Source organism: Hydractinia symbiolongicarpus, chromosome 5 (genome assembly GCF_029227915.1).
Source record: "Hydractinia symbiolongicarpus strain clone_291-10 chromosome 5, HSymV2.1, whole genome shotgun sequence".
In the NCBI taxonomy this organism is placed as follows: domain Eukaryota; kingdom Metazoa; phylum Cnidaria; class Hydrozoa; order Anthoathecata; family Hydractiniidae; genus Hydractinia; species Hydractinia symbiolongicarpus.
Genome location: NC_079879.1, coordinates 25002418 through 25261769, shown reverse-complemented (window position 1 = coordinate 25261769; position 259352 = coordinate 25002418). Strand labels below are relative to the sequence as shown.

The window sequence follows — 259352 nt, the reverse complement described above, 5'->3', positions numbered from 1 at the left end:
TTTGCAAGTTCACTCTGACTGAATGGTTGGAATATTTTTTGAAACTATTTGTGTGAAGTTTAACTGCTGTAAGCCCTTGCGTTTTTTAACCATAGCTCTGTAAATAATTATGTTTTGGTGTTAACAGAGTTTATATAGTGATGAATTGTAATTAGCTTTTTAGTCACATTCTAAAAGTGGATGACCACGTTACACACCACTAGAAAAAGACGCCGTACTACACTCTACGACAAAGAAATGTATCCATGCTTCGCTTTTATACAAAGAAATACGCTCTACTACAGAGAAGTAAGCTCTATATGCTCTACTACACGGCTACTACAGGCGCGGTGAAAAATGATTGACGTCACCACCTTGTTTCCAAGTTATTTGGCCTCAAAGTTTTAGGTGCACTGTAATGGCTTTATTAATTTAATGTAGGATATTGACGTTAAGGTAGTGTTATTTTCGTCGCGCCGTAACGTCAGAAAATTTGACATATTAGAAATGCATTTTTCGGCAATATCAAAGGAAAATAATGAAATCCACTTTGCCTGTCACAGTCACACAGACAGACACACTTAGCGTATTATTATATAGACTAGTCGATAAAGCCCGTTGAAAAATGGGTAACTAGGGACCACCTAGGACCAATTTGGGTTATTTTCCCAAACCTGGGTCCCCGAATCCGTGTCGGAATAGACGGGTTGATGACGTCATCAAAAAAACCTTTAAACCCTAATATCTCTGCAACCGTTTGTCAAAAGTACATGATCCTATACATTTTCTGGCTCAGCAGTTTAAGCTCTACACAATAGAGGCAACGTGAAAACAAGGTTCTTTTAATAAGAAAAGTTTTAAAAACACATGTTAAAATTTGTAATTTGTGCAAACAAATCGATGGTGTCACCATGGGTGGCCCATTATCGGTTGTATTCACAGGTTGTTTCATGAACAAAATTGAAAGAGAAATAGTAGTTCCGAGAAATCCTAAATATTATAAACGATATGTTGATGACACCTATCACCGCCGTAAGAAAGGAGTACCAGACGAACTCTTTGAAGCTCTTAACACTTACCATCCCAATATCAAGCTGACCATAGAAGAGAATCCGTCTAAGTTCCTCGATACCCAGATTTCAAGAAATGAGAACGGCACTTATACATATAGTGTGTATAACAAAGAGTCAAAGTTACCCTTCCATTGGTCATCTAAAGTTCCCACACAATACAAACGTAGTATAATCAAAGGTGAACTCCACAGAGCTGAAAGAATCGGAAGTTCTTTCAATCTTGAGCTCCAAAGAATCCGCAAAAGTTCAAAGCTGTAGGTTATCCGGTTCGTTTTATTGAAGCTCAAATAAACGCTTTCAAGCCTAATCTGTCTGACGAAATGATAATCCCAGACTGGTTGTTCAAAGAAGATAAAAAGAAAGTTTTTATCCAAATACCATTCTGTACCAAGAATGAGGCGTCAATTAGAAAACTTGCCAAAAACATAGAATCGTTTACGAATGGGGAAGTCAGAGTTGTCTATACGTGGAAAACTACTAAAGTCAGGTCTCTTTTCCCATTAAAGGATAAAGTTAACCATCATAACAAAGTCATTTACAAGGGAGAATGCGCGACGTGTAACACTATCTACATAGGAGAAACAATGAGAAATGCTATTGTGAGATGGAAAGAACATAACTCCAACAGTGAGAAATCCGAACCTTCTAAGCACTTAGTCAGAAATCCCGATCACGCCTTTAATTGGTCCATCTTGTCTAAGGCGCCAAGAGACACTAGAAAAAGAAAGATTTTGGAGACATTTTTCATTTGTTCCCATAAGGCCCTCTTGAATGATCAAAAAGAGACCAAATCACTTTTGTTATTTAGGAATGGAGTTACATAGCTTTTTATCTACACAATCGCCTGTTTTTATTCTCTATTCCCGTGGGCAATTAGTTTTTGTTTCTTTTATTTTATTTTTACACACGGTGATTTTGCACATTTTCTTTCTTTTGTTTCGCTTGTCCATGATTTTTACTTGTATTCCCTTGGGTAGAACATTTTAATTAAATCAATTAATTATTTTATTGTAGATATTTTGTATAAAGGTTTTTAGCTTAGGATATTTTTATCACTTGAAAATGTAACTCAGTTACGAAAAGCTTCGTGCTACTTTATAAATTAAAAATAAAATTTTAACATGTGTTTTTAAAACTTTTCTTATTTATTTGTTGGCTGATTTATCATAATGAAGGTTCTTTTATTTTGTGAATGGGTTGCTGACGTCATCAAAATTCGAATGACGCTTATTTTTCATATTTATCCTGCCTCAGTGGATTTTTCCACGGGCTTTATCGACTAGTCTCTTATAATAATACAGAGACTGTGTCTGTTTGTAACAGGCAAAGTGGATATCTTCATTTTCCTTTTATGTAGCCGAAAAAGTTATGTCTATATGTTAAATTTCTGACATTACGGCGCGACGTCAATAACACTACTTTAACGTTAATTTAATATAGGATATATTAAATTAATGAAGCCATTACAGTGCACCTAAAACTTTGAGGCCAAATAACTTGGAAACGAGGTGGTGACGTCAATGATTTTTCACCGCGTGGGTAACTAGGGACCACCTAAGACCAATTTGATTAAGTTTCCCAAACCTGGGTCCACGAATCCGTCTCGGAATGCACTGTAGTGGCTTCATTAATTCAATATAGGATATTGACGTTAAAGTAGTGTTATTGACGTCGCGCCGTAACGTCAGAAAATTTAACATATTAGACATAAGTTTTTCGGCGACATCAAAGGAAAATAACGATACCTACTTTTCCTGTTACAAACAGACACAGTGTCTGTATTATTATAAGAGACTAGTCGTTGCCCGTGGAAAAATCCACGGGTTCGCCCGTCCTTTGAATTTACCCGTGGCAACAAAGTGGATAAGAATATATCGCATTTGATATTCGTGTTTCCGTAACATCATTTTCTAACTTAGCGGGGGTCCGCGCAGAGACAGACAGACGACGGCTATTATTATAGAGATGATATAATGTAATTTGCACAGCATTTTCTTGTTTTTAATTAACTTTTAATTGTTTTTTTCCGCGTTTCTACCGTCATTTCTATATCTTTTTTGGGTAATAATAGCATTTCAATCCTCTTTATACTAAGGAAATAAATTTAGACACTGCAATTTTTCGAAACTAATTAGTAATAATAAAATCGCAGTGATTTTTATTAAATACCTTTAGCTTTTAATATAAAATGAAAACAAGACACTTCTTTGTAAACATATAAATTCAGCTGATGAGTGACCTGTTTTTGTGTGTTGTGAATGATATTATTGTTTGTTTTTCTAAGTAATTGCAGGTTTTTTGTAACAAAACTACATCTCTTGTAGTTATAAAAGTCATAATCCTATACATTTTTTTCGTCAGTGTTTGAAGCTCTACACGATATAGAGGCACAAGCTAAACAAATTTCTAAAAAATCTTTTTTTTGTACGTTTGAAGACTTTGCGGACGTCATCAAAATTTATTTAATATTTAATTTTAAAACCTTAATTTTAAATTTTAAACCCCAATATCTCTGCAACCGTTTGTCAAAACTACATAATCCTATACATTTTCAGCGTTTCAGGATCTATACGATAAGCCAACTGGTATACATATTTCTTTAAAAAATTTTTGTCACTTTCAGGGGACTTTGCTGACGTCAGCAAAATTTTTAAACGTAATACATTTTCACATACATTTTTTGATCAGAGATACAATAGATGCTACGGGTTAAAAAAATTCTAAGAATAATTTTTTTTTATGTATAAGAACGGGATACTGCTTAGGTCATCAAAATGTAAATACGGCTTTTTCTATTTTTTCTCTGACTAAGTGGATTTTTCCACAGGACTTATCGACTAGTTACTAAATATTAACTCTAGCCAAATAAAAAAAGGGAAGCATTGATTTTAAAAGCTATGCAAAGAGGTTTTGGGATCACATGGACCAGCCCATCTAGGTTAACAAACAAAAAATTTGCTTTTTTAGAATCTAATTATAATTTGAAGTTGACTTTCACAAATAAGTTACAGTTATTTCGTGCAATAAATTAAATCTCCCCTCCCTCTTTTCCACACTTGTTTTTTTTACTGTAATTGTCATTCATACATAGCTACATCACGTATGGAAATATAGCATGGGCATCGAAAAATAGAAATAAATGTAAACGAATATATTTTAAACAGAAACATGCTGTGAGAATAATTCTCAATGCCGACAGACACCACACTGCAGAACCCCTTTTGACAAAAATTAAAATTTTAAGCGTATATAAGCTCGACATTCTACAAAACACTTATCTTTATGTATAAAGTTAAACTAAATCTTACATATAAGCAAATCCAATTCTCAACTGCAAATCATAAGTATGAGATTAGAATTTCAAAATATGGTTCTAAAATTACCAACACCTAATTTCTCATGTTCAAAGTTTTCCACACATTTTCGCTGTCCTCATATGTGGAACAGTATAATTATCCGTAACGATACCTTATTTACAACGACTATAACTGTTGACTCCTTTAAAGTCAGTTAAAAATATTCCTTCTAAAACAAGACATCAAAGACCTCTGCTAATCCAAAATGGCCTTATCTTTCTTTTTCTGCTTTACCCTTTTTGTCAATATAGACCGTAGATTGTAAATAAATTTTGCTTACGTTAAGGGCTACAAAATATGTCTTCTGCTTGCCCCTGCCATATTGTTAACACTTTTATGACTACATTTTTGTATATACTGTTGTCGGCGAATATATACTACTACTACTAGCAGATAAAAAAACATTGATAGTTATAGTTTTACAGGGTCGAATCCAGAGATTTTTTAAAAGTAGGCTTAAGTAAAAAAATGCTTAATAAGTTAGTTTACAACGCCCCAACAAGGCGTTGTATTGCGCCTGTTAGGGCTTAATCCAAAAAAGCTGGAAGCTAACGCTGCTTTTAGAGCTATCTAAATGCCTTAAATGGTTCTAAATTTGTCGAAAAATACAACAATACAAAAGTTTTTATGACAGAAAAAACAAAAAATTGAATAAATTCTGAATATAGGCTTTAGCCTACCCTGCATATAGCTGGATCCGACCCTGTTTTAGATTGCAAGATCGATTATGTGGTTTGTATCGTAAGGATAGACCGCTCTTTTGAGTGCTAGTACTAGCTTTCCAAAACTCGTCTGTGATGATAATATGATTTGATCACACTGCAGCAAAAGATATAAATCAACCAAAACTCTCATGCTTTTAATGTCCGTATTATCGCGGTACTCCTCGATACTGTACAACTTAACCTCTGGTATTCTTTTAACATGAAAACGGGTTTCATTTTGGTTAACTAGTCTTTCAATGAACACCTTTTTTTGACCAGCCACATAGATATCCCTTGCGGTTGTCAATATTGATGTTTGTACTTTCAGTGCTGCTTCCTGCGTAGATACATCCTCTTCTAATGGAAAATAAAGAAATTGCTTAACCCTTTCTGGGTCAAGCATTATGGCAATGATACAAAAATTTTATGTTTTTATTATTGCTTTTTTGTGCCTATTTTTTATTTGTTGCAAATTTGCAACATTGAACGTTTTACGGTACAGAAATTGGCAGTTTTATTCATTCAGCGTAACTTCAAATGACTACTGTCCATTATTTTTATTTGCCATCAATATCAAATTTTGCAACTGAAAATGTTTATCTAGTGGTGAAAATCATAAAAACAGTTTTTAATCCTAGGCAATTTTTACGGAATCGGGCTAAAGGAATTCTGTGATAATAGACTTCTTTCATTATACTTGGGAATTACTATGTACCGAGTCTCTAAAAAACAAAGTTTGAGAAAGATAAAAGCACGTGAGTAAGAATGACAAATTTAGAAAAATAGTACCTGTTGTTTCCGCAACGTTTCCATTTGGAAAGATCTATGCCCTTCCAACCCCATAAGAATATATTTCCTTCCCTTTTAAAGAATTGTTTGTTCGCTTTTATAGATAATACAAGAGGAAAACAACAAATTTTATATAGAAAGTGGCCGATCAATTCTTGGTTCTTTAAAGAATTTGTTGCAAATTAGCAGCAGAGCCCATAAAGGGTTAAGTGAAGTAAATGTCGACAACTTAATTTCCTTTCATTAATATAATCTCAATCGAATTTTTTTTTTTTTTTTTTGCAAGAACTAATATAAAGACATTCCCAAGTTTATGAGAAATTAAAAAAAGTGTTGTTATCACCTTGCACTGCAAACCCAACAGCTGGCTTTTGAAGGTTAACGAATCTCATTAGATAATTAAATCTTTTTTTAAAAACTTTGCTTGGTCTTAACATATAACCGTAGAACTGTGATGTGAACCAAAGAGTTGGATTTTTAACACCTGACTCTCTCAAATCCTCTTCCATTATCTTCGACATCATACCATGGATGTGTCTTAAACTGGATAAATTTTTAAAATCAGTTAGTTTCAATAGTTTATATGGACTGTTTACTTGTAAAGCGATCTCTTTGCATCTGGCGTCGTTGAAATTGCATTTATTTTCAATAGATGAAAGCTTGTGTTTCAAAAACCTGCATTTCGTTGATTCAAGTTCAGTAAACCAGCCTAAATTTTTGTAGTGAAGTTCATAATCAATGAAATACATACGTTTTGTCGCAAATGCAATCTGTAAACATATTGCATATTTTGCCATTATGGATGCAAAATCACCATCACCAGAGTATGTGCACCGAATTATTTTCTTATCTTCACAGTTTTCTTTATTTTGAAGCTGATCTAACGTTTGATAAACCAAATTATGAACATTTTGAATTGTTCTCAATTTTGGATCCAAGATAAACGGAACAGATAACAACTCTGTCAGCGCGTCTTTATCTTCCTCTACCTTCACTTTTCCGATATTGTAATCACTTTGAAGATACTTAGAACGATTTTCTAATCGTAACAGCTCTTCTCGTATCTCCGAAGTAAAGTGTTCATACGATGTCTGTTGAAAAATAAACAAAGTTAGCACGTACATATATATAAAAAATGACATTAACGCTATGCTTCTTAATGCTGCCTTTATTTCCATCTTTTGATTGTGACCAAATAAGAGGCTTCAAGACGATAAAAAGTATAACTCTGCTACCGACTGTCGGTGATTTGCAATGTGTCTTGTTTATACGCGTTCGTATCGGCACACATAGTTAAATTAATTTGCTGTAATGAATTTTTGGTTTAATTAAAAAAAAATTTTTATCAAAAGACTATTGATAAAATAGGGAGCGATATAAATACAAAAAAAAATTCCTAGAAACATAAAAAATTGGCTGAGTCATATTTCCGTATGTAAAATTTTGGCACAAAAGTGAAATTGATGCAAATGAATCTGCAAATAATGATGTCGCTATCTATAAATAGGTAATTAAGCTATTAATATAGGTGAATATTTATCATAGCACACCCGTATTCCATTCTCAACAGAGAGGCCTGTTACGAAATAGTTTGACCTCATGAAAAAAAATTCAACTTTGTTTAATCCTGTCAAAAATACGTTTCTAACAGTGCATAACAATTATATTTTCTTAGTTTGAAATAGAAAATGTCACAACATCTCAATTCTTAAATTTTTTTTACCACGATTGTTAGTTGACGATGAAAATTTATTTATTTTTTGATTTTTTATCCAGTCCGTCCGACATAATTGCTTTTTAGGCTCTGGGGAAAAAATATAAATTTTTTAACAGTGAAATTATGTGCAGATAATTTTCTACTATAGCTTAAAAGCAAGAAATCAAGTTTATAGTTTATTAAATCATATTTTATTGTTTACATACATTCAAAGTATCGATTTTCTGTCCGAAATAATTAACAGGCCCAGAGAATGGTTCACCCGGATCAGACCTCTGATCTTGACGGCGAGATAATGCGTGTAAGTCATATTAACTTATAAGCTATTAATGTTACAGACATCGTGACGATTAATTTGTTGATGAACATTTCAGATATGCATTTTTCAGCAACTTAAAAAAATAAATAAATAAACGCATTCACGACCCCAGAGCTCTTTGAGATAAACGTCCAAAGGTTTCAAAGTATTAAGAGGGATTTTCACGAAGCGAATTAAACGGCGAATTCGACGGTGAATTGTATCTGAGCATGCGCAGTTATGTTTGTTATGATTTTGCATCGAAATGTTCGCTTCGCTGAAAATTAGAAACAGTTCCTACTTTTCGCGTCTAAAGGCTTTGCTGCTAGTTTTAGACCAATCAGAAGGCGGTTAACTAATGTAAACAATGAATTTGACGTCTAATTTATTTTGTGGTGAAAATTAAAAAGCGAATTCGCCATCGAATTCGCCGTTCAATTCGCTTCGTAAAAGTCCCCTTTTAAACTCAAAAAGCTCTGGGGACGGAAGTGAAATAAACGCATTCACTTTGCCTGTTAAGAGGCACACAGTTATGCACTTAATTAAGAAAAAACAAAGATTCCAAAAATAAAACTTTCATGACATTGTCGGCTTGTTGTTTGTTCCACCAAGACTCTTTTGGAGAGATAATGTTTTTCGGTATCACCTTATTAGATATAAGAGTTTTTAAAGCCATGAGGCAACACCGTTTTAAAAAGAACTGCTAAATCTTGTAACATTGCAATTTATTGAGACTTATCTATTTTTTAGCAACTTGTCAGACAACCTTTTACATTGTGAGACAAAATATACAACGTCAGGAAAAATCACGTTCTTATGCGAAGAAAAGCTTTTTGAGTAATTTGTTAGCCCTCCCACTATTTTGTACAGCTTGACAACAAAGGATCATATGATGCTTAAGAATTTTGATAAAATCAGCAATATTTTTTTTCCGGAATTCGTTTATCTGTTGCCTCTATTGTATAGAGCTTAAACTGCTGATCAAGAAAAGATATACCTTAGATATAACTTAGTAAAAAAGATGACATATCTCTTAGGTTAGCTGAATTGATTGTGTGTGTATTGATTGTTTAAATATAAGAAGAGAATATTCAATGAAATTTCTTGGAGTACTTCCTAGACGAAAATTTAACTTAGAGAGAACTTTTTAAATTAGCTGAAAACAAAGTTTCCAAAAGCTTAGGAATCTTATATAAAGCCAGTTTTGCTTTAAATAAAAACTGCTTAAGAAGCATATATTTTCCTTTATACACTGCTATTTAACTTCTGTAAACGTTGCATGGGGTAGCACTAATATAACAAGATTAAAAAACTACACATTAAGCAAAAACATACCAGTAGGATTATATTACGACAGAAAAAATGTGCTTATTCTAGAACACTGAATAAAGATCTTGGCATTCTTAATGTATGTCAGCTAAAAATTATTCAAGTCCTTTATTTCATGTATAAGATTGAAAAATTAATAGCACTAAATATATTTATCACACTGTTTAATAAGTTCAACATAAATATCCAACTAGATCTTCAGGTAACACAGCGGCCAATCATAATCTGCGGAATTATTTTAAAAGATAAGACATGTTTTGATGCCGCTCACATTTCTTCTGTAACTTGAAATCCTCAACATTGGGATCAGGACTGACTTAAACGCATTTTCTACATTTTTTTCCACACAGTAAAAGTAAAAAAAACAAGAAGCCCTGCGGCTTAAAAATTTCCGCCATTAGCAATAATCTGAAAAAGTACTGAACTTTGAAGAGGACTGAGTAAATATGGGGGAAGAAAATCATTGAATATTCTAAAATTTTAAAATTTAATTTTTGATTATTATTGTAACTGTAAATCATAGCTAACTTAACTTACATAAACTTCATTTCTCTATAAGAATAATTTTAAAAGAAAAAAAAAACCTGAAAATTGATGAACAATAAAAACAAAAGAAGAACAACGGCAAGGCTGAAAATTTATCGATTTTCTCTTTTTCTCTGAAAAACAACTTGGAAAATATCTTTAAAGGTGGCCGCAAATTCTTTTTCACATAATCAGTTACGAAAGGTTATTTTTAGACTACATATTCTTATTTTTTCTTTTATAAAACACTTGTCACGATTTTATAGCTATAAAATTCCTCTTTAAATTAAAAACATAAATAATTAATTAGTTCTGCTGAATATAGCTTTAGTCTACGTGCTTACAAAATTGAAGAATTACGTAAGGGCGCGAAGCGCCCGCAATGTAATTCGGATTTTATAAATAAAATCGAAAGAAGATCTAATACTGGATTCTTACAACCTTATCGGCGATCTACATGGAAGCCCAATGCGCCGCAACGCAGAACACACGCAGTTTCCGCATGCAGCAAACGGCCGTGTGACCGTGAAATTTAAAACAAATGTCTTTACATGTACAAACATAGGTAGCGCTAGTTCCTATTGATTTGAACATTTGCTCACAGACTTTATGTAGGAATAACGGGTTAAAACAAAACAAAAAACAACCATAACCTATTAAGGTTGTAGAAAATATTCACAAAATGACTCTAAACTATATACATAAAGTGACGCGTTCATTATTTATCTACGCCAATGTGTTGCACGTCGAGCCTTGTAGTTGGGATTGTAGTTATGAAAATTGTTGTTACGTGTATCTAAAATGAAACATAAAACCATTTATGTTAAGGCGTGGGTGGGTGGGCAGTATTAGATCTTCTTTCGATTTTATTTATAAAATCCGAATTACATTGCGGGCGCTTCGCGCCCTTACGTAATTCTTCAATTTTATTTCATAAAATCTCAATCGATCTAATACTGGATTCTTACAACCTAACCGTCTCTACTACACAAAGCTAGTGGAGCCCGGACCTCCTTCCTCAGTTCGTAGCGTTTTGGCCCCTCTTAAAAACAGAATTCTGAAAGTTTTTGTATTTGGCATTAGAACAAATTTCCTTTCTATAAAAACGTTGCCATGTGGATTCCTTAGACCATGACCCTCTCTCTAGAATATCCTTTACAGAGAGTCCTGATAGTTCTGCTTTTGATGTTGAAGCTGATCTGGTAGAATGGTCAGAAAACTTAGTAGTATCAATCCCTGCCTCCTTTAGCACGGTTTTAATCCAGCCAGCTATTGTAGAGGTGACCACACCCTTATGAGGACTAATAGTACTAATTAATAACTGTGAAGCACCACTTGCATTCCTCCATTCACTGGTGCGTTCTAAATAAACAGTCAATGCATTAAACACACAAAGGTCTTCATCTTCTGGATAACTGACAAAAACAATAGATGGATTTGGTTGTCCTTGTCTCCACGACTTATGGAGTTTATGAAAAGTAAACGTATATTGATCATTAGTCTTAGTCATAAATTTTATATACAGATTATGAATACCCAACACCCTAGAAGCTGAAGTTAAAGCTAATAGCATTGTAAGTTTTAAAGACAAAGATCTTATAGATATTTGTCTGTTATCTTTAAATTTTTGTTTAATGTAATCTATGACCACCTGAACATCCCAAATAAAAGTGTGCTTTGGTTGAGGAGGCTTTTCATTAAAAACACCTGATATAAGAGAAATAACTTTAGGATGTTCTCCTATAGGCCTTCCTTGAATCTTATCGTGAAAGGCTGAAATGGCTGATCTATGGCAACAAATAGTTCTATATTCATAACCCTTTTTGAATAACTCCCCCAAATAATTTATCACAAAATTTATAGGGCATTGAAATGGATCAACCTGTTTTTGACAACACCAACTAGCCCACTTATTCCAGGACGATGAATAATTTGCATTAGTACCCTTTCTTCTGGAAGCAATGATGAGATTGGAAGCCTCTGGTGAAATTCCTTCCTCAAGGAGTTTTCCCCTGAAACTATCCAAACAGCTAACCGTAGAGCCCCTGTCACTACCATGGGGTGGTTTTCCATTTTTAGATTTTGTAAAAGATTTCTCTGCATAGGAAGAAGAAATGGATTTCTCACTGACAGACGTAACACTTCGGGATACCATGTTTGTGACTGCCATGTTGGTGTGATCAAAATCAGAAAATGAACCTGTTCCTCTTCTACTTTTTTTAGAACTCTGTGGATCAGAGCAAAAGGAGGAAATGCATAAAGACACTTTTGATTCCACTTTTGGTGAAATGCATTTATACCCAGATTGTGAGGGTCCGGTTTCCAAGAATAATACATTGGAAGTTGATGTGATAGACGGGAGTCAAACAGGTCCAGTTTGGGATATCCTATTCTCTGACAAAATATTTTGAAAACCACAGGACAGAGCTTCCATTCAGCTGAGTCCTGGGTATGTCGAGACTCCCAGTCCGCCTTGATATTTAGACAACCTGGGAGGTACTCTGCAGTAATCGTGATCTTGTGGAGTAATAGGAAATCCCAAATTTCCTTGGCTATTTTTATCATAGTTAAATTTTTTGTTCCTTCCATTTTGAGAAGGTAAGACAAAGCTGTCATGTTGTCTGTCTGAATGTGAACTGATGCAAATTGTTTTATTTTGTGAAAAGACAGAAGTGCTAATTTGATTGCAAGCAATTCCAAAACATTTATATGAAGAATCTGTTCCGTCTGGGACCACATGCCTCCTGTCCTGGTCCCTTGACAAACTGCTCCCCAACCTTTTAGGGAAGCATCTGTCTGTAACAAACTTTGTGCTTGAGGTTGCATAATGGAACGCCCATTGTACAATTTTAGATTGTTCACCCACCATAGAAGTTCTTCCAGAGATTCCCTTTTTGAATGCACTAGGGTGGCATAAGATTTCGATACTTTTAGACTTTGAATTTGTTGTTGTTGTAGAAAACGAAACTCTAGACGAGCCGGAAGAACTGCTTGTATGGTGGAAGACAGAACCCCTATTAATTGAGTTAGCTCCAGAATAGTGGCTTCTCTTGTCTTGTACAAACTCAAGCACTGCGTCTGTATTTTGGTAACTTTCTCCCTTGTTAGATAAAGAGACATGGTTACTGAATCCACAGACATTCCCAAGAACTCTATTTTCTGGGTTGGCTCCAAGACAGACTTTTTCAAATTTATTAAAAAGCCCAGATTTTGTAACAGAAAAATCAATGTGTCTCGTGCCATAAGGACCTCCTCTCTGGACCGTCCCAAAATTAACATGTCGTCTAAGTAAATTACAATTCTTATCATTAAACGACGAAGGACTGCCATGGGAATTTTCAATAACTTCGTAAAAATCCGTGGAGCTGGAGCCAAGCCAAAACAAAGACAGAGTAAAACTCATTGTAGCCTCGTTCTCAGAAAAAAATCTGTCAAAAGCTTTAGCCTGGATAAGTTTCGTGCGTCGAGCCTAGCTGCGCTGTCTCTACCTACCTACCCCAACTACCTACCTACCTACCTACCTACCTACCTACCTACCTACCTACCTACCTACCTACCTACCTACCTACCTACCTACCTACCTACCTACCTACCTACCTACCTACCTACCTACCTACCTACCTACCTACCTACCTACCTATTTATATCTCCTCAGGCGATTTAAAGATTCCGCCTTCGCTGACGGAAATCAACGAAAAATACATTTTGTGAATTGAAGTGTAAACAAGAAGCCCTGGGGGCTCTAAGAATTTCCGCTCGCAACCAAAATATTTGATGACAACCTGCTCATTCGTTGTGTTATCGTGCCAAACATTCGAAGAGGTTTGGTGCATGAAGCTTTGAAGATAAAGCACACAAGTGATATTGTATCTTACAACAAACGCAAACAAAACGAAACGTGTCGTTATAAACTGACTATTTAAAGGAAAATTGCTAACAAAAAATACAGCCTATCATTCATGGTTGAAAGTCTTGCGATTGAAACGTTTATGGTCTTAAACGGCATTTAAATTTTCGGACGGAAAAACTTGGATTTTTTTTGTCCGAAAAGTTCTCTGTCCGTAATATTTTTAAAAAAGGACTAGTGCATAGAAATTATATATAGGGTAATCAGAAAATCAATAAAAAACTGCAGTTTTTAAACTTTTATTTTCGTGATTTTCACATTTGGCCGAGGCTCTATCTGTAAAGTTGGATCCTGAAGACCCTTTTTAGGATTTTGATTGAATATATGTATACTTTAAATGCTTCTAGCCTTCTTTTTGTGTCATTTCCCATAATCATTGCTTTTGAAGTTTGTTTAAAATGCGTTCAAAAGACTTACCCAGACATTTTTTGACTTCATATTCTTGTCCGAAAAATTTTCCGCTGAAATAAAAAATTGTGTCCGAAAGTTTTCCGACGAAAATTTTATATGGCCTTTTTAGCGAAACTTTTAAAAATGACCATTTGTAAAAGTTTATCCAATAATTTTAAAACTGATATTTAAATTTATGTTTTACATTCGAATCGCCAAATGTTTCTCCAAACTGGACACTTGCAAACGTTTGTATTCCTATTTTCTATTATAAAAATCGAGGTCGCCTTATCTGTGATAATCTGTGATAACTTTGTTGTAGTGTTTACTATGACTGTATGCTATAAACCAAAAAAATGAAGAAATCTGTAGGACATTCGTTTCATGAATAAAACATTGCTTGAGTCCCGAAAGCTTTAGCTAACAATTATATATCTATATTATCACTTTAATAATATTAACCACTTCAGTGTTGTACATACGGTTATCAACGTGTACATTAGGTATACGCTGGCATTGCCTACCCAGTTTCCCTCACATGGCATGGGCTGTGGTATAGACACTGGCTAAACATGCCTGTGCTGTAGACCGAACCACAGACCGCGATAACCACAAGGCTACGCACCACAACATTTACTTGCAACAACATTTGTACTTGCAAAATTTACACGCTTTTTTAAGTATGCTAAGTTAACTTCATTACTATATCGACAGAACATAAAAAGAGCACTTTCTCCATGTAAGCTAGTAAGCGGAATGTAACCAGTCAGTGGGAAAACGGGACTCTTTTCTTCGGGATTTTATTTGCACCATAAAAATAGATCCGCAAATTTTCCATGAGAAGCATACAATATGTAGTGCAAGGTCTTAAGTTTTTTGCAGTTTTGATCTTCATTTTAAATCTTTTCGAAAGAGTTCTGCAAATTGGAAATTCTCTGTACTTATCTCACGTATAATCTATACCAGGTCGACAGATATACGGTAATAAATCTTTCATACACAGTCAATATATGAGATTAAATTGTATGAAGATAACCGCATAAAATAAATAAGGCCACATCAGTGATAGGTCACGTTTCCATAACATTGTCTTTTGTCATTTCTTCGCCAGGTTTCGGTTCGTCCAGTACCGCGTGCGAGAACTTGCAACCTTCTCCGCGTGCACACTCACCCCTTTTGAATCGTTTACATAGAAATTGTTTCAAGTCATTTTTCTCTTTATTTCGTTGTCTTTTGCCTTGTAACTCTTTTCTTTTGTCTGCGAGACTGGTATATCCTTTAGTACTAGCCCTAAGAACATTACGAAAAATAATATTAACAAAACACTGCTAACTACTAACTGCATACGAATGTGTATCCACAGGTATATTGTTTAGCGCATGCTTAATTTTACCAAATTACCGCTGGTTGAGGTATTTTTTTGTGGTGAAGCCCTTCAGCTCTTCAGCTCAGCGACAGAGTGAATTTCAACTTTCGGCGACGTCTTTTCCGAAAATTTTTTAGCATATTTCGTAATTTGGCCAACCGGTAACAAAATTAAATACTACAACTGCCCAATTTCATTTCGCACGTTAGAAAATTACAACACAATCGAAAATGATGCCACGTTTTCACAAAAATCTAAATTTAGCTAAATCACCTCGCTTTAGGACCCCAATCAGCTTCCGGATTAACAGGAAAACGAGTCAGCTTCAATTGTTTTGACATTGGAGTAGCTTCTGGTAATATTTCGAAATTTGCTTCCATTTTTGCTTCTTTTTCAAGTAGTGCAGCCGCAGGAGATCGTTCTTTTATCTTTTTTGAGTTCACTGGATGTTTTTTCACCCAGCAGCGCAATATATCCCAAATGACTGAAAAAAATCGAGACAAGTAAATCCACAACTTTATAAACATTGAACATTTTACAATTGTAATTTAAGCTTTCAGTCTGATATACCCTATACCTTATTTGGTTCAATGCGAAATTAATAGCCAATGGTACATAATAGATTTTTTACCACTTTTTTATATAAAATAACAACCAACCTTTGTTAAAAAAGAATATTCGAACTTTTATGACTATTTAAAAAACGTCAATCGGTTAAAATTCCGATAAAGTATGAAAAGGAAGCATGGCAAAAAAGAAAGCAGTATCTTAATGACGCATTTTCATAAATAAAATAAAAATACGTGGTCCCATTGGATAAGTATTTCACAAATAGTTCGTTTATTTTCTCCAAAAATACCATGTGCTTTTGGAATTTAAAACAACAAGACATAACATGGCATAAGATTTATCTTAAGTATACTAGCATCAATGAATTACCTGAAACTGGTGCATCTGTTTTGAATCCAACCTCGTTTGCATGTGTACTGGAAACTTTATAACCAGCGTGCAACATTGCGGATCTAAACTGTGCTTGTGATGGTGTTGTGGAATGAAGTGTGTTACATAAACTGTCGAGCACAAGATACAATGGCTGGTTTTCCAATTCTTCTAACATCACTGCAAGAACACCTACGTGAAGACATTGCATACGTCTTAACACCTAACCCTATTTGGTCTGAAGATTGGGGAAAGGGGGATTGCGCTTTCCCCCATGTCAGTTTTTTTAATAACATTTGGTGCATTAAATGGTTATGATACTTGCTGAGATTTTATATTCATCTGTCTGTCAAATTTCTAGGTTCCATACCCCCAAAGCATTATAATCAGTAAAATATAATAACTTCATTTAGAATAAGCCCAGAACTTAAAAATTAAGGGGATAAATTTTAGTTATTTTCATGTACCAAGCGAAACCTCATATTTTAGTTCGACGGTCCTGTTTGGCAAAAGTAAACTGCATGCTTTAAAAAACATCACTAACCATTGATGCGATCGAAAGTTGCATAACAATCCTTTTCCTCTTTTACATCGTGCAACAAATCTTTAACAAACTCAACATCATGCATCGGCTCTGACCATATAGGACCACCAATTTTAAAGGTACAACCACATTCTTCACAGGTTTTACCCACCACAGGACCAGAAGCAGGGTTGTACTTTTTACTATCACCAACTTCAACACTTTTCCCAACTTTAAAAAATTATATATATATAATAAAAATATTGTAAGGTTAAAGAAGGATATTGCTACAAACAAGTACATAAATTACTTATCGAGTGCCCAGGAATACTAACGTCCAGTCTGAAGAAGCATGCACCCTTATTTAAGGGTTTAGAATAAGCACCCAGTACCAATGAGTACAAGCGTAATAACTCAATAATTAAATAAGCTCTTAAATAAGCACTTAATCGGTAATTTACAGTGCACTGTTTATCAGGAGAAAATCCTTGCCAAAAAAATCTTGTATGCTTCACAAGAAAATTGACTGTTTACTGTTACAAAAACAAATAAAAATCTAGTCAACTATCATCAATACCCTGCCCTACCCAAGACCCTCAGCTAATACTTTCCCATTTGTGGCCGTAAAAGATTCAGTTAGTGGCTTGACCCTTCATCCAACATATTTACCCTTACACATGATACTGGCATCAACAGTTATCAAAACTTACCTGGCTGTAAATGGAATGTTTCACAACCATTACAATGAAAAACATATGATTTTTTGCTTGCAGAACGTTTGACTTCAGCAGCACTTGTATACACACGCACAAATATACGAATATAAAAATCTGCACTCAATGATAGCAATGGTTTTATATAACGCTTGTATCTACCAGCATGAGAATCAACACAACCCAAAACTATTCGCAATGCCTAAACAATGATTGTTATTTAAGTAAAACAATGTCAAAGAGAATTTGTAAAAAATAAAGACAATTTTTATGCAAATTAAATTCCAACACCTTAAATATTTCTACAGTGTTTATCGTTTTATATTATTATCCCTCAAATAATATGAAACAATGACCTAAACCGATGTAACCTAAACCTAAAAAACAATTGACAAGGATGTCAAGAATTGCAAAATGAAGACTGATAGCTTTCAAAGTTATGTTGATTGAAGCTACGTTATTGTGATTGTGTCATAAAATGAACTAAAAACTAATACTTTGTAGTGAATTAATGCCACAAAAAACATAGTTATTACGTCCACAAAATCAAATGACTTTCTTTACTTCTTGAAGTGCTAAATATTTTAAAAATCTGCTTTTTCATAAAAAAAATAATTGCATTTTACATAGATCATGGTGTCATTCATTGCACAACAAAAGTTTCTGATAATTCCTACTATCATAATCTTAGGTGTGTCTATGATGTGCCTTAAAACTTAAACAATAAATAAAAATTTAAAATAGTTTTTACTTGCCCAGGTGGGATTAATTTTTGCTTAATGCTGCTCCTTGGTAGCAAAATTGGATGAGTATAAATAGTAACACAACCTAAAAAAGCCTGTTTACAAAGTTTCACACAAATTGAAAAAAAAAACATCCAAGTTATAATATACAAAGATTACAGCAATAAATTTAGGGAGCCCGCAATTCATCTAACTCATTGGTAACTATATTGCAGATTCCACAAGGTTTTCAATATATAAATCAACAAATAAATAAATATATACCATTTCATGACAGTATTTAGCCTTAAAAGGCATGGCACCATATTTTGCAAAGGCAGCCTCACCATGGTTACCACACAGGCCACCCATGTCTGTACAAGTGATACAAAGTAATCCACCATCATCAATGGCTTGAACAGCTCCGTCTAGGAACTGACAAGGAGAACCATATGGATCAAGATCGATGACTTGAAACCGGCTAGATAATGGGAAGCGGTGCTGATACATGAGCAAACTAAAAAGAGGAAAATGTTCAAGCATTATTAGTTGGTATATGATGTTTCACCATGACGCAATTTATTAAAATCAATGGCAAACCATACAAAATCTTTAGGTCTGTTACCAAATGTGCATACTCAAATTAACATTTACAGTCAAGTGATAAACTAATTCAATGTTGGCACTCCAAAAACCTAGAAAGATCTACAAGCCCAATCCTTTTTTATTGACCTTTCTAAAAACATGTTTCACTCTAAAATAAATGCCACAAAATTTACTGTAAGATAGCAATTCAAACATACAATTATCATATTTTTGCGTTTGTGTCCAATAATTCCATTTTAATGCAAGAATGCATTAGATTAGACTTGTGAGTGCGTCAATAAAATATCACTTAGATAATTTTTTTTTTACTTTTTTAATTTGATTAGCATTTGAAACTAACACCAATTAAATTGATCGCTTAGGTTTATGTAAGAGTTAGCCTAAACTTAACTGTTTAATATCTTATGGTCTTTAGGTTTTCCCAGTATACAAAAAAACAACACTTTATTGTGAATTTTAATTGTTGATTTCCTATTAGACATTAGGTTGTGTGCCTAAAAATAATACATTCTGAAGCATACCACTTCAATGTGCTGAACATGATTGGAAAGATATACATAGATTATGATAACCTTTAAGACAAAAGAAAAAATAACTTTTGGATCGAGCTTTAACTCAATGAAGCTTGTTTACAAAGCCTCAAAGCTGGATCAGGAAAAGCAGAAACACTGCTGTAAATCATTTGAATAACATCAAAAGGGGATTGTAGGAAGCAAAAAAAATGCCATATATCTTTTAAACACCGTTGTCACAGGATACCAGAAAGCAAAAACATTGCAACTGGATCATAAAAAGCAAAAACAATATTGTAGATCTTTTAAAAACACTTGAGACATACATATTGGTAAGCTTTCTCTTTGCATATAAATCTTTATTTTGGTTCAGAAACTCGGTTCTGGTGTTTGGGGTTCACAGTTTTAAACATCCTCCAATTGTTTCCAACAAACGAAAAATTTACAAGTTTTGCTAAGAAACAAGCATCTCGCAATTTTAAAAAATTTTTTAAAGTGTTTTGCGCTCCAGAAGTTGCACACAACAATTAAAAAAAAAGTAAACATTTTTAACATCTAAATATAATTACGAACATTATGATTTGAAAAACAAAATATTTCTATGTTAAACACACCATGATAGATAAGAATGTATCGTGAACATCGCGGCCGAACATAAACATGGCAAAGTATCATGACCTTCGCTATCTTAAAATCTTAATCACAATACTATTGTGAGTTTTTTTTCCTATTTTTTTTATCCTATCCTATTTTTTTTTTTATTCCGGTACTCTGGCTATCCATAATGAATCAATATATAAAGAGTGTGATTCAATTTAAAATTAAAAAATATATAATGTTACCAGGTACACTATAAATGCACCAGAAGCAACAAAATATCTATAAATTTGCTGAAGGTCATCACCATCATCTTTATCGGCTTAACGTTCGTTTTCCATGCTAGCATGTGCTGGACGGGGTATATTAATGACCCTCTTCCAATCTGATCTAGACTCTGTTAGATCTAAACTCAACTTCCTCTGTATCAAGTCTGTCCTTATAACCTCCTGCCAAGTCTTTCTCGGTCTGCCTCTGGGGTTTGCCCCAGGAACTATCAAGTCTCTACACTTTCTTACCCAATTATCCCCTCTATTCTTTCCAAGTGCCCCAGCCAATTCAATCTTCTTATCTGGATAACATCTTTAATTCTACGGATACTTAGCCTGCTTCCCAGCTCATCTGAACTCTTTCTGTCTCTCAGACTGGCATTACACATCCACCTAACCATTCTCATATTATTCCTTAAGATCTTTCTGCTTCGCTGCCCATGTCTCACTACCGTACAACATAACACTTCTTACACAGGCCTCATACAACATACCTTTTAACTCAATTGACAAGACTCTGCTAGTCAACAAAGGAAGTAACTATGAACCTTTTCCAAGCAGAACCTATCCTGCAAGTAACACTTCTTCCAATACCCCCTTCACTGTCCAACATATCACCTAAGTAACAGAAGTTCTCAACTATCTCTATTGAGCCACTGTTGTACATCATTGAAGAAATACTTCATTCTCTATAATCTCACCTTTGCAACGCTTGCATACAAACTGAATGTCAGCTCTTAACCTTCCACCAATACTACTGCACTTCTTATGTACTCAATGCTTGCAAGTCTGACAAAAAATTGAGTAACTACCAACCCCTTTCCTGCAAACTCCACAAGGCCACTTTCCAACTACAAAGTCACACTTGGCTGCAATGCTACTAATCATGACTTTAGACTTTTGCTGTGTTCACCCTTAGCTCTTTCTCTACTAGTCCTTTCTTCCACTTCTCTGAACTCCATCGACAGCGCTTCTAAGACTAGAACAAACAACAACAAACTTAGTACAGAACCTTTAACTTTATGTGGCACTCTATCAAAAGCTTTCTCTCAATCTACAAAGGCAAAATAGAGATTATTTCTCTTTCGTAAATACTTTTCCTGAAGCAACCTCTGATAATAATTCTTCCAAGCTACCCTTTTCTCCTCCTCTGTGCTAGCCAAAACACCTTCATCATTACGTATACACTTCTCACCTACAACATCTTGATTAGTCTTCTTTATTTACTTTGCTATCTTGAATACCTCATTGCGCTGGTCTTCCCTTCTTAACACATCTGCAAATTTGTTTCTCTCTGGTTTTTGCCTAAAACACTGCTGCACGAGTAGTAAATATTTTTACTACCACCTGACTTCCACGTTCACCCACAGGTATCATCAGAAGCTTCTAGAAGACAATTCTTCAAAGTAGTCCAAGTACTTTCAACATTGTAACTATCACACTGACCATTGTGGGCTAACTGCTGAACTTTTGCACTAAATTGTCTTGCTACAATCTTTTCCTTCAGCTTCCAGACTTTACAATGGGGCCTGTACTTTCCCTTGGCTTCTTTAACACTCTTAAGATAATATCACAAACCAGCAACCTATGCTGGGAAACACACTCTCCCCCCCAATATAACTTTAACGTCCTTCACCACTTTCTTGTCTGACTTTCTAACCAGGAAGTAATCTATCTGTGTCTTACAGCCACCTGACTCATATGTTATCAGCCTACTCTGTCTCTTACTGCATGATGTGTTGCAAACCACCATGTCCGTTGCCATTCCAAACTCCAGCTATCTCTCCCCTTCCTTATTTCTGCTACCAAATCCATAGCCTAACATCCCAACATGACCATTAAAGTCGCCGCCCACCATGACAAGTTCGTAAAACTTACCATAAATCCTTATCTTCCTCACTGAGTCCACATTGTCAGGCATAAAGTGACGGAAAAGTGACAATCCTATTACCTATCAAAAACCTTATCACTATAATGCGACTATTAACACGCATAACATCTATTATTTTTTCTACCCACTTCTCTGCAACGAATATCCCAACTCCTCCATATCCATCACTATTACCAATCCAAAAAAGCTTATACCTTGCCCTCCTACCTTCCACCAATCTCACTGAAGCTCCTCGCCACCTTCCTGCCCTCCACAACACATACCAACAGATCTACGTTCTAACATTTCAACTACTTCACCTGCTCTACCTCTCAGAGTACCAACATTTACACTAGCCATTTAATAAATATTAATAAAGAGTTTTGGCATTGTTTTACAGCTGGATGCCCTTCCTAGCGCCAACCGTTCACAGACCGGACTGGGTGTTTTTTAAAGTGACACCATCACTATGTGGCATTTCATGGGACTTCCACAATCACCCCTTTAAACTAAGGTATGGTGGACGTTCAACTCCTCTCTTGTCTTTTAAAGAGACCTTCACCCATAATATGAAATACTAGTTTTGACAGGAAAACAGTTATTATTATTAAACTGATCCTGCACGGTTGTTATGTGTTGGTATATTTTCTGTTTATCAACATTTTATATTTTTCTAAAGTAGCGTAACCAATATAAATATCAACAAAACAAGTGTCGAAAAAAATAACATTGTGGCTAACTTTTAACCCTTGGATCCAGAACTATTTCATTTTACCAGTGTCTCAGATGCATGCTCTGACTGTCAACCTCTTAAAGATGGGATCCTGTAATTGTTGTAATTGTCAAAATGGTGCCCCGCAAGTTGTATGCGATAGCGAAATCCATTAGGTTTAAAGTTAAGGTTTTTGATTTTTTTTGTTACTTAATGTTCCATTTTTTTGGATATTTCCAAGAATTAACTGAAACCATTTTCCCAAATTAAACTTATTGTTTAACATTGCTGAGCACCGTCCCAGACCCTGTTTTTGACTTTTTCTGCCAGTCGCAATATATAAACCGTGATTGCGGGATTTCACATCGTTTAGCGGTTTTCCCTGATTGACCGTGGTGGGGTCCGCATTATAATACTGGATGAACCAATCATGGACCAGTATTCAGATTAGGCAGCCATTATGAAATGGTGTACACATGCCGTAATCATAATGATTTTGTGGTGAAACCTTCATAATACAAGACTGAGCTTTTCAAGGAATTCCTTTTTTTTAGTGAAATCTTTAATACGTTTAAGATACTGCTTAATTTTTGCCATTTAGCAACATTTTAACGCTGTTTTGCTTGTAAATTCTGTTTAATTTAGATTTCCACAATAAGGTATGACCGTGAAAAGTCCACTTTGTACTCAACAGAGAGCAACAAAGGATAAAAATTCCAGCCGCAAGAATTTGGTCTGGGGTTTTTCAAGCATGTTATGACTAGGAGTTGCTTCATGTATTAATAAGTAAACAAGAAACTTTCTGATAAATACACCAACAGTGAGCTTAATTATAGCAAACTAATCAAATGACTCGTGTATCACCAGCTTTATTGTTTATCAGCACCCTCGTATGAATTAGAGAATATATTAAAAAGCTATAGCTACCTTGCATCGGACAGAGAACTTGAAACAACACCATCAACATTATTAAATTTAATATTTCTTGTAATATTTTTGACTGCTTCCTTACTCAAATCGTTTGCTACAATCCTTACATTGGGTATTTCAAGCGCATAGCGCACAGCCCTTAATCCAGTTGCAGACAGAGCTTCAAGAATATTAATCAAGGGCTTATCTGTACCATTGTTATTAAGCACAGCAGTCGACGAACTTTTGCTTTGATCTTCTACGTGTTTCTTTGTTTGATGATTATTCCGTTTTCCTTTTAATTCTGTTTGGCGTATTTGATTAAATTTTTTAATAATTGCCACACTTAAGTCTCTGTTAAATACTTGAACATTGTTGTAAAATACTGTGTTAGCTTTAGGAAATAAAATTTTAGCTTTCCCCTCTGATATTTCCTTGTATTCGTCTAAATTATCAATGCTAGAACTACAAGAATTCACATGTTCTTTTTCCCCCATCTTTGATATTTGTGGTGCGGTGTGACAAAACACATCAAATGTATTAAAGATTGCGTGTCCGCACGAGGCTGGGTCGTTGTACTAAAAGTTGATCGCAAATACAGTAAAACCTCTCTATAGCGGACACCATCGGGACCTTAAGTGTCCGCTATAGAGAGGTGTCCGCTACATAGAGGTTCCTCCCAAAATTAGCTCAAATTTCTTCAAATTGAAATCGACCGTAAGGTTGTATCAAGAGACTGGTTTTGGGAGAAGAAAGACAGTGAAAACAATATATTGAAGTTATGCTACCTTTCTTTCAAAACTCAAACAAGCTCAAAAAACATTGAGATTTTGCTTTGTCGTTGCGAAGACAATTTAATATCTTCCACCTTGTCAATGACTTCTGAAATTAGGCCGGTTAGAGTTTCATTATTTCGATTCATTGAAACATTTAGCAATTCGTCTAAATGTTGCAACACTTTTGATGGAGAAAGTTGCTGATGAATGTTTTCTTCTTCGTCGTCTTCTGAAGCAACTTCTTCGTTTTCAGTATGACTGCCGTCAGATGGATCTGGTAACACTTGTTGAATAGCTTCCTCTCGAGCTTGTTGTCGCCAGTCTATCAAATCAGTAATTATTTTGTTTTGTATGACCAATTTTTAAGCCTCTCCGTTGTAGAGAGGTAATTTTCCTCGGGACCTTGAAATGATGTCCGTTAGGTGTCCGCTATAAAGTGTCCGCTACATGGAGGTTTTGTTATGAGAGTTTGACCGTCATTTCATCCGTTCCCAAGAAAAGTGTCTGTTGTAGAGAGGTGTCCGCTATAAAGGATGTCCGCTAAAAGGAAGTTACACTGTATAGTTAATTTTATGTTTTGTTACATACAATACCTCCACAAGCCATGCTGCAAAAATATCTGAGTATAAACACAAAACAGAAAAAATCGTTCCGTTTGCCACAAAAAACATCTGCCAAACAATCACTACAAGCATATCTTAGGTATAACTTTGAACCAACCTCGTCCCAGGACTCTTTGCTTCTCAACGGCGCTGCGCTTTCTGATAGTTCTAGCGAAATAGTAAAAGGTGCTGTGTTCGAGCTTGACTTTGAACAAACTAACCGTGTCACTAAATGCCTAGCTTGAGAAAGTTGAAATGTATGTAGCAAACCCAATCACTTCTCTACCATCATTTATCGTCAAACAACATCTTCCAACAGTGTTTTTACCGCACATATTTTTTCGCTAGCTTACATATCATCCAAAGAATTCCAGAAGATACCACTCGTGTCACGCACTATAGTACGGGTCTGGCTACCACAATGACTATTTTTTGGATTGTGACGCAACCCTAAACCTGACTGGAACCAGGCATTTTCGTCAACCATAGGTTCCACCATCACAACGACTGGTGGTCTTGTGGTAGAACGTTCGCTTATAGTGCGGAAGATTGTGGATTCAATTTTACGGCTGTAAACAGTGTAAATCGATCTTTTCTACTTAGCGTTAAGCTAGAGAATAGGAATAATATCTTAGGCGGTAGTCTAGTTTAGCGGTTGCTGTACTTGCATGATTTTCGTGGCTCAAATGGAACCTTCAATTCCGCTGGGACCTTCTTTGCATAACCCTCCTTAATAACAATACCAATGGGAAATGAAGAGACCACCCTGGATAAATGAATAAATAATAATAAAAACAATAATAACTCCACCCGTGTAATAAATGTGCTGGTTAGTGGCTTTTTATTTTGTCAAGATTTCAAAGTGAAAAGTAACCATACAGCGCATCCACTTTAATTATGTGACCAGATTGTGTGACAACATCCCACCACCAACTACTGACATGTCACCAACATTGATATTATTGTCACCATCATTGATATTACAATACCTTCTAACTGCCGAAAACATCTGGAGGTTAATATTGTAATTAAGTGGTGTCAATAGCCTTAAACAACTTAGCCCAGGAGCTCATAACAGAACTTTAGGTCAAATTTTGTACCAAAGGTTTGACAATTGAAAGAGGTTGGTAGTATTATGGACAATAAAAATCACCTAATCAGCTGAACAAATCTGGGGACGTTTGGGTCATAGGCCCCTAAAATTGCCCTAATTTGTTCCATGAATTATAAAACGTTGGCAAAATGTGCATTATTGTGTCAGAATTTTTTAAAAAAATGCCAAAAGCTTAACCAAAGCTTGGGTCTTAATGGGTCAGACTCGCTTAAAGGCCATTTTTAAGACCTAAATTTGAGACTACAAGTTCTAAATTTTGTAGAAACATTCTCATTCATAGTGAAATGTAATTGGCTAGAATGCTACCTAAAATTTGGGTCTCTTGGCATAGCCAGACCACGTTTCGCCCAAGAATCTTTTCAGTGACTAAAACCCCAAACTCAACATTTGTGTTTTATACTTACTATGTCATACGTAACGTAATGTCATCTTTTAACGTTTTTTGGATTATCTTTTTCTATATCTTCTCGTAAGCCACATCATTATCATACTCAGAGTAGAGCAGAGTGTTCATGCCGCACTATCTTAATGATTTCATTGTCATTAAATGTTGGCTGTCACCAGATATTCGAAGTCCACAAAAACTTCTCGGCCGACTCGTTGCAATTTTAGTTATCCTGCTGTGAATTCTTAAGGTATTTGAGAAATTGTTTTCATTGATATCACTTTGTTGAAAAAATCTTGATTGTGGATCCTGCAATTTCTTCCCATGACAAGACTAGCATTTTTATAACATCGATGACTGCCCTGACATCGATGATCAATTTCTTCTTACTACGCTGAAATAAGAATTAAGGTTAAGAAACAAATAGGGGTGGGGACGAGGTTGATTTAAAATATTTAAGATGTGCAAAGTTGGGCAATATCGTATAGTCACTCTCTCTCTAGCGGTCATGTTCTGCCCGGATAATGAACATTGGCCTGATTAAGTACGGCAGCCTGCACCGGTTAAGAACAGGGCAGAAAATACATAATCAGGGCAACATAATCAGGACAGGCCGGCTTATTACTCAAAAATATTATTTGGCACTTATAAAAGGGACATATAATCAGGGCAGGCCAGTTTATATACGACAGTGTAATATTATTTCTCATTTATTATAGAACGAACATAATCGGGGAAGGCCGGCTTATGTATGACAGTCAAATATTATTCCAGACTTATAGAACAAATATAATCGGGGCCGACCGCTTTTATATCATTCGTCATCACTTCTGACAAGCGAATAGCCCTGGTGGCAAAGTTGTTGTTGCTCTCAAATGAAACGAAATTTCGAGGCAAATACTAAATTTTGGGATTCGCAAGTTTAATAACTTTTCACCAAACTTAATTCCCTCAAAAAGAATAATTTAGGTTCCGTGAAATTTTGTTACTTCAAAGTATATTATGCTGAAATGTATTTACTACAAGATTAGTTTTAAACTAAGAATTACGTCGAGACTTTTTTCTTTCGCCATCTCTAGTTTTTAGGGGTGTTCTATCTTCCAGAGAATGTTTAATTCACAAAAGTTCGAAGAAAATGCCAATCACAGCGCCAGCCATTATATCAGCGTTTATAATCCGGTCACCACTACATAACCAGTGCAAAAAAAACATAATCGGATCATGTGTACATAATCCGGCTGTCCCGGTTGTAAACAGGCCGTTTTCGCAATCTGGGCAGAACAGTCACAGCAAAATAAAAATCAAGATTATACAGTAAATGACATCGTGCGGAATATGTAAACAAAATGGAAGATCTGCGCATCCAAAGTGAAAGCGAATGTAGCGGTTAACAGAAAATAAAACTTAGTATATACGTAATGAATCCTGGTCAAAAGATATTTAAACCAACCGCACCATATAAAGGTAGCTTTCCTCTTGATCACGAGGGTGAGTGTAAAGAGTTTATGGTAAGATATATGAAATGTTTAAAGAAAAACAAGCAAAGTAATTTTGTTTGCCAAAAGGAATCCAAGGATTACTTGCAGTGTCGTATGGAGAAAGGGCTTATGGCTGAGGAAGACTTTAAGAAACTTGGTTTTAAAACAGATGAGAAAAACCCTTAATTTTAGCAAGAATTCTTTTAATGCATGCATAGCTATATATTTTTTCTACCAAATGACATTGTCGGAGGTTTTAAGTTGTGCGTATCCTGCACGTGTTGGTTACTTTACTATGTATTTTGTTTTCTTGTATATGTTTCTGGTATGATTTAAATTATATAATATTACTAGCTACCAATGTCTGCGTTTTTTGTCTTGTCTGTTTTTACACTTTGCCCTGATGACAGAGAAATAAATGCTGTTGTGACTTTTTTCTAGTTTTTTTCCTATGAATAAGTTGTTACAAACATCAACCAACTAACTTACTGCTGTAATTAAGTAGCATCTATAATCCAGTGCTATGATATAAAATTTGCACAAATTAAACCGTCTCCTCAAAACAATTAAAACATATTAAAACAGTTTTAATTCATCTCATTATTCTTATACAGGTAAGATATTAAAATTGTAAACGTAAGATATAAGATACAAACAAGAAAAAATTTAAATTGAGAGATGACAAAATTAACCGTGTATCCCGTTTTGATTGTAGAACAATTTTTTAATGTTCACAGAGGTGTAATCTAGTAAATATATACCAAAACTTGGGGATTAAAAGAAAGATGGTGGATAAAAGTAGCTTCACACTATCTCAAGTAAAAAGTTTGGGCAATGTGGTTTATTTTGTGTAAATATGCAATCTTCATTTCAGTTAGTACAATAATTATTTTTTAAACTCATTTTAAAACTGAGGATAATCACAAATTGACAACGTATTATTTCTATCAACATGGAAAACTCTCTTGTCAATTTAGAATTTTGTCAGAAGATTCCTAAAGTAGAATTACATGCACATTTAAATGGATCAATATCTCAAAAGACTTTACGAAAACTTTATAATTGTCATAAAAACAAAGACGAATTATCATTCAAGGAAGATGACATTGTGCTGTCTGGACAGCAGGATCATACTAAAGCATTTAATGCCTTCAGACTGATTCACAGTTTAGTTGTCGATATTGAAAGTGTCAAGATTGTTACAGGTGATGTAATAAATGAGTTTTATGATGACAATGTAAAGTATCTTGAATTACGAAGTACTCCTAAATGTTTATCCAATTCAAGTAAGGATGCTTACATAGAAGCAATTGTTGATACAATTCAAAATTGTGTGACATGTCACGATGACTTGACAGTATTATTTCTTGTCAGTATTGATAGGGGGAGATCTATCCAGGAAGCAGAGGAGAACTTGAATTTGGCTTTAAAGTATCACAAACTTTTTCCTAAAATTGTAGTTGGTGTTGATTTTAGTGGAGATCCATCAGTTGGAGATGCAAAAGATTTTATACCTTACTTGAAATCTGCACGAAATAATGGTCTCAAGGTTGTTCCTCATGTTGGCGAGGCGAGTATAAATTTCTGGTCAGTCATCTATTTATGCGTTTAAACCAGACTATGGATGCTTTGAAAATTTTTTTGGTGTGTCTTGAAACTTTGTTGTTAAAGTGACGAAACAAAAAACTTACAAAGTGAAAATTTAAAACATCCTTTTTTTCATTCAGTGTAAATACACAACTGCATCTAAATGTTTTTCACAAATATTGCGGCTGTTGAAGTCTTTGCTCTGTATGCAAATATTGAAATTATAATTTTTTTTATTTCACTACTTACTCACCGTAAAGTTTTTTAAATTTTCCTACAGGTACAAAACCACAACGAAGATCTTCTTGTTTTACAATGTCAAGCAGATCGTATTGGTCATGCTGTATTTATTCATCCAAAACATCAAGGCTCAGAAGAGCTATTTGAAGAAATTAGGAAGTTTAACACACCGATCGAAATTTGTTTATCTTCCAACGTGAAGTGTGGTTTGGTGCAGTCTTTCTTTGAACATCCAATACAAGAATGGTATTCCTTACAACACCCAATCATTATATGCACTGACGACAAAGGTTATTCTCTTTGTAACTATTATTTTTTTGTGTGTGTTTTTATTTTTAGGTACCTTAGGGGAATTAATTTTCGCAAATTTCGTAAGTTTTTTCGCAAAAGTTGCTAAGTAACTCACTATTTCCGAAAATCGAAAAAATTAAGTCTCGCGAAACTTAAATATGTTCTTTTTTAAAAAATACGTTTTATACTATTTTCTCCCACCCTGCTTCAGTAGTTTTCATTTTATTTTATTATAAAAACCCCTGAAACACGTCACTGCGTTCGCAATAGGGACATCTGTTTAACCCTGGACGAATGTATATTGTTTCGGGATAGAACAAGTCCTAGCTCGCGCTTTCAAAAAAATGTTTAAAGGTGGGACAGACAAAAGTGACTTGTATTTTTTGCCGACTAACAATTTTTACCGACATTTTATCTTTTTTTCGCATTTTGTTAATTCAGCATCTTATGAAACCATAACGCTAACAAAGGAAGCACGACAAAAGGCCTTGTAGTCTCTGCGCTTATCTTCTTTTTAAATAACGTTTTAAGTAAGCGTAGCAGAGGAAAAAGAGAACAGAAGAAAAAAAACAAAGCAGAAGTTGAAGACCAAAGCAAAGAAAATGTTTAAATGAAAGAAAAAGAAACAAAAATCATTGAAATTGACTGATTTATATAGTTTTTATTCTCCTCTTGTTGATTTCTATTGAAAGAAATAAAATCTTGAAAATTCAAACTTTTGTGGTCATTTCACATCTGAAGATAAGTGGGCAATAAATGGCTAAATTATGTCAAGGTGCCAAGGTCCTGAGATTTTAGTGACTGCCATTACGTGGGCCAGTCTAGGAACTCCCGAGCTAAAGTTAAAACGTTGAAAAATGGGCTAGACCAAACTATGTTCGGGTCAGGTTCAACTGTGGAGAGAGGAGAGGACTAAACAGTACAAAAAAAGATGTGTGTTGTTTTCTTAATATTTAACTTTTTTTAGATACCAAATTAAGTTGACGTTAAGTCCAATGTATTGATGTATGCAAATGCATTTTACCGTCATTTTAAAAGTTGCTCCTGGTCCGTCAATTGACAGAACAGCTTGTTTAAGGTTGGGCCACCTTGTCAAAAGATGGGCTACTGCGTTTAAATATGGTTCGTCTCGTATATAGACAGGCTATGTTCTAAATTGGATCAGAATAACTGATTTCGCGAAAATTAATTCTTAAGAAAATTAGTTCTCTAAGATTTTAGTATAACGGAAAGCAACAGAAGTCCTGGCCTCAACAATGCATGCTACCCGGGACAACAATAATTAAATGGGAACGCGCTTTAAAAAAACAAATTGGTAACACACAATTTCTCAGCACGTGGTGAATTATATGCAAAAACCAAAGCTCTGTTACAAATGAAAAGAGCTCACTTTATGATTTGTAATTGCATTGATACTGTGTGCAAACAGCGAAGGTTGATCACGTAGCTGACATGTGGAAAAATTTAAAAACCTATCTAAAAGTAAAACCATATGTAACCATACTTTCTTTTTATATACCGTTATACCAGCGTATTTTCTTTTTTTTTCTGTCAATAATTCTTTAGGCTTATTCGATACTTGTTTGTCAAAAGAATACTCCATTGCAGCGAAACTGTTAAACCTTAGCGAGAAGAAAATATGGGAGCTGTCCAAAGAAACGATTAATTACATCAGTGCTTCTGATGCTGTTAAAGAACGCTTGAGAAAGATTTGGAAAGCCATGGAACTTCAAGTATTTGAGACATAGAAAGTTGACGTAAATGGATTTTTTTAATGTGAATTTCTATAATTAATTTCTGTTGAATGTAAGCATTTTTTAGAAATGTATTATGTATTTTAACTTTCAAAAAATATAGAGTCGTTAACCCGTGGAAAAATCCACAGGTTCGGCCTTCTTTAACACGCTATTTCGTGCGCCTGTTGCACGACACCTTTCTTGTGGACACACAAACAAATTGGAAGTGAACACAAGTAAAAAACTATAATAACGTATAAAAATGATTTATTTAGTATTTGACTTTTAAGACGTTTTATCGAAATTATAAAACTGTAATATTTTATTCCATAATACAACTAAAGTTCAACAACGCCTTTAAAAGTTACAGTTTGGGGAAAGTTTAAAAACTGTACTGCCTAATATGTCCTCAGAAGGTCAGTAAAACAGTCGATTCCATTAATTTTGGATGGTTCCCTTCTCAACAACAACTTAACATTTGACATTTACAAACTTGCACTTAAGGCTATGAAGGTTTCCCTGAATATATTCGCCTCTCACTTTTTTTGTCGTAATGTACGGCTAAGAGAGTGCGATGTTACATTGATATTGAAAGATTAACAATCTGGCAAAATGAGAAAAGTTTTATTCTTTTAGCAAACTTTGTCTTAGTTGCATTCTTTTTGCTTGCCACATGTATGATGTGGTATTTTTTTTTCTTTTTCCCTACTTATAATACTAGACTTTCCTCTTGTTTTACACATAATTTTAAGTTTTAAACTGTATGTTTATATACATAACTGTGTGTCCATTTTATTGTTTAATAGAATTTTTACTGTTTTGTTTGTTTTGGGACGAAGAAGCGTCATGTATATGGATATACCGTGAAATAGTTAATTATTATTACTATTATTGACTGCTAACCCAAAATTACTTATACGAATTCTACAAATAAATATTATATATCTTCGTTAACTTTTCTTTTCCAAATTCTTCTATTTTGTCTAACTTTTTTTTAGTGTGATAAAACAAATGTCGGATGAGACAAGCGAGTTTCCATTTCGAGTATGGCAGTTGTTTTGGTACATATGTATACTTCTTGTTGGAGGTCTGGGAAATAGTATCGTGCTGATTGTGATTGCAAGGAGTAAAAAAATACAGGGTTCCTCCTCTTTCAATGTGTTCATATTCGCTCTTGCTTTAACAGATCTTTTAATTTCCTTGCTTGGTGTGCCCAACTATATTTTATCTACAGCCATTTTTTCACACCCAGTTGGCAATCATGGCGATTTTACTTGCAAATTCTTCACCGGCTACTTATTTCCCTTCTGGTTGCTCGACGTGTCAGCTTTTTTACTTGTTGCCATTATGCTGGATCGCAGGAGAGCAATACTAAATCCACTATCAACCCTTCATGGGTCGTCCTTAATAGTAAATTGTTTTACTGTACTTGGAATAATACTTCTTGCTTTTATTGTGCAATTGCCAACTGTGATTGGTATAAAATACACTAACTCGCATCCGACTGTTGGGAATTTTTGTGTTTATGAATATAAATGGCTTGAAGTGGTTCTTATATATGTTTTCGTGTTTTTCTTTGAAACTGTTTTACCCGTCATTGTCATGGTAACATCGCTGCGACAAGTTCGTCAAAAGTTGTTGGCAACCGATGACCTGTTGAAGATGTCGATGTATGCGTATCGAAACGAGCAGTTGTACAAGGAAAAGAAAAAAATAATCATGTCCAAAAAAATCAGAACTATCGAGACCATGAAATTAGTTGTTCTCGCTTACTTTTTTTGCATCGTTCCAAATAGTGTGTTTTACATGCTGTTTCAGTTCGCCAACGTTCGAACGCTTACGTGGAATTCTATTGGCTATCAACTTGTTGTTTTGCTTCGATTTTCGAATAGTTGTGTCAATCCTATTCTCTATAGTTTCCATAGCAACGAATTTCGTAAACATTTTCGTCAAGTCTTCAATTCAGTTGTGTTCACAAAAAAAACTATCAAAATTGAGTCAGTCAACGGGAGAAAGGTTTATACTCCATTACCCGAAAATTCACCTTCACATTCATTGGCAATATGATGATTTAGCGGGACTATTTTTTATTGTGGGGTTTAGCTTGGGTTTGCAGTGCAAAATATAGAACAAAAATGGGTTTTGTATTAATGTTTGAGTGACGTTGCATTGGTAAGTGAAATTCGCCAAATTATCCCAAATTTTCTCAGTGTAAATGGACTCTTAAGAGTTAAACATAACCATAGAATTGACATAATATTCGTTTTCTACTACCAGTTTGACAGTCAAAACAGTCCTAGCTTATCATTTAAGAGCTTTTGTCACCTAATTTCATATGAGAAAAACATTCACCCATATTTCTCCATTTCATGAAGGCTTGTATTGAGACTCGACTGTGCATTTTGTTGTGGGAAACTTTTTATTTCTAAATGTATTATTAAACTTTATATATCCATAAAAAGTCGGCAAGAGAAGATTGTGTATAGGTTCCCCCAAAGATAGCGAATGGGTACTTGTTTATGTGAATTGCAGACCCTTGCTTACACCCTATCAAATAGATAATATCAAATTTCGAAACAAAAATGTGTATATTTTATACATATAATTTATATACCGTATTTTGTAAGTTTTTATAAAATTTATTTCTATATTATATTGGATTTTATCAATTTCCTAAAAAGTGACTTTATTATTTTTTTTATTATTAACAATTATAATTTTACAGGTTGACTACGTCAGAAATATTTACAATCCTGGTATCAATGTAGGACCTGTTGAAACAAAAAATAGTAATAAATGAAATTTTAAAATTTTAATTTTCTATACATATTATACAAAAACAAATAAATAAATAAGGTAATCGAGAATAAATAAATTAATTAGATAGGTGAAATGGAAAAAAGCAAACTGGTACACTGATGACACTGGTACACTGATGACGTAAGAATGGGATAGCACGAAAATTATGCTACACTGCTTAGTCAAAACACTCACACACAGGCAACTGAATTTGAAGCTGTTATTTTCCGACCAAAGTTGATGTACGAAAGGACGCACTAGAAAATATAGCATCTAAGCCAAAATCACTTACAGCCCATCAATCGCTAAATCCAAATGTTTAATGATACGCCTTTTATGTAAACAATGGCGCGTCATTTAACATAGTGGCACGCCATGTTCATTGGTCTGTTGCTTTTTACGCGAAGACATGCTTGAGTAAGAAAATACAGTCAAGAAGATTGTCAGACGCAACAATAAAACTTAAAAAAAATGTTGATAGCTCTTTCAGTACATCACACCTGAATCTGTGAACTCATTTCGTTCTTCGAAAATTCAGACAGGTGCAAAAAACATTTAACAACTACAGATTTACAGTTCGTACGCACAGATGTGTAAACTTCCATCACTATTTACACAGGTTTTTAAACGAAAAGTGGGAAGAAAAATCGTGGGGGCTGTTTTAACTGAGAACCTAACAAAGATAAATATTCCCTAGCCTAAATATTTCATTTCTAAAGATCAGCTTACGAGCTTTTGTTAGACTTTTTAGATAGCTCGCAAAATAATTCAATTTGCTTAACAAAGACGGAGGGGGAAATAATTTTTCGGCTTAATTATGTGTACAAGGTAAATGTTGAAAAATACAGGTAGAATTAAATCGATTGGTTTGAGAGTGTGAACGTTACAACGGAGAGGGTTGAAGGATAAAAAAAGGTAATCTTTCCCAATAATAAAAATTTAAAATTTGGGTAAATGCGGCAATATTGGTACCCTCTTGGATAGATAATATCATTCCCTTTCCCCCTTCCTTTCAGGATCTATTTTTCCTGCACAATTTAAATATTTTTCCGGATATTTCTAATTTGCAGTTTGTTACGTCATGCGTGCCCTACTGGTTAAAGGTACTAGCGAAATTTTTATTATCAAGTAGGCGGGGTTATTCTACGACAACGAAAGTCTTAATATAAAATAAATATTTGTCAACGTTTAACTCGTGGGTGGGTATTTACCTAGCTAGTTTTCGGTTGCCGGAAGATGCATCAGGAAATAAAAGAAATCAAAGCATAAGATATCTGAATTAGAATCTAAAGGTATTGTGATGAAGAAAGCTAGTTTTTCTTGTCATCACTTGAATGCAAGAAAAAGTATTTAAAATTATAAATTAATCTACATAATAAAGTGTGGGGCAATGGATTTCATTATGATACAATTCTGTATGATTCTTTTGTGTCACGCTTCATTCGTTTCCCTGATGGAATTGAAGCCTGAAGGGTGAGTAAGAAATATTTTTTGTGAGATACATTAACAGAAGTAAACCTGCACATTATTTTCCCGAGTGCTGCAGAAATGATGGATCGAGTAGGACTTAAACCCACGATCTCTCGCTTGCTGGGTGAATGCTCTACCGACTAGCTTTGATCCGATGATATTTCTCTAGCGCATGTAAATTAGTTTTTTTTTTATCTTTTGAAATCTATAGCATATTTAGCATTTCTTGAAGACTCTATCATCAAATTCCGCTTTTGGCTAAAATACGTTTTTAAAACCTAATCTTGTCCCTAAGACTTGGTTTCCCTTTTTTAGTTGGACGGGAGTTTAGTGAGAACTGCCGATATGAATTAGAAAGACACGGCCTGGTACCCAGGGATAATTTTTTTTTCGGGATTTTCAGGTTTTATTGAGGTAAAAGTCGCACTATAAAAATCTACAATAACCTGAAGACACGGCAGCGAAAGAAAATATGTTTCATCACTACAAAAATGTTGATTTTTTAAGTAAATATAAGAGAAAGCCTTACACATTTCCCTACAGATTAATTTGCTTGATTCTTTGCATCAAAAAATGCAATTTCAGCACGTTCATAAAGTCACCTTGTTTTCGCCTAGTTATAAAACAAGTATGTGAATTCGCTAGTCGAACTTTGATCTATAGCTAATTAACTTTATCTTCAAAACACGAAAATTTGCTCCCTTACATCAGCCTCGTCCCCAGACCTTTTGGTCACTTACCGGCGCTGCGCTTATTGACAGTCTTGCCGTTGGATATAAAAGAGTTAACACATCATTGGGTTGAGGCTCGCATGTTTAGGATCACACATGCAAATTTTAGTAAATTACAAAGTCGTATTTTTTTTTAGAAAAAATGTGTGTTCCAAAGTAACAAAGTATGATGGATATGTGTTGAAAAAATCAACTTACGTTGGATATGAGAACTACATGACTTGTTGTGGGTTGTTTTGTTGGAGCAAGTGTCAAAAGTCAAGGTAAAAGGATTCATAATATTCATTCAAGCTGTATTATATTATCATTGACAACTTGGAGCGCAATCTGAACGTACTTTACTGCGGCTATTGACGCTGTGTTGTTTGTTTTTATTTACAGTTTTTACGGTTCATAACACATTCATGAAAAAAATTTTCTTTTAGACCTGTTCAGAAGACTTACACCAAAACAGTTAAAAAGACATTGTCTAAAACAACATACAGTTGTTGTACTGGTTGGGCACCTCACAATGGCGAATGTCCCATCGGTAAATATTTACATGTAGCTTTTGGTTAGCACAGAATCTTAAATCTGCAACTTCTCACAAATTCAAGAATCGCATTTTCTCGCTTTTTCATTAATTCGGAATTGGATAAATCGCAATTTTTTTTAAGAAGAAAGTTATAAAATATTTGTGTCTACACAGGGATGACCTCTATTACAAAGGCACGTTAATAAAATTCGAATTAATTAAGATGGTATAGGGATTTCAGATTATGAAACCTGATACAATAATTTTTTCTTTTATTCTCTTATGTGCATCGACTATCATTTCAAACCTGATTTTGTGCTTAGCAAGAGTATACATGGTTAAAGCAGTATTTTAAATGTTCTTTAGGTGTCTTTTTTTAAATGTGGTATATATCTAATCTTATAGCTATTTGTCAACCATCTTGTATCTACGGGAAGTGCACCAGCCCTAATACATGCAAATGTTTTTCTGGGTTTTATGGACAACGCTGTGAAAATGGTAAATATCTTTTTCTGATTGATCTATCTCTATATTAATAGTACCCGTGTCTTTTTGCGCGAGAAAAAAAAATGCGATATATAATAATGATATATATTTTCTTTGTATATATCATTATTTTCAGACATTAATGAGTGCAGTGCAAAGCCTCCTGTATGTGAACAGCTGTGCCAAAATTTACCTGGTTCCTACGCTTGTTCATGCAAAAGAGGATTTAACAAAGTTGGCTCTCATCCTAAAAATGGAACTTGTCGGAGTAAGTGTTATGTTTAAGAACCTTCTGCAGTCACAAAGAATTACGCCTGTCGAAATGTTTTGACCAATTATACGTTTTATAACAGATTTTTCCTTAAAATACAGCATTCAAAATTTTCGTTAATTCACCTATATATCATTAATAGCAAAAAGAAAAAGGAATCATGTTTTCCTTCAATTTTCCTGATTTTTTTTGTAATAGAACAAATACAAGCCTTCTTACCCTCTCATCATCATATCATTTTATTTCACGATTTTTTTTTAATTCTAGTGCTCAAAACACCCTTGAAAGTTACATAATTACTTGATATGTATATTTAAAAATATTTACAAATCAGTTGAGAGCGAGAGAATCCGAAAGCACGAAATTATTGTCCAATAAGGGATTACGAGCTATCGCATCTGCGTGATCGACAAACCGGCCTTTTTGTCCAAACTTATGCAATTAGAATGATCTCTTGTTAATAGCAATATTTTGTTGACTACCAAGTCACTATGCTTTCTGCTACAAGTAAACCCTTTTGTTAACGGTCTGGAATTTAAGTTGAAAGAAAAATTAGGCAAATTTTTTAATAAACTTCAGTCCTAACGTCTATTCCCTAAACAATTTTTCTTGCTGTAGCAATCTTCCGAGTTAGACTAAGTCTTCTCGGAGATTACATATAACAGTGTTTTATGATAGCACAGTGTGGTTCGGAAAAAATGTTTGTGTGTGTGTTGAGTATACTACTGATGAAAAACAAAGTGTTACAATCACAATGCCAGTACTGTTTCGGTGCAAAAATTACTAAGCAACCAGCCTAGAAACTTACGAGCCAATGAGAACCCTCTATCCTTATCAACCTAAAAGCCAGTGTTTTTACCTTACTAATAAAAGGAAAAATAAGACTTGCATACAACTAACAATATTTTCTTTTTTTGCTGTTGTAAGTTCAACCATAGATACCTCCAAGTTTAACGAATAAAAAAATCACGGTAGCCGAATAGACTACTTTAATCATTCTCATTTTAGATATCAATGAATGTGCGTTATCCAAATCTTTATGCAAGTGTGTCAGTAGCTCTTCTCGTTGTAAGGCCACGTGCATGGATACGATTGGTGGATACAAATGCGCATGCGCAAAAGGTTTTAAGTTATCCGGGAACTTATGTGTAGGTACGTATTCTTTTACTCCACAGTAACTTCACAGTACAATATTTGTTAACGTTCTTTGAGGCTGCTACTTAACAAGATTTCAGCATAGTTTCGCCTGCATCTGCTAAATAAGAGGAGGAGAACATATCACAGCTTTTATCAGCATTGATTAACTATTTTCTAATTTACTTAAAAACGTTTAAACCGTTAAGTGTGATTGTTTTAAAAAAAAATTGTTCTAGGAACACACCTTGCTTCATAATTTTTGTCTGTGGCACTTGGTGTATCTAGCATGATAAAGAAAAGAGACTACTAAGTGGTATAATCGAGCAAAGTATATAATTTGCTGTATATGTCTTGATATTTCAGATACGAACGAATGTAGCGCTGGATCACATTCTTGTGACCAACTGTGTTTCAACAACAAAGGCATTTACACATGTGGATGCAGACCTGGTTTTAAATTGGACAAGCGAGACAATAAAACATGTTTGGGTGAGTAAGAATTATTTTTAAACATTGATATCACACCCGCTCATAACGAGCAATCTAACAATATCTACTGATAATTTTTTGGCTTATTTGTGCTTTCATTAGACGTAGGATTTGCCAATTTCATTCCAAGGACAATACATCTCGCTGTTCGATATTTAAATAAAGAAAATAGGACCTGGGAGGAAAGTTAAATGTTTGTCCATGATAACTAGAGCGCAAGAATTTGGGAAATAACGCTGTAATATTTTAAAACCGGTGCAAAAACATCTAGAAAAAAATTTACACTGAAAAAGAAATCTTGCAAAACAATACTTTTTTCACATGCTGCGGTTACACTGCCTTTTGTGTCTGTTGCCCTGGTCTAATATCTATGTTAACGAAAGTTCTGTGAACATTGTTATTTCTTTAAATTCCAAGCGTGTATTTTTTAAACTAAATACTAAAATTACAAAATCAGGAAGTACCGGGTGATCAAGTTCATAAAATGAATTTAAAAATCAACAACAACGGATCAAACTAAAGGCGATTTTTACATAAAATCTTAATCGTAGCTTTAGTCGAAAAAAATTATCTTATCGTTGCAGCGCACCCGACATTCAATAAATGTCCATGGACGAACTTACTATAGAGAGTACACTGCATATACAAACATTATCATAAAAAATCATGAAGTTTTTTTTTTGTTTGTTTATGTTGCAGACATCAACGAGTGTAGTTACAGTAATGGCGGTTGTGAACAGTCATGTGTAAATTTACCTGGAACTTATCAATGCAGATGTAGAGATGGATTTCAAATGTTGTATGACAACAGGACATGTCAAGGTTAGTACCTTGAAGCGGAATAGTTACCTTGTCGTATTTTATTTCCAGAACGGAAGGCTATAGGTTCAACACCTGGTCAATTCATAAGAATAATATTCAGTCCGTATTTATGCTTGTCAGTCACTGTGCTTTCACGACAGCCGTAGCTCAACCGAGCAACCTCGATCCGAGGTTTTCTTGCCTCTTGTGGTATATCTGACGGCGAAATGAACATTTTCGTAACACCTGTCAATAACAGCCACGCCAATGAGACAAATAACCCTGGGGACAAGGTTGTCAATTGAGGATTTTAAACACGCTGAAAGTCTCTTTGCAGAACCCTATCACTGATAACAGTACCAACAGGAACTGAATAGATAACCATAACAAACAAATAAACAAACAAACAAACAAACAAACAAACAAACAGACAAACAAAAAACTAGCCTGAATGTGTCGCTGTTGATCTGTCAAATGTGTTCTCAAATGTAAAGACAAAAAAAACCTAAACTATTTTTAGGAAAAAGTAATCTTGTTCTCTTAGACATAAACGAATGTGTATCCAGAAGGCCTTGCGACCCTACACGTGGCATATGTCGAAATACATACGGGAGTTACGAGTGTTCATGCACGAATGGTTTCACTTTAGATCAGTCCGGTGTGATTTGTGTTGGTAAGTATGTGTGTGTTGTCATTAAAATAAAATTAAAGCCGGAGGTTTACAGACGATGTTTTTACTTTGACAGAGATTTTTTAACGCTATTAGAAAAAAATTAAGAGTACCAGACAATTTTCTTTTTTTTTGGGGGGGAACACGGGGGGGAGAGAGAGAGTTGTGCTTTTTCATTGGACGGATTCGACGAAAAAAAGATTCCATTAGACTCTGGTTCGGATATCAGTGAATTTATACTGAAGAATATAAATTTTTTCAACAACCAACCCAGTTACGAGAAACAGAAAAAAATAAATAAAAAATATAAATCACTTTATCATATTTCAGATATTGACGAATGCGCCAGCGGTAACCATGGTTGCAGTCATCAATGTAGTAATTATATTGGCTCCTACAAATGCAAGTGTTTAAAAGGCTTCAAGCTTTCAGCCAATCATAGATCTTGTAAAGGTTATTGAAATTACTTTACTATTTAAACAGTTTGATTTAGTCTTCATCTGTTTTGTTTGTCCTAAGAGGTGCCTCTATCACTATTTTAAATGGAATATGTTGTAAAAGGTCTCGGAACAAAGTTGTATCCGTTTATTTCTGTTTTTAGATGTGGATGAATGTAAACTGGGGGAAAATCGATGTCAACAAATTTGTGTGAATGAAATAGGTTCTTACACGTGTAAATGTAGAAAGGGTTTCCAACTCGATACAAACGCTCATAGATGTTTGGGTAAGTGAGGTAATAAATTGAACATGGCAATCGTTTTTGTTGTCATGCATTGATAAGGAAAAATGTATTTGCAGGTCTGCTTTTTACACGCCACTCTTTGTACGTCCTTCTTTCACACAATAAAATTTCCTGCAACCTATTGAAACATAGTTTACTTTGATGAAGTTAAAAGAAAAGATATTCTTAACATTTCTCAGACTTTAGGAAAACATAACTCGATATGCCACTCATCGCCCGCAATTTGGGCGTCAGTTCTGCCTGACCATTGATGAAGCTCCATTTGTAAATATTCTTGAAATATCTTTATTATTCTGCTTCAAATTAGGGCAAGTAGAGTCAGAGAATAGGGCTGTGGTAAAATGGCAAAAACTTAACTCATTCAGTCTGTCAAGCCATGGGAATCTTAATGCTGAAACAATAAATATCGTTTTTTTACTCAAGATGTCCTAATTTTATATGTGATATTTATATCTTGTTAATTTAGCTTTGCCGTGTCCAAAATTACCAGACATATCGTATGGCAAACTCACGTGTCCATATGTTACACCAGGTTCAGTTTGTTCATATGAGTGTGACCAGGGATATTTTTTAAGTGGAAGTTCTAAACACACATGCATGGAAGGACAGAAATGGAATGGCCAACCTACAACGTGTAAACGTGAGTTATTTAGAGTTTATTTTGTAGTAACAGCAAGACGAAACCTCTTCAGTAGTTTCCAAATAACTGGAATACTATTGCCTTAAAATTCTCGTAACTCGACCCCTTAAATATTCTCAAATAATTTGTTACCTACATACATTCGGAGTTTTTTCTTGCTGATTCAAATATTTAATACTTTAAATTATTGTCTTCAGTGTGTTTGAGTCTATTTAGTTTACTTATTCGCCAACCTTAAGGACGTGTCCGAACGTTAATATTCACTAGAACGTGAAATGCAGCTAAAATTATTGTTTCATTTTAAAGCAAAATCTTGTCCAGCAGCCCTCGCACCTATCAATGGTAAACTTCTTCTCCCCTGCGCAGAGAAGTTTGGTTCCCGCTGTGTTGTTCAATGTCGACATGGTTACTCGATACAAGGATCTGGGTTTACTGAATGCGGCATTCGAAACAGCGTGATTGGCTGGAGTGTAAAGGATAATGTCTGCAAAGGTGAAATACTTTTAGTAGTTCATAGGTTATATAGTTTACCTTCTGAAAAGTTTACCGTTAGATCTTCACTGTTAGTTTATAAAAGCTCCAAGCTAAAAGTCATCCGTTAAGAAAAAAACTTAATTTATGTTAAGGAAGCATCCGCATTACTGTTTCAACTGTGTGTGGTGGAATTAAAAGCATGGGTGGATAAATATTGCTGAATGTGGGGGGAGCAGATAAGTGTTGGTGGTGGGGAGGGGGTTAGGTTGATAGATTGTATTTTGGTAAGAAACCAAAAATTTGTCTGATGGTAGTTAGTTAGAGAGGAAGACTACTTTATATCGGTGTTTAGTAGATAAAAAAAATATTGCTAGATAGCATCGTTGCAGTTGCACCTAATTTTTGTCAAGGTAAAACTATAAAGCGCAGATCATAGAAAAATGCTGAGGATGACATAACAAATTTCAGAACAATACACCGTCTCACACACTTTCTATTCTCTCCAATTTTTATTGTCTCAGTGTTTATTATTTATTATTTTAGCTGTTCAACTTTGTCAACCAAATCCTTGTCAACATGGCGGAACTTGCTACGCAGTTTCATTCTCTTCGTACGTTTGTGACTGCAAGGGCACAGGCTTTGTTGGAAAAAGTTGTTCCCTTGGACTCATTGAACTATCAGGACTTCCTACGTTGGTTGTCAATCAAACATCCGAAATGATTCAAATAAGGGCAAAACCTTCTCAAGAATTGATTATAACTCCCACAGTACCTAATAGAGGCATAGTATTTTTACCCAGTGTTTTGAGACTTGTTCATCCGAAAACCGAAGCACTTTTCCAAGTAAAAGCAAAAACAATGACTGGTCGAATGAGAGTATATTTTAGGATATCCGGAGCTAGTAGCGCAGAATTTCTTCCACCTGTATCTGTTGTTATGCGGGTGGTTTCGAAGGATTACATAACCGCAGAGAGGCTGATTACGTCAGACTTTTTATTAAATCAATGCCATCCAATGAAAATCGGCGACTGCAAGCACAACGATAAGATCATAAAACTTCACTCAAGTTGTTCTTGGAGTTCCAAAGAAACTAAAGGTCATATATCAGTCGGTACAAACAATCTACGTCTCCCATTTTCTACATCTGGTTTCACACTTCCTGCAAATCTTAACCAATTGACAGATGGAGAATTTTTCTCACCGCGTGTGAGCATATTGGAAGGGTTACGGAAAGGAATAGAAAGCTGCCCAACAACATCCTGCAAGAATCATCTCTCAACTGCTGAACATGACACCGTTTTGCGATACAACATTTTCATGAAAACCTATTTAAATCAAGTCTCAAAACTTGCGCCCTGGTACTTCAATGTCCTTCTGCATCATTCCTACAATGGATTTGACGTCAGCAATTTCCAATCCTTGGTATACAACGGGGTGATACCTAACATACCAACCTGCCCGAACTTACCTAAACTATACAGCTGCATGTTTTCCATGTTTACCAGTAGAGCTTCAGTTGAAATCCAATTCATGTCAAATATTTTTAATACGAGAGGTGTGGCCACATCTTGTGTTGTTGTTGATATATGTCATGACGTTTACTACATGTCACTCCCTCTTACAAGAAGTATCCATGCAACTGAACATCTTAGACAGTCCGGATTCCTAAATACTGAAATGTCAGTCTCAGGGTTAAGTATATCTACTGGAGCAACGGTCCTTCGAAAATGCTTGAATATAAATAATCTTCATAAGCCACAAGAGGTGTGTCTAGAAGGAAACATATGGATCAAGTTGGCGTTAGTTAGGCGCATTGATATGTCCAATATAACTTTCGATGGTGAAGTTGTCATCAAAGTTAATGATGTCAATAAGGTAATAATATTGACTATAGTTCTCGAACACCACAGTTTTTAAGCCTGTTGTTCTCAATTCCTGCTCATAAGCTTGTCCAATTGTCCAGGTTCCTTTTGAATTTGCGAAACCTCCTTTTTTCAAAAAAAGTCTGGGAGTCAATCTTAACGGCTGGTTAACTATGTTACATTACAACCAGAAATACATAAAGCATTGCTTTAACTTAATTCCATGCACAAGCCGTTTTACCGTCAGTAGATGGCACCAAATGAGCTGACAACGCTGCATTTAAATTTTGCTGGAGTAGGGAATCGAACCTAAACTTTGACTACAAACCGAATGCGCTACCACTACACCATCTCCGCTTATGGCCCATATGTCTGAATAAGAAGACGAAACATAATAGTCGCGGAAGCTCTCAACTACTCTGCTCACACCTATTTGTCTAATAAACCTTTTTATATAATAAAATTTGGTTTTCGGGCAAAGTTTGCCCGTTGCCGTAAAAAGACACGCATACCCACGCATGCGGTATACACTTAATTTTTCAATTAACTAGATGATTTCCTGCTACCATTGTTTTATTTTTTTCCCATAGCTTGGATTGACTCGGTTTGATGAGCCATACAGGGCAATAGCAAAAGGAGTTTTGGATCTCACAATTAAAATGCCGGTAGCCGGAACAAACCTAGTAATGCAAGTGTCCGACAAAAACGCAAATATCTATAAGAAATGCGTAGGTAGGCTTTCTTAATATTACGGGCGTAACCTTTTTCTATTTTTTATGTTATTACTACGAAAGAACAAATAGATCCCAGTGCTCAGCATTTATACAAGAATGCTGAATATTTAAGGAACTTGATGAACTGATGCATAATTTTTCATGATTTTTCTTTTCTAACACCTCATTGAATTTAAAGAGTAAACCACATTTTTTTTTCACATCTCATCTTTAACGTTTTGATTAACTCTACGGTTTTAGTTGAAGGATGTATATTAGTAGGCAAAATGTTTTTGTTACAAGCTGGGCATTTTGCATTTTGAAGTGTCTTTCCTTCAACATTTTTAATCGTGCATTTTAAACAAAAGTGGTGTTCGCAAGGTGAAATAAGAACAGGCCTTTTCATTATGTATTTGCAATAGTTGCACATGCAAAAAGACAACTGTGGATTAATATCAGCCTCAAACGACTCTTTCTTATAAATCTATGTCCAGTTCATCAGGTGTGTTATTTATAATCGTGTCTGAGACCTTTCTGTCCCAAATTGGGTGTTCTGCACTTCTTCTTCAAGCATTATTAACTTTTTTTCCTGCCACCTCTTAATAATGAGGGCACAGATGTACAAACCTCACATTGTGTGCTGTGGACACTCCAAGATTTAAGTTTAGAGTCAGAGAATGAGCCTCTTTCTTCAATGTTTTTCACCTTTGAATAACACTTTAGGCAAAAATGAGTTGGCTCTTTGTTTGGGTTATCTTCCTTTAAATTTTCCAGAAAAACTTTAGTAAGTCTCTCGTTGTGTTTCGGTACCAGGAATTTATCTTTTTTTAAAAGAAAACCGCACATTCTGCATAACTTGGCTAGGTAACTGTGATGAACACTAGCTTCGTCGACCATTTTTATGAACACTGCTTTTCAAAATATGTCACCAAATAATGTTTTAAAATTGATATTTAAAAAAATTGGCAGTGAAGTGGTCTAAGTAGATTTTTGAAAAGCAAGGTTTAAATTTTATGATTCTTTTTACCGCAATGAAAAAAATTGCTCGGGTCGTGAGATTTTTAAGGTTAAAGCTAGGTCAATTTTCAAAATTTTTAGCTAGCTAAATCCCGCGATTTTTGATGTTTTGAAAGCAAACGGGACATCATTTGTTTTAAAAATGTAGACCTGGTCACACTCTCTCGATTACGCCCTAGAAAGGCTAACATTTGTTGGCCTGTTTTTAAACTACAGCTCCATTTCTAAGGATGGGTAGCGTTAGGCCTCGCATGAAATCCGCTCAAAATTTCCGGCTTAGGGATTTTAAATCCGCGCATGCGCATACTTATTGTCCGCGCCGTGTGCCCGGCTAAATGGCCGTGGGACGAAGTTGGCGCCATACCTTTCTTTTTTGTTTTACATAATGAAATTTACCTTGCCCCAAATCAACTTTATTATAATTTTAGGATCGTTATCAAAACCAAACCTCAACGATGGAATGACAGTGGTAACGAATAGTAGCAACATCAAGTTTATTTATAATTCACCAATCATTACATTCCAAGCGAAACATGACGTCATGAACAACCAATCAAATGCTGTTGAAATAAACTCAAAATATTATCTGGTTGGCGGATCTGTCGTTGGCATAAAAAATCAAATGCAGTTGAGAATAAAGCTCAGCGTGTTGCTAAGCAACATCAACGGTCTTTTAAGGTTCACTATTGGGGATATGAAAATTAAACAATTTTTGTCCACTCAGAAAGTTCAGTTGACTGTGCTCATAAACAAATTAAAATTTGGGATGGATTACAAGTCACTGATGACAGAGACAACAAATTTAAAACGAGAGTTGCATCAATTATGGGATCTCTTAGATGGCTTGATAACAAAAGGAAAGGTTGACCAATCAATTAACAGGATGGTGATAACAAGAGCTACTTTCATACTTCGTTTAATTCGTCAAACAGACATAACTCCATTGCCAGTGTTGACTAAAATGGAAGAGAAAGAAATAGGGTTGCAGTTTGGATTCCATGGCACAATCTGTCTATATAAGTTATGCATTCAACACTGCTTGCTAAATGTTTCTTTTTCGAAACAAGATCCGACCAAAGTTTTAATCAACTGTCATACGCAAAAGGATCAGTTTATCAGACCAAAAATTAAACTGGAGAAGAACAAAGACGTTGTTATTACAATGAGTACACAAACAAACCATTTTGAAGTGAAATTCCCCACTGTTGTATCCATGTTTCATCAAAATGTTCCTGGCATTTTTTACTTCAATGAGAGTAAAGCGTCATGTTATGTGCCAAACTTTGATCTCGGTGACGGCATATTTTCCAATATCACCGCGCTTACGGATTTAGACACTACATCAACATGGCTATCACTTGTGTTCAAATTATCTGGTCAAAGTGATGTGTCATCACACTTTGTTCAACAGTTTCAGTTGGAAATCAATTCGTTTTTGAAACAAAATGCCGACGCTACGAAAAACAAATTAAAAGTTCTTTCTACAAGACTTCTGGAAGCTAACCAAAAGTTAAAGATTGCTGAAAGTCTCTTGTTAAAATCGTCAAATACATTAAAGAGATACCAATACGAGCAGAAGGTGGCAAAATTTTTGTACATCAGTTCTTTAGTCAATTTGAATAGGTCTCGTATTCAATTCAGATCCTATCAAGTCACTCATTACCTAAGAAATTATAAACTTATCTTTGACAGTATTTGCAAACTCAAGGTTTGCCGTCAGCAGTGTATTATGACAGAAGCTTGCAGAATATGTCAAGAATCTCAAACAGTGAAGACAGATGTGTTAAAATGCTCTAACGTCAAGAAAAAGGTCAGACTAACTCAAGAAGAAGAATATGACGACGCATGCCATGAAACAAGAAAGTTTTATGAAACCATCTACACGGGTACGTGTGTCGGTGGAGGAGACTCCTCAGGAATAAAAAGTGCCCTACCAAACTGGGCAGCCGGTATTGGTCACACGATTGGAGGACCTGTTGGAGCTCTAATAGGAGGGTTAACAGGCGCAGTTGTTGGTCAATTTTTTCAAGGATGTGAGGACACGTGGGAAAAGTTTATTAATAAAAAGATTGTTACTGTTCCTTGCAAAAAGATTCGTTTAAAATCTGTCGTACAGGAGTGGAGTGAATCGTCGTGTATGGAGTACGAGAAAAATATCATGACGAAGTTTCAGTCACCTAAAGAATGTAACTGCAGCAACGAATGTGTGACCACGCAAGATCCGAATTGTCTTCACGAAAATGAAAACTGTCGTGGACGTCACAAAACAGCTTTGACTAAACTACTGCAATCTGCAGGCGTTTTCAAAAGGAGTGCTACGGAATTTTTAGAATGCGAAAAGAATGTTACCATCTATCAAACTCAACTATCCAAGGCTACTGAAATCCTTAAAAACCATGTCGGACAGCACGAAAGAGTTCAAGTCTCGCTTAATCAAATCGTAGTTTTAAAGAAGAAACTGGAAGTAGACATTGGTAGATTAAACCAATCGAGCAACATCGATCGTTGTTTATTAGATAAGTATGAAAATAAAGATTTGATAGCCGTAAACGTTATTAATTTTGGACCAGTAATAAACCTGGAAACTGATATTGATTTCTCAGTGGATGCAACTGTAAATGGGAAGCATCGATTGGTGCATATGTCTGTGAATATTTTAGACGTTCGGTTGCATTTAAAACAAAGCATCAAAAACATTTTAGCAGAAGTCTTTTGTGAGCAATACACACGAATCAACCATCCACAAGCTTTACCGGAAAACCCTTATCGATTGCAAGTGGAAGCACCATTAGGGTTAGTAACCTATTCAAAAGCTGATGGCATCTGCAACACAATCCTTGGGCTGTACAAGTTCCTGGAATACCCTATCGATTCTCTGCGTACATTGGCTCAAAGCAGAGAGCGAAAAGTTCGCGATTTAAGAAAATCTCTACAAAGTGTAGAGCTTGAATTATCAAAACTGAAACAAAATAAGAATCAAAATAAAATAACACAACTCGAAGTAAAAGCTTTAAAAAATAAAGTAGAGGTATTGAAGTCGAAGATCGAAGAAAATGGAGTATCTGCAACATTAACCAGCTGGAGACATGACATGGAGGTCTTCAACAGGGAAGCTAACTTCATTAATAACTACGGATTCCAAGATACTGTAGCGACAGTCTTTGAAAGGTTTAAAGGCTTAGCAGGTCTGTCAGGTATCGAGGAGAAAAGATTTTTTGTTGGTCTTGAGAACTTGAGGTCATCATTTCATTTGATACTACAGGAGAATATAAGTCTTCGAACCAGTAAAGATCTTGATCAATTCAGTTTTTACTTCCGCTATACGTTTCTGCAATTGTGGAGACAAACGAAATATTGCGCTCAAGTTCTTCCGGTGCATTTGGAAAGCCCGTCATTAATGGTGTCGCTAATTGGCGATGTCGTTAATCTTGAGTGCAAGGTGATGACAACTAAGAACGTTAAATACTTTTGGTATGTGAATCAAAAAGAAATACCCTGGGAACATTCAAAAAATTTAAGCATAGTTGTTGGCAGTTTGTCTGAAGGCTCGTACAGGTGTAAAGTCGAGACGCTCACAAAAATGAATGTCTCGAATGACATATACATGAAAGTTGAAGCTCGACCAGTTGTCGTACAGCAGCCCGCTGACGTTGACATTATATCATCAAACAACAAATCAAATTATTCTTTCATGTGCAACTTTACGGGAAATCCTGCAGTGCAAATAACATGGGAGTATACACCTTTTACACGAGCTTCAACAAAAGTTCTTTCATCAAAAGATGAAATATTAACAATCCAACATTCTGATGTGCAACCCGGTTTTTATGTATGCAAAGGCTCAAATAAACATGGAATTTCAGTTAGCCGTCATGCCAGAATGAGTGTTCTCAAAACATGCGTTGCTCATCAAGCATTTGTTTTGTCACTGAGTATACCTCGCAAAGAAATGACAGATATGCTTAATCGGATTTTTTACTCGAAAAGTGCAAGTAAAGCCTGGTCAACCTCACTAACACAAAAAATATCAATAGCAGTATCCCACCAAACCAACATAATAGCAAAGGTTGCGTTCCGGCTGATAGATTATGTGGTGGAAGATAAAAATCGATGTCTATTAGATGACAGAAATATGTTAACTTTAGTTTCTCGCGCAAAGGCTAACATGGTGCAGCTTTTGAAGAACGTTTTGGTAACGTTGTCTGTTAAAGTGGACGAAAGTGCAACATTAGCTGAGTTGAGGGAGAATCTTCGATCAACATTGTTGTTAGAACCTGACGTCCCAGGATTTTGTCCTCGTGGATATCGCCTGCATGAAAGTCAATACAAATGCGGTACACGGTTTTTTCTTTATAAAAATAAATGTTAAAAGAATGTTTTGCTTAAAATTGACAATATTCTAAGAGTACTGTGTAAACCCAATCTTGCTCCCAGGTATTTTACCTATTTAATGAATTTGACAGCTGCGAGATAGCAGTGTAAGGGCAAGAAGTCCTGGGGACGAGGATGGATTCCGCCCTGAGCAGTCATGGGTAAAAATAAAACAGGCATATGGTGTCTTTTTTAAAGCTTACATTCTAAAAACAAATATAAAAATATATAACTAAATGTTTCCCCTTAACACGTCGCCTGATGTTCGTTAAGAAAGTTCTTACTTGTTTCCAATTGTATTTATATTCTCTTCTAGTTGAATGCAAGCCAGGAACTTATGAAGCTCATGGGAAGTGTATACCATGTTGGAAAGGTAGTTACCAATCTTCCAGTGGTGCATTACAATGTTATCTCTGTCCAAATGGTCAAACTACAGAAGAACGAAGTTCTGTTAGTCTGATGGCTTGTAAATAATTTGAGAGGAAATGAGCTTGTCAATGAAATATTTTTGAGTTATTTCTGATGTGACCTGTAGAATAAATGCGTATTATCTTACGGCTGGAATTTCACTTAAGAACAAAAAGGAGACAGACTGTAACAAGAATAATTCTTTCACTTGATTGGATAATTCGCTAACATCCTTTGTTTTCATCACGTTTCTGATTCCTGTCTTGAAGGAACAGAAAATTTATCAAGAAGTCGAACATTGCCAAAAAGATTTCTGAAATCGCAATTTTCTGGTCCATACTGTTTCCATCTGTGTTCTGCACGTTATTAGAAAAAAATGTCGAAAACTAAACAAAAGTCGAGGATAAATTTCGGTTAGGATTCTTTTCTCAATGCAGGATTAATTTTCTAAGTTTTTATCCCCGATACGGACTTGTCATTTCAAACATCTTAAGGTTTCAAATTTTGCGACGTCCGATATTACATAACTTTATTCTTTTTTGGAAATAATTGAATATATTCAAATAAAATATACATTGGTCATGAAAATATCCTCAAAAATTCAATTTTTAACTACAATTTTTAACTACAATACAATAAAAAACAATTTAAATATACATTTTCTACTAAAAACCAACTGCCAGCAACATGAATTATGCTCAACAAAAATCATACGTCGTAAGTATTTTCTTTCATGTCAAGTTTTTAAACATTTTGAGTGTAAAAAATGTCGCAAATGCTAAAATATAAGAAATTCCCTGGTATATATTCATAATGGAAGATTTTTTAAAGGTTCCAAAAAAATATAATTTTTTTTCATGTTTTTTTCTCGAAAATTAAATACTTGGGAGAATCAATACTCTCTCAGATTTTCAAAAATAAATTTTGTTCGTCTTTCATGAAGAGTAAAAAAGCAACGACTTCTATTGGAAGTCTTGTAGCAGTTATTCACCGTCTGAATAAAAAATTATTTAACTCTAGCTACGATAGAACAATATGTATAAAAATTAGTATTAACACGGTTAAAAATGTATGCAACAAGCATATAACAAGAACAATAAAAAAAACATTAAATATCATACAACGCCTAACGGAAGAAATATTTTCCGAATTTTTATTTTTACATAGTCATTTGATGAATATAACTAAAAATTAAAAACAGGGACAATCAAACTCTCTTTAATTGGGATTTCAACATGCAGAAAATTATTAAGTTTGGAAACTTGAGACTAAATTTGCATTGTTATCATTCATACTTTTTCTTCCCTTAAGGTTTTAATATTAAAACATTTAAAGTTATTTTTTTGAAAAATAAAAGCAATCCCGTAATAAACATTTCTAACTTATCACTAAATCTGTTAGGGATGGAAGAGGGGTAGTTTCTTTTGATAAACGTAACCCAAGGTCGCCACGAGGTGCAGCCAGAGCATTCATTGCACGTTTCATGCGGATTTTGCGCTTCCACTGGAATGCTATCTCTGTAATCTCTCCTACTGCGACATCGTTCGAGTAACTGCTTTCATTTGATATCTAAAATGGTGGGGGCACAATCAAATAGACAAAAAATAAAAGAATGGAAAAATAAACTATTTTTTCTAGCGCTACCTTAACAGATGCAGCTTCAGCAGCCTTTAACGTGCCCACTACAGCTTTCATTAGATTCTCTGCATTTGCAACCAACATTACATCAGCCTAAAAAGAATAAAAAACAAACATTATTTTGCATTAAAATGTAAGAAAATCTCTAAAACATTTATGCTTTATTTATTAATATATTGACATTAAAATAAGCACGTCATACTATTGTGAGCCAACACTTTCCGAACGCACGAGAAAAGAAATACTGTTTTTGGCAATAATGTCTAACTAAACAAACAAATAAAAAAAGCATGTTGAAACAAATTAAACACAAACTTTTACCGTTTCGTCTTCTTTAGCGACAGATTTTACGGAAGCAACTATTCGTAACTGCGTGCTTATCGTTGGTACCAATTCAGCGTAATGAAGTAAGTCTCTTCGACAACTGCATGAAAGTAAAATGCAAATGTTTTGAGACCGTAGTAGTACTATAGCGCCGGATAAAAATATAATTTTTCAGAACTGCAAATTTCTTTGAATCCAATTTAATGAATGCTTCGTCTTATTTGTTTTGGTAAGCACTTACTTTACTGAAAAAAAATTAGATAGAATTTGGTAAAAAATCATTCACCTGCAGAAAATTTAGTTACTTTTTATCGACTGCTTAAAAAAGCTTGTTGTGTTTAAAAACTTAAAGAATATACAAAGGAAAATTATTAAATTCACAAAGAAAAACCAAACAAAAAACATATCGACAAAAAACTTGATTGGTCAAAAATGATGGTCGGTATAAATATATGCCGGGAAAAATTTAGTCACTTTTTACTGACTTTTTTACCGATAAGAATTTCTCATCTTACTTCATAAGAAGCATTACTCTCTACTAACTGACCAATGAATTACCTTTCGTCAGATGATTGATCAGCTATAACAGTAGCAAATTTTGCAACTGCATTGGCGTTGGCTGCAATAGCTTTAGCAGTTTGAACTAAATCGTCTTTCGACTGAAATAAAACAGATGTGACAAAATATAATCTCTTGTGCTTCCTTTTGTTGTTGCAACAGTAACAACAACAAACAGGACGCCTATACTTTAAATCTTACCTCCCACTCTCATATGAGGTAACCTTAATATCTTCATATGTTCATATTAGTAATGAACAAAAAAAAAGTATTCGTTTCGCAAATACGTATTGTAACAACCAAGAATTTAAACTTAAAGAGTTTTTCCCCACTTTGGCCACTTCTTCTATTGCTTTGGATTTGCATGCAAGTAGATTGTTTAACCTTTAATCTTAATACTCTCTTACAAATGTAAATCAGGCGAAAAGAGATATTTTGAGTGATTGGGATTTAGTGGGAGGTAAGCTTTAATTTGTAGGCTCGATGTGCAAAAAACTGGATACTGAAATCCTCACCTTTAGATTGCCTCTTCCTTTTGAAAACTCTGCCATTTGAAACATCTGCTTCGCCATTAATTTCACCACCTTTATAATGGAGTTGTTTTCGTCTTCCCATTTATCTGCCTCTCGATGGAGAATATGAGCAGCAGCCTAGAACAAATACAAATCACGTTGCTGAGAAAGAGTCTAAACTTTTTTAAAAACAGAAAAAACACCCATTTCTAAAGAAAAAGAAAGAAAATGATAATAGAAATTTAAATGCTGCAAATAATATACCCTGCCTCGCATGATATTCCCTTTTATTTGCACAATTCTCACGCCTAATTTACGCCCAAGCACACAATACTACGCCACAGGAGCGTAAAATAAACCAATAGAGTTTTAACATTTTTGCTTCTATTTTAGTTTTTATAAAACGTATAGGTTCAAGAGATTGAAGAGGGGAGCGTTTGTTCGTGGTAAGCAAAATTTCGTGTGAGGAGTCATAAAATCCTAGAAGTATAGGCATAGATATTGTAAAATGTATCGTTATTTCATATCCCATTTCGCTGTATATAACACTTATAATAAATAAAAAAAAGAATCGCTCGTTAAGAGATTTGCGTTTTTTATTGCTTTAGAATTTTCTATTTGGCATGTGACCATAACAAGAAAATATTCCTTGCACAAAAAAACATGTTTTTTAAGTATTCCACTCACAGCTATAGACTTTGGAGTTGGTTCGTCAAATCTTGCAGATAAATTAGCTGACCGATCCGTCAATTCGTCATCGTTACTACTTCGTGACAGATTGAGAAGTGATTCATTCATTTCCAATCTTGGTGGCTTTGGTGATATCGGAGGTTTTTCTTTCTTGTGCAGTGACTTGTTCTTACATCTTACTGCCGGTGTAACATCAGTTTGTTCACTCTAAAGAAGATATTATAAATATCAAATTAAACTAAAATACGGAACTCTTTATTGTTTTTATTTTTATTTCTGTAATTCGAGGATTTTGAGGATAATAAAAATAAATTCATCGCTAAATACCAGACAGGTATGACATCGTGCGCTTAAATAAAACAACGTCCGAAAATCAACGAAAAAACACAACCTCAAGGGTATAAAAAAGTGCGAGATTAAAAGTGTGAAAAAATAACACCAGTTAATTCGGCACAATTGTCCAAACAATGACAGTTCGCACTATAAGTTTCGTAGTGCACACAAAAAAAGTGAATTTAAATTAGTTTTCATTTACTCTCTTCATTGCAACGTTGTTGATTCGCAATTATTAATATAAAAAATGTGAATTAATTAGTTCCGCCCTTTTTTTCTACGTTTGTTTGACTTATCATCAAAAAATACCTTTCTTTCGTAGTAGGTATAATAAGCGCGCAAGAAATCAGAAAATTTATAAAAAACAAAGTGGACAATTTTAGATTATATCTAGAATGCTTGTAAACACATACCTGAGAATCATCAACGCCTAATGACAAGCGAGGCTCCGCTCGGTGTGCAACACCATCCAACTCGCTGCTTTGTAATAATGCATCACTAGCGGCCTATAAAGCAACGAGATGATCTGTAGATGCATGTTATTAAAGACAAGCTGGGCGTCAAGCTACAATAATAACATACACAGTGTCAAAGAACCGTCGTACGACAGTCGTACGACAGTCATCGTTAACGTCGGTTTCCATCAACATAAATTGTTAAACAACAGTCGTACAACAGTCGCCGTTACGACTTTATTGGAGACACATGTACAACAAAGCGATGCAAAGGATGTTGAACAGCAAATGTTGTAGAGATAGGATTTTAAAAAAGGAGCACAACAATAACAGACTGCAGATCTTGGCATATTAATAAATTTATACTACGCAAGAATCAATTCGCGCCAGAATTATTAGTATTAAAATCTGGCTTACACAGTAGAACAAATTAGATAAGCAAACTTAGAAACAAACCATTTTTACACTAGCACAAGATTTACAATCATGGTTGTAAAAAAATAATGGATGAAAACAGAGCCTACGGTTAAGCCTGTCTTGGCAAAGCACAAGATTTACAATCATGGTTGTAAAAAAATAATGGATGAAAACGGAGCCTACGGTCAAGCCTGTCTTGGCAAGCACAAGATTTACAATCATGGTTGTAAAAAATAATGAATGAAAACGGAGCCTACGGTCAAGCCTGTCTTGGCAAAGCCTTAACAAATTGTCTCAATTACAATCGAGTGTTGTCGTAGTGGAGAAAAGCAAGGCAGGCTAATAATTTTTTCTACTGTTTTTGAATTCAATATTTTCACGCAGTGTCATATTACGTTGCATCACAAGTGTGAATCAGGCTTAAGCTAAATTCACACTGAAAACGCAGTTCCCAGTGGCGCAGCACCTTACCGCATGACCTTTGCGTTTTTTGTTTACATTAAATTTGAAAATACTTTTTGTTTTTTGTATACGATACAAAGAAACAATTAAGAAACATGCCATTATGCGCTTACTCAAACCGAAAGCGAGTACTGTCAATTCGCGGTTAGCATGTATGGTAAAAACGCACCGCTGCGTAGAACTTTTGTTTCGGTGTGAATCTAGGTTAAGAATGAAGTTAAAAACTTGAGACTATGGCAGCTGTGTGTAGGATAAATATTGTGGTGCTAAATAATATGTGACAACCCTTTTTATAATCCAATTATCTGATTGGAAATAATTATGAGCATATATTATATTCCGAACGTGAATACCTCTATGGGCTCTAAAGGGCAGATGTTGATTTCAAAATTTTAATTCAAAGGAATTTGTTACATATAGTATGTCCTATTTATCCGAAGAGTTTTTTTGCTTGCTGCATCTTGAGATCACAAACGCTTCAAAGCAAATTAAAAATATTCGGCCAAATTTCGTGTGCCAATTACATGGAACACTCAGAACTAATCGCCTAAAAACCGCCGTTACTTCACGACACCCGCCACGTGACAACAATGTTAATCACGCGAATAATGTTGATGAAAACGTTGCCTAGTATCACCAAGTTTCCGACGATGGTTTTAATTATGACGTTCTTGAGGTCATATTTACGACGCTCTAATGTTTGGAAGTATTCAAATGTATTCATACATTATGAGGAAAAAAATGCGAAATAAATTTTTGCGAATTCTCTTCATATATTTCAATCTTTAATTCAGCTTACTTATGTAAAAAAAACTATGGGCAACGCCGTTGGAAATAGCCCGTAATTGTCTTTTGTAAACTTCCCAGAACCGATATAAGTACGGCCGCTGGTCATGAAAATTGCTGACGTGACCAGTCTTAGGCTTTCGCGATACAGAAGAATGTGTGATCCTTACTCTCCGTTCTTGTAAACTAAAAAAAAAACCTTCTTGCACGCTCGTCTCATTCAACTTAAACTCGATCATCTATTTAACGTTCACTGATTTTTTCAAGATTTGTTTCGAAGAACATTTAATACAATCGCATGACGTGGTCAATAGTTATATCGAAATGATTTTACTTTAAATAGCCATCATGTTTAAAATTTAAACATATGAGTATGAAAAGCAGTGGTAGGAACTATAAATTTATATCTTTATTATTTAATTATCAATATTTGTACAGGATGAAAATATTTCAGATTAAATAGTTCTTAATAAATACTTTTTCGATTATTTCAATCTGTACAATATAGAAGGACAGAAAGAAATGGGTACCACTCATGATTTAAGACATATTTCAGTTACAATGTACAACAACAACAACAACAACAACAACAACAACAACAACAACAACAACAACAACAACAACAACAACAACAACAACAACAACAACAACAACAACAACAACAACAACAACAACAACAACAACAACAACAACAACAACAACAACAACAACAACAACAACAACAACAACAACAACAACAACAACAACAACAACAACAACAACAACAACAACAACAACAACAACAACAACAACAACAAGAAAAACAACAACAACAACAACAACAACCATTTTTCTTTCTTTGTCGAAAAAAGTCTAATATTCACTGCGATATATTCAAACAAATTCGAAACAAATTTAAAAGTCGAAATTTATTCACACGAATTTCATTATTACTGCTGCATCGGAGCTGTTTCGGTGGTTAGATAAGCCATCGTTGTCGGTTGGTCTGAAAACACTGGGAAAACCTTCAACCAAAACACGCTCTTCACATGTCTCGACAAAAAGATATAGATGATCGCATCAGTGACGAATCCTAGCGAAAAAGCAGTAGCGAATGTTATCTGTAAATATTTTGGCATGCTTTTATTGGATAATGCATAAATGAAGTATGTTTGGTCAGGAATGACGAAGAAAACGACAAATGTCAAAATTAACAAACTTGGCATAAACATTCCAATTCTGCCAACAAGTTTTTTGTGAGAAACCTTGGGTTTACTACCATCGTCAGGTATGCGTACAGGAACAATTGTATTGCGTCTTTTATGAAAAGAAATCTTCTTATATATGTAACTGTAAGTAAATACAGCTGTTATGCAAAAGCATGTCTCTGCAACTGGATAGAAGTACAAGACACATGTTTTATACAGTTCATTAATGCTAGGTTGCACGGCAAGGTACGCCACAATGTGCGTAAAGGCAGCAGCCCAAACAAAAACCATGGAATATCGCGCTCTTTTTCTTGAACAGTACAACGGATATCGAATGTTAAGGTTAATCTCCAGGAAACGATCAACAGTTAGAAACAGCATTAGAAGGTAGTACGCCAAAGAGAATCCAGTCAATTGCATTATTAAAATCTGATATGCTGCTTTCTCGTAGCCACGAAAGAGAAGCGTTATTTTCGCCACAGCGGCGCCGCACAGACACATCTCACAAAAACTAAGATTCATTAAAAAGATGCGTTGACTTTTGTTTATGTTTGTGTGCTTTGTCAAATACAGTAAATAAAATCCGAATCCATGTAAACAGAATGCGATTGTCCGAATAACTAACTCCAATATGTATTGAAGCATGATAAACTTTTGCGATTTGTACGTCGTCGCCTATTTACTTGTGATTCGAGAAACATACGCACTCGAAAATCGAAATATATAAACTTCTTTTTCATTATGGAAAGCATTTATGAAAGAATATATTTAATATATTAAACAGTGATATTATTAGAGAATTGGAAAAATAATTGGGTAACAGTGAAAAACGAAATTGGCCATGGTAAAATATTTATAAAGAACAAAAAAGGAAGTCGTTGTAAAATTTCGCCATTTAAGCAAAAAAAAAAGAAAGAGATAGAGATAGACCACAAAACTGACCACTGTCACTATGGCAACAGTTTACAAACCTTTGCCAAACTAAGAATTAAAAACTGGAAATTCTTTTGCACCTTTTAAAACAAAATAAAAAGACGGAGCTGACGCTTAAAAAACGCCATTATGAAAATAAAATTGTGAGAAAATTGATGCATTGGTGTAACTGTAAGAAAAATGACCAAAAATTCGCATTTTCAAGGTAGAAAGCCCAAGGTCGGAAGTTCAAGCCCAGAAGAATTTGCAGTTAAAAACATAAACTTAATGTCTGGGCCAGTTTGGAGTAGGTTTTAAGAAAATTCCCCCTGGATAACTTCTACCTAAGACAACCCCCTTGTATAATTGCCCCCCCCCTCCCTTTGGACAATTTCCCCCTGCTAATTGCCACTGAAGACTTGCCCCTTAGATTTAAAAAATAGTCTGCATCTTTAGCAGATAAACCAATTTTTCTAAGGAAATAAGGCTAAGTTTTTATTATTACATTCCGAACTGAGTAAAGTGTATTACTGAAGCAAGATATGCAAATAGGAATATTCCAGTGTCAGTTAGTGGAAACGAATTGTCAGGATTATCCAATGGCAAATTGCAGTTATGCTAAGCATAATTAAACCAGTGAGTGCGGCATTCATTTTGTGGAAATTAGCGGGGGAAATTGTTCGGGGTAATTATCCAGGGGGGATTGTCCTAGGTTGGAATTATTCAGGGGGGGATTGTTTTGTGACCTTTGGAGTAAAAATAGGACAATGTGGACTAAGATGGAATTTTTAAATTTTTTAAGTGACACAAACATATCACCATCTTGTTCAACATGTTTTTTGGTTCATTGGGACAATTTTTCTCGAAAACAAACATTTTTGATTTTTGGACCAATTTGGGCATAAAAGGGTATTTACGTGACAAAAAAATGTTGACGTCAGCATCGTCTTAAGTAACCTTTCCGTTAATTGTGTCAAATTTTGTCGCAAACGTGTATGACCGACATCCCGTCTATCAGTCAGATCTAGAAACCACCTAGGGCACATGTTAGGGAACAGTGCAAATGATTAAAAAGGTGATGCAAAAATGATTTCATTATTAACGCTGGAACTTGATTACATAAATCACTCTCCTTCAGCTCTTGTTTTAACAAAAATAATTAAAAAATAAACAAAATAAATAAATAGACAGATAAATATACGAAAAGTATACACAAATGTATAAAAAATATAAATATAAAAATAGTACGCGCCGTACGAGAAACAAAATAACCTAATTTGTAATAACTCACCGTTATTCATGTGTTTGAAATACTTAGTGGACTACACAATTTTTTTACACAGCCTTATATCCCGGCGAGTATTATACACATATTACGAAACGTAACTCGACCAGAGTGAATAAATCTTTCCATTCAACGAAAAAGAGAGGGTGCGCATCAACAAAAACACAACAGAAAAAAAAAGTGAACAATTAATTATACCAATGCAGACATTTCTAGAACAAAGATTGAATGACTTAGATTTTCATTCCATCTTCCAAAAAAAAACCCAGCATACCTCACTCTCTTCTGAGTACTCATTCCATGAGTTGTAAACACTATCATATTCCGAAGTTAATACCTTCTGTTCACCAGGTAGTGTCAAACGCGAAGGCGTGGTATCAGGCAATGATATTGATGAAGTGACATGCTCTGACAAAACTTCTGAAAATTCGTCTGCATTACTGACGTCATTTTCAAAATGTAAATGGCGCATCACAGCTAAATCAAAATCAAAATAGATAAATTCATGTTGTATACGGCATGTAAAACGTAATTAAAAAAACTTGTAGTGTATTAAATTTAGTGATTGAGCAAAATGTATTTTTTGGTAAGTCAAAAGGCTAAAGTTTTTTAAAAAAAATTACGTGCGTTTAATTTAAGAAAAAAAATAGCTACTAGTTTCAAATAACAAAGAGTCAAATTTACTAATAAAAAGAACTGCAAGACAAGACTGAAATATCATCAATTGTTTGGTCACAAGTTGTACGCTTAAACCGGCTTGGTCCAAGCCCATTTTAATTATTAAAGAAGTTGGCGATTTATTTCATAATTCATCGAATACTCATTTATCTCGAGTTTTGCTTAAACTTAAGTTGACAGAAATCTAATAATATGTAATTGATGTGGTTGCTTTAACTCTTTTTCTCGCCAATTTTCTCAAAAACGCAAACAACAAATTGTCCCACCTAATGCTTCTCAGGATACCAAACTTACCCGATATTGCGGAATATCGTACTTCTGGCAACTTTCGGAGTTTAAACAATAAATAATTCGCAGTGGATAGCCATTGAAGTCGTAAGAGATTGACTTTTGAAGATATCGGCATCTTCAGATTGTTACCTAGACATGACAAAAACACAGCAATGCAAAAAAAGTAAATACAAATGCATGTCAACCTCAAAGCACATAAAGTTACAAAACTACGTAATATCGGGTGACAACCTAGGATTGCTATTGTAAATTGTTATGATCACGGAATCGCTAGGTTAATTTATTGATTCTACATTAGTATATTTAAGTTTTGCAATCATACATCTCTGTGTATATATCTCTACCTTATTAGACCATACTTTACGCAGTAAAAATGTGCTGAATTAATAAATCAAAGCTTAATATTAGCACAATGGAAGATTGTAATAATTTTTATACAAATTGAGAAATAACTTAAGCTTATTTTTGCAAAGGGAAAGTGGTTATTGCTAATTATTTCGGTTAGGAAGAATAGATGTATCCCAGGCGCAAGTAACTTTAAGTTTTTATCTGTTGTCACCTAGAACCCTAGAGCTTCATTATTCACGAATCAGATCTAAAAACTTATTTTTTTAATGCTTTCTGCTATGGAGTGAAAACCAGGCAATACATACCGACAATTCTGTAACAAGTTGCAACTAATTGATCTGAAACATCATCTAGCTGATCCAAAGTTTCAATAACCTCATGGATTTCTTTCCTGGAGGTTGATGTGTCTACAGCCAAGCATGTGTGAATTCGAATACGCTTCATCTTCTTAGCAAAAACTTCCTTATATTCCTCAAAAGATTCTGTATTTGGGCCATCTAGATCGCATTCACTTCTCGCTGATTCGAGCAGGGCATCGATCGGTTTGGATAAATAATTTGTGCAGTTTGTAACTAGATTTGACAAAGCGTAAGCCTGGAACAGAAGATAGTTATTTGACTTATTCATTCTGACGTTTTTACTGCTAATACACATTATGACAATAAATAAAAAAACATCAAAAATTAAGGGTCGCACAAAAAATTAATTGTGAAAAAAATGTGAAACATAGGTCTCAATTTGTAAATAATATTTTCAGCCATTTTACAACCTTTCCTTGCAACTCTAAGATTAAGTGTATTTCAATACGGGTTTGTTGATACGAATAAAAAAATATAAGTAATAAGAAAAATATGAAAACGATAGCTTGGAACGAGCTGAGATTACCTTGTGTGAAAACAAGGATGAGGATGTGGAGTTCTTGTTCAATTCTTTTAAAATGACGTTAGAACATACCATAAATTGGTACTTTGAGTGAGATTACGAAAATGCCAGCCTGATATTCTTAAAAAGCATATTCTTATAAAAAAAGTGTTAAGAGTCATTATATCAGGCTTTCAGCAAAATTTTTATAAACTTGTTGCTAACTTTGAAATAAATTTAATAATTGATGAGTTGCATTAAAACTGCATTGCTTGGTCAGTTCAGCATTTGGGTTGCCTTTGTTATCATAGCCTCAGAAGAATAAATTATTACACAGAACCTATGTAACCATGCTGAATGAAAGACTTTTCACATTTACCAGCTATAAAAAAAATAAGCTCTGTGAACACCTTGGGACATTTTTAAATAAAAATTATCAGGTTGTTTATGGACATATCAAAAGTAACAATACATATGTGCACTTCATAGTTTTTGACCAATGTACTTTAATTACCAATATCTCTCAGATCAACCAGACAATTTTTAGAAAGTGATCTTGTTAACACAGGAAGCAAATTCTACGGTACCTTTATTTTCCACTGTCTGTGCATAACTGCTAACTCAGCATTGATGGTTGAAATGTTACAGGTATTGTTGTTCACTTCAGGCACAGGTGCACTGTCATGTAAAGTTGTCATTTCTTCGTATATTTCTTTCAATTGATTCATATGAACTTCAACATTTTGTCCCAAGTAACTGTCTTGGCAGCTAGGATATTTTAGGGTTGTTTTTCAAGAAGATGTGTTAAGCAACTGTTGTGTAACAATGTCACAATAGTTGTACAAAAGTCAAAATTACGACTTTATTGGAAACACATGTTGTATAACAAAAAGGCACAAGAGATGCTACAAAATTTTTAAGCTTAATTTCCAATAAAGTCTGTAATTGTAAGATAGATAAGAACCAAATGAATTAAAATTATTTACTCTTTGATCCTAACAAAATTGCCAGTTATGACAACAAAAAACAGGGTTTTAAATTTAAAGAGAAGTTTGCCGGTACAGGGGAATCTTTCAAATTCTTTTAATTATGTGGCTTCAAAAAGATTTAGTAAGCACGTTTATTATTATTAAAAGCAATGTAGACCAACCTTCGAACGGTTTGGTTGGCAATGTTTTCAAACTTCATATGGTTATCTGCAATCACCTTCATGGATACCATGTTTGTCGTTGTTTGGGGAACTTGATTCGTTAAGACGTCAATATGATACAACAGCTGCTGAACTGCATTTGCCCATCGAAACAACCACAGGCCAAATGTTGGCCATTCATTTGCACTGACATCTCCCAATAAATGGAGCTAAATAAAAGGTAAATAAATCATCGGAAAAAAGAAACAGCTTTTAATACAGACAAAACAATGACAGACATACTTTGGCAAGTTGAAGCACTTTGGAGGAATGTTGTTGAATCTCGAAACATAGATTCCGAGCTTTAATGAAATGATTGTTTATACTTGGTTCACAACTTTCATCAATTTGTTCGAATTCAGTGACAAGATGGCAAATGCTGTCTTCCAATTTCTTGAATTTGTTCATCTAAAAATTGATATAAAAATTTGTGCTTATTGATTCTGTGAATTAAAATCAGGAGTAAAATAAAAATAATTGATAATATTTAATCCAGAATAGAACACGAATGGTTAGCTACTATAAATTAATAGAACCATTCTTAGAATTCCTTACTTCCTTATTGCTTCCTCTCAAAAGTTTAAATAAGATGCAATTTTTGTAAATGAAGCCAAAATTTGAATTTCATAATTTTAAAATAATAGAACAGAACTTTTTCATCAAGAAGAACTGCCTAGTTATAGATGTCGTGTAAGAGATCAATTTCTTAAAAAACTTTATGCTTTGGCTGAAATCAAGTGCCAATGTGCATATACTTTTGAAACAACTATACATTCTCCAATAGACTTACAGGGAAGCAAGCTAATTAAAGATAACTAAAGCTTAAGAAGTTACATATTGCTTATTCACAGAATGTTTTGTATCCTTTTGCAACCGAATTTCATTGATAAGGCAATTTTCCAAGGTTTATACCAAAAAAATGTAATATGTGGTACAATGTTATTTGAACAGACAATGAACAAAACATATTCAATACTAGAAATTTGTCTGCAAAGCTAAAGAGGTTTCAGAATAATTGCAACAATATGTTTTTATTCACCCAAATACTTAATGTGGATGACTGTTGTTTCGTTGAGTCAATACCACCAGGTGAAGTGAAAAAATGTGAAGTAAATGTTGTCCATGGAGCCAGGTGATGCCATATGGCTTCTGCTAACAAAACATGACATTCACACCAGTCTTGTGACAGTATATGTACTGATTCTATTTCCTCTTTCGTTGGGTCTTGTCTAAAGTAAATATCTCGAGAATGTCGGATAAGCTGTCGTGTTGATCGATTAGCTTTTTCATCAGCATCCATCATCATAACACTAGAGTAGCACATATAAATTACAGTACTGGTTAAACAGAAATTATTTTGTCTATAAATTCCAGAATAAAAATGTATAAAGTTGGCAGAACTGCAAAAGAAAATTTATTTATATACCTGATGTTCGTATTTCTTTTCCTTATATCCCCAACAATTTGCTTTACTCCATCGTCATATTCTGTTAAGGAGTTTATTTCTTTTTCAAGCTCTTCAGGATCATGTGCAAAAGCTGCAGCAAGAATGCATTCAACTTTCTCTTTGAAATTGTTGGTGCTAACTGGATGAACTGTAAATATAAGAAAATAAAACTAGCTGTTATCCTATACATTAAAATGCTATACATATATTTGATATCTGTAATTTCTGCTATACATGCTTTTAAATCAAGCTTTCTGATAAAAGAGACTTTTTTAAAACTAGCTAGCTATTATTGCACATAATGAGACAACATTACCTTAAGACTAGTAATATAGCATTTAGCAAATACAGCACCTTCTTTCCTTATCAAAGAAAATTTCGATTTTACTTTTATGTAATACATTTTGCAGACTGTAGCCTGTTTCTACTGCAAAAATTTTAATAGATAACAGCTCTATTTTGAAAAATAGCAATAAAAAAGTAGCAAATCCACCACAAAAGTAATTATTTATAAACAGCTTGTCTATAGTTGTAAAGGGAGGGAGGGGAAAGGGGGTATTTTTTACACTACTCACAATCTTTTGAGTGGTATGTTTATTACACACTGTTGTTTAAAATTGGAAAGGTTGGAGAGTGTAATACCAATAACAAACACTTAAACCATTAACGGCTTTAGGTTGCAGCTATAAACATAACATAAATTTCTGTCCCTGTATTCTCAGACTTTACTACCCATGAATGTGAAATTGAGAACAAATAAATTTTTAGCATACAGAAATACCTTTTTTATTATCTGTTTTAGTTGGTGACATGGTTGTTGGTGGCAAATCTGTTGAACTGGGTAATACATCCGGTGGTATTCTTTGCACAATATTACATTGTGGTTGTGAATGGTCTAAAAAAAAATAATATGCTATTCTTATTCAGGTAGGCACGGTCTAATAATGTTTGTCAAAGAAATAGAAAAAATAAAAATAGTTTAAATTTTTATTATTTTTAAAATTTTCAACTGAATTTTCTTGCTAAAGTTACTGCTATATAGAAATGGACACTATTTACCTGCTTGTATGGGTGGGTGCTGAATAAAACTTTTCATGTTTTTTATTGCTTGCAACAAGGTCCGCCCATCCTGGATAAGTTTTCTTTTCATTACTAAACTGTCCATATCCTTCAGTGCATTAGTTATACTGGTATCAAATTCAATGATAGCTTAAAGAAATATGAATTAAAAAGGAAAATGACATGAAAAATTAAATTCTTTTTTTTTGCAGGATGAGGGTTAGCATAGCTAAACCACACAATCAATATTACCAAACGTACAATTTTATTGATTTGCTCAGATCAAAAAGTAAACAACAACTTTTTTACAGTCGTTTTGTAAACTTAGATTTAAAAGACAAGAAGAAGAAAAGATTAGTGCAGTTTTAATAAATATCTTATTCTATTACTATTTTCTACAAAATTTATAACTAGAGAGAAAGATAATTATAAAACCTTGAAAAATTGCAAATCCAAACTGCCAAACTGTTTAGTGACTCAAAAAACAAAGCAAACAATGACCAAGAAGTCTATTTAAACACATAAAATTTATTCAAACCTTGGTTGAGCTTTTGACGTAAAGATTTAACTGTTGCTCTATCTTTTTTTGAGCATGACAACAGCAACTTGTGTGACTTTGAAATCATTTTATGAGCGGTGTTGATCAAGTTGGAACTACTGTCAATGACTTCAACATAATTGTCAATGGTAATGTTTCGTGGAACAATAAATGAATCTAAAAAAAGATACAAGTACACACAATTATAAAAATAGCCATACAGCATGCAACAAAAAGCTGTAAATGTTGGTTTAATGCTACCTTAAAAGAAAATAAGAAATTGCAAATAAGTATTATTTTTATTAAAACTGCCGAATTAAAGATGAATTAGTATTCTTTTACTTAAAAGGAGTGCACAAATATTTTTATTTTGGATATTGTTTGTTTTTTTATCATTGGATGCAGCTAAGGATGTTACTCAAGAAAAGTTTCTTATAAAAATATGAATGATCAAAAAAATTTGCACACCTTTTCAACATAATTAAGTTAAGTTAATTTCAAAATAGAAACCAAAGAACAATTACGAGGAAGTAAAAAGAAATGGCCTCAAAAAAACTAACTTATTTCTTATTTTTATACATTTAAACTGGAAATTTCTGCTGACTGCAATTCAGATGAAAAGTCAAAATCATTTTTATTCCTCTTAAGGTATTTTCAAGAAAAAGTATAGAAAACCTATATACATAAAACAGTGAGTACAAAAAGCAGCTGTCTTGACAGCTAAGAAAGGGTTACTGCAACCTCAGATAAAAATAATAAAAACATATCATGCTTTCAGATAGTTCAAATACATATCCTAATATCCTACAAAAGATATATAAGATTAATATGATTTTTAAAAATTACCATCAATGGTATCCAAATGTGGCGAATTTGGTAAACAAGTGTTAGAGTCACAGTATTTTGGCAATTCACACTTGTTCAAATCATGTTCTTCATCTGCATTTTCAAAAACACTGTCAGAGTCATGTATTTTAGTAAGATTAAATTCCTAAAAGAAAAAGTACATGTAATGTTAATGAAGTCTTGGCAACCTATAGTAAAAAAACAACTTTCCTAATTTATCTAGCACTATATATATAATAAATGGTCAATTTAACGATCTTTATTTTATGCCTACCACATAAAGAGTCTGCTTTGTGCCACAGTAAATCTAATTTTTTTAACCTAATAAATATTTAAGTGCAAATTTATTAGATTTAAGGTTACAATTTTGCCATTTTTCAGATTTTTTAAAAGTAATTAAACATAGTACATATGTACTTGTCTTGGAAATTTGATCTTGTTATAAAATATCAGGATTTTTAAACGTTTCACTAAACCTTTCATATGCATTACGTTCACATAATGCATATGCTTTACAAGGTCTGTTTTTATTTTTAAACTTGTATTTGCTTTATCCTTTTTTTCTTGTTTTCTTCATACATACTGCATTTTGTAGGGGAGAAGATTCGAAAACGTCAAGAATTTTTAGCTAAAAAGTGTCAGGAGTGTCAGGAAAATTGAGGTCAACTTTTAAGTGGACACCCTGCAACAACTTAACTGCTAGGCCACAACAATGTTTATGTCAAAAAAAATTTAATTTAAAATTCAAATCTAATAAATATTCAAATGCAAATTTATTGAATTAAGATTACAATTTAGCCATTCTCTAGGGTTTTTTTTAAAGTAAACAAACAAAGTAAACATATCAAGTATTCATTATGAGTTTTAAAGAAAGTATCGTAAAAAGAACTTACAAAATACAGTGTGTCCTCTTCACCAAATAATTCTGACAGGGGATCCATTTTCTTTGAATGTACAGAACTGGTGTCTTTCTTCTTCTTCACTTGAGTCTGTAATGTTTGATTAATAGAGCGTATGGCTTGTATAATTTTTGCAATGCAGTTATCTTTCTCTATCTAGGAAAAATGTATATATTAATACTACAAACCAAAACAACTTTGGTGATTTTTAATTTTATTTGCTGGAGACAATTTACAGACATTGTTAGAAATAGAGTGGAATGACTGTGGATTTTAACAGCTATGCCATTGCAACATTGGCACAAGCAGTGTTTCTTAAACTTATATTAACTTGAAATAGAAAAAAATGATATTTCAAGAAATATGAATCCACTTTTTTAAAAAATATTTTGTGATACTTGAGTTACCATCATTAAACCTATCATTAGTTCTAATAAAAAATGTACGTGTTCAACAAAAAAAAAAACTTACCAAGGTTTTGCTGTTATTGTCATCATCTTGGAAGTCCTGCAAGCTTTGTGTAAAGACTGGTGTAATATTCTTTATTGCCAGCACAGAATTCGAAATGAATTTTCTTGCATTTTTGTCCCTCAATTGCTACATATGTATGAAATAAGTTTTTATATTTTTGTTGTTTGAGGAAATGGTGACTGTCAAATTTATAAAATCGTAAAAACAAAATTATTTTAAATTCTCTCTATTGAGAAGCCTCTAATTAAATGCTGTTGAATTATATTGTTGATAAATTTACATCCTGAGAATATGGCTTGTGGTTGAGCAGAAAAAGTACTGTGTTTACTCTATTATTTCAGTAGTAGAATTTGTCTTTCAACTCTGGAAGTAAAGACAATTATAGAGCTAGGAATGGAGGGTTGGGATTATTTTTTTAGAGCATTGAAATCAAGTCAGTATTATTCTCTATGAAAAAAAATCAGGAAATTTTAACGGTCACAGAATTATGATGCGTAAAAAGCATAAAAACAAATTTAAAGCAAATGTGTTTTGTGCAATGAAAAATGTAAATAACAGAGAAAATATGGTAAGTTGAAAAGGGAGATTATTTTATTTATTCTTCTGTTTTTAGATTCATATTAATTTTAAGAATAAGTATATCGCAATACTTCTAGTCTTGTATTACTTGAAACATGCTATCAGAAAGTGAGAGGTTTTAAATAACTTTATAACTACAAAGTTTAAAACATTTAAAAAATTCCTTTGAATTTGGCTTACTTTCGTTGACTGAAACCAAAAAACTTTTTAACCTAACTTTTTCTGACCATACAAACTCTGAAAATTATAAAAAACATACACACTTTATGTTATAGTGAAGAACTAAAGAATAAACAACTAGATTTGTCCACTATTCTTTCTCACCAGTAAACTTACTTTTTTGTGTCTCAACACAACCTGACAGAACTCAACCAGATTCTGGATGCAAACCTATAAGAAAATCAAGCAAAATGTGATAAAAAGTGTTAATAGATTTTATAATGAAATATTTCTAAATAAATCATGCATATTCAGTAGGAAAGAAGATGAACTATAATAATTAAAAATTCATTTTTACTCTTACTCTTTATTTTTAACAAACTTAATTATTTATAAATTAATTAGAAACAGAAAAGTCACCTTATCTAATTGATAACAAAAGGTTAATTTACAAATGGTACAACATTATAGTGCCTTTAGATATCAAAAATTACAAAATAGAAAAGAACAATCCTATAGCCTTATAGGAAAAGAAGCAGGGAGGGGGGAATTTGATTTCAACTAAAGAGGTGAATATTTAAGCAGTCTGAATTTGACAACTAAATTCTATCAGATTTTTTCTTGTTCTCTGCAAGTGTTTTTTCAAAAACACTTGCAGAGAACAAGAAAATTTTTCTAAATAAGTTATTGCACATGAAAATTGAGCTATTGAAACTTAACATTAACCTTATCACAGAAACATTTGAAATGGTTTATTCGCAAAAGTTTCTTTCTTAACATATAAAAATAGGCTATTCATGAAAGTAAATTCTCAAAAGATTTTTATATATTTATAATTTACTTTATATCACTTTAATTCTTGCCTAAATTTATTAAACTGATGATTCGCAAAAGTCATTTCTCACAAAAATTTAAAAAAGGCTATTTCCAAATTTTTATCTTGTCAAAGAAACTTAAAAATGTGAATTTAGAATTACACATAAATCCAAACTGCCAAAGAACATAAATATTCCATACCCTTATGGCTTGACCAAATTTTTGTTTTGGTACATTTTCAATATTTGTAATAAGCGAGATCAACTTTTGAGCTTGATGAAACAGGGTCTCGTCATCATGAACGTTTGTAGCACTCATCTAAGTGAAGTATGAGCATAACTTCATCTGCACACAGTCAAAAATCCAGCATTTTCATACCATACCATGATATTTTTCTTCTCACTATGTATGCCAGAACAGACACATTCAAGATACTGTATTAAGGATGTTAAGGATACCTGGTGTTCCACCTTATATGGTTAACATCAATATCTCCAAAAAACTATTTAACAGTATATAATTATAAATTTTTATTTTCCGAAAGCTAAAATAATCCTCTAAACAGTAGCTGTATTTTAATGCTACATCATAAAACGACATTGTGCTCTTTATGCCTCTTTATGCCTTTACATGTTGAGTTTAAAGGTACGTCTAAGATCTTTAGCCTTTTTGCTACTATATAATATTTTCCTTTGCATATTTGAACCATAAAAAACAAATAAATGACCTAATGGGGAAGGGGTAATGTAAAAAAATTGCCTTCATTGAAAAGCAGCTTAAACACATTTTTGTACTTTAAATGTGTTACTAATTTTAACATATTCTGGTAAAAAAAGCTTGAATCTTGTTAGACTAACATGGAAATATCTACTCAAACATTTTCTAACCTTCCTGATTTAAAAATATTAACACCACACTGATTGAGAACAAAGAAATATAAGGAATATTTTCTGTATATATCAAAAAATATTAATAGAGTGATAAAAAACCAAGTAGCAAATCACAGTGTTGCATATTTTATCTATATTTTAAAGAGAGCAGGCATACATATAGTATATATCACAGCATTCAAAAAACAAGTTAGCATTTGCAATTTAAACTATATTAAGTTTTAGCGTTTTCAGTCTTGGTTTTATTTAACCACATGTTATATTTAAGCACAAAAATAAGTTATATATATAATTGATTTTTCACTTTTAAGGAATAAGGAAATTTAACTATGCTCTAAAAGAAACAATGACGTTGTTATATTTTCAGTTTCCTACAGATTTTTGTGTGTGATTTTACAACAGCAAATAATTGCTGACGCATGCATATATATATATTTTAAAAATACGTTAGCAATTACCTGGCGTCTCAAAAATTGCAGAGGCTGTTATATATTTAATTAAATTAAATGCATTTTTCTGCATTAAACGCTAATATTTATTTTATGCATTATATGCATATAAACTATATGTTTTTTTATAGCAAATTATTTTATAGTTTTTATTTAATTTAAAGATAAGAGTTTTCTTTGGTTAAAAAAATTGAAGGGTAGCTAAGACACAATTTTGAAAAATGTAATGTATGTAAAGTAAGAACGCTATAAATGTGTTGCTATAAAATGGGAGAAAGCAAAATTCTTAAAAAAAGAGTACTTTGACATTGCCAACCGTTTTTGCATCTTGCGGCCTGTTTTTCATCAATTTACGAATCAATTTTGTTGTAAATTGTAATAAACAGAGAATCAAAATATCATTTTCTTGAAACAACCCTTGTGTGATTATGACTTCAATCTATCATATTTAAATATGTTAAATATGTGCTGAATACTTTGGAGACTTTATCATGAAAGGCGTGCAATCAGGCGCGGATTTAGACTAGGTCAACCCTGTCACGCGACCTAGTAAAAAAATGCCGAGGATTGAAATCGAATTCTGTCGAATTTACCCGGAATCTGAAGATCGAAATATTTCTCCTTGTTTTCTCATAACGCGAATTGGATCAACCTATGTTGACCTGACCTGTGTTAGCCAGTCTTGGCTCTAGGTTATCCCGCGAGGCTTTTACCGTCGACTAGAATCAAACCTATGTGGGCCCGACCTATTTTGAGTCAGAAATTTTGAAGTCAGCCCAGTCTTGGCTCTAGGTTATCCCGCGAGGCTTTTACCGTCGACAAGAATCAAACCTATGTTGGCCTGACCTATTTTTAGTCAGAAATTTTGAAGCCAGCCAGTCTTGGCTCTAGGTTATCCCGTGAGGCTTTCACCATACACTAGAGTCAACCTATCTTGGCCTGACCTATTTTTAGTCAGAAATTTTGAAGCCAGCCAGTCTTGGCTCTAGGTTATCCCGTGAGGCTTTCACCGTTGACTAGAATCAACCTATGTGGGCCTGACCTATTTTTAGTCAGAAAGTTTTAAACAAACCTGTCAAAATTTGTAGCATGTTGGTATAAATATAAGTAAGGCATGCGGAAGATTCTTTCCGTTCTCAACATGGCTTGCAAGAGCTTGAGAGAGCGTGTGGAGTTAGTTTTTGAAAACGAAAATTTTGATGAGCTACCTCAAATTTACGCCGAATTAAATAAAAAGTTTAAATGTAATTCTGTTTTGCCATCTACTGACGTGTTGCAAAAACAACTTACTTTTGGTTTTATCCAAAGAAATTGCCATGCAGAATACTACCTTCCTGCCTATGTGAAAGCAAAGAAGGATGGTTGCGCAATTACGTTGAAGTGAGTTGTTTATGTTTATCTTTTGTTGTTTCTATAATAGCTATGCGTTTTTGTTACTATGACCACTAACTATGCAGCTGAATATTGTCTTAAAAAAGATTATGAATAATCTTTGTTGTTTTAAAATGTGCAAAGGTCATCTCAAATATGTCTTGCTTGTTCAGTTTCTTTTGTTGATGCATTCTTAGTTTATTTATATATTGAGCAAGTTGAATTTCATAAACAAACCTTTAATAGGCAGCAGTTTGGCAAAATGTGTAGTTAAAGTTTTAGAATAGCTAGCAATACCTATTTTTATTACAGGTCTCAGGTCAATGGAAATTGCCTGTACAGTTCTATGGCGTTGTGTTTGTTTGGGAAAAATGTGATGGTTGACGACTTACGAATTCTTGTGTCAGTGGAGCTAATGATGAATGCTAGCTTTTACTGTAAGCATCCTCTATTTTCTTCTATCCTTGCTCTTCCAGAAAGTCTCTTTAAATCTATGGAAGATATTCTCAATATGTCTGTCTGCAATTCTGCATTTAACACAGACAAAAAACAAGAAGACTTAGTTAAGGAGGTAGCCATTTTAAATTTAGTAGATCGGAAATATTGTTCCTTTCTTGCTATGCTTGCTCTGTCATCTGTCACAAACAGGAATATATTTTCTTATTACCCAGATTATGGATGCAAAAAAGCTCAAATGTTGTTTAACCAATTAATAGAGCCTAGACAACCAAGCTCTGCTTTTGCTATTCACATTTTGTTTTGCTATGAGGGCTTACTTCCATCCAGAGAAAATTTTGCACCTAATCATTTCGTTCCAATTATTTTTAAGCAGATACATAAACGCAAGTCAGGTTCAGCTGCGGACACAAAAGTTTTATCTCCTCCTGTGAAAAGGCAAACAAGGTTTTTTCCGGATGCACAGGCAACAGGGAAATTATCTCTTGTAAAACCTGTGATTAAAGATAAACAGTTTAATTTCTTTCCTAATAAAGCTTCCTTTAACAATAAACTAACTGAAGATTATAAAGATAGTAACAATAATAGCACATCTGCTGAAGATTTTAATAACAATGACAAAGCTTTAAATGATATTTCCTTTGCTACTGTTTTAAATTTTGAACATCAATATGACGTTGCCTCTTTCCTTTCTAAAGTTTCAGGTCTAAATGATAAAGGTGTACACAACCTAATCACCAATGTTTTTGTGCCCGATAAATCTTTTATTTTTCCTAAAAAAAGTGGGCGTTCCTTTCGGCATGAATGGCTAAAGACCTTTTTATGGCTTAAATATTCACCAACTTTGGATGGAGCATTTTGTTTGCCATGTATCCTTTTTGGTCACAAGGTTGCTAACAAAACTTCTAAGTTACAGAAATTGCTTTCTCAACCTTTTCGACATTGGCCAGCTGCCAAAAACTTTTTTAAACAACATGAAACATCAAAAAATGGTTTACATATTCAAACCAGCCTAACTTTTAGTGCATTTGTGAAGAATTTTTTAGGACAAACTCAACCAATCAGTGTAATCATAGATTCCAACTACAAAAAACAGGTTGCTGATAATCGAAAGTTCTTAACACCAATTGTTGACACCATAATTTTATGTGGTCGTGTTTGTATTCCTCTTCGTGGCCACAGGGATGATAGTAAATATCATCCTGAAGTTGGAAATTTTTCAACTGGTTCAACTGGCAATTTTATTGATCTTTTAAATTACAGAGTACGTGGTGGAGACACAACCCTTGAAAATCATCTTCTAAAATGTAATAAGAATTCTTCTTATATTTCTAAAACTTCACAGAATGAAATAATTAATTGTTGTGCAGATATAATCACAGAAAATATTGTTTCTGAAGTTAAGAAAAACAAGTTTTTTACGATTATAGCTGATGAAGCATCAGATACATCCAATAAAGAGCAGTTATCATTAGTTTTACGCTATGTAGATAGCAATTTTGACATTAAAGAAGATTTCATTCGATTTCTTCACTGTAAGGAAGGTTTATCTGGAAGTGCTCTTGCTTCCATTATTCTCAAAGCTCTAAGTGATGACCTAGTTCTAAATGTTCAAGACTGTAGAGGCCAGGGTTATGATGGGGCTGGCGCTGTGGCTGGTAGAATTAATGGTCTTTCTGCTCATATTTTGAGAATCAACAGGAAGGCTATTTATACTCATTGTCATAGTCATCGCCTCAACCTCTGTATATGTGCCTCTTGTTCAGTCCAAACAATTAGAAATGTGCTTGATAACATAAAAGAGATTTCCTATTTTTTTAATTTTTCCCAAGTAAGGGAAGACATGTTTGTGAAAAATATTAAATTGTATGCTCCTGATTCCTTAAAAAATAAGCTTAAGGATGTTTGTCGCACAAGGTGGATTGAACGTGTTGAAGGTATGGATACATTCCAAGAACTTTATGTCCCTCTTGTTTTCACTCTTGAGGAGATGTTTGTTCAAAGGCAATGCAATATTGACACATCATCAAAAGCCTTGTCCTTATATAAATTAATTACAAGTTTTGATTTTATTATTACAATGGTAATTACTCGGTCTTTATTTGATATAACACTGCCAGTAACACGAATGCTTCAGAGCAAATCCAACGATATTTTTGAGGGACTTCATATGATTGATGCTCTTAAAAGTGCAGCCATGGCTACACGAAATGCAGTTGATGCCTACCATGAAATGTGGTATGAGAAAGCTGTATCTCTAGCTCAAAAAGTATGTGTTACTCCTACAAAACCTAGAACTTGTGGACGTCAAAAAAACAGATCTAACATTCCTGCTGAAAACATTTCGGATTATTTTAAAAGGACAACAAATATTCCATTGTTGGACCATTTAAATTCTGAATTGAAGTTACGTTTTGACATATCTACTGTGACTTCTTATCAGGGCTTGTCAATTATTCCATCTAAGATGATGTTTTTAGTTAGTAAACATGGTCTATTGGGATGGAAAGACAAGTTTACAGCTTTTTGTAGCTTTTATTCTGATGACATGCCAAACTTTTTAGCTCTTGATGCTGAGCTAGATCTCTGGCATAAGTACTGGGAGATGCAGGATAGTTATCCTGATAATATTTCAGCCACTCTTAAAGCAATTCCATCATTACAATTTGACAATTTGACTGTAGCCTTAAGAATTCTTGCCACATTACCAGTGACATCCTGCGAATGTGAACGCTCTTTCTCTGCAATGAGAAGGCTTAAGAACTACAATCGCAGTACAATGGTGGCAGATAGGTTAAATGGCTTAGCTTTGTTACATATACACAAAGAATTTGTACCATCCACCTCATCAGTCATCAATAAGTTTGCTGTTAAAAACAGGAGATTGGATTTTAAGTAAAATGTTTAAATCAATTATTTTTCTATGTAGCCTCAATATATACTCATATTGTTTATATCTAAAGTTAAAATTAACAAGTAATAAAATAAATAATATTGTTTCTTCCTTTTCTGAATAAATATATAAATATAAATAAATTTTAAAATAAAGTATAATTTTTTGTACAAATCCATACCTAAGAAACTACTTTCTGTAATAAGTTTCATACTCAATATATTTCTCTCTCTCCTCTCCCCCCCCCTCCCCATTTTTGGTGATGACAAACCTGATTGATTCAAAATTGTCCCCGGGCTCAGTAGGCTCCGCTGACAGTACCTGGGTCAAGGAGTAACTAAGTCTTTTTTTTCCTTCTAAGCTTTCTCGAATGCTTAAATTTTACGTGGTGGTGATGAAGGTGATGATAACGTTATGAATCCAATTACCTTCTTTTTAGTTTTTTTCATTTACCTTCTTACAGTAGTTATATACAGTACATTTGTTTTTGCGATGATGTGACAAAACAGCAAGCTGCAATGATAATACTTAACCCTCTGCAAATTTTACAATCATCATACGATGATGTAACAAAACAGCAAGCTGTAATGATAATACTCAACCCTCTGAAAATTTTACAATCATCATACGATGATGTGACAAAACAGCTAGCTGCAATGATAATTAATTCCTGTGCGTGCAGTTGACAGAGCCATTTCTTTACTTCCACTTTAACAATAACTTCTTTCTATAAATAAATTTTCCTTATTCCGGGCTCGGCCTGACTCCAGCCGACAGTACCTGGTTTCCGGAGCGGCATTATGACTGTCCATGTCGGGCTTAACGAACTATATTTTCATTCTATTTTTCGTTTGTCCTAGGCATGCTGACGAGCCCTGACATTGGGCGAAACAGTCTAAAAATGATTTATGCTAACGAAATACATTTAAGTTGTCATTCTTTTTCTATTTGAAGTGTTTATGCTGAGCTGCGGCGTTTATGAGAATGTTTCGTTTCTGTTATCAAGGTCTAAAACGTCTGCATACGAGGTTGTTTTTTGTCCCCGTTTAAGCCTATTTCAGGGTTCGCAAAGCCCGTTTTAGCGAAAGCTTCTGGGGCTCCGCCCCTAACCCCGCTTGGGGGGCTTACAGCGCCCCCCAAGACCCCCAGCTGTATATTCAAATTTTCTTAGTAGGTCATGATGCTGCGCATCATGACCTACAAAGAAAATTTGCTAGATCCGCCCCTGTGCAATTGCACGCGCATGCCTGAAAAACAAATATTGAGTTTTCAAAATCAACCTATAAAATCCATTTTGTAGCGTGCGATGGCAGCCCTCGAAATAATTTTTGGAGACTCGTCAGACAAATTGCCCAAATTGAAAATCAATGCGCAACAAAGATTAATCTTGGAGCACGTATAGCACTCTTAATATTCTTTGCATGTGTGTATCACATCGCACGCGTTACTTAATTTACATGTGCGAATCATTGCACACTCAAGATCTCGAGTTGTTAACAAACTTTTAACAAAATTTAGTTGCGTTTATATGAGGAAAGACATTTGCCTGCCTACAGAGATCTCGGGTGTGCACGATCGAGATCTCCTTAAGTGGGAAAAGTACTTTCCCATATGAACAGATGTTTCCTTGGAAGGCAAGATAAATGTATGTTGATTCAGCATAATTTTCAAAAATAAACAATACATTCTTATCACAATAAACAATAGAAACTTATCACATGGTATTTTCTTGCCCAAGGAAAAGTTTTCTCACCCATGCCATATGAACAGAAAGTAAAAATTATATCATGCCGAAATATTTCCCTGTTAACCGAGGAAATATTTATTTTAAGACCCCCCAAGTTACAAATCTGCAGCAGTCTTGTAATAAGTGCAGTGAGTGATAGATTTCTGCAAGCGTATTGCTCCTTCGCAGCAATTATTTTGAGCCTTTGTCAGCAAAATATACGCACTCAAAAAATTCTCAACGGATTTTTTTTTAAATTACCAACTTCCTCACCCACTTAACAGGGTTTGACTGGTTAAAACAGACTGGTTGCAATTTTTGTCTGATGCGTCTGGTGAAGAAAATAAATAGACATAAACAGAATGGCGCGGTTGAAGTAAAAAAGTTTGCAGAACGAAAGGGAAAATAGGAAAACGAAATAATAAAACCTTCCTGCAGTTATGCTTTTTGTATTGCTGTGATTTCCAAGAACATCCACCGTGCAGATACGTACGGCTGCCGAAGAAACTTATCGTTGCTGTTTGCCTAACCCGCAGGGGGTATGAAAAAATTGAGAAAAAGAGAAGCTAATAAAATAACTAAATTTAAAGGACCACTGAGAAAAAAATACATTTTTAAAAAAATAAACAAGGTCTTTCATAGATTTTTTGGAAAGATGTTATTGTTTTTCTAGTATTTCCTGTGGGTAAAATGCTAACTATCACATCCCCGGTTAGATCAAACGTGTTTTTAAAGGCCATGATGGCGGCCAAAACCATGCTTATAACTTACAACTACCTGCGGTGTGTTTACAGATGCCATTAAACTTAAGCTGGACATGCTTTTTCTCATTTTAGTTATTGGTCATAAAGTAATTTTATTCTGGTGCATATCTACTAAAAAAATGAAAGAAACAAAGAAATCTAACAACTCCCGCACTGAAGTCCTATTCCCAACAACAAAGGCATAAAGAGTTGGAAATAAAATGGCAGTAATATTAGCTAAAAATGTTGCGATAATACCCTAGCTATAGCTACCCTCCTCCGTTCTTACGACAAAATATAATTGTTCAAAAGTTTGCAAACTTGCATTACCACATTGCAGACACTTAATGCTACTGTGCATATGTCACAGTAGCAGCATTAACATGGTAAATTAGTTTGTTACCCTTATTTAGAGATTTTCTCCAAGAATCAGAAAGTGAAGAACAAGTTTTTTCAAATATCCTTTTCAGTCAAAGAAAACCTGCAAACCATTATACCTCGATCCAGATAGAGAAAATGTATTTTTTTGCAGATATGGGCAAAGGTTTTCATATGCGTGTATCCACAACAAGTATATATTCTTTAAAAACACCATTTTTATCTGCTTTTTTGGCCTTATCAAATATTTTTTTGCAAACAATTCAGTTAAGCAAGATTGTATTGTTGTCGTTTGTTTGATTTCCTTCACTGAATAAGCAAGTAAATTTTTAGAAAGACTAAAGGTAGCCGTAACTCTTTTAAAAATGGAGAATATTTTTTCTTCACAAAATAAGTTAAGAAAGGTTATTGTCAGACTATAAATCCATATTTTTCCTTCTGTTATAACGTACTTGTCACAATTTTATAGATATTGCTATTATCTTTCACCAAAAATATTCAGCTTCAACAATTCCACTTTATAGATTCAAATAAAGTTTATGTCTCACACATTAAATTTAATCAGCTATGTAACATGTAACCTTACAAAACCCATTGTTTATTAAATTATTATAGTGTTGTGGAATTAACAAAGAAAGTAAAATAATAAAAGATATTAATAAAAGTGAAATGTTCACCCATGAAAGTCATGCGTAAAAAAACCACATTATACAAAGCTTAAAATCCTTACATTTTGTTTTCAAATAATAATAAAAAAAGGTTGTACAATGCTTAAAAATCGCTGTATTCCATTCTAAAATAAGACAACCCTACAGAGTGTAAAAATCACCATATTTCGTTATAAAATGATGAGAAAATGTCCCATAGAAGCTTAAAAAACGTATTTCGTTTTGAAACAACGTAAAAACAGCCCATGACAATGAAACAACCCTACAAAGTGTCAAAATCGTCATATCTTATTCAAAATTAAGGATAAAATGTCCCATTAAGCTTAAAAATTCTGTTTTTTGTTCTGAAATGACAAGAAAACGTTCTGTCAAAGCTTACAAACACTCTATTTTGTTTTAAAATATATATAGTAACAGAAACTACCATTTTTAATTGTTGTAAAAAAGTATCAAAAGCAGTCAGTGTGGTTTAAAAGATACAATATTCAGTAGCACTTATCTTAGAGAAGAACTAATGATTGATAAAAAGTTGTGCTTAAAATGTTTATTAACTATGTTTTTTTATATCTCTGAGCTTTGATATATATTTAATATATATATATATATATATAAGGACATATAAGTTATATAAGGTCAAAGTTGATTAGGATTTTTTGTTTGGTAAAATACTAACTTGTGTGACTTTCAGCATGGATGTAAACAAATGTATTCTGAATGAACAGAGCAAGTGAATTCTAAACTCTGCCTCCTGTGGTTGTCTAAGAGTAATTTTATTTATCATATTTGAAAATAAATATCTTTAAGTAATGTTTCACCATTAAAAATATAGTTAAGTGTTAGACAAGCGTTATCACTTAGAAAAATCTTGTGTTATTTTTGTATCAGAACATCTTGAAAGGCAACAGATGCTTCATTTAATTTGCTAGACCTGAAAATAAAACTTTAAATCACAATTTGCAATAAAGTGATTATGTGATAGCAAAACAAAACAAAAACAGTCTGAAAGTTTTTCTTTGTTTACCTACCGTAATTCCTCTTTTTAGCCCCTGGGGAGCTTATTAAATTCTGGAGGTTTTAGACTGGGGTTTAAAAGAAGGGGGCTAAATAAATAAAAGAATTTTAAACACAATGTCTATTTTCAAATTAATACATTATGTTAATTTTATCTGTTTCACCATCATCTTCATCTAACAGAAGAAGTTCTATTATGAACTTGTTGTGCCTGGAACATACACAGACCATTGTAAAAAGTATATGTAGTATTATAATGATTAATTTTTTTAGTGTAATTAAATATGGAAATCAGTCAAGAAACAATAGAAACATTTGATATGTCATCAGATATGGGAAACAGTTTGGAGGGATTCTCAGAAATACCATTGACACAGCAGCTTCGAGAGGTTTGTAGTTTTATTCGTTAACATGAAGTCTATGTTATTAGAAGTACTACCAGGCCATTTCTTTTATAAAACTATGCCAGAGCTACAAAAATCACCCGCTAAAAAAATTACGAATACTATGGTGTGCAAAAAATCGGACTCGTAAGCAAAATTTACACGTGCGATGTGAATATTTGCAAGTGTGATTCACACTTGCAAATATTTGGTATAAACGTTATTCGTTTAAACGTTATATGTTATTTAAGCTGTATAGAAATGAATTTTGTAAAACCATGGTAAAACATATTAACCACAAGTGCAAGGTTGAAACAACGTTGAACGCGATTATGTGTTGGCAGATTCACTATATGCTTTTGGAATTAAATATATTTCTAGACATTTTTGATTTCTCTTTCCCCTTTTAAAAAGATTTTTTAAATTTTATTCAACATGTTTTTTCTTTGGTATTACATCACGAGAACACTCTTCCGAAAGCTGTATTAAGGTACAGGACACCTAACCTCTCCCAAGTTCTGGTTATATTTAACTTGCATGGGTGTGCACTCTTCTCGCAGTATTCTTTGTGATGATGAATGTCGGACTGACTTGTGACCATCTGACAAATGGTCTTCTGTCTTTCATTCGAGTTTCAGTGTAATGCACCAGCCGAGCATAAGTGTCAGCATAATGGAAAGGGGCAGACTTTAATGTTCTCTATACTTTATAAACAAATCAATAACGAAGAAATGAATGTTATGTAATCAGCGTAATAGTGTTTTTCATCGCTCTATAATGTTTTAGAAAAAGAAAAAATTCACGAGTGCGATAAAAAGCACTTGTAAATCTTTTTACGAGTGTGCGGGCGAGTGCGCGTGCGATCGCACTCGTCTCAAGGAATGGCCTGCTACCATAAGTAAAAACATAGAAGTACTAACGTAAGTAAAAACATGACTGCTCATAGGACATCTTTAGCTATGCAATACATGGTAAATAAAGTGAAAACAAGAAGTATATATTTATTAGATTGTTAAGATCTTTATTTTCTTGAGATCTTAACATTATAAATAATTTTCCACATGCACAAATATGATACAGTAACTTCAACTTTCAAAATATTAGGGTATGATAAGACTAGATAAAACATATAATAAGATAAAAAAAATTATATGGTTTTGTTTCCTTGTATAAATAAGGCACACTTGCAAACATCAGTGCAGTGGCATCTCACATCATCTTTAAGCTTTTTTTTGCGTATGATAATGCTTTTATGTGCAATTTTGATCATATCTAAAACCCACATTGCACATTTTTTGAGTTTTTTAACTTTCAACATGATTTTGCTATTTATTCAATGTGGCATTTTATTTTTATGTAACATAAGTTTAAAACACAGGAACCAAAGTCATAAACTTAGCAAATTTACAAGTCAATCTGTATGAAGGTAATATTTCACTAGAATGTTAGTGAACACTTGTCTAATGAAGTCTAAGCTTCACACTAATTTCAAAATATTTAAAAAAGAACAATCAAAAAAGGGGGAAAGCATTTGTAAAGATGAACAAAAACAAGAATCTTGTTAATAGCAAGTAAAGCTCCAAGCGAAATATGGAAACGGTAATAGTTCGTTGAAGCTACATTTTTAATACTTTTTTGTGAAAGGTCAGTTTTGCCGACGTAGTAAATTAATTTTCTTGGCATGCTGACCATGGAAAGAATATAGGTTGGCATGTAAAAGCCGACTTCAATTTAATGAAGGTCGGTTTTCAGGTTGGCATTGCTGAGTTCTGACCTAGATTCACAAGGCTGTATAGGTAAATTTTTAGTTTGCAGTGGTTTGTTTACTTGCAATATTTGCAAAACTAATTTGTCATACAGATTGTTATTACATTTGGTAATAATATGAGATAATAACATGTATCAATGGGCTGTTCTAATGCTTTTGTTTATTATTCTTGGTGTTAAATTAGCTAGGTATTAGCTAGGTTTGAATATGATACAAGTAGCTAGCTAGTTGGCTGGTGGCTGACTTGTTCCAAACAAACGTGAAATTTCAAGCTGTTTACTAAAATTGGTGATGTTGCTGGTATATATCCTGTCTCCAGTTTTTGAGTGTACCTTATTTTTTAAACAACATCTGTGAAAATATTATTTCCCAGGCTTAGTGACTGTGGTTTTAAAATAGTAGTTGAGCCGACCTTGTTGGTGCCTACCTCGTTTTTTTTCCAAGTGAGGGTAGTTTTTTAGGTATTTATAGCTCACATTTTACACATTTGTGATTTCAGAATTAGGATACTAATTTGACTTGGTATGAAAAGTTGGACTTTAAACTTTCCTTGGAATGTTCTTACTTATTTGTGTCACATATTCAGCTTCTCGTAAATTGTATTTGGTAAAAAAATTTATTTAAAATTCCAAAAAATAACCAGGCCAGGCAAAATTTTGTTAAATTAGGACGACCAATTTTGACTCAGGTAGTCTCTCATTTCTTAGAATTGGGCAAGTTTTTGCAATCGTTCTCCCCTTATTGATAGGCCTGCTCTATTTTTTTTTTGTATAGAAGGCAATAAATATCACAAGTTTGAAAAAATAACCTTGTGGAGTACAAAAAAACTAACTATTGAGACACATACCTAATATTCAATTTTTTTTTACTGTAACGAAGTGACTCTGTCGTTCAACCATCTAAAGCTAAGCAACTTTTTGGATAACAAATTTTCCAATGTTCTTAATATAGATAACAGACTATAATGAAGTAATTGAAGAGGATCCTGTAGATATTTCATCATCCTGTGCTGGTAAGTGCTCTGGAAGCATTACAATTAGTTAGAATTTTGTCAAACAAAGCTACCTTTTATGCTCAGATAGGTGAAATAAATCAAACAATTAATAAGTATTAATGGATATTATTTCACTAAATATTTAAAACTTGGCTAGGTAGGTGGAGAGGTGGGCTAGGTGGTATAGTTAGATATATATTGCTTCATATTATTTTTGAAGATTAAGGTTCTTATGCAAAAAAATAAAATAAAAATGAAACAATATCATTGAAAACTAATAGTCATGATGGATTGATGTCTTATTATATATTAAAGCTATGTATGCAGGGTCCTTTTGTAGCTTGTCCTTTATACTAAGGGGTGGGTGAAAATGACCGGCCCTCAATATCTTTGCAGCCAGATAATCTAAGCAAACCAAATGGGGTGTAATCTATGATGATTAAGCAATTCTATGCCTGTAACGCATGCGTTCATCGTTTGTTTATCAAAAAGATTGCTGACTAAGATGGTGGCTTTGTGCTTTGTACTGTGTTAAGGTCTGTTCGTTACTGACTGAAATTAACCATTCGTTACTGACTGAAATTAACCAATTGTTTTTTCCAAATTACAGAAAAGTAGTTATTCCCAATCCAGTATACAAAGGGTGATATTGGATCTCCTGCCTACAGCCATATTTTACCAACAAGTTGAAATGTTAAGAAATAACAGTTGTTTGAAAAAAAAAATATTTTGCAGAAAAAATAATATTATGTCTAAGCGCCCTTGTCAAGAATCTATTTTTGTATTATTACTTATTGAAAAATTAGCATAGGTAGGTTATAGTAGGTGTGTACACATACCACCAGTTACATTGTTAAACCGCAAGGTTGAAACCAAATAGCTTTTTTTATGAAGTATGCGGTAAACATGAATGTAAGAGTATTTTGGTGTTTATTTTCCTTTTAAAAATATATTTTTGTATGTAGGAATCGCAGCTAGTGATATTGGAAGTTTATTGGAGCAGTTTTTGGAATATGAACAAGGTTTGTGTGTTTTGCACTTCATTTATTTATTTCTGACAATTTTGAGGTTTTTTCTTTTCATGCAGTTACCACTGATAACACAAGCCCTTTGAATTCTATTCTGCACTTTTTTTTCACTTCTCTACTTACTCCTCTTACAATATCTTTGTCACTCCTGTTCAATTTTACATTTCATACCCATAGCTAGTGATGTTGATCCCAGCTCATATCCAGATTCTTCATTTTTAACACCAGTTGGCTCACCTGGGTATGGTATTTTTTGTATGCACCATGTTAAAACCATTTGCCTATACATGACTACTTTAAGCTTGGTTTTCGCTGGTCACAAGATTATCACGAGTGTGTTAAGAGAAAATATGCAAATTATTTTGAAGCATGAATTATGATGGTCTTATTGGTGGATAAAGAATATTAAATTAGTTTTGTGCTTGAGGTATTTTCTGATTTGTCATACCGAAAGATTTAAAATTCTAACGTGTTATTTTAGTGACTCTAATGAGGACGTAGTTCTGGGTCGCCTAATGATTGTCCAGGAAAAGTTAAGTCAAGAAGGTAAAAATTCTCTTTACAAATGCAAATGAATATCTAGCTTCATAAAACTTCGGATCACTAAACAGTTCACAAGGGATACAAATACCAGTTATGTTAGCTGTACTTGGTATTGAACAAAACCAAACCAACTCAACTCAAAATGTCAATACAAAATAATTTATTTTTAAAAGATTTCTGTACCATGTTAGGTAGTTCTGTTGGGTGCATTCGTGAACTAAACATTTTGGTACTGCTACACTAGTCTCAGTAAACTGGCAGAGAGGGATCCCATTTTAAAGTTCTGCTAGCTTAAAAGCAACAGAAGAATCAGAACAGCTCAGTATGAGATATTAGGACAAGCAAGGAGGCCATAGTTGGGAACAGCAAGGAGGTTATCAGGTGGTTAGGATGCTCATGTTTTATGGAGTGTACCTACATACATAGTAATTTTTGAAAAATTTACATCAGTTTGTAAATGTTTTTTCGATTTTGGTCATCTATTTGTAATCAAGAATTATTGTTTATGATTATTAATATGTTTATATATTTGATAATTTTCTAGCCAGTTCTGTTGAGTTCTTTCAACACACACTTGCCCTGTTTTTAAGATGTCTTTTTGTTTTGTTTTTAAGTTGAAGATGAAAGTTTACCAAACACACCCACTGAAATTGATGTGGAAACCATAAAAGACAATAATAACATAGCACAACCAAAAGGTGACAAATTACTTCGAACCGTAAATGGTATTCATCCAAAAGGCAACAAAATTAGAATGGCAGATAGTCCAAAATTTGCTAAATTTAAAAAGAAAAAGCTTGGCAACGATCCACCTCTCAGAAGATGTTTCTCAGGACCTAATACACCAAGATGCACTTCTCCAAGTGACATTGTTAGTCCTGAAGAAATGAAAAGAAGAGAAGCAAAGCTTATTGAAGCACTTGCATTAACTGTACCTAAGCAGCAAACTGCTACTAAAAAGGCAAACGTTGATAAAGCTAAAAGAAAACTGAGTGATGATTCTCCTAGCAAGAAAAGAAAAGTGACGGAACCATTACCTAGTCGTCTTATGCCTGTTGTTTCAAAACGGAAGAAAAAACTGAATAGTATTGATGATAACGTTACAATAAAGGGAGCAATAGATCCTCGCCTAAACAAATCTAATTATTGTGAGTTAGCTAATACCACGCAACTCAAGAACACTAATTTAACTGAAATTAATTCATCTGAAAATACTGCAACAGAAACTGCAGATGATATAGGTATTGTGGATATGACTATAGATCACGAAAGTCTAGCAGGAAATATTTTCACAGTGCAACATTCAGTGAGCAAAGTTGAGCAACCTGATGCCACAACTCCTGTGGAGGGCCAAACTAAAGTTCTAACTTCCATAGTAGAACAATCTGACACCACAATGCCTATGGTAACACAGGATAATACCGTAACTACTGTTGTAACACAGGATAATACCGTAACTACTGTAGTAGCACAGACTGATAGAACTAGTACAATTATTAAAAGTAATATTGGTCAAGAAGCTGTCTACAGCAATGACAGTGTCATTACAGAAGTAAAGAAGGAGAATTATAAAAAGGGAAAATCCAAACCACCTCGAAATTATAGAAAAAGGAATAATTTAAATGAGACATTAAGTGCTTTTTCTGATTCTGAACCTGAGGATAGAGACAATGATGACCGTTCATATAAAAGAAAAAGAAAAACGAATGCTATTTCTCATTCACGTAGTCGTTCTCCAAGTCCATCAAGACGTTATTCCAGAAGCCCACGTTCTAGAAGTCCCTCTAGACACCGTTCTCGCAGTCCACAGGCAAGAATATCAAAAAGCAGATCCCGAAGCACATCAAGGAGTCGGTCCAGAAACCGTTCTAGAAGTGTGTCGAAAAGTTCTAGAAGTCCGATTCGTTCTCTTAAAAGAAGCCGACAGAATAGTAGGTCATCTGTTCATTACGAATCAGATGGCGAGAAAGTGGACATAAGTAGCAAGTTGACAGAATTGTCAAACCCAGTTCCCTATGACATAGAACATGAACGAAAATTGAGATTTCTTTGTGGCGGTGCATCTAAAGGGAATGTAAGTATTTGAAATTAGACCAATATGTTGCTTTAATGTTTCAAAACTATTGTTACTAAATTTGCTTGCGTCTTTGATAACTGTAACTTAGCAGAGAATCTAAGTGTGGTTATTAGTTTCTCTTTTTTTGAAAAAATACTTTTAGAGTGAACGGAGAAACATATATGCAGGGGGCATTACTCGTCAAACTACTAAATCAGAACTCATCCAAAGATTTCAAAGATTTGGAAGGATTGAAAAAGTTACTTTACACTTTCGAGATAGAGGGTATGTGTTATTTAATATTTCATGTGATAATGTTGTTAGAATGTTAAGTCATGTTTCTAGTTATGAGTGTGACATAAGATTGTTGTGTCCAAGATAAATGGCTAATTATTATTCGCTGAGGTTAGGAACGTTCTGAGGTGTTGTTTCGAATTTTTTGTATCTTAGATTATGAAAAAAAAGTGGGAAAAACTTAAACTTTTGAGTTTTTCGAAATTTTACGTAATTTGAAGCTGCAAGGCCTTAATATCAAAAATTTTATTTGAGCGTTACTTGACATCAAGAACTATAGTTTGCAGAAACAAACTTTTGCCTATGATGCGCTATAAAATTTCGTAATACGCCAAATTTTCTATTATGTAACCCTAATTTTCCATCTTTAACCATATTTCAACCCTATTCAGCTTTTAAGGGGCGCTAGACTATTTCGTATAGTCAGTTTAAGTTGGCGAATTTATAAAATTTGTTATTTGAGCATAAAAAGTGCCATTTTCTTCAACTGATTTGCACCGTTGTATTTAAAGATTTAATATTTGGTCCTAATAGTCTCAGACCCAAAATCGATGTAATTTAATGAAAAAAGAGCTCAAAAAATCAATTCATTTAATCTGAAGTTACTGCCAAAAACTGAATTCGAAAGTGTTTTTAAATTTCAAGTTTTTAAAAAAAATTATTTTTTTGCAATATGTTACTTATACATAGCAAATAAATCTAATACATTTTCCCGCTTTTTTTTAAATCGAACATGAAATTCAAAAAGAGGTTTACGAAGTAAAATCAATTTTTTAAATGCAATTGTTTTAAATGCAATTGTTTTTTAGAGTAAAATTGGGCCAGGAATTACACAAAATTTTAATGAACGCCATTATAAATTTATCTGTGTGTGGCTGGGAAAAAATAGCGACAGATTTTAAAGAAAAGCTTCGCGTGTATATATATAGAAATGTTATAATAATCTTGCTGAACTGCTCGTGAATTTTAATAATACAAATCGAAAAAGCTTATAGTGCAGTCAAAGTAATATAATAGCAGAAAAACAAAATAACCAAAAATTTATTGCTTTGTTTTATTTCTAGTGTAAATGACGCACTAAAAAGTATACTGGTAAGATGTGTCAAAAGATGTTTGGTTAAGCTTACGAAAATGATTACGATAAAAAAAATACTTTACATTTATTTTTTCATCGGAATTTTCCCTTAAATTTCCTACTTAAGATTACCCAAAATCAATACCCTGACCGATTTGTAGTTTTATGATTCTTATCAGTTTTTTGCAGTATCAAGATATAATTCAATATAACTACTGATATGAATAAGCAACCAACGATCATTTCGTACCAATTAATAACCCACACAGTTCTAGTCCTGTTTGTAGATTGTACTGATTTCTTTTGTTGTGACTACAAATTTAATATTGACATCTGGAATGAGTCATTCTCTTAGTTATCAATTTATAAATGGTAACCCTATTCAGGCGGACGTCATGTTGAAGGAGAGCTAAAGAAGCCCAATATTTAAAAGGCACGTCATACCGGGAGGGGTGGGGGTGGCTGGGTCAAACGCGGCGAATATTTGGACGAAGGTACTATACCGTTCCGTGGGCTAAAATTTCGTGACTTTTTATCCATTTTAGTTTGTTTTACCACTATAAAAAAGAAGCATGACGTCACACCTGTTGCTATGGTGACTCGTCGGTGGACAGGTGTTTGGTGAAACTGAGCAAAATGTGTTTTTCTATAAATGAATAAAAATGTTTTTACAATATTTCTTAGGGCGTTTTTCAGTATGCTTTTCAGCCGCCACTCTCGTCTAGAACATCTGCAAAAAATAATTCTTTTTCAAAAAATTTACATTATTTTCAACCTTTTTCTTTTTTTTAAGATGATGATGGCATCGTAGACTGGATGACGCCATCAAAAGCTCCCAAACTACCCAAATAATCTAACTTCTCGTGTTAATTTTCGTGCGTGTTTAGTTTCGCTTTTCAAAACCTATTTCACTCGTATTAATTTTTACCATAAAATAACAATAAAAAATGGTAGCATTTAATGTTTCAGGCGAAATATAGATGCGCTGACTGTAGAATGTCCTGATTATAGCTGGTTTTGGCAAATCATAAAAACGGTCTTACTTAATTAATTTTTCTTCTTCGAAACAATATCCACGTGGGAATACTCGAAAGTTTGTACGAATAAGCTATTACAGATTATGTAAATTTTTGTCACGATGCATCGTTATTACTTTCGGAGTAGGAATGTTTTTTTAACATGGAAAGTAAGTTCTTTCTCATATGCCTTATTCCATGAAATTAACGAGTCATGAGATCAACGCGGTTTTTCAAAATTCGCGTTAATTTAATGACTCGTTAATGAAATGTAGTGTTAATTTAGTGAGTGTCAATTTCATGACTCGTTAATTAAAATACTGTTAATTTGTTGCCTTTTTTATAATATATAAAAGCCCAAAAAACATAAAAAGACAATTTCTTTTACAAATTTTCTACTATTTTCTCCTCATTGGACGATAGCTCAACGGTGTTTTCTTATGCAGCGATCTTTTTTAAGATAGCTTTCGTATCATCTTCATACTCCGATGCAAAGTGGAAAATTAACTTAAAGCACTTCCAAAATTTTAAAATTTTTAACATTGTCTTTCCAAACAACGAAAATTTTATTTCGATTTCAAAACCCCCTTGTAATAGAGAGAGCCGCTTCACCACCGTAGATTTGACTGTTGCCGTAATTTTTGCTTCGTGTGATGTCACGTATTCTCAAATTCGCGTTAATTAAATGCATTCTTTCAAAATAATTTCAATGAACCGCGTTAATTTTATGACCGTTAATTTAATTCGCGTTAATTTCTTGACTCGTCAATTTCATGGATATCAGTGTAAGATAATTATTAATCTGTTCAATACAAAACATCTACCAAACTTTCGAAACATTTTAAACGAGAGACAGTCATTTTGTAGTCTTTTTATCATCAACTGAAACTTCAGTTTTGCATATAAATGATTGAGTGTATAAGTGTATAAAAAGTTTTCACAAATTAATTTTTAATTTTTATGTAAACACCGCTGACTAGTAAATTTTCTCAGTGTTTCCAGTCTGATTATCCAATTTGTGTCTACGATTTAAATTTCGTTCGTATAGTCTTTGAAAGGACACGCTACTGACTTAAGCATAAAGAAAGCCGTGATATAATATATGTTTCTTTGTTATCTGTAATTTTACACGTTATATTCTATTATTATTATTATAATTATTATTTACCCAGGATAGCCACTTTAGTTTCTATTAGACTTATCAATAAGGGTCCTGCGATGGAGGGTCCTAGTGCATTTAAAGCTCCCATTTAAGCTACTAGACAACCTCCTAAGATATCAATCCTATTCTCATAGTGAGCGCTAAGCAGAAAGGATAGATTCACACTTTTATAGTCTCTGACATGATTCAGCCGGGGTTTGAACCCAAGACCTTCCGCACTAGAGGCAAACGCTCTACCACCAGACCACCAGTCGGTATCTAACATGATATCAGACACATTTTAGCAATCGATACGTTCCAAATACTTTGTGGTAATTGTGTTAGTTGATATTTTTTACGCTTGTCTAAGATGTTTTAAATTTGAGCGAACAGTTTTGGAAAAATAAAAAAAATTAAAGTACATGTCTCGAACTCTTTGAAAAACGAAGCAGCCTAAAATGAATAAAAAAAAACACCACAGGAATTCCCAAAAAAAGATTTCCATTATTATAAAAATTATTATATTTCGTACGACAACAAACGTAATTTAAGCAAACGGTACATTTCAATTAGCGCTCTATTCTAACTAAGCAAGAAAACATGTCAATTTAGTCTTCCCAAGAAAAAAAACCCGGAGCCTGTAAAACATAAAAAACTCACCATTGAGGCCAAAATTTTACTATTTCATTTAATTTAAAAAAAACATTTTTATTTTAGCGATAATTATGCTTTTATTGTGTTCGCTGATGCTGATAATGCGACGAGAGCGATTGAAGGTAAGACGTATTCACAGCTGGCATTGCCTTCTCAATGTTTTTATGTAGTCGCTAGGCGGATTGCTGATTTTCCTGATAATCTGTTTTTGTTATTCTACTTCTGCCCACCTTCAAAACATTTTTATTTATTTATTATCTTTGTTAATCTACAGACGTTTACTGTGAAAAGAATTAATGATAACTCCATATGTCGCTGCAATGACGCAACTCCTTAACCCTTCTTTTTTGCGCGCCTAACCTTTCTTTTTACACTCCTAACCAATTTTTTTTTACGCCGCTAACCAATTTTTTGACACCTCTAACCAGTTCTCTTTACGCCCCTGATCCACCCTTTTTACGCTTGCGCTCTTTTTACGCCTCCAAGTATTGCTTTTATTTTTCGATCAGTGAGGAAAACAGGTAAGACCAGTTGTTTTCAGGAGATGTTTTATATGTAATAGGTCTCCATAGCCTCCCTTATCAACGTCTTCACGCTGGCGTTGATTTTTAACCGCCTCCTATTTTCTTACTTTTGAAACGGTCACACTCCGAAAAAGACACGCGACAACAATCTATTGGCTGGAGTGAATGTTTTACGTCTAGAGCTGTTCATGCAACAAGCAACTGTTTATATTCAGTTATTCACGAAAAGTTTCTGTCATCATGTTACATCAACAAATAATCCCACGTTATACCAAATTCGGTATACATTACTGAAAGTAATAATATATTATTCTGTTTAAGGAAATATTTTATTGGATTCTATTGACGTCAATCCATATGCTTAGTAATGTTTTCTCTGTTGCTTAGCAACCTCTTTCAAGGACCGAACGATAAGACCTTTTGTTTCCCTAGGCAAGCACGAAAGTATTTCTAAAACATGAATCAGTAAGAATCATTGTTGCTCGAGTTGGTTTTGAAAAATGTTTTTATTGACCTGCCTGACTTGGGAGCTGTGTTTGTTTTATAATCTCCGATGAAGAGAGTTTTTTTCGTTAGTTTAAACTCGGAGAAAGCAGCCAAAAACCTTGAGAGTTTAAGCTGCGTATACAAAGCTGATTTTTTTTTAAACCTCATTTTTTCATTATTGCAAGAAAAAAGAACCGCTCATCTAAAACCAAAAAATTAAAAACAATTTTCTTTTTACAACACGCTCCTAAAGGTAGATTGTATGAGTTTTTTGAAATATCAGCGTGGCTTCTTCAGTGTTGGAAATTAAAGAAAGATAATTTTTGAATAATGCAAGGTACAGGATGAATGTGTTTTAGTTTTGATATTACTCATGCAAATATTACTATCGTGTAGAATTTGCACACCGCATTTACTCTGCTAAACGCCTGGGCGTTTTGCTGTGTTGTCTTTTGTAAAGTCTTAGGGTGCATAATAAAAAACGAAAAGGGAGAGGGGGGGCTTAATAAACAATTTTTATAATGAAACACGCGACGTGCGAAAAAATCAAGAAAAATTATAGATTTTTTTTTTTTTTTTTAATTTTAATTTAACTGCTGATAAAAGTTATAACAAAATAATAAAAAACTTATCATCTGGATGGATTGGTTATGAGCTGCTACGCAATAATTTTTATGTTGATACTAGCTAATAAAAAATGGCTGCTTTTCAATACTTCGAGGTTTCAGCTGACCGTTAATAGATAAAAATTCGTCTTTTTCAGGCTTTCACCTCAAATTCCAATAAAACTATTTTTTCTACGTCCTAAAGATATATCCTGTTTATGACAGTTATTTGCAAAATAGAATTTACCATTATCTTTGCTTTTTTTCGAAACGCAGACGAATTTGTTGTGGAGTGTTATAACGTTTGGATTGTTACTATACTTTAGAAGGTAACGACGATCCAACTTATCCAACATTAGATCTATGTTTTGGAGGTCGGCGAAAGTTCGTCGGAGGCAGTTATGTTGATTTTGGTAAGGACTTAATTGCTGCTAGACTATATTTAGCAAATTCTATGCCCCTCTATTTTCTGTAAAAACACAGCTAACTGAAATAGCTTCATTGTATATTATCTTAAAAACTGGTGACAATATGGAATGTTTGTGGTGTATGCTCGATGCAAAATATATATCATGTTCTTCTTATGTTGGGGTATTGATAAGTTCTTGTTCGTTTTTATCGTTTACTTGAGTTCGCACAGAGTCTAGACAAAAAGGACAAACGAAAAGTTATTCTCATATTTCTATTGCCATTAAAGCCACACAAATTGGTTAGGTGATTATCTTAATTGTAACGATCGCTTTAAAAAAATTATTTGTTTATTTATTTGTTTGTTTGTTGTTGTTTATTTTGCGTTAAACATATTTGTGTAGATGGAAATAACAGTTACTTAGAAGGTTCCGAACGAGCAAAAAGAAACGCACGTGCCGAATCGCCGGAAGACGATTTTGATCGTTTATTACAAATGGCTATGAAAGACACTAAAAAAAGCGAGAAGGAGAGCACACCAGAGTGGGACTAACTATCAAATGTTGCGTTGTTGTACTCGAATGTTTCGTCACTTGCACTGTTACCGGGCATAAATGACGTCATAAGATGTGTTGCTTCCTGTAACATGCAAGAATGACGAAATTTTACTTCAAAAAAGTAATTACAGGGCTATTTAATCATTTAGCAGAGAGGGAGGTATGTGGGTTAACGATCGTCTACCATTCTGTGTTTATAAATTTCGTAATCTTCGATCATCTACATGGATGTTTGTTTTGGTAAATTTTGTCCAAACCAAGTTATAACATTCGAAAACACGTTTTAATTCATCAAACAAATTTTACGTTATTTTTTATATTGATATGTAAGGCGTCATTTTTATATATAAGCGAAAGGGATTCAGCCCAATATTTTTATTAAAATTTCTTCTGTCCAGTGTCTGTTAATATTATATTAAATTTGAGAAAAATAAGCAACTATACTTTTGTGTTACTGTTAGTCATATTATTAAATTCTTAATTTGGAGATTGGTGACTAATTGATGAGTAAACTTTTCTTTCTTTGGTGGGTTAATTTTTCTTCTTGGTACACGCGGAAGGAATTTTTGTCACGTTTTTTTTTAATAATCGACGCTTCTGGATCAGGCTTCGAAACTTGTAATTAATACCAGTGTATGATTAGAAAAGATCCTATGAATTAAGTAAATCAATCAATGAAAATTGCCGTGTGCAATAGTGGTCATTTTTAAATTTGTGGTGAAGATTTTCAACTTTTTATTTTCCCGTGGGGTCACTCGTTTTTTGCTTAATGGGAGGTTGTCTTAGAAGCTACGTAAACAAATAATGACACATAGAACTGAAAACATTTAGTTTCGTGTACCCCACTACACAAATGTATTCTGATAAATAATCTCGAATTGTTACTGTCAAGTCTTAAAAATAACCATGCTGATGTTTGCAATTTCCAACCAAAATATAATTTCTATTTTTAGATATAAAAATTCTTTGTATCGTCACGTCTTTTTCATGTCAAAAGTACTGCTAAATACTAAATATCAATTTTTTGTTACAAAATTTTGTTAGATATCCACATGTATTTAACAGAAAATTGTTTTAGAAAAGAGATGGTTTTTTTGTGGATTTAAAAAACGTCTGTTACATGTAAAAAAATCTTCTTTACTGCTGTTTCATAGCTTTGCCGCCATGTTTAATAAAACATCTTAAACGCTCGTAAATATTTTGATTGACGTTCCCACAATAGCGCTATTGTTTTTTAAAACTTTTATGTTGTTTTTGATTGGTCGCGTTCTGTAGTATAATACGATCTCATTTGCATAACAAAGGAAAATATTTTGTGTATTTTTCTTAAAACCCTTCCCAAAGATGAGAAAATTCAGATTTAAAATAACGCTGGCCGTTGTTACGTGAAAAAAAAGTCAAGTTCAAAACTTTAACGGATCGCTGGACGATACCGATTTTCTTACTGCTGGACAGTACAATTTTTAATACAAAGAAGAAGAATGGAACCAACAAGTTTAGAAAGCTTACTTCAGACTGCTGCAGTCGATCAACTCATAGGTTATGAAAACCAAACCACAGCTAATCTTTTACAAGTCTCTTCTCTCCCTGTTCAATCTAAAGGTTACCCCGCTTATCTAGAGGAACTGTCACCATCACAAACAGTCCCAAATGTTGATGATGCTGGTTTTGGCGATGGAATTGATCTTGGTAAGATACTTTTTAAGTTTTTTTTTTTACTTGTTTATAAAAATTAGTCGTGTGCAAAATTGTTTCGTTCGCGTAAACTTTGTATAGTGATCACAAAAAACAAAAACAAAACATTTTTGTCTGTTTGCATGAAAATTCTTTAACTTACTGTCATAAAAAATTAGAACTTTGTGGGCAAGCGAGGCACTAGAAGCACAACACTCTGCTTTCATTCACTTTGTTGTGTTAATTGTAAAATATATATTTATAATTTTATAAAATATATTTTAGTATGAGTGATGACTTTGGTTTACAACTTTGTTTTTTTTGGCGAATGAAATTTTTTTTCAGTCTACATTTTCTTCGCACCAGTGTTTTGATAACAACAAAATTATTTATGCTATTTTTTATTTAAAATATTCTACCTTTTTTTCTAATAAATTATTCAACGCGTTTTTATTGTATTATATATTATTGTATTTTATTTTATTGTACGAAATTTTTATTGCCTATTTTCAATAACACAAAAATATATAATACTGATTCACAGCACGTCACTTATTTTTTAGACAAAAAAAAAACAATGGTGCCTTTGAGAAAACCTCATTATAGCCTTCATGACATCCAGAATAAGAAATTTTACTAGTAAAACATTTGTGGCCAGCTTCTATATATAATTAATTTTTAACTAAGCAAAACATGTGAAGAATTTTCTTTTAAACAATTTCAAGATTAATGATCATTCCATTATATGTTATCTAATTAATTTTATGAATCTTTAATTATTTTTTAAAATTTATTTTAAACTAACAGGTGAATACTTGGATATGAAACCAGACCTTGCTTTGTTAAAGCAAAAAATCCAACAATCACAGGAACAACAACAATACGATGAGATGTCACAGGCTCCTAGCCCATGCGCCTCTTCGCTTGCCTCCCTTTCCAACCCACCAAGCCCATACAACAACCAACCCTCCCCAGCTTACAATCCTCCATCACCATACAGCAACACCTCTGCTGGATCTCCTTACAACAGCTCCTCTGGCTCGCCTTACAATGGTTCTAGTTCACCTGTTTCTCCTTACAATTCTCCTGCATCTCCCTACTCCCAACAACAAGCATCACCTGCATCCTACACTGATAACTACAGCAATAGCCCAACTAATCAATGGTGGCTGCAGGAACGTGCTATGCAAGAACAAGAATGGTGCTTGTCTGCCAGCAGACAATGCTATTCACACATGACACCACAAATAAATGAATTGAAACAAAACGCTGTCGATCAGGAACTCTTCTTGCAAGGTCTTCAAAAGTACCAAGCTCAACAACAACAACTGATTGAGAAAATGCACTCTCAGTTGCTTGCCAAACAGCAAGCGCAACAGGCCAGTACACCTTTCAAGATGCAACAACCAAACCCAGTCAACATGAAATGGCCGGGAGTTTCTGAGAATTCAGCATTCCAACAACCACAAAAGTTTCCCTCTTGCTCGATGGCTAACAGCTATCCCATCCAACCCATCAATCCACGACCAATCAACCGTGCAGGTTTGAGCATCTTAAAGGAAAAACGACACGATCCAACCAAAAAATGCAAAGTCCCACCAAGTGAACGACCATACGCTTGCCCAGTTGATAATTGCCCACGACGATTCTCTCGATCCGATGAATTGACACGCCACATGAGAACACACACCGGTCAGAAACCATTTCAGTGTCGCATCTGCATGAGGAACTTCTCCCGATCTGATCACTTGACAACTCACATCAGAACTCACACAGGTTGGTGCTTTTTTCTTATTTTTTCCCAGGGTTTTCAGCCTGTTTTCACTGTGGAAATACGATGCTTTTGTAGCGTGCTGTGTTTATTATTATGGTTGTTTTCTGTATATCTAGGTGAGAAACCTTTTGCTTGTGAAGTGTGCGGTCGACGATTCGCTCGCTCTGATGAACGTCGAAGACATATGAAAATCCATTTACGCGAACAGCAAAAACGTGAAGAGGAACTAAAGAAGGCTATGCTTGCACAACATCCATCAAGCCCAAACCAACAAGTTCCCGTTGTAGCTGTTCAAGTTTAAATTTATTTTCATTTTGGGGTTTAAATATTGAGTTCAACTTTTTTCGTTCAATTTGGTGATGAATCTTGGGCATCGTATGTTTTCTTTTTACCAAAATATAGCCTGCTGGCAGGCGTTGAGAAGACTTGTTTGTATATAATACTGTGAATTATGAGTTATAAAGCAAAAGACTTTAACTGGGCTGGTCCCAGAAAACATTTTTTTATACAAAGAACACTAGTTACACATAATATTATTATTGATATTTTTACTTTACTTCAATATAATTTCTTTTTAATTAAAAGTCATCACACAGTCTGTCAAAAAAGTTGCTCCGAACAAAAATAAAACTTCAAAGCCTCGTTAGTCTTTTAGTTTATATTTTGTTTTTCATGATTTTTATTTTCATGAGGCGTGTGTTGTTGATTTTTATGATTTATTTTTTTCCATTATTTTTTTTATAACCAACCAATATACAAGAAAAAATATATACAACATTGTCATCACCCATACCACACCACATCATGTTTCACAAAATACTCCTCCACAATCATATTTATGAAGTTTATTGTATGTTATATATCAGTGTTGTAGTATATTCGATATATTTTATATGCTACAGGCCTTAACCCACGAGAGCAGATAAGGGAGAACATAGGCCGAAATCTGCTTGAAGTGGGCTCTCCCTCTGACGAACACTATAATGATTGTAATATTCTTTAAACGGATGCTAATTTGATTGTCTGCATCGATCAACCACTGGTATACTTTTTTATGATGAAACGAATAAAGCAGAAGAATAACTTGCATCTCCACGTACCAACGTGTTGTGATTCATAAAAAAGTATTCCAACAAGCTTAACTAGTTTTACGAAATGTTGTAAAAAAATATCAAAAAAAGGACACATCCATGTGTGTTTTGCTGGCCAACTCACACTAGGAACTAAATAGAAAAAATTTGAAAAACGTAAAAAAGTAGTTGTATTTTTTGTTCTTACATATAACCCCCAACATCCAAGGTATATTCTAGTTCTCCAGAGGACAAAAAGAACTGGAAACAAGGTGTTATTATTCTTTTGATTTCTTTATTTGAACATAAAATTTATTTCTTGGCTCCAAAGACGCCATCTTTAAACAGTTTTTTGGAGAGTAAACATTTTTTAATAAAAATAGTTTCGAATTATGTGTGTTTACATATCTTAAGCTGGATAAATAAGAAAAGCGATGCAAAACGTTGTCGATAACAATCCTAAAGTTAAACGTGTTTTTGTTTGTTTAAAAAAATATTTAAACAAAAAAAACGAAACTTGGTGAGTTTGTGAAAGTGTGTTTTACTTGCGGCGTGGTTTTCATGTGTTTTGAACGATTCTTTTTGTTGTAGTACGAGTTTTCTTTGCGTTAAATTTGTATGATTGCTTGGCTGTAAAAAACTTTTAACGAAACTAATGTATTGTAATCGCAGCGAATAAGGATTTCTGCGAAGTCATTAGAATTAACAATAACGGGATGTTTTTTCTGTTTTTTAAAGTGTTTTTAAATGGCCTATGTTTTGATGACGTAGACAAATTTATGTTTTATCCCCTAAAAATACCAAACAAGCAATGCAATTTGAGTAAAAAAATTTGTATGTAATGGATAAACAAAACATTCCATACTTCTCTTGAGATGCTTTTATATAAATAGACAAACATTTGTCTTCTGTCATGAATGTGATGTAATTAAGTCGTTTAGTCATCCCGTTATGTTGATTTATAACCGACAGAAAAATATGAAGACCACAACCTCGTGATGCTTTAAATAACCTCAGAAGACCATGACATGCATGCTCTGTCGCGTGTTTTGAGTAAAATATTCAACAGCGTGTAAGATAGTATATATAAACTAAAGAATCGTGGTCCATTTATTCAAAATGGCGTCCTAAGGCGATATCCACAAATACAGGCCGAAAGTCTTTTATAAGTCCTGGAATTTATTTTCATCTTTTCCGTGGTTAACCTAGGAGGCTTAATGCTAGTTTGCGGAATATAATTCTTTGTTTTTCCTGTTCATAGATTTAAAATTTACCACTTAAATTTTAAAAATTTGTTTTTTTTCTTATTCTAAAAAAAATATTATTGTAACCACAACAACGCATCTTTTAAGTTTTTAAATGGAAACAAAAATTCTTAGCATTAGGCTCTTAAGTAAATGTCTTACTTAGCAAGCCATTAACATCTCCGGTCTCGGTTTTAAGGCGTGCTTAATTTTTTTCGCACGCTTAGGTTAACGACTTTTTCGCACATTATGTATACGAACTGTGTTTGAACTGATATTGAGTTTTATATTTAAATATATATTCATCGGCCTAAATTTTGTCACCTCTGGAAGTTGTCGTCACGTGTTAACGATTTCATCATGAAATTAACTGTATTTCCACTCCTTATGAAAGTTCTTTATTATTTTTAACCTATTTCGGTTCCCCACAATACCACCGCCAAAAGCTCTATTTAACCGCGCAAATCTACTTAAGAGTTATTTGTATCTGTCGATTTTTGCAGCTATGCTTTTCTGTTGTCTCGACGCCGCATTTTCAGCGAATGTTTCACAGTTTAACTAGACACAATTCATTAACACACTAACAAGGTACTTTACACACTGTCGCGTAGAATCCTATCATGGTTTGAGTGACATATAAAATTTCTCTCGTCCAAAAAAAACATTTAACAAAGTTTGAAAACATTTTGGTAAAATGGAAAGTACCTCTGCAAATGTTCAACAACGATCGAAATATCGTCTTTCTTTTGAATAGGTCGTAAATCTCGCCAATTTATACCCCCTTCCTCTCCTTTTAATCTCTTCCAAACTCTCAAAATCATTTCTGGGAAATAATCCCCTGTTTAATCGAGCCAATTTAAAAAACGGGAGTTTTACAATCAAGAACGCCATTATGATCGCACCTATCATAGTAATATCGCGGATAGAGATGCGGGAATGTACGACAGCAATCCCCTGTGAAATTTTTAGCGGATTAACGAAAAATCTTTGAGGTTTTAATTATTGTATTGTTTTGCTACAAATTTATTTGTACGATTCTGTTAACACTTTTCATCTGCATAAAATGTACTTTATGATTTTAAATGGTTGCATTTTTTTTAAAAAAACAAGGTACCTAAAACAGAAATTAAGTGTAAGTTTTGCATGAATTAAGAGTTTTTTTTGATAAGTATCCAATAAAAACTTTCGAAAATTGGGGCACATTTAAGGCTATTTCAGAGGCCTAAATTCAAAATATTTTTTGGCCCGTCGGGCTAACCATGGTTAGATACTACATATATTGCCCCCCCCCCCCCCCCCACTTTCAATTCCGATTCGCCGGCCCTGATTTCACGAATTAGCGGTGACTGAAATTTAACCCTTGCTAATATTTTGAAAGAAGCAAATAGTTGACCACTTAAACCTAAATTCCTAACATTTTCATGATATTCAAACAATATTTTATCAAATTTCTGACATTCCTGACAAAGTAGAAATCTTAAAAAAAAGGTGAAAAATCACCTATCTTAATTTCATCATTTTTACCTCCCATTTAAATTTAAAAACTTGAGACTAAACTGGGACTGAAATTGAAAGGCAATATTTGTTCCCTTTAAATTTCAAATCCGATAAAGTTTTCCGCGGACGCATCAGTATTGAAAGTCATAATTCAAACCAACAAACAAGTCAAATAATTCTAAATTCTAGTATTAGGCAAATGCTCAATTTTTTTTTGAAAAATACAAATTATTTGCTGCATCAATAAGTCATTTAAAAACGACTGCATTATTAATTATTTTGAAGTACCGTAACGATATTGTAAGGATATAAAATCGAATGTATAATAATTAAAAAACTATTTAAAAAATAATTCGCCAAGACGAACATGTTAAAAATTGCATATCGCTAAAGGCCTTTGTTAAAATAGACTTTATTTATTCGGCTACCGTAACTTGTATATACACGGTCTTGCAATTCTGCTTCCAGCGAATCGACGCTTAAAGAACTAAACATAACAAAAAAATATATTAAATACTTATTTAACTTTCTTTTAAAATACTTATGTCTGTTCTTACTTGTGGGTTACCTACTATGCAAGTAGGAGACTTGATACTGAAAGCAAAATAGAACATAAGCCTTAAAAAATACAGGGAGGACAACTTTTTAAAAATTTCGACTTCTATTTCGGTCTACATTTGACATATGACGCAATTGGTTTAAGAATAGCATAGCTTCAATTTAACGAGAACCATTAATTAAGTCGCTTAGCAACGTCAACATTTAGATAAGTAAGAATCGTGAATCAGCATTCTTCAACACTGCCTCGATTACTACCTACAATTACTATTACCAAAAATGTAGGATAAAATTTTTGTAAGCATGACGAGGCTCAGATTCTTGTCTAGAATTAAGGGTGGTAGCTAAGTACGAGTGCTACCCTGGAAAAAAAAGAAATTCGATTTAATAATTTTAAATTTTTACACAACTTACAACATTCCAAATATTGAAACGTTCAAAAACACAAAATTTGCTTTTTTTAGCCAGAAAGGTCTTATTTGCGTTCTTGTCAAAATTAGAAAATAGTCAGATTTACAAGCGACAATGAAGGTATGTAGAGGATTAAAAGCGAAAGATGGTATTAAACTTATTTTATTGCACAAAAACATGTGTATGAACAAATATTTTGTTCATAATCTATAAAGGAATTTTGGTTCAGTACGTCTTTAATGTGTTCTTAATTTTTAGCATAGCCTTAACGTGTTATTTAGAAAAAAATCGAGAAAATTATTTTTCAGCAGTTTCCAGTTTTTTGCAACTTGTTAGAAGTTTTTTCTGAGTATTTACCATTTCAAGCAGTTTCCAGAGTAGCAGCCACTCTGATAATATGGCATGCAGCCAATACTGAGATACATTATCAGGGATAATTAGTATTTCTCAAAGAATATGCATTCAAACTTCATCTTGATATGTACAAGAGCATCTATGACAATGAAGTTGCTTACTTATGAGAATCTCATGAGCAAAAAATATAAGATTAATTATTTAAATGTCAAGATGCAATTGGCCAACATGTCCCTTGTTATAAATGCCTTCCTAATATATGTTAGGGAACTTATCCGAATTTAAATAAATTTAATTAACTATTTTATTTATGTTTTGTGTAAAAAAGAAAATAGATAATGTTTTAATAGATAAATAAAATAGACTTGAATAGATTAACATAAAAATATGCAAAGACGTCGCCAGTAGGTTTGTTCTAACCTCACAGATTTTAGGTCATGACCCTATACCTTGAGCTCGTCAAGTTCCTAAAATTAACATTCATGGTTCTGTCCAAAATTATTTTAGATTGCTAAAAGTTTTTTTTTCTTTGGTTTTGTCTACCCGTTCGTTTTGTTATTCTGTAGTACGTACCTCCTGATTTTCTCATTGTTGGTGGATTTCTTTTAAAAGTTTAAAACTACCATTAGAACAGACACTGTTTTTGTTTTTAAAACAATTTCTGAAGGTTAAATCAAATGATTGCAAAAATTAAAAAAACATCCAGCACAGGCGCCGCAGGTCTTAGTTCAGTGATAACATTTATGACGAGCGATTATACATAAAAACAATAAAATTGTGGAATCTTGATGCATTGATATAAAAACCACAAAACAGGGGTTAAAATCAAAACAGAGAATGCTTACCATTTTTGGGGAAATATTGAACATGCGGCTGGAACCATAAATGTTAAACTATGGAAGAAGCATATAAATCTGTAATATCAGGTCGAAAAATGGATTAAAAAACCCATATGTCAATGTTAGTGTCTTCTCTTTTATTGAAAATGGACAAGCAATTAAAAAAGTTTATTAAAAAATAGTTCATAAGTATAAAATATGATAATTTCCTTACCTGAAACCGCAGAGTAGCACTTGAATTGGACCGTGCAATGGTTTAATACGCTAAAATTACGAGAATGATACAACTGTTAGTCCGAAGGAAGTAAACCGTATATTACGTGTAAGAAAAAAACTTTGAAAATCTTTCTCATCTTTATTGACCGATCGGATTTAAAACACATTCCTAACTACACATAATTTATGTGTGACGATTTTATAAAGCAAATTGGATTCGAAATGTAAAACTTTTATTGGCTTGTAAAAATTCAGCAGAAAAAAAAAATGCATAAAATGACACAATGAGTGAAAGTCCATTCGGACAGTGTACGGACAAACACAAAACTGAAATCGGGAGAAATAAAAAAACATTATTTGGACTAAAGAACAAGTCTCTTTTTCATTATCAATACATCATTGACTGGTAGAGGCCTGTTAAATTACAATTTTTTTAAAATTGTAGATGCCTCGCGCAATCCCAGTCGCTTTGAAGTCACTTTAATCACCTTCCGTCTCTTGAATCCGTCGGAATATTTTTAATAATTTAAAATAAAATTCAGACTAAATTAGAATTAAATTCAGGTCCCCATGCAGTTGGCCATTAAGAATTCGTAACTTTTTCTACAAATTCACGGAAAAATGAACCCAGGGGTTTTTGGTCCTAATTTATTTAATGCACGTATGAAGAGGGTTCCCAATGAACTCTAACATCACCGTAATTTTCTAGAATGTTTTAAAACGTCTTATTTTTTTTGATGAAATTGTTATCAATTTTCTAGTTAAAAAAATATTAAAAGGTGTTTTTTAGAGGTGTACTATGAAGTGAATTATACCGACAATGTCGCCTTCAATTTCCCAGAACCCGTCTAGCGTGCTAAAGTTCGCATATCTGACAACATTTCCTCGTCTCAGTAACGACCAAATAAAACAAACACACCTGACAACACATTACCTTTAATTTCCGACAAGACGTCATCGGAAGCGCATTGCCGTTACGTTTGACGACAGTAAGACAGAAACCTGCAAACGTTACACTGACCACAGAAACGATAAATTGCTTTCAACTGCACATTTGACGACGAAAATTGGTCACGGAAGTAAAGGCTGCCAAGCTGACGAATAAAGACGAAATTGTTTAATTATAAAAAAAGATAACCGGGTTGAAATAAACGCCATGAGTAAGAATGCAAGTTATAAAGTTGAAATTAAGAAGTCATCTAACAAATTGAAGGCTAAAAAGTTTGTAGCTCTCCCCCGAGTTAGCTAAGAAAATGTTGCTCATGTTACGTGTGCACCAAAATGTTGTCAAGTCAAAGAACATGAAAAGGGTAAAATAAAACAAAAACAAACAGGCTCGATTTTTAAAAAAAGGATACACAACGTGGGACAGGAAAAGAAAACAAAGCTCACACTTCGTCATTTAAACTCTATTTAATTATCCTGCTCAATCAACGCAAAATCATTCCCAACCACAATAAATACAAACACCGGACGTCCACAACTACGAGGTCATTTTAAACAAATTTCACAGCGGAAACATTACCGTCCTGTAGTAAAATAAAGGCCCTCGTTAAATGTGATGCTACGTGACTTTTAATACTCTTTAAAAGACGGAAAGAAAAATGATATTACTGAGAGAATTAATAAGCCTGCATTAATTGTCATGGTTCATTTGACGTCAACAGTAATTAAGGTATTGAGGCATTTGATAGTCAAAAGATAAAATAAATTATTTATAAAATCACCACAATACAATTTATATGATTGAATACATTCTTTGATCCTACACTTAACAGAAAACGTCAAATACATTTAATCCGAAGCAAAACCCTTTTTTTTTTATTCAGGCTTACCACAGATTTAGAGGCTTTGGGGTCGGAATTTAGATACAAGTAAAGATATAAAAAACATTTTTCAGGAGAAAATGAACATGTAATGATAAATAAGCCTATTCTAACATACATACTGGCAAAACTTGTTTTAAAATATCAGAATAAAAGAGATTTTAGGAGGAGTAGTCTAATATTTATGTTTTTAGGAGGCTTTAGGTGTGGCCACCCTTGTTTATTGACAGGCCACAAATTTTATCTGAATGTTTTGGAAATAAAAAAGATGATGACATAGATAAAATCTGTTTGAAAAGAGAGGTGTAGCTAAAACATGGAAAACCACAAATTAATGACTCAAAATTAAACTATTGATTTTACTTTACCATCTTAACGATAATAAATAACATTTTTTAATTCATATGAAACGCCGAATTGTGCACTAACAAATATATCGAGCATAAAAGCTATCCTTTTAAATAACAGATAGACTGTGTATCAAATGGTACCAAACACAGCAAAGATTTACATTTCATTAACAAAACTCACTCCAATTAGTACGCACTTATTAAAAGTACGCACTTTACGCATAGTGAAGTGCGTACTTTTAAACAAAACGCACCTGTCAAAGAATAAAAAGACAAAAAACTTACTTGCATCCAGCGAAATTTTTCAATTTTTTCCATTATGATAGGAACAATCACTAATGACAAAAGGTACACAAATCATTAACAGATTGTAGCTGCTACAAATTTTACAAGTTGTTAAAAGCTTCATAGAAGTGACGTACAAAATGTTCTCAGTGCATAGCACAGTTGTCGCGAAAAATTGCAGCTCAGTAAAAGTTAACCACTCGACCAACCCTTTTAACGTAGAATGTCCCTATATGGATACGAGCTGGCCCGCTTTACCTATGGCTCAACCACCAAGAAACAATGCATCTCAGCTCACCTTAAATAAACTAGCTCGATTTAATGGAGTAAGTTCTTAACAGGACAGGACAAGTGCAATTAATTTTTATAGCACCTGATCAACACCTAAACATCAGCACTTTTTAACCAGCGTGACACACGACTGTGAGATAAGTTTCATCTTACTTACCAAACCAGTCTAACAAACCAATCTTACAAACGGAGCTCGCCGTGTCCCCTCTAAAGACCCACCCCTGCATTAAACATTAATAATTGGTGTCGCGTCTCTACATAATCATATCGAACTGATGGCTAGTTGTGTAAAAGCTGAAGTAACAAAAAATTTACAAAACTGGTCGTTATCCGTTCTAAATCCGCTTGTCGCTACACGCAGCTACCATCTTTGCCTCATAAACAAAATGGCGGGTATTGTATAGGTCATATTTTCTTTCTGTTGAAAACTGTTTCTCTGAAGTATTGCCTGCCCAAAACAGGCTTTATTTTTAAAAGCACGAACTAAAATTTCTTGTTAAACTCCAATAAGATTTCCTGACATCAAAACATGATCTTTAGTGATGCATTTTGTGAGAAAATTTATCAAACCAAAATTCCTTACTGAAGGAATTTAGAGCACCCAATGTTATATCACCTATTAAAATCTTGAAATAAAAGAAATCTTGTACACTTCACAATCATTGGTGTGTAGAAAGATTTCAGTATGACACACTCATAAGAAGCTATCTCTAATTTTTCTTATATTCCATGTCTGGATATTTCTCTGATGCTTTAATAAAAAAGGCGTGTTTCTCTTAAATCCAGCTCGTTGTAGACACTTACAAATTCTTCTAATCTAATAACCTGTTTGATGTTTTGTTTTTTAGATGTGAAATAAATAACTTACACATGCCAGGAGCAGCCATTGTTATTCGAGATGCACACACTTGCGCGATACTTTTATACGCAGCCTTCTTTGAGAAGCCAATTTCGTTTCCTTCTTCATCATAAACCGCTATCCCGTTGAACATTTCTCTAAATGTATAAACACACACACACATACATTCAAATTTTTCAAGGCAATGAAATCACTATTACAATCGGAATAAATTAGGATTGGCACTGTGATTTAATGCAAGGAAAATTACATCAACCTAAAATACGTTTTAAATAGAGGATGATGGTATAAAAAGCTTTCTTTCTATACTGTTTATTAAAACTATTGCTAAAATAGAGAGAAATAAAATCTATATTTTACTGGTTACTTTAAAAAAATTCTTTTGTTGTTGCAAACAGAAAAACAAACGTCTCAATCATCTGCTAAAAACAAAACAAATATGACTTTTAAAGAGCTTAGCAATTACTTCTCTCAAGCATCCAATATCGAAATGAACAGATTTGGACAAGTTTGTTTGCAACCAGAGGGTGTGATCTTGACAAGACAGAAAAACCTCGACTCGTTCTTTATGCAGTAAAATAAATCTATTAAAAAAAACGCAGACTACCTCACCTCTGCCGCATCAGTGGGATGTTGATGCAATTAGCTGCTGCAACAGCTGCGAAAGGTACATAACGTGCAAGTAATGGAGGAGCTGTCTAACACAAAAAACAACACTGAAGTTATAATGAAAGAAGTGATCTACATGCACGACAAAAACACAAAGTACAAATACCTTCCTGACTTACTTTCACTAAGGAGTTTAGTCCTAAGGCAACCACCATTGCACCACTTGTTGCAGAGACATATGCCACAGTAATTTGACTGGAAAGAAAAAAAAAATAAGTTAGTAAGAACTGCTTGATGTTTTTAAACATCAAGTGCAACATGAATCCGTTGACTGATCTGAATCCTATTTTTTTGTATAACAGCCTGTGATTATAACTGTTAACAAAAATGCAAGTGCAAGATGTCTATCAGTATCTTGAGTCTGGGTATTAGAGAATTACAAGAAAGATTCGTCTATTTAATTTCGTTCTGAAGTTCACATTCGTCATATTGATTTAAGGTGTCTAGGGAATTCAAGGTTTTTCAGTGTCATTTACTGAATAATATTGTAGCTTTCAGGCTTTTTCTGATTTATCAGGGCTTAAATAGAGATTTTTACTCTTTTTTACCCTTGAAAGTACAAATAGTCTATTCTAATAATTTTTACAAACTGGTCATTACAAAATTTTCAGGGTTTTTAGGGTTTTTAAAAATTTAATCTAAATTTCAGGTATCTGAGGGGTCCTTGTTCTAATTCAGGGTTTAGGGTTTTCAGGGTTTTCAGGATCTAAAAGGCACCCTGTGGTGTGCACAAGCTTTGTTCATCATTTTCCAGAAATTTCAGTAAATTTTCTTGTTTCTTTTTCAAGGTATATTTCTTCGATCTTATTAAAAAACATGAAGTGTGTTGTACAACCAAAAAGCACACTGGCAATCATGCAGAGTGTTTTCTTTCATTTTCCAACATCTTCCGTAGAACGTAACTAATGTTGCACAAAATGTATGTGAAAACTTACGAGTTGGTAATATCAGATTTCGCATTTCTGTTCGTGTAGTTTACCAGTGCATTAAAAGATTGATTAATCCACTGCCAGAAAACAACTTGAGGTACAGTCCTAAAAAATGTAAACATTTCAGCTTCTAAAAGTTTACAAAAATCAATATGCCGATGTCAATCAATTAATTCGTGGTGTAGTCAATCAAATCAATTTTCTATAACCCTTTTGTCTTAATCAAATGTGGAGGGCTTTCAACCTATATTTCTAAACAAATACAGGATAGAGTATTGTTTTTTTACAAAATTGACAATACTTTCTTTCACTTTCTTTACAACAATAATAATACATAGACATTTTTTCGTTTATTAAGCTGAAATAAATTGGAAGTGATGAGTATCTAAAATAATTATCAAAAAAAATATTGACAACTGAAAATATCAAAAAATCCATTTTCCATACGATAAAACAGCTATAAGTTTGAAGTTAAAGAGTGAAAGGAAGCACTCAAAAGTTCCTAAGCCTTTCAGGTTATTGCAATAACAATGCCTACCTATGTATTACTGATGTAAATTTATTCCTAAAAGTTGACTACCACTGTGGCTATGCATGGAAAGGAGCAACTGCACCAGTCCTCTTTATATTTTATCTCATTAACTACACAAGTTGCAAAAATATTTGGCCTTGATAACTCAATCGGTTGCAAGGTCTTAATAAGTACATATAAGGTTATAAAAAGTAGTATTGATAATTAGACAAATTGCAAAATTATTAGATTTTAGACTGCACAAGAAATTACGTCCACATGCTTTATACCTGTAAAACTGCATCATGAAGCCAGTAATGACCATACCACCAGGTACTTGAAATGACATACGACCAATCGTATTCATCTTATCACCACTGTCAGGATGGAATGCAGATTCGTATAACTTTTTTGCATACCATATTTGTTCATTTGTTGTTCCTGGTGGTTCTTGACCTAATCTAGGAAAAAAGTTTATAACAAAGAATACATTCGATACACAATTAATTGAAAATTTTCAGTAACAAATCTCAATCAGATATTCCTGGGAATTTGTTACAAATACAGAAACACAAAGACAGATTTTTGATCTAAACAAGCAAAACTTATAAAATGTTCACTTGTGTTAAATTCAAGATGGCTCTGGCTACCTTTACACAGTAATCTGTCGAACATTATTTATTATGTATGTTCCTACCAAAACAGCCAAGTATACGAGCAAAATTTACGCTTCTCTCAGTTCATTACACAAAAAAGGATTGATAATTTTTGCATATGTAGTTTATTCCACCAAAGTTATTAATAGCATTCAGCTATAAAATATACGCACAGTAATAACCAATGAATTTTTAGCAAAGAGTGACATGATAAGATGATTATGACGGCTACACCATTGTTAATTATGGTAAGAGGTCTTAAAAAGTCCAATTTTAACACAAGAAGGAAAGAAGCAGAAAAAATATCTTAAAAACAGACACAAGTAAAATTACAAGTGATAATCAAGGTAGATACAAAATGATGCAAAAAAAAACACTCTTACACTTCCAATGTATCATAAATAGATAGGGAAGTTATTACATTTTAAGTTTTTAAGGGTATTTTTTGGAGAATGACGGATATTTATATTAGAAAGGTTTTCAAGATTATATAGTCTAGTTTTAAAGTAACACTGATTTTAACGCCTATAAGGTGCAGCAGACACTCTTTGAATTTGGGCTATCTTTGGTTTTAACAAACTTTAACGCATAAGAAAATAAAAATCTTATCAATACCTGTACAAGTGCAAAAGCTTTTTTGAATCATCCAAAGTTTTCTCTGTGTGAAGACCATTTCTCCAATCAGTTATCGACCAAAAGTGTTTAAAGCGCCCCGCAAATGTATCTTGAGGCCATCTTGGCTGATCAAGATTGATTCGTTCTGCAGATTCTGATGTTAGATCTGACATTTGAATTATGGAAGTATTTTTATTAAGCTGAAATAAATTGGAAGTGATGAGTATCTAAAATAATTATCGAAAAATATTGACAACTGAAAATATCAAAAAATCCATTTCCATATGACAAAACAGCTATAAGTTTGAAGTTAAAGAGTGAAAGGAAGCACTCAAAAGTTCCTAAGCCTTTCAGGTTATTGCAATAACAATGCCTACCCATGTATTACTGATGTAAATTTGGTCCTAAAAGTTGACTACCACTTTGGCTATGCATTTACAAGTAATTTTCAACTTTTTCAACAGCATTCCAGAATAGTTTTTAGCATTGTATTCCACGAAAACAAAAACAAGGAAAAAATGTAGCCTGATGACTAAAAAAAATTTTTAAACATAATAAAGTTTCCATTCAGGATTATCAGGAGTAGTGGCAATCCTGACTACCTGTAGGACAAAAAATTATGCTTGTTTTTAAAATCACGATTGTCTAATAAAATTGCTTCTAAAGAACGAGATAACATAACATGTTTTAATTGTCTTCAAAATAAATAAAAAGTGACGAAGTAACACTTTTTTTTATATATAAATTGGTACAGAAAAACGATTAAAAACAAAATATTTTATGCATGCAAATTCAACACATATTTTGTTTGCTAGCAACTAATAATTACAAAATTTAAAGTTATAAAAAAAACATTTACATAACCAAACAGTACAACATTATACAGTCTTATTAAATTAGAAACAAAAAATCGTAAAAAAATTGTTGCAATCAAAATACATGTTTACACCTCAATGAAACATTTATGATAAAATGAAATCACATTACAAACACGTTTTTTATACATTAAAAAAGTTACAGCTAAGCATCAGTATTTTCTCAATCAAATTATAAAAACGAAAGTTAAAAAAAGCAAATAAGATAAAATAACTGTAGCAATACCACCAAGTGAATTAACAATACACAGAACTCTACACATTCTGTCCTTACACTGTCATAGTACACAAAGAAAAACGTAGACATATTTATTTTTTTAACCGCACAGACAAGCTGTTAATCCAGTTATTCATCACAACTACTCTTATTATATTAGCTCTTACCGATTCATTAGAAAAACAAAAAAGAAATATCGAAATAAAATGGCTAAGTAATCTTAGAACAAGAAAGAGAAAAAAAGGAAACATATAACAAATAAAAAATAACATCTTCCGGAAATTAATAACTCTTTATTTCAAAAAACGCAAAACTTTTTATCGTGTTCAGATAGATTTAAATTTCCTGTAATTAAGTTAGTGAAGGTTAAGCCTTAAAGACCAAGTAAATCTTTTCCCCATCCGATCACCACGTCATCATCTACAAGGTGGTTTACTACGGTTCCAATTTCCATCCCGTGCATTTGAAATTGATGCAGATCCCATGTTTCATCGCCACATTTTACCTCAATTGTTGCATTTGGTGTGTAATACCGATTTCGTGCAAAATAAGGAATCAATTCCATTAAATAACCAACTTTGCAACTCCCCAGGTCATAAAGATTTGGTCTACCAATGATACAAGTATTGCTTTCATATACATCGCCATAACCGGAAGTTCCTGATAAACATAAATATAATCAATTAGATCAATTTTATCTTGTAGGTAAACATTATAGAGAAAACCAGCCTAAATTATAAACTTTAATTTTTCTTGTTCAATCAAAGAACCAAATCAAATTCTCCAATATTTACTGATTTATTTGAAAAATATAAATAAAATCTCTGATCTAAGTTCATGCTTTTCATCATGGACAAAAGAAACAGGACAGCTAATTTCGAAGTTTGCCACCACGAGTCATACATTTTGAACTTGTCAAAGTTCAAAGCAGACTCAGGACTCCAGATAAGCAGTTATATGTGTACTTTTAAAACGGGCCAATTGTAAGTGCTACAAAATGTCAATAGCTAATTTTAAATGCTGTCTATGATTTTAGTTTCCTATTAAAGGGGCCAGAACATAAAAATACCTCCATTATAATATGAAATTATTGCCTTGCTAAACGTACTAAATTTTGAGGTATTTCCTGATTTCAATAAGGATTAATTAGGTAACAATTAAACTAACAAAAAATAGTTTATTTTAATGCTAAGATTTTTTTTGTGATGGAATATTTTTGATTAATAATGTAAGAAACATGTTATTCTCATTTCTTATAACTACTGTGTTTACTGTCAATACAAAACAAACAAATCTCGGAAATTTAATTTTGTCTAAATGCTTATATAAAACCCTGATACCGTTTTAAAAATTCTGAAAAATTGGCGCTCTAGATGGTACCACAATCAACTAACAACAGCACAAACCATTGGAAATGGTTACAATCCTATTAGTAAGAAATTTCACCTAAAGTTTGTCCATCAGTGTTAGCACATGTTGGATAGCTCATCGAAGCACCTTTAGCGGGATGTTGATCAGGATAAACGTACACATTATGCATAGAATGCTTGTCGTGTCCCAGGTAATTTTTAAAACCTGAACAAAAAAAAAACAATGCGTACCTATAGTTTGACCGTCACTCTGAGCACAAGATGTTTTGGGGTATGCATAAATGTTGGACATAGAATGTTTATCATGACCCAAATAATTCTTAAATCCTAAAACATTTAATTAGTATGATATTATTAGTACAAAATAACCAAGGAAGAGCTGCCAACTAAAAGATTTTGCAGAACATAAAAGAATAACCAAACTTTCTTGAAATGTTCTCAACAAAGATATTTCTCAGTAGTGAAATATTGCTAGCATATTTAAACGATGCATTGTCCAATTAATGTAAATACATCTGTAATAATAGTTGTCTGTCTGTTTCTGTGAGGCCCCATCACTTAGTTAGAAAGTCATTCAATGGAAACACAAAATACAATATATAAAGGACAGGCTACCCAAGGGATTTTTCACAGGTAAACAACTACTATTTTATATTAAAGTACAGCATAATAATATTGTAAACAGACATCCTAACTAATAAAAAATTTACCTCCGTAGACCAAATAATTATGTGTATCATTCCAAAAACAAGAACCGTCATCATGGTCAATAGGCCAAACAGATCGATAATTATTCACAATAAAATTCAAATGTATTTGGTTTTCTTTCACATTTAAGGACACTGATTTGCCATCGTAAACACGTGTTAAGTACGGTACTCGATCCCATGTATTGATTGGTCCATGATCATCAGTTTCTAAAAGTAAAATACTTTAATTGGAGAAACTTTCGCGAGAGAAACTTTCGCGAATTCGCAATTTTTCGCCATTTTCACGAAATTTTATATCGCGAAAATGTGCGAGTTTCTTCATTAGCGATAGTTTATCTCGCGAAAGTTTCCGAATTTCTTTCATTCGCGAAAGTTTATCCAGTAAGCTTGTTATCATTTTCACCAAAAACGCACAAAATACTTAAAAATCTTATTTCAAGAAAGAAAATTTATAACATTTTCAATTATGCCAAGAATTTTGAAGTTTTTTCTAACTGAAAAATTCTTGTTCACGAAAGTTATCTCGCAAAAATTTGCGGGTTTCTTCATTCACGAAAGGTAATGTTGCGAAATTTTCCAAATTTCTTCATTCGCGAAAGTTTATGCAAAAAATTTCGCGAATTTTTTTTCTTGTGAAAGTTTCTCTTGCGAAAATTACTCCAATAAAGTAAATCTCTGCATTTAATCCGTTGTCCACAATAATTCCTACTATACTTTTAATTTGTTTACATGTATGAGTTTTGTGATTTTGACAAGTCAGTGTGTTGTTTACAATTGTAATTATCAACTTAAATCATTTTCTGTAGAATAATTAGCCTCTGAATATAAATGTAATGCAACTTTAAAGTAAATAGGCATACCCCGAACAAAATTAAACAACAAGTTATTATTAATTGAATTTCCACCACCAAATCCATCATTAATATTAATGCCTGCACGAGGACCATTAAAAAACACATTCCCCTCCAAATGGATTTCACAAGCTCTAGACTGTACATATGGATATGTCTGTAAAAGAATGAAATACATTTAACTAACAATTTAATGCAAGTTTTGTGTGATCTTGCATGCAACATAAAGAGGGAGGGAGTAGGAGTTTATTTAAAATTTGGTTTCAGTTGAGTTTGTGGAAACTTTTTATTAAGAATAGGAAGAAAGCTAAAAAGAAGAAAGTATAAATTAGGGATGCCCTGACCATATAGAAAAGAACATATTTTTTGAAGTATTTTGTAATTCCTGCATATACAACATATTTTGCTGCAGTAAAACTAATTATTTTTTAAAAAATGAGAAATGCTTATATTGCAACTGGTTAAATTATATTCACAAAGAAAAATGAATAATCAACCTAAACTGTGTATTATCTGTCCATCAATTTTTATATACCCAAATAGTCCTATTGTAATTTTTGAACTGTTTTTGAACTGAACATGTTAGGGTCAAACTATAAACAGAATAAGACCACAACATACACATACTTTTTAGAATCCTAAAACAATAAAATATAAAAATGACATTCTATAGGCCAGTTTACGAAATCCATCTACCTGTTTTCCCCACAATCCATTTTCAAAGAGCAAGTTATAAAGCACTTGTACACCTCTTGGCTGGTTTGTCCGTGTACCATCAATCAAATTACTATCTCCAACCAAAACAATACCATTATCACCAAGCCGATAAAATAAATTATGTGAAATGATTGTTTCTCTATTGTAGTTACTAAAAGAAAACAACAATTAGAGTAAACCCACAAAATCATCCTCAAAGCAATTTTTACTTAATCTTAACAACCTCTTAAATGATAATACGCTATCGGACAGCATATAGGTGACGTGTTCCTGTTTTTAGTAGTTAAATCTTATTCATTACATTTTTTGGCATCACAACACAATGTGCATGCATTTTACTGATATAAATACAGTAATTAAGTTTAATGAAGTCATTCTAGCGTACCATATATTTCTAGGGCCAAAAATTCAGATATGAATAGAAATGGCTTACACAATCTCCTGCATGGTTAATAGAGACTGCCCCGGACTAAAAATGGGCCAATTTATGTCAGAACCAACAGGTTGATGGTGCTCTGTAAAAAATCTTTTAAGCTCTACACAACAGAGTAAATTTTTAACAAATTTCCGAAAATTTATTTTGTATATAGATGTGTCCTTAATAACACCATTAAAATTTTTGCACGTTTTGTAATCAGCTATTCAACTAGTTTAATAATAATGGGGCAATTAAAAACATTAGTAGTACCTTACAAACAGTCCATTGCCACCAGGTGAGTCGAATGTACAACCTTGTACGGTAACACCTTCAGAACTCTGGATGTACACAGCACCATTCCTATGAACAGACCAATCTCCTCCACTTGGTACCATATAAGATTCAAGAAAAGTTTGCGTAGTATGCTGAAATTTTAATCCTTTTGCAGAAACATTCTTGACTGGTTTATGCTTGTTGCCAATTATTGTAAGCAAAGATGGTAGCTGTGGAATGGTAACCTACAAAGAAATTTAAGTTATTAAACATGTTGTACCAATGTTCACTGATTCTCAAGTGTAGCTAATCTATAATCAACTCACTGACAATCTGTTCTAATTAGTAGCAAGCGAATAATTTATCACAAGTTAGAAATACAATTTTAAATTTCTAGCCAAGATCAAAATTTTCTGAAAAAGTCAATATTCAATCCCTACATGCTGGGAATATTTCCTTGTATGGAATGCCATTTTGTGTTAACATCATACTTTTTATGAGCAGCCGCGATAATGCTTGACTTTAATATAAAAGTATGCTAGTAATTAGCATGTCTTATACTTTCATAAACATTTATGCCTTTATATATTTTTGGTATAAAAATTTTAGCAGGTGCAATATTTTTTCACCTGTTTAGTATATATGTAAATGTGTATGAAAAACATATGAAAAACATATAGTCAAACACATAAGTTACTCACCACACTTGGTAAACCACCATCTGTTCCATTTGGTGAATAATACAACACTTTACTGTTTTCATCATAAAACCATTCGTTAGCAGAATCAAGTTCTTCAAAAATGTTTTCCACATACCATTCTTTACCAGCTGGAGAACCTCTTGCTTCTTGAAACCCACCATAACTCCAATGAAGAGTTCTGTTTTCCTGACATTAGGACATAAGTTTGAAAGAATGATGTATAAAAGTATAACATTACAGCAACAAATATTAGAACAAATAGAATGATAGTAAAATTTTTTTTAAAAAAAATAAAAGTCTATAACACTTTTCTTCTTAACAAACCCAAAGTACAAAAGACTTATATTTTAATGATTACACATAAGTATGAAAGGGGAGCATAGACAATGAAACAATAAAATTTTCCGACAAACATGAACAGACCATAATTCATAGGTCACGTCGCTATTGCATGTGACCAAGCAACTACTTTAGGTAACTTTAAAGTTGTTTTACCAAAAAGCACTTAAAAAAAAACCTAATTTGAGCCCAAATTTAGTTGATTTTGTCTAAAATGGTGACACCATTACAATTTTTTTAAAAATTCCAAAATCGTCACTTTTTACTATTTTAATGAGTTGTGACGAACATGCAAAAAAAAACTATTTTGCGTTGTTTTAGGTTTCTTGCCAGTTGCATATAGGACCAAATGAAATTTGTAAATAATAATCTGTACTAACATTTTAAACCATTTATAGAAGAAAGTAGTGATAATTTTTTTAAAAAAAACTCAAAAAGTCCCTATTTTTGGGCCAAATGTTAAGGCTTTTGCCCAAAATAGTGCTATTATGATTTTTTCAAAACACAAAAATGGCACTCGTTGGCATTTATTGATAAGTAACTTTGTGTGAAAAATCAGAAAAAGGGAGAGTTGTGACGTACAGACGGATCCTAATTCATAAGTCACTTCATTATCCAGTGTGACCAAAAACACTTATATAGATGACAATGGACAAACCTCATCTCGACTATCTAGTTTATACATCCAATTACCCCAATGGTAATTTTGATAACAATGTACAATGCCTGTACTCGGATTTTTCCACGATCTTAGGTGCATTTCTAAGTTGGAAGAATACTTTAATCCAGAAGGCACTTCATAAGTGGAGCCACCCCCTCCAAAAGGATTCTTTGTTGCCCAATACGATTGTGGTGGGTCAAATTGATTAACTGGTCCATCAACGCCTATATAAAATTTTGGAAACAACGATGCTTCTCTGAGGGGCACTTCAATGTGTATTTCAGTGGCAGCTGGCTTTTTGAGTGGTGGAAGCCATTCCTCTGCACTCTCAACGTACCCAGTTGGAATCGTATGCAGACCCATGGTTTCAGGATTTGCATTAGGAAAGCGGGCTTTCACTGCTCTTCGGCCATTGATAAACACTTGATCAACTTTCTTTAAGTTTGCAGAACTTAAATCAGCAGAATATATTGTTACCTGTAAGGAAGAAGGAAAAATTGACAAAATTTGCTGAATGACAGAAGGCAACACCAAGCTTTTACCTCTGTAAAATCAATGGATTGATTGATTGAACTTGGGTATATCCAAAGTGCTTATTAGAGATTTTTTTAACTAGGCTTTATGCAGTAGGAAAGGTGTTCTCTCAATTTCACTTTGACTGTAGCAAAATTAGCATACCTTTTTCCCGCTGACAACACCAGTGTGATTTACTGTATCCCACATTCCATCAACTCGCATATAACATTGCTTAGAAAAAGCACCTGCTGTAGTATCAAAGTATGCATACGCAGTACATTTGCTTGAGTTGGCACAGAATTTATCACACTGTAAATAGCTGTCAAACACTCCAACAAAAATGACTGCAGCTGTACTTTGTTTTGGTTGAATTCCTTCGAATATAGGATTTCTCATTTCAAATCGTTCCAAAGAGGATTTGTATAGGTTCCATTTAGGTATATTAACAACTGCATCACTTGTTACCCTGACATCTTCATTGCCATAATTAGTTAAAATTACATTATCTTCATTAATCTTAAGTGTTTCTTGTATCTTGTATGTTCCTCCTCTAACAAATACAGTGCATTTAACACCATTATTATCAGATGATCTTAGGATCTTGCATTTATTTAAGCCTGATTGTATATCCTTTAGGGGGTTTACAAAGCTTCCATCATGATGGTTTTGACCATAATAATCATCCACATATATTTCTATACCATCCGAGGATATGCGTTTATTTGTATGCCAGTCTTCATGCATTTTTTGGAGTGAAGGATAACTAACATTACATAAAGATCCTAGTTGAAGGCCATCATAAATATACTTCATTTCTGTTTGATTACCGGTGCCAGGTGCCAGTTTTTTAGCAAACTCAAAGGCTAATTTTTTAATTTTACAATCAAACTCTTTGGTTGCTAAAGATGGTTTGCTTGATACAACATAGTTAAGATAATCAGCTGTTCCAGCTAATCCATCTTTGATCAACTGCTCCCTTTCTTTAGAAGATGCATATTGTGTTGTTACATGCTGAAGATGTTTTCGTGTTTCATGTTCGTCAATGGTTTCTTTACTTTCACCAGTAGGGACACGATGTGTGACTGCAAGGTTAATGGCAGCAAAGGCTACAAAAAGATGATGCCACCTTACGGTAGTCATTGTTTGTGATCACCTTGTACAAAATTTTCACTAAAAATAACAAAAAATACAGCTACAGTTCAGTAACTGTAAATTCAATATAAAAATATGCTACAAAAAATTATTATTTTTTGTTTTAAGTTGACTAATGCACAACATGTATCACCTGCTATGCAGGTGCATAAAGAGTTAGTAAAAAAAACTTATAAAAAAACTAATAGAAAACAGATACAAAAGTCGTTAAATAACAATAAAGATTTCTACTTAAAAAGTGTTTTTTAGCAAAACAAGATTCCCTCACAACATTAAAACTGCTTCTTTGACATGTAGAGCAGTAGTGAGACCATGGAAGCATCGTTGCTTGGTAAAAATTATTCTCTAGTATACTCAATTACAAAATTTAAATTTTCCAAAGTCTTAAAAAATGTTTTTACAGAATATAGCGTAAACAGATATGTGATAGCTCAACTATAGGTAAGTTTATGCAAAAAGATGCTTTGAAATCAGATAACAGGGTGGCCACTGACTTTTAAAAGAAAAGTTTTAGAAGAATTTGGGTAATTTATTAACATTAATTTTTATAGGAAATCACCAAATTTACACAAAAATTTAATGAAAAATTTAGGATTTTTTTAAAAAAATTTCAGAATTTTATGATCTTAATAATAGATTTGGCTTTAATTTCATTTTCTTTAATAATACAAACATAAAAATTTTCTCCATATGAAAAGAAGCATTACAATGTTAAGTAAAAGCAGTAGTTATTTATTATGTTAATCAAACAGATTTATTTTTAGACAAAAATTACAAATTTTAGGAGGATTGTTAATTTACTTTTCATTTTAGGAGATTTTAGGACGTTTTTTTAGGAGATTTAGAAGATGGCCACCTTGGATGATACCTTGAGTTATAAATGAACTTTTATTCTATTACATCAGGCAGATCACGATTATGCACATATATTGTATTGAGGTAAATGATGTTCAGTGTCCAGCTCCTCTTGTTGGTAATTAATTAATCTTGCTTCAGATGTCACACGGGCATGATGAATGTTTGTGAATATGGTTTAACCCAGTAGCTGTTAAACAGCTGTTTCCAAATTTTACCTGATTTTTTCAATACATTAAACTCAAACGACCCATAGGATCAAAATTTTTGTTTAAAAAACAACAGTAGTATGCCGTGTACCACACTCTTACTTATGTAAGGAATCTGTAATTGCCGTGGAAAATAACATGCAAAATATTACATTGAGCTATGCAGTAATGACTTGCTGTCTATAGTCAATGCTACCAATCATGGTAAGAAATTCTTTTTCTCCCCACACTGTTCTGCAGCCTTAATAAATAATGACCTTAATATATATCTCAATTTGAATCTAATGGCCAGTTCTTTAAATTTAGTGAACTGCAAATGCTACATTATAACCCTAACAGTTCTTTTCCCCATTGTATAACAACATCATCACCAACAAGCTCTTTAACAAGACTGCCATAATCGTATCCATGCATTTGAAAACCTGCTAAATTCCATGTCTCAGATCCACACTGAGTCGTAATAGTTCCATTTGGGGTATAATATCTATTTTTCTCTAGATATGGTATAAAAGATTTAGCTCAGCTCGATGTACAACTCCCAAGCCAATATATCTTTGTATGTGCAGCTATACATGTATTTTGTTCATAAACATCTCCATAACCAGCTTGACCTAGAGATACAATACAATAACATTACTGCGTTTTATTCTGTAATTATGAACATAAGACATGCTAGATTGAATATTCTAACACATTTAATCATTTGGTTGCATTAGAAAAACCAATGCCTATACCTTATTTAATACGAGTCGTGTGTTGCTGTCAATATGATAAAAAATGATAAAAAGCCTTTCCATGTAAGCAACATTTATTTTTAGCAATGTATTATTTTATTGAAGTGCGTAAGACTGAGCATTACACAAAAATTATAATACCTATCTCACATGCAATAAATGAACATACCTAACTTTTGGCCAACTGTCATTAAGCAATCTGTTTTCGGATATACATAAACATTTTTTATAGAATATAAATCATGCCTCAAGTAATTTTTGAAACCTGTAAAAAATAATTTGTTGAAAAAATAATTTGTTTCATTTTATACATCTAGTCTGAAAGCTGTAGGGCAAAATTCTGCTTAAATTGAATTAAATTCATGTGGTATTTTTCTGCATTTAAACTGTTATGCCATAACTCCCTGAAAGTATTTTCTACAATTTTTTGTATTGAAAAAGTTTTCTAAAATTGATGATTGGTCAAAAATTGGTCACTATATTAAATTCATGCCCAATTAATTTTTTCAGCCATTGCTAAATTTATGTTTTCCTCCATCATTAAATTAATGCCAAAAAGTGATTTTGGCCAATTGTCAAATTGAATAAAAATACACATTAAATTAATAATTCCATGAATTAACTTCACCTAGTATAGAAGACAAAAATCCTAATTTTAAGTGCATAAAAATTAAAGATTGATAAAATCCTGGATACCTCCATAAACAATGAAGTTATGTGTGTCATTCCAGAAAGATGAGCCATCATCATGATCAATAGGATAAACTGACCAGTAGTTGTTTATCATAAAATTTCGATGTATGGAATTCTGTTGAACCTGGAGAGAAACTGATTCATCATTGTAAACTCTTGTCAAGTATGGCACTCTGTCCCAAGTGTTGATTGGACCATGGTCATGAGTTTCTATTAAAACAGGAATGTGAAAAAATAAGCAAAATTTTTAGTTGTTAAATCAAATTTATGTATCCTAAATAAGGTATTAATAGTACTGTAATAATCTGATTAAGTTGTCAAAATATTACTTTCATTTAGATAATAAACACCCCCTTCCTCCACTAAAGTAAAAGTAGTAATACCTATATTTCTTTGTGTTTTTTTAAAATATAACTTTTTTTTGAATAAGGCCTACCTCCCTGAAAGAAGAGCCATTTTTAACAAATTTCTCCGAGTCTGCTTAACTAGGTGCTTGACACGCTTACGTGCTCACATGTTATACACGCTCACATCTTATACGTGCTCACATGCTCACATGCTCTACGTGCTTACATGCTTTACGTGCTTACGTGTTTGAGGTACTCCACCACCTGAAACCCAGGGCTATATGGGTCTTGCTGTGAAATGAAAAAAACTGAAAAGCGATGAAGACAAGTGTGAATCAGAATTTACAGTGTGAAACGGAATCTACATCTCCATTTTATGTACGGCATTGTAATGGAAACAAGTTTATTTTATAATCGGTTGCTAAAAAATCATCCCGCAAAAAGAGTGATTTTCAAAGCATTTTATCCATACATCCTCTGTTCCATCGACCACAAAATGTGCGACTAATGGAGAAATCACACAGAAGTGCAAAATGCCATGGTCGATCATGCAAAGCCATAATAACAATTGGTACATATGTTTAAAGGTGGAAGGTTCTTTGACAGTACCATTTGACAGAAATGAAGCTGTTGAACAGGACTTCAATTTTTGCCCACGGAAATGCTGCATATTGTCTATGCCAATTTGGTCGAATATCATATTTCCAAAAAGCGTTATTGCAGATGCAGGCATTGCGTATAATGACAAAGATGATGTTACTAATGATCTTGGTGTTTCATTTTCTTGAAGTTTAAGAAGCCATAACATTTTTTTTTAAAAAAAGTTTAACGTTAAAATATTTACATTGTATTTATTTCAATTTTGGGTTTAGACATATTGCTTATCTTTGCATTGTTTGTTTTGTTTTTGTATGAAGAGTGAGAGTAGAGTCAAATTTTGAAAACATTTCTTCAGACAAACTATGTAGTGACTTCTGTTTATTTTTAATTATATTCCTATGCATATAAAACTATACTATGAACTATATCATAAAAATAGTGATTTGCATTATTTACGTCAGTTTCATTGGTTTTGAAAAGCACATAAAGTATGTAATTTAGCAGACTCAATTTCTCCCACCCCAAAGTAAATATTTCTAACCACAGACATTGAATCGGAATGTTGGTCCGCTTAAAACTTTGTTTCTTATTCAAGCCATTAATGATTATGCCAGGGCGTTTAAAGTTACTGTACATTCAGCCAGAAGTAGTCAAAAGTAGTCCGCTATAACAAAAGTCAACTTTACTTCAACTTTTAAGTGTTCTTATAATTTTATCCAATAAAAATGCGCAAACTTGGCCATGTGAAAGCCTAGTATAAATAGGTTTAAACTTAAAATATGTAAAACAATGCCAATAATGAAACAAAGAATTCTTTGGATTGCACTACTTATTCTAGTTACCCAACCAAACTATTAAAAAACACAAACACAACAAGTGTAAGTAAACAGTTGTATCTCGTACGAAATTAAATAACAGATTGTTTTCCATTGAATTTCCACCACCGAATCCCATTGAAATGTGTGAAAATCAGTTTGTTATTCCCTCTCGCTTTCCCCATTGTACATTGAACAATCAAATTGGACACATGGACACCTTTAGCCGTGTCCAACTCTGAAATTAGCCGTACTAAAATCCTAAATTGTGTTTTACTTATAAAAGAGACCTGAGTACAAAGTTGCAACCGGTCTCTTAAATTAATCATAACCCATATTGCTATGGCAACAACTAATACTCACATTGCGCTTTTTTGAAAAAGACGAACAACAGTTGACAACGACCCGTTTAAACGGCCCTTCAACTATATATGACTGCACATGTCTTAAAATCGACCTCTTTTCACTCGAGTAGCTGTCGTAGCAAGACATACATACGCAAGATATACATACGCATCACGAATCAAAACGATCCTTTGAATTTGTTTCAGTTGCACGACAATGAGAACGGTAAGTTAAAAAAAGAAAATTGTTCTTACTAACTGATGAGAATACCTAAACAAAGGTATGGCCCACTATCACGAGGAGTTATTGATTAGTCCGTGCTAGGACGGGGCCGAAAACTCCAATGACGGTAGAAATCAACTGATGATCTCATTATTCAGTTAGTTTTTTAAAAAGAACGAAACACAAATTGCCAATATCAACACTTATATATTGGTAGATAACCAGAGCAAACTGCAACAACGTGTTCGCTCGAACAAACTGAAACTAAACCAATTTGATCGTTCAATGTACGATGGGGAAAGCGAGAGGGAATAACACACTGATTTTCACACAAAAATACATTTCCTTCTAAGTGTGTTCCACATGCCAAAGACTGGGCAAATGCATAGGTCTAGGTAAACACAAAAGTTAACTTAAAAATGTGTTCAAGCAATCATCGTGTACACTGGATCGGGAAAATTTTATGATACACTTTGATACAATATTATTTTTAACATGTAATTATTAGGTTTTTAAAAGACAGGTCACACATTGATAGCAGCAATTGATTTTGTTGACGTCTATATAATGTATATGTAAGCTAATTTATGTAAATATATACATTATCGCATTTAATAATAATAATTGAAATTCAATTATAATTTCAAAATGTCACAATATTAAACCTATAACAATTGTTTAAAAGGCCAATATCAGAGAACAGCGATTAACGTCATGTGAAAGAGGTCAATATTTGGAGGTATTGACCAAGATGAAATAAAAGGATCATTACATGGTTTTGCTGTGTATGCGAAGGAAAACAGAACAGTAAAATAACTATTTTTTGTTAAAAACCATGACCTTTATAGATTGAACAAGATTCAAAAAAAATTAAATCAGATGTTATGTCAACATTATCATGTTACCATTCATGGGCAGTTACAAAGACAAATTTTGGTGAAAATGATGTGTCTAGTGTTCGCTTCTCTTTTTTGTCTGTGATGTTTTTCATGATTGTTTAAAATTTAAACATTTTATATTTAATTTAAACATCAGGTACTGGCCACTACTACTAACTGGTTAATAATTAGGCATAATTTATGTTACAGAAATTGTACACCTTTTTGATTTTTTTAAATATATTTACATACATTTTAAAGGGGCTATGAAACAGTTTAAGTAAAATCTCCATTATTTATGTTACTCTCCAGACTCACACATTTTAAAAACAGGAAATAATAAACAGACCACTTACAAAGCAAAACACAAGAAACTACATGTTCTTTACAACTGCATTCATATACAACTTGGTTATAAGTAACTACTTTATGATGAAATGTGAAATTTAGTAAAATTTTATGATGTGTGGGCTATAGCATTAGAAAAGTTCAGATGAGCTAAGAAGCAGGCTAAGTATCCGTAGAATTAAAGATGTTATCCAGATAAGAAGATTGAATTGGCTGGAACACTTGGAAATAATGAAGGAGGATAATTGGGTAAGAAAGTGTAGAGACTTGATAGTTCCTGGGGCAAAGCCCAGAGGCAGACCGAGAAAGACTCGGCTGGAGGTTATAAGGACAGACTTGATACAGAGGAAGTTGAGTTTAGATCTAACACAGTCTAGATCAGATTGGAAGAGGGTCATTAATATACGCCGTCCAACCCATGCTAGCATGGAAAACGGACGTTAAGTCGAGAATGATGATGATGATGATGAATGCTGCATTATAATATCTATGTTCTATAAGTAAGAACAGTATCTATAATAGAGTAATACAGTAATTCCATTTGTTGTAGGCATAGCATAGATGTGATCATTTTTCTTTGAACAATGTCAATAGCATTAATTTACTGTCAAAAAGCAAAATTTAAATAAACAAAATCATTACCATGTGCTTATAACTTTGAGGCTAAATGAGGAAATGAGGTGACAAAGTCAGTTATTTTTTACTGCATAGGTTTACTGGAGACTGCCTTACACCAAGATTCAGTTTGGAACGGACAGGTTTATGACTTCATTGAAAACAATTAAATCTCAATATCTCTTCATTTATTTGTCAAAAGCACATGGTCCTATATATTTTCTTAATCAGCGTTCCAAGTTTTACACAAAAGAGTGTTTATCAATGTTTATTACCCGGGTAAAAGGGCGGCATGGATATTTTTGAAAATTGTGCAATGTGATTGGCTAGAACTTACGTCATAGTGGGCAATATTCCACGGTATTGCCCGCTGCCATAGCAACCGTGTTTAAACTTTAAATATGGTAACATTGAATGTAAATAAACACAGAAAAAAGTAAACAAAACGCGAAACAGAAGTGAAACAGATGTGAAACTTACTTTTATCTTTTAAAGAATTCAATGTTGTGGCTGCAATGAAAACCTGCTATGTTTACACGATATTCGATTTAAAAATTTTTTTTTTGTTCGAATGTATGTTCCATATGGGAATAGTTTCTATAAAGACGTGGTTTCTACATCCTGCTTTTATAATGCTATATTTTTTGTTGTGAAATGCAGTACCCGGGTAATAATCCATATAATAACTGTTTATTTCGGGCAATACCTTTGAATATTGACCTCTGTCACGTATTGCCCTCACAAGCTCGGGCAATACTTTGACGTCGGTCAATATTCTCCGGTATTGCCCTCATAAACAGTTATTATAGGGTTAGTATTGACAGTTCATTTAAATAACAGATCATTTCCTTTGATCATCCACCTAAGTAGATTTATCCACAGGTTTAAAGATCTCTTATACTATAATAGTGAATAGTGAGAATACTGAAACAGGCCAAAATTCTTCTTTTCAAAGGAAATCTTTTTACCTCCTAAAGAATGCGTGAATGGGGAATTATCTACTGGTTACTTAAACATTACATCATTACAGATATTGCAGTCAATAGTATTATGAAACTTTGTGGAGCCATTGCAGCGCACTTATAAATTTGATGTCAAATAACTTAAAAATGGGTGGAAATAACTGATTTCCTAAAGCTGGGTCAACTATCTGTTTTAAAATCGACAGGTTGATGGCATCAATAAAAAAACTTTAAACCCCAAAATCTTTTCAAACTTTTGTCAAAAAACACATAATCCCATACAATCAAAATCTCTGAAATCATTTATCATTCCATTTTTTCTGATTAAGTGAATTTTATTCATGGTTCCTTTAGTGTAGTAACCAAAAAAGTGCACAAATCTTATCTTCTGTTATTGAAAACATCAGGAGGCAAATACTTTTGATATTACATTTATTTTTTCTTCGGACTTTTTTTGGATTTTCTTTGCCTGATATAGTTAGTTTTTATTTTAGTGTATAACATGTAAATATTATTCAGTGTAAAATTACTCAACTTCATGGTTCATATTAGAAATAACATTTATGGAAAAGGCAAGCTGTTTTTGGCTATCTTGAATGTTTAAATGTAAACTTTTCCCATTTTCTTAAAATATTTGAGGATTTAAGGTTTTCTTTGCCACTCAAATGTCACATCTTCATGCCGCACTATGCAAATTTCTTTTGTGCATGTACTATCAAAAGATAACCTTCCTAGGGCAAAAAATACAGATCAAAATACTCCAGCACAATAATAATGTACATCCCAAACAGAGTAATTGAGCAAGGTTGTATATTTGCTTAACATCAGAAACAAAAAATAAAAATATGTATGTAATATCACGTCGATACTATTAGTAGTTGAATAAATTTAAAATAAAAAGATAAAACAGACAGACCCTGGTATATCCCTGCTACCTAAAGCTAACTAATCCTTGTATAATTATTCTGTAATAAAATTAAATGTAGTTTATATATACCTCATCTCGAGAGTCTAGTTTGAATATCCAATTACCCCAGTGATGGTCTGGAAAACAATGCACTATTCCAGTTGCAGCATCTTTCCAGGGTCGGCTGTTCATCTCTAAGTCATCTGAATAAGATAAACCTGAAGGAACTTTATACATAGATCCTTGGGTTTTTTACGCCCCAATAAGATTTTGGTGGGTTAAATTGTTCAACGGTTCCATCTATACCCAGAAAATATTCCTGAAAAAGTGATGTGTGTCGCACTGGTGATTCAATGTGTATCTCTACTGGGTCTGGTTTATTATATGGGGGAGCCATTTGCTTGCAATTGGAACATAACCAGTAGGGATAGTATGTAAACCCATAATTTCTGGATTAACATTTGGAAACCGTGCCCTCACAGCTCTTCGACCATTAATAAAAATTTGATCAAACTTGCTAAGCTGAAAGTCTGTTAGATCAGCAGAATAAATCACAACCTAAAACATCAAAAAAGCAAAACAATGCAGGTTTGCCTTACCACACTATAAATAAGGTTACCAACAAGGATTTTCTTTTCATATGTGAAAACATGCACTGTGTCCTATACCTTTTTTTCACATGTTTTGAAGTTTTGGAGCATACTCCCCATTGAAAAACAAAATATTACAGAAGAAATTTAGAACTGTCAAAAACAGAACAAAATCTGACTATTTTAAAGTTTTTTTTATGTGGTTTCTAAGTTGATAGACTAAGGTAGAAAGATGTGTAGCTGTATCTGAATCAGTGTCCAAACAACCAAGCACAAACAATAAGAGTTCAAGACATGCTGGAAATCCAAACCAAGTAACCATCCATATTGCTGGAAAGGCATGGTAAAAATGTTTTTTATTGGTGAATCGGTGCAAATACAATAATAAACAAGTGTAAAAAACGTATAAAAAATAATATAAATGCACTTTTCGTTAGCGGCTTGCCCTCAGTCGAAGTAGTAGTAGTAGTAGTATTTATTTCGTGTGAGATAACTGTATATTTTACATTAAATAAATACCTACGGGGAGACCATCAGATAGTATAAATACTAATGTAGGTGATGGCCACCTATAAGCAGAACAAGTACTCACCCAATTGAGGCATGTCTTACTTGATTGGAATGTTGCAGACTCACTTGATCGGGTAATTTACCTATCTCATTGGGCTAAAGTGCTGCACCAATTATGCATAGAACTAGATGCAAACACTGTTTTAACATGTAATTTAACAATGGAAAGTATATATATATATATAATGCCTTTTTCCCACTAACAACACCAGAATGTTTAACTGTGTTCCACATTCCATCTACTCTAGCATAACACTGATTGGCAAAAGCACCTGTGGTACTACCGAAGTATGCGTATGAGGTACAATTATTTGAATTAGAACAGTAATTCTCACAATCTAAAAAATAAATGAACTTGCCGATGTAAACTATTGACCTTGTACTCTTTTTTGGTTTCATACATTGGATTTATCATTTGAAACCTTTCCATGGATTTCTTATAGCTACAGTTTCCAATTATGGATATTAATAACTTTATCACTTGTAATGGCTCTACATTATGAAACTTATTATGTTGTTTGGCAGGTTCCATTGAAGGATGGATTCTTTTAAAAGTAATATTGCACACAGCTCCCAACTCCAATCCATCAAATACATTTTTAAGCTCGGTTGTTCTTCCTGGTAGTAACCTTTGGGTAAATCCATAGGCAAGTTCTTTGATCATGCAATCTAGTGTAACAGAAGCCAATCTGTTATCAGACTTTTTATTGAATGTACGAAGTAAACCCTTTCGGATTAAATCTTCTCTTTGTCTTTCTGAAGCGTAGCTAGACGCTAAATCTTTTAAAAACTCACGGAATGCTATCTCACCTTCTGCATCTATTGTCATTGTTACAGAAGTGTTTTCTGGTAAGGGCGACGTGGCATGGGCTTCATACTCTATCATTTTGATAAACTACTTTAACAAAGTGGTATCAATACAAAACTTTTTTGTAGTAGCGTAGCGTTCTCGAAGACTGCCATGTTCCAATGTTTTGTTTTGCAAGAATATTATATCCAGATCCCCCGAAATCATTATTTTGGCTGGAAATTTATTGCCAAGTACACTGCAACCACAACCTGAAAATGCATTTTAGTAAAATTTATTATGGCAGATGTGTTCAATAATTATTTATACGTAAAAATAGAGTGTTTTCCATATAAAAAGCTTGTTTAGTCGTAACCGAAAGGGTCAGGAAATCTTTTCCTTTCGCTTTCAAATCACGAGCTTATCACGGGCGGGCCTTTTGATAATAATAAGAAGTTGGTGAGTTCACTTGAGATATTGATATTTTACTATTTCGCACCGTCAAAATGTTTTAAATCGCTCATTCACGGAATTAAATCCTTGAGGTAATGACTATTATTGTTATTTTAATTTAAAATGAGGGTATGTATGAGATTGGGAAAAGAAAAACAACTTCGTCTTTAGCCTTTTTCTTGGCTACTTCAGCCGAGAGGGGAATTAATTTTCTTTATAATTTTTTCGAAAATAAAATTTAATTCTTGCGAAGTTGGCAAGCTCTGATATTTTGCGAATTTCGAAAATTTTGCGAAAATAGAGCTTCAAACGAACGGACCAAAAATTGCAAAAATCGCAAAAATTAATTACCTGGAGGTGGTCTGATTACCAAAAATAGAAAGCCTTGGGAACGAGGTTGAATATTAGCTTTTAAGCAACTCTAAATTTTTTTTTTTAATACCTTGGGAACCAAAAGTTAACAGTACTTGTAACTTAAGTCTCCTGTTTCTGGTAAAAAAGATAAAATGTAAAACAAAACGCAAATAAAACTCATTCTTGCAAAAAGTCTGTCTACGAAATAAAAGTGGTGCGAGTAAAGCAGTTTGTTTCACGTTTTATTAATAATATTTATTTTTGAACATTTTATAATTTTTGCCCACGCAAAAAGAACTTTCAATAATAGCCCAAAAGGGATGTAGATAACAAGTTCTCAAAATACGTAAATACATCCATTTTTGCGTGTTTTCTTTCGCATACGCTTACATGGGAAACGTTTTTCTAAATAGAGACAAAAATCAATCATACAAAAATATGTTATTAACAACAATTATATTTTGAATAACTTATGTTCTCAATGTAACTTTATATACATAATTACAATATGAAAGAAATAGGATCGGCCTTACATTACGCAAGTAAAAAGCATGTTTTAGCCTTTAAAAATGCAGAAAATATAAATCTCTGCAGCTAGGATAACAAAAATATAAAGGCTTAGAAATAGCCCAATGTGTGCTGTAAAAACTGTACACGCAGACTTTTAGGAAGATGATTCCTATAGATTTTTGATTAAAATTGAAGATTCGTTATCTTTATACTATTAAAAGTGAATTCAAACTTTTGACGTGACATGCGAAAGCGTTTGGATGTGATTAGTCGGTAATGGCGAGACGGTCACTGTTGAATTTCCCACTGTAGAAGATGATACAGAAGCATGCTGTTGATTACTACTCGTCATTACTGGAATATTGTTCTGAATTTGTATCATAGTGTGTGTCGGGTTAGCCAGTAAAGTTTGACCTGCCGTAGAATGAGCTTGCAATGTGTGTAATTTAGCAGTTTGCAGAGCCTGTATGTGCTCTGCAGTTAAAATTGTCTGGCTATTCAAAGTCCCTACAGTGGTTGTTTCTCTAGGCATTACTTGTTCATTTTCAGCTTCTGCTCCTCTCTTTCCTTTACCAATGAATCTACCCCCCATACTTCGATTTCGACGAACAGCATGAAGATGGCGGGATTCATGTAAATATTTCTAAAGAATAAAAAACACGACTATTTAACTACTATGATAAAAATATACATGAAATCTTTACATATTAACTTTCATCCACAGCTGCTCTGCTGCATGAAGGTTCACAAAAATTAGATTGCAGAAAATAAAACAAATAATGAGATTTAAAGTTTTCACTTTCTACACACTTTTCACCATAAATACAAGAGCACAATATCATGAGATGGTTGGCACAAATCTAAAATTGATAAATTTTATACACTTTAATCTGAGACTTTCGCAAATTTTAAAATATTTTGTTTTTTGGGGAAACTATATCTATTCATTCATTTATTTATTTACTTTTCTTTATCTGTATGTACCAGTACCATATACTATACTTTATCCAGCTGCCTTGTTTTAAGCTTATGTTTACGATGTGGTCTCCTACGAACGCCTCATATTGAACTACTTTTTATAGCAAAAATGTTATCATAGTGAATATCTCCTTGTAACATTTAGTCCTCTGTTGATGAATAAATTTACTTACTATGGGCTCAAAAAGAAGTTGCTTGCATAGAGTAAAAACAAAAGTGTCCATTCTGTAGGACATTCTTTTTGAACAATAATATAACCTTTTTAGCTCAGTAAGCATGTAGCTTAAAACCAGGAATCATTAGGTCTATTTTCAAAAAACTCCTCAATTTTAGATATCTCTGTAGTTTTTCTTACAAAAACGTTTTAAATGGTCGTAAAAGCACAAATTTAGTTGTGCAAGAACTTTATTAAAAGCTAGTAAAAAATCAAAATCAAAAACTTTTGTTCATTGTTTTCCTTGTACCCACATATGCTACACACTTATGTAAAATATATTGACATATTGACATTACACAATGTTGAAACATCTGTAGGTATTATCGTACACCACAACTTTTCTTACTTGTCTTACTGTAAAAAAATTGTGTACGATAATATCTACAGATGCCAAATGACAGTTACAACAGAAGAACCCGCACCTTACTTTTACAATGCAGATCAGTACTCTGATTGCAACCGTTATGACTGATAACTTAATTTTTCTTTCTTGAACATGATGTAGTATCACTGTTGGGAAGGATCTCATTTTTACTTGCAAATTGTCCGATATTCTAAACTACCTTTCTCAATATTTTTAGTTCATTAAGTTGAATATATTTCATCGGCATTGCTTTTCCCATCAGCATTAAATTCCCGTTTTGTTAATGATTATATGATACGTTTACTATTTTTGTTTATTTTAAAAAAACCTAAAGAATGGCTGAATTGTAATTTAATTTGATAAATTTGCATTTCGATTTAAATTAAACTTCATTTGACACAAAACATTGTTGTGGCCTAACAGTTTAGTTGCTGTGATTGCATATTTTCAGCAGTTCAAATCCCTTTAGCGGCCTCAGACTTAATACTTTCCGCTAAAAATCAACCTCATTTTTACTATCTTGCAGGTAAAATAGTAAAAAGAAACTTTTAATTTATCCAAATGCTTTTGTGTGATTTTGAAATATTTTCTACTTTCTACGAAATGACTTAGGTTAAAAAAATATCCTAATTTTAAAACGTGTGTAATATATTGAGATGCACGTACATGAAAATTAACGATATATATAATTAACAAAAAATTAAATAAATTTTAAGACAATTTTTTGTTTTAAAAAGAACTGTAAGTTTTTAACACAAATTACCTTTCTTGTTTTTGGTATCTTTCCTTCAGCTTCTAATTTCGCTCTAGCCTGTCGTCTTTTTATAATACGATGATATTGCTTTGCATTTACATATAACGGCTCGTCTAAAGCCTCCATGGCAACTGGTAGCCTCTGAGCAATAACTTGCTGGCCATTTAGCTAAATAAGAATAAATACAACTGCTTTACAATATATTAATAAACTAGCCGTATCGGCAGGAAGTTCTGATTCTACATCGTATTACTGGTTTAGTATCCTTCATGGGGGAGTATTTGCTTTGCAGAAAAAAAAATGCTAACGTTATTAGTAATTAATTATTTCAACTGGCAAAGAAAAAGAAGAATGAAAATTATGAAAGTAGAAAAATGAGTTTACACTGCTTTTATGAAACCTAAATAAAAAGTAAAAAGCAATAAAAACAAAACAATTTTTAATATATTTTGTTTTTTAAAACAAATTTTAGCCTCTTGAAATACGAATCTAGCTTTGGTTAATTCCAGATCACTTAAAAGAAAACAAACGACCATTGCAGCTTGCTACTAGTGAACATAACTGAACAGTAATAATGCAAAACAATTAATTTGTAAACATAATGGGTTTTTGTACCTTGTGCAACAGAGTAGAGTGTTATAACACCAAAAAACTAAAAATTCCCTTACCGCTACACAAGACTGGTATCCTGCCATAACATAATGGGTTTTTGTACCTTGTGCAACAGAGTAGTGTGTTATAACACCAAAAAACTAAAAATTTCCTTACCGCTACACAAGACTGGTATCCTGCCGTACTTCACTAGTCTTGGTAGTGAAAACGGCGACAAAAAGGAGCCCATTTAAAAATTCTACCGGTTAAAGCTGTATAACAATAACATTCTGTGTCTAATGTAACAACAGCCTAACTAAATACTCAATAACAATGGACATAGTTTTATGCTTTCTAAAACCTGACTTAAAGGGGTTATTTTCACTTTCTTTTATAAACAGGTTCAGCTGATAAATAACGGAATAGAAAAAAGAAAGTCCTGTGAATAGCCAGTGCATTTTTTCAGATGTTGCTGTGGGGTCTGGCCAACATAGCATTAATTGTATTGCAGAAATGCAATTTTGTAAACAACACCACTCCTTAAATTTTTTTTATCCACAAATATTTACAAAACATTTGTTTTGGTTAAAAACATTGAAGAACATGAAAGAAAAAATGCACAGCTATTCTTGCGGTCGGATTCGCGTCATAACACTGGTTAAACCAATCAAGGGCCAGTATTCAGGTTAAGCAGCCATTATGAAACCTTCAACATATATACAGTTTTCCATATTTAAATGACTTCCACCTTGATCTATTAAAGTCAATATATTGTTATACTAGTCCCACCAGGTAGTAATATTTTGTCCCATACGTAACAGCTCTTACTTTGAAATTTTATCACTCTAAACAAATGTTTTCATTCAAAACACATTTGAAAACACTTTTAGGATCCTAAAGCACATTTTGTAAAAGAAAATTTGTTTACAAGAAAACCCAAGATAAAGTAAAACACAGTTTTCTGATATGTACGGGACAATTTTTACCGCAAGTGCTCCTGCCGATACACTTAAAAACCAAAACAGAGAGCCTACAGAAAATACAAACTTTCTAACTAATTATCACACATCTGAGATATGTTATGACTGAAAGAAATACATATTTATCAAGTCAAGGTTTTGTTAACTCTGTTAAGAATAACTTAATGTATTGAACCAAAATTGTCCCATTGTAACATTTTTAATTTGTTTTGATTTCAAGTACTTTTTTCAAAGCTGTATTGAAAAAAAATCCAACTAGCCATGATAAAAAGTAAATAGCTTAAAAAAGTGCTAACCAAAGTACTGTATGTTGAACTCTAAATTAAATTAGTCTAATCTTTTAAAGGGTTGAAGAATTGTTACGGTTGGATTTTGTCTGATTCTTTTTTAGTTATTCACAAAAACGTGACTGAGTATACCATAGGAATCAAAGCAAATTTTTTTTTCAAAAGACGGCGTTTTACGATAACTTGAGATTTTTAGAAATGAAAGATTTGAGGTGGTTTTTTTCCAGACAGTCTTTTTTGAATAGAAAATATAAAAAAAAAAATATTTTGAAAAATTTTACTCAAGATGATGCAAGTGTTAAAAATATTCACTCGTAACTTCTATTCAATTTGAAGGTGTGAAAAAAGTTAGTTATTTGGATAAAGTCGATATTCCGCTTCGAAAAATAAATAAATAGTTTCACCATTGGATAGATCATCGTTTCTTTAGTATAAATGGCTAATAAAAAATCAATTTTTTTGATACAATAAATGTATACCATCACCTTAAAAATCCATAATGAAATGTGTTCATATATCTCTACAGTAAAAAACAATTAAAAGCTATACAAGGAATCAGACCCAAGGCCCACCAGACAGCACCGCAAGCAAAAAAAGAAATATTAAACTTTATTAGAGATTTCGTGTTTCGCTTAATTTGTCAACAGTGGCGCCGTAGATTAGTGGTTATAGCTCTCGTACTCTGTGCGGGAGACCGGGGTTCGATTCCTCTTGACGGCGATTCAACATGGGCGAGTGAATGTTACCATAGCCCCGGGTTAACCCAAGCCATGTGAGGGAAATTGGGAAGATGGCACACTGTGTGGGCCGTTGGATGTTGCCGGGAGTTGTCTAGTAGAGCGCGGGCTCTAATTGGGTCTGCGTAGCTCAAAATGAGCATTAAATACTCTAGGACTCTCCATCTACGCCATGGCCCCTCCTGGAAATAATAGACAGGGTATATCCCTCGATATTTGTGAGGCTAGCCATGTAAAATATGCACATCTATCTATCTATCTGCAAACTTGTACCTGGCTGAAACTCTTGAACAGAACAAAATATCTGTTATTTGGTATCCAGACAATATATTTTAGCAAACAGCTTCAATTCTCATTAAATGAGGGTTTTTGTTGAGATACTAGTCTTTTCTATTTAGTCCATCACAGTTTTGACAAAAAAAACAATTATTAGTGGAAATATTTATAGCTAAATACCTAAAAATGTCCCATACGTAACATGTCCCATTGCAAATCACACTCAAAAATTCCTTATTTTATCTTTTCAGGTATTTTTAATAAATAAAAAGTTAGTGTTTCTAGTTGTATTGTTGTGAAAGTATCACCATTATCATGAATATGCTTGAAAGGCAGGATATTTTAAAAAACATTTAAACCTTTAATTTTATTTTTTCGTATACCATATATACATTTAAAATCTCTTTTACAAAACTAGAGTCTCTACAAGTGAGAGTGCTACTGTGCTAAAGCCAACATGTTTATCTAAAAGCAATTTTTTATCTTCCAAAAATCAAAGAGTCTCTAGATATTATATACATCTTAAAGACAAAAGTTTGAGTTAAAAAATAGCGTTTTTGGAAAAAGTAAAATAAATCAAAAATGGGGACTTTTTTTACGTACATCTATCAAGATTCTAAAGGACATCGGGTGAGAGTTGGAAACAAAGTAGTTTTGTAACTGAAATCACTTTTTTGCAGGCAGGCAACTTCTAAAAAGTCTCATGACTTTTTAGAAGTTAAACAGTTTCAAATTATTTTTATATTATTTGATAGGTATTTAAAAATGCTTTTTGGTGATGTACGAATGAATAAACTTTGATTAACAATCGCTGAAAAAATTGCGATTTAAAAAACCATGCTCAAAAGGTATACCGTCACCTTAATCTTGTTTTATATTTTAGACCTGAAGATGATCACATTATAGGTTATCAAAAAAGAAAAAAAGCTTTTTGCGTTTTTTCGAAAAAGAGAAAAATATAAGGACAGATATGATAATAAATATTTCTAGGATTAGAAGAAATGGATGATGCTTTAGTATCTAGTATAAAAAATGGGAAACTGTTTCATAATTAATTCTTTCTTAGTAATTCTTGACTCAGTGTTCTTATACATTAGTTCTTATAAAGTTAAAACAAATTAATTTAACAAATAATTTTGAAAGGCACAAGTTTTTTATTCTAAAATTCATTAGTTATGTTTGTGTATCTAAAATACAGCAACAAAAAGATTTATTTAATGTCATGTTTATATTAACTGTACCAGCTACAAATTGAGGCTTTAGAAATGAAAATAGTTTTGATTCTTCAGTCCTCTGCTTAGCTTTTCTAAACATGTACATATATATATACAACAATAAAAGTTAAAAAATATCAACCCCACAACTAGCTAGCTAGCTGTAAGTTTCTGTTTCTAAAAAAGTTCCAGTATTTAAAAAAACAAAAAATAATTTGTACTTTATTTATACAACATAATGCTAGCTAACCTCTTATTTTCATTATATTTGCCATTTTGCAGATACCAAACCTTCGTTTTAATTTTGTATATATTTTTTAAAGTAAGATTCTATCTATTAAAGCTCACTTTTAAAAACATTCCATCTTTAGAAATATTAGTGTTTTGATTGGTAAAAGTCAAGCTGACTTCTTATTAGTTCATTTCAACACCAATGAGTTTCAAGAAAATAACAACCAATCAATTCGAATACATTTGATCAACACGTTATCACATTGGTCCTTGTTTTTTGGCAATAAATATACAAAATTCTTAGAAGGAGAAAGCGTATGATATAAAATATACTGAGATTTATAGTTTATAAAGTTTTTGAAAAAATAAATCGTGGTTAAATAAAAAAATGTTCGAAGACGATTAAAAAATACACAAGTACTTTTTTAAAAAGACTAAAAAGGTGACTTGAAATAAAGGAGAAAATTATGTTTTTAGCTAGCTAGGCTAGCTACATACCATAACTGTTGATTGTTGCTGCGATGCGCCAGCTAAATTTTGAGTTCCAGCAGAATTTGCAAATTCAAAGCGTTGGTCAGAGTTTGAGATCATTTGTACGCCTCCTGCCTGACTTGGATCAATAATATACAAGGCTTTCCCAGCATTATTAGGATCTTGAGCAAATATCTGGATATGGGAAGCATTGGTAGGAGCGCTCTGTAAAGTAATTTGTTGAGGTTGTGTTACAGCAATTTGAACTGTTGGAGAATTTGTTGTATTTTCCATGGCAAAAAAACTTTCTCGTTTCGGAAAAACGCTGAAAACGTCTTCTTTCTTTCTCGACGTAGTAGACAATTGAAAACACTGCGCATGCGTTGATAAACAAAAAACTATCAGAAACAAATGAAACATTGAATCACCTCAAAACTTCAGCGCGTGAGGAGACAAAAAATGCCCGCTCTCCCTCCTCCCTGTTCCGTTTAGATTTTTTTCTGTCAACGATATTTTTTTAGAAAAATCGCGAAGTTTACGGCATAAATTTTCTCGAATGGCAGCATTCCTGTTTGAAACCCCACCACGGAAACCTGCGGGAAGTAAAAATTGCCTGGATGAGGGAAAAACTTTCGCAAATTAAAACATTTGATCATGTATTTGTAAATGTTAACATGTCATTTCCTATGACCTATCGTTAGACACAAAGTTTTCTGTTTTCTCCTGTCTATATTTTCCGCTAATTTTTTAGTATTATAAGGAATTTTAAAAGTCTCAGGTTTTCAGTGCAGTTCTTTTGGCAAACTCGTTCCCAGAGCAATTTTTCGCTTTTTTGATATCCGAGAAGACGCGAAGATCTCGGAGATTAAAAAAGCGAAAAATTGCCCTAGGAACGGGGTTGCTCTTTTGGTACTGGTACTCAAATTTATTTACGCTATTTAAGAAAGAACGATGGGCAATACTTCCTGTGGCTTTATCGAACACACCATATCGTGCAATTTTTTTGTCCTACGTAACAAATTTAAGGTGATTAAAGTTAAAGTCGGTGTTAAATAATGTCCGAAAAAATATTTAGGCCAACAAAAAGTTAATTTAATCAAAACGCCACTAAAAAATTTACGCTTGTAGACTGTAATAAAGAATCAATCAATAAGAAATAAATCTCTTCTTAATCTCGAAATGTTGGCAAACTTTGCACTGACTTCCTCTTCTAAAGTTATTAGCTACCTGATCAAGTTTTTTCGGCATTTTTTAGATCAATAGCGAAAATTCGAAATGGCCCAAATAATTCGTCTGCTTCAATTTTTTGTTAGGTCGAAGTGACGAAAATTTGGAAAAATGACAAAAATTAGGCCTTGCAAAAAATGGGGCCAACGAAAAGCCGATAAGGAATCATGGATATGGTATTCCGAAGGTAGGCACAAAGTGATAGCAACTTCAGTAGAGGGTTAAAACAACAGCAGACAAAAAAATCGCGACTAGAAATCTCTTAGTCCTTTCACGGACGAAAAATAAATTACAACAATTTGTTTATACAGAAAAGAAATAGCAGAATATAAATAATATATAATATAGTATAGTATAGTATAGTATAGTATGATATAATATAATATAGTATAATATAAAAAAACATCTGTGCGACCCAAATAGCATCCCTCGATAAAAAAACCTGAAAATTATAACAGAAAATTATGACCACTATTTGTACAGGTTTAAATGGATTTTCCCGACATTTTCTGGTTCTCCTTGGCCCTTTTGCGGGAATCTCCTGTCTTTTATTATTATCTTGAAAATCAGATTCAGTTCACTAGGAACAAAAAGATCCCAAATTAGAGCCAACCTTGCTTGTATATCCCTTGTAACCTATAAATGCGTAAAAACGCTATTTTCTAACCTCACTTGATCAGCACTTACAAAAATATAAGTATCTTTACTTCTTCGTTTTTGGCCTTACTTTCAAAGAGCTGTCATTTTAAAAAATGTAAGTCGACGCTAGATATCACGAATACCCGTTATCTCAAACTTTCCCTGCCTCGAACTTCTTTCTCGGTCCCTTTAGTCATGTAATCTCTTGTAGGCAAGATTACGTTATATATCTCTAACAATGTTATCTCCAATTAAGAAGGCCTTTAACGGTCGATATCTCGACATCCGTATCTTAAACATTTTTGTCAGTCCCTTGAGAGTTCGAGATATCGAGCGTCGACTGTATATCTACACTATACCTGCAACACGACTTCGTATATAAATATCAACATAACTTTAGTCATTATTTTAAAGCAAGTTCCAAGTTAATAATCTGACGATTCTTCTCCCTGTATCACCCTTCGTATTTTGTATGCATCAGCTTTTAACGATTCGTTTTTAGGATCTAACTTGATAGCTGCATCATAGTCAGTAAGAGCTATAAAAAAAATTACTTCCATAAACATTACTTGGGAGAACTGCTGTATCAAACCTGACTGCACCTCAAAAAGAGAACACCCAACTACATCGAACAATTTCTTTAGGCCCTCGCCAAACAAAGGTCTCACAGGAATAAATGCCTTACTGGACGAAATTTATCTAATCAGAATTTATTCTCGCGATTCAGCGAATCGATTGAATTTAAATAATTCGCCAGAATATATTTCTCCAAAATGAAATATTTACGGTTAAATTCTTCAATCTCAAGAAGTTTTGAAAATTAATTAATCTTTGTCATGGTTTTGAGTACATTTTATGCAAATTTATCTCGCAAGTCACTATGAATTCATGATGTACAAATTTTTACAAAAGAGAATTGCAATCAAATATTTTGTTTGCTTCCGATTTAAATATCCCTGCGTTAACAAATGCAAATGAACAAGAGGAATAAACGTGCGAAATTTTTAAGCGTAAATAAACATTCTGCCCGCCTTAAAATTATCATCACGCCAATGGAAAACGGCTTTTTTAGTGCCTGTATTATCTGTGCGCAAAAAAACTCGTGCTACGAACAGCTAACTGTATGGCTTTCAGTATAAAAAATTGAGCTATTCCTAAACATATTTGTGAAAGAGCCGAATTGGACGATAATTTGAAAAACTAGAAATAAGGAGGGTTATTTATTAGTTAATCAATACCTTTAACGTAGTTGTTTAGATAAAAATGTGCTGTCCCTCTGCGGATGAGTGCACGACATCTCGACAATACATTCGCCTGCACAGGTGGATCATAGAGTTCTAACGCCTAAGATGGAAGACGAAGTAAAAAAATAGAGTACAGAAAGTTAGGCTTTGTTTAAATATCTTTTTAAGCATCACAAATTCCAACAACGATGACAGTAAACGACTGGTATGTCATAACAAAAAAACAACGACTGTTTTGCTGTAACTTGTGCGTACTAATGTTCAAAGACTTTTTTGCGAATTTTACTATTTTTCTACGCAGTCTGCGGGGTTTTTTGCAGGCAAATTGTTTACGCATTTTGCGGGTCATTATCTTCGCAGGCAAATTTTCTAGAAATACTGTGATTCTCTTCGCGGTAAAATCTTTTTACACATTCTACGAGTAACTATTTTTGTGAGCAATTTTTCTGCATACTCCTCAAGTATACATCCGGAAGGCAACATTTCTAAAGATTTTAAGACAATTAATCTTGGCAACTTAATATTTTTTTTTGCTGGTACTAATTCTTGAAAACGCTATTTAAAGGAACAGCAGAAAGACCTAGGACAAAGTAAATAAGAATAATTTTTTTTTCTCGCTGTCAAATTTACTTAAAAATTACGTAAAAATTAAACTACAATGAGGTATCAGCTTCTCTGTACCTACTGGGTGTGACTACACTCGCGCGTAGAATTCCAAGTGCTGATAAAACATTATGACCATTCAGCGATAATTACATTTCACGGATTAGAAAATTTGCTACAACTACTACTGGCACGAAATTTACAATACTTACACATGTGCAATCCTGGACGGTTTCGTTGTATTGTTTCAATGATAAATGACAAACTGCTCTGTTCGCATAAAGCCTTCACGCTTGTTAAGTCGAATAGTATACATAATCAAGAAATTTTGTTTACAAAACAGAAGATTGATGGCTTTACGAAAAAGATACATTGGAATTTTCGAATCGAGAAGAAGTGCGGACGTGTAAGCATTTATTGCTGCAACATGGTTTCCTTTCTTGAAGAAATCACTTGAAGAAATAATTAAAACTTAAATAACACATGCTAAAGTTCATAAAACACACCGTTCCATATTGTGATGAGACGAAGGCAAGTTAGTTGTTCTACTGGCTGGTCGGACCATATTTTTCCGAAAAACTATAGAATAATAAAGTGATTTGTATTCTCACCGAAACTTCAAACTTTCACCATGTGTATCGCGCGCTAAACCAGCGACTCTGTGTAGTACACAGGGAAAATTAATTTTCGTTATCTTTATACCATTTAGCTCCGTAATTTTTTTTAAGGTCAGACGCACAGAAAAAGTCCCATGTGCTCATCTTACATCCTTTATATATATTTCTTTATTTCTTTTACTTTCCGACAACTGCCCATAGAACACCTAAATAAATCTCGCCTTATTTTGTGATAGTATTGCTTTTAGCTGACTTTGTCACAGGAGTAAACAGAAATTTAGTTAAAAAAATGCTTACGTCATGCTTACTGTGCACTTCATTTGCATACAGCTTTCTTAACAAACACTACTCTTCAGAATACCCTCAATGCTTAATTACATTTAGGTAGGCGAATGTTTCAGTAGAATTTTAAGAATAAATTTTTTATGTTGATGTCCAACTTACTCGCCCTTATCTTTTAACCATATTGGATTCATTTCTTCAATATCTGTCGCATCTTCGTCTGCCTTTTTCATTTTATTCATTTCTGCCAGCTTTTTTAACCACTTAAGAAACAAGAATAGGATTCAGACGAGTTGAATTTCTTGATTTGCTTTTTGCTTTAAATAAGTAACAGGATTGTGTTTCCCACACCCAATGACACGCAGTATGTTTATAGCAAAAAGATAAAAAAAAACGTTTGAACGGTTTAAGACTAATAGCTATTTCAGGGTACTTAGCACATAAACGTATTGAAAAATGTTCTATGTGATATTGCAGTGTTCACACAGGATGTGGATAATCATATTTTAGCATAAGATAAAAAAATAAACCAGTTTATAAGCAACTACACTAACAGCTGCAACAATCTTAAGCAACTTTAGTATCAGTAATATAGCAATGTGAGCAAAATTAGTTGATGAACTGCAGTTTTACATATTGCTGGACTTAATATTGGTTTTAGCGTCAGCTTAATTTTTCTTATTTTTTTAATATGCCAACAAATCAAAAAAGCGAGAGCAAACAAAAGTAATTTTCTCAAACAGTTTTAGTAGTATTCTGTTCATAATCTTCAAAATTGTCTAACTTTCTGTTAAGCAACCGTTAAGCAACTTTTCTATCGATTTAAATGCATTCTCGAAACTTTCAGTACCAGATCGAAAGTTGAGAATCTAATCATAAATACGTGAATTCCTGTTGCAAAACATCATGACCACGCAATTCAGTCAGACACAAGTTAAAAATCAATAATTTTCTTGAGAACATAAGACAGATAGAGGAAAAATATCCATGGTGAGAGAAAAAGAAAATAACCAACCACTTCTTCTTCTGGTTGTTTTGATTCTCTAGCTGGTGTTGGAAGCTGTCTTGCAGTGAAGTTAACTTGAATGTTACCAGAGCACCGTGGCTCGGGAAGTACTTCTTCTTCACTCGTATTTCTTTTTAATTCTTTCTTGTGTTCCATGGCGTCTTTTGGAAAGAATAAAATAAATTTTAAAAAAAATATTGCCACAAGCATTTGTATTCTGATTGCAATAAAAGACTGTATACCAAAACATTAAAAAATACGGGAATTACAAAAATTTATTCTTGTAGTCTGGGATAAAATCGAATTTAATTCAATATCTTACGATCTGAAATTGATGTTTTCTTCGCCCTCTCCTGGACACTTGGAATCACCTCTTTTTGTTGTTGTGATGTTTTGTAACTAGAATTCTCTTTTTTCCAAGCTTCCATCTTTTGAACATGTTCTACTTCGATTTCTTGTTTTCTATCTTCAATTTGTTGTCTCTCTTCGGTGTCAAGCTAGAGAGACAAAACGAGATTTTTGAGTTAAGCCAGTATAGCCTATTTCAACTACAATCAGTGCTGATCTGATACGATTTAATAATTTAATTTGAATAAATTTAAAATGTTTCTACTTAGCACTTCTCTTGAATGTATAGGTAAAATATACCATGTTTATTTCAAGATTCTTCCAGTTCTTCAATTAACACTTTATTTAAGAAAAATCTCGAACTAAACGCCTACCTCTAGGAAGGAACATTAAAAGAACAACCCGGCCGTTAAACACGCTTTTTTTGTTGGAAACGCTTATCGCATAAAAATAACTGCACGTGTGGAACTATACGTAGATATGATTTTTATTTTTATGATGCTTCAAAATTAATTAGAATATTTTAAAAGCTATTAACAATGAAATGATGCATCATTGGCTAACCATAGCAAAGGTGATATAAATTCTTCTACAACGTGGAATCAATGCGAGTTAATTGAAAGACACCGTATCAAATGATATGTTCTGTAAAATGGCAAAAATTTTAAAAGAAGTGATTACCATGCAGTGTTTTCTAATACGTCCGTATTTCAAATTTTTATCTTCATGCTTTTACGTTAGTAGCTATTTTACATTAAACGTAAGGGCTGATCCACAGAGTTTTCACTCAATCTTAAATAAACCTTGTAAAATTAATTCTTGAGTTTTTACGAAAGCAGCATAACATACCCTCATCTGTTCTCTTACAGCAAATTTTTTCTGTTCATCTCTTTCCTTACTGATTTTCTCAGCTTTCTCTTTTTCTCGTTTTTGCTTGTATTCCACAGCATCTTCTCGAATCTTTTTCATTACCGTTTTGTCTTTACACTCACTGGTAATAAACATTTCTTATATCAGCCACAACATTATGTATCTTCCACACACAAAATATCTCCTTATAGATTATATCGGCTTTGTACAAAAATTTTGAGGCCGCAAACACGTTAATATGAAAAAAGAATTAACGAACAGTATAAATTGGATGTAGCTGTTATCGGACTCCTTTTTGTGCAAAATGTGTTAATACAATAAAGATTGGTGATGGACTATAAAGAACTTCCACACCCGGCAAAAAAGGTTTTATTTATAACGATTGCAAAGGTATTTTCAGTCACGCTACTGCTTATTAAAGGCATGAAATAAACATGCTGGATTTTGTACCAATACCTTGTGTTGCGCAGACTACTGTTGAAATTGGATCTTGTTAGAAAAACGAACTATCATTGTACTTTTGTACAGTTGACATTTATCAAGGTAAATTTACATTGGATGTTATCACAGGAGACGTTTGCAGAATTAGACTGCATAAAAAAACCCCAGGATAGTATAGAAAAAAAAAAATTCGTACCTTGCATATAACTGACCCCATAATTCCTTCTTGCATTTCTGTAAGTGAAAAGTCACTTGTGTTTTCGTTACCGTAGCTTTTGACGCATCATCATCAATTTCACGATACAATGCCACTTCAAAGAAATATGGTGGGTAGCTAACCTAAAATGATGAAAAGACAAAAATAAAATTTAAAACCAAGCTTCCAATCGCTCCAATACTACAACGCTCTTAGCAATTTCATAATCTCAATAATTCTGTATTCTCGAAAAAGAATTAAGAGCATGAAGGTTAATTTTAAATTGTCTTAAAAGTTTTATAAAATGACACTTTTCTTTTCACTTTTTAAATAAATACTGCTTTCTTGCAAGGCTTTTAGCTAAATATTTTGAGGAAAATCCGTCTGGGAATATCGGTTAGATAGAGTTATGAGAGTTATGAGAGTTAGCATGTATCTGTATACATGCTAACTCTCATAATATTGAGAGAATTAACAAAGTAAATTTTTATTTTAAGGATATAAAACAGGAGGCTAGCGCAGTATATTTTTAAAGAATCTCTTTTCTTGTTACAAAACATCCAGGCTAAACGCAAAAAAAAAAAAAATATATATAGACTTTTTTTAATACAAAAAACGTACATAAAAACAAAACTTCTAGTTAAATAACGATTTCATCCTCTGTTAATACGCATAAAATAACAAGCTAACATACAAAGCATACCTTGATGTAAGTACTTGTCGAAAAAATATCAACATTATTAGATGAAGCACCTTTCAAAGGAACTCTAAGTGTGACGTATTGTTCATTTTCTGACCATTCTACGTCTTTCACTTCCAGTGGCATGTTGAATCATTCACTTACGCTTCTCTCCCAGTACATGTGGCATTCTGGTTGGTAAGATATAGGACATGGTATCGAATTGTTTTATTTATAAACTACATAGAAAACTGTCGTCTATATAAATATTTCTACAGATGCTATTCTGATGTCAGGAATGCTGCATTATCATAAAAGTCATTCTGCAGATGGTCAAAAACTAAAAGTTGAGTCCTTCGACCACTTAAGTCTCTCCTCTGGTACGAGTTTGATCAAAATAAACATTGTTTTTGGCTGAATTGACCATACACTTTGTCTTATTAAATATATGGCTTCATAGTTTCCCAAGTCAAAAAGAAAAATGAACAACACCTTGATACCACAAAGAGAGGGTTTGCTATAAAAAACAACTTCTAGCTACACAAGCAAGAGTAGAATTGAATTTAATTTTAGGACACTATACAAAAACATTACGTCATCATCATTAGTGTAAGTCACTAAAACATCTGTTTGCCAGATCTTATAAACCGAGTTTCAGATATACAAAAAACAAGGAAAATAAAATTTATATAAATAAAATGTAATGGGTACAATTGTATATACAAAAATTCTATTTTATTTAAAAAGTACAATACAACACTATGAGGTAGTAACTTGTTTGAACAGAAACTCTGCAGCAACCTCTTGACCCCGCAATGTTGATAAATCAGTTAGCATGGTAACTGTGTCTCGATTCGTCGTAGCAGGAAGTTGGAACAGAAGGTTGGACGCCTGTAATAAAATACAAAATACTGAAAAAAAAAACAATGAATTTTCAACTTAACAGTTAAAGATACACATATGGTCAGTTTGTTTGGGTATTGTATGTTCCCTTACAATGCAATCGCACATGTAGGGCATAGCAGCTATCAGTTGAAAACTGATAGTACAGTTAACTCCCGGTAGCTCAAACCTCTAAGAGACCAAGGGAACAAGGAAAATAGTTAGACTTAACAAATGTTCGAGTTACACGAAGCTCCCGTAAATTCAAATTTACTTTAAAATAAGATTATAGTTCGAGTTAAACCGATATATTCAAGAGGTAGTGCAGCAGTTACCGGGAGAGCTGCAATCTTGGCGATGAAAAAGGCATGCAAGTCCCTCCTTGACAGACATCTATCTATATTACATTAGGAGTTAATAAAAACTTTATTAAAATCTGATATTTATCTAGCCTGGGGGGAAAAGAAAAAATGAACAATCAAAAATAATCACCTTTAACAACCGTAAAGACCTACATAGGGTTTATGGCATTTTTGGGGAATAACAGAAATTATCAAATTCATTTATATAAGCTCGATTCGTTAAACACCCAAAAACAGATAATGAAAAATACACAAAGCATACCACATCTTCCTTTAGTTTGATTGGAGGCTTGACACTAGCAGTTGCCATGGCAGTTTGTTCGATAGTGTTCAGTATAAACAACGAAACAGCAGTTTGTTCACTGGCTGATAAAATGTCTGCACAGTCTTGTAGAAAAGTAACTGAAAGTAAAAAAGAAACAACATTTGATAAAATTGTTGACGAATATTTGCAGACATTTTAGAAGGCTAAAATTGTTAAAAAAATTATTTCTCTTTCTTTAATGTCATGCATAACCTACTACTCTACGTTTTTACTTGCAAAAGTTGCATGCTGTCTTCAGCTGATTTTAAAGTTTAAGCCACAAGACAATTTTTTCAGTTGATAACAAAAAAAAAAAAAAAATTCGCTGCATTCTAATACAATTCGCTGCACTCTGATTGGCTTGATCCTAAAGGTTTGCATTTGTTAATATCACTTAAGAAAATTTGTTAGGTTCCTGTGGCTTGAAGGTTACTACTTTATTTTATCGATACTTTGAATCCAAGTCTTAATTATCAACATGCCCCTTTTACTTTAAATTACTACATAATGCAGTTTGTAGAGTGAGTTACTATCATTTTGGATATTAACCTTAAAGTGCTTTTCAAAGGCTCAAAAGTTTAAGGTAAATTTATTTTAAACCTTACCAAATGCATCGACCATTCTTTCTCTATCTGATGGAGTGGCCATTGTTTGAGATAATTTTGCCATTTTAGCAGGCCTAAAAATCATAAAAAATTGGTATAAAGGCACCTACTCAATGTCTAACTGTGAGCAAAAAAAGGGTGAAAAATGTTAAATTACACTTTCTCTTCACTTTTTTTTTATATGAATAACAAAAAAATTACATAAAACAGGTTTAAATGAGCAAGATTGTTTATTTTAAGCAATTAGTGTTTTAAATTAGTTAAATTAGTGTTTTTGTCTCTTTTTTAGTAAAAAAGATTATACACATTCAAAGATAAAAAAATTAATTCGACTACCTTGGCACATCATCATTATCAGTAGCTGTATATAAAATTAAAGATGTCGCAAATGCATTGCTCAAACATCTGGATAAACATCGTCCCTAAAAAAATTCAGTATAGAATACATTTTAGTATTTTTGATGGCATCAGATATAATTCTCACTGCTACTAATATTGTCTGCCAATTAAGCACCACATTTCAAGTCATAGCTGAAGTTATGTGGTGGAACAAAACAAGCTATTTCCCTAACAAGGCTTTTAAGTTTTCTTTTAACTTTCTTAAGTCTCAAGATATACACAAGTTGTGAGTCACATAAAAATAACTTTCGAGCTGCTATAGAATAAGCATTTTTTATCAAGTTAAATTGAACGAGATAAAAAAATTTGTTTCTTCGTCCTGAAACCTAGCGGGTGTCTGGTTGTTGTTGTTGTGTTTATATAGCTTCCTTAGCTTAATAGAAAATAAATCCATCAACACCCTAACCCATTCATGATAGCAGTGCCCAAAAGAACTAAAGAGGCTGTCATGCATAAATCAATATTACATTACCGTGAAAAAATCCTACCTGTGGATCAGAAAACTTTTTTGTCGAATCTGTGCTGTGAAATAGTGACTGTAAAGTGTTGGTGAATAGCTCTTCCAAGAATTCAACAGGTTTTGTCAATATCAAACATGTACAGATATCTTCTACAAATAATTAGAAAAGGAATTTTAAAATCTGGAAGAAACATAATACTCTTCCTTGTTGCAAAAAAAAAAATTCATATTTTCACATTCATGACAGAGCAAAACAAAACAAAACACAATATTTATGCAATTTTTAGATTATTTTTATATCATTGACGGTGGCAATAACGGTATTAATAATTACTATTTTGGGGGTTTTACAATGTGCATTTATTTTACAAAAGAGCAACCTTCTTTAACAATGCCATAAATGCTCACGACATAAGCATGCCAACCAATCTTACCATAAAGTTTAGCTTCTTCAGCCTTGCCACTGTCAAGGATAAGCTAAAGTAATAAAAAGGTATGAATTTATCAACATCAACACAACCTGGTATGATAGTCATATATATATTTGGGATAACAAAATCTTAGAAGCAATCATTTTAAACTAAAATAAAACAGCTAAGCAAAAAAAAAATGTTAAATATTTTTCTTCAAAAATATCTTTAAGCCTGACACAAGTGGTCAGCAGGAGGCACCAAATGAGTAGACAACACTACATTTAAAGTGCGCCAGAGAACCTGCAACCCTATGATTACAAGCCGAATGGGCTACCACTACACCATCTCCGCAACTTTCATTAGAAAGAAATCATACCTTTATAAGACTTTCGCAAAATAATCCTGTGCCAATTAACGTGTGTGTTTCATGGAGCTTTGTCAACATTTGATGATCAAATATTAATGTATTGCATGGTATCAACTAAAAAAGAAGAGTGAAACCAGCTATAATTAAACCCAAAATAAATAGGCTGTGTAAATTGGGAGGTGCAATTTGTGATATCTAATTGTATGATTAAAGGCACTCACTACTTGTCAACAACACAAATCTAGACTTGTTTTTCATACCTCATTCAGAAGTATATTAAAAAAATTGAATGGCTTGTGGAAAAATTAAGAACACACAACAAGAACACACAAAGCACAACAGCGAAAACTCTTTATACAAAATTTTTGGTTGTTAGTATGTTTCCACTATTGTTTAAAACTTGAAATGCTGTTGTGCTTTTACAAACCATTAAGGAAATATTAGTGGTAACCGTCTGGATATTTCAAGCAGGCAATACAGGTTTTTAGGCATTCTGATTGGCTTAGCGCTCTTAACGATGGGCCAATATTTTGCGGTATTGCCCCTCGTCAAGAAAAATGGTAGCTAAAAATGTAAAAGCACGAAAAAAAATATTTAAGAAGCATTGGAAATGATTATAATCTAACTTCTACAATACATTTATCGATAAAAACATTTTCATAGGATAAACACAACAACAATGTCAAGTTTAACAGTTAAAATAACCAGATTCACAAACATTTAGTCTGGATGCTTCTTCAACATGGCTAGTTAACAAGCTACATTGTCCATAAAAAAAACGATGATCTCATTTTCAGTTTTATCAAAAATACTAAATAAAGGGGGACAGAATCGTAAAAAATACATCTCCTCTCATTTTCAGATTCGTTCATTCAGCTTTGTGGTCACAGAGTCAATATAAAACTCGTTAAAGCCCATGTTATTCTTAACTAGCTAGCTAGTTAAAAAAATACTTCAATATTCGTTGTAACTCTATATTAGCTGTGCATTCAACTTTACACATTATTCTGTACGTGTCAAACATCGTAATGTTTTGTTTACAAAGTTTTATTCTATAGGACTGTTTCGAATTTTGACCTCGAGTGTTAACAAAAGTGGTGTAACAAAAGTAGTGAATTATATTATTATAAGAACACTAAACTAAAATTCTTATTTTATATTTTAATCTAACTTAGAGGGTTAACAAATACAATAATAACCAATTACGTGCTGTACCGAAAATAATGCCCTCAGTCATTGCACCGACCTCGCAAGCTCGGTCGGCACTTAGACCTCCGGCAATATTTTGCAGTACAGCTTGGGGTAATCCGTTATTATTGTTTTAGCGGTAAAGGGTTTTTGATAACTTCATCAGCCTGGTAATTTACAATTTCTTTTTTAAGAAATTTATTAATTTGTTGCCTCTATTGTGTAGAGCTTCAGACGCTGATCAAGATATGTAGAACCATTGTGCTTTCGACAAAGTGTGAAGGAGATATTAAGGTTTAAATGATTTTCATGACGACATCAACTCATTTATTTTAAAATGGATGGGTTAGTCTAGCTATGAAAATTGACCAAATTCTGTCCCAGAAGACTTCTAGTTACCTGTGACATCAGTTTGTGACCCATTCCCAAGTTATTTCGCCTCAAATTTTCAAGGGCATTGCAATGGCTTCACTAATTTTATTTACTGTACTGAAATCAGTCTAATGTATTCATGCTGTGACATAAGGCCAATAAAGTTAAAAAAACAACACCTTTTTGGCAACTTCAAGTAAAAATGAATGCATCCATTTTACAAACGGAATTTACATAAAAAATAAACCTAGTTGAGTAGTGTGGCACAGAGGAATTATAACGCTTTACTTAATAAAAGTGAAAACATTTTATACTGCTGACAAATAAAAAACTTAACAAGTCAGGAGATCCATAAAATATTTAAATAAACATTACAGAACAAACAAAAGTTTGCTTTACATAAAATTAAAATTGTTCTTACATTCGATAGTGCAGACTTTCCAGGTCTATTTAATCCCAATGACACTAAAAGAAAAACACATGATACTGTCACATAATAGCTGAAACACAATTCATGTAGTCACAACAGACAAAATATGATCCACTTATACTTGTAGATTGTCAATAAAAGTTAAGAAATCTATAGATAATCTTTCAGCACTGTCCACTAAACCACTGTAGCATAGTGCTTGAAAGTATATTTGTCAATTTTCTTGCTGGAATCAATTTGCTCCAGTAACTCCAGCATAACCTTTACTGCAATATGGTTTACAAGACATGTTTTCTCCCTCAAGCTAAAAGCCATGTAAGCCATTCAAATTAAAAATAGACATTTGCTTTACAACAAATAATTGGAATTTTGAGATGAAATGACGGCTTACCTTGTTTATTTTTAGTATTTGCTGCTTGCAAATCAGCTTCCAATGGTGCAGAGTATTTTTTTAAGATAGGTGTCCATATAGCTGCTCTACGTAATTAAACATATTAAAAAAATTAGCTGCATGAAATAGTCAAATAAAAGAGGACTTAGACCTAAAAGATTTACCTAGTAGGATTTGGATGTGGTCTTTTGAACAAATTAATTATTCTATAAGCAAAAAGAAATACAAAGTAGTATAAAATGTTTATATTGCATATTACAGTACAGTGAATACACTCACAATAAACCTACTTTGCGGTCCTAGCTCGTTCACTCGCAGGCATTGTTTTATACTGTGTACATAACCAAACCATTGCACAAATACATAATGCAGGACGTTTGTTTTTAAATCCTTCACAAACTTTCTAAAAAGAAGTTTTAGGCAATTTGTACAGGCAAAACAGCAGGATTAATATATAAAAAACACAGCATGAAATTGGCGCATAAGTGAAGTCTTGTGGAATATATTTTCTATTATTTCTGCAAAAACGATCTTAAATCCTAAAATGCTAAAAATATACCTTAAGTGTGTAGAATTTCAGGAGGACTAATTTTCGTGAGGTCAAAAAATTTTGTGAGGACTAATTTTTGCGAATCGGTCGTTTCCAAATATTTCGTGCGGACAAATTTTTGCGAATCGACCAATCCAAGCCGTTAGCGCGTGCTGAAGAAATAGAGACAGTTTCAAAAACTATATTTTATTGATTTTCTAACGGTATCAGTCCACTTGAGTTACCACGGTTGCGTCACATATTAGTACCAACATGTATTTAGCAATATTTTCCCGATATTAATAGGTTGCATTGCTGTTAAAAGTGAAACGATTGACCTTTGGACCTAATTGAACTGATTTTGGACTTTAACCTTATAAATGTCATCGTCACTATCTCAATATATATTTAGCCGCCTGAAGAATCAAAGGTCGATGCATAGTGATGCCTCTTCCAACATCAACAACATCATCAACAAATGTTGTTCTCAAAATTTTCCTGGGGATTTATTTTCACAAAAGAGCCCTTTCCAAAATTTTCACGAGGATTAATTTCCTGAAATGGGCTTTGTTAATTTTTTCGTGAGAAATATTTTCGGGAATTTGGCCAAAATTAGCAAAATGCGTGAAAATTAATCCTCGCAAAAATTAATCCACTTTTTAAAAATATTAATTCTCCTGAATATCAAAAAAATTGTTTACGCTTTTAAAAGTCACAAGGTAATAGAATGATCATTATTCCCAAATTTTGTGGCCTAAAGATACTAGTGTAAAAAAATTACTTGAAGAGCTTCGGTTGTGAAGTGACGTCTCAAATGAGCCTGTGTTAACTCTTTTACAATCATACCAACACTCCAACAATATTCATCCCACTGAGCCATGCTAAAAAGAAAACACAGAAAGAATGTGCATGATTTTATTTGTTAAATAACAGCATTTTCTAATTATTACTATTATTATTCCAAATATTTATACAGGATATAGCCAATTCAGTGTTGGAAACATTGCCTACCCAATTTCCCTCACATGTTTTGGGTTGACCCGTAGCTGTGGTAAAGACACATGCTAAAATTTTTTCGCTGTGGACCTAACCACTGTCCGAACTTTATAACCATAAGGCCATGTGCCATAAAAAAATGTTTACAGGTCTAGCTGAGAGAAAAGTTTTTCTTGGTTGCACGTAAAACAATATTTTAGCCGCACCTTAGGTTATCTTAAGCCAAACTACATACAAACAACTACATTAAAAAAAATGTTTGTCTTTTTTTGAACTTACTTGGCATGTGGATGGTACACACTGAGTATCGGTTCCATCATTTCATTCAATATTGATTGTGTGTACATTTTACGACAGGTTATGTCAGTGCATTTCTTTCGCCAAACATTAAAAAAAGCATCATCCAAGTTCTTTGAAACTTCAATAAAAATCTGAAATAAAAAAATGTTATGTAACTGCACTAGAAAACTACTTCGTTAATTGGAGTTAAATTTAATAACTTAATATGCAAATACGTAATAGGAGAATAAGGATGACATTATCTTACCGATTCACCAAATACGGTTTCAATATATGACATCAATAAAAAGGAATTGTTAAATAAATCTGCACGGAGCTCAGCGTAGGCTAAATAAACATGAAAATCAATATTAAATATGTTAAAAAATATTTGATTAAACAATTGAATTCCTTTTTTTGCAACACAAACTAAACTATGTCGTTGAAATTCAGTGTTTTCTAGCCACCATATTTATTTAAATTTCTTAAAATAAGCTTATTACATACAATCAGTCGTCCCAGGTACACATCGAGCAGCAAAGTTGTTTATCCTAAATAAAATTTGCACAAGCCTTATGTTAAAATGGATTGTAAATAGTGGGATTGATTTTTACAATACACCAATTATTATTTAGAGCCATATTCTGTTTTTAAGCATGAAATAGCTTTTAAAATATACCTAATACAATAGATGCACATACATATGGACTGCTATAACAAACGCATTGTGTGTTTAATTTTTGAGATTATAGGGGGCATTGCAGATAGACTTATGGAGATGTTATTAACTAGGAAAAAGCCTTAAAGATTAATCCTTGTCTTTATTTCTCTTTAAATTATTTGAATCAGGAAAACTCTTAATTGTTCATTTTGACTGAAAAAGGGTTATAATATACTAGTTGGTGGCCTGGGGATAAATCCACAGGTTGGTCCTTTATATACAATCTGTGTGTCTCACTACTGCGGTACATCTTGTGCAGAGACATACAGACGGCAACTATTATTACAGAGTAGTTGGTAGCCCCTAGATATCCATTATTATAGAGAGTACTTGGTGGCCCCTAGATATCCATGGGGTAGCCCTTCCTTTTTTAATGTATTTTGTGTGTATTGCTACTTGCAGTACCATTTTAAACAGAAAGGAGCATCAGCTATTTTTATGGAGACACATTTATTAGAGCCTAGTGTTTTATTAATTTTTCAACATTTTATGGGGAAAGGGTCATTTGAGACAGGTGTTTAATAGAAGGTTCACAAAAGTTAATCTTTTCGCTGTTACCCTACCTATAGCGTATATTTTGACAAGCTAGCAGCGAAAAGTTTTTGTTTAAAATGAATGCATGGTGGATAAAAAAATAGGGGAAAAACAAAGGCCTTGGAAATCAGGCAAGAATTTCACAGTGTAATAATTGTATTAAATTTATCATAAAAGTGATCTCAATTAACTTACCGCAATAGAAAACTTATAAAAACTCCTAATGTATCTGTTGCTGCCAGCGTAGTTAATAGCATTTGCAAATCTGTAGAATTAAGAACTGTTTGTAGTTCTTGTAAAATTTTCTCTTTATGATCTTCAATAGGAATTAGAGTAAATGTTTTCAGGATATCTTCACATCTTTTCATACAAATTAACAACTTGTTAACTAAGTTATCTGGTGATGTTTCCTTTGAGTCTTGGTGAGATGCTTGCCAAAGTTTCAAAAGTTGGTCGTGCTGACTGCTATCTAATGCTTTGTTGACTTGGCAGCGAGTAATAAATGTTGTAAATGAGTCACATCTAAATTTAAAACATACAGTAGGTGGTCAACTAAGGGTATTTTATATACCAAGGATATTCTATTTTGCTACATACATTATTAAGGAGAATTATGAGCCAGATAATACATTTGGTTTGTTGATGTTCCCAGCAGTGACACTCCCAATTGTACCCATCATATTCTCATATGTTCTAGCCCCCATGCCCTCCAACATTTAAAATAAAAAGCTTTAACACTTGTTATCATTTCATAGAGAAAAGTGCTTTTCTCCCAACACATCTCTTCTTTGTTTAAACACAATAAAAAAATCAATTGCATATCAATAACATTCATAACGATTTGGTTTTTAAGGCGGAGTACATGAAAAAATTGGTTGAAAAATTTGAAAAGTGAAAGAAAAGACTAGAAGAGAAGGTTGAATGCAGCAAAATCTAAAGTCATGATTGGATAAAGTCATGATAAAGTCAAGTGTGAAATCGTAGTTATGAAGTGGCATTGGGGTGTTTTGGGTTGGTAGGAATTCAATTTTTTGTCAAACTAGTAAGCACTGAGCACAAAAGAAGTGTAGAGGTTTTGCAGGAAGGTTAAGAGTGGATATTCTCTTTGCACGTCAGCACTGTAGAGTTGATATTATATTCATGCAGTATTTCCAGCTTTAATGACGTGCAACATTTCCTTGTTAGAGATAGTTGAGATTTTATGGTACTTAGGCGACATGGTGGGTACTGGAAGAGGTGTTGGAAGAGGTGTTGGAAAAAGTGTTACTTGCAGGTTTTGTTTGAAAAAATGTTCAGAGTTACTTCGATTTTTGACTATCAATCTTGTCCACTGTATAGGGCCTTTGTTACATCATACAGAAGTGAGACATGGACAGTCAAGCAGGAAGATCTTGACAGTTTAAAGCAGAAGGATATGAGGATGGTTAGGTGCATATGTAACACTAGTTTGATAAATAGAAAGAGATCAGATGAGCTAAAAAACAAGCTATATATTCATAACATTAGAGATGTTATTAAGATAAAAAATGTTGATTTGGTTAGAACACTCAAAAGAATGGATAATTGGGTTAAAAAGTGTAGAGACTTAAGATTCTGCAGCAAAGCCAAAAGGTAAACTGAAACATAGCAGGAAGACAAACAAGATGCAGAGGAATTTATGTGTAGAACTAACAAAGTCTAGACCAAGTTAAAAAAAGAGTGATAAATATACCCGGTCCCACTGGATGATGGTGACTTCAAAATACTTTTAATAAAAAAGGGAAAAAAAGATAAGAAACAAATATATATAGCAGAGGAAAAAATGGAAAAAACAATGGCAAATTTATTCTGGCATACTACCTGCGCTTTGGAAAGTGAATAATTACAAGTATAATGTTTTACTGATTTTATCTCCTAAAAAATAAACCAGTTTGTAGGCTTATTATGTGGAAATCTTTTCAGTTTTTATTAGTTACTTTTTTGCTGCACTCATCCCGATTTTTATAATATTTTTTAGTCATTTAAAAAAATGCAATCTATAGGCTGTTATTTTCCAGACCAGAAATTAAAAACATGAACAACTTAGAAACGACATATTCTTATAACTTGAAAATTTAAATTGTAAATCATGATTTATCAAATAGTGCAAATATAATATATCTGTGAAAATTATGTTTTTTGAATCAGGCTAATATAATGAAGTTCGGATCATAAATTGAGTAGATTCTGAATACCCCATATCGTTGACAATAGTATTTTCAGAATGACTAAATTTTTACAAACATGCATACCCCAGCATAGTGTCGAGATCATGTGATGGAAATTGAATTACTTGTTGTAAAGCAGATGCTAAAACTGAACGATCACCATTCTGTGGCTTATACTTCTCATCAAGTTTAAACAGCACAGCTGGTAACTAAAGAGGAAGAAATTCAGATATACCAGTTAAAAATAATACATATTACTTTACCTTTAACGTTATATAAAGGCATGAAAGCAAATTTTTTAATAATTTCAATTTATTATATCTAAAGCTAAATAACTGGATAACCAATAATGAAAGCAGTTGCTTTTGTCACACAGCTAAGCAGCCATGCAGGAAAAAAATCGGTCAAGCCAACAACCAACATTAAATATTGAAACATGCAGTCTTGGTCATGAATATTTGCACCCGCGTGTGGTGGTACGTACGCCTACACTAATACAGGCATGTGATCAGTTTCGTACGATTAGCTTATGATTTTGGCGTGCGATTATTACATTCAGAAGAGAGGCAGCGCAGAGTTTTTAAAGCATAGTAGTTGGCAAAAAAATTGCAACGTAATTTGTTTGTGAAATTTAAATGAATGGTGTTATAATGAAGAATGTAAGGTATAGAGAACATTAAAGTCGGCCCCTGACTTTCATGCTGCCACTCCTATGCTTGGCTGGTGCATTACACTGAGACTCGAACAAAGGACGGAAGACCATTTGGAACCATGCCACAAGTCAGTCCGACCTTCATCATCACAGAGAATACTGCAAGAAGAGTGTGAACCCATGCAAGTTAAATATAACCAGAACATGGGTGAGGTTAGGTGTCCTGTACTTAATACAGGTTTGGACGAATGTTCTTGTGATGTAATAATACCAAAGAAAAAAATGTTCAATAAAGTTTAAAAAATCCTTTTAAAGGGGGAAAGAGAAATCAAATATGTTTAGTAATAATAATCAAAGAAATTGTATGTCGTACTAAAAAAAAGTCCAGAAGTTCTGTCTCCCACACGACACAGCAGGTAATAAGTCAGCCCTGCCCTTGGTTTTGTGGAAGAGATGTTCTGCGAAGACTCTAACAATTGAGTCACCTGTAGAGTTTTGCTTTGCATTGAACTGTGCCTGTGACAAGCATTTTCGAAGCATGTCACCGGCGACTTCTGCGATATTCAACTTAATGATGCCCTGACCTTCAGTTCATAAATAGCATGTGTACAACTTACTTCCTAATCAGTTTATCTTAAAACATGAGAGCTAGTTGGGACAGAACTATTAACTTAAGAAGTACACCATCGGGGAGGTGGGTGAATAGGGCTTGTACTTCATTTCCATTTCTCATTGTCTTAAGGAGATCAATACAAGGTTAATGACGAATTTTTTTGCCAGCTGAAAAAAAAAAAATTGTCGACGCAATACCCACGCAAAACATTTAAAATGTATCTCACATCAGCAATTTTAATGAAGGTGGGTATTTAATAGAAATACATTTTAGAGGTACATTTTAACGCGGAAGAACAATTATGTATTGGGTAAAGTTTGGGTAAGGGATTACTCTAAAATAGTTCAGTTCTGCTTGACGTTTGTACGCAGTAGAATGAGGCGTGTCATAAAGAGCACGCCCGAATTTCACATGGCGTGTGCGGAGGCTTGAGGGTACGATCACACGCCATTCATGACCAAGACTGTATATGTTTATTGAATGTGTATTATCTTAATCATTTTCATTAAAAGATCAAATAAATATAACTTATTTTTCAAATTTTTTTGTATATGGAAAGTATAATAAAGGTTCAAAAAATTTATGGCGTAGAATTATATACCTTAATAAACATAAATGCTGTGAATGTATTCAAGTCAAAATTTTTACTTCTCATCATCACATTGTTGCTTGCAAAACGATACAAATCGATAAACACCTGTTCTAGTGGCAAGTTCTAAAAAAAAAAAACAGTGATATAATGAAAAAGTCTGAACAAACTTGAAAATCAGTAAACCTTGCCTAATATTAATAACATAGAAAGTCCTTTAAACACAGATAAAGTTGATTTTCTTCTTTGATTAATAATGTTGATTTCATGATTTCATAAAGGAACGTTTGTTATAATGTACAATGTGTCTGTCAATTTCACAAAAAATTTAAAGCCAGATGATACTGTATGTGAAAGTAAATTAACCTCTAACTTTAACCATGTGTCAAGAAGATCTGCTATCTTTGCACTAGGTGTTGACAGATATACAAGAACCTATAAGAAAATGTTTACATTTTTAAACAAGTGACTACATGTAAATTGTAAATAAGAACACTGTAAGAACATTATAAAAAAAAACACTGTAAAAATAAAATTTCCAGTCAAAAGTTTATGACATTTTACATTTTTTATTTTAAATAAATATTCTAATGATCAATCAGCAATGATATCAACTTAAAAAATATTACAAAAAATGGTGATTTAGGTATTTCATGTATTCTTAGAGGAAAGTGAATCATATTTTTTGACCTATAACTCATTTTATTTTTTTCTAGAGAATCCAGTCAAGGTTGTGTCTGATTTAAGAAATGTGATTATTATCTTTGTTGAATCAGCAAAATTATTGACGTATATAATTCAAGGGTTATCACAAATAAATAACAGGAATATTCAAGAAAAAAATTGTCAAAATAATTTTTCAGTTAGATACATTTACCATGACATTTCAGTAAGGCAGACCAACAAATTGACTAATATTTGTGCCATTGTTGGTTGAAGTATCTATTGCACTAGCTATATCAGAAATTAATAAACAAAAGAAATTTTGTAATTTTGCTAACACAACAATCTTAAGTGAATTTGGCATGTACTGCCAACTTTAAGCTTAAGTCACAGTGTGCCAACATAAACATTAATGCAATGCTCTTATTGTAACTCCGACAATTTAACTCGCATCATTGACCTTTGTAGTGCTTCACCTTTATTACTTCCAACAAACTCAAAACAGAAATTTGTTTTGTTTCTTAAATAAAAAGCCAAAATTTCTTATAAGGAAACAACTTTTAGCAAAATTTTTTGTTCTAATCAAAATAGATAGTAAGGCAGCTTAAGAATTTGATATAGAAAAAAAAAAAGATGAAACGATGTCCAATTTAAGTAATAGGAAATTTTGACATTTAAACTTTATCAATGCATAGAAATTATAAAGGTTAAGAAACTAGTATAATTTTTGTTGCCTAAATGACACTCGTTTGCTCGTCCCAGGCTTCTTAATCTTTTGCTGACGACCCAATAAGAAGACAAACCTTAGCAAACTTTCCACTAATATCTCTGTTTATGCTATTCTTCTTTTAACCACAACGAACAAACATGGTGTACTATTACAGTGTTATAATTAGTTTCTAAACTGCCATGGTAATTAATCACTATGATGCATTCAGCATATTACAATGTATTTAAATAGATGTAACCGAATCACAAAACACATTGGTATGCATCACATAACCAGTAATCGCCTACACAGCACTACATTGTTGTCAAATATCATCACATGGTTGCATTAATCTTATATTAATACAATGAGAAATAGAAAAACAAGACTATAGGTGATAACATAAATAAAGTAAACTAGAGTAACAGAGAGCAGCTAACCTGGAATTGCAAGAACGTATGCAGCGATTGGCTGGGTATTTGTCCCTTAGGTCTGTCTACTTGTGTGAATTCTGGTAAAGTGTTAAGAAACCTATAAAAATGGTTTATTTTATAAACATAAACAATATTTTTATGGTAATGTACCTTTACAAAAGTTGGAAAAAAAACCAGTAGATAAATATTTTACACATGTAAGATACCTGGTCACAAGCAAAAGCATTGAAGCATTTTGGTGTGTGGTTATCATGGCGTCCATTATATTCTCAGTGTGTACTGGATATTATAAAAATCTTATTTAAAATACAATTTTTAGTATGATTCATTTTTCTTTTTCTTGGTGCAATAAAATATGGATTTCTGAACCTAGGTTTCTCTACCTTTTGCAAAGCTTAAGAAAGCTTTATACCACAATCCTGTCTGAAGCAATTTTTTTCTTCTTTTTTATACAACTTCTACTTTATTCCATTAACATGTTTTTCTGTATTCTGAATGGCTTGCTACTAGCAAGAGTTTGATATGTATTTCACAGCACAGAATAATACAAGGTATGCACTTTAACATCTTACATGCTCTTAACAAACCAGTAAGTCAATAATGGTGCACCTGGATAAGTGCTAATTTTACATCAGATAAATAAAATTAATAGACATGAGAAGTGTCCGGAAAGTACCTTTGTGGAGAATTAATAATTATTACGTTTACAATATGTTAACTTTTTTCCTTGTTTCATAGCAGGTTCTATTATATAACTCACCTGGTTATCAACTTCATAAATTCTTTTAATTGAGTTTCAAACAGGCCATAAAAATTGTGAGATGTTATTTTTTCCAACTGAAATGACAACAAGTCTCTCATTTGCATTTGCAATGTTGACACTTCCTCCTCTAGAAAATATACATAGAAAAGTTATGAATTCTTAAAAGGATCAATGAATCTGTGTTTGACTTGGTGGCTGAAAATTTAAAACTTCGTGATTTTTGATTTGGAATTAGCTGATTTAGAAGATAATAGAATTTAGGAGTTTTTTGGGTTAAGTTTTAGGAAAAATACCAAAAACATAAAAAAATTCTATATTTCAGTAGGAATTTCCTACTGAAATTTAGAATTTTTTTATGTTTTTGGTTACTCATTATTAAGTTACTCATTATTAAGCCTTTTTTTATTTCCATCTCAGATAAGCTGTTCATTTTGAATTGCAGTAATATATAGGTAATAATATATAATAAAGATAAATATATACACTTAATTTTTTTTACAAAAAATGTAACAACAAAAATTTATTATTCGATAATGGATATCAGCATAAAAGACACAAGATTTTAGGAGGAATCAATATTTTTAGTCTAAGTTTTATGTTATTTGAAAGATTTTAGTAGGTGTTTTAGTAGGTGTGGCCACCTTGATTGAAAACATCAATATAATTTTTCTTAATCTGGTAAGTCTCGCCTTGGACTTAGGTACAACCTGGCTTTGTGCAAAAGGAAATTAAGATATGCAAGGTTTTTCATCACCAATGTTTTTATTAGCAATATTGAACATTACTAAGCTATAGTGTTGGAGTATAATTTCAAAATTAACAGTTTAAAAAAATTCGGTTTGGTTTAAACGTGTTTATGCACAGGGTGACAGATTTTTTCTATGAATATGATTCTTATTGACTTTTCGATAAACGGCATCCTCAGCAGTGAAAATATTTTTTAAGGGTAAGAAAAAACAAGAGTGCATAGAAAAAAAATCTGAGAATAAAAATAATGCCAATGCCGAGGACTTGTGGTCACCATGTTTGCAATAAAACGTGTATTCAGAACACACCTCCAAACAACAACTTTCCAATAAAATTCATATCTTCATACGCTTTCTCGCATATCAATTTTTTCAAACAATCCTGTGACTTTTGAATTATATGAACACAAAGCTCCGGGTCTGGTGTTAGTAGAGATAAATCTTTCATACACTGAAATGTAAACAATGTTGCAATAATATCTTGCACATGCTTTATATCCATTTCTTTCAAGCACTTGGCAAGAGTACTAATTTTACACATAGGAATTTAAAACAAACAGAAATATGAAAGAACGTGTCCGTTTAGTCACATACAGCAGCTTATCAACCTTAAATTCTTTATTGACAAAAAGACTGTTATAAATGATTAAAACAAAAAAATAGGTTAATCTTACATTGTATAATGCTTTGTAGATTTCTATTGTATTTTCCAGCAGCCAAAATGTGGCTCTGGTTATTGTTTTGCAAATCTGTGGTGGAGTGGAGGAGGTGGATTTTCTAAACATAAACTTGGGTGTTATTCTCTAAAAAACAGACTAATTCACTACAAAATGTAAATGTAGTGCATATAGATATAAGTAGTTTTAAACAGATGATTTGACAACACTTTAATGGAATCAGCACACAACATTGTATTTTTATTGACATTATTCTTTAGTTGTATAGTAAATTAATCCCTCCTAATACACACTTTTTTCAATATCGATAAAGTAGTATTATAACAATTTAGGAGTAAATAATTTATGCCTCGAAAAAAATAATAAGCGATGAAAGTCAGCAGGGTCAATTGAACAGTTTTTTTTAAAAGATTTATAACCAATTCTAAGGGCAGAACTAATTTTCCAAATCCAACACATTGCCACATTGGTATAGACATCAACCTGGTTTTCAACTGACTTGAAACTATTACTTTTAGTCCCTATTTCACTTTTATCAGTACGGCCTGTTGTATATGTTAGCACAAATTTAAAGTATTTCTACTTTTAGCTGGGTGCTGGGGTAGGTATATTTCCATAGCAGGGAAGTAGGACAGTAATAGAGATTGTCTTGAAATGAAAGAAAATGATGAGCACTACACTATCAGTGCACCATTATCAACAGATCTACCCACTATTTTCACAATATATAATTTCACAGGAATAATATAACGACTAAAAAAATGCCTTACCGCAACAAAACAGCACAAGTTTCAATAATATGTACAGCAGAAATATAGCATTTTAATTTCTTCCCAAGAGATAACTAGAATGAAAAAAAAAAAACTTAAACTTTTTCAAAAAAAAAATACTTGAGAAAAAAGGATTAAAAATTATTTCTGGGCATGTTTTGTTTTTTTCCTATTCAAAAAACACGCAAACATGGTTCCCCTTTTTAGCCATAGGAGGAGGGCAGGGGCTACTTTGTGTGATTAATATAACCACGAAAAATATACTTCCTAATGATACGTAAAAGATTGCAAAATAAAGCTTTTTAATATAAAACCACCTTGTTTACTATGTGGCAGGTAGGCTTTAACAATGTATACAACTGACAAACCAGTGCCTCATATCAATAGTTAGTAAACTGCAATTGAAAATAAATGCTGTATGGAAATGAAAAATGTGCGTAAAGGTTTCTTTCTTTACTATTGCCAAGATTATAAGATCTCAAATTTTATTTTTCAACAGACAAGATCTCAAATTTAAATTTTCTAACAGACAGTACCTTTAAAGGAAATTAAAAGCGAAAAACGATGTTGACATTTTCTGTGGAGCTTCAAACGTTTTATGATTTAATTATGCTGCATAAAAATTATGCTGTCATGTTTAAGGTATGCAAAATTCTGATAATTTTTTTTCAGACTTTTTAAGAGATAAGGGTTTAAACTTCATCAATGTAAAGTTATTAACACACAAAAATTATGCCAAAATGATGACACCTAGAATTTTTAAGACTCTTTAGACTTGGGATATACATGTCAGGTTTCAGACCTTGTTAAACAACTTTTTAGGCTCCACAACATAGGTTAAGCATGGTATTCCTTTAACCCTATTTGGTATGGGCTTTTTTGACCCTTGTAAGTATGGAGGGCATAAAGTGCTCGTGGGCTGTAACTTTTGTTCAGTTTGGTTTTAAGTGACGAAACTTGGCACAAAGAAGCCTTGATATGTTGTGACTTAATTAGTGACAAAATATTTGGGTTGACATGACATCACAAGAATTAATGACGTCATAATGAGACAATTGTTGAAGAAATTGTCTTTCTTTGATATTCTCGTTTTTTTATCTTTTTTAAAATTATTTACAGTACTAGTCATTTAAAAAAAGTAATATAAGAATGTAAGATATTATTAGGAACAATTACAGGTGTTATGAAGACAATTCATTTTATCTAAGGAGAAAATAAAAAATCGATCAGAATTCAAATCTTCAATAAATTTTTTTGAAAAATTGATATTTGGGAATTTAGTGTTAGTAGCTGTTTTCATAACTTGGTATATCTATTAACACTTATGACAGTAACTACTTAATCAAGACAATTTGCGTTGTAACAAAATGACCTATGACGTCATCATATGGCTATGGAAATAGAGAAATAGGAAAATAGAAATATTTCAGTCTGTAAATTACCAATATTCCGGTCTGCAAGTTACACAGAATTTATGTCAATATTGTATGATGGCGTTTTGTCACTATCACATGCATAATCACATAGATATACAATTGGTTAGTTTGGAAAACATTTAATTTTAGCAGTACAACAAAATTTGATATGACCACCTGTCAATAAAGGACAAAGTTACATTGACAGAAAAAATTTTCTGAAAGTCCAATAAAAGTTAGGAAAGTCACAAAATTTCAAGGAGTTTCATCCAGTATTTAGAAAGTTATGAGACTTTGAAAATGCCGCGGGCACTTAATGCCCCCCCCCCCCATACCAAATAGGGTTAATATCTCCTTGGCTAAAATAGCTATTGTACCAGACTTTCCAGCATTTTTAAGGATTTTAAGGATACTAAACATTCATCGTAATACTAACACCCAGTATTAATAGAGAGTAGTACAAACACAAAGTCTCCAATTCTTTGTTTTTAATCTTCTTGTTTATAATAAATTATATAATAATAAATTTTATTTACTGAATAAACATTCAGTTGTTTATCACACAAAAAATGTTTTGCAAACTTTTCTCTGAAAACAAAATATTCACAACCTAGTGTAAACTTCATCACTTTTGCTATTTTTGAAAAAGTTTTTTTCCATTAATTTTTCATGGTAGGAACATATACTATACAACATTTCTACACTGAACCTTTAATCTGAGTATGCAGACAAATTTTTATCACTTTCTAAAACCTTTTTTTAATTTTTTGTGGCACATTTTAGTTTGATAAGATAGGCTATAGTTTAAATTTGTGGAGAAAATCAGCTTACCTTGGTAATGCATTCAATGACAGACACAGGAGGAAAGATCTAGGAAAAAAAAGATATACCCTGTGATTGCATTGTATATCAAAGTTAATAAAAACAAGAGATACATTCCAACAGAAAGGTTTAGTTCTCAAGATACATTATTATGTTTCATAAGCAAGCCAAAAATTGTGCTCAATGTGATAGATCTTTCATATCTTGTTTTCCCATAAGGATAATCATTAACGATTTTTTCTAAAAGGTATTTTCTATAAGGTGGCATATAGTAAGTACTCTTAAGGGGTAATGAAATAAATTGAAGATAACAAAAACAAGCCTATCAATAAGAAAATAACACCTGAGCAATAAATCGCTCTCCCAAGGTTACAATGATTTAGACTGGACAAGCAATCTGAATAAACAGAATAAGTTTATAAACGCATCTTTATTACAAAACTTTTTCATCTATCTTATCTTATCATTTTTTACCTTTTTTTATATCTTTTGGTTATTTTTTACCACAAATAATAAAGAAGAAAGCATTGATTTGCATGTGAGATGAATTGATAATGCTCAGCCAGACAAACCTTTTGTGGAATTGGGGGAGCAATGGCTCAGCTAGTTTCTATTTTCCAAGAATTGAGTGGGCCTTTGTGTGAGCAAAAGCAATGGCTCCCCCCTTATTGATAGGCCTGCAACAACAACAAAAAATTGCAAGGAGAAAAAGAAAGTTTCATGTATACTAAAATCTTCATTTTTAGTCATTATAAGCAAATGCACAATTGCTATCACACAAAAAATATCACACATCAAAAGCTTGGGGTAAAAAATACAAATGCAAAAAAAGATATTGCTTTCTTAACAGTGTCGAGGCTGTTGTCAATTTATTTCAATTCATTTTGCTTTTCTTTCACATTGGGTTGAATTTTTTTCAGCTATAAATATCATGAAGTTGCAAAAAGATTATTAATGACTTCATGGATGCAAAAATTTCAACCAGTTTAACCCACTTAAGAAAGTTAAAACACATTTATGCAAACTGCTTTTCAGCTTTGTTGTAAAATGTTTTCCTATTCACATGAAAAATAAATAAAAAATGACCTATAAAAGTGACTCTATATGCGCCCTTACCTGTAATTATAATATAATTATAGCCATAACTTTTATTTTGGTTTTAATCCGTGTTATTTTTTAAACATAAATTTGCTTCAAATAAACAATAGGGATGACCGTGTCAACATTAACTTGTTCAAAACTTTTTTAGGGTCAAATTTGGAGATTTGAGGACTTACCTACCTAAGTATATACATACCTACGCATTTTGAAAATAAAAACCATATAGTTTTGTAAAAAGGAAAATTAAGGACATTTGAGGAGTTGTAAGGGGACTTTTTATGGAGCAACTCTGTTTTCTGTTTTAACTTGAGATATTTGCTTTTAACTTTATGCTTACATTAGTTGAATCTGTAAACACTGCTTAAAGTTAAACCTGCATCATGTCAGGAATTTTAGGGGATAAATTGAGTAACCATTGCATCTTACCTGATACAAAAGACCTTCCTTTAAATGTTTTGCAAATTGAATGTTTTGTGTTGAACCAAGGTATGTTGAATGGACCAGTTGTTCTAAAAAAAATAAATAAATAAACAATCACATTAACAACACAGAAAATAGAATCACTGATTAGTTTTAGTTTGTGGCAAATTTGTGATCATCAACAACTCACAGTTGGGAAGCTGACAATTTTTGCGTTTGATTTTGCACAGTGGCTTGCTATAGGACCACCTATACTGAAAATTGAAGCTAAAAAATTTTCTCTCTTTCTTACTACCTTAAGTTTACAAGGTAAAAAAATGCATTTTCCAAAGATCAATTTTCGCGAAATGGTCAATTGTTGATAATCCAGGATGCTATCACGATGACAACATTTTTGACACTATATTGCAATACTAACAACAAGTAACCTTTGCAATCTTTGTAATCTATATTATCTTATACTTTTTTATTGACAAAAAAATAGATCAAGAAACATAACATTGTATTATTCAAAGTAAAATGTTTGTTATCCAGGTTGTATCATTTAAAATCTTATGTTTAAAGATAATTAAAAAACGTTTTTTTGGAAATAATGTCATTAAATGTAAAATGTTTAAAAAAATTGTTTCTGCTTTTAATATTTTCACAACCCACTATTTAAAATTTGCAAAGCTAATTTCACAAGTTTCAAACTACTTTCAAAAAACCAGGAACTTCTTGTCAAAAGCCTGTAAAGTTGCGTGAAAATTATTTCGTATTGTGTTGCCCAAGTGTGAATTTTCTTTGTTAATAAATAAAGATCATTTTCACACAATAATGATTGACATGATGGAAAAAGTGTTATCCCTCATTTAACAGATTCTAGATAGTGAAAACATTCCCATAGATCATTTAAAAAGCATAAAAACGGAATTGTATAAAGCAAAAACATTGCCGTAGATTGTTTAAAAAAGCATCATAATGGGATAAAAAAAAACATTGGTGTACATTGCTAAAAAAAATTAGAACGTGATTGCAGAAAGCAAAAACATTGCTGCAGATTTTTTGAACACTGAAGACACATATTCAGTAGCTATTTCTATATTTAAAACCTTATTAGGCCTATCAGAGAGAAGAAAGTCAAGAATAATAGAATATAATAGTCGCTAGTCCAGACACTTGTTCCTTGTGTTTGTAGCTTACAATTTAAACTTCCTTCACTTGCCTCAACATAAAAAAATTAGAATTCTCATTAAGAATCATGCGGACTCTCTGTTTTAAAATTCTTCAAAATGTTGTGCACCCAAGTTGCACACAACAAATTATAAACAACACTGTCTAGTGCAGGAACTTTTACTTGATGCATTTTGGCTCTGATCCAAAAGAAATATTGTGAACCATATGACCATCACAATCTTAAAATAATTTTTTTTTAAAAAAAAAATTTTTGTGTGTTATGCACATAAAATTATTAAATGCGTTAAAAAAAAAAAAGTGCACTTTCTATGCTGAACAAAGAATCATTTTATCATGGCCTAATTCGAGGTACCAACCTCAATCCAGGCTACTATCTAGCGACCTAGCTTCTGGACTTCAGAAATACACAAAGTTGTAAAACAAGAAGACGAAAGTAGCCACAAATTCCTTTATATTTATTTTTTTGCTTCTTTCTCAATTCTAAAATTAACATTTTAAAAACAACGCTAAAAGGTCGCATATATATATATATATATGCGAAAAAAATTAAAAAATACAGATGTAATAAATCGCTCATCATAGCACATCTAAATTGAACATGTGTGAATTGCAGCACATGTACTGAAATATTGCAGACATAGGTCGATATGCACTCACGTTACAGTACTGTAAAAAGGTATCTTAACATCGCGATCCTCTATCGTGCGCGACGCGAACGATACGCGATAGCTTTTTGAGCATATTTTTGTCTCGATAGAAGTCAATCATATTGCGTCTATCAGGATGTCGCGATAGGCTCGATCTATAGCGTAGTATTACTCGATGACGTAAATTAAATTATAATACTTATTTTAAAATAAATACTGAACTTCAAACAAAACAAAATAATGCTTAAAAGAAATATTCTTGCTGCATCTATAAAAAACAAGTTTTTGAGCATGTAAGTATTTTTGTCTTTTCACCTTGACAGCTAGTTATTTTAATAATTCAAAACAAGAGAACAAATTTATCTAAAAATTTTTTTTCCCTTCGCAACAAAAAATATTAACTGCGTACGTGATGCAATAATACATGAAAAAAATGCTTGTCATAACACACTTCTCCGTTGTAGACACTGTATTGAAGAATTAAACTTATTATTTAATTCTAGTGCAAGCAATATTATTTAAACTTATTATTTAATTTTCATAAAGTAAAGTTTATTTTTTTTATAACAAGACGCAGTGAGTTTATTTTGAAAGTTTTTCTTATAATAGACGCGTAATAAGCGTGAATAATATTTGTTAAACGAACTGCGTTAATAAACACATTTTGTCATTTGTAAAAAATATTTAAATATAAAAACCTAATAAGTCCAAATAAAATAAACGAACTTCGTATAACAAAATAAACTTTATAATTGTTAAATAAATTTAAATATAAAGACTTTAGATAATAGTCCAATTACATTAAACAAACTTCGTATACGCAACTTCTCATACAAACTTCTTTGAAACGATACAAACTACAAACGAACTTTATTTTAAATTATACGAACTTTATACGAACTTGTAATTTTGATGATACCAAAAAGTTCGTATGAAAAATAAAATGATGCGAAAGATTTAATAAAATGATATGAAGTTTTTTATACGAACTAAGTATGAACATTTTGAGATGATCCCTTATTTTTTTTCTTTTCGCTGTGATTTAAGAACAGTATAATAAAATTATTTGTTCAAGATTATCGTTTAATTTATTTTTTTTTCTTTGCGCTACAATTTAATAAGAACAGATATTTAATTAATTTTAACACATCGCGATGTATCAAGACTGCCTATCGAGGAAGCGGGATAAGGCTTCACGTGATAGAAATTTAGGAGCAAAAAAAGCTATCGCGTATCGATCGCGTCGCGCAAGATACGCGATCCTCGATGTTAAGATACCTTTTTACAGTACTGTAGGTGTCCTGATTCCAGCACTACAGGCTGGAAAGAAATTAAACATGTTGTGCACAGTTTCGCACACCATAATTCTCATGCCATGTGATATATATTACTGCTTATGCAGTTATGTTTGTCTGTTTTATCTTGTGAACATTATTTTTCCCAACATGAAAAATGCAATTTAAGCACATCAAGAGAGCATATGTATTGGTGTGTATTGTACTTTTTTTGAAGACTAATTTTCAGGAATTACAATATTTCTGATATTTCCTGAAGATTCCTCTTGTAAACAGACCAGTTTTAAACTTTTTTAAACATTTATTTTCCCAAATCTAGTATTCCACAAATTTCTTTAATTTATAGGTTTATCTATTAAGATAAAGAACTTGGTCAAACCTGGAACTGACAATCATTTAATTTAATTCTATTTTCCTGTTTAAAAATTTTAACAAAATGTCATCTTTTTTGTCACCAAATACCTATGAACCTTGTTGTAGGCTTTCGAAGAAAGTCTTTAGGATTAGCATTTGTGTGCCAGTCCTCCATTGGATTGAACATCCAGTTTACACAAATGTGTACATATGTATAATAGAGTTTAAATCAGCCCGTCTTAACATGGTGTATCCTACCAGTTGTGGTTCATCTCGTATCTGGAATAGATATTTATCTTTATTCTATGGATAGATAAACTGAACTCTGCCACCCTACTGTATGAACCACACAGAAGTTATGCTTTCCGCCCATGCCGAGGATGATGATAGCTTTGGATTTTCAGATTGACATTTGGTACCAACTGTTCCATGATTTTCCAAATATATATTATTTGATACCTTTCCCTTCTACGCTACAATGAATACAGTTTCAGTTCCTTCAATGATTTCCAACTTTATGTGGACTCCATAGGACTGAACAATACTCTAATAGAGGAAGAACAAGAGATTTCCACATGATCAAAAGGTGTTCCTTTGTTCTGGTGTAAAAAGTTCTTAAAATCCAAGACATCATGTTTTTACTGTCATTTACTACTTTCAATATGTGGGAATGAAAAGAGCACTTGGTGGATAATATGACACCAAGATCTTTCAGTTCCTCTCGCTTTGTGATGATGGATCCAGAGGCGGAAAGATACGACGTGCAATTTTTCAGGGTGTCGTTCGTGCCATAACGCATGACCTCAAACTTTAGATCATTATATTTCATGTTTGCATCTTTCACCCATTCATAAATTTCTTGTAGATCACTTTGCAACTTGCCCATGTCCCTGAGTGAGTTGATGCTCTTGGTAACCCTTGTATTGTCGGCAAATGACCGCACAATACTGTCATTGACATTTGAGTGTATGTCTCCAAGGAGGATGATGAAGATAAGTGGTCCAAGCACACTACCTTGGGGCACGCCTGAAATAACAGCAACAGGATGTGATTTCATTCCATTGACAATGACTTATTGGGTGCGATTTGTCAGGAAAGCTTCAACAAGGTTAAATAATTTTCCTTTGATTCCAAGTTTTTAAAGTTTTTTAAGACAATGGTAAAATCCACTTTGTTGAAGGCTTTCACAAAGTCAAGGTATACAATGTCACAATTTATTTTCCATCAACAAAGTGTATCTCATTTTCAAAGTGGTCTAAGAGTTGGCTAAGACATGACAGACCAGAACGAGAACCATGTTGATTTTCGTTTAGCAGCTTGTTTTCTTCAAGGTAGGAGGTGATATGATTCCGGACGACTTTTTCGAAAATTTTGATAAAATGAGATGTCAAGCCTACTCGCAGCCGCCCTCACATACTTGGTGCTTTCGGCCAGTCAGCACCCTCGTGTCATGGGTTGACAGTCAGGGTAAACACTTAATTAGGCAATGGTATGCTAATTAGGGCATACCACCTATTTAGGTGACTTATTTTAGCCTAGTTAGGCCATATATAACCTAGTTAAGACATTACAATATTTAATGGCTTTTCACACATTCCTAAAGAAAAAATCGCAAAATATCTTTGTTCAGAATGGATATTCTACGCGACCATGATTCCAAAATTGTCACTCGTGCCTCGATATGTTCGCACAACTAAGAATTATGTTAAAATGAAATATATAACCTAATTAGGTTAAGTGTCGCCTATTTAGGTGACGTTTTCGTCCGCCATATTTATTTTTTCTCTGCGGCGTGAATGGCTGAAATCCATTATTTAAAACAACAAATAGTGCCACACGAGGTTTGGGCCATAAGTTACCAATGCGCGATGCAAATAAGACGATAATTGGTCAAAATTATCTGCAAAGTGGACAGATTTGATTCACATAAAAATTGTAGTGCGAAACGCAATGATTTTGACGTATTTACAACAGAAAGTTTTCGTTCGCCTAGTTAGACTACGGGTAGCCTAATTAAACTACATCACGTCGCCTAACTAAATGGCTTGCCTAATTAGGTCATACTGCCTAATTAGGTGTTTACCCTGACTGGTTGACCCAAACCATGTGAGAGAAATTGAGGAGATGGCACACTGTGTAGACATGTTGCACGGGATGTCTGTTACAGCGTGGACCCTAATTGGATCTGCATAGCTCAAAATGAGCATTAAATACTCTAGGACTCCCTATCTCAGCCATGGCCCTTCCTGGAAATAATAGTATGCTTTATTTTTAATTAAGAATTTTAAATATCAAAAACGTTTATAAAACTTACCAATAAATTTCTGAGAACCTAAAACATAAGGATATTCCTTTCTTAGATCCACAATATCCAGCTTTTCGCGCCATAGTGTTTGCAGAGCAGTCTTGATATCTGTGGAAGCCATCTTGGTTGTATACAAAATTCGAATGTTGTTCTCGGAAAAACTAGCTACAAAATATGCTAAAACTAAGGACCAATACGTGAAGAAAAGTTTTATAAATAAAAATTTAATGCGAACATTAAAGATCACAATTTTTATTTTTTTAATACAATGAGACTTATACATAATTGCTATTTGGTATTTTCAAGCATTATTTATGTGTGATACGGTGGATTCAGAAAATAATTTGGTCCACGTATTTAAAGGTTTGTAAAATCACAAACGTGTTGTTGTTGTGAATTGCAGCAATGAAAGGCAGCCAGACTGACTTTAAATAAGCCAGGTCGTTAAGCTGAACATAGCTAACTTTAGAAATAATACCCACTTCTATATATCATACAAGCAAGAAATTCTTGAGGTTTTTTAGTGTTCTGAAATGATTTCATTATCTTTTAATGATATTAAAATAATGGTGTTGTAGGCATAAAGAAGATGGATGAGCAAAAAAGAGGGGTTATTTTTTGTTTTACGTTTTCTTTCTATTTTTCAATTGTGCTAGGGATATAAATATATAGGTTTTTTGCAAGTAAAATGAGCTGAACTTCAGAACCCTTGTGTTTGGTGGTATAGCTATATTAAAAAAGTTGTTCTGTGTGTGGGTTTATATATAGCTAATACTAATCCTGGTTTGAATTGTTTTGTAAACATGGAATATTGAATTGAACAAACCTGTGTTTGAAAGGTACCTCTGTGATGCCTCCTGATTAAAAATGCTTACTTTTACTTCAACAATAAAACTTTTTGGAGCAACTGCAGTAAAAATTTTTGGAAAACAATCTCAAAGAACACTTTCTATTAGTATATTCTTAATAATCCCCTGAATCCTAATTTTAATTTTGGTTTACGACTTTATTATACTGGGATTTCCTAACCAAATAATCTATATATTTCAAGCAGGCCGACTTGTAGCCTATGTAATTTTTTAACTGAAAGGAAAGAAATTTAAAAAAGTTGTTAAACATGTTCCTGGCTTCTGTGGAGAAATATAAACTGTGTCAATTCCAACAGGAACATAGATGTTAAATGTTATGTTAAAACTGCAAAGACCACAAGTCACTTTTATTTTTTACAGATCAGGTTTACCAACTAAACTTAAACTTGCAGATTGTGATAAAAACATGATTAAAACTTTTATGAAATGTAAAGGTAATCCAAGGTGATGAACTTATACTGTAGAGGTGAAGAAAAGTTGTTGAGGGTGTTTAAAGGGTCTTTTCAATTTTAAAAAACAACCGGGTTGCAATTAGTGATATATAAAGGTAATTTGCAAAAAAATACTGAATTTAGAGATGAAAAGGTCTTTACAGATGTTGTCTGGGAGCACTGTAAGCTACTTTCCATTGATCTCTTGTTCATGTTTATTTTGTTGCAACAACCATTATAGAAATTAGTGATACAATCGATTGATAAAAAAATGACAATCATAATTTTAAAATTTTCTTTGCTAAATGATCGGCAGCACATTTGCAAATTGCAAATTGCCTAAAAGTTCACATTCTGAAAGCTATTTTTGTTCTCAAAAATTTACATTTAAAGTTTTTTACAATTAATTATTGTGCATAAATTATGATGTCATGTTGACCTCAAAGAAATTATATATTGATATTTTCTATTGTCGTAAATTTTGGCCTGTGAAAAAGGGCATATTCAACTTGCCAAACTCACTTGCCAACATGTAAGGGTTACAGAAAGAAGTTAGTAAACATAAAAAAATCTCAAGATGGTGCCAAAGTCCTCTGGTATATTCTTGTTACCATCTGAAACTTTAGATTTGCTTGTCAGCTTGCATAAAAATTTTGCTTAATGCTTCCAATTTTTTGCCGTAACCCTCATGTAACCTGTTGATTTGAAACATAGAAAAATGGCAATTCGTCAAAGAAAAGTGGAAAGATCAGAAAAGAAGAACATACCTCTTCCAAAAGCCCGAGGTGGAAAGAAAGAAAATAAATCTTGGTACATCCTACTAATTTTGCTAACTTTTATTGGATCATTTTCTATTGCATATTTATGGCATTATTTTGTACAAGCTAGAGTTTATACTCCAGTACCTTTACCAAAAGCAGTTGCTGTAACACAAGATCATCATGAAGATCTAAAAAGACTATGGGGTTCTTACAGGTATCATATATATCACATTTCGTAACTTGTGTTTATAAAACCTGTAATGAATGTATATATCCACTTTATTTTTGGTTTGTTGCATTTTGTGGACTATTCATTATATCAAATTAAAATAGTGGCATACACATGCAATTTTGTTGATTATACTTATGGTACTTTCAAATTTGAAGGGTTGATAATATGTTGTTGCAGTTTTTTCTATATTGTCTTGGGTCTAGTACCCTAAAACCCAATAAGAAAAATAGGCCTCTACTCCAGTACTTCAGTTTCATATGTTTTTTTTAATCAATGAGGTTGATCTGAACTGTTCATCAAGAAAGCAGCAATTGAAACTAATTAGGAAGCAGTACATCAAATCTTTGAAATTCCGATTGTGCTGTAAATTTGCTTATTATATGCTTATTTTGTGTCTATTCTGCATTTTCATATGTAAATCTTATGCATATGTTGCTTTTGTTTCATTTATCTGTTTTTTAGATCACATCTTTACTTTGGTATGCGTACAAGAACTCCTAATTCTCTTCTATTTGGGCTTCTATGGTTTGCACAGTACCCAAAAGACGGACAACTTCATTTGAGGTGTGCTATCTTTGTTAAAAAAAAGTTGTATAAAAATATAGGTAGCATCTATATATTTGGTGCTACTATTGTCGTTATTTCTCTTATAAAATTTTAAATTTAATTTCCATGCAGAAGTAGATTTAAAGAATCTAAGGCACATACTTTCTTAAATTTTAGTTTTTCTGGAGAGCGATTTCTAAGTAACTCTGCTTAATATGCTACTAAAGTTCATATCAATTTTGAATGTCTAGCCTTTGTTTTCAGATACACATGTGAACAGAGTGATGGTCTGCCCAAATATGGATGGCTTCAACATGACGGACAGACATTTGGATCACAAGAAATAGTTGATGATGATTTTGTTCTAACCACTCAGTTTGTGAAACAACATGGTGGAGATCATGGTGGTGACTGGACAGCACGTGTTAAAGGAGTGCCAAGGTTTCAACAGGTACCTGCTATTTTTATTTTTATTTTTTTTTGAAAATCTGCATTTTAACTGCACACATCTGTATAAAGAACTTGTGTTTTGACATAAAAATATGAAGGCGTTATCTATTATGAATGCATGCTGCCTCGGCAAACTAGACTGCCTTATTTGCTAGGCTGTTTTGTAGCTTTGTTTATAGACGAAAAAAAATTCTAAAAACAATAAGAATATTAAAGAAGACAGAACAATTCTTTTCAAATCAAAATAAATTCATATGTAAGCATAAAATCTGGAAAGTTTAACTGGAATTTTGGCAAGGCAGACTAGCTTTTTAAACACCCTTTAGTTTTTGTATAAAAAAAAGCAGTGCACCAAAATAAAGTTATTATCAATGTCACAACATAAATTTAATAAAACAACAACAACAAAAACAAACGAAGCATATTTAAAAAATACAAAAACAGATGATGTTGTAGAGAGACTTAGTGGTGAACTTTTCAGTACAGTTTTATAGCTTAATACAAGGTGACTATTCCTTTTTAAAACCCTTAACAACCACTGATAAAGAAAAATCTTAAAAACTCTTGAATAACCCTGAAAATATTAATAAATTGCTATCTTAAGTTACACTTACTTATAATAACTTCTCTATTGGCATTGAAATTTGTACAAGGGAGTTCATGAATCGCATATTTATACACATTTATTTCTTTGAGCCAAACATTCACAAAAATAATGTTATATGATTTTAAAACAAAGATTAATATTCTCCCTAAATTTCATCCATTTTCACAAAATTTTGCATTAATAAATTTAAAGATTTAAAAGTTATTAAAATTATTTTATGTTGCACCAATTAAATTTGGTTGAATCCAAACTGGAATTTCTAATTTTACCCTTTTGATGCTGTTTTTTTCTAATTAATAAGAATTTTTGTTTAGAAAAGTAGACAATCAGTGTCACTCATGTTTGCGGTGACCTATGAAGGTGACGGTTGGCTAGACAGTGTTGTTAAAAATGAAAGACTGGTTGAAATTAACGGCCGCTCCTCTGTTCTCGGTCAATTTAAAATCAAATTCGAGAATCCAAAAGGGAACGTAAAACTGGAAAGTTTTCTAACTTCTTACGAAGAAGATGTTTACAATGCAAAGGATGCTATCTTAAACAGACTGCAGTACAAATCAAGAAAGCAGAACAGCAAGCTTATTGGATTGATTGGTAATGCCCCCCATGAAAGTGGGAATCTTCCCAACTTTCATGTTCATCAAGTGACTTTAGATTTACCCTTCGAAATGGACGTTGTGTTCGAGTCGGAAAGCAACGAATATCGTGAAAAGAGTTTAAAGGGGGAAGAATTTTCGCGAGTAATGAACGAAAAAAGTGTTGCCTTCGACGAAGAATTCGAAATGCGTTTCGGACTGAGTGCGAAAGGTTACTCGAAGGAGCAAGTTGATTTCGCGAAAGCGGCAATGAGTAACATGATTGGTGGGATTGGCTATTTCTATGGCAGCTCTATCGTGAAAACATCCGAATCCAAGGAACCGCTTGATTACTGGAGGACTGGTTTATACACCGGCGTTCCGTCACGGTCATTTTTCCCCCGCGGTTTTTTATGGGATGAAGGTTTTCACCAATTGTTGGTTCAGAAATGGGACATCTCCATCACACATCAAGTATTGAGCCACTGGCTGGATTTACTTAACTCAAATGGCTGGATTCCGCGAGAACAGATACTTGGAGTCGAAGCACGAAGAAAGGTTCCAGACGAATTCGTTGTGCAGCATCATGAGAATGCAAACCCGCCGACATTTTTTCTGACAATTCAATCCCTTGTTGAACACGAAAAGTCACATCATGGCGATGTGACGTCAGATACTGTTACTTTTTTAAAACACATTTTCCCACGATTAGTCGTGTGGTTTAATTGGTATAACACGACGCAGAAAGGTCGAATTTTTGGCACGTATAGATGGCACGGTCGCGACGATAAAATTGAACGCGAGTTAAATCCTAAAACGTTGACATCAGGCCTGGACGATTATCCTCGTGCTTCGCATCCGTCAAATGACGAACGGCACGTTGATTTGCGCTGTTGGATTGCATTTGCGTCGGGTGTTCTTGCTGATGTGGCTGACATGATTGGTGCAAAGAGTGATCTCTATCGAGAAACTGAAGAATACTTAAAAGACAATCGATTGCTTGACCGGTTGCATTGGTCTGACGAGCTAAAAATGTATGCTGATTATGGCAACCATACCAAGTTTACCAAATTAGAATGGGTCCCAGTAAAGCGTGAACCGAACTCGCCAAAAAAACTCGTCCGCGTTGTAAAGTCCAAACATGGGCCTTCATTGAAGTACGTGAATGAATTTGGCTACGTCAGCCTATTTCCATTCTTATTAAAAATAGTTAGCCCTTCCTCTCCAAAGTTGAAAATCATTCTTGATGATATTCGCAATTCTGCAAAGTTATGGACGGACTTTGGTTTGCGTTCATTGTCGAAATCAGCACCTATGTACAACAAGCACAATACTGAACACGATAAGCCCTACTGGCGAGGACCTATCTGGATCAATATCAACTTTCTGGCAGTCAAAGCGTTAAAGTACTACGCAACGGAGGAGGGTCCGCACAAGCAACTTGCTTCGACTATATACACTGAACTTCGTGATAACATAGCACATAATATATTCAAGGAGTATCAACGTACAGGTTACATATGGGAGCAATATGACGATAGAACGGGGAGAGGACAGGGTTGTTACCCCTTCACAGGGTGGTCTGGTTTAGTTACTTTAATAATGGCTGAAAAGTTTTAGAATTATTTTGTAGTAGAGGTGTAGTAGAAAGTTTTATTTGCAATAAAATTAGGAATTTTTACTCATATGGTGATTCGTACTATTTAGACCTTACCCTTGTTTACCACAAGTAGGTTTTTAATCTTATAGACGACACAGATATTTAAATTGATTTTGAACCCATGAATTTTTGAATTTAACATATTTAACTTTTTAACAATTTTTATTGGTCTTATTTATTTCTTATCCGATTTTAGATTCAACGTGTTCGTTTATTTGTAATATGTAACGTATACACTTTAAGCGAAAAACATTTTTTTGCGAATTTGGAAGAAGAAAATTTGTCATAATTCATTGAATCAATCACTCCTCACTTTCCTCACTTTAAATTATTTAAAACCTCGCCGTGACGTTTTAGCGTCTGCGTGACTGCTTTGTTTTCGACAATAACCTTCAACGTATAGACAATAATTGACCTATATTCTCATAGATTTGACACATGCAAATTACATACATTTGAATCTCTGCCTACCGTATCGCATTAATTCTCGTACAACAAAACGCGTGATTTTTAAAGCGCGTCTTTTGAACGTTTTGGTTTTGTGGGCGCGATAAATAATAATTTAATCCAACACGCGCTAAAATTACCCGCATGGCATAAGTGATGTTACAGGGCGTTCAATTTTGCGAATACCCGTAATAGCCAATTTTTCACGTGGATTTAATTTTGCGTAAAGGCTTGCTTGCAACTTTCGTTGTTGCGTTTTTCGGGTCCAAACGCCTCTTCGATCTTTAATTCGTTACTCTTAACAGCAAAACGGAAACACATATGCAAAAAAGATTATTGCTACCGAATAGTTTTTGTGATAGCTGCTAATAAACCAAGGCAATGTAAAATCGTTACTATTATTATCCTTTTTTCATACTAGAAAAAAAAAAACGATTTCTAAAGGGATAATTTTTGCGATTGCTGATCTTTCGGACTTTTTGCGCGGATTTGATTTTGCGATCCTTAGAGCCTTAGATCGCAATGTTTCACACGAATTAGGGTTAGTTGGGTTAGAATCTAATGAAAATAGTATAGAAATCGCCTGTATAACTACTTGTGGGGTGTAATATTTGTGTCTTCAAAAGGCTCTTACAATCGTATTGGAGATCACCTGCAGTTCACTACTTTATACTGACAGGCGAATTTATGGACACTTTCAAGGGCTAACGACTGGTATTAGTATTGAACTAGTTACTTAGTTGCCACTCTATAGTAAGGTTTTATTATTTTTTATTGTGTAATTATCCAAAGTAAAAAAAAAAATTCAGCTATAGAATGTGTTAGACGAAAAAAAATCTGATTTAAAAAGATAACAAAGAGCTAGTATTTCCTTTTCAGTCAACCGTGGAAAAATTTTAAATTTTCATGCACTTATCCAATGCATTAAGTTGGTTATTAAAAATTACAATTTTTTATTTTTTTTTATCAAATAAAGTACCCTTTTCCCCAGAGTATCGCCTAAAGCCAGACAGTATTCAAAATTGATGACAAAAGTAAAACGCACCGGGGAGGAAGCTGGGAAAGGAAGTTACGCAAATGCGACTAAGCAATTTTTAAACATGGACTATGTTTGCTTTTATACGCGACACATAGAAATAACACCCAATTAAAATTGTGCCTGATACTCACGTTAAGTCCAGGAATTTAAATCCCATTTTAAACTTACACCTCTCCGCCATTATGGTCAGCCATACCTAACGTGTCGCCATTACCCGACATGCCCACACTACACAGGGTTAGCCCGGTGAGTTAACTGATTACGTGGAAACATTTTATTCCAAAATGTTGCCCAGTGAAAGTAGAATCAAATTGAGTATAAATCAGTTCGCGAAACAGGCTTGTGTAAACGTCACGTCATCAACAAAGAAAGGTTTTGTAATGAGGTAATTTGTATTTTTTTTATTAAAAAGAAATACAAATTTAATATAAAAATTAATTTTAGAAATAACATACTTTTCGATAAAAAACGAAAAAATAAACAGTCTAAGGTCAAAAGAATTTATAAATTTACAAAATTTGATTTTTAAATACATTGTTGGCTATTTCACACACAAGCAGATAATTGAACGACTGCAGAAACAAATAAGGGAAGGAGTGGGCATGTATATGTCTAAATACTTATAAAAATAGGGATATATAAAATTAATGCAGCTCTGTTCAAATGTAAACACCTGTGTTCAAAAGGAGACATTTTCTCTCCACTGAAACCTTTTTTCGTTGGCGTTCTTTTCTGAATAATGAGTTTCTGTTATTATTTTTTCTGTAGGTCAAATTTCAATCCTATTTTTACTTAATGTTGTTACCGAAACAACCGTGTAAGCATGTTCACATGTAATTTTGTCCTACGTAATTATGATAAATATTCATGTTCATGTTACAAGGGTAAGTTGGTCCGTATTTTCCAACCTTGCAATATTCTTCGTACGTTGAGAGAGATGCTTTGTCGACCACGGGTACTTCCACTTGCAATGTGCTATTCGGTGGGTATTTGTTGGAAGGTGGCCTACAAAAAAAAAGGTTTGTCATGTGTAATTATGTGCTACAGACTCTCTTGATGTCAAACATATTCTTACCTTAAACATCTTCCTACCACAACTGCAAGTTTGAAGTCGAGAAAAAAAAAGTAAACTAATATGAACAAACAAGAACACAAGAAGAGAACTATCAAAAGGCTAAAAAACCCTTAACGCAAAAATAAATTTTCATTTTTTATCTACCACGTCTGGTAAACAAAACATGTTCATAAAAAAATGAGATTCAGAGCACTAACTGCGTGTGTTATATGGCTTGACAACATTTAAAAATTACTTTGTGTCAATTTGTGGGAGGAAAAATAATTATTTTGTGGACAAAATAGAAGTTTAAAAATACCACCAAAAAAATAATCCAAAAAGAATTCTTTTAAGGCAGGCTTCCCACTAATTTTTTAAGGAGATTAAGGAGATTTTAGTTGTTTTGTTTTTTTACTAGCAGGGAAAACACAACACACAAAAATTTAGGAGATTTTATAAGAATTTAAATTAGTAAAAGTGTAATTTAGAATCACTAGAATCAAGGATATTAGCAAATAAACAAAGAAAACAAAATGGAGCGATCATATTTCATTTTCGCATTAGCTGTTACAGAATTAAAATATTTTGGACTTATAAATATTAAGTTTAAGAAATGAATGTTCCCTAAATATTCAGGAGATTTTTTAGGAGTTGTCACAAAAATTTTTTTCAGGATTAGTTAGGAATTTATTTATTTACGATTTATAAAAATTTTAGTAGGCGTGAGAAACCTGTGAGGGTATAAAAGAGGATTATAACGTAAAAAAAATTATAAAAACTTCACTTTAAAACGAAAGAAGTATGAAACTGATTTCTACAATAATCTATTTGGTAATTTTGATATCAATGCTAATGCTAGCATTGATATCAAAATTCAAAGTGGTATAGCTTGGTGTAAAAACTCACCAATTGATTGCTAAGTTGAGATTAACACGTGGCTTGACGGGTGAAGACGATTGGCTAATTTCAGAATATCTAAAAAATAAAACATATAGAAAAAGTTTTTGTACTTGACTGATTCACTTTTTTTAAAACACAGCTCAAAAAAATATCGGAACACAAATCTCCACCAAACGCATCATTTTATATGTGTACGACGTGAATTCTAAACATATTTAGATTTTTCTTTCACCTTTCCAATCCTACACGAATTTACCAACTGGTGTTCCTTAATTGCAGCTTAAGCTTATGGAAACTTTTGAGTGGAAATTTTATAAAAAAATTTTCTATACAGAAAGCACCTAATAAAAGGCTGGGTTACTTGCCACAAATATTACCTTCTGTATAGTTCGATATCATCCGGCGTTGGCTCTTTTATCTGGTCTCGAAATAATCTTGGAGTGGGCCATCTTTCCTTAACATACAAATACATGCTGAATATAAAAGTAGTCAAATCCTGTATAATCTCAATTCGCCTAACACTAATTAATCAGTTTTCAATTTTTTGCCAATTTAGTTTGCAGTGTTTCTTAGGCGTTAAATCTCTATATAACATTATTTTGATCAGCGTTTAAATATCAACACATTACACAAGCAACAGATAAACGAAAATTCACTAATTTAACATGTAAAACAATCTATTTTTCATTGTTCTTCTGCCTGAGTGGATTTTACCACGGGCCTTATCGACTAGTTTACGTAATAAATCAGTGAATATGAGTTCATACGTCCATTAACAAAACAACACACAAAAATTTCTATGATAATAATATCCCTATTCTATTAGAAAATGGTAGCTAAAACACGACTTTGTGGTGCTAAGCATGCACGAAAATGCGATGTCTTGAAAATGAATCAGGCGAAACTTTGAATACCAGTTTGTCCACAGGCTAGCAACTAGTTTCTATTACAAGTAATGTAAAGATTTTTTTTAGCGACGAAGGCATTGACCAATCAAAATACACTTTTGATGTCTTTCTTTAAATATGAATGTGTGCACATACAATATAAATTTTAACATTTGCTCAATCAATATTTTTATGATTTCAGCCTGGTTTCAGTACTCGTTTCATTATATGCTATACGTTTTGCTTATAATAAAGCGTGCACCTTAAGTGAAATAATTTCCACTGTACGAGATATACAGGCGTTTTTACTGAAGAGTTTTAAGGGAATTGAATGCGCTAAATATGACGATGGCTATACTGATTTAAGACTTTTAGCTACACCGTTAAAAAGTTGTATTGCACCTGGCTACAACTGTCGACATTAAAAACACAAACGTTTTATAAGTGATACTTACTCCCAACAGATCTGTAGGCGTTAAAGTATCTCTGGGATTGATTTTTAATGGCGATTGCATTCCACTTCGATCATCATCCGACAATGATTCCTCATCACTTGAGTCTTCAAGTGTCACTGGCTGTCCACCGATGGCGTGACGATGACTAACTTGCGGTGAGCTGAAACAATTGATATAATGACGTAGTATACCGCAGATAATCATCAAGAAAAGAGAGCTATTTTGCCACTCTTATAGGATTTCTGCGTATTTTTACAACGTTTTTGCGAGACTTAAAAAAGAGACCTTGAGCCTAAAATCTATTCGACAAATTGAGTAACCACAAAGCACCAGACTCACAAAGTTACTAAAAGATATTTCTTTTGGCGACAACTTTCAGTGTAGAAAATTCACACAATTGATCACTCGAAAAATGGGGTTCGAAAAAGTTGCTCACAAAAATAAATCCTCGCGAAATGTAATATTTTCAACCTCGCAAAGATTAGGCTGTTCAGAAAGCTAGTAAAAAATTAACATACTCATCTTGAGTCCGTCCCCTCGCTCGAACAACAAATGGACTGGGATCAGCTGAGGATGACGGCATAAAGTCTCTTAAAACAATCGTTGAACAAATATACAACAAAGATTATTTTCTTATGCATTGTTATTATTTTATAAAGAAAAAACTTCTCGATCTTTTAAAGAACTCTTTTGTAGATTGCTTGTCAGATTATCCAGATTTAGGTTTTTGTTGCCTAACTGTCCAACTTTTCAGGCTGACCAACTGCGTAGAGTTTGCTTATATAGAAAACTTTTAGCAAATGGCGTGGCAAAGCACGAACACAACCCGATTCATACTTGGTTGAGGTTGGCATGGTCTTCTGATACAAACCATCGATTTCAGTCATCTCAGCCGGTCTGTAATATTCTGCAAATAAATCCATCGTTTCCTCATCATCGTGTACGGAATGTTGTTCCTCTTCAATCATTTTCTTTTTTGCAACTAAAAAGAAAACCATATGAAAATCATTAAATTTTGGATCTAACGCTAGGAGAAACGCGTTTTCATTCAGTGTTAAACATTTCTTGTTTATATTGATGTGCTAAATTTAACGTGCCCTTTGTTAAGTCTCATTGGAACAGAGAATTGGGTTTATAACATTAATGAAACGTACAAACAACAAAATAAATGAATAGCACTTTGATAGAATTAGAAACAGCAAAAAATACTGCTATATTTAATTTTCATTTTTTAATACATATGTACGTACTTTCTTCCCAAGCAAATGGCAACGCTGAAATCACTTCATCATGCCACCACTTCGTATAGCTTAAATTAAAAAAAAAGAATATGCGAGATCGGCGCGTCTAAGTCATCTGTATCGCGATGTAAAAATAGATTTTTTTCGCTGGATTGTGTAATCCGTCAATGTAATGCGAAAAATTACAACGCAGGAGATTGTACGAAATTTTAATAGCGTGAAAATTAATCCAACACAATTAGGAATGAACAAAATGTGTAAACCAGGTCGGATACGATATCTTACTGAAGAAGTACCATATAACGCAAGGAAAAGCATTTAAAAGTCGACAACCTTGGACAGAAGTCCGATACCTTTGCCGGACAGAGTGCTGTTCAAGGTTGGTTGTGCTACTATGATGAAGATAATAATCAGTTGGAATATCCCATATGTTTGGTAACTTCTCATGTGGTTGAAAAGTTCCAAGAAACAGATTGATAGCTTGCTGTTTGTCAGTGTCTAGAAGAAAAACACAGTATAATGAGTGGAACAAAAACAAAACAAAACAAATATGTGTTCAACATATCCTTTTATTTAGCAGTCGGCCAAGATCACAATAATTACAAATTTTAAAGTTATAAATTTGTAAAAGATATCGACAATTCCTACGAAAATAATACTGAAATAACTAGAATGGCGCTGACTATAGTCCTATTGAGTAGACGTTTTTCTTTAAACATAAAGAGACTCTTTTATTTCTAAAATATAATTATGAACGTTAGACCTTAAGACGCAAAATTGTTGTCATCAGCATAGAGTGACGTCATGAGTAAACGCTTATTAACTGCTGAAGGATATTAAGTGGCAATTCTCTAACCAGTGAGATGTGATCATGACTTACGTATGAGCTGACAGCTAAATAAAAGGACATGTTTATGTTTATCGGACATGAAAACCCGACAAGATATCGACTAAATAAATAAAAAAATAAATTGAAAATATAAAAATATAAAAATAAACCAGATTCTTTTAAGGTATATATATAGGGTCGAGATAAATGCTAGTTTAAACCATAAGTAGTGAAAAGTAAGGAATATGGTGGCTAGCATCGTCAGAAATCTTTTTCGAATCTAACATTTGTTTAACACTTGGGTCAACCCAAAGTCACTATATTGTTGCTTACTCTTATAAAAAAAACGCAATCACACAAAAATATAAGGTAAACAAACCTGTAAACGCATTGCTGTAATACCTCGACACAGTTTGCATAATATCTCTTGAATAAGATGTCCAAGGTGCAATTTTGCGATATGTTCGAATCCTGCAAAAAAAAAAGAAAGCAAGGCTGTTACCTTCAAATCCGAAGTTTTAGGAAAATAAGATGAACTAAAAGTCAGTGTCGATAGCTACTATAGTTATCTACCTATGAACCATCTGTGAACCACCATATTGCAATGCAAGGGTATCACCGTGTGCTTCGAACAGCTCTTCTAACATTCTGTTATAAAAAAAACATCATTACACTTTATGTTCTTTTTATTTGAATTTTAGGGTTTTTTAGGGAAAAGGGGTTAATGGAGTATTATTTGACATGTTAATTAAATAGAAATTCTCGGTATTCTAAACAATTGAAGTCGGCACGTTAGGTGAGTCGCACAAAACTATCAACAAAAAATTAACATCTCCATGAAAGATGTTTCACTTTTTTACCTGACTGCATCAGAATCAAATTGAAGAACGGGACTTTCTGTTACGCCAAGTGCATACAGCTAAAACAAACAAAAAATCGTGCAGAAACGGCCATGTATACAACCCAGCGCATAATTAGAGTTGTAACGTTACAGATTAATTTACCTGAAACCCGAGTGCACATTTTCCGACCATAAATTGTGCTGTATTTGTTCGATCAAGACAATCGACGCAATTGACTCTTAAAATTCCAGTCTAGAAAACAACTCTTTCAAATGAGAAAAGTTGCGATCTAAGTGGAGTACACACATTTTGTGGTCTTTACCTGTTTTAGGCCTGGATGCTCAGAGTTGTACCCAAACCCTTTCATATCTGCAAAACTAAAAAAAGAAGTATCAATAAAAAGAGTGTTTCCACTCGCATTTTCAGCGATTTTCGGTTGCACAACAATGTCGGGATATATAGAAAAACTCCATCGCATAGCAAGAAGGTCATGTTACAATTGCACAAACAAATCACGCAACATACATCGTGCATTGTACTAAATTCTTCGCACGATACAGTTTCTTTATCAACAACAAAGATAATTACAATATGGACAGTGCTATTGTTTCTCTGCAATATTATTTCGTTTTATATATTTCATGTAGTAAGCAATTTTTTTAGCAATAAATAACAGATTACCTCGGATTATTTCGCAGTTTATTACAGAATAACTGTGGTCCACTGTGAAAGAAGCCAGTTTCTTTTACTTTCTAAAAAAAAACATCCATCATTCGTAACATTACTTCTTGAATCACTTATGTAATATTACATTCAAAGTTTGCACAAGGAATGTGTAAAAAGCTTCTCCTCGACCTTTACCAGCAACTAGCCGTCCCACGAATGAAAAAAAGGGGTTCAAGGTTTACCAAACAATATAATATCTTAAAAAAATTTTAGTGTGTGTGTAGTGTCAACATTTAAGAATAGTTCCATTCCAGCATAATTTTTTAATCCTTTACTTACAAATATGTACCCACGAAAGAGGTCTCTTCTCCGGAATTTAAAAAAGGTTGAGAATCGTTTTTTTAGAACAATTCAATTCAAAAACAATGCACAACTCTTGGACATCTCCAGAAGTTCTTTAAACTCCAAAAATGTAATAACCCTAAAAACTTTCATGCCGTTTGCTAGTTCAAGTGAGAAAAACACCACTCACTGATTCAGCTATCTCTGCTAAAATTTCAATAACTTTGTCCTCCTTACTAAAAATGACATAAAAAGGACATTTTCATTAAAACTAAACACAAATGACAAACACTGCACCAAAACACGTGTAGGTTTATTACATTATACCTTTTGGTTACACGAGCCATGTCCCAGGCTGTATACTGCATCTTGTGAGGAAAAGGAAGGAATTGATTCAAGTAGTCTATACTTTCTTTCAGGAGACCACTGAGAATTTGTTCATGAGGTTTCTTCTCTTTAATCTATGTGAAGAAAACATAGTTGCATGTCACTTGTTGTTTATGAACTGATGTTAATTAGTTAATTAACAGATGAAACTGGATGATGAAAAAATAAAATCTTAAGTTGTCAGAATTTGTGATAGCAATGGCGGCTGTACGTTTTATATCCTGTAATGTTATTTTTTTTTTTTAGAAATGTTTTCTTTGGTTTACAACTTCAGTTATATAAAAATATACTGCTTTCCTAGTTGGACCAAAAAAATGAAATAAAAAATGTTTAACTAAATTAGAATTTAAATTGTTAGTTGAAAAACACGATATGGAGCATGTGTTACGACACGCTAAGAAAGATAAAGACAATGAGTAGCATATCTAAAGACATACTACATATCAATAAGTAAATTATCAATTATTCACATATAAAAATTTAAAAATGTTAAAAATGTAAGAGGACCTTTAATTTTGCTTTAATTTAAATAAAAAATAATAATAAAAAACAAAAAAATAACATTACCTTTACAAGATTTAATATGATTAATGGTGCACCATATCTTGACATAAGAGCATTGAAATGACTTCCAGTGCTTGTGAAGTAGGGATCTGCCCGATCAACTGTCATGCAATAAATAAGGAGAATTATGCAATGCACTCCCTTTCCTTAAAGCACATATATCTGAGTAGGGCGGCGATTTGCACAAATGTTTCGCCGCAGCGCGCCTATACAAAGTGTTTCGCAATGTATATTCATATGTTTTATAGTTCTTCGATAACATATACCTTAGAAAATGGCCTTTGTGACTTGGCTGCAGCGGCAAAAGGTAATGCGCTGTACAATGTTTCGCAACCTAACCCTAACACTAACCCTAACCCTCAGCGCAACGTTACGCTGCGCAATAGTTTCGCCGCTGCGCCGAAGACGCAAAGCGCTGTAAATTACTATTAAAAAAATTATTAATACGCAACGATGCGCAGCGGCGAAGCATTTATGCAAATCGCCGGCCTTATGAGATATCACTTAGAAAGCTTGTTTATCAGCTTCTCAATTTTATCTGAAATATTCAATTTTTAATGACAAAATTGTCATAAAAAAATGGACTAACAAAAAAAAAAATTAGCCAACAATATTTATTTTTAGTTACTAACCTAAAATTTGAGGTTTGGGAGTTATTCTGCCTTGTATGGTGTCCTAGAAAAGACGTTGAAGCAGATATTAAAATCTATTTTGAAATTAATTTCTCAAAAGATAAAAGTAATACAATCACCTGTGACCAAAAGAAGGGTGCAGATCCTCGGATTTGAACATAAGAAGTATATCTTCCACTGCGAAGAGAAATAACAGAAGCATCGTGGCAAATCTGTTCAGTTTCAACATCATTTGCAACAAATCCCTTTAAAGAGAAATAAAAAATTTATTTTCTCATAAAATTCAGTCGTGGACAAGATTCAACATTTAATATTAACATATTTAAAAAAAATAATAAAATGGTACCCATAAGAAAATTTTATATAGAAAGAAGGCGGAAAAAAGTTATCCTCATCCTTTACAGACAGAAAAAAACATATTTTTAAGACATTCATTTAAGTAATTCTAACAATGCTTTCTACTTAGTGATACTTGGCAAGAGAAAGATATGGCTTAAATTGTTTACATTAATCCTTCAATTTAAACCTCAAATAAAATACACTTTTTGCATGATCATTGTTGTTACTAGTGCCGATCAAACTGAAGAGAATATCCAATATACAATTGTCGTCATGAATCAGTACAAGCACAGCTGCTGTGGCGATTCGTTTTTACTTCAATTTTTGTAAGTTACCAAGATTAAATTTTGGACAAGAAAAAATAGTTGAAGAATTTTTTTAAAATAATATGATATTATGTAAGCTCTACTAAAACATTTATGGTGGCTTCAAAAATTGATATGAAATGATTTAACTAAGATTTTTAAATTTTTTATATATCAGTCTCCCTCCCAGATTGCTTATGGCCTATGGTGTATATTGCAACCTGCACCTTTCTATAATAGACCATAAAAATAAGTTGCACACCAACCTAAAAACTTACTAACTTCATCATTAGTTCCTCTTTTCAGGAATCTTGTACCAGCAAACTTTTTTGATCTTCTGGCAATTAAGGTCACATATAACGGCTTAACATAAACACAAATATCTATCTTAATGTTAAGTCTCCATTACTGACATTACATTCACATTCATATTAAAAAAAAATGAGGGTGCGTTTTAGTGACAATATCGTATGACGAAGGAATCATCTCCTTATATTATTACAAAAAAGAACATGGTATGCAATGTAAAAAGGATACTGGACTGGCCCACAAAACCATGGATAATATTTAAAAGCCAATCAGGATGTACTTCATCTTTCAATCCTTCTAAAATATGTGAATTCCAAACATATTTGTCAGTTGGTGTACCCCTGAATACTTTTGTTTTGATTTTGCTGCGAGGAGAGCATTCTGGGGGTGGAGAACCGATGTTTGGAAATACATTTGCAGATAACGATGAGAGCTCCATAGAACTGGATGACCTTGAACTAAATATCGCTTCCATGTCAATGTCCTTGGAATCTTCAACATTTTCTTCAATTTTATCAGAAATCTCATCTGAAGATGCACCATCCTCAATCTCTGTACCAGCTTCACCAGACAAATTATCTTTCATTTCAACACTGCTAGATTTTAGTGGTAAACCATAATAGGGCGCCATATTGTATTGAAGAGTTCTCGTAAGGTCATAGCTGTAGCTGGAAGGCAAAAAATAACAAACATACAACTGCTGTTTTTCACCTTATTGTGAAAAAAAGATTTGGCATTAAAGTTTGTGACTATGCCTTATTCCTACATTACTCAAATTCAAGACTTTACAATTTGAAATTCAAGTTCTGAATTTTTAAGAGAAAACATAATGCATTCGTTTTTAAGCAACATGAACAAATAGAAGAGTGTTTAAATGCAATTTACTGTTCCAAGGTGGCAGAGCAGTGGTGTAACAGTCTTATAGAGCTTGACTACTGATGAAACATGTATTACCTTTTTATTTCTTGATAAACTGCACTTCTTTGCTTAACAGTTTTAAGACAACTCATTAACTCATTAAATGTGCAATTAGTTTACATTCATTAATTCCAATTTTTTCAGCTGTACATTTTGTTGATGTAATATTATTGAATCTCTTATATATTAATACGAAATGTTTGGCTGCGATTAAAAATACTGAACCAGGTCAAAATTGGACACTGGGTCAACCCATCCATTTTGGAACAGACAGATTGACGACTTCATCAAAATACTTTAAAACCCCAATATCTCTGTACCGTTCTTAAAAAGTATTTGATCCTTTACATTTTCATGATCAGTGCTTTACGCTCTACACAAAAGCAACAATAGTCGAGAAATTTTTTTTGTTTATTGGTGGGTCTTTGCTGTTTTTTTTTCAATTTTTTTAAGCCTTATCTCCTTATCCGTTCTTTAAAACCACATGATCTTATACTTTATTTTGATAGCATTTCAGAATCTATACAATACATGCAACAACTACTTTTTTTTTAATTTCTTTTTTTAATCACTGCTTACATCATCAAAACTTAAATGAAGGATCTGTTTCATTGTTCCTGTCTATTTTTTGACGGGCCTAAACGACTAGTAAACAATGAATATTAAAGTAGCAAAAAAGAGTACAAATTTAAAATACCTACCTAAAGTAAAAATTACTTGATAAATCCACATTCATAAATATTCTAAGGTATCTAAAAAATGAACACATGCGAATAAGCATTGAGGAAAAAAACCCGTTCTTTATAAAAATCTAGCACCACCTAAAATTACTAGAAATACCAGCACCTGTGTTTACTGAATAATCATTAGGAGTTATCAGCATGACTTTTAAGTAGCTTTTAAACCTCTTTAAAAAACAAAATAAGTAACCAAAAAAACCTTTAAATATACAAAATGTTAGGTTACTAATGTGACAGATAATAAATCTTAGACAGACCAATTATTTTTTACAATACAATAATCAATCTGCTTTAATTTTAATACTAATTTGTGTTATTATCTTTTTACCTTGTCTCGTCTGGATTACCCATCTTTGCTTTGGCTTGTTCATTGGCAATTGGAATGACATCAACATCATCCACTTTGTAAATAGTATGTCCACCAATTAATGCAACTCTAAACAGAATGTAGTACAAATTATTATAAATAATATAATAAAGTTCAAGCTTTTGGGAGTCGTGATAAGTTTGAACATATACAAAATAAAAATCTGAAAGCAACAAATATATACAAATCTGAAGGCAATAACATTAGTTGTACAGAGGCCCTAACATTCAAAATTAAGACAGAAAGACGTGTATGCAAAAAAGGAAAAACCTAACATGTCGCATAATTATGATACCTTCTTCTTTTGCTGATTAGAACAACATAATACCCTTCCAAAAATCGAACGAATCCTGTAAATACAATTATTATAACATAAGTTTATACTATATTAGAAATAATCAAGCAGTTTGCTTGATTATTTTATATAAAATTCAAATTATATATAAAGAGAAGATAATACTTTATGATACTTTATAATAATAGTTACAATGCTTTGTGGGTCCATAACCCATTTCATATATTGTAAGTAATAGATTTTTAGGCATTTTGATTAACGGTATTGCCCGCTGTCAAGAAAAATGGTAGATTAAAATGTAAACAAGCATGAAAAAACAAATTTTCAAGAAGCATTGAAAATGAATAAAAATCTAACTCCTATGATACATTTATCAATAAAAACATTTCACAGGGTAGAAATAACAACAATAATGTAAAGTTTTACTGTTGAATTGCACAAATTTAGCATCAATAAATTTGTCTGACAGCTTCTTAACACAGCTAGTTAACTATCGAGCTTCATTGTCGATAAAAAAAACGATGATGAAATATCCGCATATCCAATATTAAATACAGGATGGCGAATTCATAGCAAAAATACACCCTCCCTAACTTTAAGACTTTGTCAGCTTTTTGGTTACTCTGTAAACATAAAAATTATCAAAGCCCATGTCATTCTTTACTATAGTTCAAAAATTTATTTTAATATATACACTGTACTAAACTTTAATTGCACAATCAACTGTACACATTGCAAGTGTTTTTAGTAGATTGTGGATCTAGTGAAAAATGGCTGAATTACTAGCATAATTTTTTTTCAATTCACCATTTATATAAAGTACCTCACCTAGTATGCCAAAGGCAGAACCTCTGTGAACTAAACCGACAGATCCTTTATCATATTTAGCAGATTTTGGTCGATTACCAACATCAATTCTATGAAGGACATCTCGAATTTCCCAATTATTGTACTCAACCTTAAAAATCAAAGGCTTAATAAAAATAAAAATTAATAAAAGGCTTACAAGCAAATATACTAAAAGGTCAGGATTCAGAAATGACATTTAGCAAAATATATTATCAACACATTAAATTTCTGTAGAAAATCTGATCATCTCGTTTTTAGTGAGATTTATGTAGTTCATTTATAATATTGTTATTAGAGAATGTGAGTGGAATTTAACAGTGCCTACTGTGTCATTTATAGCATGAATCTCTATCATAGCAGTTTTCCACGTAACAGTGCATTTGCATGAAATAAATTAACATGGCTTATACCTAAATCAAGCCACTGGAAGACCAAAGGGGGACAACTACCAAACAACTATTGCAATTTTTATCTAATGGAACCTATAGATGTTGTGATGCTACTATGGACCCTTAAAGTAATGAATTCACAAATATATGGTGACTAAAAGTATACTTCTTACTTCATGTTTTATAACTGAAAAATGATACTATGCATCTCTTAATATGCTAATTCTGTGTGACTAAAAATACTAAACAGGGCAAAAGTTTATGTTTCTAAAATGCACAAAACAGAAAAAACGTCATTTATAAGCTATCTTGGAATTATGTCATCAAAACTTGAGTGGAAATAACTGACTTAAGGCTCCATGAGTCTAAAATTAGACTATTTCCAACACTGAATGAACTAATCTGTTTCCGAAAGGACTGGATTGATGAATCTTTAAAACAATCTTTTTTATGAGAAGTCAAAAACACATGATCCAATACATTTACTTTCATAAGCATTTTAAGTTTTACACAATAGAAGTATTCTGAATTTTATTTTGTACATGGACAGGCTATTGCCCATGTCATCAAAGGAAAATAAAAATCAATGATTTTTTCCAATACTCTTCTCCCTAAGTGAATTTTTCCACAGGTTCCTCTCTTTATATATAATATACAGCTTTACCTTGTCATCAATGATGTTTATTTCAGTTGGCTCAGTTCGGTCAATCTTTAAAATTCTAAATCTTGTTTGTGAGTTATTTGAACCAACCAAGTAAAAACGCTAAAATGAAAAAACAAGTTTATGTATATAAATTTCTTAATAAGTAATGATTTAGTTCTAAATATGAATTTTTAACTGCCATTTTTAAAAAAAATTAATGTAATTGAAGTCGGCTAAATTATGTGGCTTGCATGGCCAAAGAGCCTACATGTTCATGTGGCTATTCTTTACATGCCTTAGTGCTTTACGTTCCCAAATTTACTAGTACTTTTATGTGGCTTCGTATTACATGTTCCTTTGTGTTTATGTGTATGAAATAAAGAATAAAAACAAAATGTAGAAAGATGGTAAAATGAAAGTAGGCACAAAAGCCTAAAAAAGTGTAGAAAGCTACATGAATTATTTTTAATATTTCAAGACAATCTATATGCTACGGTTTAAAACCTTCTGTATGAACCATGGTTTGGCCACATTGAGAGATTCTTGACTAACTTCTCACAGATCCATACAAGTATCTGCCTACTCAAAGCAACTATTTCAAGCAGCAGTTGGGAAGCCTAAGCAAGTGGGTGAGGTACAATTTGGAGCCCTTTTTCACTAGCAAAGCATTCAAGTGAAAATAAGTAGATTTATCATCTTATTAAATTTGTTATAACAAAGCAATGGCAGTAAAGGTTCCGAAGACTATCATTGCAATCAAAAAGTACAGGTCCTTATTTTTAACAGGCATATGTTGTTGCGTTAATCTTGCTATGTTTCTAGATGCATCATTTTCCCCCTTTTTATGATCTAGCTTCTCTGTTTCTAAACTTGTGCCATTTTTTTCATCTTTAGTTTCGAAGGCCATATATAATTATCATTTTGTATGATAATTTTTACAATTTGTGCTCAATTCCCAGAATCAATTTATGAGGATTGCATGTAAGCTGTTTTTTTTATTATACTAAAAAATTGTTCAATCAGACCAATCTTGTGCCAAGGCTTATGACTTTTACTCGATTTGGAAATCAGTTAATAATTTTATTTTGCAGGGAACTCGATCTAGAGTGGTTGGGGGAATAAATAGTGTCTGGCTTTCCAATTCTAGGGAATTCTATCTATATTATAGCAAAAAGTAGGATATGTAACATTCAATGATGATTGCTTTCAAATTTCCTTCATTACAACTGTTAAAAGAATATTAGTTTTTATGTCATCATACCATAGTTATCAGTTCGTTTTAATATCAGCTCTAATGTTACTTCTGTAAAATTAGACCTTTTATTTCGGGTTTTCTAATATTCTGCCAACTTTCCTAGCATCAGGAAGCTTTACTTCAGCCCCAGGTGCTTAATTAATTTTAATTAATTAATTCACTTTGAGAAATTTTATTAGTTATACTAATTTTATAACCCCAACAGCTACATACACAAGTTTACAAAACTGACAAAATAGAATGTGAAATTCTTGCCCTTATGCAAATTTCTTATGTTTCAGTTTTGCATAAATCAGTCCCCCCTTTTTTTTAATTTCAGCCATTCTCAGATCCATTGTTCAAACAAACAAAAAGGATAGTTTTATAACTGTGCTTTTAAACTCACTTTCTGAATGAAAGCTACTCCATACTTTATTTCTTCATTTTAAGCCTTGAATTGAAGCCCAAGCTAAAGACAATATTCTAAACCAACCTCAAAGATACCCAGAGGTTGCTTAACATAGTTGTAGATTGTACTACGTTACGAATGTTATCATTTTCTAGATAAAACTCATCCTGTTTTTTAGGTTTCTAGATTTTCAGGCATTGGTTGCTTACCCTTCAAAATGTTTAGCCTGGTTAGTACCTTAGTTTTTGAACAAAAATGAACCTAAGCCCTTACTTTGGTTCCTTATAAAAAAAATGTGTAAACATTAAAAAAATCCGACATGAATTTGTAAATGCTGTCTGCAGAAGATGATTTAAGCCTGAAAATGAGTTATTCTATACTAGTCAATAAAGACTCGTGGAAAAATCCACTTAGGCAATAGGACATTGAAAAAAGTTAGTTTGCTGACGTCAGCATTGCAAATTTAAAAAAAAATTGGTGAAATTTAGTTTATTCGTTGCCTGTAACGTGTAGAGGTTGAAACGCTGATCAAAATAATATATAGGATCATATCTTTTCTACAGCAATGGCTTGTTAAAAAGCAAAAAAAAATTTTCAGAAATTTATATCGCTGTTACCTTCATCGTATAGACCTTGAAACGATGATCAAGAAAATGTATAGAATCATGTACTTTTGACAAACAGTTGCAGAGATATTGGGGTTTAAAGTTTTTTTGATGACGTCATCAACCCGTCCATTCCGAAACGGATTGGGGAACCAGGTTTTAAAAAATTACCCAAATTGGTCCTAGGTGCTCCCTAGTTACCTACGCGGTGAAAAATCATTGACGTCACCACATCGTTTCCAAGTTATTTGGCCTCGAAATTTTAGGTGCACTGTAATGGCTTCATTAATTTAATATAGGATATTGACGTTAAAGTAGTGTTATTGACGTCGCGCCGTAACGTCAGAAAATTTAACATATTAGACATAAGTTTTTCGGCGACATCAAAGGAAAATCACGATATCCACTTTGCCTTTTACAAACAGACACAGTCTCTGTATTATTATAAGAGATAATAAATAAAGGAACGTACTCACTACGGCACGTTAGCACTAAAGCACATAAAGCATGCAAGGCACACAAGACATAATTTAGCAGACTTGTTGAGTATTTTATTGACGTCAATGGTCTATAAAACTTACTGTGGTCTATAAATCATTACCTTACAGTGTACACTTTTGGGGTAAAATGTTATGCGAAACTATGCTGCAAAGAATTAAAACAAAGAAAATTGCTTATGCCGATGTCAACTAAAAATTTGCAATAAAATTGATGTTCTTATTAAAGTGGTACTTATTATTAACAGTATACTTACAGATTTGGTTTCGTAAACTGCTATCTTTTGCGTGCAACATATTGGATGAATGATATCAGTCAGTTCATTTTCCATTACATAGAGCACTCTCTATTTCATTTTTAAAACCTATAAGAAAGAATAGCTTGGTAAATAATTCTCTAAGTTTTGCTTCACTATATTTAGTCACAACATACTAAAATTTCCATGTGCAATAGAGGTTTTTTATTTTCATTCCACATGTTAAAACAAAACCCTTTAAGTGCACATCACCTTTACTAGGCTATATAGGAAACTATGAAACAATATTAGAAAACAGTTGATGGTTTTATATAGCTTGTGATGCTTAAAGTTTAGCAATACTTTGTCAACCATTCGTCAAAAAAATAAAAGATGCAGTTTAAACATTCTAACAATACACCTGATGTTTATGCTTATAAAAAAGCTTTTAGGTGGATTTTAAGCTTTGTAAAACAATTTTTTGGATAGTTTTAACAAAATACAGCAGCGTTTAATAAGCTTTCATAAAAAACTTTCTAATAATAGTTTTACTAAGTAAATGGTGATATGTAAAGCAAGGTTGACATTTTGTGAGTTTCTTGACTAACATCATCATTATCATTCTCGGCTTAACGGAGCATGAGTTGGACAGGGTAGATTATTAACCCTGTTCCAAATTGATCTAGACTGTGTTAGATCTAAACTCAAATTTCTTTACAATATTTTTCTTATACAACCTAGGTCAAGAAATCCATTAGAGTCTAAGAATGTATCTTTAAACAAAATAATGCATCTTTAAACAAAAACTTGCAAAATGATTAGCAAAAAAATCCTGAAAAATTACAAATTTTAAGGTGACAGTATACCTTTATTGTATCAAAAAATCGATTTTTTTTATTAGCCATTTATACTAAAGAAACAATGATCTTCCCAATGGTGAAACTATTTATTTTTCGAAGGGGAATATTGACTTTATCCAAATAACTATTTTTTTTGGATCGGTCTTTCACACCTTAAATTGAATAAGAGTTAAGAGTGAGTGTTTTAACACTTATCATCCTCTTGAGTATAATTTTTAAAAATAAATTATATATCCTTTCCGAAAAGAAATGGCCATCTAAAAAACACTTTCATTTCTAAAAATGTATGCCATCCTGTTCTGTTTCTGCAAGTCTCAGAAAAATGTTAAACGACTTAGGAAGTTCTATTTTTATGGTATTCTCAGTCACGTCTTTGCGAATGATAAAATTAAAAAGGACAACCTTCTGAATATTCATCGCCTCGGAAGTGTGAAAGTATCACCATCATTATGAGTATGCTTAAAAGGTGTGATATTTCAAAAAATCTTTAAAACACTTTTTCGTAGTGTTTTTTTCGTATACCATCTATTACATTTTAAATCTCTTTTACAAAACTACAGACGATCTAAAAGGGAGAGCGCTACTTTGCTGTAGCCAACGTGTTTATCTAAAAGCGATTTATTTTTCTTTTCAAAAAATCAACGATTATCTAGATATTACATCTTAAAGACGAAAGTTTAAGTTAAAAAATGGCTTTTTTAAAGTAAAATAAATCAAAACGAGGACTTTGTGGAAAATAATTAAAAAATCCTTTTTACATACACCTATCACGATTCTGTAGAACATCGAATGAGATTTGGAAACAAAGTAGTTTTGTAAATAAAGTCACTTTTTTGAAAGCAGGGTGTGTTTCAAAAATGTTTCTGTACTTTTCACGAGTTAAAAAGTTTCAAATTATTTTTAAACCATTTGATAGGTGGCTGAAAATACTTTTTGGTGATGTATATGAATGAATAAACTTTGATTAACTGTCGCTGAAAAAATCGCGATTTAAAAAAACATGCTCAAAAGGTATACCGTCACCTAAGGCAAATATTCTCATAAGCTACTTATAATAATACAGAGTGTGTGTTTGTGTGTCTGTAACAGGCAAAGTGGATATGTTCATTCTCCTTTGATGTAGTAGAGAAAGTTATGTCTTAAATATTTAATTTTCTGACGTTACGGCGCGACGTCAATATCACTACTTTAACGTCAATATGCTAATTTAAATTAATAATTAGTCATTTGCATTTAAAACATTGAGGCCAAATAACTTGGAAACGAGGTGATATCAATGATTTTTTTACTGCGTGGGTAACTAGGGACCACCTAGAATTAATTTGAGTAATTTTCCCAAACCTAAGTTCCCAAATCCGTTTCAGAATGGACAGGTTGATGACGTCATCAAAAAACCTTTAAACCCTAATATTTGTGCAACGGTTTGTAAAAAGTACATAATCCTATACATTTTCTTGATCAGCGTTTCAACAGGTGTACAAATTTCAAAAAAACATTTTTTGGGTTTTGATGGGCCATTGCTGACGTCGGCAAAATTTTTAAACCCTTATATCATATCTCCTTAGATGTTCATCAAAAACATATGATCCTATACATTATTTTCATCAGCATTCTAACCTCTAAAACATCACAGGCAACAGAATAACTAAATTTCGCCAATTTTTTTTGTATATGCATTGCTGATGTCAGCAAAACACCATAAACAACCCTTTTTTCTACCTGAGGGCCTTATCTACAAGTTTATAATAAAACGCTGGTGCAAAGTAGATAATAATTTTTACAATTTTTATTTGCAATTTTTATTAAGGGTCAATTCGTTGGATACTCTTGATTCGTTGCACCCGTATTCTCATTTTTTTGGAGTTTCGGTGCAAAAAATCTTAACTCTAGTTGCACCGCTCTTAGAGCAGAATGAATAGTGCACTCTTTGCACCAGAAAGACTTATTACTTAGAGTTGTCAGTCAAAAGGTGTGTTTTTCATTCACCATTTAAATAGACCCAAGTCTATAACATATCACCTATAAAACTGTTCTGTTTATTACCAAGTTTTGACGTTGCTACAAAAATTGACGTAAGTGACATTAGTAAAGTTAGTGAAGTCACTGTAGTGCATCTTAAGGTTTGAGGCCAAATAATTAGAAACAAATGGAGATTACCTATGTCAGATAATTGGGGACTGCGTTGGACTGCAATTGGACCAACTTTCAAAGTTGCTTGGTCAACTAGCCTGTTTAAGAACAGACAGGCTGATGATATCATCAAAAACTTTTTATACATCCCATTATCTTTTCAGTCATTTGTCAAAAACATGATCCTATACATTTTCGTGATCAGTGTTATAAACCTATTTATATTAGGGGGATTCCACCCAGCCTGCTTTATTAAAAACTTTTTTCTATGTTGCATGGTTTATGATACTTACTGAGTTTTAAATATCTATTAGACACATGTGTGCCAAATTTTTAGGTCCAATACCTCTCAGAGCTGTCGATAATTGCTATTACTCAAAAATACCCTCAAAATCTTTATAATCAGGAAAATGTAATAATTTAAATAATCTAAGAATATCCCCAGAACTTGAAACTTACATCAAAACCTTATTTAAACCAGGCAAATCATTCTTTTATAAATTTTAAACACATGATTTATTTGATTTCCTATTTTTTCGGGTTTTTCTAGTTTTTGTTTTTTTAGCCTGCAAAGGCTAATTTTGCTTTTAATTTAATTGGTATATTTTTTTTTTCTTTGATGAAAAGAAAAATAAATCCACTTTAAATGGTAAATGGATCTGACCTATAATCCAATATCGAAGCCAGTTTACAATTGTCTTTTCACTTATACAGGATAGTGCTAAAACTAATCACAACCACAATAAATTTTATAGCGAATATATATATATATTTAAATATAAGCGTGTAAGTAATGTCACACACTTTGTCCTCTTTCTTTTGTTTAATTTGTTTTTGTTGTTGCAAAGTGCCCTCCTCAAGACATGAAAATTCCTGAAGTTGTGAAAAGGCCATAATTCTTTCATATTTTGATGATTGTCTGTTTACATTTCAGTATACATCACTTCCGGCATGACATTTGAAGGGATTAATTCTTTTTTTTGGATGAATTTCTTTGATTATAATACTGTGGTCTGTTGTTTAAATTTTTTACCTACAGAAAGGCTTGGCATGTGCATCTTTAAAACATTTTTAGTCGGGCCAGAGGTCATGAAACTTTCTATAATAATCACAGAATGTCTTGGAATTTTGCCTGGTCTAGCTAGACAAAATTAATGGGAAACAAATCAATTATTGGATCTAGGTTAACATCATCAAATTGTAAAAGAGGAAACAAAAAATTTAAGAGGAAAAATGAGTGGCATTTGGATTTAAAATTATTAGAACAAGATTTATTGTAATTTTTTTTTTTTTATGATAGCTAGCTAGCTAGATAGACGGCACCGTAATGTAGTGGTTATAACCATTGCATTTTGTGCATGAGACTGGGGTCTCATTCCCCGGGTTATATTAAGCCATGTGAGGGGAATTGGGGAGATGGCACACTGTGTGGGCTGTTGGATGCTAGGGGTTGTCTAATAGAGCGGTGGACCCTAAATTGGGTCTGCATAGCTCAAAATGAGCATTTAATACTCTAGGAGGACTTCCCATCTAAGCCAGGGCCCCTCCTGAAATAACAGACAGGGTATATCTCTCGATATTTGTGAGGCTTGTAAAATATGCACATCTATCTGTCAATCTGTAGTTCTGTTTGCTGCTCCACTCAACATTTTATGCTTACACTAGACTGGTACCGTACTGTAGTTCACTAGTCTCAGTAGGAAATTTAGCAACAAAAAAGAATCTATTTTAAAGACTGGCTTGAAATCCGGGGACAAATATTTAGCCGCTCTCAAATAAGCCCAACATCAAGTTACCGTATTTCCTCTTCTATTTAGCTTCGCCCTCTAATAAGCGCCGCATCAAAATGGAGCGCTTATTAAAAACAAGAAAGTTGTCTAAACAACTTATTATTGATTTCTTAAAGACGTATTGTGTAAATTCGGCAGCGAAAATGAGGATTCACTGCTTCAAAAAAGAAGCAGCTCGTCCCAAAACGGACCAGCAAGGAATTGTTTCAGTTAATTTTTAAGAAGCTTCACAATGTAATCCGTTTAAACATATAACAGATTCCAACATGAAGATGGTGGAAGCTATTTTGTCGAGATATTGCCTATTTCGCCCTGTTTTAGCTTTTCTGTCGTCTAAAAAATACCGCATCAGTTCTCTTATAATAAAACCAATATGAGGTGCATTCAATATGTTAATTTTTTAACTGAAAGCCAGGGCAAGAATTAAACCAACAGGTATTTTTTTAGATTATTGTTGTCATGTAAATAATTACGTTGAATTGTTTTTTTTAACATTTCTTTTCTTTTTTCCAAAGAAGGTTATATTTTTCACAAGATTTATTAACAAAGTCTATAAACACAACCTATAAAATTATTCTGTAATTTACCAAACTTTGACGTTAAAACATTCTTGATGTCAAAGAAAAGTATATTAAATTATTGAAGTCATTGCATTGCCCTTATAAGTTTAAGAAGGCCAAAAATAACTTTAAAATGGGTAGAAATAACTCCCACGTTAATCTTTAATAGGCCTGTTTCAAAACACACGGGTTGATGATGTCATCAATAAACCTTAAAACCCAAAAATCTCTTAAACCGTTCGTTAAAAGGACATAATCCTATACATTTTTCCGATCAGCTTTTCATACTCTACACATCAGTTGCAACAAAAAAAATTTCCAAAAATTATTTTGTCTAAATACTAGTCACTGCTGACGTCGACTTAAAATACCGATTTTTCCATTCTTCTTCCGCCTACGTGAATTTTACCACGGGTCTAATGACTAGTCTTAACAAATGCGCTATGTATGTGACATATAAAAATAGGTTCATCTTTGATTTGTAGCGAGTTTATTACATTCACAAAATTCTTTCTACTGTTACGGCACAGTTTGAAACTAGCGAAACAAACGTAGTAACGAATTTCATAGAACACCCTCTCCCCTTCTTTAAGCGCAAGTATTTCGCAGGTGTAGCATAAAAATCAGTTATCTTCTCCTAATAACGTGTCCTTTGCAAGTGTGGCCGGGTCCATTATTCTTACAATAATATACTATACATCTTTTATCAATGTGGCTCTAACGGCCTAAAGGTTACGGCTAATTAGATTTTTTTTAACGGATACAAAACGAGCTGTTGAATTTATTCTATATAAGTAACTGGCTTTTAAATCAAGTTTTCTGGTAAAAAAAACGTTTTTGACTTAGCTAACTACTTTGAGGAATTAATTTTTTCGAGTTTTGCGAAAATTACTTCACGCGACAATTAGATTTTATCTTCAAAAAATTTTCTTTCAAAAAATAGTTCTGGAGACTCTTTTATAGCTATTTAGTATAGCAAATCATAAAAAGTAATTATTTATTAACAGGTTGTCTATGGTGTTGTAATAAAGTGGGTATAATTTCTTGACCAGACCTTCTGAGTGTGGTCTGGTTATTACATGATGTTATATAGAATGTACGAGGATGGAGAGTAACAACGATAACAATCTTACTTGAGCCGTTTCTTAGTTCTTTTAAATTTATCTAATACTAGTAGTACTTAGTTACTACTCATGAGATTACCGTTATCCGAAAATACAGACAAACAGACAGACAGACAGACAGAGAGACAGACAGAGAGACAGACAGACAGACAGACAGAGAGACAGACAGACAGACAGACAGACAGACAGACAGACAGACAGACAGACAGACAGACAGACAGACAGACAGACAGACAGACAGACAGACAGACAGACAGACAGACAGACAGACAGACAGACAGACAGACAGACAGACAGACAGACAGACAGACAGACAGACAGACAGACAGACAGACAGACAGACAGACAGACAGACAGACAGACAGACAGACAGACAGACAGACAGACAGACAGACAGACAGACAGACAGACAGACAGACAGACAGACAGACAGACAGACAGACAGACAGACAGACAGACAGACAGACAGACAGACAGACAGACAGACAGACAGACAGACAGACAGACAGACAGACAGACAGACAGACAGACAGACAGACAGACAGACAGACAGACAGACAGACAGACAGACAGACAGACAGACAGACAGACAGACAGACAGACAGACAGACAGACAGACAGACAGACAGACAGACAGACAGACAGACAGACAGACAGACAGACAGACAGACAGACAGACAGACAGACAGACAGACAGACAGACAGACAGACAGACAGACAGACAGACAGACAGACAGACAGACAGACAGACAGACAGACAGACAGACAGACAGACAGACAGACAGACAGACAGACAGACAGACAGACAGACAGACAGACAGACAGACAGACAGACAGACAGACAGACAGACAGACAGACAGACAGACAGACAGACATCACTGAAAAGGCTATCCTGTGTAAATAATAATAAATGGAGGGGTGACTATTTCCAATGTTTTCAAGATTATCCATATCAAAGACAGATGTTCTGCTAGAATGGTCCTTGTATTTCAAATCTTTTAATAATATAAACAGCAGTTAAAATATAAACTTAATAAAGATGACCACAAAATTAAAACAAGTAACTACAAAAATTTGTAACTAAGGTGTTAGAGCATACAGTTCTCCATATAGAAGAGTTTTGAGATAATTTTGCTTCATAGAACCTTTGTTTATGTGAATTAAAAAAAAACAGATGGTGTTAGGGGGCGATATATATTTTTTCTAGGGCGCCATGAATATTTTTTATTTGTCTACGTTTTTATTGTACCATTTTTATAATGACTTCATAAACCGGTCAAATTATTGGATTTTTTGATACTGGCTGTTTTTTTATTTGTCAGATAATAATTTCAAAGTAAAACAACAGTGTGAAAAAACAAAACTAATTTTGATCAGGGTTGCGGAATGAAAAGTAAAGGATGATAAAATAATTTTCCTTAAATTAGGGCAATTTTTATTACTTTTAAATTCATATTTTCAGTCTCTTACATTTAAAAAAGGTCCTACTATTTCGCAGGCCCATATTTTAAGGACACAGATTTCATTTTTCCAATATATCTAATTATCTTTGCCGTTGCTGTAGCGTAATCGACATGCGATGGCTTTTTTTACCGAGCCTGTATCGTCGGTCTTCTCCGTCAAATTCCCTGACATGTGTGTTGGAAAAAGTATTTGTAATGAATTTTACTTTGATTTCATTTTAACCTGTTTCCGCCACCTGTGTTAAATTTTTGTGTCGTCTTCTTAATTTGCCGTCTATGTATAAATGTTATACGCCTTCATTTTTGATTGGTGGTAGTAATACGTTCTACATTAACAAATCAACAAGACAAAATAATTAGGCCAACTTTCCTTTCCTTTACATTGCTGATAATCTTTTTAGCTATTTCCGAAACTCGATCAGCCTTTACTTCATCGTACTTGGGGTATATTTGGTCTATACCATCTGTCTGGATAACGCATACTGGCAGACGACACGATATTAGATTCCAACGATGACGCCAAGGTTTGCAGATCATGTGGTAAGCCGCTAGCTATATATTACATGGTATGATAATTCGTTATTTCATAACCATCTTGGTGTTTTGCAGCATTCAAGTTCTTTTCAGCAGCCTGAATGTTAGATAAGAAATATAGATTTGAGATACTATGACATTTTATTTATTCTAGACGGCATTTCATCCAACCTGAGATAGTAATTACATTAATCGTCCAAATGACTATGATAAAATGGTTAAAAGCGGCTCCCTGTCATTGATATTACACTTTGGCGCATATTTATGAACAATAGTGGACAATATGTTACTATTCTTATGACGAAGTTGTTAATTTTTATTGTTGTCTTTTCAGAATAGGAGCATTCGAAATCACCAAACAGCATGACTTGGCCAGTGCTCTGCAGCTGAAAAGGTATAGGAGAAGTGAACATCGTCGAGAATGCATTTTCCACTTTATCCCCAGATCTGCTCCAACCGAAGGATCAGCCCCAGTCCTCTGTCAAGTTTGGTAAGTTTGGAGTGCGTGTTACTTAGAAAGAAAAGGCTTTTCTAATTGCTTGTCTTTGAGTTTCTCACTTTTTTCTGTTGATCATTCCTGAAGTTGTAGCTAGGGTTGAAGCTAGTTCAATTGTTTGAAATTACGAAAAGATGGATTTCGGAGCAAGGGAAGTGCTTATGCATCAATCAAATTATGAATACCAAATATACAGGGCTTTTCTATCATTACTTTTAGATTCTCAATATAACGATTTAGAACTTGCTTTTTTTCCTCGATGCTCATAAACTATTGTCACCGCCATTAGCTCGACATTTGCTTTAGATATTAAAGTTCGCTAGTAGACATCACTACTCCACTTCGCCAAAAACATAAATTCAGACTTCTTCGCGTCTCATACGTCATAGATTTATATGTTTCACGAGCAACCGTGAATCCGATTCATGGTTTATTTAAAAACACTAGCAACTTTCATGGACTAAAAACAGCATAAATTAACAATTATATGACCCAATGTTTATCCCACAGTTTCCACAGGTGTTATGCTCCTTCAGATATACTTTGCAACGAAAATTTTTTTTGGCCTCAGTTTTCCTTTAACAGTTTAAAATCACATGATCTTACAACACTTTCTTCATCACTGTTTCAAAATCTACACATTAAAGGCAACAGGTAAAAAATTTCTAAAAAATATTTTTTTAGTAACGACAGGGTCATTACTGACGTCATCAAAATTCAAATAACGGATCTTTTTCATTGTTCTTTTTGTTAAGTAAAACAAGACGTATAATATACGTAAACTAGCTCGCCAACAAAGTTTATAAAAAGTTGTCTATGAAATTGTGATTTCTGTTACGAAGTTAGACACGACATATTTTGCTATTCGGATAGGCAATAATATTGATAGAAAATTCCTCGAAATTTCAATTTTCGTTAGTTCAGTCTAGAGTAAACTGACTGACAGGAAGAAGAAACACCACAAGCTCCACCTAAAATTTTTGAAATTCAGTAATTCAGTAACCCCCCCCCCCCCCCCCCCAATAAAAAAAAAAATAATATACGATCTTAATTGTTCGAAAAAGGAAATAGCTTTAGTTAAAAAAACCCATATTACTAGAAAGAAGAAAAAATACAGCCTATCATTCATGGTTGAAAGTTAACATTTTGATGTCACTGTCATGTTTAGCATACTTTTTTTGTTAACTTTGCCGAATTTTGTCAAAAATAAAGTAATTTTAATTTTTGAACCAATTTTGGCCTAAAATAACATTTAGGTGACAAAAAATCAAAATTTTGATGTCACCATCATGTTCAGCATACTTTTTTTGTTAACTTTGCCAAATTTTGTCGAAAATAAAGTAATTTTAATTTTTGAACCAATTTTGGCCTAAAATAACATTTAGGTGACAAAAAATCAAAATTTTGATGTCACTATTATGATCAGCATACTTTTTTTGTTACCTGTGCTAAATTTTGTCGATAATAAATACCAATTTTGGCCGATGACTTCTAAGTACTTAGAGAGTTTAGGTATGAAGTTTAAATTTATGACGTTGCAATTGACCATTTGGTTAGTTAGTTACGAGTTGGAAACACATCCTCGCAAGCAAGATAGTAAAAAAAAAAAAAAGTAAAAATAGTTACCAAGATGAGGTTCGAACACACGACTCGGTGCTCAGAGAGGCAAAAATTTCTATTTTGGGACGGGCCAGTATTTGAATACCCTAGCATCTGCGAGCTAGTGTAATTATCTACGGGCTTATCGACTAGGCTTATATAATAGTACGTGACCGGCAAATTGATATCCAATTTGCCGGTCACGTACTATTATATAAGCCTAGTCTTCATGTTCCATTGATGTTACCGAAAATATAATTGCTTATTTGATAATGCATTTAGCCTGACGCAAATGAAGCCATTGCATTAAATTTTTATGTTTAAGGCCTAATCTCTTATAATAATACAGAGAGTGTGTCTGTCTGTCTGTGACAGGCAAAGTGCAGTGGATGTGTTCATATTCCTTTGATGTAGCCGAAAAACTTATGTCTTAAACGGTAAATATTGTGACGTTACGGTGCGAAGTCAATAACACTACTGTAACGTCAATATCTTTCATTAAATTAACGAAGCCATTACATAATGCACTTAAAACTTTAAGGCCAAGGAACTTGGAAACGAGGTGGTCACGTCCGTCAGTCATTTTTCACCGCCTGGGTAACTAGAGACCACCTGAGACCAGTTTGGGTAAGTTTCCCAAACCTGGGTACCCGAAATGACAGATGACAGATCTTTATTATTTCTTATTTGCCTAAGTGAATATTTCCACGGCCTTATCGACTAGTCTTATATAATAATACGAAGTGTCTGTGACAGGCATAGCGTAAGTGTTCGTTTTCCTTTAAAGTCGCCGAAAAAAGTATGTCTTATTTGTTAACTGTATAGACGTTATGACACAAAGTCAATGTATTAAGACTGATGTCAAGATTTTTTTATTAGCGGAGCCGTCGCATTGCATTTTTATGTTTAAGGCTTTATATGTAAACAAAATGTGGTATTGAACATTATGTAGATTAAAAATAATCCTTATAAGAAAGTTATTTACAATGTTGTATGAAGAGAATTGCTAACATGTTGTTACAACCGCAGTTTTACGTTATTTCTATGAAATTTTTAAAACATCCCTGTAATTGCTACGATACAATATATAAACTACGGCGCCGACGAAACATTGCTACCATGTTCAAAATAGGTTGCGCAACTTGGCGATATGAAAACAACTGGAATGCAACGTCGTGGAAATATTATATTGTCTGCTGCTCCAAATGGAATCGAGCTTGGAACAAAATGGCAGCAATAATTTTCGTTACGTCACTTCTTCTGTGACGTCATGAGAAGCTATAAAAAGTTTCTTTTTCGCTTTCGTGCCAACACGTATTATTAAAAAACGAAAAAGAAGTTTTAGAGAAGAGATTTTTTTATTCTACTTTTCCTCCAATGTCCTCTAACAAATATTTGTGTTAAGTTTTGTGGCTATAAATTGTCTCCATCGGAGACTTCCGGCCTGAGGGTTTAAAGTGCAAGATTTATGCGTGTTACACATGATTGACTTGCCGCATATAGTTTACCTCGAAACTTAAACTTAATTTTGTGTACGTCCTTATTCTCGTTCCAGCTCTCTGAGATAAACAAGAATGCGCTACTCTTCTCGCTTTATTCGGAAAGACACCATATTAGTCTTGTTGCGTGTTTGTGTTAACATTGACACTGAGCAATTGAGGCAAAATTCTACGAATTGGATGGACATGCTTTGTTACCGATCACGAGGCAATGGACAGGGCGTTCCAAGCAGATCTGCTGGAAAACAAACTATTCTTGTTATAACAGAACATGATGTCAGTGTAAGAGACGTTTTAACTTTCTTTTCTTTTTTTTTGTATCTTGATTGATATAATACAATAGCTAAAGTTATGATAATGATTGATAATACAATACAAAGTCTCTAAAATGGGAAATATTTTGGGGAAAAACAGACATTTTATATCTTCATTTTCTAGACTTAAAGGTTGCCCACCTCAAAAAAACTTTTTCTGATGTCATAGATATATACATGTTATAATATATTTTGAATAATTTGTTTTATAAAATGTTCTACCTTCTGCACTGATGACAGTCTTTCTCTATGAAGAGGATGCGATAAAAATGTATACAAATGTGTATACCAAGTTATGATGCAAACCTGATCTATCGGCATTTTGCAGAATAAATTGAATAACTAACTGTTTCAGTAAAGTGTTTACATGTTTTTTTTTCCAGCGTACAGCTTTTTCTTCTTTGATCAATATTGAAAGTTAACAATACTTTTCAGCCCTGACAAAAACGTAGATTGTCTAAATCTGAACTGTACAAAATTAAGAAATGATTGTTACTTGGACTACCTCAGGTTGTCAAATTTCAACCACATTCTCAGATCCTGTTGTCTTTTTTTCATCATATCTAGACAGCAAGATAAACCTTTCCAATAATTTCCTAATGTGTTGTGAGGAGTCAAAATAAAGCTCGTTGGTAAAGGATAGTAAGTGGGCTGAAATTAATTGAGAAAACATCGTCTTTGTCACAAGACTGATAAGGTTGGGAGTTATTTTTTTACTAGGCTGCAAAATGCTGCAAAAATAAGAACAACCAATTGCATATCAGATTTTATTGGTTCTTATGGAGAAAGTGTGTACTTGCTTTTAAGAAAATTATGGGTAAAAAGTCGAAAAAGTTGATATAATCATCTATATCTATCTATCCTGCTTAGAAGCCTTTTTATATGCATGTTGCTGTTATTTAGTAACAAGGGGTCAACCTCTTCCCCAGGGCTCTTTGTTACTGTTGATATTGATATGGTGTTCGTTTTCTGACACACCATTCCATTATCAAAATGTGAAAAACAGCCTTGGGGACAAGGTTGACAAGCCGTTACTTGACATTTATTTCTCTCCTTTACTTTAATAGTAGCAATTTACCTCAAGAATATCATTTTTACTGAACATGACAAGATGCAAACTTAATCTCGACTGGTGAAGAATTCAGTTTTCTATCACGTTATTCCACTAAGTCTACATGATCCTGATAGACGAAACGCATAGAGGTGAAAACCATCGGTGTTGAATGTTGGGAGCTATAAATAGTGTGCAGATAAAAAAGATAGTGTAAAGCGAAATAAATTGCTTCCAAGATTCCTCTTGAAACAGAAATAACAACATGTTGTATAATTGCAAGAAGATTTTACTCATCCCTTGCATTTCTAAACGTACCACAATAGTCAATTTTACGACTATGGTACCACGTGTGGGTGTGATCACCTTCAGTAAGCTACTATGGGTTGCAGAGAAAACAATGTGGTTTTCAATAATTAGTATTATAATCTTTTTTCTTATCTCCTTCAAGAACATTAAAATTATTGCATTTTGTGAAGCAATGTTGTTGCAAAATTGCATCAATTTTTTTCAAAAGCTGAGAACACATTACAGTGTTTTTTTCTCGAACTTGTTCAGTATATTTTTCGTCTGCTAAATCATAACTTGCATTATGTAAGCAAATTGACCATTATGACTACAGAGTTTTCAAAACAATGTGGGCATGGTGGTGGTTTGCGACATGTCATTCAGTAAGAAAGTAGGCTGATAACATGTGAGTCAGGTGTTCGTCAGACTAGATTACTTCCTGGTTAAAAAGTCACAAACCAGCACAGGTTGCTGGTTTGTGATATTATCTTGAAGAGTGTTAAAGAAGCCAAGAAAATATACAGGACCTGTCGTATAGTCTGTAAGCTGAAGAAAGAGATTGTAGTAAGACAATTTAGTGCAAAAGTTCAGCAGGCAGCCCACAAGCTGTCTGAATTAACATATTGCATCTGTAGTGCCATGCCCTGAAACAAAACCAAATAGCATCTTATCTATGCATTTCTTTCACTAAGTAACTTATCAATAACTTCTATTACTTGATCAAACAAATTTAACCCGCTATAGTTATCTCTTTCTAATGCATCACTCTTGTCCTGGAAACAATTTACATTACACTCAATTGCCAGTGTTAAGCAACCTCTGATAATAACTCTTCCATGCTAGCTTTTTGTTCTCATCTGTGCTAGCCTTCATTGTCGAGTATACACTTCTCACCAACAACATCTTGATTAGTCTTCTTCCTCTGATTTACTATCTTAAACACCTCATTGCGCTCCCCTGCAGCAATGCTAGAAGTCATGTCAGGATTAAAGATTTACTTAATGATAATTTAGTGTAAATGTTGGTGTACATCAAGGTTCTGTACTTAATCCTTTGTTGTTTGTTTTAGTCATAAAAGCGCTGTTGATGGAGTTCAGAACAAGTTGTCCATGGGAGTTATTGTATGCGGATGATTTGGTTCTCATAGCGGTTAAAACATTTGAAAAGTGGAAGAAAAGACTAGAAGCGAAATGGTTAAGAGTGAATGCAGCAAACTCTTAGAACTTCTGTTACTTAGGTGATATGTTGGGTAGTGAAGGGGGTTTAAAAGAAGTGTTATTTGTCTGTTCAGGATAGGTTCTGCTTGGAAAGAGAGTTACTTCCTTTGTTGAATAGCAGCGTCTTGTCAATTGCTGTAAAGGTAAATTGTATGAGGCCTGTGTAAGAAGTGTTATATTGTATGATAGTGAGACTTGGGCAATGCAGCAGGAAGATTTTGGCCGTTTAGAACGGAAAGATAAAAGGATGGTTGTAACGTCAGTCTGAGAGACAGAAAGAGTTCAGATGAGCTAAGAAGCAGGCTATGTATTTCAAACATTAAAGATGTTATCCAGATAAAACATTGAGTTGGCTGGGACATTTGAAAAGAATGGAGGAGGATAATTGGGTAAGAAAGTATGGAGACTTGATAATATCTGGAGCAAAGCCCAGAGGTTGACCGAGTATGACTTAGCAGGAGGTTATAAGGACAGATTTGATGCAGAGGAATTTTAGTTTAGATCTAACACAGTCTAGATAAGAAAAGGGTTATTAATATACCCTGTCCAACCCATGCTAGCATGGAAAACGAATGTTAAGCCGAGAATGATGACGACGATGATAATGATTGGGCTGCTCATTCAGACAACTTTTAGGGGACTTATCTGGCAAAGTTATAAGTTTGTGGAAAGATAATATTTTTTAAGGATAACCCCAGAAGACACATACCCCCACTGTTTTATTCCCTACCATGATTTCAAGGGACCTGATTTTGAAAGTCCAATTGTTTAGTGGAAATTTTGAAAAGACCCACATTTACCCTCAGATGTTTTATTTTTATCATTTACACAAAGGACTTTTGTGTTTTTTTTAGGATTTATTCTATTTACACATTCTCTGTCATGCGTCTTTTTCTTTGTGTTTTTTTGTAGTGTTCAATGTGTAAAGTAAACTCGTTGTTCTCATTTATGAAGGATTTCAAAAACCCTTTTTTAAGCAACCTAACTGCTAAAGATGTAATGTCCAACTGAGACAAAATAAAAGACAAAGAAATCACAAAAGCAAAATGTCACAAAGCCATCAATGGATGCTTGGTCCCAAATGACACAGATATCATTGCTGGGCAGAACGTGAAGCATTTGCGTTATGCGGGTTAAATAACAGTTTGGCTAAGCTGCATTATTTAGTTCAACATTTTCAGTAGCTGGTTTTTGTACATAATTAAGAACAAGGTCACAAAATTTGCTCATTTGTTCACTTTGTGTCTGGAAAAATAAAAAATATGTATATCAATATATTTTACTGATGTGTTAGTTGTGTCCTTTTCTCCTTATTTAATTTATTACATGAACAAAAGAAGGAAATGTAAATTACTTTAATGGGAGAAATTTTCACGAGACAAATTTTCGCAAGGTCAAAAACTCGCGAATTTTTTGGTTTTGTTTTCGCGAATGCAGCATTTCACAAAATTTCGCCAGATTGATTTTGACGAATTAGAAATTTCGGTATTTTTTGTGGGATAAATTTTTGCGAACGTGAGATTTTTCGTAATTATTAACTTTTTTTTAAAGAAATGATTTTCTTTGAAAATGAAAGTCTAAAATATTATACAAGAGTATACAAGATTAACTAGCTTTACTCGTCACCAACAAAGTTTTGAAAAACATCAAATGCTCCTCTTTCATCACCATCTCTTTGCCAGATTTCTTCTTCATCGTGTTCCTCATCGTCCAAGTTGTGGCAATACATGCGTTCTCTTGATCCATGTGACAAAGAGCAGAAATATTTAGTGATACTTCCGCATTACCTTCAATCATTGGATCTATATTCTGAAAGGGATCTAATGATGGTAGCTTGGACAAACGCATTTTGATCCCGTCTGTGATTCCAGAAGCCCTCCATCCACTAAAAATTAATTTTCTACTCTATAGCGAGGTCAATTCATTATACAGGTTTACCAACAACATTCGAAATATGTTTCAACAAGCAGCAAGCAACCAACAAAGCAGTTCTTCTTCGAAGGAGAAAATTATTGTTATTGATTTAGTTGATCCAAAAATACATACATGAATACAATAATTATTCCAAATATTTTGAATTTTTATTCCGCTTGACATGTCCCTATTCGATATCTTTTAGAGCATATATCCCCGTAAGTCTACGCTATATGAAACGTGAATTTTCTTTAATCTGAAAATTTTTGAATTATTTTTCATTTTTCAACATTTTATTGAGACAAAAATGCGAGATTTATTTTTGCGAATGGCCAAAATGATAAAGATTTAAGGGATTTATTTTCGTGAATGCATGAAAATTGGTCGTTTTTTGGGATATATTTTCGCAAATTTAGGGCAAATTCGCGAAATTCGCTAACATAAAATCTCTGTTATGTTAGCAAAACCTCAGTCTGAGTAATTTTATTATTTCGTGTTGACAGGCAGACAAAAATACTCAAAATGCAGATGGCAGGAAATATTTGTGATGACAATAATGGCAAACAGGCAAACCTGTATTTTCCACAGCTAAGGACTAGGACTTTTTTACTGTAAAGAATCCTCATTTCACAATATCCAATAAAGCAACATTTTTTATTCTCTTTTATAGAAAAATCTTTACATTCTTTTGACAGCATGTCTGAGGAAGGTAGGTAATTCTAGAGAATGTTTTAGTAAAGTTCTATCCATTGCAGATAAAATTAGTGACATGCAATAGCTTACAATATCTTTTTACTCCTCTGAATCTTTTAAGGAAGTAAATACAAATTTTATTCTTGCTTCAGTTGCTAAGTGCAATATTGAAATTCTGAAAGCCACAGGTGGTAGCTGCGAGTAGTGGCTCATTATTCTGATTGGTGAATTCTAGTGGATTTTCTCAAAAGCTTATTATATTACTCATATATTACTCATTAGACAAAAACTTAATTCTTTCAAAGAACTTTTTTATAGGTTGCTAGTTTGACTCCAGGTTTAAGTCGGCATTGGTTAACTTTCTTACTTCTGAGCCTGGTCACTCAAATCTCAATCTTATTCCTAAAAAATTTGAATACCTATTAAAAAGCTTGTACTTATAAATCATTTTTAGTTATTGTAATCACTCAAATTCATTAATTATTTCAAACATAAGTAATATATTTGACAAATACTGTTTTGCACATTAATGCAAATAAATTTTCTTACTAGTTAATGTTGAGGATCTTAAAGAATTCAAACGGCTCACTCTCGTTGAAGAAGTCCAGAGCATTTTGCAAAAGTACCCAGATGATGGTCAAATTTTTAAGGTGAGTTAACGTTAGTGTTATTAAAGCCTTCTTGTCAATAGCATGTTTTGTTGTGATAATTTATTTTAATAAAAAAGTAATTTTAATCAGAAAAGGAAAGTTGTGATGTCACCATCTGGGATTTTTTACAGTTTTATGTGTTGTGTTTTGTTCTAAACTAGTTACTTTTTGGTGAAATTAAGAGTAATATAGTATTCAAATGTTCACGTTCTGATGCTGCTATTATGTTCAGGTTGCTTTTTTTGATTTCTGTCTCTATTTGTGTTAAAAATAGAAAAGTCTTGTTTTGTGACTAATGTTGGCCCAATATTATCATGTTTTGTTGCAAAATCAGGCGTATTCTTTACTTTTACTTGAATTACATAAATTGGCTAAGTAAAGTCATAACGCTCTTGCACGAATATCGACCCATTTTATAATAATAATATGTTTTTTCAGGAAGTACAACAACTTTTTATTGTCCAAAAATCGTGATAAACATTGCCATCCTGCTTCAAAAGACTGTTACTCTCTAACAATTGTGTCTCATATCTTCACCTTGATATGTTTGTAGAAATTCAACATTTAAATTCTGTGTACAACGCTTTCATTTCTTCTTACGATAATAAACATATCATTATTAACTTTTAATAACCCTCCACGTTAACCCATTTTTGAGTAAAATTTTAAATTGATTTAGACTCTAAGCCTTATTCACCTTTTACCTGCAGGCTACATAAAAGTTTTAAAGCTGCTGACGTAAATTCACTACATCCACTTCTCTTTCTATTCTTTAAAATTTTTGCTTCAGGGAAAATATAACATATCCAGAAACATAAAATATTACTTCCTGCTCTTCAGTTGTTAATTTAATGTTAGGTACTTAGTTTCTTTTTTGCAGAGAAGCTGCCAAGGATACAACATGTTTTGCTGAATATAGTATAACAGAATGTAACATAGACACAAAAACATTAGAATTTGTGCCTTGCACCAAGCTACTTCAACTTTCCCTCATAATACTCTTTGTGCATATCTGATGAATTTTGCTCCACATATTTTCCAACTTGTTTTGGTTCATTAAATTAATATCCAAAGTATTAAATATTATTTCCAACATGGATTCACTCACTTCTTTAACAATAACTGTTTCCTTCATCGGTAAAATGTCAGTGCTGATGTTTCTAACCATATTACCTGGTGTTACAATACTTCCAACTTTTAAATTGTTTATTGGATCTTTACAAATAGCATCAAGTGCTTTAACAACCATATCCACTGCTTTTTCTGTTACGTCAAGGACAGACAATTGTAAGAATCCTAAAAGCAGTAAAATAAACCAAGCATTACTGTAAATAGCTAAAATACATTTTTTGCACAATTTTAACTGGGAATAGCTACCTTGCTTTTTTCACATTTCCTTTTAAATGTTGCTGAATTTTTAACTTCACTATTCACACTTGTGTCTGCCTTCAACACATCTAAAATATTAAATATATATTTAATAATGCTGAGGGGAACTTTAGGTAGATAATAGCTAGAACATAAAACTATGATGTTTACATAACACACCCTGACATTTTTTTTCATGCTTTTTAAGCATTTTTTCCTTCTGTATTTTTTACCACATGTAACACAAACTAGATCATAAACTTCTTTGTCATCGCCCACCACAAAAGCTTCAATGTGATAACAAAAGTAGTGCATGGAATGGAAGTTAGACTTATGTTAACTTCTTCAATGACATCAAGGTCAACATCTGCATGAACTTTGCATAAATCAGTTTGATTGACAGTCGGTCTGAATTGGCCAATCACAATTTGCGTTTAAACAATCAAACAACTTCCTGTAAGCAACTTTAAAGCTGAGTTCGTTTTCTTTGAATGCAGCACCTGTTTTTGCATCACGGTTGATTTCAATAGCTCTAAAGAAGATGTATCTACTGTTCTTTTATACCTCCATGGTAGAGTTTAACGTTATTGAACTGTATGCTTTATAATTCCTGGTTGAGAAAAACAAAGCAACCGTTTGTATTAGATAAACTCCAGATACAACCAAAATCTTATTAATAAAAAGTGACATTAAATCTAGCTATCTAGTTATTTATTTATTAATAATAATAACAGTAAGTTATTCACAAATATACTAAGTTATGAAATATTACCCTTCTTGATAACTTTGGTGCTGTTTTTTGTTTAGGAAATAATTCAAAATGCTGAGGATGCTGGTGCAACAAAGCTGATTTTCATTTACGATAAAAATGACTATCGTTTTCAAGATGGTGAATATTCTTACCCTGGTTTATCAAAGTATCAGGTACAGTAAATACATCTTTCGTGCTTATAAAATATCTGTCTGTGTTTTCAGTTGAATATATATGTTAATACTCACAGAAGTTTACGAATAAAGTACATCATTGCCTTTTTGATATAATAACTTCTCGTAAAAATAATGCAAAAACATATCTTTAAAACAATACTTCAATTCAATTTAACTATCTTAAATTAATTTCATTGGTGGAGGTAAAAAAATTGATGTCTTCAGAAATGTTGCTAGGACGTCATTGCTCTTCTGAGAACACGTGTTTTCAACACTGACCATCATAAGTTGAATGCATTGATTTGCAAATGAACTTTATTTGCTAAATGATTCCTATGTTATTACACATTATAATAATATTACCTTTTGGAACAATAAAAAAAGTTAAGCAAACAAATGCTAAAAAAGTCAGGATTTTTTTTTGGAACCACATTTAGCACCACAGGTACCATGGCACCTGAAAAGGTGAGATTTCGAAAACTTTTGCAAAATGGAGAAATATTAAAAGTCACCAAGTTTTAGAAGTATCTTGTGAGTTATAATTAAAAAAGTAAACAGCTGGTGTAGTAATCCTTTTATAATTTGGACTACTTTAGGGACCGGCATTGTATGCATACAACAATGCAAGATTCACTGGAAATGACTGGAAAGGCATTACATCATTGGGTACCAGTAATAAGTTAAGAGATCCACTCAAAGTTGGCCGATTTGGCTTGGGATTTAAATCAGTTTTTCACTTAACTGGTATGTAATTTTAATTTTGAGATTATATGGTTTCTGAATATACGCACATGTTAAATCATAACCAGTCATCCAACCTGAACTTATTTTGTAGAACATTTATTAGATAAGTCTTTTTTTAATTTTTAGTTTTCTTAATTTGATTCGCAGTTGATTATATCTTTTAACAAAACTGTCTTTGTTATTAGTTGTATGCATGTTATTTAGCCTAGTAGCCAATGTGTACAAACGTATCTTTAAAATGCGAATATGCATCTTTTTTTCACCTTTAGATTTGCCGACGATTGCTAGTGGGAAGTACTTTGCTTACCTTGATCCACTGAAAGAAACATTTGAAACGGAAGTGAAAATGCTGGATTTGCAAGAAAGCAGGTTCCATAAGCACTGTGACTTCCGGGCATTTAGCACCCTTCCAGAGAAGTTAACAATGGTGGCTGATGGCAAATGTAATGGTACTTTATTTCGATTTGCTCTACGTAGTTCAGAATCAGAAATTTCTAAAGTCTGTTATGACGACAAGAGATTCTCAGGACTAATTAAGACATTCATGAATGACGGCTACCTAAACCTACTGTTTTTAAAACGAATTCAATCCATAATGTTTTACGAAATAGAGAAAGACTGTGCGGATATGGTTAACATATACACTTTGAAATTATCAGAAAAATGTAGAAATTTCGCCCAAAAGCGTCAAGAATTTCTTACCAATATTAGTGCTAACGTGAAAAGAAAAGAATTCCCGACTATTGTTCTTAACCACGACGTTGAAATTGAAGAAACATGTAGTTCAGAATTGAAGCATTATTCATATGCAGTGAGCGAATATTTTGGCTATCAGGTAGAAGATAGAGCAGAGGATGAATTTTTGGAGATGATAGTTGATGTAGATTTATCCTACATACCACTTGTTGCTGCAGCCATGCCGCTTGATTCCAAAGATGGTGGTCATGTTTTCTGTGGTCTGCCTCTACCTCTTCGTGAAAGATGCATGTCTGGTCTACCTGCGCATGTGAACGGTTTCTTTGCTTTGGGGCCGGACAGAAAGGACCTGAAATGGAAAGCATTAGGTGCAGAAGAAAGTAATGATAAGTCGGTCAATTGGAATTTGCATTTAATTGATAAACTGTTGCCAAATGTGTTTTACAATCTCATTATGTACTTAATTGCGAGAGGAACAGACCTTTGTACTATAATCAAATCGTGGCCAATTGCAGAAAAAGTAAACGAGAAATGGACATCATTTCTTTCAGAATTTTTTCAACAGCTTTCTACCTCACCATGTGTGTGTATTGAATACAAGAAAAAATGGGTTAAACCTTGCGATGCTCTCTTTATCGACCAACGGAATTTCACGTCAGAAAAGCAATATAAAACTTTATGCAGATTGCTTGAAGAAGCTGCGCTAAATTTCACACAAATGCCAGAGCATATTAAACGCTCCTTAAGATCCGAAAATGAGGTATCAAAGAATGATGTACAAAGTGTTTTAATGACAAATCTGTCTCTGTATCAAGCCATGTCTGCAGAAGAGCAATGCTTGATCCTTTCCTACGCAATCCAAGACGTGGAAGATATTTCTTGCTTGCAGGGTATAAAGTTGTTACTGTTAAAGTCAGGGAGGTATGCTTCCATTGGTGATCTTCAAGAAACAATTTACATACCAACGGAGATCCATCATTGCAATCTTTTCCCATCTATGGAAAGTATACTTGATCCTAATTTTTTCTCCCTTGGTGGTGAAAGTGGCGAAGAAATTTTGGAGTTGCTAAAGACACAATCAGGTAAACCTTTTGTACTATTTTTTTTTTTTACCGATTAAAACCTTTTTTTCAAACTTGATCATACACTGTTGGCAAGTTGCCCAGAGCTATGATTCTAAATAATTTGTTGCTCACTTTAGTCCCTTTATGTTTAAGCTTTAGATTACCTGTGTCTTATCTACGTTTTTTATGGACCCAGTTCTGCAAACATTTTAGATACTATATTGGAATTGAGTGTCGCGGTAATTAAATTTCACGGATTGGCTTGATTTGCAAAAACTAAATATTTACCGGAATTTAATTAAATTTCGAAGGTAGTCTACTTTCTAATATTTTCTGGATTTCGCGAATGTTCCACTTTCAATTTTATGGATATCGTAATTGGGAACACCGGATCGTGTGTTTTTTTGATTTCTACTTAAAAAATTCTTCCGTATTTCAGGTTAAAACATAAATTACTGCGAATCATACTGTTTCGAGAACAACGTGATTTTATGAACATTATTTTCCCAACATGCTCGGGGTGATTGAAATTTGCGCAATTTTGCTGATTTTTGCAAAATCCGCTAAATTTAATACCCAGGAAAACTTTGTATTAATATGTTCTTTGATAAATAAAGGTACATACAGCAGCTGCGAGAGTGATATAAATGATATACAGAGGGACCAAAGAATAAATTTCTCTAGAACTAACTTTGCAACATTATTTTTGGGAATAAACTTTCGCAATTGAGCCTTTTCAACCCTTTTTACGGGACCTAATGTTTGCGAACACATTTTGTAATGTGACAAAAATTTCGTCAATGATTAGTTTTGGGCGTGTGTCATTTTGACATGACTTTTATATAATATAGTGCGTTAAAAATCGCTGACACCTAGATCATTGTCATTTAGGAAAATTCAACTTTATTTTACTTGACAACTGGCAGAAAGTTATTGAAGCACTTAAATTGAATCTCAATGAAAGAATGGGTGATCATAAACTGTATGATTGGCCCAATGATTTATCCTATCCTGGTAAGGACTGGCTTCATTGCATTTGGAATTACCAACGTGAGCAGGCAATTCCGATTGAACAGTTGGACGGAGTAAATCTAATTCCTGTTTGGAAAGGAAAGAAAAGATATCTTTGTAAGGTAACAAAAAAATCACTAGTGGTGTGCCATGAGGATCAACTAAATAACGAAAAAACCTTACAAACGTTTTTGCAGGAAATTGGCATTGTATTTTTTAATGAATCATCCTTGGACACTCATACGCTACAAAATTTAAACTTGATGGAAAGAGTCTTTTGTGCAACCGATATTGGAGGAATACTACAAGCTATACAGCACGCGGCGGACGAAGAAAATGGATTAATGGTGATACAAAATGCTTTGGATAAAACCCCACGTATTTTATCCAATCAAATACTCGCGCTAATTGAGAGTCTACCTACCATGCCGGAACATTTAAATGTTTTTTACAATCTAAACTTGTTTAAATGTTTTCACGGCGATACGTTTGTATCTATAAAAGAATGCAAAATAGTAGACGCTGATCATATTCCAAATGGAGTTGAGTGGAGATCAGAATTTGATCATCTTGTCACCATGCAGTCCTTATCAACTAGAATTAGAGATCATCATTTTAAGGAGGTCCTTGTTAATTGGTCATTTGAAGATATCATCGGTTACATTCTCGACAAAATCAACATGCTGTCTTCCAGAGAAAGAAACAATCTTTCCGATTTTGTTTTAGATGTCATGGCTAAAAAGAAACTTTCAAGTGAATTTGTGGGTAAAATGAAGAAACAGAATCTACTTGTTTGCACGAAAGATGGAGATTACTTACCACCCAACTTGCTGTTCATTGAAAATAAAGAGTTCTCTGCAGCTTTTTTTAATGAAAAGAATAAATTTGCCCACGAAAAGTATAACCCGGAAATTCTGACACTCTTTGGACTAAAGACAACTATAGCCCAAGTCATGCTAGGTGACATGGAAAACAGTATACAATCGATCCTGGAAAACACAGAGAAACTTCTCGAGAAAAATAGACAGGCAGTGCTGGAGAAAGTTCAGGCAATCATCTCCATGAGCTTAAAAAGAGATTTCAATCTGTCAAAGTTTGATCAATTTTGTTGGGTTCCTGTACACATGGATAAACCTGCTGGTTATCCTACTACTTTGCCATGGTATTGCAATGAAAATTGTATTACTACGCAATGCCCATCGAATGTTTTTTCATTAAAACATTCAAAATTAGTAGGCTCTTCTGCGTGCATTGTGCACAGTTTTCTTGATCCTTTGTATTCGCAGCTGGAAAAGGATTTCTACCCAAGCATTGATATCGTTGTTAATCATCTGAGTCGTATGATCGAAATGTACAACGATGATGAAAGGGGATCTTACAAAGATATGATTGACTGCGTGTATGATTATTTAGCCCAATGTGATAATGTTCTTGTTGCAGAACGTTTTAAAGATCCAAAAATTAAAGTCTGGCAAGGCTCCTTATTTGTGGACTACGATAAAATCCTTCTTAACAACATGGAACTTGACGTTAGGCCGTATTACCATAGACTACCTAATGGCAGCAAATTAACAGGTATCTTAAAAAATTTGGGATGTGCAAGTAAAACAGAACTTGATATATACATTGACGTATTGCATTGCATCAAAGAAAACAAGGAAGTTGACTCTAATGATAGATTTAAAGATTTTAATTTAACAGTGGAAATTGTCAAGTACTTAGCTGAACACGTCTCAGACCTGTCAGACGAAAGTAAAGATCGTATCCTAGTTCCATGTGATTCAGTTGATCTTGAATTGGTGCCTTTAAAGAAATGCTATTATCATGATTTTGATGGAACTAATTCTTTAAATGAAATGTCTTCTTGTAATATTTTACATCATCATTTCAATAAGGACGTGGCGGAGAAACTTGGCATTGCTGACATATTAAGTCATGTGTTATCTGGAGAAGATGGTTTGGAATTTGAATCCTGTGGCCAACACGAACCTTTGACCTTAAGATTAAAAAAGCTACTAAAGGATTATGAAGATGGCCTGGCCATTCCTAAAGAGCTGATTCAAAATGCTGATGATGCTGGTGCAACAGAAGTATATTTTTTGTACGACCAACGTGAAAACATGGACTTAAGGGGTTCATTGATAAACGATGGCATGAAAGATTGGCAAGGTCCAGCCCTTTGGGTGTATAACAATGCCCAGTTTACAGAGGAAGATTTTAGTAATATAACGAAGTTAAATGCTGGAACCAAGGAGTATGACACAACAAAGATTGGCAAGTTTGGCTTGGGTTTTAGTGCAGTGTATCATCTTACCGATGTTCCTAGTTTTCTCAGTGGAAACAATATGATTATATTTGATCCTCATACTAATTATCTCGGCAAAGCTATAAAAGACAAAACGCGACCTGGAATCCGCATTCCTCTAAAGAAAACTAACAACAGCAAGGCTTTTGTACTTTTTAATGACCAATTTAAGGTATTTCACGGTGTATTTGGCGTACATTTAGATTTCGCACAAGGAGATGTTGAGCCCTTCCCTGGTACTTTGTTTAGATTACCATTGAGAAAAGCTAGCACTGCAGCTAGTAGTGAGATCAAAAATATGGAATATAACAATAATGAAGTTGTGACGCTGTTTGAAAAGTTTAAGGAGTCTCTAGATCATTTGTTGCTGTTCACTGAGAATGTGAGAGTTGTGAAAGTATTGCAACTGCGCCCCAATGCAACTGACCCATCTACAGAAACAGAGTTGCTATTTTCTATTGAGAAATTCCCAAAGATTTTAAAAGAAAAAAACTTACTGCTTTCGGATAGCAGTATTTTGAAGAACGTTAATCATATTTTAAAAGACATGTCATTGTTGAAGGCTGACGCTCTTCCAAGCGCCTTCATTCAAGTTCAAACGAATACAATAAGAGGTAGAGAAAGGATGGAGAAGAATTGGTTTTTGTATTTAACTGCGGGTTGTCCAGAATCATTTTACTTTGGAGATAAATACAAAGGGTTTATCCCTTGCGGAGGAGTTGCTATGGAGTATTTAAATGGTACAGAAATTGCTTTACAAAGCCAAATATCTGATAAGTTTTTGTTTTGCTTTCTGCCACTGCCGGAACCTAGTCTTCTACCTGCGCACATTAACGGGGCATTCGAAGTATCTTCCGATCGAAAGCAGTTGCATAAAAAAAACATGGATGGTAAAAGATCGAATGACCCTGTTGAATGGAATACACTTCTATGTAGAGGTGTTGGTCAAGCTTATTTCAACTTAGTGCTTGAGCTAAAGGATAAATGCCAGCATTTATCATTATCAGATTGGTTAAAGTTGCTTCCTGGACTTTCAATGACAAACGGAACCAACCCGTGTATGTTTGATTTGGCCAAAACGTTATTTTCTCTCATGTTTCAGAGCAACGAAGCCTTATTTCCAAGCACTGAAAAAGGTGTTTGGTGTACGTGGAAAGATGTGAGGGTGCTTTGTGGAAGTTTCGAAACAAATTTAGTTGATCGAGCAATCACATATGTAAATTGGTACTATAAAAAAAAGGCAACTCACAGGTATTTTTGCCTGCCATTTACATTTGAATTTCTTGACTTATTGAAAGTGCTTGGATTTGAAAAGGAATTGTCAATCATATCAGAGGACGAATTCATAGAAATGTTTTTCGAACAAGTTGAAGATAATGAATTGGATAGTAATCTTCGCAACGAGATAGTATTGAGTTTTCTCAAAAGAAAACCAGATGAAGGTTTGCTAAAAAGTATGTTGACTGGCACAAAATGTATTCCAACAACTCCGAATGGCTTATTGTGTTCACCAGATATGTTAATCAAACCTGAAAGCAAAGCTGCAAAGCTATACGATCCTTCGATAGATGAAGTATTTCCATTGTCTAAATTCGATGTCCCTTATCTTGAAACTTTAGGTATGGAAAGTAAAAGCATACTGTGGTCAAAAATCCTGAACAGGTCAAAGTCTGTTTGTGTATTAAATTCAAATGGAAAATACATTGATGCTCGCAGTCGAAGTAAATGGTTAATTCCATTTATCGAAGAAAAACTTTTGGAACAAGCAGACGAAATAGTGCATTGGATGAATGAATTAATGGGCGTACCGTTTATACCAACCAAACGAAAGTCAGAGAACTCTCTGTTTCCAAACTGGAAAAGTGACAGACAATATTTTGCTGCCCCATGTGATCTTTTAAGATTGAAGTTTGAAAACATTGCATGCGTTACTTCTTTGATTTGTGATGAAGATTTTGATCAATTGCTTCAGCGTTTGGGGGCAAATGAAACTCCTTTGTTCGATACAGTCATGGATCAGATAAGAGAACTCATTGAAATTTATGACTCCAGTAGAACAACTAAGGAAGAATATGTTAAAATTCTTCAGTCACTGTACACGTATTTAGACATAGATGGCAATGTTACCGAAGAACAGTTTAAGCAACTGCAATCAATGAAGGTCTTGTACACCAACAAGTGTGAACTGGTGACTCCTGAAACTATGTACTTCCAAATTAACAATTCAGTGAATGAAATCCCAGGCTACATGTATGAGTTGCCTGTCGTCTTAAGGTATGAATTTCCTAAGGTGATGAGGAAATTAAAAGTGAAAGATTTCTGCGACGTTGAGGGTTATCTTAATGTTTTGGCAAAGGTTAAAGAAATTCAGTTCAATATGCCTTTAGAAGACGATCTACTGAACGCAGTTGTTCGAATCTTTAATTTTATAACAGACTCGAGGAATGTGGTAAGCGAAGATGCGGAAGTTTTCTTGCCCGACAAGAATAGAAAAATGCAGGAATGTAAAAAAATGTGTTATAAAGATACGCACTGGATGCCAGAAAATCCTTCAACGCTCTACACGCATAACGATCTACTTCCAGAAAGATGTGCACGACTAAAAATAAAAGCATCGAGAAAAGAACATCTCAGTAGGAAAACTAGGGGCATACCATTTGGTCAAAATGAAAAGCTTACAACTCGCTTAAAGAACTTGTTAAAAGGTTACTCCAGTGAGGACGACGTTCTGAAGGAACTATTGCAGAATGCTGACGATGCTGGTGCTACAGAAGTTGATTTCTTGTTAGATAAAAGACGACACGACTCAGAAAAAGTGTTTTCAGACAAATGGAAAGAAATGCAGGGACCTGCTTTGTTAGTTGCCAATAATGGGGAATTTACTGAAGATAATTTGCACGCTATTCATGATTTAGGTGAAGGCAACAAGAGTAAAGAACCATTAAAAACTGGGAAATATGGTGTGGGGTTTAACGCAGTGTATGCCATTACAGATTGCCCATCCTTCTTAACGCCTGTCAAGAATGCTGAAGACGTATTAGTAATATTTGATCCCAATTTGAAATACGTGGAAATTGCAAGCAAAGAAGAGCCTGGAATAATGTTTGAGAACGCTAGGAAAGAATTAGAGAATATATATACGGATGTGAAGTCGGCATATTTGTTTACGGAATTCGACTCAACTCAGAAAACATTGTTTAGGTTTCCTTTAAGAGATAAGAAGATGGTTAAGAAATCCAACATAAGTAGGAAGATCACTACAGTCGCTACTGTTCAAAAACGATTAAGGGAGTGGATAAAGAAGGCACCAAACATACTATTGTTTTTACACAATGTTAAAAAGCTGAATTTTTGGACGTTTGAGAGGGGCAAAAAAACAGAATGCGAGGTAATCGAGGCATTTGATTACGGTGCTGAAGAAGTCGATAAAATGAACTATAAGACGTTTCAATTGGAACTGGCGGATAATTTATCTAACATAAACTTTGTTACTGACAACTACAAAAGACTGTCAAGAAGGTTGTGCATACAACATCGTTCATACAATTATCAACACGTGGTTCACATTGATCTCATTCAGCAATGTGGTTTTTCTAGCATGCAGCAACTTTCAGTTAAAATGGGTGAGATGATTGAATCAAAAGAATTATGTTTGCTACCTAAAGGTGCCGTTGCTACGATATCAACAGATGAAACGTGCCATCATTGTAGAAATGTACAGAAAAAACGAAAAGATTCAAATACAACAATGGCTGGGCAAGTTTATTGCTGCTTGCCTTTGCCTATAACCAGCATTTTACCAATCGCAGTTAACGGTCATTTCGTGTTAGATTACGAAACCAGACGTAACTTATGGAGTAATAAGACAACGTTGGAGTATATTTGGAATAAGGCAATTTTGAAATATTGTATTCTTCCCTGTTATATAGAATATTTAGAAATGTGGATAACATCCTGCTTGTCTCAGCCCACAAAAGCCACAGAGCTGTCTACTCTAAAAGCAAGTTTCTACAAGTTGTTTCCACATGCTCAGGAATTTCTGGAAGATTACTGGAATTTTTTCAGTAGTGAATTCTATAAACGTGTGTTTTGGGAAGATCTTTCGTTCATGGTTGTAATGAACTCTGCAAAGACGTGCCTAACTTTTTCGAAACCAAAAAGCGACTTTCTTGTTTATAAATTTTCGGAGGAAACTACACACAGTCTTCTGCAAACATTACAGAATGCGTTCATAGAGGTCGATACCGTAGACGAAGAAATTGAAAGAAGCTTCTATATCTCTGGCGTACCGCTTACAGTAATTAATCATGATATTGCGCGTATTAGGCTAGGAGAGCAAAGGGAGAAAATTATACCTAACGAGGAATCCATACATGTATCGAAAAGTGTGTTTAAAAGTCTTAAACATGTTATTGAGCTTTTGCGCTACTGTTTACATTTTGAAACCTCGACACTTCTGTCACAGCAAGCGAAAGACTTTCCATATAAAAACAGTCTGCAAGATCTGCCTCTCTGTTTGTTGGCCAATGGATGTATAGAGGTTTTTTCGAGTGCTAATCCTAAAATGTTTACACAATTCTCAGATATATTTGAGCCAAACAAGAATCTCTTCATTCATAAATTGTTTTGGCACCTGTTAAAGACCATGGAATTTTCTGCTGGTCACTTTAATTGTTTACAAGATTTCGATCTATCCAAGTTCAACGAACTGTTGATGGGCTATTTACCGACCCATATATATTTGGATAGCAAAGAGTTGATTCCTCTGAATACAAAGGAATCGAAAGAAATTGTGACAGAAAAATGGTTGCGATGTGTTTGGAAGTTTTTGTCTTGTCATGAACGTCCAGCCCTAGTAGATTACATTGGAAAGTGGTCATTATTACTGATCAAAAGAAATGACGAGTTATTTCTTTCTCGGATTAATCAATGCAGAAGTGTTCTTTACCTTGATGGTCCTCACCGATCAAGTGTGAACAATCTCATTAGTGTTCTCAGATCTAATGCAATGGTGTATGAACCAGCAAAAAGCAACGCTAAATTTGATACGCTATACAAGAGTGATTTTGCAGCAAAATTATTTGGGTCTATTGATGATTTGGATAATTTTGTGGACGCATTGCATTTTTCATACAGCATTGATCCCAGTGACTTTATTGTCACTTCAGATGAAGCTCATGTGATGTTACAACATACAACTGAAAGATATGTTTCTTGCAACACTGTGCTGAAGCTAAAGGAATTGCCACTATTTGAACGAGTGGATGGAAGTCTTGGAAATGCTGTTGGGACAGTCGTTGTATTACCTGGAGATACACCAAAAATTGATTTCTCTGTGTTGGAAAAGGAATTCGGATGCGTCTTCCTTAAAGAAAACATATATGTTTCTAAGCTGTTTAAGGCAATAGGTTTGGACACGATCAACTTACTTTCATTTTTTTTGAGTTACACATTTAGCAAGATCCATGTCTTAACCGATAAAGATATCTATGAATGCATTTTGTACGTGAAAAACCATATATTAGTGTCATATAGTTGTTACGACGACCAGGATAAAGCAAGATTAAGGAAATCTTTAATGAGTTTAAAATTTATTTCATGCGGTGACGGTTTAAAAAAATGCGCAAGTGAAGTATATGATCCAACCATAGATATATTTAAATTGATGCTCGAACCTACGGAATTACTCCCTGATATATATAAAGAAAGCTCCTGGTTGAAATTTTTTAGAGAAATAGGCATGATACAAAAATTGAATGAAAACGATTTTAAACGATTTGCTAGAGCTCTAGTGAAAGAAGACAACATTGATAAATTCTCAAAGGCGTCTAAGATTCTCTGTGAGAACTTACAGTCTAATTATAATTTCGGTATTGGCTTATATAGCGCTACACTTTTGCTGAGCATTCAGACACTCCCATTTCTTCTCCCACGAAAAATTAACCCAGAGCTTGAAAGTATTTGCCCTAGTAAAAATTCAAAGTTGAAGAAAATCTGTTTTGAAAATTCTTCGATGCCATCACAAATTAATTTGGTGTGGAGTGTCAAAGCCATCCTTCCTGATTATGCGTGCAATCTTCAACAAAGTCTCCTCAGTCATCTTGGTGTGGCTACTGATGATAAATTAGATTTACTACTTGTTTTGGAAAACATCAAGAATGTAGTTAAATCGGCCGCCAACCAAATTATTCCAGATGAAAAAAGAAAATTTTATGTGGAGGTATTCACTGCGTTCTACGATTACCTTGACAAACAGAATATCACTTCAAATACACAGTATTTTCAATCGATACCTTGCATTTTAACTGATAAAGACAAACGTTTGGACATTCCTAATAATGCAGTTTTGTCCGAAGACTGCATCTTACCTCCTTACTTAAATGCTGTATCAGAGAAACATGGAAAGCATTTTGATCTGTTCCGTCGTCTTGGCTGCATGAATAAACCACAACCAAAGCATTACGTAAGAGTCATTGGGGCCATTCATTCAAAAGCAAAACAAAATCCTTTACATATTAACGAGCTGATAACTGTTAAAAAGGCTGTTTGTTATCTCAGTAAATGCAGTGGACCAATTGAACTTGACGACATGGATTTGTATTTGCCAACTGGGACATTTCAGGGTACTGAGAATCGTTTGACACTTTCTCAAAATGCCATATTCAGTAATGACCCTAATAGAGAAGAACGGTTAAAAAGATTTACAGAGCAAATATTGCTAACCTCTTACGATGATAAGACGGACATTAACGAAGATTTGCTGAAGCGGCTGCCATTGCATATGAAGCCGAAGTTAATGAGTGACGTGTTGGAAGAGGTGTTAGTTTGCAATTCACAGTCTTGTAGTGTTGATGATGACCATATTAGTATGAAGATCAAAAGCAGGCTTCGTTCGCTTTCATTTTTGAGAGGTTTTGAACGGCTAATGGAACATGAAAGAAAATCTAAATGCAGTACTATACCAGAAACAAGTGATGACTTGGCAATTCATGAGAACATCTTAAAAAGTATAAAAATGGTTGAAGTCAGTGTTTTTTCTAATGTGACAACTATGTACTACTACAATAATAGTGCTATTCCTGAAAGTGAAGAAAAAAAGGATATGTATTTGAAATATGTTGATGGCAAGTTGAAAATTGTGTTTTCGGAAGATGCTGAGGAGAATCCAAGTCTGTATTTAGAGGTTGCTGCTGAATTGTTAAAGATTTTTAACAATCCTTTAAAAGAGACGAAAATGTTACTACCTACACTTTTGCAAGTGCCTTTAGAAGACACACCGAATTTACTTGATAGGCATAGTATAAATAGGCACACATCCAAAATCGAGTGGGGAGAAATACCTAGCCCTGGCGATCTTGTTCCGTTGGAATTATATTCATTGCTTATAAATGAATTCAGTGATTTCGTAGAAGGTGAATATATTGCTGTAGAAAGAGTGGAGCAGCGAGATGAAACAGTCTTTGAGTATGGTATTATTCGACGGATCGATGAGAATATAACGAAGATTTTACGAGTTTACGGCGTGCAAATGACAGAAGACGAGGATAAGCTTACTGACATTGGCATCATTCACTTGTATCGATTTCAACGGGATTGCACGGTCTCAAACATTGCACCGCATGCAGAAACTACTTTCGAAAGTGCTATCGAAAAGATAAGGGAGATACTTAGAGAGGCTAAGAAGTTTTCGCCGCAGGAGTTAGAAAAAGTAATTCGAAGGTTGTACTTGGAATGGCACCCCGAGAAGCATCCCGACGGTTTAGACATAACTTTAGTTGAAAAAGTATTCAAAGCTCTTAAAATCGAAATAGAGATGATTAACAGCGAGGCTTCTAAATATTTTTCTTCTTGGAATAAGAGGGCTAGGCGAGAATACAGATGTTATCAGGAGTACCGTGTCCATTTTGAACGGTCAGGAAGAAAAAGAAGTTTTAGTGAAACGTTGCCAACGTTTAATGCGGGAAATCCGCAACCAGTGGAAGCAAAGAGATGGTTAAGACAAGCCGAGTTTGATTTGACAGCTACTATGAATGAATCTTCTCCTGAATGGAAATGTTTCAAAGCGCATCAGGTAAAACATACATCCTTGTTATGGTTTACTTTTTTTGTTACTCTTTTATGCCTAATTGTAAGGGGGAGGGGGGGGGGGGGGTTCAAATTGCAAATTATAATGACCCCCCTCAGAATTTTAAACCATTCAGCAAACCAGGTATTTGACTAATGGAGTAAAAGAACAGATGTGTGATCTCACAAAATATTCAATACGTATGAAATACAATGCATTAATTGCGAAAGTGAGTTTAAATTCGAATGACATGCAAACATAATTTGCATGTTGCCAGAAATTCGAAGTGTAGAAGACTTTATAGAAAACCAATTTTTTTATGCCTTAAAAAACTGTACGTAGAAAAAATAATTTACGACCTAATAACCCGTTCCATTCGATCTGTCGCGTTTAAAAAACGTTGATCGAGAAAATGTGAGTTTGACAAAGGGCTATAGAAATTAAGTACATTTCAATTGTTTCTCTTGCAGTAAAAAATGGAGTTATTGATTCAACAAAATTCTAAAAATAAATTTAAATATCCTAAATATAATCAAATTTGTTAACGTTACTAGAATAAATAATAAAAGTTAAATGCTCGTAAATTTTGAAGAACGGAGGACCCTAAAGGAGCACGCAGGACACTAAAAGAGGACCCATGGCCCTAAAGGGGGTCCTGAAACAAGGACCGTAAAGAAGGACTGAGGTTAAGTATGAGTATATAAAGTCTAGTAAATAATATTTCGTCTATGCAACTAGGTGTTTGTCTTTTCTGCTGCAAATGTTTTTTCTTGTCTCGCCAATTTTGTAATGTGTTATATTAATGAAGGAATGAATGGAAAAATAGAAACATTCTTTCGTGTTTTTTTTTGTGATATTTTGCATATTTTATTCGTAATTCGTAATTTGTAAGTAATATATTTAATTATTACCTGACTGATACAAAAAACCGGTTGGTATGAAAAAATACCATGTTTTGATTGGTTTACGGCTTACTAAAACAGGGCTTTGTATGGAGCCATACTAACCGCTTTGGGAAGCCATTATATATATTTAATTATTACCTGACTGATACAAAAAACCGGTTGGTATGAAAAAATACCATGTTTTGATTGGTTTACGGCTTACTAAAACAGGGCTTTGTATGGAGCCATACTAACCGCTTTGGGAAGCCATTATTAAAATGGTAATATAAAAACGGAAACAAATAAAAAACATTTTCATAGCACACAAAAAATATAAAAGTAGCTCGCCTAAAACCACATTTTCGTTTCAGCTCAGAGAAACAATGATTCGAATTTGTTTTGTGAACTTACAAAAGTTTAAAATTGAACGATCTTGAATTCCAAAAGTATTAAAATCGAACATGCGTTCTTTTCTTCCTTGAAGATACAGTCACGTAATAAAACGGATACTGACCGGTTTTAATGTTGCACTGTAAAGGTCAAGGGCACAGACCTCGCAAGCTCGGTCTGTACTTCTGACCTCCGGCTTTGTATTTCACAGTACAACATCAAAACCGGTCAGTATCCGTTTAGTATTTTTTGCTTGTTGGCTAAATGTAAAAAATTGTCTCATCGTGTCGTTGCTTCTAATGACGCAGATTCTTATCTTAAAATTGCCAGACAGTATGATTCTGTGGAATTAATATATAGGCAAGGATCATGTTTAATAAGACATTTAAGGGAAACTACGAGTGATTAAGAATGACTCCGAGAGACTACGAATGGCAATGAGGGACTTGGTGTGATATGAAAAGTGAGCGTCTCTACACCAAACAAATACGAAAACCAAACAAAAAGAATTACGTTTTAAGAAAATGTGAAGTAGATATTTTGATGTGTCAAGACAACTACGGGAAAGAGAAAGAAAAAATGACACACTTTGTCCTTTTACAGGACAATGTAATCAAATGAATAACAAAGTAAGGCATTATTAAGACTTATTATATAAAATACATCAAACTCATACACCTTTTTTTAAGAACCTAGTTTAAAAAAAACATTGGGACGAGATTTTTCTTAAAATTAAGAAAATGTCAGCATTCCTATTCCCTCGTAGGTTATAGGAACAAAGAAGTTTTTCTTCCGTTTTCTATTATAACTACACATGAATATTTTCTAAAATTATATATTTTACCATATTTTCAATTCTAACCATATTTGTAATTATTCGTGAATCTTAACCGTGTTGTAGTCCTTTTTTAATCATGTGAGCAAAGACAATAAAGATATCTCGGATTGGACGAGATGTGGTCTAAAATAAGCGAAATATCATAGAACTTTGGTATTAAATTATATTTCTTACTTAACATTTAGGCTGCCGAGAAAGCCTTGAAAGCTGCAAAATACCAAGATGGTTATGAAAGAACGCAGTCTCATACTCTGTATTATATAAGTAACGGATTACCATATGATCTAAAAACCTTGGCGTCGTCGTTGGAATCTAATATCGGGTCGTCTGCCAGTATGCGTTATCCTGACAGGTGGGAAAGACCGTATATACCTCATGACAAGTACGATGAAGTAAAGGCTGATCGAGTTTCAGAAATGGCCGAAAAAATTATTAGTAATGTGAAGGAAAGGTAAGTTGGCCTAATTATTTTGTTTTGTTGATTTGTTAATGTAGAACTTATTGCTACCACCAATCAAAAATGAAGGCGTATAACATTTATACATAGACGACAAATCAAGAATGTAAGAGACTGAAAATATGAATTTAAAAGTAATAAAAATTTCTTTAATTTCAGGAGATTTTTTATCATCCTTTACTTTTCATTCTGCAACCCTGATCAAAATTAGTTTTGTTTTACACTGTTTTGTTGTTTTACTTACCAAATTTTTTGAACAGCCGTTTATATTTTTTAAAGCTTTGAATTACAAGGAATTATAAGGGTCCGATTTAAGCCATGGGAGGCGTGCAAGGAAGCCGCTGAACTAGACAACCGCCTAAGATATCAATCCTATTCCCTTGCTGAACGTTAAGTAGAAATGATCGATTCACACTGTTATAGTCTCTGGAATGACCTTCCGCACTGGTGGCGAACGCTCTACCACGAGTCCCCAATCTTTACGTTTACCTTTTCTTTCCACTGCAGGATGGCAAAAATGGACAGCGACTCTGAAGATTAATTTTATCTTTGCTAAATGAACAAGATGCATACATACGTGTACTGCCACGACAGTAAAGAAAATCTTTATGCATTTATCAAAACAAAAGTTTTTTGTTTTTGTTTTTGTTTATTCTTCGATTGTATATCAGAATGAGATACTTTATCTCACGTTATCATTGCATTGCATTCTTGTAAAGCTATCAAAAGTACATTAGTTTTCTAAACCTGCAATCTAAATGATTATAGTAGTGCTTGTTCTCAGCATGGGTTAAAATTAGTGCATACGAAATATTATCTACCTGATGTATTTACTATGCGCCTTAACTTCCAAATTTTATTTCGGATTGCTATGATAACCATTTGGTTCTAACCTAAAGTCCTAATTAATACATTAATATGGTTTTCCGCTTATATTTTTTTGTTATTACGGTTTATATAAATAAATTTGATTATTATATCTGTTTTGTTGCAAGTTTTAATTACATATTTTTAATATATTTTACCGACCCTACCAGCAGAATTATCTTGTATGATATTAATTGTTTCAAACACTTTGATAATCCCTACGCCTTTACTAGGATTACCCTTCTTTGTATGTTCATGTTTGTCAAACTTTTTTTTGTTTCCACTGTGTAGTTTTTGTAACAAAGGTTTTTGGGTGTTTTTTTTCGATTATATACTAGGTCTACATGTTTTATTTACCATTAGCATGGCACCACCGTAAATTGAGCTCGCAAAAAAGTAGCTGTACATTTCTGTTTAGTTTTTACCTATAACAACCAATCTAGCTAAATACATCGAAAAATATTGAGTAAAAATATGAGTTTGTTATTATTTCAACTTTAAGCATTTTTGGGTATATGATAATCTTATTGTAGATGATCTTATTGTATGTAATTTTATTAAAGGCTTGATTGACATGATAAGTTACTTTTATTATATTATTCATCCTTGTATTCTGTCTGTCTGTGGAAACCATAATTATCGTAAAAAGTCTTAAAAAGGGCTTTTATAAACTAAACGCCCGTCTGTAGTCATATGCGAACCTTCGTCCATCTTTTAAAGCGGAATGACGTCACGTAGTGTTTTTTGCAAGCATATGGCTAAATGTTTGCCGAATGAGCAATTACAGGTATATTCGGAGAATGGTATGCCTGGAAAATGCGCTTTGGTTAAAATCTAATGAGTAGTAACTAAGTAGTAGTACTAGTATTAAATAATTTTAAAGGAGCTAAGAAACGGCTCAAGTAAGATCTTCGTTATTGATGTTACTATCTACCTTCGTACATTCTCTCGTTATGAAAACTTTTTCAATAATAACTTCAACAATGAAAACTTTTGCTGCAAAATAAAATTGCTCACTATTTTAACAAAACAGGATAACGACAGGCGGTTTCCTGAATTTTTTTTAACCGAAGTCGCAAGATATTTAAAAGTTGTGTTATGCCTATACTCATCTTTGCGACACTATTTACCTGTACTAACCGCTCAGTCCAGTGTTAGCAACGAGTTGTTTCCTGTTTTTCTGTTTAACCGAAGTTGCAATAACGTTTCTTTTGGAAAAGGCTATTACACACCTAGCTATAAGGATGTGTCACATTGTTTACCTGTACTAAGCACTAAGCTGGGAGTAACATTTCTTTTGAACTTTCACCGGGAACATTCTCCGAAAAATAAAAAAGGTTGGCCCAGCTGTTTATGCTATGACGGGTAACAACGAATTGCAATCTGTATTTTTATTTCAGCTTAAAATGTGGATTGTTTGAAAAAATTATTACACCAGAAACACCATGAATTGTGTGCACTTACTCAATTTACTGCATACTATATACCTGTACTAAAGCGCTTTACCTGAATGTGTGGCACAGTTGACAGTTCTTAATAATCACTCATTCTGATTTTCAACGTGGCGTAACACATTTACTTGTGGCTTCACCCGGCGTTTCAACAGAGTGTATCCTGTGTCAGGATTAATTTTTTAACGTTTATTATTCTACAAAATAAAACAATATTGACTATTTTTTTTTTGCTATGACGGAGTAACAACGGTTTGTAAACTCTGTTTTTATTTCAGCTTTTGTGGCGGGAAAGTTATTTTTTGAAAAATATGTGACAGTCGCAACACTACAATGGTGTATGCGCTTTACTTCATTTACGACATACTGCATATCTGTACTAAAGCACTCCACCTGACCGTGTGGCACAGCTTACGACTCTTATTAAGCGCTCCTCAGGGCGTTCAACAACAGTTACTTGTGGCTTAACCCGGCGTTTTGACGCCGGGTCTCCCGGCTAGTCATTTCTTAATAAGCTACAGTCTGCAAAATATAATACGTAACAGACGGAAGTTTGTTTTGATCAAGAAGCAGAGAAAACTCGAGGGACAGTATTTGTTAAACATGCAATACTAAATAGCCTTTAAACCCGCGAGAACTAATTTTCGCCAGAAATTTAAAAAAATAAAACCTAATTTTCGTTTCTTATAAACTATTTCCCCGCCATCAGCATTTCATGTAAGCCGCTAAAGTAAAAATTCAACAGCTCGTTTTGTATCCGCTTTTAAAAAAAATCTAATTAGCCGTAACCTTTAGGCCGTTAGAAAAACATTTGTACGAAAAAATAGAGTCACATTAATAAAAGATAACACTTGCTTATATCATAATGGAATAATAATGGACCGGCCACTTGCAAAGGATACGTTATTAGGAGAAGATAACTGATTTTTCATACTACACTTGCGAGATACTTGCGCTTTACGAAGGGGAGAGGGTGCTCTGAAAAATTCGTTACGTGCGTTTCGCTAGTTTCAAACTGCGCCGATACAGCAGAAAGATTTTTGTGAATGTGATAAACTCGCTACAAATCAAAGATGAAACATTTTTTATATGTAACAGACATAGCGTATTTGTTAAGACTAGTCATTAGACCCGTGGACAAATTCATTTAGCCAGAGTCGGCGTCAGCCAGTCATTTTTTAAAAAAATGTTTGTTGCAACTGTTGTGTAGAGCTTAAATAGCTGATCAGTAAAATTTATAGGATCGTGTCCTTTTGACGAACGGTTTAAGAGATTTTTGGCTTTTAAGATTTATTGATGACGTCATCAATCCGTGGGTTTTGAAACGGGCGGATTAACTACATTTGTGAAATTGACCTACCATTTGTCTGAGGTGTTCCCTAGTTAACCACGCGTGAGTCATTTTTACCCATTTTAAAGTTATTTTTGGCCTTCTTAAACTTATAAGTGCAATGCAATGGCTTCACCAATTCAATATACTTTCCTATGACATCAACAATGTTTTAACGTCAAAGTTTGCTAAATTACAGAACAATTTTATAGGTTGTGTTTTACTTTGTTAATAAATACTGTGAAAAATATAGTCTTCTTTGCAAAAAAAAAAAAGAAATATTGAAAAGATAAAAATCAATTCAACGTAAATATTTACCTTACAACAATAACCAAAAAAATACCTGTTGGTTTAATTCTTGCCCACGCTTTCAGTTAAAAAATTACCTTATTGAATGCACCTCATATTGGTTTTATTATATTATAAAAGATTTTTCCAAAAGAATAATTCTTTAATCGTGGTTGAGGTAGTCTCCAAAGCGAATGCTTGCTTAATTACGGAATATAACCTCCTTGTTTTTAGTTGTGTGATGGGCCCTATTACAATTTTCAAAAATATGATATGATATTTGATATTTTTGTTATTGTATTTATTTTAAGTGTTTATCTGTGATCAACACGATTATTTTATAGATTTTATAGATGTCTTTATTAAATTTTTGTCAACATTATCAGGTATTTTACATGTGTACATGCTTTATTAATCCTCATACTAGTCAATAAGCCAGTAGGCAGAAGAACAACGAAAAAGATCCGTTTTTTGAATTTTTTTGACGTCAGCAACGATCCGTTTATACACAAAAAATTATTCTAGAGATTTGTTTACACGTTGCCTTCGTCGTACAGAGCGTAAAACGCTTATCAAGAAAATGTATAGAGAATCTTGTGCTTTTGACGAAACCAAATCTTGAACTTTCAAATATCATCTTGTCAATAACATTTTTATTCATTTTTTTTTATAGGAAATGCCTTGCGCAACGAAACAAGTGTTAGAACCCCTGATCTCAAGAGGAGACGTTGCGTTGTATAATGCAAACAAAAACTTAAAAATGCTGCTTTGATTCGAATTTGTTTTGATTTTGAATTGTAGTCGAGTAGAGTTCTACTTGGGTACTTCAGGTAACGTGTTGCACTCAATGCTATCAATTTTTATTTGGGTTAAAAAATACATGATTCCAATTGATTAAAGCAATAAAAATTTTTACTATTGGGTATTACGAACTCTCGATATAACCAAATTTTCTTTAGTTTCCCTCGCGGTTCTTTATACTGAGAGTCTACTGTACTATTGATGTTAATTGTTGTAGCTAGTATAGGGATGGCGTATACACACACTTTTCCAAAAACCACGGTAAAACTCTCATAAAGAATATCATACACAAAAACGCTTGTGACATCACAGCTGTTCATCACAAAAATCATGCCGTGTTTACTTATGCACATCATCACAAATTCTTGTTGTGTGCATAAATCCAACACAAGTCCCTCATGATGCTGCAAATGAGTAAAAATAGTGTTTAGCGCACATGGAGGTAAATCCCCCCGCACATTGCTGACGACATCAAAATATTCAACGCATGCGCAGTAACACGTGACTGTTGTAAGATAAAAAAAATAAATAAAAGAATAGTATAATAAATGTGCAACACGCAATCAAAATTTGAAGTATTTGGAACCGCGGTAGTCATGATCTTTATAACCGGAGTTGGTATATCCCTACCACTAATGGCACTGGCCCTAGTACAAGAATCGTCAAAAGAGTTGGATAATGAACAAGCAGTTAAGGATTTAGAGGATCGTACTGATGCCCTAGAATAGCTAGCATATCCTCAGGTTATCTTATAGCCCCTCACAGGCTATAAGATAAATGGAACAATGTAATGACTGCGAACGCGTACTCGATGAATATGATAGACTAGCCGGGAGACCCGGCGTCACAACGCCGGGTTAAGCCACAAGTAACTTTTGTCGAACGCCCTGAGGAGCGCTTAATAAGAGTCGTAAGCTGTGCCACACGGTCAGGTGGAGTGCTTTAGTACAGATATGCAGTATGTCGTAAATGAAGTAAAGCGCATACACCATTGTAGTGTTGCGACTGTCACATATTTTTCAAAAAATAACTTTCCCGCCACAAACGCTGAAATAAAAACAGAGTTTACAAACCGTTGTTACTCCGTCATAGCAAAAAAAAATAGTCAATATTGTTTTATTTTGTAGAATAATAAACGTTAACAAATTAATCCTGACACAGGATACACTCTGTTGAAACGCCGGGTGAAGCCACAAGTAAATGTGTTACCCCACGTTGAAAATCAGAATGAGTGATTATTAAGAATTGTCAACTGTGCCACACATTCAGGTAAAGCGCTTTAGTACAGGTATATAGTATGCAGTAAATAGAGTAAAGTGCACACAATTCATGGTGTTTCTGGTGTAATAATTTTTTCAAACAATCCACATTTTAAGCTGAAATAAAAATACAGATTGCAATTCGTTGTTACCACGTCATAGGATAAAAAGCTGGGCCAACCTTTTTCATTTTCGGAGAATGTTCCCGGTAAAAGTTCAAAAGAAATGTTACTCCCAGCTGAGTGCTTAGTACAGGTAAACAATGTGACACATCCATATAGCTAGGTGTGTAATAGCCTTTTCCAAAAGAAACGTTATTGCAACTTCGGTTAAACAGAAAAACAGGAAACAACTCGTTGCTAACACTGGACTGAGCGGTTAGTACAGGTAAATAGTGTCGCAAAGATGAGTATAGGCATAACACAACTTTTAAATATCTTGCGACTTCGGTTAAAAAAAATTCAGGAAACCGCCTGTCGTTATCCTGTTTAGTTAAAATAGTGAGCAATTTTATTTTGCAGCAAAAGTTTTCATTGTTGAAGTTATTATTGAAAAAGTTTTCATAACAGTAATAAAAGTGGTGGCTGCCTAACTGCATTTATTTAGCATAAGAATAAAGAATTTGGTTGCAGTCAAACACAGTGCATTTGGTGTTTGGGTACTTTCACTTTTTATCCAGAGGTAGCTAAGGAGCTAGGTAGGAGGTAGCTAAAGGAGCTCACTTGAACATAAAAATATTGGCTAGAATAAAAAGCTATTATACCAAAGGTAGCTAGCTAGCTGGCTCTGTAGAATGATCCTTAAAAATCTTCGTTCCTAGCCAAAAATTCTAAAAATGGTGCGTTTAAGACTTGTACATGGCTAAAAAACGTGACAATATATTTATCTTAACATGTAAAAACATATAGAAAACAAATAATAAAAAATTAAAAAAACGGTCAAGCAGACCTAGAACCTTCACTGACCACGACAACATTCAAAACCAAATTGGCCTTCGTCATCATGTTCCTTCGTTGGCATCGCTAGGCCGTGAAAATCTTGGATTGGTTTTTCAAAGAATCAGGCGTTTTGTTTGGTATACTACGTGCAAGCGGTCAAAACAAAGTAATAAAACTGTTAGTGAAGGTGTCCTATTTGTTTTTTGTGGTTCCCGAAGGAAATTAACGATTGAGATCACGGGGGTAATTATTATTAAAAATGGCGTATTTAAATAATGCATTCATTATATTCACTTAATTTGTTTTTTTATTAAGGTTAGTAAATTCAAATAATTAAATTAAGTAAGGAAATAAATTAATTTTTCAAATATAGTTTAATCAATAATAAGATTTTCGATTAAACAACCCCCTGGTTTTTAAAAATGGCGAAAAGATCAAAGGAATATTGGTAGCAATTTTGCGTGACGGACAGACGTATACGGGTATTATAATTTAGAAGTCGTTGCCCGTGGAAAAATCCACGGGTTCGCCCGTCCTTTGAATTTACCCGTGGCAACAAAGTGGATAAGAATATATCGCATTTGATATTCGTGTTTCCGTAACATCATTTTCTAACTTAGCGGGGGTCCGCGCAGAGACAGACAGACGACGGGTATTATTATAGAGACTAGTCGTTAACCCGTGGAAAAAACCACGGGGTCGCCCGTCGTGTTCGCTCATCCTTTAAATTTACCCGTCGTAACAAGGTGGATAAAAATATATCGCATTTGATATTCGTGCGCATTTTAAAAATTTCGTGTTTCCGTTACAAGACGCCGCTTTCGCGGACACACAGACAGACGGAATACGGCTATTTTTAAAGAGATGTAGCTGTGGACGAAAGCTTATGATAAGGGTTAGGATGCTGTGCGGGTACTGCTACATGGAATATATAATATCTAACGGGGGTAGTTGTGTATGTGCGAGGGGAAGCAATCCTCGGACCTTGTTTAAAATTCAATAAAAGATGCTGAAATTTGAGAACGAAATTGTGTTTCCTCGATAATTCTATAACTTTGCGTATACATTTACTGACATCAATGATATCAATGTGGACTACCTGACAGTGTCAGACCCCATTCCTTCCAACGGGGCAATGATCAACAGTATATCGTAGGGTATTATACACAAGACCTCGTAGTAGCCCTGAGGGTAAAGACGCCTAAAATCTGATCCTCAAATGGGGTCACCAGGTACAATGCCAGTGCTGTACCAGCGATGAGTCTTGATTTTGAAGAGTACCCTGATTCGATTAAAAAATATCGTCAAATCTGGAACAAGATCGAAGAGCTGATCTCTCAAAAATTGACGATGGAGCCAGTCAAAAAAGAACGTTACATCAACGCGAAACTAAAATACTACAAGGACGCGATAACAACCAAATTCCACGGCATGCGGGTACCCTATGATGTACCCTGCCAAGTCAGTGCCATCCTGGCACTATCATCCGTATATATGCAGGGTAAAAACTACTACCCACAGGTGCAAGTTGTGGAATGTAGGTATAACGACTTTAAGGTTGAATGGCTGATGGCTGACTAAAATGTTTTACAATTCAATAAGGGTTACAAAACATATTAAAGTTTGTAAACAGGTGGCGAATCTAGATACCGCTGGCATACTGTACAGACTGAAGTTTTTTTAAAACGTCGTTTCTGCCTTCCTCCCGGCCTTTCGCAACTAGTTGGGCACGCTCTCGTTCGTTGATGGCGTCGACATTACGTTTGAACCGCTGCCTCATCTGTTCCTTCAATAGCATAAACTTTTTCTTCTCTTGCATAATGAGACTAAATTCATAGTCGCTGATAACCCCGTTTTCTACAGCCTTTGAGATAAGATCGACGATGGAATTTAGCTTTGATTCCGCGAGTAATCTTATATTCTCGTGCTTCTTAGATTTGACACCAAGCCTTTTCCAGCGTTCCTCAAGCCAGCCTATCCGATCCCTACAGCTATTGTGATGCCCCCCATGGCTGTGCACAGTGGTACAACAAGACCCGAGGCCAAGGCATCAAATCCGACACCCGAAGTGATAATACAAATGCTCAACAATCCATGATTGCAGAATCGGACCCAGGTCCCGTGCATTTTGAACTTTTTTACAAGCCTGTCCCGCTCTTTAATCTCACTTCGCAGATACTTTTCAATGTCTCAAATCTTATCAAGTCTATATTTTTGACCTTCATCCTGCATGTCCGCGCTTTCCGCAGGCGCACTTGGTAAATTCGGATACAATTTGGTTATATCAGTCATTTATTCTATGAGCAAATGCATCGTAATTCCAGTGAATGAAACATTTTTGTCGTGCTGAAATTCTTCCGTCAACATGAACTCGAGGCGATCTGTGGACCCCTTCAAAGGCATGTGAATTGGAGTGTCAAAATTCCATGTCAGCATATCTCCCCAGGCGTTTAGCTCCTTAGTGGAAAGCAAAGCGAGAATTTTAGACTTTTTACCATCTAGCAGGGCAGCATATTCATTCAGCTGGGGGCAAACAAGGCGTAGACTAATATAGACGTAAGTATTGTAGTATGCATCATAGACGCCCCTCAGATAGTACTTTTACTGGGATCGTAGGGTAGACCCAAGAGCTCTAGCAGCTGTTGATGAATAACCACCGTGTACCCGTCACTGACACGGAGCCTGCAGAGTCCATTTTTCAGGACAAACAGTTTGATCCTGTCCTGTGCCTGACTATTCACAATAGCCGCCAAATCCTCGATCCTATACAGACCGTTCATGATCTCAATACGAATTTCTCTCTTATCAGGCCCTATTTTACGTATGACGAGCTAATTGTCGCCGTAAAGATTCAGCCACACGGGTCGAATACTTATCGATTTCAAGGCAATTCTCGTATCCTGTCCCAGGTAATCCTCAAATAGTGTTGGCTTTGCAATATCGGTAATGTAGAGTTGTTAGAAGTTTGTTGTTTGTTGTTAGAAGAAAGGAATGAACATGTATTCATACAACCCCAAGGCAAGGTACAAGTCCAACAGGGGAGAATTGCCCCTTGGTCTAATAAGCCTGGAGCATCAGGACCTGTACGTGTCTTCAGAATCACATATTTCCGTGGCATTCCCTGAGTTTACCAAATACCCCATCAAAATTCCAACAAATCTGCTGAATGATCCTATTATAGTGGGTTGGACGGGACAAGCCTTGGACTACTGGAATATTCAGGTTAACTTTGCCACCCATTGCGCAAGCATTACATTAGGCATCTCTGCCAAGTACATCACGGGCGCCGTGCCACTCGTCAACTCAATCTTTAAATTTCACGTGTATTACCACATGCGTCGTATCCTAGCAAGAATGAAGGTACCCATGCCTTATGACGATGAGTTTGCCCAGTACAAAAATCCCTACTCAACCTCTGGGTATGCACAAGTGTGTCGTGAGTACGGTGCGGACACTAACGGTCTGTACAAATTCAAGGCTGAAATGTCCTCGCTGACCAACGGTTCATGGTTGATGGTGACTTTGCAAAATTCATCCTACCAATAAGGCAAGCTCTGACGTGGGAAGGTCTTACCAAGCTAAGCGAAAGTATTCGCGTCTACGTGGTCTTGTTGGTTGGCTCGCAGGCAGGGGCCAAGACATCTGTACTCGGTTCTGGCGCGGACAACTACACAACCAGGTAGATTTTACTACAAATTTTGAAAGTATGGTACAACGGGAAGAAAATGTAAGGCATGACATAAGTCAATATCAAAAAGTGCTCCGATATGCCCCAACACCGGTGAATTTTGCTGTTACCCCTAGTGTATACATGTCGCCCTCAGACATAAACCTAAGTTAAGGGTTATAACAACAATATCCTGATCGCACTTGCCAATGTAAACGTTGGGGTCCAAGTTGACGTGAATAACAAGCCTCCTATTGCGAAGCCTATGGAGAGGGCTATTAAGCATGCGGCAGCCGCGCCACCTAAGCTTACTATCAAACCACATCCTAGACATACTATACCCCCTAAACATACTATGCCCCCTAGGCATACTATACCTCCCAAACATGCTATACCCCCTAGGCATACTATACCTCCTACGCATACTGCACCTGAACAGAGGGAACCCCCACAACAGCACGAGGATACCAAGGCCGCGTTGATCACGACAGTGGTAGGCCTCATCATTGCCTACATCTGGCTTGAATAATAGGTCATATTAGGCTTTTTTCCACTTTCCAACATAGACAACAACAAACCCAACGGCAGCCGCGATTGCCATGTACAAGTGCTTGGCTGCATATTCGACAATGGTTGCCGCTACCCTCAAAAAGAATGCAGCACCTGCCTTACCTGCTAGGTATTTTAGGAATTTTCCAAGGCTTTCCAGCTGCTTTTCTACAAATCCCATTCCTGCACCTATTGCGGCACTTCCTCCTGCGCCTGTTGCGGCACCTCCCCCTGTAACTGCGAGTACAATGGTGGAAATCAGTAGACCAACAGCCGACACGGTACTCGCTATGGTCAGACCCTGCTCTTTGAACAAAATTTTAAGCTTTTCAAGCAGGGACGTGTCATCTCCAGCAATTTTCATCAGAGTCTCCTTGATGACCTTCAGCTGGCTGTGGATGCCTGAAGATAATAGGTCGTGTGCTTCTTGTGTGACCTCATTTTTATCGTTCAATTTTTTAATATTTTCCTCAAGCTTTACTATTTCACTCTCAAGGTTAGCCCTTTGTCCTGTGGTTGCCCCGGCTTTCTGCTTCTCGAGTTCTTTCACCTTGCCCTCCGCCTTGGCAATCTCGCTATCATATAAGATCATCTTATTTTCAAGTTTTTCAAGTTACCTCAAACAGTCTGAAGCTCGGTTAAGCCCCCTTCTTTCATGTTTGGTGATACCTTGATCACCACAAACGAAGTATCTTCGATAAGACTTTCCGTCTCGTCTAAAACATTCCCAACAAATGCCATTATCTCCATATCAACACCCTTCTCCTCAACCTCCTTGTCAATGTGGTCGAACTTTTGCAGGAGTTCCTGGCCCCTTACTTTACTAACTTTGTTGGATGTAGTATACTCGGTAAAACCGAGGGCTTTCAGACGAGTACTACCTAACAATGTTTGTATCTGGCCAACGGTTTTTAATTGACCATCCTGTTTTGTAAGAACTAGTTCTTTGAAAAATTTATTCCCTATCACTATTTCTTTGACAACAAGTTGGTTACCTTCTTCCATCCTAAACACATCGTAATATTTCGCTTTAGACAGCCCCAGTTTCTCCTAAAGATGTGTGTAAAGGCTGTTGACCTTTGATTTTAGTATTTTTTGCCTCTGCTCCAAAAGACTAGCCCCTGGAGCACCATGTTGTTTTCCCGGGGTTGACCTTTACCCTGAAGGCCCTGGCGTTGAAGGTGATGGTTGATCTCAGGTCTATCATCTGGACGATCATCCTTATGTGTAATATCTGGTTCGAATACTGGGTTCGTTGGCATTTATTTAAAAAATCCTTCTTAAATAAATGAGTGCATTCGGAACTACATTGGATCCATACGCAGAAATGAAACAGATTTGTGGTATCAAGGGAAGAAGGCAGCGTGTTAAAGTGAGTCACGCACCCTCTACGATTAACCAGAATGAGGACCTTTATGTTGATGTGCCCATCCTGGGACAGAATGATGTCATATTTCCAGGTAGCATCAGGCTACTGTTTAGCCTGGAACTTACAGGGAGCAACACGAAGCGTACCATAGTCAGCAACATAGGAAAGAGTCTAGTGCAAAATCTACGTATCACCCTAAACGGCAATGAAATTCAAAATATAAGCGACTATGGACCCCTCGCGGTCTACAGAGACTTGTGGCTGCCTAAGTTTGAGAGAGAGAATAACCTAATTCTAGAGGGTATTAACCCTAATGATGGTACCATCAGGGCTCTGCAGGTAAAAGCCAGCGATCATGTGGGTACAGACGAGAAGAAGGCCATTGCCGCGGCTTATGGAAACATCTTTTCCGCCACCCTAGGTAAAATGTTCGAACTAACGAGGGATTTACCGTACTATCGGGCCGGGCTGTATGACAGATTGCAGTTCGTTCTACATTTTGCTCCACATAGCGACGTGATCAAAGAAGGAGGTACGGTAGCCTCAGGGTCTACCGCAGCCAAGGTATCCGACGCAACCTAGAAGATGACAACTATTTCCCTAGAATACGACAAGGTCAACCATGAGGGCCTGGCGAGTGCCATGATGTCAAGGTATTGTTGTCTCGCGTTACCCTATGAAAGGATACTCCGGAGCAAGGTAGTAACTATGAAAAAAAGCAGATGCCAGCCACAACCTTCAAATTGACACTCCCGCAAAAAGTCTAAAGGGTGTCTTGTTACTGTTTGTGGACCCTTCAGATGTAAAGGCCTACTCCGGTAAAAACGAGGTCTTTTACAACCCAAGATCGAAAAAATATCTATCACTGTGGAGGGTGAGCCCAACGACCTGTACTCGCATGGCATGCTTCCAAAAGACCACCTCGAACAGATCGTGAACCTCTTCGGGAGTCACGACTCGGAAGTAACGATTGGGCAATTCCTAACAGAACGATACGCCCTGTTCATCGATTTCCGAACCTCTCCTAATCATACTCTCTATGGTTCCGGAAGACCCCTACAACGCCTTAGTGACGGCATCACGTTGCACATGACCAAGAAAGCCGACGGAACTGGGGACATCCGCTGCTATGTGTACCTGCTTCAAGATGCCCAGCTAAACATCCTAGCTTGGAATATTAGTGACCATAATTTGTATTTGTCCCAGAGGCAAATACAAATCAATATGGAAAACAAGAGCTGCTCAAATGGTAAAAAACTGTTAACCCTAGAAGCATTTATGGTGTTGAAAAATGAAAAAACGACAAAAAGTTGCCTACTTTGCCTGGATAAAAAGAAACAGCGGCGTGTCAAAAACAAGTGCCCCCATGGTAAACGGAGGGATCAGGGCAAGGGCAGTCAGATTTGTCACCATGAAAGGGTGAGGGCTTATTGTAAAGAGTGTAAGGGCAGTCAAATCTGCCACCATGGGAGACAGAGGGCTTGCTGCATAGACTGTAAGGGCAGTCAGATTTGCAAAAATCTAAGGATAAGATCCCAGTGTAAAGAATGCAAGGGGAGTCAAATCTGCCAACATGAAAAAAAGAGAGCCCAGTGTAAAGAGTGTAAAGGAAGTCAGATTTGCCCTCAGGAGAAATTAAAGTATCGCTGCAAAGACTGTAAGGGCAGTCAGATTTGAAAGCATGAAAAAAGGAGATCCCAGTGTAAAGAATGCATGGGATGTAAGGGTAGTCAGATTTGCCACCATGAAAAAAGGAGGGCCCAGTGCAAAGAGTGTAAAGGAAGTGAGATTTGCCCCCATGAGAAAATGAGGAAACAATGCATGGAATGTACGGGTAGTCAGATTTGCCACCATGAAAAAAGGAGGGCCTATTGTAAAGAGTGTAAGGGCAGTCAGATTTGCCCCCATAAGAAACAGAGGGCCCAGTGCAAAAAGTGTAAAGGAAGTCAGATTTGCCCCAATGGGAAATTTAAGTATCGCTGCATAGAATGCAAGAAGAGCAAATAATAAATGGCAACTATCGGTATTCTTGTTGTAGGTGCCGCGATTAACGCGTTGGCATTCAGCGGTACAAACTTTCTGTTTATAAGCATTCAGGGCATGGTGAGGCAGAACGCAAGAGGCACGATGAAGCGATAGAGGCGCTACAGAGCGCCCGAGCGCAATGGATACAGGACCGACAAACAAAAATCGACTGGTTTAACAAACAATGGGAAATGCAAATATAGGCTGGAAAGAGCCTTCGGGAGCTGGACGATAGTATGTACAGGTAGTATATTGCAACGGAAGAGAGTAAACCAAAATTGTCAGATTTTTACACACCTTCAGAAAAGCAACAAGATGGTGAATTGACCTTTATCGTTGGCTGCTTGGCTCTTCTGGGTTTTGTTGCATACAAGTATTTGTAAAACGCTTTTGACATGTAATAAAGACATGTCAAAAGCACTACACCTCATTACTGAGAAGGAGGCGCGGAAATTAAGCAATGTTTACTACACTCCAGAACATCTCTGGACTGGACGGAAAGCCATCAAATTACTCGCGGAGCAGAGTGGTATATCCAAAAAGCTAGTCACTCACTGGTTGTCTAGGCAACTACTCTGGCTCCGACATATTAGGGGTCCGAAACGTATCGATTATCCCCATTTCACCATTACAAGACCGAAAGAGATGCATCAATTTGATCTGTTATATATGGCTCATGACAAACTATACGGTAGCACCTACAAGTATATTCTCACGGACATCGACGTGGCCTCAAGGTATAAGGTGGCGAGGCCTCTACGTACCAAAAAAGCTAGTGAGGTAGCGGACATGATCAAGGACATGTACAAGGCGGAACCTCTTCGATACCCCAAGATTTTTCAATGTGATAATGGTAGTGAATTCAAGTCAAATGTAACGAAATTGTTAGAGGACAAGGGGGTGGAGATTAAACGGGCCACCACCAAGTACCACCATACTTTCACGGCCTTTGTAGAGTCTTTTAATAAGGTACTTGCGGAAAGGCTCTTTAAACCTCAAGATGCGCAAGAGCTAGTCTCTGAGGAGATTAGTAGCACATGGTTCAAGCACTTGTACACCATCGTAAAAAGTCTCAATAATACCAAGACTGCCATGATTTGGATGAAACCTAACAGGGCGATTAAACTCGAAGAGGTACCGCTCGCGAAAAGTCAACAATACCCCGAAGAAAATCCCTTATCTGAGGATTGGCTGTACCTCAATCTGTTACAGCCTGGAAAAGAGCATGGTGATCAAAAAAGGCGCGCAATTGATGCCTTTTGCAGTAAGCAAAAGGACAAGTTGGACTGCATCGTGGCAGGCAGTCGCGTGCTGTACTATTTAAAAGATGGGCCTGATCGTAGCTTCGTGTCAGAAGAGTTGATGCTGATCCCAGAGAATGTCGAAGTACCTCCAGAGCATGTTAAGGATTGGTAACATTTTTTGTGGCTTATCAAGGCTACAAAAAATAAGCACTCATGCGTGTAGTTTTCACCAAGCCTAAAATGTCTCCCACGCCCGGGGTTGTACATCCAGAGGATGTTAAGACTTGGTAATAGTTCTTCAAGCGTTCATCTAGATTCTCGGGCCAGTTTTCATCATTCGGATCTCGCAGATAATCCAAAGGATGTAGTGTATAGAACGGGTACCCATAGACGATACCTTTGATAACATTAGGCTCATTTTCCAGATCAATTTCGACTAAGCGTCTATCTTCTATAGCAAACTTAAGGATATCGCCTATTTTTGTGATATCAGCCAAATCCGACAGCTTCAACTCGTTATCTTTGATGACCTTGTAACAGATTGCACCATAGTTGTTCTCTTTAACATCAACAATATGCAGCCCTAGACGTTGAATATCAGTCTCCAGATCCTCGTCGATCTCGCTTCTTCCAAATTCCCCCATGCTTTTTCGCCTGACGCTAACATGTTTAAAAGCTCTTCGTCATTGGGGTGCTCAAACCCCTCGTAGTATAGTCCATCTCGAAACCTAAAATTTTTCAGGCAGGTAGCACAATAACCAGCCTCTGACTTTGCCCTGATACAACATTGTAGTACGGGTACATGGATCTTATTGTAATCCCTTGTAAATTGATTTTTTATACATGCTTCCATCATTTGATTTTTCAATAGCTTTTAGCATGAGACCAAACGGGTCAAAATGACATTCCATAGAGGAGGGGTTTAGAGCCCTCCCCATTCTGTGTGGTAATTTTAATACTCACAAGAGTAGTATTAAAATTAGCGCCTCTCTAGTCTTCTAGTGCTGGAACACCCGGGTCATACAAGTCGTCTCGGGTAAGATTGATAAGCTTAAAGTGGCATCCGGAACGCTTCACATGTCCATCCTCTTCAAACCTATTAAAGGCGTGCATACCATTGGGATTATCGATGACGACAATCTCTTCGGATTTTGGATAGTTGTCTTTGAACCATCTCCTTTGAGTAGGAAGAACAAGTCTTTGAACACGCCCACAGTAGTACGGAAGATGATGATACTCGTCATCGTCCTGCGCGGTATGCTTGCGATAGATTATGATTATGTTGTCTTCCATATTTTATCATATTTTCGGGTAGAATTAGCTTTTTTGTATGGACAAATATTCCATACAAAAAACGGCCCATTGCCTGCTTACGTCATATCATTTCGCGAGCTCTAGGAGAGGTTTATGGGCGTAGTGCTCACCAAGCCTAAAATGTCTCACACGCTCGGGGTTGACTTCAATTCATCCACGCTCCCTGAGCCAGTTGTAGTGTACAATAGCATTCGGGGTCTCTGCTAGTACAACAATCTCACCCCTGGTGTAGTCAACAAGTTTGTTCTGTATTTATTGTACCACGTACCCCTGTTGGCCACAGATGGCCAGGTATGAAAAGGGGTCGTTGTTGTTTTTCTGGATAATGACCATACCGTTATCTTTTTGAGGATCTTCGAGGTAAGGCACGGTGCGTTGCTGTAATGTTTCTACCTGTTCCTGAAGCACCGCAAGTTCATCCCCCAGCACCATGGGCTGGCTACCTCTATCTTCTAGATCACCCGCCAACACTGCCATGGCAATATCCCTATCCTCAAGAGCTGCAGTAAGCTTTCGCATTACCCTGGGTAGCACCTCTTCTACAACCCACTCCAAAAATGATTCTGCCTTAGGTTGATCACACCTCAACAGAAAGCAATAGAGGCCATGTTCCGTCAGTAAAATTGTGTTTGGTTAGGTGCGGACAGATCTGTCCACACCTTGGAGGTCAGCGAAAGCGTCGACTATCCGCATTTTATACTTCTTAGGAACATATCGCTAAATGTCTTTTACTCCCGCTCCTCGCTTATATCCTGCGGCTCTCCAAACATCGGAGGCTACGATACAGTGACTTTTATCCTTGACATAAAATGATCGGACTTGTTTTCCTTAAAAATAATCAACGGTTGCAAGAGACATCTTATCTCCTATAGGATAGAATTCGATTTTTGTATGGTGACTCGAGAATTGCTCTAACCTCACATATAGGCATACATATTTGGATTTTTTCAACTCACCCTTTATATCATCCCAATCGGATATCATATTCGTCTCTTCGTCTATCATCCTCATGTCACTTCTTTCATGGGGGTACCAGAGGAAGAACTGTTTTTTCTGTCTTCTCAAATTTTTTGGTAGAGCTGTATACGATTGGGTTAGTAGCCACAAACTATGGCTGTGATGCCTACCTAAAATAGCCAATTCAAGTAGGGGTTGTCGTCGCTTATCGAGGCTCTCGTCGGCTATACAGTCGTCAACGATAAACAAACTCTCCTCAGCTGGCAGCAACGACGACAATTGTTGTATCCATTCAAATAGTTGATCTTTGGGGTCTATCAGAAACACGTAATCGTCCTTCCAGAGTTCTCTCAAGGTAGGTGGTATTCCATTGTATGGTAGGGCATACTATGACTTTGCTGTAGAAATGTTTTTTATATTCGTTTTCAAGTAGGTCAAGAACACGTTGCGTCTTGCCGCAGGATGTCGGGCCCGTAAAGATTGCTGTGTGGGGTTCAAGGACCACATCTAACATTTATATTAAAACCCTTTATTCTGGAATTTTGGGATGGTGGAAAGGCATTCGATACAAATCCATGCGCCGCCGTGGTTTTTGACCAAAGACCCCGTACAGACGGGGCAGTGTGTGGTCCTGTATATGAGAGGGATAGGATCGAACGATAGCCTACCCTTTAGTTATCGCAGTACCTTGCGATATCTCTCAGCAAGATGCGCCTTTTCTTGCGAGACATGGCAGGGTCCGGGGTAGAAGAAGGGTATCCTGATCGGTGTCTTTAAAAGTTCAATGTACTGAGGTACAATGTCGTGGGACAACAGGGTGTATAAGCGTTGGTAATTCTCGTCCTGTTGGACCTGTTTAATTTCTTTATCGATTCTGACGGGATCTACGTCTATTTATTTGGGCTGTGGGACAATACTCGCGGGAATCCACCCCTTGGAGACAGCCATCTCGCGACTAGCTCTACCTGCCGCGAAGTACGCCGCCATCTTGAGGACATCATTCATATCCATTTTGGCAGAGGGTCATAAAATACATAAAAATTTCTTACCTCCAAGGGCATATGCAAAGGTGAAAAATATATCCACTACTGTTTCATATAGCATATCCAGAATCTCCTTCTCTTTAGGGGTAACGTTGCTTCCATGAGGTGTTGCCTTTGTACTCATTTATTTAATGCATTTTGAAAATTATAAGAGTTTTATTTTTTTGTTGAGGCTCAGGATGAATCGCGGTTTTGTGAGCTTCTCCACCATTTTTGTCTCTGCCAAATTTGTACCACACTCCAACACCTATCGCGAGCACGGCCAGCGTCTCTACCCCGTAAAGATAGACTGACTGTATGGAGCTGGCCCCAGAAGAAGATTTGACTGCAGGTTCTACAGTACCTTCTTGTTGTTTCATTTCTTCCTTTCTTTTCTTCATCAGTGCCGCCAACTTGTGCCCTTGCGCAACCCTTCCTGGATGCTTTACTTGCTTTGTAATAATTCGCTCTTGTTATCCCGGTTCCTCACTCATTTGTTATAAGTCTTATGGCTTATAAAAATTTAATGTCCTTAAGGAGCTTTCTTCTGGTCTCCGCCTCCTCCTCTTTTTTGCTCATATATCTAGCTGTATGCCCCCTACCAAGATAAGCTCTAAACACCTACCAATTGTGCAATACACGAGAATCCCGAGATCTGTCATGGCATCTCGGATAATGGGGTCTTCTTCAATATCCTTGCGTAAATCATCGACACTGTTGATGTTGACGAAATTTCCAATAAGATTCGCATAGAGGTTAACCACGTGAGTAGTCAACAGCTTGGCCGTCTTTTCCCCCTTCTCTTGAAGCTCACGTTAAACGTACTCGGCATGTACCTTTTCGAGGGCCTCATCGGGAGCCTTTTCAATAAAGCCTTCTGTACACTTCTTCGGCAGGAGATGCCCCTTGCCCTTGCGCTTGTCCTCTTTTAAATCTTGGCGTTTATGCGTGGGCTTTTCAACATGTTCAAAAGATTCTGCGGAGTCGAATACTTGTGCAAACTCTGACATCTTTATTAACAACTTTTTGTAGCGAAATAAACAAAACGCGATCAGGGTATAGGGTAGAATTACAGCGATTAGTAGACAGACTTCCGTTTATAGCAAGTGTGTTTGATCAACCGCGCTAGGCTACATTCTACTCGGAGATATATTGATTACCTTCCTTTTCATTATCTTCAACCCACATGGGGTGTATGTTGGTGTAGTGCAGCCTTTTCAATTGTTCTTCCTCGCTAGGATATTCTCCATTCTTCCTGTATTTTATTGGTATCTTGTGATCGAACTGCCACTGCCCTCGGTTGCCCCAGATCATCCCACCTGTAAACTGTGTTTGGATATGCTTCATGAATGTAACAATATCACATCCCAGATATTCCTGGGATGCTATCTCTGTATCATGATTTAAGGCGTTATGAATCCTGTCCAAGTTAAGCTTATACCGATAACCTAGGGGATCGCATATGGGGAAATGCTTTTTTTCCTTTTTGTGAGGGCATTTGGTACGCTCTCTTGACGACCTACTAATATCATTGCATTTGATGCATCGCCTTGTTCGTTGTCCATTATGTTAAATCATCTTGAAGTTGTATAGTGATAGGGTTTGCTTACATTTTCTGGACCCACTCCATTTTGTTTTTGTTTTGTAAAGTACTACCTTTACAAAACTTTGGACAGTTTTTAGAAAACCTCGTCATTCAAAAATGCTTACAACATAAGCGGAGAGGTATGTATCCCATCATCATGTACAACTCTTTTATCGTAAAACGCCGAGAGATCAGGCTTGTTTTGTTCATACGTAATCAAACCCTGATTGTGCACCCAAAAACCTACGTTTTTTGCCATGTTTAGGCCACCCCCAGCGCACTCAGGTACCTACTCCAGGTCACAGCATTTTGCTTTTTTGACATGCCCTTACATGTAAACTTCGTACCTTCTTTGCCTTCGATGAAGTAACATTTAGCCGTTCATCCGATACTCAATGAATTCCGCTTTTAATAACCTTCCCGTTCGACTTGAGTACTTCTCAGTGACGAGCCAGTTTTTCACGTCTTTGTTGTAAGTGTCAAGCAGTTCGGGTCGAACGAAATCTCTTAACTCTTCCCCAGATATGGCAAAATAGGCACTGTCCGTGTCTATGTAAATATATTCAAAGTCTCGACGATCCACATCCGAAGTTTGGCTAGTTGGTACATTGCAATACCGCATTGGTAGGCTCTATCTATACTACACTTGTGTTTGCCTTTTCTGAGCTCGTACGCATATCCGATCTCTTCCAGATCCTCTAGGTACGGGCTTCGGAGGGCTGCTTCATCAGCCTTTTCATCCCTCGTGAACGTAGTATCTGCATACCTCGCTAGGTCTTCAATCATTTTACCGTAGAAGCTGTACCCTTTTAACTTTGCTGTGTTCCCCGCAATACGCTTGTCGGGGTCTTTATCAGCCTGTCGTCGTGCATTGGCAATTTCTTCCGGAAGTCATTCAAAGGGCTTACCTCGAGTGTACTTGAGAAATTGGAAAAAAGCAGTCACTTTCAGCCCATGGTCAAGGTACCATTTCAGCACAGGGGTATACAGTAGGATATTTTCAGCTTTCATCAACCCCAAAAGCTTACGTGTACCCGGAACACGCTTGCGGCCCGTGGTTTTTAAGTACTCGTGCATGTGCTCAGGGATTTGATCGTCAGGTATCTCCTTGACGACAAACAGCGGGGCCATTTCGCCGAATTTGTCACGCAGATCCTCAGGTACCTCGATATCAACTTGTGCAAATCCGAAGAGAGTTCCATCTCGCACACCTCGCGCCAGTAGCTCTAAGTTATGTTCGGATGTCGGTGTATCCACTTTGATCAGCTGTTCCTTCCCACAGGGGAAGTCTTGCATCAAGGTACTCGGGTAGAACATGTTTGCGTCGTACCCTAGAATGGTCCTACACTTGTGGGGTTCGCTGTACACGTGAGATCTGATACCCGTCACGTCTCGTTCGTGGTATCTACAGAATACGATGGCAGGACCTCCAACCATCCCCGTCCGCAAGAGCTCGTAGGCCTCATTCCTCGTACATTTTTCACATGCTTTCTGTACCTCTTTACAACTCTTACATCTCTTGGTGTAGCAAGAGTCCTCGCCCCTGTGCCTGCATGGGTCTCCCGGAGCGTATAGCTCTAGCTTGAGGTTCAACCGTAGGGATTTGTTCAGAACGTAGCGCATCGATACACCTGGGAAACTGACCGCATCCTTCAGAATGTCTATCTCGTCGGCGTAATTCTGCAGCCTCGTCTTATC

The 259352-nt window shown here is 33.9% G+C and overlaps 20 protein-coding genes and 1 long non-coding RNA gene across 22 annotated transcripts; 11 read left to right on the top strand and 10 right to left on the bottom strand.

Annotated features, from left to right (window-relative positions):
- Positions 1-6212: 6212 nt before the first annotated feature.
- On the bottom strand, positions 6213-8592 carry LOC130646080 (uncharacterized). The gene is made up of 3 exons (XM_057452217.1): positions 8491-8592; positions 7306-7398; positions 6213-6992 (listed from the first exon to the last, which is right to left on the bottom strand). Exons 1-3 carry the CDS (start codon positions 8590-8592, stop codon positions 6213-6215), a joined length of 975 nt encoding a protein of 324 aa, XP_057308200.1.
- Positions 8593-14851: 6259 nt separating this feature from the next.
- On the bottom strand, positions 14852-24411 carry LOC130645622 (tRNA (guanine(26)-N(2))-dimethyltransferase-like). Its single transcript, XM_057451661.1, has 7 exons — positions 23824-24411; positions 18616-18847; positions 17606-17810; positions 16917-17126; positions 16373-16564; positions 15707-15917; positions 14852-15357 (listed from the first exon to the last, which is right to left on the bottom strand). The coding sequence occupies exons 1-7, from the start codon at positions 24300-24302 to the stop codon at positions 15138-15140; spliced, it is 1749 nt and encodes a 582-aa protein (XP_057307644.1). The 5' UTR covers positions 24303-24411; the 3' UTR covers positions 14852-15137.
- A 3569-nt stretch (positions 24412-27980) lies between these two features.
- Positions 27981-28521, top strand: LOC130645621 (cytochrome c oxidase assembly protein COX19-like). Its single transcript, XM_057451660.1, has one exon. It carries the CDS (start codon positions 28101-28103, stop codon positions 28344-28346), a length of 246 nt encoding a protein of 81 aa, XP_057307643.1. The 5' UTR covers positions 27981-28100; the 3' UTR covers positions 28347-28521.
- Positions 28522-28655: 134 nt separating this feature from the next.
- On the top strand, positions 28656-32226 carry LOC130645620 (adenosine deaminase-like protein). The gene is made up of 3 exons (XM_057451659.1): positions 28656-29730; positions 30028-30277; positions 31845-32226. Exons 1-3 carry the CDS (start codon positions 29113-29115, stop codon positions 32024-32026), a joined length of 1050 nt encoding a protein of 349 aa, XP_057307642.1. The 5' UTR covers positions 28656-29112; the 3' UTR covers positions 32027-32226.
- A 339-nt stretch (positions 32227-32565) lies between these two features.
- Positions 32566-34694, top strand: LOC130645619 (type-1 angiotensin II receptor B-like). Its single transcript, XM_057451658.1, has one exon. The coding sequence runs from the start codon at positions 33026-33028 to the stop codon at positions 34079-34081; it is 1056 nt and encodes a 351-aa protein (XP_057307641.1). The 5' UTR covers positions 32566-33025; the 3' UTR covers positions 34082-34694.
- A 2490-nt stretch (positions 34695-37184) lies between these two features.
- On the top strand, positions 37185-42343 carry LOC130645618 (fibulin-1-like). Its single transcript, XM_057451657.1, has 8 exons — positions 37185-37277; positions 37440-37543; positions 37934-38026; positions 38151-38282; positions 39294-39437; positions 39786-39911; positions 40611-40733; positions 41257-42343. Exons 1-8 carry the CDS (start codon positions 37231-37233, stop codon positions 41487-41489), a joined length of 1002 nt encoding a protein of 333 aa, XP_057307640.1. The 5' UTR covers positions 37185-37230; the 3' UTR covers positions 41490-42343.
- Positions 42344-47214: 4871 nt separating this feature from the next.
- On the top strand, positions 47215-51703 carry LOC130646079 (uncharacterized). Its single transcript, XM_057452216.1, has 2 exons — positions 47215-51163; positions 51517-51703. Exons 1-2 carry the CDS (start codon positions 47215-47217, stop codon positions 51672-51674), a joined length of 4107 nt encoding a protein of 1368 aa, XP_057308199.1. The 3' UTR covers positions 51675-51703.
- A 433-nt stretch (positions 51704-52136) lies between these two features.
- On the bottom strand, positions 52137-71999 carry LOC130645616 (uncharacterized). The gene is made up of 23 exons (XM_057451654.1): positions 71550-71999; positions 70710-70763; positions 69795-69920; positions 69318-69479; positions 68425-68569; positions 67579-67755; positions 67041-67190; positions 66763-66876; positions 65961-66129; positions 65574-65844; positions 64778-64942; positions 64496-64704; positions 63933-64113; positions 62790-63078; positions 62140-62265; positions 61442-61644; positions 56077-56169; positions 55328-55537; positions 54644-54778; positions 54129-54229; positions 53568-53670; positions 53253-53339; positions 52137-53177 (listed from the first exon to the last, which is right to left on the bottom strand). Exons 1-23 carry the CDS (start codon positions 71664-71666, stop codon positions 52986-52988), a joined length of 3579 nt encoding a protein of 1192 aa, XP_057307637.1. The 5' UTR covers positions 71667-71999; the 3' UTR covers positions 52137-52985.
- A 1181-nt stretch (positions 72000-73180) lies between these two features.
- LOC130645617 (52 kDa repressor of the inhibitor of the protein kinase-like) lies at positions 73181-78634 on the top strand. The gene is made up of 2 exons (XM_057451656.1): positions 73181-74067; positions 74371-78634. The coding sequence occupies exons 1-2, from the start codon at positions 73802-73804 to the stop codon at positions 77411-77413; spliced, it is 3309 nt and encodes a 1102-aa protein (XP_057307639.1). The 5' UTR covers positions 73181-73801; the 3' UTR covers positions 77414-78634.
- A 3548-nt stretch (positions 78635-82182) lies between these two features.
- LOC130645614 (serine/arginine repetitive matrix protein 2-like) lies at positions 82183-97032 on the top strand. Its single transcript, XM_057451652.1, has 10 exons — positions 82183-82322; positions 85036-85096; positions 86044-86100; positions 86284-86347; positions 86588-86652; positions 87264-88723; positions 88869-88990; positions 92949-93007; positions 94827-94913; positions 95313-97032. Exons 1-10 carry the CDS (start codon positions 82218-82220, stop codon positions 95459-95461), a joined length of 2229 nt encoding a protein of 742 aa, XP_057307635.1. The 5' UTR covers positions 82183-82217; the 3' UTR covers positions 95462-97032.
- Positions 96938-99730, top strand: LOC130645615 (early growth response protein 1-like). The gene is made up of 3 exons (XM_057451653.1): positions 96938-97154; positions 97947-98915; positions 99030-99730. Exons 1-3 carry the CDS (start codon positions 96947-96949, stop codon positions 99212-99214), a joined length of 1362 nt encoding a protein of 453 aa, XP_057307636.1. The 5' UTR covers positions 96938-96946; the 3' UTR covers positions 99215-99730.
- A 3167-nt stretch (positions 99731-102897) lies between these two features.
- On the bottom strand, positions 102898-112533 carry LOC130645610 (sideroflexin-2-like). The gene is made up of 10 exons (XM_057451649.1): positions 112094-112533; positions 111113-111283; positions 110318-110416; positions 109502-109577; positions 109326-109411; positions 108723-108850; positions 107564-107613; positions 105101-105150; positions 104893-104940; positions 102898-103211 (listed from the first exon to the last, which is right to left on the bottom strand). Exons 1-10 carry the CDS (start codon positions 112264-112266, stop codon positions 103112-103114), a joined length of 981 nt encoding a protein of 326 aa, XP_057307632.1. The 5' UTR covers positions 112267-112533; the 3' UTR covers positions 102898-103111.
- A 238-nt stretch (positions 112534-112771) lies between these two features.
- On the bottom strand, positions 112772-121036 carry LOC130645609 (uncharacterized). Of its 2 annotated transcripts, none has more exons than XM_057451648.1 (9): positions 119904-121036; positions 119223-119702; positions 118226-118411; positions 117522-117769; positions 116813-116984; positions 116126-116273; positions 115266-115472; positions 114787-114882; positions 112772-113845 (listed from the first exon to the last, which is right to left on the bottom strand). In XM_057451648.1, exons 1-9 carry the CDS (start codon positions 120879-120881, stop codon positions 113559-113561), a joined length of 2802 nt encoding a protein of 933 aa, XP_057307631.1. In that variant the 5' UTR covers positions 120882-121036; the 3' UTR covers positions 112772-113558. The 2 variants fall into 2 exon arrangements, with proteins under 2 accessions (XP_057307631.1, XP_057307630.1); XM_057451647.1 differs by lacking the exon at positions 114787-114882 and adding an exon at positions 114632-114760.
- Positions 121037-122036: 1000 nt separating this feature from the next.
- Positions 122037-132235, bottom strand: LOC130645612 (uncharacterized). The gene is made up of 5 exons (XM_057451651.1): positions 130960-132235; positions 129514-129981; positions 123388-123594; positions 122861-122956; positions 122037-122568 (listed from the first exon to the last, which is right to left on the bottom strand). The coding sequence occupies exons 1-2, from the start codon at positions 131467-131469 to the stop codon at positions 129787-129789; spliced, it is 705 nt and encodes a 234-aa protein (XP_057307634.1). The 5' UTR covers positions 131470-132235; the 3' UTR covers positions 122037-122568; positions 122861-122956; positions 123388-123594; positions 129514-129786.
- Positions 132236-132616: 381 nt separating this feature from the next.
- On the bottom strand, positions 132617-140164 carry LOC130645611 (nuclear transcription factor Y subunit alpha-like). The gene is made up of 3 exons (XM_057451650.1): positions 139815-140164; positions 135010-135168; positions 132617-133330 (listed from the first exon to the last, which is right to left on the bottom strand). Exons 1-3 carry the CDS (start codon positions 140079-140081, stop codon positions 132914-132916), a joined length of 843 nt encoding a protein of 280 aa, XP_057307633.1. The 5' UTR covers positions 140082-140164; the 3' UTR covers positions 132617-132913.
- A 1095-nt stretch (positions 140165-141259) lies between these two features.
- LOC130645607 (dynein axonemal assembly factor 4-like) lies at positions 141260-148336 on the bottom strand. Its single transcript, XM_057451646.1, has 10 exons — positions 147964-148336; positions 147261-147403; positions 146603-146744; positions 145728-145902; positions 145415-145566; positions 144562-144662; positions 143872-143952; positions 143713-143785; positions 142892-142997; positions 141260-142191 (listed from the first exon to the last, which is right to left on the bottom strand). Exons 1-10 carry the CDS (start codon positions 148084-148086, stop codon positions 142079-142081), a joined length of 1209 nt encoding a protein of 402 aa, XP_057307629.1. The 5' UTR covers positions 148087-148336; the 3' UTR covers positions 141260-142078.
- Positions 148337-148618: 282 nt separating this feature from the next.
- Positions 148619-175716, bottom strand: LOC130645603 (mediator of RNA polymerase II transcription subunit 24-like). Its single transcript, XM_057451642.1, has 27 exons — positions 175518-175716; positions 169738-169820; positions 168220-168258; positions 165974-166047; positions 165201-165303; positions 164836-164977; positions 163778-163907; positions 163024-163114; positions 161578-161646; positions 161224-161337; positions 159442-159566; positions 157367-157693; positions 156424-156467; positions 156185-156264; positions 155917-156068; positions 155423-155522; positions 154403-154515; positions 154277-154318; positions 154113-154198; positions 153713-153756; positions 151741-151845; positions 151386-151428; positions 150980-151101; positions 150429-150514; positions 150093-150166; positions 149446-149585; positions 148619-148830 (listed from the first exon to the last, which is right to left on the bottom strand). Exons 1-27 carry the CDS (start codon positions 175627-175629, stop codon positions 148699-148701), a joined length of 2772 nt encoding a protein of 923 aa, XP_057307625.1. The 5' UTR covers positions 175630-175716; the 3' UTR covers positions 148619-148698.
- On the top strand, positions 150497-150940 carry LOC130645608 (uncharacterized). Its single transcript, XR_008982717.1, has 2 exons — positions 150497-150633; positions 150822-150940. It is a non-coding gene; the product is annotated as an uncharacterized LOC130645608 (long non-coding RNA).
- A 1561-nt stretch (positions 175717-177277) lies between the features above and the next one.
- LOC130645606 (uncharacterized) lies at positions 177278-181661 on the top strand. The gene is made up of 4 exons (XM_057451645.1): positions 177278-177783; positions 178264-178365; positions 178612-178798; positions 179719-181661. The coding sequence occupies exons 1-4, from the start codon at positions 177527-177529 to the stop codon at positions 181594-181596; spliced, it is 2424 nt and encodes an 807-aa protein (XP_057307628.1). The 5' UTR covers positions 177278-177526; the 3' UTR covers positions 181597-181661.
- A 1826-nt stretch (positions 181662-183487) lies between these two features.
- Positions 183488-200215, bottom strand: LOC130645604 (polyphosphoinositide phosphatase-like). The gene is made up of 27 exons (XM_057451643.1): positions 200078-200215; positions 197097-197195; positions 196023-196152; positions 195195-195249; positions 194861-194968; positions 194494-194544; positions 193103-193542; positions 192848-192948; positions 192041-192166; positions 191922-191964; positions 191293-191390; positions 190666-190799; positions 190529-190574; positions 190012-190082; positions 189653-189707; positions 189493-189582; positions 189349-189407; positions 189062-189136; positions 188868-188959; positions 188013-188157; positions 187669-187727; positions 187256-187400; positions 186937-187008; positions 186419-186578; positions 185454-185530; positions 185083-185151; positions 183488-184127 (listed from the first exon to the last, which is right to left on the bottom strand). Exons 1-27 carry the CDS (start codon positions 200150-200152, stop codon positions 183950-183952), a joined length of 2853 nt encoding a protein of 950 aa, XP_057307626.1. The 5' UTR covers positions 200153-200215; the 3' UTR covers positions 183488-183949.
- Positions 200216-212158: 11943 nt separating this feature from the next.
- LOC130645602 (sacsin-like) lies at positions 212159-238454 on the top strand. The gene is made up of 9 exons (XM_057451641.1): positions 212159-212394; positions 217567-217605; positions 218142-218239; positions 220415-220531; positions 221131-221278; positions 221548-223056; positions 223930-234425; positions 236717-236982; positions 237496-238454. Exons 2-9 carry the CDS (start codon positions 217593-217595, stop codon positions 237527-237529), a joined length of 12681 nt encoding a protein of 4226 aa, XP_057307624.1. The 5' UTR covers positions 212159-212394; positions 217567-217592; the 3' UTR covers positions 237530-238454.
- Positions 238455-259352: the final 20898 nt, after the last annotated feature.

Bases quoted from the DNA above. Each gene is read 5' to 3' on its own strand.
- LOC130645603 (XM_057451642.1), bottom strand. From the start codon at position 175,629: ATGGCTTCCACAGATATCAAGACTGCTCTGCAAACACTATGGCGCGAA. The intron at 150,515-150,979 runs GTAGGATTTTTT...GAATTTTTTTAG, and splicing joins AAAAGTTTTCTGATCCACAG to GGACGATGTTTATCCAGATG. The intron at 150,167-150,428 runs GTAGTCGAATTA...TATGATTTTTAG, and splicing joins GATAATGATGATGTGCCAAG to GCCTGCTAAAATGGCAAAAT.
- LOC130646079 (XM_057452216.1), top strand. From the start codon at position 47,215: ATGAAATTTACCTTGCCCCAAATCAACTTTATTATAATTTTAGGATCG. The intron at 51,164-51,516 runs GTACACGGTTTT...ATTCTCTTCTAG, and splicing joins TGAAAGTCAATACAAATGCG to TTGAATGCAAGCCAGGAACT.
- LOC130645610 (XM_057451649.1), bottom strand. From the start codon at position 112,266: ATGTCAGATCTAACATCAGAATCTGCAGAACGAATCAATCTTGATCAG. The intron at 110,417-111,112 runs GTATAAAGCATG...TACATTTTTTAG, and splicing joins TTCATGATGCAGTTTTACAG to GACTGTACCTCAAGTTGTTT. The intron at 104,941-105,100 runs GTAAGGAAATTA...CTTCTTCCATAG, and splicing joins GTGCTACTCTGCGGTTTCAG to TTTAACATTTATGGTTCCAG.
- LOC130645607 (XM_057451646.1), bottom strand. From the start codon at position 148,086: ATGCCACTGGAAGTGAAAGACGTAGAATGGTCAGAAAATGAACAATAC. The intron at 144,663-145,414 runs GTTGGTTATTTT...TTGTTTCTTAAG, and splicing joins AACAACCAGAAGAAGAAGTG to TGGTTAAAAAAGCTGGCAGA. The intron at 142,998-143,712 runs GTAAGTATTGTA...CTTCCATCTTAG, and splicing joins CCGTCCAGGATTGCACATGT to GCGTTAGAACTCTATGATCC.
- LOC130645621 (XM_057451660.1), top strand. From the start codon at position 28,101: ATGAATCCTGGTCAAAAGATATTTAAACCAACCGCACCATATAAAGGT.
- LOC130645615 (XM_057451653.1), top strand. From the start codon at position 96,947: ATGGAACCAACAAGTTTAGAAAGCTTACTTCAGACTGCTGCAGTCGAT. The intron at 97,155-97,946 runs GTAAGATACTTT...TTAAACTAACAG, and splicing joins TGGCGATGGAATTGATCTTG to GTGAATACTTGGATATGAAA. The intron at 98,916-99,029 runs GTTGGTGCTTTT...CTGTATATCTAG, and splicing joins TCACATCAGAACTCACACAG to GTGAGAAACCTTTTGCTTGT.
- LOC130645612 (XM_057451651.1), bottom strand. From the start codon at position 131,469: ATGATAGAGTATGAAGCCCATGCCACGTCGCCCTTACCAGAAAACACT. The intron at 129,982-130,959 runs GTCAATAGTTTA...TTGATGTTTTAG, and splicing joins AAACCAAAAAAGAGTACAAG to GTTGTGATTTATTCTGCTGA.
- LOC130645620 (XM_057451659.1), top strand. From the start codon at position 29,113: ATGGAAAACTCTCTTGTCAATTTAGAATTTTGTCAGAAGATTCCTAAA. The intron at 29,731-30,027 runs GCGAGTATAAAT...ATTTTCCTACAG, and splicing joins TTGTTCCTCATGTTGGCGAG to GTACAAAACCACAACGAAGA. The intron at 30,278-31,844 runs GTTATTCTCTTT...ATAATTCTTTAG, and splicing joins TATATGCACTGACGACAAAG to GCTTATTCGATACTTGTTTG.
- LOC130645618 (XM_057451657.1), top strand. From the start codon at position 37,231: ATGACTTGTTGTGGGTTGTTTTGTTGGAGCAAGTGTCAAAAGTCAAG. The intron at 37,544-37,933 runs GTAAATATTTAC...CTAATCTTATAG, and splicing joins CAATGGCGAATGTCCCATCG to CTATTTGTCAACCATCTTGT. The intron at 39,438-39,785 runs GTACGTATTCTT...TTGATATTTCAG, and splicing joins ATCCGGGAACTTATGTGTAG to ATACGAACGAATGTAGCGCT.
- LOC130645606 (XM_057451645.1), top strand. From the start codon at position 177,527: ATGGCAATTCGTCAAAGAAAAGTGGAAAGATCAGAAAAGAAGAACATA. The intron at 178,366-178,611 runs GTGTGCTATCTT...CTTTGTTTTCAG, and splicing joins GACGGACAACTTCATTTGAG to ATACACATGTGAACAGAGTG. The intron at 178,799-179,718 runs GTACCTGCTATT...ATTTTTGTTTAG, and splicing joins GAGTGCCAAGGTTTCAACAG to AAAAGTAGACAATCAGTGTC.
- LOC130645616 (XM_057451654.1), bottom strand. From the start codon at position 71,666: ATGAGTGCTACAAACGTTCATGATGACGAGACCCTGTTTCATCAAGCT. The intron at 64,943-65,573 runs GTGAATAAAAAC...ATCAATTTTTAG, and splicing joins CATCCACATTAAGTATTTGG to ATGAACAAATTCAAGAAATT. The intron at 63,079-63,932 runs GTACCGTAGAAT...CTTCTGTTCCAG, and splicing joins ACAGACAGTGGAAAATAAAG to GCTTACGCTTTGTCAAATCT.
- LOC130645617 (XM_057451656.1), top strand. From the start codon at position 73,802: ATGCGGAAGATTCTTTCCGTTCTCAACATGGCTTGCAAGAGCTTGAGA. The intron at 74,068-74,370 runs GTGAGTTGTTTA...TTTTTATTACAG, and splicing joins GGTTGCGCAATTACGTTGAA to GTCTCAGGTCAATGGAAATT.
- LOC130645619 (XM_057451658.1), top strand. From the start codon at position 33,026: ATGTCGGATGAGACAAGCGAGTTTCCATTTCGAGTATGGCAGTTGTTT.
- LOC130645609 (XM_057451647.1), bottom strand. From the start codon at position 120,881: ATGACTACCGTAAGGTGGCATCATCTTTTTGTAGCCTTTGCTGCCATT. The intron at 119,703-119,903 runs GTATGCTAATTT...TCTTCCTTACAG, and splicing joins GTGTTGTCAGCGGGAAAAAG to GTAACAATATATTCTGCTGA. The intron at 116,274-116,812 runs GTAGATGGATTT...ATTCTTTTACAG, and splicing joins ATGGATTGTGGGGAAAACAG to ACATATCCATATGTACAGTC.
- LOC130645622 (XM_057451661.1), bottom strand. From the start codon at position 24,302: ATGGGGGAAAAAGAACATGTGAATTCTTGTAGTTCTAGCATTGATAAT. The intron at 15,918-16,372 runs GTAATTCATTGA...GATTTTTTTCAG, and splicing joins AACAGATGCACCAGTTTCAG to TCATTTGGGATATATTGCGC. The intron at 15,358-15,706 runs GTGATTTAGCTA...TAATGTTCTTAG, and splicing joins GATTGGGGTCCTAAAGCGAG to GGCTAGTACTAAAGGATATA.
- LOC130645611 (XM_057451650.1), bottom strand. From the start codon at position 140,081: ATGGAAAATACAACAAATTCTCCAACAGTTCAAATTGCTGTAACACAA. The intron at 135,169-139,814 runs GTATGTAGCTAG...ATTCTTATTTAG, and splicing joins AGCAACAATCAACAGTTATG to CTAAATGGCCAGCAAGTTAT. The intron at 133,331-135,009 runs GTAATTTGTGTT...TTTATTCTTTAG, and splicing joins AGATACCAAAAACAAGAAAG to AAATATTTACATGAATCCCG.
- LOC130645602 (XM_057451641.1), top strand. The intron at 221,279-221,547 runs GTATGTAATTTT...TTTCACCTTTAG, and splicing joins ATCAGTTTTTCACTTAACTG to ATTTGCCGACGATTGCTAGT. The intron at 223,057-223,929 runs GTAAACCTTTTG...ATTGTCATTTAG, and splicing joins GTTGCTAAAGACACAATCAG to GAAAATTCAACTTTATTTTA.
- LOC130645614 (XM_057451652.1), top strand. From the start codon at position 82,218: ATGGAAATCAGTCAAGAAACAATAGAAACATTTGATATGTCATCAGAT. The intron at 86,348-86,587 runs GTATGGTATTTT...GTGTTATTTTAG, and splicing joins ACACCAGTTGGCTCACCTGG to TGACTCTAATGAGGACGTAG. The intron at 88,724-88,868 runs GTAAGTATTTGA...AAATACTTTTAG, and splicing joins GCGGTGCATCTAAAGGGAAT to AGTGAACGGAGAAACATATA.
- LOC130646080 (XM_057452217.1), bottom strand. From the start codon at position 8,592: ATGGCTTTAAAAACTCTTATATCTAATAAGGTGATACCGAAAAACATT. The intron at 7,399-8,490 runs GTTTTATTTTTG...ACCTATTTATAG, and splicing joins AAGCCGACAATGTCATGAAA to ATAGCGACATCATTATTTGC. The intron at 6,993-7,305 runs GTTTCTAGGAAT...ATTTTTCAACAG, and splicing joins TGACTCAGCCAATTTTTTAT to ACATCGTATGAACACTTTAC.
- LOC130645604 (XM_057451643.1), bottom strand. From the start codon at position 200,152: ATGGAAAATGAACTGACTGATATCATTCATCCAATATGTTGCACGCAA. The intron at 197,196-200,077 runs GTAAGTATACTG...TTTTCATTTTAG, and splicing joins CAGTTTACGAAACCAAATCT to CGTTTTTACTTGGTTGGTTC. The intron at 191,391-191,921 runs GTTAGTAACTAA...ATTGCATGACAG, and splicing joins TCCCAAACCTCAAATTTTAG to TTGATCGGGCAGATCCCTAC.